Source organism: Serinus canaria, chromosome 26 (assembly GCF_022539315.1).
Source record: "Serinus canaria isolate serCan28SL12 chromosome 26, serCan2020, whole genome shotgun sequence".
Lineage (NCBI taxonomy): Eukaryota > Metazoa > Chordata > Aves > Passeriformes > Fringillidae > Serinus > Serinus canaria.
The window spans coordinates 4,501,462-4,719,637 of record NC_066339.1 but is presented as its reverse complement, the minus strand read 5'-3'; the positions used below and the strand labels follow the sequence as shown (position 1 = coordinate 4,719,637).

The window sequence follows — 218,176 nt, the reverse complement described above, 5'->3', positions numbered from 1 at the left end:
TTTAAATAATTAAGCAGAATAAATGGTGGATGAATATTTTTTGTTTGAGTTGTATTTATTGGTTCTCGCAGGACAGATGTGCAGGGAGGGAGCCAATCCCCCCCTGGTGTAAATCAGGGCAGGACCATTAACACAAGTGTCACTTGGAGCAGATTTACCCCAACCTCCTCATTTTGGGAGGAAAACATGGAGGGCTATGTAGATTTTAATAATTCTCTCCTCTGTCTCCTGTGCAATTAATTTATTTTCTAATTTAAAAGCACATCAGGTTTGGGTTTGGGCTATTTTTATTTTTTTTTCCCTGTAATTTAAATACATTTGTTGACAGTGCTGCTCACTCTGAAGGTCTTTTTGGGAGCCTGGGGCTGGGGAGGCTCTGAGTGCCTGAGGGTTTGTGCTCAGAGCATTGCCAGGCCCTGGCAGGGGAGGAGGTGCTGGAGCCCAGAGCTGGATCCTGGGATGTCAGAACCCAGCACATCCCTCTGGCTGCCCTGGAGGACTCCAGACCCTGCTCAGAGGGGGCTCAGAGTCCTTGGCACAGAGTCAAAACCACCTGAGCCTTTGAGTTTAGCCACGGAAACAATTCCCAACTCTGTGTGAGGAGTTACAGACCACAAGGGTGTGAGTACAATAATAGTTAATTTGTCACAGCGTGAAAAAGCGGAATTTTGGGGTTTTTAGAATGGGGGTTCAAGGAGGCAAGATGGAGAAATCTGTGTGTGTTATTTCCTCCTCCTTCTCCTTCTTCTCTTTTCTTCGACTTCTTCTTCTTCTTCCTCTTCTTCTTCCGCTTCTTCTTCTTCTTCCTCTTCTTCTTCCTCCTTCTTCTTCTTCTTCTCTCTTCTTCCTCTTCTTCCTCTTCTTCTTCTTCCTCTGCTTCTTCTTCTTCTTCTTCTTCTCTTCTTCTTCTTCTTCTTCTTCTTCTTCCTCTTCTTCTTCTTCTTCCTCTTCTTCTTCTTCTTCTTCTTTCCTCTTCTTCTTCTTCTTCTTCTTCCTCTTCTCTTTTTCTTCTTCTTCCTTCTTCTTCTTCTTCCTCCTTCTCCTTCGCTTCTCCTTCTCCTTCTCCTTCTCCTTCGTCTTCATCTTTCCTTCTCCTTCTCCTTCTCCTTCTCCTTCTCCTTCTCCTTCCCTTCTCCTTCTCCTCCATGTTCTGCTGTGATGGAGACACCTCTGGGTTGGTTCAGAGCACAGTCAGACTGTCTGACACAGGTGACAGGCATTGGTTAATCCCTGTAAATAAAGCCCAGGCAGTTCTTGGTGTAAAAAGCCACCAGCAGCCCCAGGGCAGGGCTGTGCCCCAGCCCGACCTGCTGGACAGAGCCCAGCAGGGCAGAGACAGAATGTGCTGGAAAAGGGAAAATAAACACCCTTGGGAAGCAGGGCTGAGGAATCTCGACTTCTTTGGTGGTGGGGCTGGGGAAAAAGACTTTTTAGTACCTTGGGGGCCATTTCAGCAACACAAAACCCAAGAGTGACGTGGTGGCATCTCCTGTGGCCAGGGGACACGTCCTGGCCTGGCCTGATCCCAGTGTCCCCTGTGCCACAGGGGGAATGTGCTCCAAGCTGCAGCCATAATCAGCAGGAACTCCTCACCAACCTGACCAAGGAGCTGGTCATTCCTCCCCCACTCTCTTTTATCTGCTTTTTAATTCCCTAAAATCCTTGTTCCTCGCTCAGGAGCTCCCCACACCTGCCGAGCCCAGCAGCAGGCAGGGGGTTGGATGGTCCCTGTTAAATCAAGGCCTGCCCAGCAGTTAAAAGGCATTTCTTGTGTTTGTGTTTGAATTTTTCATGGCTCTGCTTTGGGGATCTTTCAGAGCCAGGATTTTATTTTAGGCCTTACTTTGTCCCTGCTTGTTCAGGCTGCAATTTAGCAGCTCTGCATTAATAAGAGATCATTCCTCCTCCTTCCTCTCTCACTTGTCCTTCCTTGGGTGATAATCAAATAAATGGAGCGTGTCAGGAAGGGTCTGAGAGCTCCAGAGCGTGCCTGGGGCCGTGGGTCCTGCCCTGGCTGGGCCTTCCTTCCCTTCTCCTGGATCCTCACAATCCTTGGGTGGGTTTTCCCCTAAAAGAAAAGTCCCTGCAGCATCCCCACTGCTCCAGGACACAGATGGAGCACTTGGCTTCCTGATCTGCTCTGCTCCGTGTGGATTTGGGGATTTTCCCAGCAAATTCCAATCCCAGAGTGTGGGATGGGGATGATCTGGGGACTGCCCATCACCATCACCTTATTTTGGGGTTTTCCCAGCACATTCCAAGCCCTGGGTATGGGATAGGGCTGATCTGGGGGCTGCCCATCATTATCACCCTATTTTGGGTTTTTTTCCAGCACATTCCAAGCCTTGAGTGTGGGATGGGGCTGATTTGGGGGCTGCCCATCACCATCAGCCCATTTTGGGGTTTTCCCAGCACATTCCAAGCCCTGGGGGTGGGATGGGGATGATTTGGGCGCTGCCCATCACCCTGGCAGCACCAACCCTCCGTGCCAGGCTGTCCCCGGGCTGCTGCCACCATCCCGAGCTGGCAAACACGGGGATCACTTCCCTTGGGGAGCCAAACTCCGCAGAGCACCCCCGCATCTTTGGGGGTGCTGGGGGAGAGCAGAGCAGCGATTTACCCCGATTTTATTTGCATTTTAAATCACGCTCTCCGCTAAACGAGCGGACCCCCTATTTATAGCCGGCTCCAGCCTAAAGTGACTGCTAATTACTACAATTAATACAGCAACGAGCCTTCGCAGCCAGCTCCGCTGCCAGGCGAGTCGCCCACTCATTTTCAATTAGGGCGCATTGACAGGGAGAATACGCGCTCATTAACGGCGCGGGCCCGGGCTGTAATTACATTTTGCCAAGGTCATTAATCTCCTGCAGCCACCTGGGTGTGCCCCCAGGGCCGGGGTGGACAGGTGAGTAAAGGTGGGAGGTTTTTCTGCCGTTCTCTGGGTCTGGGGGTGCCTCCCGAGTGCCAACCCCGCTTTACCTGTCCCCAGCATCCCCCTCCTCACCTTCCCCAGGACATTCCCCAACTCTCCCAGCCCAGCTCATTTTTGGGGAGCTCCAGCTCAGATTTTATGGATTTTATGCAAGGTGTGTGTGAAAAACGCCAATCACTTGTTTTTTTAATTTTTAAAGTTTAACAGTAATAAAATGGTCATTAAAATAGTATTATAATTAGAGTAATAATGATTTGGACAATTTGGATAAGGACAATATGAGACAATAGGAACAAAGAATTATGGGTGTCCAGGTACTTTTCTGGGCAGCACAAGTCTGAAAAAGGCCCCACGTTAGGAGAGGATTAACCCTTAAAAACAACAGCCTGTTGTTCCTACACCTCATCCATGGTGCATCAATTCCATTCCAACACAGGATTCTGTCTGGGCAGTGCCAGCTCCTTCCTCTGGATCCTGACAGGGCTGAGCAAGGTGGGAAAAAGTTTGTTTCTTCTGATAATGGAGCAATGAATTCTCTTTCTCTGAAAGACTCAGGTGTCCTGTGGCTGCACTCTCACTGTGAGTCCTTTCTTTAAAAAAGTATCTTACATAGAATAGTTTCTACTTTAACATTTTGTTATAAACTCAAACTACATTTACCACACTCCTTCAGAGAATTAACCCAGCATCACTTTCCAACACAACACATGGAATATTCCTTGGAATTTTTGCCAAAAGCCAATCATGAAATACCCATTTTTCACAGTGTGGAAAGGAAGGAATAAGCAAAGCCAGTCCCTGGCCAGGAACCAGCAGATTTTTGGCTCTCTCGTGGTCCCCAAGGGCCCAGCACAGGGATCCCAGCAGCACACGGTGATGAACCAGGGATAATTCCAAACGGCAGCTGAAACCCAAATTCTGCCAGTAATAAACTCATCAAGCAGTTAGAAATCAATTGATTAGCTGAGGAGATCCTCGTAGCACTCTTTAAACTCTCACATCTGCTTGGAATAAATAATTCAGCCGTGGATATTAATGAGGGGAGGCTGGGCTGGGTGGGGAGGCTGCTCGGAGATCTGTGGGGACACCAGGTGTGTCCCTGTGCCACCCTGGGCACTCCAGGTGTGTCCCTGTGCCACCCTGGGCACTCCAGATGTGTCCCTGTGCTCCTCTGGGGACTCCAGGTGTGTCCCTGTGCGCTCCTGGGCACTCCAGGTGTGTTCCTGTGCTCCCCTGGGCACTCCAGGTGTGTCCCTGTCCTCCCTAGGCACTCCAGGTGTGTCCCTGTGCTCCCCTGGGCACTCCAGGTGTGTCCCTGTGCTCCCCTGGGGTCTCCAGGTGTGTCCCTGTCCTCCCTAGACACTCCAGGTGTGTCCCTGTGCTCCCCTGGGCACTCCAGGTGTGTCCCTGTCCTCCCCTGGGCACTCCAGGTGTGTCCCTGTGCCACCCTGTGGACTCCATGTGTGTCCCTGTCCTCCCCTGGGCACTCCAGGTGTGTCCCTGTGTGCTCCTGGGCACTCCAGGTGTGTCCCTGTGCTCCTGGGCACTCCAGGTGTGTCCCTGTGCGCTCCTGGGCACTCCAGGTGTGTCCCTGTGCTCCCCTGGGGTCTCCAGGTGTGTCCCTGTCCTTCCCTGGGCTCTGTTGGAAGTGACACACGTGTCCAGGTGTGTCCCAGCTGACACAGACACTGCTGCTCCTTGTGGCATCTCTGCCTCTGGGAAGGCAGATCCTCCCAGTGGCTGGCCCAGCTCCCAGTTTAACCAGTTCCACCGTGCTCCTGCAGGCAGGGAAGGGCCAGGGGCCAGGGCTGGCACTGCAGCCTGGGGAAGGAGCCCCCTGGAGCACCAGGCTCTGTGTTTGATGGGATAAGAGGGAGAGAAGAGGACAGGAGAAAAGATGGAAGGATTTTAATCCCACCCCTGAACCTCTGGGAGGAGCCAGACCCGGAGATGGTCACAGGGACACTGTGGGCAGGGGGACAGGGACTTTGGGAGTGGCTGTCACCTCCTGCCTGCTCTCAGTTCCCAGCCTGCCACCTCCACCCTCTGCCAAAACATCTCCCTGAGCTCCTGAGGCCGGGATGAGGTGCTGGGGTCATTAATCACCCCCTCCCACCCGTGTCTGCCCAGGAATTAAACTCATTTGTCACTGCTGCCCTGCTCCCAGCCCGCTCTCCCCGCAGGGCTCCTGGTGGCCCCAGGGCTGATGTGTCCCCACATTCTCAGGCACCACGGCCCTGCTCTGCCTCCTCCTGCTTGGAAACGCCCTGGGGGCTGCACAGAGCTGTTTTCTGTGCCCTCCCTGTGCCCCATCTCAGTTTGGGACCCCCGAGCTGGCCGTGCTCAGAGGCAGCCCTGGGTGCTGATGGAGGTGCCAAGCTCAGCCCTGTCCCCACCTCAGGAGCACCTGGGGCTGGGCTGTGCCCAGGTGGGAGGGGCAGGGGGTGCTCAGGGCTGGCTCACCCACCCAGGGAGGCCTCAGAGAGCTGCTGGGCTGCTCCTGAGCTGCAGGTGCCCTCCCTGCAGCTGCCAGGGCTGTGGCTACCCCTGCCTGAGGCTCAGAGGTGTCACTGTCCCCTCCCGGTGACTCCCGGGGGTGGACGAGGGGGAAAAGCTGCTGGTGGAAGGAGAGAGGCTGTGGAGCTGATGGGAGGAGGAGAGAGCCAGGCAGGGATTGTTCCTAAAGCACTGGGGGGGGTGAGGGTGTAGATCACCAGAATTGGCGGGGGACAGGCCGTAAAGCAAAAATAAAAAGGTATTATAATTTATGATGCACAGTAAAAATATCCTGGGAACTGGGTTATGAAGAAGAATTCATTCTCTCGCCGACTCTGCGCATCTTTAAAGATGACAAATGATGTTCTGCTTCTTGTATCCCAGAGCTGGGAAATTCTCTCCACCTTGGAGCTGTTGTCACAGCCCCTCTGTGCTGCTGCTGCCCCCCAGAACACGGGGGGTGAGCTCTGCCTGCTGCTGGGGGCACGGGGAGGGTCCTGGTGGGACCTGTCCCCTGTCCCTGCACAGAGCTGTGCGTGGGGCAGGGCTGCACCTCTGCAGCACTCTGGGGTGTTTGGTGTCCCCTCCTGCCCACTGTGAGTGTCCCCAGGTGTCACAGCACAGCTGGTGGAGGAGCCCCAGGGTCACATCTCATGCCCAGGGCGGCGTTTGGGGAGAGGGAGGGAAATTCCTCATCCTCGATTCCTCATTCCTTGATCGCTTGGGGCCGTGGGATCTCCGAGCTGGGAATGGAGGGGAGGGACAGGAGGGTCCAGCCCTGCCCAGCTGAGCCCTGCAGGGCTCTGGATGTGGATTCGCTGTTCACAGGGCGGGTTCAAAGAGCTGGGAGAGGAGGATGAAGCCCAAACTTTCTCGCAGGCAGCTTTGGCATCTGTCCCTCCCCTCTGCGCTGGGTTCCTGCTTTGATAAGAGCCCCCGATGCCTTCGCGCCTCCAGGCACGGAATAAAAGGTTTAATTACCCACTGCCAGCCCCGCAGCGCTGCTGACAGCCGGGAGGAGCCTCCTGCCCACACCTGGGGAGGAGAAACCTCCTCCAGCAAGAGCCCAAATTCCCAAATTCCCAGTCCAGTGGGGCAGGTGGGCAGAGCCCGGCTCATCCCTCTGCCCCTCCACGGGCCGGGAGCTGAGCTCAGATGGCTGAATTCACCTCCTGAGGGGTTCCTGTGTTGGGAAAATTAATCCACAAACACCTTTGGGGCGAGTTCAGCACCTCTGGGGTAAATTCAGCATCTTTGGGGTAAATTCAGCTCCTTTGGGGTGAGTTCAACATGTTTGGGGTGAGTTCAGCATTCCCAGAGTGAGTTCAGCCCCTTTGAGATGAGTTCAGCCCCTTTGGGATGAGTTCAGCATTCCCACAGTGAGTTCAGCATGTTTGGGGTGAGCTCAGCCCTTTCGGGGTAAATTCAGCCCCTTTGGGGTGAGCTCAGCCGCCCCGGGATGGGTTCATCCCCCCAGGAGGAGCAGCCCGGGCCATCTGCCAGCAGAATCGGTGTTTCCCAAGCTGGATGGGAGAATCTGCTCCTTTCCCGCAGTTCTCCTCTTTATAAAAAGTCTTTATTCCCCAGCCAGTGATGGATGTGACAGCCGGGATGGCCCCGCTGCCACCCCTGCCTCGAGCTTTCCCCGTGCCTTTGTCCCTCTGCCACAACGAGGGGGCTGCGGCCGCTTTTCTGCCGGGAAAAGCTGAAAATTGGGATAATTCTGGGCAGTTCTGAGCCTTTTGACCAAGCGGAATTGCGGCTGAAGGCGAGGGGGGAGGGAGGACAGGGCAGCGAGCTCACAGCCCCGTCCCACCTCCCAACAGCTCCTCAGGCACAGAGATTGCAGGATTTGAGTAAAACACACCAGGAGGGAGGGACGGAGGGGTTTGGGAGCTGAGGCTGAGGGTGGGGAACAGCCCAAACCGTGACTGAAGAGGGAGGGAGCAATAAACAGGGGTGGGGATGTTTGCCGAGATAAATGGCCCTCAGAAAATCTGCTCCTCGCAAACTTCGTGGGGATAAAAATGATTTAGGGAGACGCTGTCAAGATAAAAATCATATCTATTCAAGAACAACTCCTTACAAGTGTTATTAATAGCGCTGGGGATGGTTAAGCTGGGAAGGACTTGAAAATATTGTGTTTGCTTTGGGCTGCCTGGTGGAATTCCTGCAGGGTGTAAAATTCCTGCTGGGTGTAAAATTCCTGCTGGACAGGGATAATTTCTGCGGGAAGTGGGAATAACAGAGAGAGAGAGAGAGAGGGCTGGGATCCCCGAACCTGCCTCCTCAGCACCCTCGGGGATGGGCTTTGGGCTCAAGGGATTTCCCTGTCCTGGCTTCCATCCCAAACTGCCTTGATGGGGATGTTGGGGCTGGGCAGGAGCAGCGGGGACTTGGCTGTCGATGCTGCCAAATCCTCTCCTCGCTGCGCCCCAAATCCGCCCCAGGCTGGGCTGAGACACCTCCAAAGGCCCCGGGCTCTGGTGCCTTCCCGCAGCCCCCTGCTGTGGCAGAGGGATGAAAGGCATCAGAGCCCTGCTCCCGGGTGTTAATTAGTGCCGGGTGTTAATTACCGCCTGCCAGCCGCCCCTGTCCTGTCCTCAGCTGCCCCGCGCCGGAGCAGGGAACTGGGGGGGCAGAGAGGGGAACTGGGGAGTGGAAAACTGGGGAGCAGGGCAGGGAACTGGGGAGCAGGGCAGGGAATTGGGGAGTGGAGAGAGGAACTGGGGAGCGAAGAGGGGAATTGGGGAGAGGAGAGAGGAATTGGGGAGCAGGGCAGAAAATTGGGGAGCAGGGAGGGGAATTGGGGAGCAGAATGGGTAATTGGGGAGAGGAGAAGAGAATTGGGGTGCAGAGAGAGGAATTTGGGAGCAGGGAGGGGAACTGAGGAGTGGAGAGGGGAATTGAGGGAGGAGCTGCCCCAGCCCCACTTGGACAAGTTGTGCTCTGCCCCGGGGCCAGCTCAGGGCTGGACAGACAGACAGACAGACGGACACACCACCGGAGAGGAGGGAGCTCCCTGCTGCCCCTCTGAACGGGCAGATTTTTGTGGAAATTGGGGACCAGGGAAGCCCAAGCAGTGCCCAGCCCCTCCTGCTGGCCCGACCCAGGGCATGGATTGTTCCTCTCCTCCTCCCCCTCCAGTCTCCCCCCTTTGCAGCCTCCATCACTCCTGTTGCTCTCCCCGGGCTCATTCCCGGCACTTGGCACCTCTCAGCTGGATGAAGATTCATTTTCCCTGCTGGGATGCCTGGAAAAGGAGGGGGAGGTCACTGCTGTGCTTTGGTTTGGAAGCTCAGAGGATTTAATGGCACCTTAAATTCACGGCTGGTTGTTGGGTCCAATTCTGATTTGAAAGCAAACTCAGGCCTGGGAATTAAGGAGGGAGATGAGTTCCTCTAGAAGGTAAATAAAAATTAACTGGTGGTGATATAAACATACCTGGGTACAAATGCAAGCGTGTGGGCTCTGAAATAAACTCAATTAGAGAAACGAGAGTTTGGGGTTATTTTTAATAAAAGGTTCATGGCAAAACTTCAAGGACTTACAGACAATAAAACCACCCCCAGCTCCACCATCCAGCTCGGGATGTTTATGGCTGTTTAGTGCTCTGAGCATAAAATAAAAGCACCACCACAAATTAGCCAGTTGTTTGTGCCACCTCTTGTCCCTGATCTCTGCAGGTGGCTCCAGACCCCGACTGGCAGTGAGGAGGGGACCAGGGCACCCCGGGATCACCCTGAGATGGGTCAGGTTTGCTGCCCAGGCTGGGAAATGGGGGGGGTGGGGTAATTAGAGGAATTAATTGGGCAGGGGGCCCTTGGCTGGCATTGCTGGGGTATGGGAGCAATGAAGCATCTCTCTGCTGATGCTCTCACGGGGTCTGTTCATTCCCGAGGGTGCTGGGGCAGGGCTGGGTCACTGGAGCACAAATGTGGGAGGTGATAAATTGGGCTGGAGCAGCTTTTGAGCAGCTGAAGTTGCACTTTGTGTGGGCAGAGCCGCTGGCAACTGCTCTGCTTTGGGAACCCAGCTGGGGTTCGTGAATCCCAGGGGCCGGGGGGGCTCGTCCTGCAGCTCCCTTCAGCCAGAAAATCCCTGAAATGGGGCAGGAGGAGAGAGAAAAGAGAAAGCAGGGAAGGAAAAAGCTCCTGCAGGACGCCTGCGGTTGTTCCCAAACTTCTCCCAAACAGGGAACAACAAAGGAGCCAAACGCAGAGATAATTAAGGACATAATTGTACACACACAACTGCTTAATTAAGCTTTTCCTCTTTAAACCTGACAGAATCTGCTTACAAGGTGCGAGCACGAGGGGAGGCTGCCCATATGCTGGGCCATCTGCACCGCAGGCGGGAGGCAGCAGCCCCGGAGGGGGAGGAGGAACCAGGAAAAGGAGGAAAACCAGGGAAAAAAAAGGGAAAAGGAGGTGGTGGCTGCTGTCCTCAAAAGAAGAAAAAGGAAAGAGCATCACAGTCCTGCTCTGGCCATGTGGCCCTTGGTCCCTTGGTCCCTCCCTGTGCCCATGGCATGGATCTATCCAGCCCCCACTGCCCCTGCTCGGGACCTGCAGGATTCAGGAGCTCCAGGATGCCCCAGAGCTCAGGGCAGGGGCAGAATGAGACCCCTCCCTCACTTCTCTGCAGGTTCTTGGGGTGGGAATTAGGAAAAAAACCTCCTTTTTTTGTTCCTTTAAAGAAGCCAAGCTCAGTAAAGCTCAGGAGTTTTGTCCCAGCTCGGCCTCAGGGGTCTCTCTTTTCTCTGGCACTTGGGTATGGATTCTGCTAAACCCTGGGGAGTGCAACGGGCTCCAATCCAGCCCTAAATCCACCAGGCCCTCCCCAGCATAGCCCTCAGTGAGGAGGGGGCTCAATCCCTGGGCCTGGGGTCCCTCCTGCTGCAGTCCCAGCTCCTCTTCCTGTGTTTCAGGACAGGTTATTTGATCTTCCCTGCCTCCTTTTTGGGGCTGGACAGCCGGGATCCATCCCAGCTCCAGCTCCTGTTTCACCCCAGCCTCCATCACTGCGGGGTGTGGGGGACTGGGACAAGGAGTGGGGATGAACAAAGGAGAGAAAAAAGGATGGGGGCACCTGGCCTGAGCTCCTCCTTCCTGAGATCCCAGCTAAAGCCCCAGAGCTGTTGGGAATGGGATGTGGAGGTTACAAACATGGTTTTTATATTGATTTATCCCCACAGCCCTCCAGACTTCTTGGAATGATGAGGGGTGACATTGCCAGCGTTGGTGTCACCCCATGGAAATCCTGTGTCTGTGTCAGAGCAAATTCCAGTGTCTGGAGACTGTCCAGGATTGTGGCACCAGCAGGACACGTGGCCATGGCTTGGGACACCTGGGAACCTGACCTGTGGCCCTGCTGTCCCCAGCCCCACTGGGGAGGGGTGTCCCAGAGCCTGCAGGACCCATCCTGCCTCCAGCACTGGAGTTCCATCCCCCATTCCCGCTGGGATGTGCAGCTCGTTCCCCGTGCCTGACGCTGCCCCAGCAGCCTGGCTGTTCCTCTGCCCTGGAGCAGCTTTATTCCATTTATTCCTCCCACGGTTCCAGCAGCCAGGACCTGTCACATCCCGGCTGCCGCAAGGAGCAGGCTCTGCTGCCCTCTACCTCCGCCGGATCCGCGGGGCTGCGGGGCCGGGGGGGGCTCTGGGGAGCCCAAAACCTCCCGAGCCCAGGCTGGAAGGGGCTGGGGGCTCCCAGCAGGAGCACCTGAACTCTCCTCTCCAACCTCTGCCCCGTGGTCTCCCTCCAGCATCAGCCCGGGGATTCCTCGCTGGGAATGGCACACTGATCCCTGGGGAGGAGGAGGGAAGGAAAATCCCCTTGGCACCAGATTTCATCGAGGTTCTGCTGCCAAAACTTGGTGTCCCTGCAGCTTGGGACAGGGCAGCAGGCAGGGCTGGGGTGGGGCAGCACCAGCATCCTGTGAGAGCAGCCTGGGCTCGAAGGAAGGCACCTTCCTCCCTCCCCTCCCTGCTGCCGGGGTCATCCTCCCCTTTGGAGGGGCAGGCAGCCCTGCACATCTGTACAGAACAGCTGGCAGGGCACATCTGGATGGGATATTCCTCCAAAACCCCCTGGCTGTGCTGATCCCACTGCAGCAGGGCTGGCATGTCCTGGTCCTTCCCTCCTGGGATGAGCAGGTCCTTCCCTCCTGGGACATCCCTGTCCCTCCCTCCTGGGACATCCCTGTCCTTCCCTCCTGGGACATCCCTGTCCTTCCCTCCTGGGACATCCCTGTCCCTCCCTCCTGGGACATCCCTGTCCCTCCCTCCTGGAACATCCCTGTCCTTCCCTCCTGGGACATCCCTGTCCTTCCCTCCTGGGACATCTCTGTCCTTCCCTCCTGGGACATCCCTGTCCCTCCCTCCTGGGACATCCCTGTCCTTCCCTCCTGGGACATCCCTGTCCTTCCCTCCTGGGACATCCCTGTCCTTCCCTCCTGGGACATCCCTGTCCTTCCCTCCTGGGACATCCCTGTCCTTCCCTCCTGGGACATCCCTGTCCTTCCTTTGCCTGCTCCAGGCCACCCCCTCCCACTTTTTGGGCTCAATTTGGAGTTTTCTGTCCCTCCCCCTCCGAAATCCCCGCTCCCACCGATGTTCTCCAGCCCTTAAAGAATATTTAACCAGCTGGTGAATTATTCATCCCTCGCAGGTTCGGTGTGCTCGGGGCAGCTCGGGGCCCTCCTGGAGAATTAACGAGAGCCATAAATCAAAGAGACTTTGGAGGAATTTCCCATTCCCGGGCTGGGCCCCCAGTGCCCCTCGCAGGGAGGGAACGGGCGCTGCCACTTGCTGCTGCTCCTTGTTCAGGAGCTTGTTAAATGCAGGAGTTAAATAGACTCCGGGAAGGGGATGAGACACAGCAATCGCTGGCTGAGGGGGAAATTGGGTGGCTGCCACCTCCTAATGCTCCTTTTGAAGGTGTTTTTTTCCCCCGGCTTTGCAAACACCGCCATCAATCCGGCTCTGGGGGAAGGAGGAGCCGAGGCTGCGGCGCTGTGCCCCGGGGATGGGGACAGTGGCACTGCCCGCTTGGATCAGGCTGTGCTGGGGGTGGCAGAGGGGACAGTGGTGCTCCAGGGGCTGCTGGCAGCCGGTGCCTTTTGCCTGTTGTCCTTCAGAGGGTGTGGGCTGGGGATGGGGCGAGGTCTCTGCATCCCCCTGGGATGCTCGGGCTGGTCCTGCACTGCTCAGGAGTCTCCTGGCCAAGGGACAGTGACACATCCTGTCCTGGGTGTCCCGAGAGCCCCTGGCAAGGATTTGGATGAGGCCCAGAGAGGAGGAATCCAGGCCAGACCCCAGCTGTGACAGCTTTTCCTCCACCACCAAACCCTTCTGCTCCCCCTGCACCCTCTGGCTGAGATTTTAGCAGGCTTTGTCTTTATTCCCACCCTTCTGGAAACCCCATGCTCACCCCGAGGAGCACAGATGAGTCTGGGACAAGCCCTGGGAATGGTGGGACCCCTCCTTCCCCTGGGAGCAGGACAGGGAGTCCACAGAGGGACCAGACAAAGCCCAGCTCCCTTTTGGTAACACATGAATTAATTTATCTCCCCGAGGGATGATGTGAAGCTGCAGCCAGACCCCCGAGGTGGGAAGCTCACCCCTCCCATGCTGCTGCCAGCCTGCCTGAGCCCTGCTGCTGATTCCCCACAGAAATGTGAATTTTGGTTTATCACGTCTGCCTGGCAGGCAGCAGGAGCTGCACAGCGAGCCGGGGGAAAGCACAAGGTAATAGAGGTATTTATTAAAGCAGGGAGGAAATTTATATGCTATTCCTGCTTTTTCAGCTCTCAGTCATCGCCAAGGGGAGAGGAGGAGTGGGCAGCCTGTGCAGGAAATCACCAGGAGTCTGTTTTCTGCCCATTTGTCAGTCTGATGAACAAGAAAAATACGGGCAGGCTGGGTGAAGGAGAAATGGAGAGTGTGGAGCACAGTCCTGCACGGCCAGGAGCAGCCCCAGGAGCTGGGGGAGCCTCCCTGGATCCCTCTGGAGCTGGGGGATTTGTGCCACCAAGGGCTTGGGGTCCCTGAGGCTCCCTGGGTGGGGAGGGGGGGTGGGAGAGGGGGTGTGGGGAGGAGAAAAGGGCTCTGGAGGGGATGGGCTGGAGGGAAAAAGGGGGTTCAGGATGGGATGGGCTGGAGGAGAAAAGGGATTCTGGAGAGGATGGGATGGAGGGGAGAAAGGGGCTCTGGAGGGGTCAGGCTGGAGGAGCAAAGGGATTCTGGAGAGGATAGGATGGAGGAAAAAAGGGGTTCTGGAAAGGACAGGCTGGAAGAGAAAAAGGGCTTGGGGTGGGATGGGATGGAATAGGATGGGATGGGATGGGGTGAGATGGGATGGAGGAGAAAGGGGCTCTGGAAGGGAAAGTCTGAAGGATAAAAGGATTTCTGGAGAGGATGGATTGGAGGAGAAAAGGGCTGTGGAAGGGCCAGGCTGCAGGAGACCAGGGGTTCTAGTTGGGCTGGGCTGGAGCAGCGCCCTGGCAGTGGGGTGAGGTCAATCCCAGTGCCCAAAGCCATCACCCCAACCCCTGCAGCCCCCTTGGCAGGGCCCTCCCAGCTGCTGGAGCACTGGAGCATTTGGCATCTCCTGGAGAGGAGCACTGGGGAGTGCAAACCCAGCGAGTATTAAGTGTTAATAATTCCCTCCTTTCATTTGCAGTTATCCACCTACATGTGAGAGGCTGGGATTTTGCTGACACTTTCTGGCTGGGAATTGAATGCTGCCTGAATCATCCAGCCAGGGCCATTTGTTCATAAAAGTAAGGAATTGCTGTTTGAATCCTTTTATTGCTGCTAACGTGACACAGGCAGCAGTGATGGATTCGGGCTGGGGATGTGACACAAACGTGGCCCTGCTGGGAAGTGACACAAATGTGGGGACTCCTGAACCCTCCTGGGTGGGAGGTAAACACAGCCTGGGTCTCCCTGGGCTGCTGGGGCTGTGCAAGGTCCCCCTGGGCAATCCTGGCTTCTCCCAAGCTCTAATTCCAGCAGTTTTTCCCTTAAGGAGCAGCTTTCCCCCCTGGTAGCAGGGTCTGGGCACCCCAGAGAGGGATCTGCCTCCCCAGCCCTGTGTGTGGTGGCACAGAGGGAAGGGAGGAGTGTCTGAGGGTTTTAATCTTGTTCCCAGAGCTGCTGGAGTGGCTGGACAAGGAGATGTTTTTCCTTTGGCAGAGACAAATGAGCAGAGCCAGACCCTCTGGCACGGAGCTGCTCCTTCTGCACTGATGGGATAAAAATGTCCTGGGAGAAATCCAGGCAGTGCCATTCCAGCCTGGAGAGATCAGCCCTGGGCAGGATGGTTTGTCCCTTCTTTTGGGTTCTGTCTGTGCCCAGGGCTGTGGGGCAAAGACCAGGAACACCTCACTGAGAGATTTCCCCCTCATCCCTGTGGATGCTCCTAATCAGGATGTTATAAACTCCGAGCTGCTTTTCCCTGAGTGCTGCTTGCACAAATGAGAACTGATTTAAAATGAATTGAGCCAATTACTGCAGTTTTCCTAAACCAGCTGACAGCAGTGCTGGGATGAGGAGGAACAGTCCCAGCTGCAGAAGGATGGGAGTCAGACACTGAAATGCCCTTTGGGCCCGAGATTCCAGCTGTCTCTGTTCCCTGGATGAGCCTGGCTGCTTTCCTCACTTTGCATCTGAATTTAGGTGGCAGCAGTGCCAGGCCAGCAGCACTGGAGCAGCTGCTGGTGCCTGCTCTGAGTGGGTGATGCCAGGATGGTCCCTGCTGGATGCAAACGCAGTGCCTGGATAAATCCATGTGTTTATGGAAAAGTGGAAGGAAAGAACTCCTGGGTGATTGTTCAAGAGGAACCTTTGATTGAGATGTTTCCTGCCAGGGAAGGGCTGGGTCTGTTGGGCTGGGTGAGGGTTGGGGTTTTTGGTTGTCTGGTGGCTGCTCCTCCCCTGCCCCCAGGGTTTGAAGAAATCGGTTCTGAGCTTGGATATGGGCTCGGTTTGGGGCTTTGTAGGGAAGGAAAAAAGACTCCTGGGATGGGCAGAGTGGCCATGAATCATCCAGCACAGCAGGAGGGGTGTGGGAGCTGCTCCAGGGCAATCCTGGCCAGGAGCCCCGAATTTGGGTGGTTGCAGAGACAGGAGGGTGCCTGGAGAGCGGGGCTGGGGCTGCACCTTTCCCCTCCCAGCCTGGTGTTTTGGGGCAAAAATGCTTCCTACCCCTGCCTTCCCATGCCAGGGGTGAGCCTGGGACTTCCCACTGCTTTTGGTGGCCTTGGACCCAAAAAGGAGGAAAAACACCAGAGAGGGGAGGTGAGAGCTGAGCAGGGAGGGGAGGAGGGCGAGGTTCTGGCCCCAGGATCGCTCTCCAGCCGCTCCTGAATGAATTCACTGACACAGGGAACAATTTTTCCCTGATTCTGCCAATTCTGTCACAGCGCTGCCTGGAAGGGCCCCACAGGAAGGAGAACTTGAACTCTGCAAGAAGCTCTCAGCTGAAGCTTTATTTAAGGCTACATGGGGAAATCTTAAATATTAAAGTACAAAAACCCCTGGCTGGGCAGCGAGGGCTGCGCCCTGTGTGTCTCTTTTTGCCTCTCAACACCTTTGGTGCTCCAGCTAATGGGGCTGTCACCTTGTGGGGATGGTGTCACCCACAGATCCCCCTTCTCATGGCTTTTGGGACAGCTGCACGCTTGTGTCTCCAAGAGCAGCATCGTGTTCCCCCAGCTGGCCACCAGCATCTTGTCCCCACAGCCCAAGAGAAAGGACAAGGAGTGAGCATCTGTGTTTTTCTCTGTGCTGCTTCTGTTTATTTCTGATTTTTTTAAACCCCTACTCCTTGGTCCTTGTGCTGACATGAGATTATTTATTTATAAAATATGTACAGGAAAGCGCTCGGGTCCCGGCCCCACCCTCCAAAGTTGGCCGTGCCTGTCCAGCCAGAGCAGAGGTGGAAGGGGAATTTCTCTGCTTCAGAGTGGGGAAAGGAAAGGGCTGAGAGGGATAGAGATTTCAAAGGACATGAGCAAATATTTACAGGTTCCAAGACAAAAAAATGTATCTACAGTGTTGTCTTGGGGATAGAGGGAGCTGGGCTGGAGGCAGAGCCCGCTCGTAGCTGCGTTTGTTCTATTGATTTATAGAGGCTGCAGGAATCGATTCCTGGTGGGAATCCCAGCGGGAGCGTGGCTCCAGAGAGCCCTGGGCTCAGGCCCTGGTGAGGGGCAGGTGGGGCCACCCCAGCCACGGGGTCCTGCTCCTGGGGCTTTGCCAGGATATTTAGATTTTTGCAAATGAGGCCTGGGTGCTCCTGTGACGCTCCCTGGAGCCCAGGGAAGGGCGATGCTGGCGGGGAGTGGGATTCAGGCAGGAAAAGGTTTGGGGTCCCCATCATCTGCTGCTGTTTGAACTCGATGGGGACAGGTAGGGACAGTCCCCCAGAGGTGACGTGCTCCTGGGAGCTGGGCCACAGCCCTGGGCTCCCCGGGCTCGGAGTGGCAGAGCTCAGAGTGCCACGTGGATGTGTGGGGTGGGGTCTGCACGGCTACGGCAGGATGGGCACAGCTAAATTCCCCTGCAGGGGAGGGGGCCGGGGCACGAGGGAATGGCTGTGGGGCGTCTGTGTGGGTCCCTGAGCTCAGCAGGTCACCCCAGTTCACACTGTCCATGCTCTATGCAGGTGATACTTGGCTGGAGGAGACGGAGGAGACCTCGGTCTTGCTCTGGGATACGGTGGAGGAGGTTTCTTCATCCCCAAAGGGGTTCTTGCCGCAGCAGATTGTGGTGATCATGCAGTTACGGAACTGGGGAGGGGAGAGAAATGACAATGGTGGCACTGGGGGCCACTAGGGAAGTGCTACAGGACCAGGAGTCCCTGGATGGACCGAGATCCTTCTGGGAAGGAGCAAGGTGCCCGTGGAGCCCCCGGACGTGCTGCCCAGCCCCCGGGGCGTCTCACCTGTTTGTTCATGAGCACGTAGATGATGGGGTTGTAGAGGGAGGAGCTCTTGGAGAAGAAGGCAGGCACTGCCATCAGCGTGGCCGTGAAGTCGGCGCCCTTGTTGGTGAAGATCCAGAACGCCACCACGGCGTAGGGCGTCCAGGCCAGCATGAAGCCCAGCACCATGAGGATCACCATCCGCGTCACCTCCTTCTCCGCCTTCTGGGTCGTGGCCGATTCCTGCTGCTGGGCAGCTGCCTGTGCACACAGAGGGTGCTGAGGGGCAGCTCTGCACCCCCAACCCACGTCCCCCAGTCCCGCTCGAGCCACCCCCAATGGCCCTCAGCCCCCTCCGGCCGTTACCTCGCGGACTTTGCAGACGAGGCGCCCGTAGGAGAAGAAGATGATGACGACGGGGATGATGAAGTGGATGACGAACATGTAGAGCACGTAGGACTCGTTGTGGAAGTCGGGGTTGTGGGTGTAGTAGTCGGGCCCGCAGGAGCACTGCATCCCCTCCGGGATGTACCTGGCAGGGAGAAAGGTCGGAATCTGCTCCGGGACCCTCACTGGGGGCAACAGGGATGCAATTCCCTGAGGATGGGGGATGCTGGGAGGGTGGTACAGGTGGTTTGGGTGCATGCAGTGTCAGCTTGCTGTGACACTCCCTCCCATGGGAATGGGACAGTCATTTCCCTCCTCCAAGGCCAAGCACTTCCCTGCTGGGAGCCACCTGCTCTCCCTGCAGGGATGGAGGGATCCGGGAGCTGCTGGGGATCCTGGGGCTCACCTGGACCAGCCGAAGAGCGGCGGAGCGGCGCAGGAGATGGCCATGACCCAGGTGAAAGCGATGCCCATCATGGCGTGGCTGGCAGAGAAGCGGAAGTTGCCCATGGGCTTGCAGATGACAATGTAGCGCTCGATGGCCAGGACAACCAGGGACCACAGGGCAACCTGGCCTGAGGAGAGGGAGAGCCCACGGAGTGGTCAGAGCCCCTCTGGGCTCCACCTTCCCTTGGTGCTTCCAGAGGAGAGCAGGGGGAGCTGGGGATCAGCGTGGGATAAGCAGCATCCTGCTAGGAAACCGGGAATCCTCCACCCGCAACGTGCAGAAGCTCTGGGAGCTGAGGGGATGCTGGGGGCGGAGGGGTTTTAAGAAATTAAGACTCAAGGGAGTGAATCCCACCTGGGCGTGGGGAAGCACAATTCCTGGCAATGCTGCCAGATGCCTCCAAACCTGTTGATTCCTTTAAATTGTGCATTTCACGAGCCTTCTGCTGGCGCTGGATCAGGGGAGGTGCAGGGAGGGGGGGACTGTGTGGGTGGGAAACGTGCCCATGTATTTATGAGGGATAATTAAACTTCAGGGGATTTGGGAGCGTTTAGTCGGTGCTGTAAGCCTGCTAATGCCCCCAGCTGTGATAAGCTGCTGATAACGACACCCTGTGCTGGGATTCGCTGGGGACCTGCTGCTCACACAGCCCGCTGCTTCCCAGCCAACTTCCTTCCCTGGGAACAGGAGCCTCCTCCTCCTCCTCCTCCTCCTCTGAGAGGTACAAACATCGGAAAGACAAAATAACGCTGCCTAAGGCTCACAGAGCAGGGATGGAGCAGATTTGGGATCTTCAGATCCCCAAACCAAGCCCTTCCTTGCTCCTTGGCTTGGATAAGGATGTTCAGCTGAGCCTTTGGCAGAATATCCGTTTTTAAAATGTTTATTTCCAGAGCAGCATCATTGTGGGAGATGGCACCGTTTAGGGAAGGAAAGCAAAGTCCCTGTGGTGGCTCTGGGTCCCTCCAACAAGGACTGGTGGCTGTCAGATCCATCACGAGGTGTGGCGTGGGCAGGGCTGGCTGCGTGGGCTCTGGCTGCCGAGTGAATTCTCCCTGTTTTTCTGCAGGGCAAAGTGTTGGCAGCACTCGTGTGTGTCCCTGAGAAATGCCTCAAGGAAAATCCCAAGGGCACACAAATCTGGTGCAGCTAGGACAGAGCTGAGCCATCCTTGAGGGGTCTGGGAACCACCCTGGATCCTCCTCACCTTCCTTTTGCCCCTGGATAAGCTCTGAGCCCTCTCATCTCTCCACACCTCTAGCTCTTCTGTGGGGTTCCCTTCCTGAGGGATTTCTCTTCCCCTTCTGAACCCTCCATTTCCCCAAAAGGGAAGCCTTTGGGTAAATGAATAATCATGGAATAGTGCAGGTTGGGAAAAGACCTCTAAGGTGATCAAGTCCAAGCCTGTTCTTGGTCCAAGCTGCTTGGCATTGATTCGGGAACACGCTGTGGCCATCCCTGGCAGGTCTCTGGTAACCACCTTGGTGTGACACCCCCAGTGACCAGCAGGGCCAGGTGACCCCAAGCTGGATCCTGGATCCTGCAAACAAGGATCCCTTCCCAGGCTTCCTTTCCCTGCCAGCACGCCATGGAGGCTCCTTGCTATCAAGGTCAAACACACAAAAATCTCTTTTCCTCCCCCATTTTAAGCGCAGGGCGAGCCCCACACGAGGAGGAACGACGCTGCACATCCCAACAGTGCCATGAAGGGATGGAACCGGACTCCCAAAGCCCTGGAGAAGGAAGCCCCAAGCCCCCATTCCCATCCCTTACCTCCCAGCGTGGCAAAGAATCCCTCCACAGCACAGCCAATGGGGCCAAACACAAAGTAGCCGTTCCAGGCGGTGTAGAAGGTGACGGTGAAACCAAAGCAGGCCATGCACAGGTCAGCCACCGCCAGGTTGACCAGGATGTAGTTGAGAGGCTGCCGAAGCTTCTTGTGCTTGAAGGTGACCAGGAGGGTGAGGAAGTTGATGGGGAAGCCGGTGGAGATGAGGAAGAAGATGTAGCAGCACACGAGGCGGTATTTCCAGGGCTCGGCCAGGTAGTACTGCGGGTACTCGAAGGGGCTCCGCACCACCCCGGTCTTGTTGGACATAGGCACGTAAAAATTGATCCCCTCCGTCCCGTTCATGCTGCCCTGGCGACGGGAGCTGCTCTGCCGGAGGGGTTTTCTGCAATGAATTGTGTTCTGACCCTGATTAATAAAAAAAGGGGAGCCCCACCCCCTCCCAGCGCGGAAAGTGCGCAGTGAGAGGGTTCCCCTCCAACCCCAAAAAGGAAGGAATTACGAGGAGCAGCAGGAGTTGAGGGGATGGAGGTGGTGCCCTGCCCTGTGCCGCGCCGGGGGCTGGCGGTGCCGTGCCCGGGGTGGTTTTATACCCTCCGGCCTCCTCCAGGGAGGGGGGAGGCTGACGAGGGGCTCGGCTAACTTTGTATGACAAGGGCAACGGGATTGAGAGGGGTTGATGGTTTAAGCACCCTCTAAGCAGCCAGTTGGCCCCAAAACCTGCATTAAAGCGTATTAATTGCCATTAAGTGTTTAATGTTGTTTAAGGTGTTGGGGGCAGGAAGGGATGGGGTGGGGAGCGCTTGGGAAGAGGGGCAAAGGTGGGAGGAGCAGTGGGGAGTTTGGGAGTGACCGATGTGAAAATGGGCTGCTCTGGGGTTCACGGTGTGTCACAGGTTTGGGGTGTCCCTGGGCGGCTGAAGGACCCTGTGGGACCACCTAGGGACTGGGGAGTGGCCAGCTCTGCCCCACTGACCTTGGGGAGGTCACTGGGGGAAGACTGAACCGAGCTTTGTGGGTCTGAGCTGTTGGCTGGGCTCTGTTTCAGGTGCCTGGCTCAGTGTGGGTCTGCATCCCAAATCCAGGCTCTGCTGACACAGCCAAGGGCCTGGAGCTGGGCAAAGGTAGGAGGGGCAGCCACTTCCCACCCCAAAGGTAATGCAGTTGGTAGGTTTTTGGTAAATGTAGCATTTTGGGGCAGAGCTCTTGGCTGTGTGACCCTGATCACACCCCTGGTTGTGCCACAGGGCAAAGGAGAGCAAAGATGTCCTGAACTCCCTGCAGAGAGTGTGGAGAGACCAGCACAGCCTGGGAGAGCCAGAGGGATGGAAGGGAGCTTTTCCCAGGCTCCCAGCACGGAGTGTGGGATCCCCATCCCAGCACACTCGAGCCTGGGAAACCATTCCCAGCAGGGCCAGCTGGGAATGCTCCAGTGCTCCATCTCATCCAAGTTCTTCTTCCCCACTTCTTCCTTCTGGGTCATGGGGGTTCCTTCTCCAGGGGACCTGCCTAAGGCGCCTTAGGGAAGCTCTTCCATTAATCCTGGGGATGTGGGGCGTTAAGGGAGCTGATCGGATAAGGAGGTAAGCTGGGCCTCCTCCTCCTCAAGGCACAGCCCATGGAAAAAGTCACCATTGTCCCGTGGGATGAATGAGGTCTCCTGCACGCCCGGGGCGTCTCCGAGCTGGAGGCTGGAGCGGAAGGCTAAGGGGATGTTGGGATGGATGCTGCCCTAATTCCTGACCCAGGGGGTGCAGAAGTAGGACGTGGTGCAGGGAAGTGGGTCAGGCCAGCTTCAGGTGCCCCAGCATGAGGGGTCCCCAAGGGATAGATTCCTCTTGGAATTGTCACATCAAATTCCTGGTCCAGGTCTTCCTTGAGGGGATGAGGGGAAAGTGGAGGAGTCCCATGGCCCTGCTTCTCACAGGGCTTTTCTTGGAGGAATTTCCTGCCTCTCCTGGCCATAGTCAGGCTCCAGATGTACAAAAATTTGGCACATTGTTGCAGAATGAGTTGAACATCAAAGGAGATCCCAGAAATTCTAATCCACAAAACCAGCACCCATCTCAATTCCAGTATGGACCCATCTCAATTCCAGTATGCACCCATCTCAATTCCAGTATGCACCCATCTCAATTCCAGTATGCACATCCCAGCTCCCATGGGAGAAAGCAACTCCCTCCAGCTCCAAGGCCCACCTTCAAGAGAGAAAGCAAATCTTCAGCTCCAAGATTTCACTTCAAAAACACTTGGGCCTCACTGCCAGTGCCAGCAGCACCCCAGAGTTCTGGTGCTTCTCCAAGGTTTTGCATCTGGACACGGGGACCTCGTGGGAAAGTTAATTGTCACCTCCCATCCCTTCCTGGCCCCACTTTGGGGTGTCCTGCCCTCTTCTAAAGTCAAGAGTGGTGCAAAGGAAGCTGTGGGGGGAAGAGGGACACCGAGTCTGGGTGCTGGGGGAATACTCAGCTGCACTTTTTGGGAGAGGGCTCTTTCCTGGCTCAGCAGATCCTCTCCACTCACCCTGGCAGCTGAGTGTGGAGGAGATTTGGATTCATGGCACCTTTCAAAGGGACAACTGGGCTGACAGGGTTTCAACCAACCTGGCCCTTCCCCTTTTTTGGGAGCTGCCTGTGGAGCAGGTAAGCCTGATCCACCTGTGCTTTTCAGAAGGGCTGTCCCCTCCCAGCCATCCTCATGGATGTGTCCCCTGGGGTCACTGCCCCAAGGCTGGTGGATTTAGAGCTCTGGGCAGGTCAGCACAGCCGGAGCAATGGCCAAGGCCTCGAGTAAACTCAGAGCAGGGAAATGACACCGCTGAGAGTGCCTGGTCCCTCCAGGACGTGTCCTGAATGCAACCTCAGCTCCTGCTGCAGCCCTGTCACAGAGAAGGCTTTAATTTGCTGTCTCTTAGCAGGGAAAGTTTATGAGCTGCTCTCTCTCCAGGAGAGCTCCCGGTTGTTTTCTGTGCTGACCCTACAGCAGCAGCAAATTCCAGGCCCTGCCTAATGCGGGAGGAGAGCTTTGCTGCTCTGTGTTTGTCCTCAAGAAAAGGCTTTTCCTGCCCCTTGCAGGTTTTCCTGCTTTGAGCTGGGATTGTCTCTCGCTCATTGTTTGTTGGCGCGCGGCGTGACGGGGCCCTGAGCTGCTCTGGGCTTTCATGTGCTGTGTAAAGCAAGGGATGATAATTATGATCAAATAACCGGCTTGCACAGAGCCGACACGCCTGGTTCACAGGGATCAGCCCCAGGCAGAGCTCACACAGGGGAGGAGGGCTCCTGGAGCCCTTCGTGGTGCCCATCCCCAGCCCTGCCACAGGAGCCACTTGCCCAGGGCACCCAGAGAACACCTGGCAGAGCAAGGTGGAGGGAAATGCAAGAGCACAACAAATCAGTCATGAAGGGAACATCTGTGCTGAGCTCCTGGTGCTGAGCTGACGCACAGCCCCGTGAACCCCGGCTGTGAGCACAGCTCTGACTGCACGGCTGGGCTCACTCCTGTGCTTCTGGCTGGTTTTATAACCAGTGCTGCCCTGAATCTCCCTCCTATGGGGAATCATTCCTCCCCGGTGGGCAGGAAAAAAGGGAGGAATGTGCCTCTGGGTGCCCTGGGAAGACCCCATTTCCCGTATCACATAGCAGCCACCCAGGGCCACAGCGCTGAGCCGCTTAGGTTGGGCTTGTGAGCTCCCTCGCCAGGAAAGGGGTTAAGGCAAGATAAAGCCACAGCGTTATAGAGACCATATGGAGGGGAAGAAAACCCTTTATCCTGTAATTGGATTCGCTCTGCGCTCGAGGTGAGGCTGAGTGGAGCTGACAGGCCGTGATGGGCGAGGCGCTGCCAGCCGCCCGTCCAAAGCAGGATGTGTGTGCACAAACTTGTAGATCAATCCATTAGAGTGGATCAAATAGATTTAAACGTGTGGCAGGGAGAAGGAGGACACTGATGTATTTACAATTGGCTTCTCTGGGCCGGCCCTCCCCCAGCAGGGATTACCTGGCCATGGCTGGTGGCTCTGTGGCTCTGTGGCCATGCCCTGGGCACCCACCCCAGGCAGGGGCTGGGTGTGAACAGGGACGTGACCTTGCTTTTGTCCCAAAAAATAAGAGTGTACAGCAGGCTGTCTTTTGTCTTTCATGCACAAAATTTGAGCAGGATGGACCTCAGCTCCCGTTTCTCATGTAAGATCTCCATCTCCATCCTGCTCAGGCTCTCCCCCAAGCCATAAAGCAGCTGGGATGTGGGGAGAGCTCCCCCAGCCAGCCTCGTGTCCTGGTATTTGCACTGGCAGCTCCCAGCCTTTTCCTCCCGCTGCTGATCCAGGTAATGTCTCTCCAAGCACTGCAGGATTTCCTTGGAGAGACAGGCACTCCTTGGGCCCTGTCATTTCCCTGCCAAGGAGCTGAGCAATCCCGGCTCAGCTGCGAACCTGCTCTGCTCCTTGTGGTGCTGTCAACACTTCTCCCTCGGTGACAACCCGGGGCTGTGGCAGAGTGGGCAGGTGTGCAAGACATTCCCCCCGGCTCTGTAGCGAGGAGCAGCCGGCAGATCCCGGCAGATCCTGGTGGCTCCATCAGATCCCGGCAGATCCTGGCAGTTCTGACAGATCCCAGCAGATCCTGGCAGATCCTGGCAGCTCCAGCAGCTCCAGGAGCGCTCCTGAGGCTGCACCCGGAGCAAGTCTTGCTTTGCCAAGAGCAACGGCAAAAACGCTGCTCTGATCTCCCTGCCTGGCAAACTGGAACCAGTCAGGATTTTGGTCTGGTTTTTGGGCTCCCTGAGGAGTTGGACAGGAGTTACCAGTGGGAGTTACCAGGGATCAGTGTCCAGCTCTCCTCCTTTGCCTGACATGGGGCAGGTGCTTGACTGCAATGTCTGAGAGGCAAAGGAAAGGATTTTCCCAAATTCCCAAGGGATGCATGTTCATGGCACCCCCCCTGCCCTGCAGTGTCCACTTGAGGCTGGCTGAGCAGCCATGAAAGGGGGTTCAGGCACACAGAACTAATCCAGCTCTTTTATTTTTAATTTGTAAATCTCATTTGAAGTGGAATCCTGTTACTCCCGAGGGCCTTGTTGTGGCTGCTCATGGCTTTCCACAGCGATGCTGTGAACGTGCTGCTTCGTTCTGTCATAACTGGGTCAATTTATTTTTTTTTTCTTTCTAATACAAGCCCTTAGTTTTCTCAGTGGAAGTCTGGAGCCTGCTGTGACACGGGCAGCTGGGTTATAATCTTATGGGAATCAGCACGGAGGAAATTTGGGGGTTGCCTGCTTGTTTCCTCTTTCCAGCAGGGCTGTTCCCTGCTGCCTGGCTGGGCTGGCTCCTCGCTCCAGCACCCCCAGGAACAGCCAAACTGGTGTCCCAGCCCCCAGAAGAACCACATCCTGGCAGTGGTTGTCCATCAGCCAGGTGCAGAGCCCCGTTCCTGCCTCCTGCCCCATTCCAAGGCCCCAACTCCTCTCCATGGTGGCTGTGTGTCCTGCACCATGATTCATTCTTGCTGTCCCTGCTTTAAAGCCTTTTAGGGATTTGCTCCAGACCAAATGTGTCCATCCTCTCCCTGTGCCCTTCATCCTGTAATTGGATTCATTTCCTCCATCCAGCCCAGGCTGGGCTGCTCCCCATCCCTTTATGTAACAGCTCTGGCTCTGGCTGTGCCGCTCTGGGCTTGACCCACAGCCACTGAGAGCAGAGCAGGGTTTGCTGCACTTTGAATCCCATATTGGCCCTTTTTTGGGGGCAATCTGCTCCTTTTTCCCTCTCCAGGCTCTCTCCAGGCTCTGTGTGGCTCCATCCCAGCACGATCCCCCGAGCACGTGCAGCTCCTGCTCCAGAGCACAATAAACCCAACAGCCCCGTGCAGGGGAGCACAGGCAGGGATGTCTGGAGAAATGATGCATTTTCCCACCCCTTTCATTAATATTTATTCTCCTTAATTCCAAATCTTTACTGTTTAGCCCTCTAAAGCCTTTGTGGTTGAGAGGCTTTCGCTGAGGCTGCTATTCCACACCTAAGCAAAATATCCACGGATTAAACGGGCATTTTATCAAAAGTGAGCCCTGTGCTGGGATCAGGCCTGGCTGCACAGGCCCCGAGGCTCTGCAGATCTTTCTGCTGCTGTCACAATTTTCCATTCTGTTTTTCCCACATCCCAGCTGGGATGGATGTGCTGCTGTTCCTCTCCCAGCCTCTCCTGGGATTCCTCACCCGGGAGCTCACTGACCTGCCACATGAGTCTCTTTTTCACCCCAAGCCATCCAGCTCTGCCTCCTTGTTCCTCCCAGGATGAATTGGTGCCTTGAGAGCCAGAACCCTTCTCCTCTGTGGCAGATAAATGGCCACTGATTGCTGAGAGGTGTTGGGATGAACAGGGAGACTCCAGAGAGAGCACCAATAAATCCTGGGAATCTGGCATCATCCAGTCTTGGGAAATCTGCTGGCAGCTGGCACTGCTGAGCACAGTGATGCTGGACCCCTTCTGTCACCCCTCTTCTTTCTTTCCCTCCTTTTATTCTCCCCCCAACTGTTTTCCCTGCCCTTCTTTCTCTCTTTCCCCCCCTCTTTCTCCCCCTGCCAATTGTTTTTCCTGCCCTTCTTTCCCTCCTCTTCTTTCTCTCCCTCCTGTTCTCCCCCCCAGTTGTTTTCCCTGCCCTTTTTCCCTCAAAAGCCCCCACAAAAACCACCTGGGGTTTCTTCTGGTGCCTTGGTGGTGGTGCTTGCAGGGCTCAACCTGATCCACTGGTGTTGGACATGGGAACAGGGCAGGGGAAGGAGGGAATGAGGCAATGAAAGGTCAGAGGGTGTCTGGAGTGTGGAAAAGCTGAATTCCTCCTCACCAAAGTGAATAAATATCCCCTGTGAGCAGGGCAGGGATCTCTTTGGCTGAAATCTGAGTGATTTCCCTGCCTCTGAGCTCATCCCAGGGCTTGGCTGGGCTCTCCCATCACCTGCCTGGGGTCACAGCACCCCAAAAGGACAGTGGGGTGCCCAGGGACACCACCCAGCCCCACGGGACAAACCAGTCACATCCCCTCTCTGAGTGTGAGGCTGCATTTTGTACCATTCCTAAAAATATTCCTGAGCCCACAAGTGAAAACCTGGTGGCTCAGATTTGAAAACCAAAATGGGAACAGCTGAGCTGCATCCATGGTGTTTTCTCACCTCCTCTCCCTTCTCTCTTCACTCCTTTCACATCGGGGAGAGGGTGGCAAAGGAGTGACCAAAAATGTAGAGAAACCAGGCAATGAAACATTTCTCTCCTGTTTATTTCTTTCCTTATTTGAAAGTTTTTATAAGACCAGACATTTATTTTATTAGAGAAAGGGATTTTAAAAAACATTTTTTTTTTAAATCCCAGTGAAGGAGGATTGTAATGGGATAGGATGTTTTGGTCAGTGCCTGTCCCCTCCAGCCCTTGTAGAGAAGCCAAATCCACCCAGGCTCTGTCCAAAAAACCATTTTCCCTCTCTTTTATTCTTTCATGTAAAACTGAGGCAACAGGCAGAATCTCCCCAGTTTTGGGGTGCACAGATCACCTCAGAGCTGGTTTCCAGAGAGGCTTGGGTGTGCTGCTGGCACGGGCAGCTCATTCTGCCCCTGTTCCCTGGCACTGCCATTGCTGCCAGGCCCAATGGGCTGCACTCCACTGCCAGTTTCCTGGGAAAAAGACTCCCAGTTCTGCCAAACGTTTCACTTTCAGAACAAGCAGCACTGCACTCAAACCCATCCTGCACATCATGTTTCTGTTGAGCCTCTAACCTCTGCTGCCACTTGGCACCGCAGCCCAAAGGGGAGTTTCAGGGCCTGCAGGTTGCAAACTGTGCCAGGGATGCAGCAGGATGGAATTGTGGAATTACAGCACTGGCAGGGAGACCTCCAGCTGGGATTTTTTATTTTCATTTATCCTTGTTTTGCAGCCAGGATGTGCCAAAAGCTGCATTTATGGGCTGGGCCAAGCCAGAGCCAGGAGGTGCCTGTTGCTCCCACCTGCCCTGGCACTTCCAGACCTGGAGTCAGATCCTTTATTTTCAGCTCCACCATTCCTTCCTGTCGGAGCACTCTTGCATAATTAAGAGGTGAAGCTGGCAGGCTGCATGCAGCTAATACAGATATGATTAATTTTCATCCCTCTGTTTGATTTGGAAGGTTGTCCTTCCCCAGGCAGAAGGCTCCATCCCAGATGGATGGAAAGCTGCCAGCCAGACGCGTCTTGGAGGGACAGTGGGACAAGACACGGGGAAGTTCAGTGCTTTGGAAAAGTGACCTTTCTTGGTAACTCATTTGTCACTTCCCAGCACCATCTGCTGACTCGTCAACTGCATCCATCATAACCATGTGAAGAAAAGGACTGGAAAAGTCAATTAAAATGGGAATCAGATGGGGTTTGTGCAAATTGTTTAGGGAAGGGAGGGGTCACCCCACAATGGGTGGGTGACATCCTTTCCATCACCCCCAGCCACATTCCCAGGGAGGTTTCCAGGGAGCAAAGCTGTGCTGGAGTCTCTGGGAGCTCTCCACTGCCCAGAGGGGGTGATAAGCTGGGGAGGATGCCCAGGGATCCAGGAAGCACCTGAGTGCTGGACATGAGGTTTTTCAGGAGGGCTCTGTCCCAAATCGAGCGTTATTGACAGCTGTGACAGCAGCAGGTCCCTGGTGACACCTGGTGTGCCCGTGTCCTATTGACTGGCTGCAATGGGGCCAGGGGACAAATGGCATTCCCAGGTGACAAATGGCATTCCTGGGGCTGGGCAATGGCTGTTCCCAATATCCCTCCCCAGGCAGGCAGGAATGCTGCTGCTCCCTGCTCCCTGCTCTCCCAGCCCATGGAGCCCATGGATGCAGGAGGATTTCATGGCTTCCCAGCTCGTTTTTCCCTCCTGCTCCTCGCCTGGCTGCTCCCAGACTCCCTCAGGAGCAGCACCAGGATGTGCCTGGCCTGATCCCAAACCCTCTGGCATCAGCTCCTGGCTGATGGTCCTGGGAGAGCGTGGATGAGTTCTTGCCCAATTCCCTCCCTCTCTCAGCACCTCGTTTGTCTGGAGAGGGATGACAGTGCAGGATTTGTGTTCCCGAGGGGGATCAGTGTGCCAGGTTCGGTGAGGATGGGAGAAGGAGCCACTTGAAGACTCAAAGTGGTAATTTTGATATTATTGTGATTTGAAATTACAGTAGAAATATAATTGACACAGGTGTCATTGCAGTGCTGGGGCATTCACATCCTAAAAAGCTTCTCCTGCACTCTCAGTGTCTAGAAACACAAGCCAGGAGACAGAAATTAATCTCTAAATTAGAGATGGAGGAACTGAGGCACCAGGAACAGCTGAAGAACCTGGGCAGGGAGCAGAGGGGATCTGCCTGGAAACGAGAAACTCAGAAAACTCCAGTGCAGATAACATTCCCTGCCTGGGAAAGGCGTTTCCATGCAGGCCAGGCAGCTGGACAGGGTCACAGGCGAGTGCCTGCAGTGCCTGGATGGGTTTATAAAGGAAGGAGAACCAGCAGGAGCATCCAGGTGGGACAGGAGGGAGAAGAGCTCCAACTTCCAGTGCCCCGTGGCTGCACTCCCAGGTAGGACTTGGCTCCTCTTGGCCACAGCAGAGGTGGCTCAGAGGAGGGGGAGGAAGGAACAAAATTGATGCTGAAACAAGAGGGAAGGTGCTTTTCCTTCATCCCCATCTTGGGAGCACCAATTGCCAGCAGCTCCTGCCTCCTGTGGGCACTGGGCACTGCCACAGAGCTGTGGGGAGCCCCGGTGCCCTCTGAGCCTGGGGAGCTGCTCTGAGCAGGGAGAAAATGACCCTCAGACAGGTCCTAGAGCCAGGAAGGGCTGGATTTTTTAGGAGACAGCTCAGTAGTGAAGGTCCTGTCCTGTCACTGTGCCAGCTGCCCACCCCTCCTGCCCCCACGCTGGCACTTGACTGGGTTTGGGGGGTGAGCAGAGCTGTCCCAGCCCTGTGTGCTCACAGTGCTGATGCTGAACTCGGGATCCTCATGCTTTTTTCTTTTCCCTTTGGAGCTGGGAAGCAAATCCACCAAGTGCTCTCTGCCTGGAGAGGTGCTGAGCTGGAGATCTCGGGGCTGGAATACAGGTCCTGCTTGCCAAGCAAGGGAGGGCTCTCAGCAGGGCTGTTTCTGAGTGGAGAGGTCTGTGTGGGTGTTTTTCTGGGAGAAGAGGGAGAGAATCAATTCCCAAAGGGATTAGCCAAGAAGAGATGAAGGAAGTGACTGGGTGTATTTTCTTTGTATTCAGCAGTATTTTATTTATTTATATATTTACTGCAGTGATAGAACAAATGAAAAAGCACCAAAGATTGATGCTGCTGAGGTTGCATTGCAAGGGCAGAGCTGGAGAATTCCTGCCTGGATCCCTGCAGGAAACAGGGCTGGGACACCCTGGGATGTCCCAGGGCAGGAGGTGGCTCTGGTGGCCCAGTCTGGGTGGGCAGGGGGAGATGGCACTGGTGCAGTGCCCAGGGAAAGGAGAGGATGTGACTGACAGGTGCTATGGAAAGGGAAGATTTATTAACTTCCACTGGCCTTTGGTTCAATGCCAGCTGATATTTATGGGAAATCTAATTCAGGAGTCAAATCTAACTTAACAATGTCTTCTCAATAATGTCCAGACCAAGAGGTTGCTGAAACTAATTAAGGATCAGGCTCCAATCAGGTGGAGAAGTTAAGCTGTAGGACCAGACTTCATTAAATCTGTCCAGAGAGAATATTTTAATATTTAAAGAGAACATTCAATGTTTACATAAGTCCTTTCCTGACGTGAAGTCAGTTAGATCACTTCTGAGGTGGTTTTTAAAGCCCTTTATTCCAGGCTCAGACAGAGCTGGGCTGGAAAATGCCTTTCCCATTTCCCTTGGACTCAGAGAAATCCAGTCCACCCAGGAAGGTTTCCAGTGGTGAGGAAATCAAAATAAAAATTAATAAAACAGCTGTTTGAAGGATTTTTCTTTGCAGCATCTCTGTCTGCCATGCTGGTGCTGGGATTGATGGGTTTGCTCTGGATGTGTTCAGGTCTTAAAACAACACAGCTGCAGGGCTGAGGCTCCAGAACTCAGGGAGGCTGGAGCAGTCCTGAAGGGCTGGGCTTGAAATCCCTGGAGATGTTGCTCAAGAACAAACCTGTTTACACAAACAGCTTTGAGAAGAGAATTGTCAGTCAAGGCACTTCTATTCTCAGTCAAGGCACTTCTATTCTCAGCTCAGGAGCGACTGGGAGAGTAAACATCCCTCAGGTGGGCTCGGGCTGAGCTGGGCTGCTTCTGGTGCAGAGCCAAAGGTGTTTCTTGTCACACTTCCCTCTCCACTCCTGCCCTGGTGTCTCCTTTCCTGTGTTGTCCAGGCTCTCAGCATGGTTTCGAGGAAGGTGGTGGCCAGTTTGCTGCTGGTGTCCCTGCTGTCCGTGCTGGCTGAGCAGACCCAAGGCTTCATGCCCTTTTTCACCCAGAGTGACTTCCAGAAAATGCAGGTAACCCCTCTGGAATGAATAAACCAGGAGAGGTTTCTCCTGCCCTCATTCCCCAAACTGCAGCGCACGCCATCAACAGGAGACACTGTGATATCCTCCTCCCAAAATCCATGGCTTTGGGGGGAGGCAGGGGGATTTTTAAGTTGTGAGATAGAAAGGAAGAGCCTGGACCCCCTACCAAAGGTCAGCCACACCTGTGGGGGTGTCACCTGCAGACCCTGCGGGTCCTTTCCCTTCCCTCGGTGCTGGAATTCTTCCAGAGCAGCTGCAGCCTCCCATCAGCTCGGTGATGGCTCTTTTGTTGTAACAAATAATTAACCATCCCCCGGCTGGTTGTCACCTCTGGGACGTGCCGAGAGAACGTTTTTCCTTTTGAAGTGAAACAAATACCGTTGAAAGGTGTCAGGCAGGCTCGGAGACGGCAGCTTCTGAAACACAGCCCCAGCCAGCTTCCCCCGCACTGCCGAGCCCCTGGATACCGGCAGAAATCCCAATCCCAACACCTCCCCCTGGATAACAATTGATTTTTGTGGGGAGCACAGGCATTCTTCCAAGTCCTTGGGGAGGATGGGGACCCACATGGGCTGTGTTTGTGCCCCACAGCCCTTGTAGCTCCGTGTCTGCCAGGGACTGGGGGTTTCTGGATGAGCAAAGGGGAAATCTGTCCCCCAAAGGCTGTCCCTGTTCCTCACATGCTGGACACTGAGCCATGTTTGATGTGTCCTACTGTGTCTTGTCATATTCCAAAGCACCTCTGGCTTTTTCCAGAGGGTCCTGAAGGCAACTAAATAAATGGGGACGGGCTGACATTACAGACCTTCAGAAAGGCTGGAAAAAAGTGACCTCTGCACGTGCAGGGCACTGCACGTGTAGGGCTGGGCTCAATTTCCTTGCAGTGCTCCAAAACAGACCCAGGTCGGGTTCTGTGGGACAGCTGGGGAAGGTCTCAGTGCTGTCTGCTCCCATGGAAAGGTCCCAGTGCTGTCAGCTCCCATGTCCTGCTGACAGGGCTCCCCCACCACACGTGGCTCCTGTTTACTGCAGACCTTCACATCCTGCCCCGTAACCTGACCTCGCCCCCAGCACTGCTGGATTTCAGTCCCCAAAGGCCACTCAGGCCACAGCTGATGGGCCCTTCCACCATCCCACTGGTTCTGTGCCCGGCACTGTGGATTCCTGGCTCTTGGGACAGCACAGAGTGGGTTTGCTGCTGCTCCCAGCATCACCAATTGTCCCCTCTGCTCTCTGCCCCAAAACTGCAGGAAAAGGAGAGGAACAAGGCAGGGCAGAAGAAATCCCTGAGCTCGCTGCAGCAGCTGGAGGAGGAAGGTTTCTCTGAGCAATCTGCTGTGGATGTCAATGCAGCCAAGACCCTCCAGGTATGTGGAGCCATTTGACTTTGAGAAGCCCACGAGGACATGCAGGAGACAAGGAGTCCAAGAGATGTCCTCTGCCAGCCTGCCCGCTTACATCAGAGAGAAGTTTTAGCTCCACCCCAAATTATCTTGGTCCTTCAGCAGCCAGGTCACCCCTGGGACCCAACAGCTTCTCCCTGAGGAAGATGAGAACAGCTCGAGGTCTCTGCCAGGCAATGAAGCCCAGCCAGGTGCAAGGCAGGAGCTCCTGGTTCTGCTTCAGCTCCTGCTCAGAGTCACCTCTGACCCCACAGTTCTCTGCACTGGAGAGGCCTTATTTAAAAACTTGGGCTCCAAATCTGTACACAGAGCAGAAAATGGGCAATTTTAGGGATTGAAGTGCCAGGCTAAGCCCTCAAAGGCAAGTCTGAAAATTGTGCTTTGCCACTTGAGCACAGGGAACTTTTTCCTGTGTGGGCAGCCACTCCTGCAGGGAGCTCGGCCATTCTCTGCCAGCAGAAGGAGGGTGCAGCTCCCCCCAAACCGGGACAGACCCAGTGGGACAGACAGCAGGACCAGCCAGGCTGGAATTTGGCCAAGGCACAGCTTAATGTGCAACTCCTCCTGCACTCGTGATGTAGCAGCTCTTGGTAACAGGATTGAAACAGCAAAATGCCCAGTTCAAAGTGTGCAATCCCCAGCACATCCCCTCAGCTGGCCAGCACCAGAACAGAGCTCTTTGCTTCAGGCACAGCTGGCTCCCAGTCCAGCAGGCTGGAGCAGGACCACAGCTCGTCCTCAGCTGTTGCTAGGGCAGGAGCTCTGCAGGCTCAGGCTGCAAGGGTCGATGTGCCACACAGTGGAGGATTAGAAGGTTCAGAAATTATTTTCTTTGCATCCCTGCTGCCAGGAGGTGCCTTTATCTGGATTTATGAGCCAGCCCACGGGTTATGCAACAGCTCTCTGAACAACTCAAGAGTGTGTTGCCTTCAAAATGTTGATTTTCCCCATATGAGGCTCCTCTTCTTCCCTCCAAATCCTAAACCCTCCACTAACTCGATCCAAGTGGGGTCAAAGCACCCCAACCTCCCTCCCTCTGCTCCCCTCACCTTTTTGTTCTGACTTCTCTGGTTTCCTCCACAGCAGGCCCTTCCTGTCAGAGCTTGGCTCACCCTAAGGCAGCTGGAAAAATACCAAGATGTCCTGGAGAAACTGCTGGCAGAGCTGTTACAGGACACCCCAGATGGTACTGTCAGAGGGTTGATTTCTGCCTTGGGAATTCTGCCTTTCCTTCTTCTCACCAGCTCATCAGCACAGAGATATTTATATTCCCCAGAAGGGTTTTTGTGTCGTGTTTGCTCACTTTGTGGAGCCCTCAGATCCCAACCACTCCCGTGTGCACCCTTCTGGGAAGGTTATTCCCTCCAAAGGTGCTGCCCAGAGCTGATATTGACTGGAAGCAGCAGCACAACCCTTCCCAGCAGCTCTGTTTGCCACTTCCCTGCTCCTCCTCCCAAAAAGTCTCCAGGGAACAATTTCCAGCAGAGCTTATAACAGCAACTGTACCTGTGAGGCAGCTCAGCATGTGCAGCCAGCTTGGAACACCTCGCTGCCTGCACGGGGGCTTAACACTGACACTTAATTACACTGCAATTTGCTGCAAATCCTCCTTTCCTTTGGGAACTCGTGTGTGGGAATTGCAGCAGCAAATATCCAGGGGCAGGCTGTTGTGCAGCCCTTCCTGCCTGCAGGTTGAGGGATGGTGGGATGGGGCTGTCCCTGAGCCTTTGCCTTTTCTGGGATGTTTAAGCCCAGAAAAGGGGACCAGCTCTCCCTGTGGGATTGCTCTGCTCTGTCTGTGCTCATCCCAGTTTGCCTCTAAGCTTTCAGCTGGGGAGCTGAGGAGGAGGAAACAACACATAAATCTGGCATTCATTCAGTCTTTCCAGAGCTTTAAGGACACTTGTGCTTTTCTCTCTTTTCTATTTAGCTGACTGATATCTGCAGGATCAGAAGAGAAAGCGCTGGAGCTGCTCAAGCTGAAAGACTCCACTTATGTAAACGAATTTTGTGAGAGAGATTAACAAAATCTGAGGTGAGATAATAAATGTGCAGCATAATTAAAAGGAGGATTTGTGTCTTCTGTCCTGCAAGCCTCTCAAACAGATGGGGAGTGCCCAATGTGGGAAAGAAGAGAGAGAAAAGGCTCCGGGTTTTTGAGAACATCCCTGTTTTCCTGTGTTTTCCCACAGAGTCCTGTGAGGAGCTGAGGGAGCTGGGAAGGGGCTGAGCCTGGAGCAAAGGAGGCTGAGGGGGAATTTCTGGCTCTGCACAACTCCCTGCCAGGAGGGGACAGCCGGGGGGGATTTGGGATCTTATCCCAGGGAACGGGGACAGGAGGAGAGGGAACGGCCTCAGGCTGGGCTGGGGAGGCTCAGGTTGGACATCAGCAGGAATTTCCTCATGGAAAAGGCTGGAAGGGGCTGCCCAGGGGGGGCTTGGATTGCCCGTCCCTGGAGGTGTCACCTGGAGGTGGCACTGAGTACTCAGAGTGGGCACAGGTTGGACTCGATGATCCCAGAGGGATTTTATGACCTCAAGGATTCTTGGATTCTGTGAAAGTGTGGTCAGAGCCTGAGGAATCAATCTTTGAGGAATATTAAGTCTTATCCCTCCCTTTTAGCAATGAGGGGAAATCGAGGCAAACCTTTACCAGAGCTCCTGGCCAAACTGGTGACACAAGGGGGAGACCTGAGTGTCACTAGCTCAGTTCCCTGCTCCAGGAGAGTGGTCTGGAACATTCCCACACTGCTGGAGAATGCAGGAGCCCTGATGGGCAGCCCCTCCCTGTGCCCAAACCCCTCCTGCCAGCCTGGTGCTGTAAATCCACCAGCATAGAGAGGAGCAGCTGTGCCAGGCACAGTGTGAGGGAACTGCACTCTGCCCTTTCTCCTGCCTCTCAAACACACCCCAAGGTGAAATCCTAATTCCACTTGAACATCCTGCTCTCCATTTCCATACCTTTGGCTTGTCTGAGAGCTACTCCTCTCTGCTGGCAGCAGGAAATCCAACATATGTAAAGTACGGATGGATGAGATCAATGGTATGTACGTGAATATATCCAATTCCAATCCAATTTTATCCTCCCAACCTAACAGGAGTTCTGTTCTCACTGAGCTCATTCCAAGAGCTCTGTTTGTGCTGGAACAACACCCCTCGGAGCACTCTGCTGTAAGCAGCCCTGGGGAGAGGAGAAAGCTCCCAATGGGTAATGGAACAGGCAGCGTGCAGTGGATTACAGCTCTAATGTTTGATCCAAAGGCACGCTCCTTGTCCAGGGACTGATCAGCTCCAGGAAGCTCCCAGTAATGCTGAGGCAGTGTGAGCTGTGGAAGCTCTGTAATGACTCTGAGTGGGAGGGAGATGGGAAATAACACATTCCATTAGGCTGGGAGTGAGAGCAGTCTGGGCTGCAGGAGCTCCATCTGCAGAGGGGTGATATCCATGGAAGAGCTGGCACGGCAATCACAGGAGAAGCTGTGCCACAGTTACACCAGTGTGCAGCAAAGTCAGAGTCTTGTTCACTTCAGAGGGCACCTCTTGTCTTGTTACTTCGGAGACACCCAAACCTTTACTCCAGGTTTGATTTTGCCACATGAAAACAAAGGAGAATTCCCCCTTGAAGGGTGAACTGCCCCCAAACCCCCTCCATAAGCTCCACTGTGGGTCAGAGCTGTCCCCCAGTGTGCCCTTTTCCCAGCTCCTTCACTCCTGTCGTTTTCCAGGCTAGCACCTCCCCTGTGCCATGCAGGAAGGAAAGTTTTCCAGTGATGGAAAGAAAGAAAGTGAACATGAGCCTCTTGGATTTGCTTCCTGGACCATTTCCCACTGGGGTGATGGTGGGGCTGACGCTGTGGAAAATTCCAGAGGGAGATCCACCAGCAGGACTCCGCTCTTACCCTTGGACAAGCTGCATCAGCAAGGGCCAGCTTTGACCCTGGCCATGGATTCTGCCAGTGGCTCATCCTATTTGTCTCAGTTATAAATGAGCTCAGGATGTGATGGCTGGTTGTGACAGAGACCACAGGAACCCCTGTCCTGTCCTGCAGCACCAACTGTGGTGTCCAAACAGGCACCAAAGTACACCTTCAGCTTTTGGGAGTAAATTCCTTCCACCCTCAGGGGCCTGAGCAGGAGAAGCAGAAACATTTCCACTGGAAGGAGATGTAGGGACCCCAACCAGCCCCCTCCAGTAGGAAGGAAGTGTTCTGCAGGTTCCAAGTAGGAAGGAAGTGGCTCCAAGTAGGAAGGAAGTGTTCTGCAGGTTTCAGGACAGATCTCCATTTCCCCTGCCCTGGAAGGTGCTTTGGCAGCCAGCAGCACCCAGGTCACACCTGCAGACAGGCAGGAAGAATCTGCTGCTCCAGAAACCAAACAAGAATTTCATGGTAGGATGAGCAGCCCAATAGTTGGGGGAAAGAGGAGGGAAGGGAAAGGAGTCACCCCTGACTTCCTAAGGAACTGAGCAGGCCCAGGACAGACAGGCAGAGGGCTCTTGGGTCACACCTGTGCTGTGGCTGTGAGTGACAGGGTGACAAACGGGCACAGTCAGCTCCCAAGAAAGCCCTGACACTTCCCTGGGTGCCATGTGCAGGGCTGGCACCCAAAAGGCACGGATAAAGAGGTGTGTGGGGGCGCAGCAGCCCATCAGTCAGCGGTGAAAGGTTCAGCTGCGGGGTTTGGGGTGCAGCCATTCCCTGCTCCAGCACGGATCCATTCCCAGGGCTCTGCTCACACCAGCCCTGTCCCCGGGCTGCCAGAACCGGAGCAGTCGGCGCGGTGTGTCTGCTCCTCTGGCATGGGAGCCGCTGCCAGCAGCTCTGAGGCAGCTTCTGGGCTCGCAGGGAAGGTGGAGGCTGTCCCTCCGTGCTGTCCCAGCTTCCCACAGCCAGCTCCGTCTGTTTCCAGCCAAGAAACGCTTTTTGCCGAGCCCATCTGCAGCCTCGGCACCGTTTGGTGCTCCCAGAGCTATGAGGATGATGGAGGGGCTGCAAAAATAGAAAATCCACTGTCAAATTCAGCATTGGCACTGTGGGCAGGGGATGGGAACGAAGATGGCCCATGGGGATATAGGGTCTGACACGTCTGTTCCTGCTGCCTTCCCTGTGGGGGCCAAATGCCTTCCAGGGAAGGCAGGGATTCTACCATGGGGAGGAAGGGAAAGGGGTCCTGGATTTCTCTCCACAAGAATAGGCACCTGATCCTGCTGAGCTTTGGTGCTGCCAGCCTCCTTCTGAGGAGGAATCACAGCTTTTCCCCCATCCTCCAGCTGTCCAACAGCAATCCCGTGTCTTCCCCTCCAAAGATTGTGCAATGAGGCTGCTGGGCCTGGGGTAATTCCCATGATGGGCAGAATCACAAGTTGACAGGATGGGTTTGGGCTTTTGTTGCTGTTTTCTCCAGAAAAAGGTGAGTTATTTAATTCCCAGGTTTGCACCAGCTCAGCCAGCGCGCAGCTGCATGCCCAGGCAAAGTGAGAGCTGTGAGCTCACAGGATCTGTGTGATAGGAGCAAATTGGAATTTTTTATTTACATTAGACCCCTCTCCACATCATGAGCTGGCAGTGGAGCACTGAGGAAGCTCAGCTTAGCGCGTTCACACTTCCCAGCACAGCTGAGTTTGCTCTTTTAATGGGCTCCCTGGCCTCTGCTGAGGATGTATTTGCTGTTGCCAACCTGACAAACAAATCTCAGCATCTTGTTGCTGCTTTCTTGGATAAATTGGGAAGAGTGAGGTGAGCTTTGGGGACCTGCTAAGGAAGAGGGTTCCTGAAAGAAGGATTAGTGACAGGACAAGAAGATATATCCTCATACTGTGCCAGGGGAGGGTCAGGTTGGACATCAGGAGGAATTTCTCCATGGAAAGGGTCGTTAGCTTTGCAAGGGCCGCTCAGGGAGGTTTGGAGTCCCCAGCCTTGGGATGTCCGAGGAAATCTGGACATGGCACTCAGGTTAGGATTTCTCACAGCTTGGACTCGATGGTGTTGGAAGGATTTTCCAGCCTCACTGACTCTGGGATTCTGTGATTCATGTCAGGAAGGCACAGCTCAGCTCTTTCAGCTTCGTGCTCCTTCTCCCCACAGGTGCCATTCCTGAGGGACCACGGCGTGTCCCCCACCCCAGTGTCACACATCCATCACCTGCCGTGGCACGCAGCCAGCCCTCAGCACCTTCAGCACCGCTGCTCCATTACCTTTAATTAAATTCCGACATGACGCCACCGTATTTCAGCCGCTTTCATCGCTTTCTTTAGCGGCGGCAGCAGGAAAAAGCAATTACTGTTCATCACAGCTGTGCCAAAATAAATTTACAAGTCAACACTTGGATTTGCTGTTTTAGGTGTGGGGCGTGGAGGGACCCCCCCTTCCCAGGAAATATTTCATGGATTTGGATCCTGGTCCTGCCTGAGATTCTGGCAGAGCTCAGCAACTGGGCAGTGATGATGGAAACGCGTGTGGGGGTGGCAGGTGGCTGGGAAAGGGACATTTTTGGAAGAATGGCCCTAAAAATGTCAGAACATCAGGGTGAGTGGGGCGGGAGCTGCCCTGCACAGCGATGGGGGACAATTTATCATCGACACCGGCTCATCGCGCAGATGAGGCAGTTTCGCCTTTTGCTTTCCCCATTTCTCCGGCTTTTTCCCAATCCTGAGGGAGCAGCATCTCCCGCTCCATGCCGCTCCCTCAGGACACGGAGCCCGCACCTCCTTGACCTTCTCAACATGGCGCCCGCCCCCGCGCCCTTTCCCCACACGCCCCGTGCCCTTCCCAACATGGCGGCGCCAGGGGCGCGCGGAGCCCCTCCCAAGATGGCGGTGTCGCTTCCCGCCTGCGGGGCGCTTCCGGCGGGGCCTGGCGCGGCCATGGCGGAGCTGACGGACGCGGAGCTCCGCAAGGAGCTGCTGGCTCTCGGCTATCGCCCGGGGCCCATCACCGCCACCACCCGCAAGGTCTACATCAAGAAGCTGGGCTGCCTACGGGCCGAGGTGGCGGCCGCCCGGCGCAGCGGCCGCACCGCGCCGCCCAGCCCGGGCCGCTCCTCCGCAGGGCCGCCGCAGGCCTCGCCCTCGCGGCAGCGCTCCGGCTTCACTGGCGCGGCCGCCCGTGAGAGTGAGGAGGAGGACGAGGAGGAGGAAGAGGAGGAGGAAGTGGGACGGCCGCCCGCGTCCCGCTGGGGGACGTCGGGGGAGAGCGCCGGGCAGTCCTGGGGGGACCCCCGGGGGTCCCCGCCGGGCCGGGCTGGAGGCATCAGGGTTGAGGGCGGCCCCTCCCGGGACAGCCTCGGGAGGCTGAGCCCTTCGGAGCAGTGGGGGACGACAGTGGAGAGAGGTGGCGGTGGGCTGGGGGCATCCCTGTCCGGGCACGGGGGCTTCAGTTCCCCCTCGCAGTGGGACACGTCCATAGAGAGGAGCGGGGGACTCGGGGGCCTTGGGGCGGACAGGGCCGGGGCGCTGAGCTCTGCATCCCACTGGGAGACATCCAGAGATGTCACAGAGCACGGCCGGGGGCTCAGCCAGGGGCTGGGGGCCACCCTGGATGGGTTTCGGGGCTCCTCACTGCAGTGGGGCGCCTCAGAGAGGAGTGGGGGGCTCAGCAGTGGCCTGAGACCCACCCTGGACAGGTTCCGGGGCTCAAACTCCACATCCCAGTGGAGCCCCTCGGCAGAGAGGAGCGGGGGGCTCAGCAGCCGGACGGGCTCGGGGCTGGATGGGGTTGGAGGGCTGAGCTCCACACCCTACTGGGGCTCCTCGGCAGGCTCCAAACCCCTTCCCAGCGAGGAGAAATCCAGGAGCCATTGGGGGACATCGGGAGGGGACATTGGGGCGCAGAGCTCCCGGGCTGCCTGGGACACGGCGGGGGAGAGGAGGGGGCTCTCCTCCAACAGCTGGTGGAGACGGGAGAGCGAGGTGACCCCCAGCACCCAGTGGGGCTCCTCGGCAGCCCCCGGGAGGTTCAGCAGCCTGTTCAGGAGAGGGAAGGAGGACCTGGCTTCCAGCGTTGGGAAGGGGGCAGAGCGGGATGCGGGCAGCAGGGCTGGGGGGCTGATCCGGCGCTTCCCGTGGCGGGCAGCCAGCGATGGGGGGCACGGAGTGACCCCGCGCACCGCCCTGCTGCGCTCAGCGCCCAGGCAGCAGCCCGAGGGAAAGGGGAAAGGCCTGGAGTATTACCTGTCCCAGTTCCTCTGCCTCGCCAGCTTGGTGCTGCTGCTGATTTTTCTGGGCATCCTCGTGGTGAAGATGGCTGGGTCAGGCTGGCTGGACGGGAGAGAGGAGAGCTGTACGTGCACTGGTTTAATTCTCATTTAAACTTTATTCCTCACCTGTCTTCCTGCTTTCCCTTTATTGCTTCCATCTCCATCACATCATTCTCATTGCCATAACCTGACATCTCTGTTTCTGTCCCTTTTCCCATCTCCCCTTTCCTATGGGGAAACCTTGTTACTCATGGGAAACAGATCAAAAGTTTGCTTTTTCCAAATGAGTTTGGCCTTCAGTCCCTCAGAACCATGGGGTTTATGTGGAGTGCCATTCCTGGTGGGCCAAGGATGGATTTTATGGTGTGACACGAGGTCTGTGTAGTACCTGGGGTGTGTTTTTGATGTTCCTGCCAGCACAGCCCTTCCCATCCTTTATTCTGTCCGAGGGGGAAGTGCAGCAGATAAATTCAGCACTTCAGGTGTGGCAGAGTTTGTCTCTCTCTTCCATTTTTAAGGCAGAGTTCCCCAGCTGGAAGAGTTGGAAGTGGGGATACTTCAGGCTTTGAACTGAACAAAGAAGGGTCTGGGGGCTGTTTTGGGAAGGTGCTGATCCTCAGCCTGGGCACACTGTGCCCTTGGTGTGGGCTGGGAAGGCTGCTGCATTCCCAAAGCCAGGATAAAGCTGCCCATTGTCACTGGATTGTCCTGTTCCAGCTGTGACAGCAGGAATGGTGCCCAGGTTTGAGTTGTGCCACAGGTGCCAGGAGCTGTTCAAGCCCTGCAGAGCCCAGAGCTGCAGTCTGCCCTCCAGAGGGTTCATTTCCCTCCCTGGCTGTGCTGGGATGTTTCAGGTGACCCTGGTGGGCAGCGAGAGGCAGCACTGGAGTGTAAAGATCAGCATGAAGCTTCTCAAACAGGAGCTGTTAAAACATCCAGCCCCAGTTTTCACTCCCCAGCTGAGCACATGCCTCAGCTCCATCATTGTTGTGTTTTTCCTCAGGGCTGCTCCCAAAGCAGCTCCTGGAGGGGCTCTCCATCTCCAGGTGCTGCCAGGGGGAGATGAACAATAACAGAACCAGGATTTAAGTTGAGCCTGCTTTTAAAAAGATAATTATTTTCTTGATCAAAGCTCTTGTTTGCAGCCAGCTAACTCACCCTCTTCTCTCTCCTAGTTAATCTCTTGCCTGTGGATTGTGACAAAAGAACGGATGATGTAAGCATTTATTTATTTATTCTCAATCTTGTGAGCTCTCACAGAACAGTGATTATTCCAGGTAGTCTATTCCACCCATAACAGTATCACTGTAAAATGATTAGTTCTGTCGTTTTACAGAAAAATTGGGACTTGATGAGTTGAAATTAATGGGCCAGATGAAGTTAGGAGTGTGTATGAGACTCTGAAAGATAAAAATTTAAATTCCCAATTACGTGAATCAATTCCTTTTTTAACAGTTGTACCAGCAGTGGTATTGGTTTGCAATAAAGCTGTTTTCAGCTTTAACAGTGCAAGATTTAATCCAGCTAATTCCCTGAGCTCCACCGTGGAGTGCCTGCACAGCCCTGCTCCCTCTGTCAGGATGGATTTTTGGAAAAGCTGGGGCTGCCCCATCCCTGGAGGTGCCCAAGGCCAGGTTGGATAGTGGATAAAGTGGCAGCCTGGGATAGTGGCAGGTCCCTGCCCATGGGATTGGATGATCCTTTCCAACCCAAACCATTCCAGGATTCCATGTGCTGGTTTGGATGGGATGTTGGGAATAAATCCTTCCCTGGGAGGGTGGGAAGGGGCTGGGATGGAATTCCCAGAGCAGCTGTGGCTGTCTCATCCCTGGAGGTACCCAAGGCCAGGTTGGACAGGGCTTGGAGCAACCTGGGATAGGGGAAGGTGTCAGGGGTGGAACTGGGTGAACTTTAAAGGTCCCTTCCAACCCAAACATTCCATGGTTAGGAGGGAGAAGGTTTCATGTTGGATTCTGAGTTCTGTGTGCTGGGAAGTTCTGGAGCTGATGGATCCATCTGTGGTGGGTCTGAGGCTGGTGCTGCAGGCTGGGCTGTGGGTTGGTGGCACTTCACAGAACCCCAGAATCTCAGACTGGTTTGGGCTGGAAGGGACCTTAAAACTCACCCAGAAGATGCTCAGGGTCACTTGTGCCTGGAACATTCCCCTGCTCAGGAGATGTGCCTGGAGCTGGTGGTGCAGGACTGAGCCAGACTGCAGTGCTGTGGTTCTGCCTGGCGTTGGGAGCTGCACTCCCACTGTCCCCATGCCTCTGCTGATGTGTGTCCCTGTCCCTGTCTGTGCCCTGCAGTTCTGCCAGGCCAAGCACAAGGACGTGATCATGGCCGTGCTGCACGAGCTCTACAGTTACCTGTCCGTGCAGGCAGGTGAGTGCCAGCATATCCCACCCTGCTGAGCCTGCAGGAGCTGCCTCTCCCAGCTCCTGCTCCTCCTGTCCCACTCTGGAGGGGTTTATGGAACAGGCAGTTCCCTTTGAGGGCTCCTGAGGCAGGCAGGGAATAGGAAAACACGGGAAGGTGGGTTTATTTTTGTTCTGAGTGGTGCTTGGCTGATGCACTCCTGTCACCCTGCCTGGGTGAGTGGGCCTTGTTTGTGCTTGAAGTGTTGGGAGTTTCAGGTAGGATTGGTTGGGTTTGTTATTCTTTTTTACCAACAGCTTGAAATTGTCTTCAGGATAGAGGCAGGAGTGTAAACTGATGTGTTCTTACACGTGAAGTGTCCTAAGAAATTGTCATTTCTGCTGAAATGTGGTGGCAGACGTGTGAGTGCCTCTCCTTTTCCTCACCACAGAGTGGGACAGGCTCTCTGAGATGAGGAGCTGACCCAGCACAGTCCCTACTCCAGGAGTAAATCCAGCCCATCACTGGTATTTTGGGATGGAGTAGACTGCTAGAAATCCACTGTATGAGCAGGGACTTGTTCAGCAAGATTCACAGCAGTGGTAATCAGTGAAAGGGTTTCAGTTCCATTTTCTGCATTTCAGACCTCAAGGCTGAAACCTTTGGATACTGAAGCTGCACAGAATTCCTAAATCTCTTCAAATCTGACTTCGGATTTCCACCAGATTTGCTTAGCGCATTTGTTTAGTCAACTTGGTGAGGGAAGATTTAGAGGATTTAGTGCCTTGCCAGCATTTCTCTGCCTGGGTTGGAGGCAGAGCTGTGGTTTCAGCTCCTTGGAGGCATTTTGAACACCGATCATTAGCTCCACACCTGATACCTGGTGGCAGCTGTGGTTCTGTGCTCTGCAAGGGGCAGGAGCAATACTTTCCCCCTCATTGTGTGTTCAGCAGCTCTGAAGTGTCAGCTTTGATTGCCCTTATCCAGCAGCAGCTCCAAAGTGAGAGGTTTGATTGCCCTTATCCAACCTCTGTTCCGTGGCTGAGCATTTTATTAATAGTCATCTGATCTGCCTGCAGTATAAATCTCACCCTGGAATCGTTTTGCTCAGGGCTGGGGCTGATTGGAAAGGAGAGCATTTCTTGGTGTGCATTCAGAGCCTGGTTCTGAGCTGTTCAAAGTTTTTTTTTTACAAGCAGGATTTTTTTATTTGACTTTTCTTCCCAGGTAATTTTGAATGTGGAAACCCTGAGAACCTAAAAAGCAAATGCATTTGGGTTAGTGAGGTGAAGGATCACGTGCTGGTGAGTAGGCTCTGAGCAGCATTGTTACCACCCAGTGCTTAGTCTCTTATAAAGCAATAAATAATAGACACTAAAACAATTCACCATCCATTTTGCTTCCTCATCCTGCTTTGATTCTCTCCCATATCTCTCACTTCCCCTTTGGCCAGTCCTGTTCTCAGCAGTTCTTTTGAAAATCATTTTCTCCTCCATCTCTGATTTCACCCCCTGTAAATCTTAATGGTTTGTTGTTTCACTGGAGCCATCAGTCTTGTGGAACCAGAAATTTCCCTGGACTGAGGGCTGGGCAGAAGAAGGATTTTTCTCTACTGCAGAGTGTCAGGAGACAGACTGCTCTGATCCAGCATTCCATTTCTTTCCTGGTAACCTGTCAGTAAGATTATGTTGTATTTAGTGGTTAGCCCTAACAGTCTGGGATGGTGTTATTTCACTGAGTGCTTCATGCATCATCTCACCAGTCAGAAGACTTCAGGCCAGGCAGATCTTCAGGCTTAGTTCTCCTCCCTCCAGTTTGCAGAATCCTGATAAGAATTAACCTGGGTTCAGCCCCTATGGAATGAATTCTCCCACTGCTGTAATGAAATCGTGTTGGTCAGTATTTTAAATGAATGGAGGGCTAATCTTCTTATGGCTTCCTTTGCACAGAATGTAACTGGCACTTCCTCACAGAAGTTTGAAGCTGCCCTGCACTGGATCCTGAACAGCAACAAGGATTTGGGAATTTGGTGAGCAGAAACCCACTGTGTCAAAGTTGGGCATCTGTTGATACCCAGCAGCCCTAAGGATTTGGGAATTGGGTGGGCAGGAGCCCACTGTGTTAAAGTTGGGCATCTGGGTGTTGGCTGGGGTGGAATTTGACAGGGTCAGTGGTGCCCTTCAGCTCCCAGAGCTCGCTGGGCTGCAGCAGCTGGGCTGGGACTGGCTGTGGCTGAGCTTGCTGGGCAAACTTCCAAAGGAAAAGTACAGCCCTGCAGCAGGGTGGGAGCTGGGCTCCCTCCAGGAGTCTGTGGGACGCTGTGTCCAGGGAGGTGTTGCAGGTGAGATGGAGGTGGGAGGTCAGGGCTGCTTGTGGCCATCAGTGGTTGTCTTGTGCCTCCTGTGGAGTGGTCCTGGTGTCCTGCCCATGGTCCTGTGCCTCCAGCTCTTCCTTAACTTGTCCATGAGGTCACTTTTCCCAGAGTCAGCAGCCATCATCACCTTCCTCTGGGAAGCGTGGGCTGCCTCCAGTCTGCTCTAACTCTAAAGCCTTAACAGTTGTTTGCATTTGCACATTGCTAAATGTGTCTCTGATTAAGGGAATTGCAGCAGTTGTGGTGTTGGGGTTGGTGGGCAAGCTTGTTGGAATTCCCACTGCTCCATTTGCTCTTAAATATTCCTGCAGCTGCTGCTGTGATCCACGGATCAGACAGCATCTGCTGCTTTGATTCCTGGGCTGTGCAGATTCCCAGGACAGGGCTTGGCTTCCTTAGGGGCAGGGCTGGATTTGTAGGTGGGCTGGGATGCAGAGTTTTCGAATTTTATATTTTTAAACTCCAGCACATTTCCAGTCAGAAGCTGTGGGATACAATATCCTCCCACTTTTTGTTTTGTTAATTAGCAGCTCTGCTGGCTGGTCCCCAAACAGCTCTGCTTCCCCAGAGCTGGCGTGGCAGCATCCCCAAAACCCTGTCCCTGGCATTTTTAGCTACCTGAGATTATTTTTCAGTTGCTAGTCTGAGAGGTAGGACTGAAAATGAGCTTTGCACGGGGTGATTCTGCTGCATGTTTTAAATATTTCCGTGGAATTTGGATTGTAAATAAGACAGGGGGTGGGGAAGAACCGTGTGTGTGCAGCTCCTGCAGAACCCAGAACCAGCCAAGCTCTCTGCACTTCATGAGCTGAGCACCTGTAAATTAGCAAACCTCTTTGTCTAATGGGCTGTTCATAATTAGGAGCTTAAAAAATACAGTTGCAGTTCCCTTTGTTGCAGTTCCCCTGGATCTGCTGGCTGTCCCTTGGACCCCTCGGTGCCTTTGTGCTCTGGGAATGGCTCAGTGTGGAGTGAGCCTGGGCTTGGGAGCAGCAGGGCTGCAGGGAGGGGAGCTGAGGGCTCTGCAGGGCTCTGTGCTGGTTCTCTGCCACTCTTTGAGCTGCTCCTGCTCTCAGCCTGGGTCCCCCTGCTCCCACTGCTGGGGCTGAACAGTGACTCTGACTCAGGGAATGTTTCCATCTCTGTGCTGGGAGGTGGGAATCCAATTCCGAGTTCAATCTTCTGCACGCTGAGAGGGGCTGTCAGAGAGGCAGTGCAGGGATACTCAGTGTGCCAGTGGGAGCTGCAGCCCTGCTGCCTTCCTGGAGCCACATCCATCCCTGGCTAAGCAGCCAGTCCCCAAATGTTCTGGCAGGAGGCTCTGCCTGGGTGTGGGGGCATTTCCTGCGAGCAGCTGCACCCACAGTCTGGTTGTTCTCCCAGCCTTGATTAAAGACTGCAGTTGCAGCTTGCTCTCTTCAATGAGATTTTCTTCCTCTTCCCATCAGGTTGAAAGGCAGGGACCTGTCAGAGCCTGTTTCCAGCGTGGAGGAAGTGTTCTGCCTGGAATCTGCCCATCCTCAGATGGGGCTGGGCTGCCGCTTCCGCCGGGCCGTGGTCACGGCCATCATGAACCTGTTCCTGTTCTTCTGGAGTAAGTGGCTCTTGGGGCTCAGATGCAGGGATGAAGCTCTGTGATCACACATTGCTCAGCCATAGGAAACACCTAACAGAGGTGAAATAAATCTGCTGATGAGTTAATGTCTAATTAACCTTTGTTCTGGCAGCGCAGGAGACCCACAGCCCTCCTCTTGTGCTGTGAGTGCTTAAAAGTTGCTTTAAATCAGGCAGCTGATGAGCTCTCTGGGTATTCCTCAAGTGCCCATTATTATGGGCTGCAGAATAAGTGTGTTAACTTACCTTAAGGAGTCGGTTTTTCTTTTTTTTTTTTTCTTGCTCTAAGCTCCCAAGTCCTCCAGCCTCTTTAATAATGACTTGTAGCATTTCAGGGTTGGAGGTTTTATTGGAATAGTCTGTCACGCCTCAGCTGAGACAGGGGTTTTACCCAGCGAGGTGATAACGAGAGCTGTGTGACTGCAGGAGTTTCTAATCCAACCTGACAGGGAGGGGATGACAAGGGACAGTTCTGTTTATTGCAGACACTGAAGTCCTACTGGGGGCACTGTAAGTGCTAAACCTTCCATACACATCTCCTGCATTTTGGGCTGCCACTGGAGCCCCAGGCTTTTATTTCCCTATCCAGCAGCTCTCCATGGAGCAGTGAAACCTGACAGTCTTCCAGAGTGATCCTTGTAGGGGAGGCCTCTGGCAAAGCCTCCTCTGGGATTTGCAAACTGGGGCCCTGTGGTTGTGCTGAGGTTTCTTTCCTGAGGGCAGCTCCATGCTGAGGCTTTGCCACCGCCTCATCCCACATCCACAGGTGCTCCTGTGCTGCAGGGAGGGCAGCACCAAGTGGCTTTTGGGGTGCAGCTGCTCTGGGGAACAAAAGGAATCACTGGCATTCAGTTTCAAGCAGGCCTGGGTCACAGTGTGAGAATTAAAACTGCATCCAGCAGGCACACAGCTGCCAGTTCCTGAATCCCCTTTGGTTTTATTCTCCTAGGTCTGATAACCCTTTGGGGCATCCTGCTCTACCTCCGCTATCGCTGGCGCAAGATGGAGGAGGAGGAACAGGCCATGTACGAGATGGTGAAGAAGATCATAGGTAGGAGCTGTGGGAGCACAGGGAGCCCTGCTCTGCTCCTGCAGGGTTGAGCCCTCACTGCTGTGTCCTCCTGTCCTGCAGCTGTTGTCCAGGACCACTACAAGGAATGGGAGCGGAATTTGGAGCGTTACCCCTACGTCGGCATCTTCCACGTGCGGGACAGCCTGATCCCTCCTCAGAGCAGGTGAGCTGCTCTGGGCACTCAGGAGGGCTGGAAGCAGCAGGATGGCATTCAGCACAGCTCCAGAATCAATCCCTGCAGCTGCTCTGCAGGACAAGGCTGGAGCCTTTGGGTTGGGAAAGGCTTGGGCAGAGCTCAGGCCGTGCCTGTCCCTGGTGCAGATCAGTGTGCCAGCCCCAGGGCTGGTACTTGGTGCAGTGCCACAGGTGTCTTGTCACTTGTGCAGTGCCACAGGTGTATTGTCCTTGTTCTGTCCAGCAGTACCTGGGTTTGGTTTGCTTGGACCTGGAGCTTCAGGTGTCCTCTGCTTCATCTGCTGGGTGTTTGGTGCTGTCCCCTTTCCCAGCCATCCTACCTGGCTCTCCAGAGCAATTCCCATGAGCTGAACAGGGTATTGGGGCTCCTCTGCAGTGATTGTGTGCCTGGAAGGGGGCCAGTTTTGCATCTGGAGTGAGATGATTGGGTTTGGGGTTTTCTCAGACAGGAATTGTGGTTGAGGTTATGGCTTTGTGGGTGGTGGGGCTGCAGAGCTGAATCCTCGTGCTTTGCTCCATTTCTGCAGTTATTATTCTTGTTTTGGTTAAGTGGAGCTGCTTTGTCCTCTGGTGAAGTGTTAAACATCCTCCCTCTGTAGCAGAAATTGTTCCTTTTCCTGCAAAGGATGCCTGCAGCTGTTTGAGCATCCCTGGGTGTGAGATGCTCAGGACAGCTGGGTCCAAAGCTGGGGTGAACATCAGGGTGTGCCCTGGCTGAGATCTCTGTGTGCAGGACAGGGGAGGGTGATTTGCTCATCAAGTCCCTTTGCAGCACAAATTGAGGCAGAAATTCAGGGCACTGACAGAGCCTCTCATCTTCCCCCCAGGCAGGATTTGTGTGGCCATGCCCTGGTCTGAAATCTCTAAACCAGGCTTTGTTTGATGCCCTTTTCTGCCTGCACAGGGAGCAGCAGGCAGCCAAATCCACAGGCCCAGTTGCTGCAGGCATGGAAGCACAACCAGCTCTGGATTCTCATTTATTTTCTTGCTGTTCCTTGCAGAAAAAAGATGAAGCGGGTGTGGGAGAGAGCCGTGGATTTCCTGGCCTCCAACGAGTCCCGGATCCAGACAGAGTCACACAGGGTGGCAGGGGAGGACATGCTGGTGTGGAGATGGACTCAGCCCTCGTACCTGTCGGACTCGGAGCACTGAGGGCAGCAGGAGGAGCAGCAGGGTGGGACATGGACCCTGTGCAGGCCTCAGGGCCCTCGCTGGTGGTGGGAGGAGCAGGGCCTGGCCCGGGCTTGGGGGTTGCACGGCTCTGTTTGCTCTCACTGCTGAAACTCTCCAAACACACACGTTCAGGGCAATACTGGCTTGGAAAGAAGATGGGCTTGAGCTGGTGGGAAGCTGGGATTGCACCAAAGTGAGCCTTCCACAGAGACCTGGCTCCCAGGCAAGCAAACAACAACCTACAAAGAATAACTGCACACCCCCTTCGAGGGCTGGGGGGCTCTGCCAGAGCCTGGGGGTGCAAAATTTGACCTCAATTCTGCAAAGGCCAACTGGTGGCAGAGTCCATCAGGGAATGTGCTGAAAGAGAACATTTCCCATGGAAACATTAGGGTGGCAGTTGCAGGCGTCTCTTTGTTTGCGTTTGTTTTTATCAGTGCAAAGACAGTGAGGAAGCACTCGCTGCTTCCCAGCAAGGAAAATGTTTTGTGTTGGCTTCATCCATCCAAAATGGGGAGAGGGGGAATTGGGTGAAGGTGGGCCTAGAGAGAGGGGGGAGCCTGACGTGCCTTGGTGGTTTGGGCTGGGCTGGGGGTGGTGGAGGAGAGTTTGTGACCCTGCTACACTTTTAAGTCTGCAGTCTGTGTGCTTTTTTATTTTTTGGGGTGGGGGTGGGGTGGGAATTTGGGTGGAAAATAAAGGATATAGAAAGCTTCTAAAGGCGTTTTCCTGTGGCTGCAGCCCAGGACTGCTCCGTGGCTGTTCCAGAGCAGCTTTGGGAGCGCTCTGAGGGCTCAGTGCTCATGTTTGAGCTGGGCAGCTGCAGTGTCTGTGTTTGTGTCAGAGCAGGGAGGTGCCAGCTCTGGCACTGTGGCTGTTCCTGCAGCCCCCTGTGGGTCCCAGGAGCAGCCTGGCTCTGTCCCAGCCCTGCTGCATCGTATCTCGTGTCTGTAATCACTTGGTTACTTCAGCTTCTCTTTCTGTCCAGTGAAGGAATGTTTGTTTCCCAGGAAATGGCACCAGTGTGTGGCAGTTCAGGCTCAGCAGAGGAGCTGCTGCTCTGCTCTTCCCAGGGCTCTGCAGCAGCTCCTGAGGCTGCAGGACCCAAATCCTTTGCTGGCCTCGGGCAGGAGGAGTTGCAGAGTGAAGCCAGCAGTGATTTGAGCCCTGCAGCCCCTGGATGTTGCTCTCCTCGAGGACATCCCGGGGCTGGATGCTCAGATTGCTCCTGTCCCGGGCTCTGGGCTGGCTGAGGGCACAGCCCTGGGCAGGTGATGCCACTCCAGGTGTGTTCCTTGTGCCTGCTCACCTGGCAGAGTCTGCACCTCTCCCCACGTGGGTGGAGCAGAGCTCTCCAGGAGCAAAACCAGGAGATCTTTCCCATTAAATGGGGAATGTCCTGCATGGAGGTGGCTCTTACCCCAAATTTTTGGGTGTGGGTGTTTGGGCAGGAGGCTCCACAGCTCTTCTAGGCAAGGAGCAGCCCCTTACACTGCAATAAATTGGGAATAAAGGCAACCTTGATTCTTCCCATATGTATCAAGATCATCATTGCTGCCAGAGAAATTCTCTCAAACACCGGTGCCTCGGTTCTTAAACCTTTTTAAACTCTTGGTGGGGTTTGGGTGAGCTTTTTTAACCGTCCAGAAGTGCAGAGTCAGGCATTGCTGTCATCCTTTTGTATTAAACCTGGTTTTGTAGAACAAACTTCAATGGCTTGGTGCTGTTTCTATGTTCCATTTAGCTCTGTAAAAAATCAATATCAAAAATAAATTTATTACCAATAATTTACTACTTTTATTTGTGCTGAGACATCACAAACTGTCCCAAGTGCTTTTGCTTGGATCAGGTCGAGTTGCAGCTTCTCCCAAGCTCTGGGGTGTGGCAGGAGTGGTTCTGCTCTGTGTCACTTCTGTGGACAGGGGTGACTCACGTTTGGTGGCTCTGGGTGACAAAGGGGATTTCCAGTGGCACAGGAAGGGGGTGGCTCCTCTCTGCATGCAGTTGTTGCTCAGTTTTGGGAACAAAAGGGAGGGAATCAGTGCAAGGCTGGTTCTCCTCAGACCCCACATTCCTGGTGGGATGCTTTCACCCAGGTGAGGTTGCTAAGTTAGAGCTGGAATCTGTTCCAGGTTGGGAAATGCTGTTTGGAGCCATTCCATGTGCCAGGGGCTGTTGCTGTCTGATGGTGGCTGTCACTGTCACCCCCACAGTGTCCCCTGTTCCATCTCTTCCCTCCAGGCTGGAGCAGCCCCATTCCATGCCAGACTGGACTGGGAATTCTGGCAGTTTTCCTGGGAAAAGCAGGTTCTTCTCCCCTGCCCTGCTCCCCTCCCAGCCCCTACTGCCAAGCAGAGCTGCTGAGGGCCCTTCCCCACTTTGTTGCAAAGTAAATTTCTATAATGAAGCACATTTCTATAAATAACTCACCCACTGGAGCTGCTGCATCCCCTCCCTGTCAGGGAGGCAAACCTGGCCCAAGGAGGGCTCTGAAATGAGCCCAGCTCTTCATCTTTTCCTTTCCTGCTTCCATTTAAAGCCCTTCCCACGGGATGTTTTTCCTGCTGCTGACACGACAGCTGATGCTGCACCTTATTGATGGGCACGGAGTCAGGGCACTGGGCCAGTCCTCCTGGAAAGATCAGGGGAGCTGGGAAACCAGGCCTTGGGAAACTGGGTCTTTCTTTCATCCTTGTCTTTCATCTCAGCCTCTGCCCTCACCATCAGTTCATCCCTCTGCTCGTCCTGAGCTGGGTTCTCCCCTCCACTTAGTGAGAATTTCCACTCCCACCAATCCTGATCTGTGAGGTTTTCCTTCCCAGCATTTCCCCCATGGCATCCCTGGGGGCCCCAGGCCTGGACATGGCTGTGCTGAAGTCCCCAAGTTCCTGCTGGGGTCTGGGGGTGAGAGCGGGCACTGTCCCCTCCTGGTCCTGGGTGCTGCCCAGGCTGGGTGTTCCTTGTGATTCCCTAAAAAACACCTGGATCCCGTTTCTTTGGGGTGCAGGGGCTGGCAGGAGCCCCTGGCACTCTCTGTACAGGACAGTAAGGCCTGGGGGGACAGGCTGTCCTTGAGGATGGCTGCAGGGGACAGTGTGGCCCTGGCAGGAAGCTCCCTGGGACTTTTCCATTCCCATCCCTGCTCCCAGCTCTGACGTGTCTCTTTTCCTTTTGGCAGGGCTGGAGCTCTGGATCCACTCACCTCCTGCCCAGCTTTGGGCAAGCCCCAGCCTTCCCCCCCTTTTGCCCAAACCCTTCCTTTGCCACAGAAGGGATTTGGTGTCCCCCAGCCCTGTCACCCCGTGTCCCTCTCCTCCCGCATCTCCCTGGGCTGTTCTTCCTGGTGGTTTGGGAGCTCTGGGAAGCTCCATCCCTCTCCCAGTGTCAGCCCACTCTGCAGGGAGGTGACAAACCCGAGCTGAGGGGGGGGGAGTTCCGTGGAAAACAGATGGACAAAAACAACTCCCAGTTGTTTTCCTGGAGAGCCGATTTCCCAAGGCAGCAGAGCGCACGGCCGGCTCCTCTCGTTCTGTTCCGAGCCCTCGCACGCGGCTGTTCCCCTGTCCCAGCCAGGCTGTCCCTCCCTAGCACAGCCCCCTGGAATGTCAGCTGGACATTCCGGGCTCCTGCCAGCGCCGACGCAGTCGGGCCATGCCCAAACGTTCCCTCATTCCTCCCTCTGGAGCTGCAGCGAGAAGCAGCGAGAAGCCCGGCCCAGGCAGCCCCCAGCGGACACCTGCAGCCCCAGGTGAGCTCCGGGCTGGATCCCCGGGCAGGAGGGATGGGGCAGGATGGGCACGGCTTGGGAGGTGCCTGGGATGTTGGCAGGAAGGCTCTGGCTGGTGGGAAGGGATGGGAGCAGCAGGGACAGGCGGCACTTGGGGCTGGTGGGAATCTCTGCAGTGACTGTGGAGCTGGTGGCTCTCGGTTCTCCATGGTCCTCGTGGAATGGCTGGAAAGTGTTGGGCTGGAGGAGGGGAGGGAGGTGCTGTGGAAGGCAGAGAGTGGGCAGGGAGGTGAGGGAACCTGTGCCCTTTTCTGCAGAGCGTGGTGGCACTGGATCCTGTGGTGGCATTGGATCTTGTGGTGGCACTGGATCCTGTGGTGGCATTGGATCTTGTGGTGGCATCGTGTCTTTGGTGGCATTGTGTCTTTGGTGGCACTGGGTCCTGTGGTGGCACCGGGTCCCAGCTCTGGGGCTCTGCAGGGCTGGTTGGGGCTCCAGGTGAGCTCCAGCACTGGGAGTTGTGCACACACAGATCTCAGTCTGCTTTTCTTGCCTTTAAATGAAGCAAAGAATCTGCAGTGCAGGGCTTGGAAGCCGACTCTGGAGCTCTGGGATGCTCCAGGAGCAGGGAGGTGGCCATGAGAGGTGACACTGAGAGCACAGGCCTGTGCACAGAGCTCTTGTTTTTAGAGGGATTTTGCATTTTACTATTCCTGGCTGTTTCTGCCACAAGGACCCAGCTCGGCCTGGCTGTGAATTCCCCTGGGGCCACACAAGTCCTGCTTGGGACGGGACGGGACGGGACGGGACGGGACGGGATGGGATGGGATGGGGTAGGTGCCACTCAATGATTAGAGAATTGAACCTGCCCAGTTCCTTTTGGCTCGGTTTGGAGTTGGGATAAGCAACCTGTTTCACTGAGACTCCTTTGACATTTGGCCCTGCCTGGGAGCAGGGTGGGAGGTGACAGTGCCAGGGGAGCAGCGCTGTCCCCAGCACTGGAGCAGAGCTCATCCAGTTCCAGCCCTGCCAGGAGCAGGGACACCTTCCATGGTTTCTCCAAAGCCCCATCCCTTTCCTGGAGAATGGAATATTTCTCTTCTATGCAGAGCAATGTTCTCCATATCCTCCTTCCCTGATATTTCCTGGCTCACCTCCACCTGCAGCACCTGAGCTGCTTTTCCTTCAGCTGAGGGAAAATCACTGATGGATTCTGGTTTTTCTTGGAGGGTCTGGATTTATCTGCAATTCTGTGTATTTTTAGTGACGTAAATATCTCCTGGCATTTGTGATACCTTGAGCCAGTGGAAGTGATTTATTTCCAGTGTCTTGTTTCAGGGGAGCTCAGTGTTCACAGGAACATTTATCTGCTCCGAATGGATGAGCAGCTTCCCAGCAGAAACTCCCAGAAAAGAACATCCTTCTCCTACTGCAAATCCTGCTCCGAGTTTTGCTTGGGAGAAAACATTTGGGAGCTTTATCAAATTGTGGATGTTTTTTCCCCAACTCCCTTCCCAATGCTGAGGTTGCCAGAGCTGTCAGGGGGTTGTGGCAGCTGAGTCTGAGCCTTGGACTGTCTCAGAAGCAAGAAAGGATTTAAGTCATGTTGTTTCCTGCTCCAAAGAGGTGTTATGACAAATCCGCTTGCTTTTGGCTTTTCTCCTTTTTAAGGATGGGAGGAAGGGAGGGGGCAAAGCCACACAAAACAAACCACAACAAACCTGCGGCTCCCGAGGCAGAAAATCCTCTTTAAAAATTGCTACAACTTAACAAAATGTTTTTATTAACGGCCAGGAAAGCTCTGAGGAGCCGATTTCTTCCCGGCTGGAAAGCGCTCGGCTCGGGGGGGCTGGTTTTGTTCCTCCGGGAAAGGTAATTGTAGAGCAGGAATTGCTCTCCAAGGAGGGATAATGGGAGGGATAATGGGAGGGGAAAAACCCCACCCAGGGGGAGATAAAGGAGCGTTCGGAGGTGGGAGTAGCTCTTCCCTGCCTTCAGCTCTCTCCATCCCACTGCTCCAGGTGCTTCTCCCTTGGGGGTTAATCCCAGGAGAGACTTGAACATCACAGAATGCTCCAGAGGGATCCAACTGCTGAGCTCTGGATCCTTCCTGCAGGGTGGGGAATGATCCAGCTCTGGGTCAGTGCTGGCTGCAGGGAAAGCCCTTCCCGCAGAGCTCTGCCCACCAGGGGAAGCTCCAGGAGGTGCCACCAGCCCTCTGCTGCTCCCTGGCTGCTGCACAGTGAGGGGTGACAGCGCTGCCCGGGTCACATCTGTCCCGTGGGGCTGGCAGGGGTGGAGCTGCTCACCTGGCAGCACATCCTGGAGGCTTTCCTGGCAGAGCTGGATCTTGCAAAGGCATCCTTGTCCCCTGCACTGGGGTTCTGTTGGCAAAAATGGGGTGCAAAGCTCCCCAGGTTGTGCTGAAGCTGGAGCAATCAGGAGAAAGGGCCTGTGCTGCCATGGACCCATCCTCAAATGATTTTAATAATTTTTTCCCATCCCTGTGAGTCTGGAATGTGGAGTGTCCATCTCTGGTGTGAAGCCAGCACCAATATCATCTCTTTTTTGTCATCCTTGGTGCCTGTGGGATTCAATTCCTGATGTCCAAGAGCTGTTCATGTGAGGAATGGAGAAGGAGCAGGGGTTGGTGGCTGCTGCTGCTGGGGATGCACCATGGATGTGCTCCGTGGCTTTCCTACACTGCTGCTTTAGAGCTGAGACTTGTTGCTGTCAGAATCAAGGAGGAATTTCTGGAATCAGGCAGGGATCCATTGCTGGGGGCAGGGTGGAAAGCTGGGTGTGAGCCCTGTGGGTGCTGCTGTGACACATCCACATCCCCCTGGGTGTGTGCCAGCCTGGGAAGGAAACGCTGCTGCTGCTCAGGTGTTCCATGACAGGGAATGTCCCAAACTCAGGTTTCTTTGGAAGCTGCAGAAATTGTTCCTCATCCCTCGTGCAGTGTTGGAGAGCAAGGGAGTGCCTGGGGACTTGACTTCCTGCAGGGAATGTCCAAGGGAAGGCCTGGCACCACCCTAGCATGGCCTGTGGGACAAACTGGGGGTGTTCCACAGCATCAATGCAGTGTTAATCCCTGATCCTCCTGCCTTGATGAGGTCACTGCTTTAATTTACAGCTCTTCTGATCACCATCTCCTGTCTCCAGCAGATCAAAACTGGAGCTTCTCTGGTCTCTCTGTGTCAGGCTGGGGCTCCCTGCCAGCCCCTGGCCACTGACAAATCTCATCCCACCCAGCTGCTGGGTGACCCTCTCCTCTAATTCCTTCATCCCCTCTGTTTTGCAGATTCCATTAGTGAAAGGCCAGCGTGGAGGAAAACCCAGCGTGGGGGAAACACCAGAGTGGGTGAAAAGTGGCCCAGCCCTGCCCGTGCCAGCCTGTGTTTCCCAGCTCCGTCTGCTGCTGCTGCTGAGGGGTCTGCAGCCCCCTGGGCTGTGCCTGGCACCATGGTGGGTCAGAGCCCGCTGGGCCCTGCTGAACCCAGAGCTGCTGTGCTTCTGCAGCCCTTTGTGCACCAGGTGGGAGGCCACACCAGCATGCTGACCTACGACGAGCACACCATCTGCAAGCCCTTGGTGTCGCAGGAGCTGAGCTTCTACGAGTCCCTGCCCCTGGCCATGAGGCAGTTCACACCTCAGTACAAAGGTAAGGGGAGTACAGAGCTCTCACCTGCCTAAAAAGCACCCCCAGCTGCTGCAGGTGAAGCCTTTCCAGGCACAGAGGATTGTCCTGCCTGTCCCTCTGCTTGCTGCCCCATCCCTGACCCCTTTCCCAGCTGAATCTCTCAGCCCCTGGAAAGCAGCACTGGGAGAGCAGCACCAGCATTTTTTAAGACATCCTCCCTCCCTTCTCTTTCTTATTCCTTCAGTATTTTCTGCTTTTACTGCCAGACTTGTGCTGCTCATAAAGCTCCTGACCCTGGCTTTTGGGGGAGGCGAGAAGCTCGGTTGTCACGTAAAAACTTAAAATATCTCTTGGTCCTTCGGCGTTACAGCAAAGAGCTCAGTCAGCCACGGCTCCAGTGTGCTTCCAGCCCTATCTCTCCCTTTCCCAGAAAGTCAGGGGCCTCTGCAGATTTATGGGACAATATTAAAAAGATGCTTAAGGGAGAAAAGTTTCCCCTGAGCGGTTTCCTCTGGCAGGAGCTGGGGTTTGGTGCTGCAGCACTGGGCCCTCACAGATGAAGCTGTTTAACAGTCCCAGTTTAACCAGTCCAGGGGTGCCCTGGTTATTCAAACCTTTTTGTCTTCTCCTATTTCAAATCCCAGGGAATTTTATGATGAGGAGTAATTAAAAAGCAATTCTCCAATCTGGCATTGGGCTCAGAGGTTTATTCCTCTCCTGGCTGTCCCAGCCCTGCTGCCAGGCAATTAAAGAGGTGGAACGCTTTCCTGTGAGGATGATGAGGAGGATGATCCTGGTGGCTCCATCCCCCATCCACACATATCCATGTACCTCATCTCTATTTCTGGGCTGTGGGAACGGCCCTGGGACCATTATGTAATGGTCACATTCTATGCAATGGTGACATTCTGTGTAATGATGACATTCTCCACAATGGGGATCAAATATCATTCAAGCTTCACCCCGAGCCCATGGCTTTTCCTGCTCATCTTACCCACATCAGGCACTTTGGTGAACTTGGAATGGACTTTTACCCCCTTTGAAGGCTCTGCCTTGTCCCAGTTGAGCTCACAGGGGGATGCTGGGCTTGTTTTCCAGCCCTGTTCTGCTCAGGTTCCCAGCGCCCTCGGTCGTAGATGAATGCGCTTGTAAACACAAAAATAAACCCACGAGGGCAGAGTTACAGAGTGAAACCTCCTGAGAGCCTCTGAATGCCACCAGCATGGTGACAGCACCCAGAAATACCCTCTGGCTCCTGGTTGGTGCCAACAGGAGGGGCACTGGGTGTCAGTGACACCAAAGGCCAGCACACACAGGCACCCAAAGGCTTTGCAGAGATGTTTGCCCGCTGCAGCAAAGTAGGAGCTCTGGGGGTTGTCTGCCACGCTCAGGTGATGGCAGGACACCTGCAAACCCCCGTGGAATCCCCCCAGCAGACAAAAAGAACTTTCCAGCCTGAGCTGTAGGTTTTTTGAGGACTGAATTTCCAGATGGGAGGAGGGAGAGGATCACATTCCCTTCCAATTTAACGCTCGGTTCTCGCCTTTGAAAATCTCCCCATTAATTTTCATATTAATGGCTGATACTTAACAACTCTTACTTTCACGCTATATATAAGTTTTTTGGGGCCAGCCCGTCAGCACTATGCAAATGAGCACAGCCCTGCTGACTGCAGGCAGGAACTGGGACAGTTTTTAAGGTTATGGTGTTTGCAATCGAGGGCTCTGGTTGCCTCCCCGTGACTTTTTAAAATGAAAAAGGCTTTGATTTAGGGAAAGACACGCTGGCTTTTTTTTTTTTTTTTCCATGCCTACATCCCCTGAAAATGTGAGGCAGTCATCCAGGCTGAGAGGAGATTTGTTTGCTCTCAGAAATATGGATTTTTTTAAGAATAGGGCTCAGGGAAAAGGTAATGTTGGAGCCTGAGCAAGATGGAACTCCCTGAGCTCACCACAGAGGGCTGGGAGGGCTAAAAATATTCCTTTTTCACCTAATGAAGGTTTGCAGCCCCTCAGCTCCCTTGGCAGAGCAGTCTGGGTAGATTTCCCCCCCATTTCTGTGTAAAGTCAGCCCAGTTAACCCAGCCTGTTCACAACAGTGCTGATTGCACAGCAGAAGGGACCAGGAATGGCAGTGGGGAGGGAAAAGCATCCAAACCCGAGGTTTTGGGGTGCAGGGCCCAGGGAGGGAAGGGCACCCCAGTCCAGTGGGGGTGGCTGCAGGGACAGTTGAGGTGGGGAAACCCCTGAGGCAGCAGAGCCCGGCAGGCACAGGAGGCAAAGCCTCTGCTCAGTGTTTGTTCACTGGAATCACTTGGAATGGAGAGAAGGGGCTTTGCACCTTTATTTGATTTGGCACCCTTGCTTGGGAGAGCAGAACTGTTTGTTAAGCTGCTGAGATCATCTCCCCACATGCCCAGCAGACCTGGTGAGGATGCCCTGGGCACAGCTGGATCCAGCCCAGCTCCCCTGACCCCAGCTGGGCTCTTTCCAGTGCTGCTTTTGCTGGTCCCACTGCCCTGTCCCTGGTCCTTGTCTTCTCTGGGAGCTGGCAGCTCCCTGAGCCCCAAATCACAGAATGAACCAGGCTTTGAGATCACCAATGACCTAACTTAACCACAGCATTGAGTGCCACATCCAGGCACGGTGACTCCACCACCCCCCTGGGCAGACGACTGCAGTGCCCAATCACTCTTTCAGTGAAGAATTATTACTTTTTAAAAATATTTAACCTAAACTTCCCACGGTGCAGCTTAAGGCTGTGCTCTAAGGACGCCCCCGGAGCGTGGGGAGGCTCAGGGAGCCGTGGCAGAGCTGCAGGAGCGGGCTGGCCTTATCAGCCTTTCCCAGAAAGGTCAGAGCCGGCGGCGGCGCGATCCGTGGCCATTCCTGCGCTGTCACTTGAGACGCGCAGACAGCCGGCCCCGTGCCAGGGATGGGCTCGTGTTGGACTAAATCCGTGCTGGACTGGCTGGCATTTGAGCCCTGTGATTCCTGTCAGAGTCAGGGAAAATTGCAATGTTCAAATGCAGAATGGTGTTTTAAGCACTCAGGGTGGAAAAAAATAACCCTCGGTCACAGTCCTGGTCCATGTAGGGCACGAACACAGGACGTGTGACACTCGAGCTCCCCGTGGGATGTCTGGGTGTTGGTCCTTGGTGCTGGGGGAAGGACACGACCATGGCAATGTGTGGGCAGCACTGCCAGCCCATGGCCTTGCCCTGCTCCTGGGGCTCTCCAATGAAAAGAAGCAGTTGGCATGCTGGGTGTCCTTGGAAAAGGCCTTGTCCCCAACCCTCCCTTTGCTTCCTGCCAAGGAAAAGTGTTTCCAGCCTTGTGCTGTCTTTAAAAAGCACTTAAATCCCTTGTGATAAATAAGCTGGGAGCTCCTGATCTGGACTGGGGGGCTTTTCTGAGTCACCTGGGGCACAGCAGAGCTTGGAGGGGTGGGGACAAAGGAATGTGGGGTTCAGAGGAGGCAGATTTCAAACTGAGCCTTGAGAGGGGGAACACTTGAAAATCCTGAGCGTATTATCCAGGGTCTCAGCCTAATGATGCTTTATTGGGCTTGAAATCAGAGTGGGATCAGTGAAAGGCCACCAAAACACGAGGTGCTGGCCAGGCCTCTGTGATACCCCATGGGCTCATCTCTGTCTCGTTTGTTTTCCCCTCTGTCCAGGCATTGTGTCTGTGCACCTCAAGAAGGACAGCCTGGGCAACCTGACTCTGATTGCGAGCCCTGGCCTGGGCCAGCCGGAGACCTGCGGCCGCCTGGACAGTGCCGGAGGTGACCCCGCTGTCACCTTGTGGCACAAGTGCAAGTGGAGCCACACCCAGGTCACCAAGACCTTCAAAGACAGGTGAGGGTCTGTCACTCCCTGCAGGCCTCCTGGCTGGCATCTGCCACTATGGGGGGGTTGGGATGGTTTGGGATGGGTTTGGTGGTCCAGCTGTGGGTTTAGGGCAATAGGAGCCAGCCAAGGTGAAGAACAGCAGAGCCAAGCCCTGTGTGTGTGGTTCTGCTCTTCCCTGGTGTGGGGAGAGAGTGAGGTGGATCTGGGTTGTTGATGCTCAAATATCTGCCTCAAATTCTGCTCTAAACGCCATTCCTTGGAGCACAGCAGGCTCCAGGAGAGGAGAGGCCATGGGAGAACAGTCACTCAGCATGGAAGGTCCCTTTGCTGGTAAAAGAGAGGCTTCAGTCCATCCCATCCCATCCCAGGGCAGAGCTCTCCCAGGAAGGCACCCAGTGCTCCCAGCACCTCTGCCTCACAGAGGTTTTCTGTGGGACATCCTTCATCCCAAACTGGTTCAGAGCAGCCCTGGGCCACCTGGGACTGGAGGTGGAATATCCCTGCTGCCCTTGGATGGGAGTGCAAGACCAAGGAGTTACCCCCCAAGGAGAACAGATCTTCTCATCCCTCTTTCCCTCCCTCCCCTCCTTGGAGCCAGCCCTTCCAAATTGGGAATCATTCCCACTGTTGGACCATTTGCCTGTGCTGTGCCCATTAGGTGGATAAATAGAGATCCCTGGCAGCTGGGGCTGTGAATGGCTTTTCAAGGGAGCCAGCACACTTTAAATTATAATGAAAAAAAGTATTGGCAGGCAGCAATAGCTGGCTTTCTGAAAATTACTGTTATGGAGTAACAAAGGATCTCTGCAGGTTGGATATGATCAATACGGTTCCTTTGAGAGTCCCTGAAAATCCACCTTATCAAGTTTGAGGCTCTACAGGAAAAAAAAATAGGGAAGAGAATATTTTCTTCTGGAGCTTATAAACCTGATGTGTCCCTTTGTGTGCTTTGTCTAGCTGCCCTGGGAAGATGCTTTTGAGGACAGACCTTCAGTACCACACAGATTTCTTTTTGGAGGATGCAAATGGGAAGCAGGCAGAAAGGAAGAGCTACAACCCCTGGGGACTGCACTGTCACCGGCAGCACCTGAACCGCATGTCCTCCAAGCACAACGAGAACAAACTTCATCGTATCCTTTCTCCTCTGTCCCCTCCAGCACAGTCCTGGCTACAGATAACAGCTGGGAATCAGTGTAGGGCTTATTGCAGGGGAATGCATCCCCTCCTCTGCACAAACTCTGGGAAAATAAGGAATATTCTCTGTTATCTTTAAAAAAAAAAGAAAGAAAAAGAAAAAAAAAACCCATTTCCCATAAAGAGTTTTCAGCAGAAGTCAAAGATCCCCTTGGCATACATTTAAAAACACAACTATACAGAAATTAGCAGCTGTCTCGCCTTTTATTTTCCTATTACACTTCATTACCCACCAGTCATGTGAGTAATAGAGTTTAACAACTTCCCCCACCCACCTGAGCGAGCTCAGCACCTAGGGAAGGTGTCAGAGTGACAGCCCAGGGCTACGGTGTCACTGGAGAATGGAGCTGTTGGGGCTTTAATTGGTAGGGCTGTAGTACAGTAAATTAACTGGAATTGGCAGCGAGAGGCCCATAGCAATGACACGTCAGAGAAATTGGCTGAGAAAGTCTCATTACAGTTGTGAGCTGTTCTGGAGAGTGTCAGCAGTTGCTTTGATTTAAGGCCTCTTTCAATTAGAATTTAAAAGTGTTGGGTTTCCCTTAAGTCACACTCAGAGTTTCTCCTGCTGGAAAACGTGGTGTCCAAGTACAGCTACCCCTGCATCCTGGACCTGAAGATGGGCACTCGGCAGCACGGGGATGACGCCTCGGAGGAGAAGAAAGCCCGGCACATCAAGAAGTGTGAGCAGAGCACCTCGGCCTCGCTGGGCGTGCGCATCTGTGGGATGCAGGTAAACCTCCATCCCCTCAGAGTGCTGGTTCCCCCCTTGGTTCCTCACTTGGAACCAAGCTGGAATCTCCAGGGGTTCTTGGTTGGTGTTAATTGAAGGAGTTTTTTTCTCTTTTCCCCCTCAAGAAGGGGCCACTTGTGGGAATCCTTAAAACCAGAGGGTTTTGGGAAAGCTGCAAAAGGCAGGCCTCAGAAACAGCAGAACTGCTCTTAGAGCTAAGCAATAGCCTTAAGATTTGTCAGCAGAAAAGTTATATAAGAAGGAGAAAGTAAGGACAAATAGAACAATGGTCTGTGTATTAACACTTGGATAGAACTCCCTAAGCTACAGAAAAGTGTATCTAGCAAGATATTAGGAAGAAACTCTGATTTTAAGGATTCCCACAGCCACTCAGCTCTGTGTCCTCTCAGAGAGGGTGTCAAATATGGCACATTTAGAGTGACCCTTTCTCTGTGCCACTGCCACCAATGTGAGCAGCTGGAACCCTTCACCCCATCTAAGAAGCTGCTTTACACACAAATTCCTGCACAGCTCCTGGCTGCTACACAAAAAAAACTCCAAAAGCACCACACTGCCCCACCTGTGCTTTCACTGAGCTGTGAGAGCCAGGGGTTCATTTTGAACTAAATCTCTCCTGCTGGAAATCCTCATCCTTCCTCCTGGAAACCCAAACCACACGTTGCCCTCACTCACTATTCTCAAGCAGGTTTCAAAACCCTGCCTGAAGGATAATGAGAGGAGAATATACAGCAAATATATAAAGTCAAAACCCATGTCCTTTTCTGATCTCTGGCATCTTCATATGGGCAGAGTTGAATTTCAGTGGTCATATTGATCCTTGGAGTGGCTACCTAGAACAGAGGCTAGACAGAGTTAAGAGAATACAGCAGGTATTTATTAAAATTAATAGATACACCTTGGACAGTCAAAAGCCTCCCAGAGGCTACACCCAAGATGGAAGATGGTCACGAATTTTTCAGACAGATATAAGTTTGGTTTATTTGCATATCAGGGGTTAATTCTCCAATTACAGCTTCGGGTAATGAAGTCAGATACCCCCAGTTTGCTCCTCCCCAATTTACTTTTGTTTATACTTTTCAGGGCCTGAGGCTGTAGGGTGTCCTTGGGTTCCAGGCCCAGAGGAATTGTTTTGTTTGACCAAAGTGTGTCAGTGTCAAGTGTTAACTACCAAAGCAGTTATATGAAGTTTAGAGTTAGGCACTAATGCAGCACAGGATTTGAAAAATATAAAGGCTAAAATCTTTATCTCTAAAGCATCATTTGTGAATCCCTCACAACTCAGGATGATTTTATGGATTATTCCTCTGTTCCCCTCCAGGTTTACCAGGCAGACACTGGCCATTTCCTGTGCAAAGATAAATACTACGGGAGGAAGCTCTCTCCGGAGGGATTCCAGCAGACCCTGCGGCAGTTCCTGTGCAACGGGAACCAGCTGAGGACCGACCTGCTGGAGCCCATCATCCTGCGGCTCAAGGCCCTGCTGGCAGTGATCAGGAAGCAAAGCTCCTACAGGTTCTACTCCAGCTCCCTCCTCATCATTTATGACGGGCAGGAGCACAAGGAGAGTGTGGATCAGCACCTCCCCTTCCCAAAAACTCACGGCACGAACCCCTCCAGGGTGGATGTGAGGATGATAGACTTTGCCCACACCACCTTCAAAGGCTCCAAGAGCAACCCCAACCCCACCCCGTACGATGGGCCGGACCACGGCTACATTTTTGGCTTGGAGAACCTCATCAAAATCCTTCAGAGCCTGTTGGAAGGGAAGTGAGAATTTCTGTGAAACGGCCTGGATTTCCTAATGACTGATAGCCCTGAAAACCCCTCCTGGGGTCGGCTGTGTGGGACCCTGCGGCCGCTGGATGTGGCACGGAACGAGCACGGCTCAGTCGGGAAGTGCTGAAAATTTTCCGTGTGCCGTCACTGAACTGAAGCGTGGAAAGCAGAGAGCTGGAAGAATCTGCTCTCTCTGCCATCCATCAGAAGATTTATTTTCCTTTCTGGTTTTACTGCTGTCCTTGATTTATTTGTGAGCCAAAGCAAGCATTACTTGGGAAGAGTCTTAATGATAAAGCAGGAGATGCTCACCCCACAGCCGAGCGGGAGGAGGGGGTTTGAGGCAGGAATGAACAGATGGAGCTTCCATTTGGAGCTTCCCTTCCTGCTCCTGCTCAGGTCAGGGGAAAAACACCCTCCAACATTCCCAGTGCCCCTGGTTGGGATTCTCTGTGCACGTGTTCAGACCAAGAGCTGCACCTCACCAAGCTTTGACATCCCTGCGGGGTTACAACAGGGAATTTCCCACAGATTTTATAGGAAAGAGGCTCCACTGGGGCTGGAAGTGTGGGAATGCAATGACTCTGTCACGTATCAGCCACAAAAAACTTTTACATCAAGGGATTTTTGCTTAAAAAAAAGCAAGAAAAAAAGAAAAAAAACTGTGAGATTGAGTCAGGGACTGGATGTCAAAGGTCACCCAGAAATTCTTTGATACAAATTCTGTGTGTGTGTGTGTGTGTGTATGTGTGTGTGTGTGAGTTTGAAGGAGACAGTAACAAAAGACTCTAAAAATAATGTTTACAGCTTTTGTGGACAGATTTTATTATCATGATGGAACAAACACAATTCCTTCCTGCATGGTGTGGGAAATCTGAAGGAGAAGTCCTTGCACAAGGAATAGAGCTACAGAACTCCACTACTGGGGAGAGGGGATATAAATAAAATTGTGGAAGTAGCTCCCACCGTTGTCCATCTCTTTTTTCCCTCCTGCAGCATCCTTGAGGTACATTTATCCTTTGTTTAAGCCCGTCATTTTTTAAGAGAGCTGTTATTGCCATGGGTTTAAACACCAGATCCCAAGGGAGACGCTTCACTAGGATTTACAGCAGAAAGCTGGGGAGCTGCTGCAATTTATAGTTGGAAAATTTAGGACATCTGGCCCAGCTGTGTGTTTTGCTTGGCCCAGAGTCCACCTGGGAAGACTCTTGCTCACAGTGTTGGGTTATTGCTTGACCACAAACTGTAAAAAAAAAGCCACAAACACTCAGTTTCAATAGGGGTTGAACCACAGATTGTCCTGGCTCACAGCAGAAGTCTGTGATAAGACTTTGTGGCTTTGGGGATGAGTTTGTACAGAGCCACCTGAGCATTCTCAGGGTGCACAGCAGGACAGGGGATGGATGAGAAGAGTCTGGCTGTGACACCACGGCCAGAGCGCCTCGCTGGGCAGCCCCTCACTCTTCATTGCTGCACAGAAAACAACTTGTTGGCTGAATAATTAGAAAAATCTTCCTTTTCACCCCTCATCCACCTGCACAGCGTGGCTGCCCCATCTCTGGCAGTGTCCAAGGCCAGGCTGGATGGGGCTTGGAGCAACCTGGGGTTGTGGAAGGTGTCCCTGCCATGGCAGGGGGTGGGATGAGATGGAATTTAAGGTTCCTTCAACTAAAACCATCGTAAATCCTGTGAGGAGAGGCTGAGGGAGCTGGGAAGGGTCTGGAGCCCCAGGAGGGGCTGAGGGAGCCGGGAAAGGGGCTCAGCCTGGAGAAAAGGGGGATCAAGGGGGACCTGCTGGCTCTGCACAACTCCCTGACAGGAGGGGACAACCAGAGGGGATCGTCCCCTGCTCCCTAGGGACATGACAAGAGAAAACGCCCTCAAGCTGAGCCAGGGGACGTTCAGGTTGGAATTTCCTCACGGAAAGGGCGGTCAGGCTTTGGAAGAGGCAGCGCGGGGCGGTGTTGGAGCCCCCACGGCTGGAAGTGCGGTTCTCAGCGCTCTGGGCTGCCGACAAGGCGGGCACCGAGCTCCCTTCGGGACCCGACCGCCGCCGTCAGGATCTTCCCCTCAGGCATTCCCGCCCTGCCGCGCCCGCACGTGACCAGGCGGCGGCGCCACGTGACCCGGCGCACGTGACCCGGCGCCATGGCCGCCAGCCGGTACCGGCGCTTCCTGCGGCTCTGCGAGGAATGGCCGGTGGAGGAGACCAAGCAGCAGCGGGATCTGGGCTCCTTCCTGCGGCAGAAGGTGGCACAGGCCTTCCGCGAGGGCGAGAACACGCCGGTGAGGGGCGGGAGGGCGGCACCCCCGCGGTGCCGGCCTGGGAGGGCGCGGGGAGCGGCCCGGCGGGGGCTCTGAGGGGGCTCTGAGGGGCCGGGGCGGAGCGCGGGGTTCGGGGCTCCCACGCGGCTCTGCCCCGGGGCTCGCTGGGCTGTAGGAGGCTGTGCTCGGGGCTTCATGGAATATTAGGACATCTTGAGCTGAGAGGGAGCGGGAACTCCAGGGGTGATGGAGTCCTGCTGCTCCCGGGCCGGGCTCGGCAGCCTTTGGAACACACATCCCGGGAAGGCTTTGGAATACCGGCCACGGGTTTGTGCCTCCACGGGGCAAACTGTGCCCGGGACACCTGGGCTGTACCTGGGACAAATGACTGGTAGCCAGGACACCGGGTTTGTACCCGGGACCACATGGTTTGTACCCAGGATAAGTGGGTTATGCCCAGGACAGTTTGTACCCAGGACGCCTGGTTGGTGCTCTGGACAAATGGTTTATACTCAGCACTCCTGGTTTGTACCCAGGACAGCTGTTTCATCCTCAGGATAACTGGTTTGTACCCAGTTCTTGCACCCTTTACACCATGTTCTTTGGAGAACCCCGTTCCTGTGGGTATGGCAGTGGAATCCAGTTAATTCCTGTGATGTCCTTACCTCGAGGGTGGGATGATGGGATGCTGCAGCACTGCCTGACACTGATGGAATGCAGCGGTTGTACAATTGAATTCCACCTCCAGCTGTAATTCTGTTGGAGTTTGGGCTTTGCTGCTGAAATAAATTAGGGAATCTGCTGCCTGACTTGGCTGCAGACCTTCCCAGGCACGGAGGTGTTGCTGCAGAATGCAAATGTGCCCTTTCTTAGCATAAAAACATTGTTCCAGAGATGCACTTCAGACCTCAAGGGGCCATTAGAGGCTCCTAATCCTGTACTGGTGACCAGAATAGTCTGCAGCAGGCATTTTGGGAAGGGTTTTATTGCTTTTCCATATGCTCAGGACAGCTTAATGTGTTGCACCAGTTGGCTCCAAGATCCCAAAGCTGCCACTGATCCTGGAAATCTGAATTGATGCCTGCAGCAGTGGTGGCAATTTGTGTGTGGAGAGGCTGAATGCAGCAGGCAGAAGGAGCTTCTAAGAGGGGAGCTAGAGGCACAGGACTTCTTTAGCCATCTAATGGAATGAGCTTTGCTGGATTTCCAGGGGAGGGATGCTGTTTGTGCCACCCTTTTAATGGCTGGATCTGCTGGAGCCTTGGGGATCACCTGCAGGGGGATGTGGCTGTCCCTGTATCCTCTCTCCTGCAGAGACCTTTTCCTTACTCTTCCTACTTCTTCCTGACACCTTTCTCTTGGTGTTATTTTTACTCTTGACCTGTTTTAACCATTCATGGACCAACACTGAGTTCTGGGGTGAGCTGGGCTCATTGTACCACAATAAAAAACCAACAGGGAAAACATTGTAGGCTGGGAAAGCAGCTGAGCAGGGGCTGTGCCAGGCAGAGACACCCGGGTGAGATGGATCCTCCAGCTGAAATAGAAATCCAGTTACCCTTCAAGCTGTTCCTTGTCATTTGTGCTGATTTCCCTAATCAATTACAGGCCCCCTAATCAATTTTTAGCCCCCTACAGGGAGTCCTGGCACCTTGTCCTGGGTGATTCCTTACAATGAGGCAGGTGACAGAAGTGGCCTCATTTCACATCACCAGCCAGCAACGTTCTCTGGGGCCGTGCATTCACTGTCAGATCCTGTTGGTGCAGGGTTTCAGATCCATTCTGGAAATCCCAGGTGTTGTTATTCCTGCAGGCCAAGCTGGTGGGAGATGGAGGGGAAAAACCTGGAGCAGGACAGCAGATGGTCAGTATCCAGCAGTGCACTGGGAATTCTGAGCTGCTCCTTCATGGCCATTGTCCCTTGGAACAAGGAGGGTTTTTGCTGAGGAGGTGTAAAACCAGACCTGTGTGACACTTGTGTCCCCTGCAGATCCCTGACCCCGAGGCCTGTGACCAAATGTACGAGAGCTTGGTCAGGATCCACACCAACTTCTACAAAAACAAGGTGAGAGCTGAGGCACTGGCCTCTGCCCCTCTCTTTGGGGGGAGGCACCACCTGCTGCAGGATTCCTGGGAATGCTGAGGGGGGGATGCAGCCGTGGTCACCCAGGGCAGCTGCTGGGTGAACAGGGCAGGCCTGGTTCTTGGTATGGATGAACAGAATCCCAGCTGAAAACACTCTCAGACTGTGCCAGCTGGTGACATTTGCACCTTTTTCATGCACCACAAGTGAATTCTTTGTCTCTCTCCCTCCTTTTGCTGCTCTCCTGGGAAGTACCCACGCCTGAAAGAGACCACCTTCACCGGGGTGACAGTGGAGGATTGCAGGACGATCCTGGCCACAGGTACTGCTGCTGGGCTTGGTCTGAGAGGGCAGGGGAAAGGGACATTCTGGTTTTTGGAGTGCTCCCCAGCATCCCTCCTCAGCCCCTGGAACTGGAGGGTACCAAGGGGCTGCCTGCAACTCTGTAGATGTTCGATGAGGAGTAAGTTCAGGAATAATTCAGTATTTTGGGGTGAAGAATCAGTTGGGTTTTGCAGTATCAGGAACCACAGAGGGTTTGCAAAGGCTCTGTGGGGTCAGACAGCAGGATCTGTGTGGAAGGAACACATTTGGTATGTGAGCCCAGCACTGAGCTCAGCTTCTCTTTCACCATCTCCCAGTTCCCTTCATTTTCCTTCTGTGTCAGACCCTGGGAAGGAGCAGGTGCCCCACGCAGAAATGCTCTCACCACATCCCTTCAGAAGGGCAGAGCTGGGAGCCAGAGCAGCTTTGTTCTGCTCCAGTTCCTAACTTTGATTGCAGTGTGTGGAAACTGAGTATCAGTTGTTGGTGATAAGAGACTCCCTGCATTGATTGGAAGGGAAACCAACCTCGCCTCAGGCCTGGAATGAAAATTCATTAAAAGAAGTCAGGAAAGGAAATTAGATGGAAGGCAGAGCTGTTTTAAGATGGTTTCATTTCTCTGCTTGCCTGCTTATCTTCTTCTGGCCCCATCTCTGTCTCCCTTCTCCTTTTGCAGACATTCTGAAACAGATGGAAGACAGGAAAAAAGGGACGTGGAAAAGACTGCGGGAAAAGTTCTCTGCCAAGAAACCTGAGGAGGACTTGAAGTGAGGGTTCAGCTCTCAGCTTCTCCACTGTACATATCCCTGAAGCTCTGTGTGTTGCCATGATGAATAAAACCACTTATTCCTCTTAGCAACAGCATTTTTGTTCAGCCCTACCCTTTACATTCTTCATATTTAGTGCCTCCTTTTTTTCTGCTGAGAATCTGGGGCAGAGCTTAACACATCCATGCTGGAGCAATGTAGGGAAGGGAACTTTGTGGTGTCAAACCTGGCCCTTTGTATCTCAAAAAATGGAACAAGCAGGAGCTGCCCAGAGGGAGGAGGTGCAGCTTTAAATGTTCTTGTGAAGAGAACAGAGGATGTGAAAAACCTCTCTGTGCTTGTGTTTGTGTGTTAGCCCAGGGACCAGGGCAGTGCAGGGAGGGAGAACTTTAATCACCACATTTATTTTCCTTCCGAGAAGACAGAGAGGACGGAGGCTGACTTTGCCATGGTGACAGTGGAGCACTGCACGAGTTTAATTGAGATTTTAATCAGCTGCTGCAGAGCTGCTGCTGCTGGAGGAGCCAGCTCTGTGCAGATTCCCCCCAGCCTGAGGAGAGGAATGGGTGGGTTAGTGCAGAGCTGAGGGTGAAGGCAGGATTAAATGACATGCTGCTAGATGGAGCCATAAACACATTTCAAGTGTTCTGCAACTTCACCATTATGGGCTTTTTTTATTCCTTTTTAGAGCTTTACTGCTTTCATCAGTGTCTGTTCTTGGGCTTGGAGCTGGGGCTGGCTTGGGAAGGATGAGTGTCTGGAGCAGAGCTGTGCCAGGGCTCCACAGCACCAACAGCTGCTCCTTTTTATGGGTTTCAGCAGTGATTTCCTGGCAGGCACTGAAAGAATTTGAAAGTGCAGCAGGCTCTGGTCCAGAGCTCCAGGAACCAAGGCTGGTGCTGCTGGTGGCTCTTCATGGCAGCGTTTGGCAGGGGATGTGCAACACCTGGAGCTGGGAGCAGCAGGCTGGGGAGCACCTTGGGTGCCAGCCCTGCTTTGGGCTCTGCTTGACAGCCCCATCACACAGAGGGCACAGGGAGGGGACTTTCTTTACCACATTGAAGTTTTTATTATAACATGATTCTGTATTTAATTTAGTTAAGGCAATTTACACTTCAGTTCTTAAGTAACAATGATAACAACTAAAAAAAAAAAACAACAAAACAACAACAGCAACAACAAAAAAAAAAAGGTAAAACATGACACCAGAGATGAAACTAAAACACAGGACACCCCTTCACAGTGAACTCCTGTAAACCTGCAGGCTCCCACTACTGCTGCCCAAAGATCCTTGGTCCACAGAAGGCAAAAGACTTTTAGTTCCCACTAGGACAAGTTCAGCTCCTCATCTGGCAAGTTAATTAAATTAAATCCACCTCCTTGAGTTCAGCTGCTCTTTACTGCGCCACAGGATGGAGAGAATTCTGCAAATGGAGAGGGGTCAGCGTGGAGCAGGCACAGCAGATAACGAGGGCTGCTTGGCAAATATCCACAGGGACAAGTGGCACTCGGAATAAGTTAAATAGTGCGGCCCTAGAGCTACTTACCCCACAGCTGAGGGGCTGGAGCACATGGAGATAAAGATACAACCCTCCACAGTTGCAAAATAAAAGAGTTATTGCAATGAGGAATGAAAGTCCTGTATGGTTTATCTTCCTACGAGGGTGTTAGAAAAACACCTGGGCCCAGGTGTGGGGTGGACTCCGGCCAGTCCCTGCTCCGGGGATTGCTTACAAGCTCTAAGGGAGATGCTGCCTGGGAAGCCCTTTCCATGTGGTCCATTGTCCCCAGGCAGTGACAATCCATGCCTGGAGCCCAGGGAGGAGCAGCCTCCTCAGCTGGCACGGGTGCAGTCCCTGGAGTGTGTCTCAGTGGTTCATGGTGTTCTGGACATCCACAAACCCCATCCTCTGCCTGCGCTTCCGCTGCTCCGTCATCTGCAATTCCAACAAGGACACGCTGAGGCAATTCCAGGCCCTCCTGCTCTTGGATGTGCTTCCCAAGTGTCTGACTGTGCTGCTTTGAGCCTCTGCCAGCAAACTCTGAGCTGGTGAGGCACTTCCCAAACCCACGTGTCCCAAGTGTCCCCAATTCCCCCAAAAAAGAGCTGCAGGAGCCCTGTGCTTGTCTTTGTGCTGCCTTGGGCAGGTCCTTTCTCCCATCCCCTGCCCTCAGTGGCTATTTTGGGAAGGACAGAGGGTTCCTACAGGGGATTTCCCTTTTCCCATACCTGTTCCTTCAGCTCATTCAGCTGGGAGGTGAGGTGGGACACGAGCTTCATGGTGGTGTTGAGTTTGTCCTGCAGATTGCGGATCTCGTTCTGCTCCCCTTCCCCTTCATTGCTGACCAGAGACATGGCTCGCATCCGGGGGAACCAGTCCAGGTTCTTGTTCTGGGAACGTGACCATGGACAAGGGGAGTTGGGGTGAGGGGTCAGAGAGGAGAAGGGAAGACAAGGTTTAACAGGCAGCCTCCCTGTGCTTAGGGATTAAAGAAACTCGCTTTGCAAAAATCTGCCATTTTTCCATGCATGGTCCATTTCTAGGTTGGTTCATGAGCTCACGTGCAGAAGTTTTTCTTTCCTTGCTTTCCTTTCCACCCTTTGCCTTGAAACCCCATTGAAACCCCACTCCCTGCTTGGTTCAACCCTTCAACTCACAGGACAAACCCTCAAACAGACCACGTGGAAAAAACCAGCAAAGAACACACTCAGGCACTGCACCGTTAGCCAATATTTTCCAGAAGGACTTCCCAGAGCTGTTTTTCCTTGGCCAGCCCCTTGTTCCCAGGGCAGGCAGGTTGGGATGGCCAAGGAGCTGCCCTGAGGGCACCTGTACCTTGATCATCTGTGCCACGTAGCTCTCGGGGCCGGTGTAGTCAGTCTTGTTCTTCACCCGCACCAGCACGATGAAGTACAGGTAGTTCCACATGTTGTGCTCGTATTTGATGTGCTCCTCAAAGGACACGGTCTTGTTGTCAAACTTGTCCCTTTCAAGCCCTGGGAAAGGCAGAGAAGGGTGGAGAAGGACAGGGAGGAGATGGGGAGAGGAGGAGGTGAGTGAGCAGCAAACACGTGGAAGGAAATTCAGCCCAGTGTCTCCCCTCCCAAAGGTGACATTTAAGTGCTTTTAACAATTGGCATTTAGCACATAAACATCCAAACCAGGGGGCAGCAACCCAGCTGGGGGTTCAGGAGGCTTCTGTTTAAAATCACAGAATCAGAGAATCATGGAATGGTTTGGGTTGGAAGGGATCTTCCACCCTCTTCCACTATCCCAGGCTGCTCCAAGACCTGTCCGACCTGGCCTTGGACACTTCCAGAGATGAGGCAGCCACAGCTTCTCTGGGCACCCTGTGCCAGGGCCTGCCCACCCTCACAGGGAACAATTTCTTCCCATGTCCTGCTGGTTCTGCCTCTGCTCATTAAAATAAACCCAGAGGATCTTTAGAGGAAAAAGCAGAGAATTTTACAGGGGTTTTCTTTGGGTTTTTTTTATGCCTACTTCTGCCTGCAAGGATTCCAGAGCTCTTTCTCTATTATATTTCCCCAGTGATATGCTGCTGTTTTCCCCCACTGGCCAAGGGAAGGTCTCAGCAGTGAGATGCACAGCAACAAGAATCCCACAATGTGGTTTTAGTTTAACACCTCATTAGCAGGGTGAGGAACAACTCGAGAATTTCCCTCCAGCTGTGCTCTTGTCCAAACCCCTCCCAGTGCAGTGACCCCTCAATGAACAGATTCAAGTTTTGCAATGATAAAAAAAAAAACCAGAATCCAGCTGAAATTCTTTTCCTTCCCCCAAGCTGGGAGGGGAGGAAGAGCTTTGGGGCAATTCCTGTATTCCCAGTGCTCACCACAAATAAAACAAGTGGTCTTCAGGATCTCTTCCTTCTTCTGTTTCTCACTCCTCAGATCAGCGAAGGTGTCAATAATGACCCCAAAGATGAGGTTGAGGACAATGATAATGACAATGAAGAAGAAGAGGAGGTCGTAGACAACTCGAGCAGGGAACAGGGACTCCTGTAAGGGATGAGAGGGAGCATTGGGTGCCTTGCACAGCTCTGCTCCAGCCAGCCCTGTGACACAGCTGTGGCTGAGGCACCAGGGGAGGAGGAGAACGTGAGAGATGGAGCTGGATGTGCTGCAGCTCCCAGGGAGAGGGGCCAGCAGCGATTGCAGCAGGGTTTGGCAGAAGAAGGAAGTCCCAGGTGCTGTCCCCACTCACATCCTTGGAGGGTTTCCTCAGGATGTCCCCCACGCCGCCGCCGTTGCGCAGGCCGTGGTTGAGGACGGTGACGATGCACATGAGCAGCGTGTCACAGGCACGTTCCCACTGCTCTGGGTCAGCTTCTGGGGAGGAGAGCAGGGCAAGGACTCAAAACACAGGCAGAGCACCAGACCCTGGCTGTGGCATGGTTCCAGCTGCAGTGGCAGTGACACAGGAGCAGCTGCTGCTGCTGTGATGTCCCAGCCAGGAGCTCCTCCAGCAGCCAAACGCTCCTGCAGCTCCCACCTCCTTTCTGATTAAATCAATCCACCCCAACATTTTTTATGCCAGGGTCAGTGCAAAATTCACAGGCCTCTTGCCCAATACGTCCCAGGAAGCAGATTGAGTTTCTGCCTTGGAAAAGCTGGGATTTTCCTCAGCTGGCTGGCAAATCCACGCTGCCACACAGAGCTGGCATTTCCACAGAGCTCTCTTACCTTCCAAGGCAGTGGGTGCAGCAGAGCAGCTGATTTTGTCACTGCTGCACGACTCCATGAAGGTCTCCACGTTCTTTTGCATCCCCAAGGGATCATCTGCAAGGAAGAGACCCCAGCTCTGTGAGAGCAGCACCTCTCCCCAGCAAACCCCTGCCATGGGCTCCCAGGAAGATGCCAACCTTCCTGGGAAAAGCTTGCCTCATATTCTCCTACTTTTTCTAGGCCCTGAAGCTTTTTCTCAGAGTTGAGACCACTCAGAGCTGACCCTCTGTGCCCCCTCCTCTGCCACCAACCCCAAACCTGCTCTGTGCAGCACAAGCACAAAGCTGTCCCTCTCTGTGACCCCCAAACCAGTGCTCCCCAGTGTAAAACCCCACCCAGCACACCCTGAGATGTGTGTGGAGGGTCCCACAGTGTCCCACGACCCCCAGCACCGCCCGACCTTTGGCTTTGCTGTCCGGCAGCCGGTCCACCTCGAGGATGAAGTCATCCTTCAGGAAGAGGAAGCCCACGATGGAGAAGAGGTAGACGAGGATGAGGGCCAGCAGGGCTGTCAGCAGGATGGAGCGCCCGTTCCGTGTCACGCTTTTGATGACATTAAACAAGGTCTCCTCACGGTAGATCAAGTCAAACAGCTGAAAGGACCCAGGAGCAAAGAAATGCTGCAGGGTGCTTCTCTTGATAATGCCTGGCCTATCTATATCCCCTTTTATCCTGAGATCTTGGATCGCTCAGCAGACCTTGACTAACTTTTCTCACAAAGCCTTTAAGTTTCCCAGCTTACTGAAGGGAAGCAGAGAAGAATGGAGTGACTTATTCACAGCAGGAGAGCCAAGAATAGGCCACATGTACCCTGGCTCTGCCCTCACCAGCTCACGTTGCCTCCCAGCTGACCCAGATAAAGCACACAGCAGATTAGAAGGAGAGATACAGCCCAGGACCAGGAGAGAGACAGCAATAGATTCTGTCAGGAGGCAGAAAGCTCAGCCCATGCAAAGATTAGAGCACAGGGAATTGTTCTCTCTGCTATCAATCAGCCCCTGGGAGGTGTCACAGGAACCTTCCAGCTCCTCAAGCAGCAGCCAGGCTGCCTGTGCCCCCAGGCACGTGAATTTATCATACCAGGATGCTGTAGAAGAGCTCGTGCACGAAGAGCCCCAGGACGCTGGTCACGATGTAGCCGACGTGGTAGAGGAATTCCACATCCATGATCATGGCCTTGTAGCCACGGATGAAGGTGCCTCGGTTGCCCACGAAGCTCACCACGAACACGATCTTGTTGGTCAGCTGGGGACAGCCAGAAACGGGAGGGAGTGGGGTTTGCTGTGCTCTGGGAAGGCGGGACAGCTTCCTGATCCCCCAGCAGGTGGAGAACTCACATTGAGAGCGCCCAGGATGTTGAGGGTGAGCCCGATGCCCAGGTAGTAGATGGAGCGCAGGATCAGGGCCACCAGCAGCGGCCTCACCCCGTAGCGCTTGGTGAACAGGGCCATGATGGAGAAGCAGATCAGGATCCAGAAGAGCAGGGAGATCAGTGGGGAATCCAGCACTCCTGGCAAGAGGAACACAGGGATGCTAAAGCAGGGATGCTGCTGCTGCCAGGCTGTCCAGCCACACTAATGAGCTCTTTATCAGAAATGATGATGCTGCACTGCAGGGTTTGTGTTGGTTCAGATGGTTTTTGCTGATACATTTTCTAACGTCTCTTATCCAAGAGCTCAGAACCACTGTAGGTGATGGAGGCTTTGCCTGACCCCAGGAATGTATCCCATCACTGCTCCCCACATTGTACAAACAGGGGAAGGCAGCCCAGGAGAAGAGAGGTTTCCCTGAGAAGGAAGGGGTAGGAGGGCTGGAAACTGAAATCCTGATGAATCCTTTATCCAGCAGAAAGGAGCTGGGGTTGTAGGAGCCCAAGGATCTGCCTTTATCCAGCCCAAGGACCTGCTCCTTCCTCCCTTGGAGCAGCAGGTGCTGGGCACTTACCCATGGAAGTGGCTTCCACATAGGGGTAGAAGAAAGCAATGATGATGTTGATGAAGACGGCCAGGTTGAAGGAAATGCTTCCCCAGAGCGTCATTCTGCGGGAGAACCAGTACATCAGCGGCATGCCTGGGGGGAGAGGAGGCAACACACAAACCTCAGCCAGCCTCGTGCCAACCGGGTCCTCCTGGAGCCCCTGTGCCCTCCTGGAGCCCCTGTGCCATCCCAGACCCTCTGTGACCTCCTGGAGCCCCTGTGGGCTCTGCAGCTGCTGCCCCCCAGACCAACCCAGCCTTCCACCTTCTTCAGACCATTCAAAGAAGAGTGCACCTTCCAAGTGGCTCTGCTCACATTCCTTGGTCTCCCAGCCCTCTGGAAATCTGCTCTGACACTCTGGAATCAGGTTGGCTTTGTCCTCCCTCACAGCTCCTACACTACTCCTCAGCTGCATCCCAGTATCTGTAGTGTGACCCTCTACTCGGTTCCTGGGATTTACAGCCAGGATTTCCACCCTGGAAGCCCCTGAGCAGGTCTGCAGAGGGCAGAGAAACAGGTTTTATTTCCCATGTGCAGCTACAAGACTCTGGCTTAGGAGAAGGCAACTGAAAGGGCTTTCCAGGGAAAACACCTCAGCTGGAATCCCAGGGAATGTGAGCAAGGTGCCCCTCAGGCTGTGGAGAAACTGCCCTGGGAGCACAGAGGAGCCCATGGCTGGGATTTTAACCTTCCCTCCCTGCACTGTGCCAGGTGTGAGGTGCCCTGCAGAGCTCGAGCAGCCCAGCCCTGCCATTCCCAGGTGTGCAGCCCTTTCCCTGCAGGAATGTCCCCAGATTCCCAGCGGGGCAGCCCAGGGGAGGGAGGCTCTGCCTTGCTCTTACTGCGCAGCTTCTTCTGCCACTCCATCTCGTTGTGCAGGAAGGAGGACTGGTCGAAGAAGTCGCTGACTTTGCTGCCCTGCTCGTCCTGCTCCGTGGTGGTGAAGAGCCTGTACTTGGTCTCCTTGGTGAGGAACTCACAGATCCCAGGCACAGGGAAGATGATCTGCTCCATGCTCCGATCCAGCCGCACGATCTGCAGGATGCAGAGCCCTCAGATCCTGCCCTGCTGTGGTTTTTTCCTCCTTCCCACATCCAGCTGTGCCTTCCCCCACATCCCTCCCACTCCACAGGGCCCAAATATTGTCAGCCCCTCATTTAAAAGCTTCCAAAGTTCCTCTAGCAGAGGCAGCCCTGGCTGGGGTAAGTGGGAGTGTGGGAATGGGGGATCCATGCCAAGGATGAGGCTCTGGATCAGCTACATCCCACTGCTGCTGGGAGAGAAGGGCAGGGTCCAGGGGGCTGCTCATCCCTCAGTTCCTGGAGCTAATACTCCTGCCAGCATGGCCGTGGGAAGAGGGGGCAGCTCCTGCTGCAAAATAATCAGACAGGAGGCATCTGGAGCCAGGTGGGATTCATGGGCCAGGGGCAGGCTGGAAAGCCAACAGCCAGGAGGTCTTGCCTCAATCTGGGACGTGTGCTTCTCGTAATAAGCCAGCGGATCCTCCTCCTCCTCCTGCACCGGGGCCGTGGACTTCAGCATCTGCGACAGCTGCTTGTTGTTAAGGCTGAGCTGGATGGGGAGAGGGAAAGGGAGAGGATGAGGATCCAGCCAGAAGCTGGATCTGACTGTTCCCACAACCATGCCTCAACATCTCTCACAGCTGATGAGGTTTTCAGGGAAAGGCAAATGAATTAAAGCTTCCGTGAGGGGTGCGAGTGCTCCCCGCGGTGACAGACAATCGATTCCCTGCAATAATTACATCCAAGTGCTGCTAATCCACAAATTACAAACCAGTGCTCACAAAACCCCCGGGGAAATCACATTCCTGCTGAATCTTGTCGGGATCTGAGGTACCTGGGCAAGGAATGGTAGCAAAGGACTCAGCCCCTCCTTTCTGAAGGGAAGGGGGGAGTGGGTAAGGGCAGGATCCCCCACCCAGGGCCACCAGCCTGTGTCACCCTGTCACCCCACAGCAGGGCACACGCACCTTTGGGCTTCTACCTCTGGCTAAAAGGGCATTTAGGTGTCTCTCCCTCTTTAATCCCCTGGGGAACACCAAAATCCAACAAATCCTGAACAAAGCCCAGGTGGGCTCTGCAAGGGCTTTTTACAGCCTGGGATCAGGGTGGATTGTGGGGGCTGTGCCTCTCCATACCATGGATGAGATTCCCTCCTCCTCCTCCTCCTGGATTCGCTTCACTGGCTTCAGGAGCTGCTGCAGAGACTTGTTGTGTCGGGAGAGCTGGGAGGGGGACAGGGGTGGTGACAGTGAGCACAGGATGGCAGGCAGCCACCAGCACACACGGGAGGGGGACACGGGGCACAGGATGGCCAGCAAGCCATGGCTGCTCCCCACAGCCAAAGGCACATTTGGCTCCCCAGGGAGGCCAATCTGCCTGGAGGAAATGTGCAAAAATTATGGAGGGAAATGTGCATAATTAGAGAGGGAAAAGTGCAACCTGTGAGCACAGCCTGGCAGGATGCTTTTACAGCTCCCTACCTGCAGAGCCAGGATATAAATGTTGTGTCCAACTTCCCGGGGGGAAACCTCGGCGTTCTCACACTCCTCCTCCTGCAGGTAGGCCTTCTTGATCACATCCACCTGCAAGGCAGCACGGGGGCACTGAGCTCCTCCCCACTCCCTGCTGCCTCCTCCAGCCAGGATTTGGGCAGGAGAACAGCAGTGGGGCAGGGGAGGCAGGAACTGCAGCAGGACCCAGGGTAGAGGATGGGCAGCTGGGGGCTGGGGGCTCAGTGGGACATTCCCAGTGCCCTCACCAGTTCCTGGGGACGGAGGCTGATGAGGATCCTCTCGGCATTTTCGCTGTCATGCCTGCTCTCCATGAGGGCCAGGAGGAGCTTGGAGGCATTGTCCTGGTCAGGAGAAGCCCTTGGTGAGGGGAGCTGTGCCCTGCCACTGCCCAGGGCTTTGGGGTGGGCAGAATTATCCTGTGCCCCCGCCAACTCTCTTGTTCCAGGGGCATCTGATGGTGGTGGAGATGCCCCAACCCTGCCCAAGGGTCTGACACAGGCAGGGTCCCCTCTACAGTGACAACCTCACCCCACAGTACACCCTGTGACCCTGCCAGTGAGTCCTTGCAGTGACACACGCAGTGACACACGCAGTGACACATGCAGTGACACACGCAGTGACACATGCAGTGACACACAAACACGTCCCCAGCACCCCAGCCCAGGCCTCTGTGCACCTTCAGCTGCAGGACCAGGTCCATCCGGTACTTGCAGAGGGGGCTGATGTCATTCAGGATCAGGGCTGTGATGATGTCGATCCCATTGGACTCGTGGGTCACGATGCAGCTCTGGGGGAGTTGGGGAGTGTGTTATCCCACAGATCCTGCCAGTCCTCCCAGCTCCACCCTCCAGCACAGCCCTGGTCTGAAGCACTGCTCTGCCTGCAGCCCTGGGCCCCCAAACCTCCCCTCTCCCTGCAAAGGACCCGTTCACACACTGAATTTTTCCCCCCATCTGCATCACCCCATCTGGGGGCCAAGCAGCAGCTGGTGAGCTGTGCAGGAGCCCTGTGACCTCTGCTGCCCACGTTCTGCTCCTGCTCACACTCTGAACCCAGAACCTGTCCCTGCTCTCCCTCATTGCCCCCTGGTCTGTGGTGAGGTTTGGGGAAGGAGCCCAGACCTGGTTCTCGTGGCAGGGCCCCTGGCAGTACTCGGTCAGGGTCTCCAGGGTCTGGGTGATGAGAGCCACGTTGTACTCGTTGATGTAGAGGCCGAGCAGCCCCAGCCCGCCCGTGGTGCTGCCACACATGATGTCCAGGAACTGCAGTGTCTCACACACCAGGTTGTAGTTGGTTTTGTTGTTCTGGCACCGCAGGAAGTTCTGTGGAGCAGAGCCCAGCAATGGGGTCCCAATCCCTCTCTCCTCACACCCCTCCAGCTGCACTTTGAGGGACATTTGGGCTGGGACTGCCCCTGTAACCTACAGACCTCAGTCCCACAGCCACTCCTGCCATGAACTCCTCCCACAACCCCAAGCTGGATGGAGCACTGCACATGGGGAAATTGAGGCACAGAGCTGCTGGGTGCCAAAGAATTTTGAGGCCAAAATGGGACAGATCCCAACTGTCACCCTGTTTTTTTGAGATTCTTTAAGCCTTCTGATGTTTACATCCTTGTAACAAACTTTCTCACCCACTTTCTGTAAATAACTTATTGTTTTGCATCTTTTATAGAGGAGGAAAAATTTGATGGACTGTTGGTTTGTCCAATGTCAAACTGGACAAATTGGAGAGGTGGCACTGTCACCCTCCAACCCAGGGTCACTTTTGGGAATCTATAAATGCCAGAATCAGAAAATAAACTGCCCCTTTTCCCTTGAGAACAGCAGCGTGTCCACGTGGTGTTGTTTCCAACCTTCCCCCAGCCCAAGCCCAGAGCTGACCCCCAGGACCCCAGGACCCCAGCACCGACCTGCAGGTCCCGGTTGTGGTTCTCACAGAGCAGCTGCAGGAAGCGCAGGATGGGCTCCATGATCAGCACTGTCACCCCCATCTCGTTGTTCTGGCCCTGCTCCCCGGGCTCGTGGCCCTTGCGGAACCCCACGGCCATCGGGTACCGCGTGGGGGTGCCGGGCAGCAGGAAAGTGTCTCCTCGTCCTGGGGGGAATGTGTCACAGACATGTTTGATGAAAAATCCTTTCCTTAGGATTTTTTTTCTCCTGAGAAGCCTCAGGAACAAAATGTAAACAATGATTATCTGCTGCTGTGGAATGCAGCAGGTGGATCTGTGACTGGTCTCATCTGGTTGTTTCTAATTAATGGCCAATCACAGTCCAGCTGTCTCAGACTGTCTTGGTCAGTCACAAGATTTTATCATTCTTTTTCTATTCTTAGCCAGCCTTCTGATGAAATCCTTTCTTCTATTCTTTTAGTGTAGTTTTAATATAATACATATCACAAAATAATAAATCAAACCTTCTAAAACTTAGAGCCAACATTCTCATCTCTTCCCTCATCCCGAGACCCCTGTGAACACCACCATAGGAATTGTCCCCTCCTCAGCTCAGGCTGTCACCAAGCCAGTGCTGGCCTTCCTGAGGGGACAAGGGGACACAGCCCCATACCTTTGGTGCCAGGGTCTGGCTCGTCCTTGTCCTCGCGGGGTTTGTTCCCGATGTCACTCATGTTCACCGACACTGTGGACTTGGTCTCCTGCTGCGCCTTCTTCATCCGGTCGTGCAGGACCTTGAAGAACTTCTCGGACTTCTTGTCACTCGTCATGAGGTTGTAGAAGGATTTCTGGTGAAAGGACACTCGTTCAGGTCCCCACCACGGGGTCCAAAGTGTCCCTGCCCGTCCCTCTGGGCAGCAGCCTCAGCACTGCAGGCATTGCCCAGGATAACCCGATTTTTGCTGGAGCCCCACTGGGTTTTGCACACACCATTTTTCAGCTTCCCTGTGACAGAGGGTTTGGGATAAGCCTGGAGGTCCCCCACAAGCACTGCAGCCCTGAGCCATTTTAGGAATTCCCGGCAGAGGGCATCAGCAGAACTCCAGAAACAACTTGGAACCACCTGCCCCTCCCACAGCCTCCAGCCTTTCATCCAGCCATGGAGCTGGGAAACCCAAATCATCAGATTTCAGCACAAATAAGAGGTGTTTAGGCCAAACCCAGTGCCCGGGGCTGAACACTGGACCCTCCCCCTGCCCACATCAACCCCTGGCTGCCTGATCCCCCTCAGCACCTGGATCTCGGTGTTGCCTCCATCCAGCAGGCGGATGGCCAGCAGGATGCTCTCCTGGAAGATCTTCTCGTTCTTGGTGTTCATGATGAGGTCAGCCACCAGCTTGGTGGCCCCCTCACGGTCCAGCCGGCACTGGACAGCAGCGATGGCTGACCAGTCCTGGTCCTGGCCTGTGTCAGAGGACAGGAGGGATGTGATGCTGTGGCAGCACAGCCAGCACGGCTCCACCACTCTCAGTGCCATCCCTTCACCTCCCCAAATCCTCTGCTCCCATGGAGCTGGGACATGGCAACCAGCCACAGACCTGGTCCCATCTCTGTTTGGGAGCTGGGAGCTTGAGGGGAAGGGGAAGGAGAGGGGCACTCACCTCCCCCAGCAGCATCCCCCATCTCCCCCTTGGAGCTGGACCTCTTGTTCTGAAGGTAATTGTTCATGAGCATTTTCCGCAGCAGGTTGCCCTGCCAAGGCAAACAAATGTCACCAGTGTCCCTATGCCAAGGCTGGGGCCAGGGCAGAACAGGCTGAGCACCCCTGGTGTCCAGGGTGGGCTCTGCCAGCTTGGGAGTGGGGCTGGATGGACACAGATCATGCTGCTCACCCTCTCTCCATACTTGTTCCTCTTCACCAGCATCTGCTGCAGCGTCCTCAGCACCTTGATGCAGAGCTTCTCCTCTGTCTCCATGAGGTCCTTGGTGTGCTGCACCAGCCTGGCACAGCAAAGCCATTGTCACACAGCTGGGAGCGACCCGGGCATCCCAGGGGGAACCAACCCATCACCCCTCCAGCTGCAGGCACACAGGGATGCACAGCCCACCCATGGTGAGGGTCCCAAACCCTTCCCAGCACCCCCAGCTCGCCCAGGGCAGACCCAACCCAGCCTCACTTGGACAGGAACCCCCCGCTCTCGCAGCGCTGGAACGCCTCCGTCCCCTCCATGAAGAGCAGCTCTGGCCGGTGCAGGACATCCACCAGCACCGACAGCTCCGCCTCCACCAGCGGCTTCAGGCGATCCTCCAGGGCGTTGATGATGTCCTGCAAGCCACAGCATCCCCTTCAGAGCCAGGGGACACAAGGGACAGGGACCCTGCCATGCCAGCACCCTCCTGCCACCTGAGCCCAGCCACGCCCTGCCCCGTACCTGCAGCTTCTCGATGATGTTCTTGTAGTCCCACTGGTTGGGGGTGGTGGAGACGCGGGGGAAGGTGCGTGTGGCTGCCTTGTAGCTCGAGGTGTTCCTCTGCACCGTGCTGGTGGAGCTGCTGTTGAGCAGGGAGCTCACATGGGCGTCCAGGTCCATGGGCAGAGCGATGGAGCGGCTCTTGGCTGCAGGACACAGGGATGGGTTGGCACAGCCACCACCCAGCTGGGTCCCACCACCCCGTCTGGGCATCCTTTCACCAGTGTTCAACTCATTTGCAGCAGAGATTTGGGGTAAATACACCAGTGAACTCCTCCAGGGCAGTAAGGGCTGGAGTGTTCCCACACATCCCAACACCCACAGCCCCACACAGGGTGGAAACTGGCCCCAGCCCCAGTTTTTGGTTGGGAAAGCCCAGCGTGGGGAGGCTGCAAGCACCCTGCCTGGAATTCCAAAGGGAAATCCCCACCCAGAGCTCAGCCACCAGCAATCCTTTCCACGGTGACTCAGTGCTAACAGCCCTCAGCCTGAGTCAGGCAGCTGCACACCGAGGGCAAAGTCCTGGCCAGGGAAAACCACTGTCAGTGTTGGCTTTGTGTCCAGGCAGGGACACACCAGGGAGCTCCCAGCCAAGCCCAGGCTCTGGTTATCCTCACATTAACCTGGGAATGCTGAGATGAAGCCCTAAAAAAGCCCATCCTGGAGCTGAATGCCCCAGCTGGCAGCCCCTCACCGTGGTGTCCTGCCACCCCCACAGGAGGGACAGGTGTCCTGCTTGCTGCTGGGCAGAGACAGCCCAGGGTGTCCCTGTCCCCTGGGCACAGCAGTGGCTCCTTACCAACCATGGCCAACGTGCGGATGCAGGACTCCACCGAGCTCTTGTGCTGCTGCTGCAGCCACGGACACTCCAGCAGCCTCATGGTGGACTGGAGGAGCTGCACCACGATGGTCTGGTGGGTCTGGAGGAGAAAGGAGTGTCAGCACACGCATCCAAACCGTGTTTTGGGGGTCTGGCTGAGCCTCCCCCTGCCACCCTGCCCACCCTTGTCACCTGCAGTGAGGTGCTGTTCTCTGAGAAGGGCGAGCTGAAGAAGGCGTTGATGGTGTCCAGCACCACTGTCAGCACGTACTTCTCCAGGGTGGCATCTGGCAGGCGCTTCTCCCTCTTCTTGCACATCTGTCAGGACAGGAAGGGCACTGATGGCACCAGGGCCAGCTCATGTCTGCCCAGAGGCTGCTGGGACCACACTGAGCTGAGGGACGTGGCCGGTGACACAGCTCCTGTGGTCAGAGCAGACAGCCCTGACCACTCCCCAAGTGTGGCAGCTGTATGAGGTCCCACACGTGGATCCATGCCCTGCAGGAGGCTTCAAGGGAGCCTTGGTGACACCAACCTGTCCTCATCCAAGCCAGCACTGCTGTGTCCTTCCCACCCAACCCTCCCCACACACCTGGGCCATGTCCAGGGTGAAGTTCTCAAAGAGGGTCCAGATGTGGTTGCTGGTGTAGATCTCCTTCATCTCCACCTCCGTGTCCACATAGCAGTGGTTGACAAAATTCACATAGGCCATCTTCACCTGTCAGGGAGGGGGAAAGGGGCAGGGACACCATCAGGGGACAATCAGTGCAGAGCCCCAGTGTCCTCCTGGCTGCCACCCCGTACCTCTGTGATGCAGTCCTCGTGTGTCACCACCCGCACCACGTCCTCCAGGGGCAGCAGGGACGTGCACTTGATCTCGGTGTAGACGTTCTTGCCCTCGGCACAGGCAGCCAGCAGGTCCACCAGGGAGATGTGGTACATCAGGGGGCTGTTCTCCTCCACCCCATCCCTGGCTGCTGTCATCATCTCCAGCAGGGTGGCCAGCGAAGCCTTGTCGTTGTAGAAAACCACCACGTCGTCCCCGGCGTTGGTGAGCTGCAGGGAAGGGTCAGTGCTCAGTGCTCACCACTCTGAAATAGGAAGGTCAGAAGCCTCCAAGGCCAATGGTGTCCCCTCTGCAGTGGGGGATGAGCAGGAGTGGCCAGGAAGGGGGACAGGGATTTGTGTTTACAGGGAAAACCAGGCATTTGCAGTGCACTCAAAAATTGTGGGACTCCCAAAATGACTCTTGGACCTCGCATTGAGCCCCTGGAGATGGTTGATGGCCACTCAAGCTGTCCACCAGCACTGGGGCTGGCTGGTTCCAGGGAAGATCCAGCATGGCTGGAAGGCTCTTCTGAAGGAAGAAGCCAACCGTGCAGGTTCCAAGAGCTTTGTCCTGCTTCCCCCCAACTCCTGCCCCGCAGGAGAGGTCCTCACCTCAGTCATGATCATGTCCTGGCACTTCTTGACGTACTTGCCCTCGGCCTTGATGATGGTGTGCAGGAAGTCGAGGTACTGGACGTGGCGGCCGTGGGTGGCCACGCAGTGGATGAAGTGCTGCGGCACCGTCTCGTTGATCTCCGAGCACAGCTGGTAGTTGTTGAGGAAGATGTGCTGCATCGTCTCTGCCTCCAGCAGCTGGGGACGAGGGGCAGAGTGAGGTCAGGGGGCTGCAGGAACTGTCCCCAACTCCTGCCCTGCCTGCTGTCTCCTCCTGGTTTTTCCATCCCGTGCTCTCAGCCCCAGGAGTGGTGCAGAATTCCCTCCTCCCTGTGCTGCTGCCCTTCCATGTCTTCTCCTTACCCCTGGGGTCAGGAACAGGTTGAGGTGTTTGTGCAGCAGGGCCTGGTTCTCCTGGTTGCCAGCACAAAACTTCTGCAGGAACTGGTGGGTGAACTTGAGGATCTCCATCATCTTGGCATCCCCCTGCGGATGGGACAGAGGAGAAACACGTGGAGCTGAGAGGGATGGGAGTGGCAGGAGGCCACTCAGGGGTGTCCCCGTGTGCCCCTTTTGCCCTGGGCACTTAGGACCAGTTGGTTTCTGTCCACCCACCTTCTCATAGGGGATCTGCAGCAGGTCCAGCATCACCTTGTGGGCATCCATGTTCTTCAGCAGGCGCTGCTGCTTCTTGCGCACCTGCTCCCCCACCCCACACATCTTGTTGAGCCTCTCCAGGATCTGGGGACAGAGGGACCATGGTGGGCAGGGGCTGAGCCTGGAGCCACTCAGGATGGCCACCAGCACTGGGGCTGGTTTGCATTCCACGTGTTCCCTCCATAATCCTGGGTGTTCCCTGCTTTGCTCACAAATTTCAGCCCCCCCTCAGCACCACGCAGAGCCCTCACAGCTGTCACCCACCCAGTCCCCTCCAGTCCCCCCAGTGCAAGGATGTGACAGCTTTTCCCCGTGCTGAGCTGGCAGGAGCAAGCCAGGCTTGGACTTGTTTCTACTGAAGCACAGCAGAACTTGGAAATCCCCCCCAGCATTTTGCCCCTTTCCTTCCTGCTGGTGCACAAGGGTTTGGTCTCACTCACCCCCTTCACTATCTGGTAGTTCTCACTGCTCTTCTCTCCTGGAGCAATGACCTCCTCGTCGGCACCGTGCTGCAGGGGGCACAACAGCACTGGGGTCACACTGTGCCCCTCCAGCCACACTCCACAGGACCCTCTGGAGCCTCCCCATCAAGCCCATCCAGAGGCATCAGGTGTTGGATTAAGGTGAGCTGCCCCCTTGCCTCCCACTCCTTCCCCACCCTGGATCCCAGGGTCTTGCTCAGGGCTCTCACCTCCTTCTTCTCCTTCTTGTTCCCGTCCCCTGTGCTGTCCCCTTTGGTGCTGCCCTTCTTGTCCACCCAGAGCTCTGATTTCTCCACCATCGTGCGGAGTTTGTCCAGCTCTGACTTGATCACCTTGTAGTTCTCCACATCCTGGGCTGAGATCAGGAGCTGAACCTGCAGCGACATTCCCAGGGGTTTCCAGTTTGGAGCCCAAATCCCACTCCCAGATCTCCTTCCCAAGGAAATGGCCAAGATCCACGCCACGTCCCCCACCCACAGCCAGGCGTGGGATCTCCAGGTCCCCTCAGGTCACCTGTTTGAAGGTGTGCAGGACCTCCTGCCTCTGGCTGAAGTGCTTGAAGAGGAGCTGCAGGGAGCCGGAGATGAGTGGGGGGTAGTCGTGCATGGTCAGGTGGATCAGCACCCTCAGGAACATCCTCCCTCCCTCATCATCCACCTCCAACATGCTGCTCGATTTCCTGGGGCGGGATGGAAAAGCTGGGCATGAACACAGAGCTCAGGGGCTGATGGGGACAGCTTTAGAGCCCTTAGAGCCTCATCCTGCTCATCACCTGCAGCTCCCAGCCTGGCTGGGATGGACAGAAGGGGAAGGGCCCTGTGGCCAGGGGAGCTCTGGGGGGCAGGGACTCACCCCACACCAAACATGGCCTCGGCGTGCTCCCCGATCCGGTCCAGGTTCATGGCTGCAGCTGCAGGGAGAGGAAGGGAGTGACAAGGGTGGACAATGCCAGCCCTGTGTCTTGGCAGGAACCCACAGAAACCAACCCAGCTCCCTATCACCCTGTTCCCAACAAAACACAGACTCCATCCCTCCCTGCCCCCTGCCAGAAGCAGCTGCTGGAGATGTCACCCCTGCTGGAGATGTCACCTCTGCCACCTGCGTCCTCCCAGCCCCTGGGGTCTGCTGAGCTGGGGGTGTACCAGGAGCAAAGTGGGAGAGTTACTTGTGGAGTCAAAGGCTGGAGCTGTCCCATCAGCTGCGCTGTCCTGCATGGGGTAAACCTCCACAAACTCCTTCTTGAAGACAGAGAGCAGGTAGGAGATCCTGTAGTCCAGCCGCACGTTCAGGATGAACTGGAAGCAGCAGGGAAGGAGAAACCAGAAGTGACTGAGTGCCCTCTTCATACCAACTGTGCCCCTCCTTGAGAAAATCACATTACACACCCCCACCCCACAGGTCCCACCACTCCTTTGCCTCCAACCTGCAAGATCTCCAGGATCTTCAGCTTGGTCTCCATCACCACAATGTTCTCGTTCTCAATGCTCCTCCCTCTGTCCACTTGCTCCGGGGCAGAGCCAGTGCTGAGGCTGGGGGGGCTGAAGATGGACTGTTTCCTGCTCAGCACCATGGTGGACATCATCTGCCCCACGCCCTGGATCGACCTCCGCACGTTCTTCCCTGCAGAGGCAGCCACAGTTAGCGTGGGTGGAGAGGGAGATGGCAGAGGACCATGGAAAATGCTCTAGACTTAATCAGAGAATGAGCAGAAGGCACCAAATATTTCTTTTGGCATAGCCAAGGGCTCACCACCCCATGTCCTGCTGCACACCCAGCCACATCAGCAAGTCAGTGTCCGGTTTTCTGGCCACCAAAACTGGAAAGCACTGGGCAAACCATGGAAAACACTGGGCAGACCATGGAAAACACCTCCCTGGCCATGGACAGAGACTCACCTGTCACCTCATCATTGTAGACGGCCTGCATCATCAGCTGAGGGTTCTGGACGCAGTCAATGATGCCCAGCAGGGTCCGTGTCAGGCGCAGCAGCTCGCTGAAGCTGTAGAAGCCGAAGTAGATGAGGTTGTGGGCAAGGCTGACGACCTGGGGAAGGACAAGGCAGCTCCAGACCTCGCCCTGCTCGGGTCTGAGCAGGAGAATCCATGGTGGGGACAGGGACAGCCAGACCATGTCACACCCTGCAAGGTGCCGCACCTCGAAGGTGAGCTTGTTCTTCTCCTCGTTGGCGAAGGGCACAGCCTCGCTCACCACGTTGTTGAGATAGTCCTCCACAAACTCCATGGTGCTGGCAAACTTGTTCTTCTTGTCATCACGTGAGGTGTTGAGGTTGGAGTCGTAGCTGCAAGGGGACAAATCAGGGTGAGCTGGGGACAGCGGGTGTCCTCGCACCCAGCTGGCAGCAGCACTGTCCAGGGGCTCCTGAGCCACCATGACCAGCAGTGATGCTGTGACAGATGGAACCCACTTTCTTCTGAGGGCTCAAACCCATCCAGGTCACTCCCCAAACACTCCCCTGCTATGGCATCTGCCACCCCCTGCCCTGCCCTGTCCCTCAGAGCCATCCCGAGCCCTGGTGTGTCTCACTCTTTGATGGTGATGGCTGTGGGGATCTCTGTCCAGAGCCGTGCGAACTTCACGGGCATCACCAGCTCCTGGGGGTCCCTGTCCACGTGCACGTGCAGCATGAGGTGGCAGAAGGAGGCGCGCAGGTCGAAGGGCAGCATCTCATCTGCCATGCACAGGAAGATCAGGTCCACCCCCAGCTGCTGGGAGATCTCCTTGATGGCCAGGTACTGGCGGTCCAGGCACATGCGAGCAAAGAGCTTCAGCTGGTACCTGCCCAGGGGTGAGGGGGAGAGGGAGTGAGGCCGTGCAACCCTCACAGCCCCAGCTGGAGAGGAGATGCCACAGGAGCATCACCTGTAGTAGCTGAGGACGTTCTCATCATGGGCATTGCCAGCCCGGGCCTCCTGTGCCAGCTGCCGGATGCTTTTCTCGTGGTGGTCGTTGTTCTTGTCCGTCCAGGTGAGCCAGACCTCCTCCTCTGAGTACTCAATGCTCAGGTACTCGTGGGTCTGGGACATCTCCTTCACTGGCCTCAGCCTGGGACAGGAAAGGGAAAATCTGGAGATGCTCCCATGGATGGAGAGGCTGCACCTCAAGAGGTGATGGAGCTTCAGTGGGACCAGGCCCATCCTGCGGTGGGTTTCTTGTAGGGTGGGGAGGAGGTGTAAGGGTTCTATTTACCTTCTCATTATCCTGCTCTGATTTAGTTAAGAATAAACTTAATTCATATCCCTGACTAGAGCCTGTTTTGCCCGTGATTGTATTTGATGAGTGATTTCTCCTGGTCCTTATCCCAACCAATGAACCCTTCGATACATTTTCTCTCCTCTCTCCAGCTGAGAGTGAGAGAGTGAGAGGCCTTGGTGTGTGCCTGACAACCACCCCACAACACACCCCTGATGTGGAAAACCTCTCCCTCAGCCACTCACTCGGTTTTGATGAGGATGTCGCTGTTCTTCGAGTCCAGCACGCACTTGCAGATCAGCTCCTGCGTGACGGGGATGGCGATGTGGTTGGACACGCAGAGATCCGAGAGATAATCCAAAAACCTGCCGGGAGAGGCAGCTCTGCCATGAGAGGGGGGCTCCCCACGGCTCCCCTTCCCCTCTCGCCCCGCAGAGCCCCCCACGCACCGTGGCTCGCGGTTCTTGCGCACCAGGCTGACGAAGGTCTCCACCTCGGTCTTGGTGATGTGCTTCTCCAGCAGCTTGCGGTTGTTGTGCAGCAGGGCCGTGATGGTGTCCTCGGCCAGGATGTCGTAGCCGATCTGGGACTGCATCATCCCGAACTGCTTGGCAATGTGCTCCTGCAGCGGGCACAGAGGGGCTGTGAGTGATGTCCCCCTGTCCCCCCTGAGGATCCACAGGGATGGGGAGTCCCCTCCTGGCACCTGGTTCTTGCGGTAATCCTCCTGGGAGTGCCGGAGCACGCGGTAGCACAGGCGGAACATGTATTGGTAGGGAGCGTTCTTCTGGTCCGACAGCTCTTCCAGCCTCACCAGGGGCCCTTCCCCGCCCTTGTCCTTGAAAGGGGCCTTCAGGATCCCAAAGATCTGCCCAAAAGCAGAGATCAGGGCTGTGTCCTGCTCCACACCAGCCCCCCGTGCGTGGCTGGACACCATTGGCATGAGCTGAAGGCCAGACCCTTCCCTGTGGTGTTTTCCATCCCTCTGGCCCCCAGAGTGGCCCTGAGCAGGACAGGACATGTCCACAGGACATGTCCCAGCCTTGCTGGGATGCAGGGCCCCAGGGCCACCCACCTGCTTCAGGATGTTCTGCTCCCGCATCAGCTTCTGCCGCTCCCTGTTGGGCTTGGTCACCACGATGTCCAGCACGTTCTGGCCATTGTTGGGGACATCACTGACAAAAAACACCAAGTCCTCCAGCAGCTGGATCACAAACCTGTGAAGGGACACGGGGTGAGTGGGCTGGGGGCTGCTCACCTGCCCAGACTCAGGTCCCTGCAGTGATGCTGGTGGGTTATGGGAACCGAAGAGCCTCAGAAACTGCCAGGGGAGCTGCTGGCTGATCCTGCACTCCCTGATGGAAGTCAATGGCTGGATCTGCAGCCCCTATGGTTCCTATACATGCCAGGGTGAATGTCAGGGGGGCTTTGCTTGTGGCTTACACCAGGGATTCTGCATTTAACGCCTCTGCCCCTGTGGTCACCCCCGTGGGCCAGGCTGGCAGGGCGGAAGCCGCTCGCTCTGTCCCACAGGGATCTGTGTTTGCTCAGGAAGCACCAAGAACCCACCCACCTAAAAATAATACAGTGACTAAGGCAGCTGCCCCTATCATGGGGCCATCTCCCAGCCCCTCAGATATTTTTCTAGGATATTTTTCTAGGATATTTTTCTAGGAGGGGCCAGAGCGGGGCTGTGCCGTTATCTGGTTTCCTCGCCAGGCTTCTGGGAGAGGCAGGCGTGGATTTGGGTTGTGGGCATGGAAGCAAGGGCAGCACTGGCACCAGCACCAGGCAGGGGGCCTGTCCTGCTGGGGAGCCCTTGGAGGAGCCCAGCACTGCCCCATCTCCCAGGGGCCTTTTACCTCCGGTCGTTCTGGCTGAGGAAACCCTCGTTCATCTTCTCCACCACGTTGGCCAGCATGGAGCTGGCGTCATTGGCAAAGTCCAGGTCCCGGATCTCAGACACGGGCACGGAGACAATGGCAAAAGCTTCTTTGTCCTCTTTGGTGGGGCACGTGCCCAGCTGGGAAGCAACAGAGAAGGAGCATCACACAGACAGGGCCATGCCAGGCATGTCCCCACCATCTGCCACCACCCATGTTGACATCAATGATCCAGTTTGTCCCCATCAGAGGGGCTGGGGTGGGCTCCAGGCTGGTGTCCACCCACCCCTTTGGATCATCCAGGGTGTTTGAGTCCCTGGGTTATGTGAGGAAAGGAGCACCCTAAGAGCTCTCGGGGAGCAGGGATTAAGCCCAGGGAGGGAGGAGGGAGCAGGGCCGTACCATGAGGCGGATGGGCCTCTCCTCATCGATGTCGATGGGCACGTTGGTGCTCTGGATCCAGGTGTTGGTGCAGAGGTGGCGCAGCCTCACGTAGGAGTTCCTGCCAACAGCACAAAGTCCTGCTGAGTGACCTCCACAGAGTGTCCTGCCACGGGGACACGCCAGCACTGCCTTTCCCCAGCACTCAGCCTCCCCCCTGACCCCCACCCCGCTGCCCTACCGTGGGACGAAGGAATCCGTCTTCTGCAGCGTGGTGGGGTCCAGCTCGAAGAGGGAGGCGATGTCGTTGCCGTGGGGCACGGCCACCAGCCTGTACTTGATCTTCTCCCCGGTGTTCCTGCGGCTGGCACGGCTGCTGCCCCCCTGCATGGTGGGGAGGGGGTCTCTGAGCCCGGCTCGGGGGTCCCCTGTGCCCAGGGCATCGGGGGGATGCAGCAGAAGCTTTGCTGGGGCTGAGCCTCACATGAGTGGAGCACAAGCAGCATGGATGCACCTGAGCTATGAGGCCACCCAGATCCAAACCTCACCAACAGCACAGAAAACCCCCTGAACATCCAGCTCTCTCATCCACCAAGCATTTCCCTGTGGCCCGGGGAGCCGACATGCACTGGGACCCCTCTGAGAGGTTTTGGCAGGGCCCTCTCACAGCGGGGACACTGCTCTAAGTGAAGGGCAGGGGATGCTGGGCTGGCACCGTGGGACAAACTCGGCCATAGTCCCCTCAGAGGGCTCTGTTTTGGGGCATTTCCCTGTTTTCAGGCCCTGGCTGAGAGCTGGCGTGGTTGGGGCAGCGGCAGCAGCGGTTCTGCTCACCGTGGGCGCTGCTTTGGGCTCAGCCACGTCTCCTTTATAACTTGGGTTTTCCTGAAAAGTTAAAGAGGGAGATGAAAAGCAGCTGTCAGTCCTCCTGCTCGGTCCCTCCAAACCCCTGGGGATGGTGTGGGATCCCTGCTCCTGCCTTCCCTGAACACAGCAGAGAGGGAAACCTGCCCGAGTGGGGCTGGAGGATATGACCTGTGCCCAGTGCACGATGTCCCAGCCCCGGGAGGAGGATGGGGGAGCCCAGGGGAGCCAACCTGGGCTCTGTGTGGCAGCAAGAACTCCCTGGAGGCTCCAGGCTGAGCTCTCAGTGAGCAGCACCAGCCCAGGATGGGCTCAGTCTGAGATCTTCTTTTGTCTTCAAGTGTTAAGAGAGTGTCTTTGGGTTTAAAGCACCCATTTCAGAGCCCCAGTGTTTGCTGGTTTCCATCCAGCAGTGATGGAAGGATCCTGGGAGCTGGGGAGCATCCCCAGTATGTCCCTGCTGCCCTGGCAGCAGAGCACAGCCCCTCAGTGCTGGCAGTGCCAGACACACCCCAGTATCCAAGTGCAACAATTCCTTCGTGCCTCAATCAGGAGGCCTTGAGCTGGCCTTAAAGGGAGCAGAAAAACCTGGCAGATGGTGCTTCCAGACCCAGATTTTGCCCCCACCCTCTGCCAGGTGAGGACAGCAGGATGAGTCACGTCCCGCTTCTGATGCACTGGGCTGTGCCAGTCAGTCCCTTGGCATGGGGTGAGCACAGAAACGCCCCAGCCACCCCCTCCTGTCCCCCTGGGCCAGAAAAGGAGCCAAACCCAGCCATCTGAGCAAGTGAACCCCTTCAGTGGGGGATTTCAGGGGGGGAACTTTGGTCCTAAACCAGGTAAATGATGATGGTGGTCAGGTGTCAACATCTCCTGCCAGCAAGGAGGAGTCACAGGGGCTCCCAGAGCAAACTGGAGAGGACCAGAGGAAATGCTGGGCATCACTCCCTGCCTGAGGTGGGCACTGCCCTTGCAAGGGGTGCCACAGCCCCAGGGCACCTTCCTGCACCCCTCTGCCCCCCCTTACCTCTGCTGCCAGGTAGTTGCCCGTGGCCAGGTGCTTGAAGCGGTACAAGCCATTCCAGTGCCCGGCTCCCCCTCGGCACGGGTCGTGGTGAACCACCTGGGAGAGGCAGGGGAGAGCTCAGCCACAGCACAGAAGGGGCTGGAACAGCTCCAAACACCCCCTCCATACCCTCCCTGCTCACCTCCACCTCCCACAGGGCGTTGGAGCTGGTGGCTGAGGTGGCAGACTGGCGCAGGGTGGTGCGCAGGAAGACGTGCAGCTTGCCCTTGTACTCGTCACAGGTGAGGAACTTCTCCTGCTCAGCGTGGAACAGCCTCACCACGTCCCCCTGCACCAGGACACAGGGGTCAGGGTCAGGGTCAAAGAATCCTGCAGTAGTTCAGGTTGGAAAAGACCTCCAAGATGATTAAATCCAATCTTTCTCCACCATGCCCACCAAACCGTATCCTGAAGTGATTGCTCATTTTGGAACACTCCCAGGGATGTGACTGTCCTGGGGAGCCTGTTCCCATGTTTAACCACTCAGTCAGTGGAGAAATTTCTCCATGACTCTCCTGCAATGCCATCTCCTCTTGTGACCCCTCATGCTGCAAAGAGGACAGGATTCCTCCTGGACACAGCTCCCAGCTGCATAGCAGGACTGTGGAACCCTGGGGACCAGGGGGACTGTCCTGTCACCTCTTCCCACCCAACCTCCTGGAGCTCTGCTAAAACCTGCCCCAGGCAGCTCAAATGCTCCTTTGAGCCCAGGGGACAGGGCACAGGCACCCTGCATTGCCATCACTCCCCTTATCCATGCAGTGACCCTCTGCTCCCACCCCCAGGGGATAAATGGATGTGAATCCATCACTTTCCAGCCCTGGAGCAGGCAGAGGCTCTGCTCATGGATCTGTTTAAGGCATTAACACCCCGGGAAGGAGGATGTGGGAAGCTGGGATAAGCACAGTGCCTGGGGATGAAGGGCTGCAAGATCCCAACAATCCACATCCATCCAGCTGCTTCCTGGAGGACCTCAGCCCCTGAACAATAGCTCAGCAGGGAAAGTTCCTTTCCCAGGCAACAACTACCCTGCTGCACGGCTGAGCAGTTGGAATTGTCCCTGCACAAGAGGCCACTGCTGGCACTGCGTGGGGTTGTCCCCAAAAGTCAATTCAACACTCTGAGGTCGGTAATTTGTGCCCTCAGCTCCCTGCTGCCAGCAGATCCTAAAATATCCCGCTCCACCTCACTGTGCTGTTCTCCAGGTGATGAATTCAAGCAGGAATTACAGCCCTGAAGGCAGCAGCTCTTTTGTGCCCTTGTCACAGCGCCAGGTGGCTGCTCACACGTCCTGTCCCCCAGAGCCTGTCGGGTCCACGCAGCCAAACTCCTTCCTTACCCCCTTCAGCACTTCCTCCATGTGGTCACAGAACTGCATGAACAGGTTGATTTTCCAGCTGGTGTTACAATTGACCGAGTTCACCTACAGAGCAAGAGAGCGCGGTCACGACCCCAGGCCAAAGGAAAAAAAAGGAAAAAGAAGGAAAAAACCAGCCCCTCCTGTACCTCCTTGCAGCCAGCATTGTCAGCCAGCTCGTAGTTGCTGGCGTGCAGCGGCTGCCCGGCGTTCACGGGGTTCAGGATGACTTTGTCTCCCACGACTACCTGGGGAGCAAAATGGGAAAAGGGCAGCGAGGATGAGACCTGGGTGTGGGCATGGAGCTCTCTGCACACTCCTTCAGGGACTGCTGGGCTCCATGCTCACGTTATCCCCGTTGCTCCTGAGCTTCCAGAAGGGCTGGATGAAGAGCCAGGAGCCCTCGTTGCCGGTGGCATCCAGGGTCACCCGCATGGCGTTTTTCTCCAGCAGCGCCGGCAGCCGCTTGTTCACCGTCAGGTACTTGTTGCTCTTCATGTGCAGCAGCTGGAGAAGCCAAGGGTGAGGGAGATGAGAAGTGCAGCCCCCAGGAACCACCAGGCCCTTCCCAGATGTGCTGGGTCTGTGCTGGATCCATGATGGATCTGTGATGGATCCGTGATGGACCTGAGCTGGATCCATGTTTGATCCGTGCTGGATCCACGTTTGATCCCAGCTGGATCCACGTTTGATCCCAGCTGGATCCACGTTTGATCCCAGCTGGATCCGTGCTGGATCCACGTTTGATCCCTGCTGGATCCGTGCTGGATCCACGTTTGATCCCTGCTGGATCCACGTTTGATCCCTGCTGGATCCCTGTTGCCCCCATACCTGGATGACGCTCCCGTACTTCACCACGTCCCCGTGCACCTTCTTGTTCTCCGTCTCGTTCTGCTTCTGCTCCATCTGGGCCGCGTGCTGCTCCAAAAGGAGAAGAGCTCAGGGTGGAGCAGCACCCTCCTCCCTCCCCAGGAGCAAATCCCAGCAGGGTCACTCCCAGCCTTGGCTTTGGGATGGGCTGGGATCAGGGTGGTCCCCAGGGCCACAGCAGGGATCAATTCAACCAGGAATTACAGCCCAGGCCCATCCAAGAGCTCAGCCCAGGGCCGAGGTGTGGCCTTGACCAGCCCTGGGAAGGCCATGAGGGCTTTCCATGGAGGACTTTAAAAACTAGGACAGGGATGAAAATGGCACCAAAATTCCCCCAGGACAGCAGGTTTTGGGGTAATACCGAGCAAGAGTGCTGGGCTCAGGCTGGGCTTGGGGGTCAAACACCCAGAACAGGGGATGTGGGCACTGGGGGCTCTTGGCAGCACCCAGAACAGGGGATGTGGGCACTGGGGGCTCTTGGCAGCACCCAGAACAGGGGATGTGGGCACTGGGGGCTTTTGGCAGCACCAAATCCAAGCAGCCAAGGGCAGAGTGCCAGCGGTGCCGTGCCCAGAGATGGAGCAGGCCTGGACCTGCTGCTGCAGGAGGTGTCCCCAGGAGTGAAGAAGGCTCAGCAGCCCCTCTCCAAAACCACAGAGATTTTCCACTCTGGCTCTGGCACTCAGAGCAGTGACGGGATGTTGACACGTGAGGAGAGAGGCAGGAATTTGCCCCCACAGCAAATCTGGGAATGGCGAGGGAGCGCCGACAGCCCCGGCGCCAGGCTGGGCACAGCCCGGGCAGCTCCAGCCCAGGGATCCCCAAACTGAGATGGGAAGATGGGAAACAGCCAGGAATGGAGCTGGGAGAGCCTCTGCCCTTTGCCATCCTTCTCTCACCCCTTTCACCTGAGGGCAGAGGAGTTGGGAAACATCTGGAATCATGGCTTGGTACTGGGAGGGAGGATGGGGCTGCAGGTCCTGACTGCTCAAGGACCTGAATGTGCCTGGTACCTGTCCCCACAGAGCTCTGGGTGCCACTTGGGGTCACCCTCCATGCCCACAGAGCTCTGGGTGCCACCTGGGGTCACCCTCACTGCCCTGCAATGGTGGCTGCTGCCATCAGAACAAACCCACCCCAAGAAATCCCACACCAATGCTGCTCTGGGAGTTTATCAACAACCCCAGGGAGCAGCACAGCTCTGATGGGAGATCCAGCACCTCAGATATCCTAAATCTCCCTCCAGATCTGAGCCAGCAGCCGGGGGGGCTGGCAGTGGCAGCTGGCTGCCCCAGGCACTCGAGTTCCCAGGGCTGATGTTCCCATACTGTCCCTTGGATGGGGAGGGTCTGTCCCCAAGCCCAGTCAGGGATGCCCACAGGGGACTGGGGAGGACTGGAGAACATCAGCAGAGGGGCTGGAAAGCCCCCCCAGCCTGTCTGAGCTGTTTTGGGTGAAGAAAACAGAGTTTAAATCCACTGAAACACAGCAGAGAGGGGCACGAGCTCAGAAAGGCAACCACGGGCATGGCAGGCAGGGCTCCTCCACTCCAGACCTGGCTGCTCCTGCCTCAAGAAATCATCTCCATGGGCTGGGGGATGTTCTCAGCCTGTTCCTCACCTCCCTGACGAGGGCCAGGCTGCAGCCCAGGGCCTGCAGAGCTCGGCAGGGCTGGGCTGAGCTCCGGCCACGAAGGGAAACACCAGGAGCAGCAGAAAGGAGCCAGGAAATGGCAGAACCTCTTTAGGACAAGCCCTAACCAAGGTGCAATCAATCAGGCTCAGAAATGAGCCTCTGGGACCACTCGTGGCCAGGACATCTGTGACGTTACAAGCCTGGCTAAAGGGAGCAGGAAAATGGGAATTCTGTGTGCCAGTGACCACGCAGGGCTGGGCACGGAGCAGGCACTGACCCTGCCCTGGCACCTCCAGGCAGAACACCCTGTCCTGGCACTGCTCAGCCCCCCCTGGCCGAGGCAGAGCCGGGGATGGCGGGGCTGGGGCTGGGCTGGAGGCCCGATGAGATGATTTAGTGAAATCTCTCTCCAGCCTCGGTTTTATGAATCATCGGCGGGGCCTCGCCAGCTGCCTGAGGCCGTTGTGCAATGTTTGATGTGGGCCCTGGCCAAAGCTGGGGGAAGCCAACGGGAGCCTTTCCCTTCCCCAGCCCTTTGGAGCATGTCCTGGAAGCAGGGCTCCCTCCTGCATGGGTGTCCCAAGGGGTTGAGGGGTGTCCCAGGGTGCTGAAAGGTGCTCTGGGGTGCCCTGAAATGCTGAAGTGTGCTCTGGGGTGTTGAGGATTGTCCTGGGGTGCTGAAGGGTGCTCTGGGGTGTTGAGGATTGTCCTGGGGTGCTGAAGGGTGCTCTGGGGTGTTGAGGATTGTCCTGGGGTGCTGAAGGGTGCCCTGAGGTGCCCCAGGGGGGCAGGGCTGTGCTCACAGAGCTCCTCTGCCACAGGAAGAAGCATCAGGAGGGTGACACAGCCATGGCTGGGCAGGGGACAAGGGGAAAAACACAGCTGGAAATCCCTTCTCGTCCCAAACCAGCATCACCAGAGGTCTGGATGCCATCAGCCAGCCAGCTGGTGGGCAGTGCCAGCTCTGGGCTCCTCGCTCCTGCTCACCTGGAGCTTCTGCAGCAGCACCACGTCGGCGATCTTGTCCTTGTCCTGCTTGGTTTGCTTGGCCTTCCAGTACTGCTTCTGGGCAGAGTAGCGGTTCATGGGACACACTTTGAAGAGGCAATCTGGGAACAGAGCAGAGCCTGATGAGGCTGCAGCAGCCACCAGGGTGTCCCCAGCAGGGCCAATGTCACTGAGGGGCAGGGACACTCCTGGGATGGACGATGGTCCCCCCATCAGTGAGGGAGGACTGGTGGAGGTCATGGCACCGTGTGCTGGCTGCTGGGTTGGCTTTAAATCAGGATAAATAATGAGTCCAGGAATTACTGCACTGCTTGGACTCGTGATTAGAAGTGTTCCCATCGGAAATGGCTGTGCTGGTCGGGAAGGAAAACTTCAGGGGGGAGAAGGAGCTCTGATGGAGCCCAGCTGCACCAAAGGAGGAGAGGATCCCGGTGCAAGGGATCTGGGAGGGAGGCTGGGACTCCACCAGCCACCTCCACGTTCCTTGTCACCCACGGGACACCCTGAGCCTGCAGAAGCTGTGGAAGGAGCCTGTGGTGGCCGTGCCATGGGGACACACACACCCATCCCTCCGTGACCTGGATCACCAGCACTGGATGCTGCGAGTGCCCGCTCCCGAAACCTCGCTGTCAGCAGCTCTATTTCAAGCTCCTGAAGGATGCACAAGATGCATCCCAGCTCCTCCAAACCCTCCCTGCACTGCAGATTGCCCTGATTCGCCTGTTTTCCCCCAGGATGGTGGGTGGGAAGTGCAGACACCCAGGGCCAGGCTTTGGGAACTGAAGCAGGAGAGCAGATGTCTGGAGACAAGGCAGCCCTCACATCTCCCAACCCCCTTCCCGAGCTGGAAGGGCAGGAAGGGCTCTGCAGCCTGAATCGCCCTAATTATGCCTGAAATAGCAGCCCAGAAAGTTCAGACACAAAAAAGAAAATTCAAAAAACAACAAAAACAAAGTCCCTTCCCTGGCTGGCGGCGGGCCCGAGCCCGTGTTTATTTACCTGGGAGTGCCGCTGGGGCAGCGCCGAGCGCGGCTCTCACCGGCTGGGGCAGGGCCAGGTTTCACTTCTCCTTTGCCAGCCCCGTGCCAAGCAGCCAGAGCAGCCCCCAGGGCCGGGGCAGCGGCCGTGAGCCCCCCCTGAGCACCTGCACGGGGCTCGTTAATGGGTAATTAATGGGTAATTAATGGGAGCTGCTGTGAAAGGTGCTGGTGGGAAGGAGAAGCCAAGGGGAGGTAAAAAACCCCAGCCCAGTGACTCTGAAATGGCTGTGAATCCAAGGCCTGGCTCTGAGCATGGCTCAGCTCTGAGCTTGGCTTTGCAAGGAGAGAAACTGAGGCACGGTGGGGGTTGTGTGTGTGGAAAATCTCCAGCACAGCTTGTGCTGGGAGCAGGAGGTTTGGGTACCTGGGCTAAAGCATGGCCAGATTTCTGAAAATGGGCTGGGGGGGGAAAAGAGGGGAGGAGAAGGAAGCTCCTGCACCAGCTGAGAGTGGGCAGCTCAGAGAGGGATGTGGGGCTGACCTGCCAGGAGCCAGAGTGGCTTTGGGGGCAAAATTCCATCCAGAGAGGCCTGGGGGGCAAAACCTCCTACCTAGAGTGGCTTTGGGGGCAAAACTTCCATCCAGAGAGAACTGGGGGCAAAACCTCCCATCCAGAGTGGCTTTGAGGGCAAAACTTCCATCCAGAGAGGCTCTGGGGGCAAAATTTCAACCCAGAGTGGCTTTGGGGACACAACTTCAGCCCAGAGAGGGCTGGGGGCAAAACTTTCCACCCAGAGAGGCTTTGGAGGGCAAAATCTGCAGGTGAATCCCTTGGGGAGCCAGGGACAGCAGTGGCACAGCTGAGGGTCCTGCTGTCCCCTTGCCTGGGAGGGTGGGAGCTTTTCCTGCCGTGCCTGAGCTGGGCTGGGAAGAGCCTCGGCAGGGGGAGAAACCCACAAGGAATGAAAAGCAAGGAATGAAAAGCAAATAACTGCGAGGTGTGGAGCGTCCCTCGGAGGCAGCGCCGGGCAGGAGCAGCTCCCAGGTGGGTTCTGGCATTTCCAAAGGACCTTTTGGAGCTGAGCTCGGCGGGAGGCTCCTGTTTTCCCAGCGGGAAGCCCCGGCACGACCCGTGTGAGCTTCAGGATAGGGCAGGGTCCGGCCACAGGATGTGGGGACGGCGACAGAGCTCGAAAATGCCCTGCAGCAGCCTCGGGGCCAGGGAGCAGCCCCAGGCCGTTGTTTCCACCTCGCTGCAGGCGATGGCTATCGAGCAGGGAGAGCTCTACCTTTCCGGCCATTAAAACAAACAGCTGGATATCCTGATAGGGAGCGCAGAGAGCAGGGCTGAGCCCAAAAACCTGCGCCTGGAAAAGAGATTGGAGCCACGTGCACGGCCAGGCAGGGGGGACGGGGCGGCTGCTGAGCATCCAGCCCGGGGGGGAATCTGGGGATGGAGGTGCTGGGTGGGTTGTTAATTAGGTAAATGAATAAATTAATGGTAGTGAAGCCCGTGGAGAGGCAGATCGCTGCTTGGTGGGCTCCTGAGAGAGTGGAAGAATTGATGTCTTGAGATGTTTTGGGGTGTTGGGGGGAAAGGATTGTGGTCAAGGGATGGGTGCTGTTAAAGCCACTCTGAGAAAGAGGTGGAGGCACAAGGCAGAGTGGGGAATCAATATTTTAAAAATCTTACTTAAAAGAAGACATAAAATGACAACAAGGGGGACGAAAGGAGCAGCTGCCCTAAACCAACCCAAATCCAACACCCCAGTCACAGGTTTGGGGAGATTTCCCAGCTCTCTGCTCCCTGGCTGTGTGATCCAGGCACTCAAATCCTGCTGGGATAGGGCTCTTCCCTGAGTGTGGAGCACCCTGAGCACTTGGGGCAGTCAGCAGCACACCTGCACCTCCCAGGTGGGTGGTACACAGGGCAGAGCTGTGCCCCCACCCCATGGATCCCATCCCATCCCAGGTGGATGCTCAGGCCCAGGACTGGCCCTAGTGCTGCTCCCAGAGCTGGAGCTGCCCCAGCCTCACCTCGGAACTTCTTGGGGGGGTTGTCCAGGTCTCCAGCTGCCGGCTCCACCACGCAGCGATCGTCCACCAGCCTGAGGGGACAAAAAGCAGGAGCAGGGTCAGGAACAGCAGGGCTGAGGGTGCAGAGTGGTTGTTGTGGCCCAGAGTGACAAATCCACAGCTGCACCTCCTGTTTCCCACCCATAAATATTCCTCAGGAGGCAAACCTCCCTTGCCTGGGTTCCCTCTGCTTCCCTGGGTGTTTTCCATGCCCTGCCTCGGGCACACGGGGCTGGGACAGCAGTGAGGGACCAGGGAGGGCTCATGGCAGTCACTGCAGGCCCTTTGCAGGGTGACCTGTGCCAGAGGGGACCCTGCCCTGCCCAGCTCTCCCCCCTGCACACAGAGCTCTGTTATTGCACCCTTCATCCTGCAAAAACAGGAGGAGTTCAGCTCCATCCACCAGCTCTCCCTGTCTGGCTGGGAACTCTTCCCACGGGGACACAGAGGGTGCAGAGCTGTGCACAGAGGTGGCAGGGCCCCCCAAACCCAGTTATTAATTATTATCTGATCAGAGCTGCAGGCTCTGCCCATCAGATCAAGGCTCTGTGTCTCCTCCCTGCCCACCTCTGTTTTCCCAGTGTTGAGCAAAATCCCTCAGGCTTGGCCTTGGGTGCTGGGGGCTGATTTTGGGGTGGGTGGGACAGGCTTGGCCTTGGGTACTGGGGGCTGATTTTGGGGTGGGTGGCACGTTGCTTTTTAGAGTTAGGGAGAAGAGCAGAGCAGAGCCCGGCAGGCAGGGGGATCAGAGGGGGGAGCATGGCCCGAGGGGCTCCCTGAGCTGGGAGGGAACTGGGAGCTCCAGCAGGACAGGCTGTACCTGCTCGCCCGCTTTCCCCAGCCACGGGAAGCTGCAGCAGCAGGAGAAACTCTGCTCCTGCCCGGGAGAGGGAGAGGGAAGCCTGTCCCCATCCACGGGAGGATGAGAATGGCCAGCAGTGCTCCCCTGGAGGGACAATCCACAGCTCTGTCCCTGGGACAGGCGGGCAGGGACAGCCTGGAGCGGCGAGGCAAAGGCAAAGCAGAGCCTGTGCTGTCCCCACCGCTCCCAAGGGACTCTCGGTGTGCCCCAAAGAACCCGAAAATGGCTGGAGATGGCTCTGCAAAGGGCTAAAAACCCGAGCAGATCCATCCCACCCGCAGCTCCAGCCTCTTTCCCTCAGCCCAGCCGCTCTCTGGAGGAGGGGAGAATTCCTCTGGCTCGGCAGAGAGGAATTTGGCCTCGGTGCTGATGGATGGGGACCCCGGGGACCCCGAGCTGCCGTGTCCTTGTGAGGAGGCGTGGGCTGGCACCAGGCTCTGACACCCCTGTGCTGCTTTCTGTGCCTCACATCTCACAGAAAGAGAGAAAAGCAATTTGTCTGGTGGCAGCAGAAGCTTCAAAACCGTCAGCAAAGACCTGGAAGGTTGGAAAAACCCCAAACCCAGGAGCTGTGGGCAGTCAGGGCTGCCTGGGCTTTGCAAACCAGGGGGTTTGAGGCTGTCCAAACACCTTTTCCTTGGGTTGGGACAGCAGGGAAGTAGCCAGGGACATTCCCAGATTCTTGCAGAGCCTTGGGAAGGCAGGGAAAGAGGAAAAACCAGAGCAGCTGCAGCACCACAGGGGACATGCAAAGCCTCAGCCCAGCCCTGGTGTCACTCGGGGGCACTTTTGGTTTCTGTTCTGTTCTTTTGAGGGGGGCCAGGGCAGAACAAACCCTTGGGATGTGCCTGGGAGCAAAAAGCACGGAGGGCTGAGGACACCAACCCACGGGAGGGGCTCAGGGAGTGAAGCCCTGACCCTCAGCACATCCCCAGCTCCCATGGAAGCAGAAAGGCTCGATTCACCTGGGCACTTTAAACCCCCAAATCCTCCACTCTTATTGCTGGGGGTCCCTGAGGAAGTGTCTGACCTGCCAGGTTTATTTTCAGCACTGAAGAAAAGAGCAGGGGAGGCTCTCCCTCCACTGGTCCTGCTCCCCCTGCTCCACCGGGCAGGATTAGAGACAGAGACCTGCCAGCCTGGAAGTCTTAATTAGTTAACGATCTCAAGGCACTTCCAGCATCTTTAATCCCAGGATTACACGCTCGGCAGGAACGTGAAGTGTTCTTTTATTAAACTGATACTCTGGCTGAACATTCCTCAGCTAAAAATTTGCTGTAAAATAAAAAAAAAAAAAAAAAAAAGATTCTGACAGAGTGGACATGAGTCACCTGGGAGGCTGCTGGGGCCGGGACACGCTCCCGCTAAGAACCGGCATTCCCGCCGTGGGATGGGCCAGGGAAGCTCCCCAAAGAGCAGCGGGGATGTGCCAGGGCACCTTTCAATGGGGAAACGGTGTCCAAGCACCGGGAGGAGGATCCTGAGCGAGGCAGGAGGCGGGATGCGCCCATGCAAGGTCATTTTGCCATTCCAAATTCCACCCCTCCAGGAGCAGGAGGGGAGGGATCCAGGGCTGATGAGCCCCTCAAGGCGCGGGGCGAGCATCTGGCCGGCTCTTACTTAGCCCCGGGCTTCCAGCGGGGCTTCCTGGTGCTTCCAAACCCCGAGCACAAAGCGATTCCCTGGCCCGGGGCCAGCGCGTTTGGCCTCGTGCGAGGCAGAGCCTTCCCCGAGGTCAGGGGAGAAGGAGTTCGTCCAAAATCCGGGGCAGTCGGACCCTCCCGAGCCCTCCTCGGGGTCGGCCCCCAGCTGGAACCCGCTGGGCTGGGCAGAAACCTTCCCCAGATGTGGCACAGATGATGCCAAGGAGGGTTTGGGCACGCCAGGGAGCTCTGTGAGAAGGGAAACCCCAAGAGAGCCAGGAGAACCCCAATAGAAAGCCCAGCAAACCCTGAGGTGAGGAAGAGGAGGGTGATGAGAGCTCGTTGTTGGCCGTGGAGCCGGGTCAGCCACTCTGGCACCCGCAGGGTGGGCACTGCCCCAGGGAGAAGAGAGTAAAGTGAGAGGGACAGCCACAAAAATGCAGCTTTTTGGTGCTGTCCCGGTGCCAGGAGGGCTCGGGTTCCTTCTCGTCCTCCTCCCCCCCGGCAGGGACGGGATCATCCTGACCCGGCGGAGCTGGAGTTACCCTTTAACCAACTGCATCTCCCCGAGCTGCTCCACCCCGAAATCCACCTGCAACCACAGGCACAGGTGTGATTTCACCTGAAACAGCCTCCCAACCCCCAGCTGGGTTTGTCACCGAGCCTTCCCCTCTGCCAGCACCTGTTCTGAGCCCCTGAAGGGTTCTAGGAGCCTGGCAGGGATGGGGCAGCACAAAACAACATCCCCAAAACCTCTTCTGGCCACTCCAATCTGCCCATCCCATGCCTCAGCCCCACCAGGGTCACTGTGAGCAGCCCTGAGCCCTGTTCTGCCTTCCCAGGGCTCTGCTTTGGGCTGACCCCAACATTTGGGTGGGTTTGGGTACCTTGGCAGCCCCCCCGAGCCCAGCCTGAGCTCCACGCCCAGCCCGGGATGTTTTTCCTGCTCATAAGCAAAGAGGGGGTGAAAGGGAGGGTTCGTGCCCGACTGAGAGATTTGAGGAGCAGAGGAGCCTCAGGTGGGGGATGCAGGGCTCCCCCCACACCCCGGAGACCCCCGGAGGCTCCACAGGGATGTCACAGCAACCACCCTTAATGTGACACTGGTGATCAACACTTGGGGACACTCCGTGTCACCCCCTGAAGAGAGGATCCCGCTGCAGACCCCAGGCGATCCCACAGCCCAGAGCCAGCCCCTCCACAAGGAAGGATGTCAGGAAAGCTTCCGCAGGGCGGCCGCGTGGGCTGGCAGAGCTGTTTGCCTTGCAAATGAGCTAAGGAAGGTCCCTGTGGCAGGAGGAGACGCTCTGTGAGTCACCTGGTCCCTTATCGCAGGAGTGATTTAAGGTGCGGTTGGGTCTCCCATGTCGCAGGACACCAAGGAAAACGATTTGAGGAGAGAGGGGGGAAAGAACCTGCAGGAAGGAGAAGCCTGGGGAAGTGGGGCTGCCCAAGAGGATGTGCTGGGCCAGGGAGAAGAGGCTCCCCAGGCAAGCCCTGCTCTGCAGCTGCTTCTGAGGAAGTCTGGGGAAACACCTGGCAAAAAGAGGAATATGAGGGCCAGAGCTGCAAAGGGATCAGAGCTCTGAAAAACGCACACATATCTAATTGAGCCACTCGGACGTGTTTGGGGACAACAACCAGCGCTGGTCCCTGCAGAGCCTCCTGCAGACCCCATTTCCAAGGGGCTGGAGGAGTGCTCAGCATCCCCTGCCTGGAGAGCTCTCCAAAAGCCCCCGTGGGGATGCAGGAAGGGCTGGCACAGACAGGCTGCACCTGCAGGACCTGCTGCCCAGCACTGTGGCTGCACACACGGGGAGTCTGGGCACTTCTGCACCTCATTTCTGGGCAGCCAGGTGGAGGGAGCCTCGGTGGGCAGCAGCCCAGTGCCACACGTGCCCAGTGGTGGCTGAGGGAACGCGTGTGGGCGCAGGTATGTGCAGCTCAGGCATGTGGGAGCAAGTGCATTCAGTGCAGATTATAGAGCCGGGCAGCTCCTGCCCCAGGAATCCCATCCAAGTCAGCATTCCTGCCTGAGCTCAGCCTCTCCTACATGCAGCAGCGTGGGGCAGGAGCTGGCACGGCCCCACATGCCCCCTGCCCGGGGCTGCGGGCAGGCTTTGGGCTCCTGAGTCAGGGCAAGGAAAAACCCAGCCGTGCCCCGGGGCGGCCCTGTCGGAGCCCTCCCTGTCACCCACCCTGTCCCGGTGCCGCCGGGCAAACATTCCCGCTGGGAGCGGAGGGGCATCGCCGGCCTGGCTGTGCCAAGGGGGGCTCCAGCCGCCCGCAGGATTGACACGGGACAGGTTCCCAAGTTGGGCAGAGATCCCCCGGCCCGTCCTGCCACGTCCAGCGAGCTGCCTCAGCCCGGAGCTGGCACTGCCCTGTCCCCCACCCCACGGGCAGCCCGGCTTGGTGCCCCGACAGCGATTCCCGCTGGCCACCGGCTGTGTGCGACACTGAGGGGGACAGCGGGAGCCGCCACTGCCTGTCCAGAGCCGGCAGCCTCCGGCCACACTGGGCAGGGCTGGGAGCACACAATGACCCCGTGCCCAGGAGGGGCCCCTGCTGGCCCAGCTGTCACCCCCACATGTCCCCGTCCTCACCCCACCGACCCCGCGCTGCTCAAACCCATCTCAGCCCCGCAGCCCTTGAACGGGGGGAAGCCGTTTCTGGCCAGGGGAAGGGGGGGCTGAGGGTCCCTCCAGGGTCACATCCTGCCCCTGCCAGCAGCCGGAGCCGGGGGCAAGCCCGGGGACAGCCTGTCCCCCTGACCGGCTCCTGTCCCCGTCCTTGCTGAGCGCCCGGAGCTTCCCGGCTCCTTTTCCCACCGCGCTCCACCGGCTTTGCTCGCCCGTCCCGTCCCGTCCAGCCCGGAATCACCGCGGGGCGGCCCCGGGAGCCCCTCGCTCACCCCAAGGTGCTGATGAAGCCATTGACGGAGCCCTCGGCGTACAGGGAGACGATGTCCCCGATGTGCAGGAAACTCGACATCTCATTCATGGTTACCCTGACCCGGCGCGGCGCCGCTTCCTCCTGCAGTCACCTTCCCGGGCCGAAATCCAGCATGGGCCAGCGGAGCCGGGGGGGGTCCCCGCTCCGGGGGTGCGGAGGGGTCTCTGCTCCGCCGGGGGACGATCCCAGCCCGGCTCCTGCCGCCAGCAGCACCGGGAGCGGGACGGGAGCGGAGCCCCACGCACAAGTTTTACATGTGCCGGGCAGGAAGGGAGCCGGGCAGGGAGGGAGGAGGAAGACGAGGAGGAGGAGGAGGGGGGCGGGGGATGAAGCTCAGCCAAGGGTCCGCATGGGCTCTGTCCGTCTGTCCGTGCCCCGTCCCGCACAGCTGCGCTACCTGCGGCCAATGCGGCGGGATCAGGAAGTCCCGCCGGCAGCAGCGTGCGGGGAGGGGACCCGGGGCCGTCCGGGACGGGGAGGGGGGGCACCGGAGGCCCCACCCCCGCACCCGCCTCCCGTCGGGGGGGGGGCGGTGGCTGCGCGCCCCGGTGCCCGCGGGCAGCCCCGGTTCGGCCCCGCGACCCCCGAGCCCCGGCACGAACCCACCTCGGGCCGCTCAGAGCCAGCACGGAGTCCCCAGCCCGGGGGTCTCTGTCCCGCTTGGAACGGCCCCGGGCGCTCGGGGGTCGCGGGGAGCCCCCGGGCACCGTCCGCAGCCAGCGGCGACAGCGAGCGGGCCCTGCCCCCGCTCCTTCCCCGGCCCCGGCCCCTCCCGTGCAGCCCCCTGGGTGCAGCCCCTCCTCAGGTGGCACCGCGGGAGCCGCAGGTCCCTGTCCCCGTCCCTGTCTCTGTCCCTGCCCCGGTCCCTGTCCCGGTCCCCGTCCCGGTCCCGCAGCAGGGACAGCCCCAGGTGAGGCCGAGGCGGCTCTCTGTGGATTTTTCTGCCACTTGCGGCTTCCTGAAGCCCAGGTGGCTCCTGGCGCTCCCCGCAGGGCCAGCTCGCACCTGCTTTGCCTCTCACCAGCGCTGCCAGACCCTGCCCGCCCCCTGCGTCCCCCGCCGCGGTGACATCCCGGCCCTGAGAGTGGCTCCCCCAGCACCCAAAAGGCCACATCCAACCTCTCCATCACCGCCAGGAGATGTGGGCAGGAAGGAGAGACCCCCACGCCCTCCTCCAGAGCCCACCCTGTCCCTGAAGTCCTTTAAGGAGCCTTCCCAACACCTCCAGGCTGGGCCAGCTGCTCTGGGCTCCCAAATTCACACTGGTGGGGAAGGACCACGTCCTCAGAGCATCTTCTGGACAGCACAAGCGACCCAGTTCTTCCCTTTAATTAAAACTTGCCTGCTGTAAAAGCAATATCGGGAGAGGGTAAAAAAAAAAAAAAAGCAGCATGATGCTTTTCTCATTTATTTCCCTCCTGTCCTCCTTTCTTGCAAACAAACACAGGTTTCGGGAATATAAACCTTGCCCTAAATAGTGATTTTTTTTTTTCTTCTTCTTTCCACTAGGAAACGGACAGGTCCCCTGGCAGAACAAAGGGAAAAAAATTAGTGCAATTCCTCGGGGGGGAGATGCGAATTCAGGTCCATCAGGATTAGCTGCGTTTTCAGCACAGGACAAATTTAGAATCCTTTATCTCAGGGCAACAGAGGGGGAAAAGAGAAGATCATGAGAGAAAAAAAACCCAACAAAAACTCTCTGCTTTTAGAAGCAAATGAAGGTTTCACAACAGGAGCTCAAGGAAAGCCCTGAGGAACCAAAGTCCCAAACTTCACACCTGGATCAGCTGCTCTGAGCACAGACACGAGTGGTGCCTCAGCTGAGGGGCACTGTGGCTGTGCCACACCAGTGCCACCGGTCTCACCTGGCATGGCTGGGCAAGGAAAACCCTCTGGAAGTGCAAAAACCCCCGTGGCACTACACAAACAGACACCTGGCCTGGTTTCTGCCACCCAGGACAGCTGGGAACCGTGGGACAGAGCCTCCATCCCAGCCATGGCACCATTGGGGAGGTGACAGTGCCCAGCCAGGCACTGAATGTCCCAGCTCAGCTGAGGAACCCAAAATATTCCAGGGGTGTCACCCTGCCCACTCTGAAACCCTGGGAATGGTGACACAAATCCCCAAATCCTCCCTGGATAGAGCTGGGATGGATGAAACCCTCCTCACCCTTCAGCTCTGGGACACAGTGGGGGGCACAAAGAGGGACCCCCAGCACCCCGGGGTTGGTGACAGCTCTGTCCTTGTGGGGGGCACAAAGAGGGACCCCCAGGAGGTCATCAAGGTTTGTCCCCACATGAGCAGCAGCACAAGCAGGTGGCTTCAAGGAAGGAGAAGTGAATTTTCCCTGGGGCTCATTGGATCTCAGCTGCCCTCAGCGTGGCTGTGCCCACACTGAGCCATCCCCCTGCCCACCCTGAGTGTCCCCACCCTTCACAGGGTCCCTCGATGGTCCCAGCCTGCAGGGACACTCCGTGCAGGCTCAGAGCCCGTGGGGAGCTGCCAAGAGCCTGCAGTGCTCAGGTGAGGGGGAGCCCTGGCCACAGGGATGCTCCTGGTGGCCACCTCGCCATGCCAGCACTGGCCCAGGCCCCGGGGAGACAGAGGAGTTAAAAATAAGAACATTTCCTTCCTTCACCCCTACTTTAAGCCGTGTGATAAATAAAAACTGGGAGTTTCTGCCTCCCGGAGAGGAAGCGGCTGCAAAGAGGCTGCCAGTGAGTCAGGCCAGCAGAAATCATCCCTATTCCTGAGCACAGCCTCCATCCCATCCCATCCCTGGCAGGGCTGGGAGCCACATTCCTTTCTCATGCTGAAATTGCTCCTCTGAAGGAGCTGCAGGGTCCCCTCCCTGCCCCAGGCCCCCGCCCTGCCCGCGGGGTGCTCCCTTGGCAGAGCTCCCCTTACCTGCCCACCCTTCCCACGCTGGCAGGGAGCGTTCCCTGCACTGGGATGGGGATGGATTCCCAGAACAGATCTCCCAGGGTTGGATCCTCACCCCCAAAGCTCCACAGGATCCCTCTTGGAGCTCAGCTTTGTCCAGATGCCCTGGGAGGGGATGGAGCAGCCAGGGGGGGCAGATGGGTGCTGGTGCCCAGCCAGCTTGCCAGCACCCTGCCAGGGCCCCCTCTGGCTTCTGGTCCCCTCAGGAACCCCAAATCAAGGCCGGCAACTCAAGGGTGAAACCACTTGGAAGAAGAAGAAGGAGAAAAATAACTGTGGCTGCCTTTGTTTGAGGAGGAGGGAGGGAGACACTCGGTCCCTTGTGCCGAGCAGAGCAGGCAGTGAGAGGGCTCTGCTGAGGGTCAGGCAGAGGAGGGGGGTTCTCGGGCCAGGAGGGGAATTTGTCCCCTCGTCTGGTGACTCTGGGGGCAGCAGCGGGGTCAGGAGCACCCAGAGGCAGCACAAAGCCTGTGTGGAGCCTTTCAGCTGCTGCCCCGTCCTCCCACCCCAGAGAAGCAGCATCGGGACTGGCATGGATGAAACCAGGACTGACCGCAGGCCAGAAAAAAGGGTTGTTTCAATCCCATTTCTCCTTCTGAGTGAGGATTTCAGAGTGCAGAGCACTGAACAAAATCCCTCCTTTGGCACAGAACATCCACAGGGATGAGAGCGAGACCCCAAATCTGCTCTGAGCCGCAAAACCAAACCCTGCAGCAGCCGCTTGAAAGGCGCCCCAAGGTCTGCGGGGGAAGGGCTGAGCCCCCTCGGGTGATTTCATGCAGGGAGGAGGCGGGAGCAGCTCCCTCCTGCCCGTCCCACCTGTGCCCGGCCGGCTCCGGCGGCGGCTGTGCCGGGGCTCCCGGGGGAGCAGCCGCGCTCCCCTGAAATAGCTCTCAGAATGGATGACTTTGGCCCACATCCTCAATGGTGGAGAGGCTCCGGGTTACCTCGGAGCACCCCAGCCCCCCCACACACCCACAGCGGGGGCAGGGAAGGAGGAGATGCTCGGGGCCACCTCATGGGTCTGGGAGAGGGAAAAGCAGAGGAATTGCCAGAGGAATATGGGGTAAATTCCTCAAACTCCACTCTTCTCCTTGCCCACCTTGCTGTCCAAGCATCCAAACCCATCCTGCTCCAAGCAGGAGCTGAGAAAAAGGGAAGAACACCCCCCACAAACTCCTTTCCTCCCACTCTCCCTCCTGGGAAGGGTTAAACGGTGCTGGTGTGGAAGACACTTTGTACTTGGATTTAAAAATACAGCCAAATTCCTCAGTGCCAGGAATATGGGGTAAATTCCTCAAACCCCACTCCTCTCCTTGCCCACCTTGCTGTCCACACAACCCATCCTGCTCCAAGCAGGAGCTGAGAAAAAGGGAAGAATCCCCCCACAAACACTCCTTTCTTCCCACTCTCCCTCCTGGGAAGGGTTAAACGGTTCTGGTGTGGAAGACACTTTGTACTTGGATTTAAAAATACAGCCAAAGCCCCGGTGGCCCAGCGCCATGCAAGGCACAGGTATATTTCCACACTCGAGCCAATAACCTTCCCCGAGGGAAATTTAGGCTTTTTATGATTAAAAGGGGAAAAAATAATAGTGGGGAATTAAATATAGTACAGAGAACAATTAGCAGTTGCTGTTGGCGACACCGGGCCAAGTTTGGGACAAACGCCGCGGCTGTGGGGGAGCAGCGGGGTTGGGGACAGCCAGCGGGTGACACCTCGGCAGGGAAGGATGCTCGGCCTTGGCAGGTGGCCCCGGGGAGCCGCAGACCCCTGGGAGGAGCCTGCGGGGTCCGGCCACACCTCACGGGCAGGGTTTTCTCCTCCCTCGGCTTTATCGAAAGCAAATGGAAGTGTTTGCACAGGCTTGTAACTCCCCTAATGAGGAAACACGGGTTAATTGGGGGGTGGAGCAGGGGCTGGGGCTGCCAGCTGTACCCTCAGCCCGGGTCAGGCTGGCAGAGGGAAGAGCCCTCTTCATCATTTCCCATCCCTTCCATCAGCTGCCCAAGAGGTTTTGCATTGCCCTGCCCTCCTGGCTCACCAGCCACCCCTGCCCTGCATCTCAGGTGTCACCTGTGTGCAGCCACCTTCAAAATCCTCCTCAGCTGTGCCCCAAATCCGCTGCGTTTGTGCCCATTACAGCTGTGCCCATGTGGGAGCAGCACTGCCAGCCTCACTGGCTCAACCCTACACAATTTATATTCCAGGAAAAGCCTCCTTTATTCACCCAAGGCCTTCTCCTGCACATCAGACCAGACTGGTCCCATCAGGGCTTGGAGCAGCCTGGAAGAGTGGAAGGTGTCAGTGGCAGGAGGTGGAATGGGGTGAGCTTGGAGGTCCTTCCCACCCCAAACCAGTCTGGGATTGTGTGACAAATGGGCAGATTTCCCAAGCAGCTCCAGCAGACCCCACAGCGTGCCCAGCCCCTGCAGAACCCCAAAGGGCTCCACCACAGCCAGGCACAGCCTCTCCTCCCAGCAGCTCCTCAAAGAGGGGTTGCCAGGCCACGCTGTGCTTCCTCTGCTCCCAAGTGGGCCACGCTGAGCCTCTCATGTGGCCTGTGGTCAGCACACAGCCGTGAATGAAGGCACTTCTTATCAGAGCCTGGCAGGAAATGTGCTCTGGGCACGCAGCCCACGGTGCCCTGCCAGCCCCGGGGCACGCTCAGCTCCATCCCAGCCCGGGCTGGGCTTTGGGGATGCCGTGCCAGGCAGGTTGGAGGCAGGGGGTACAACAGTGAAGCTCATCTTGGGGGTGGGTCTGCTCTGAAAGGGCTCACGAGAATGTCACAGAGAGAGGGGACAGAGCCAGCCCTGTGCTGGCTCCATTGCTCCCAGTAAAATCCCACATAAAATGGCTGAGCTGTGGTTTCTCCCCTCCTCCCGGGAGTTTTGAGGCAAGTTAGTGCCAATCAGCCTAATTACAGCCCTTGCTGAGCAAACCACAGCCTTGCCTTCCTTCCTGCTGAGTGACGGGCTGGGAAGCCAGTGGCCCATGGCCTGTGCCTCCCTGTTAGCCAGGCCACCACGCCTGTCACACTGGGCATGTCCCCAAAGGGTGGGGGGACAGGCAGAGGCTGCTCCCCTGGCTGCACACAGCCTGCAGGGTTGTCACCTCCAGGTGACAGTGCCAGGAAATGGGTGCCAGCTTGGAACATGGCTGTTCCTGCTTGGATGGCACTGAGATACCCAGGGCAAAGCTGGAAGGGACCCTGTGCCCATCCCAGCATGGCAGGAGTGCCCTGGGCACCCTGCACACCCTGCTGGGATAGAATCATGGATGGGTTGGGAGGATCTTAGATCCCATCCCACCCCACCCCTGCCATGGCAAGGACACCTTCCACCGTCCCAGGCTGCTCCAAGCCCCATCCAGCCTGGCCTTGGGCACTGCCAGGGATCCAGGGGCAGCCACAGCTGCTCTGGGCACCCTGTGCCAGGGCCTGCCCACCCTCAGAGGTGGGAATTCCTTCCATATTATTCCTTCTGCGCACATATTCCATCACCTCAAACTGGGGACTGGGTGTGGGGTAACAAAGGCTCATCAGACAGGTATCCACCCTCAGGGGAGGGGGTGGCTGTCCCTCCCAGGTGAGGGAAATCCTCACTCCCAAACCCGGGAATCCTGACTCCCAAACTCAAGTGAGGGAAATCTTCACTCCCAAACCCAGGAGAGAGAAATCTTCACTCCCAAACTCACGTGAGAAAAATCCTCACTCCCATAGCCAGGGAATCCTGACTTCCAAACTGACATGAGGGAAATCCTCACCCCCAAACCCAGGTGAGGGAAATCCTGACTCCCAAGCACACCCCATCATGCTGGAGGGTGAGGACAGGCTGGGTGCAAACCCCAGCAAGGTGGATAAACCCTCCCAGCGTATCCAAACCCCGCTGGGGAGGAAGCAGCCCGGGAGGATGGGCAATATCCAGCCTGGCATCTGATTTTAAGGCACCGGCGCCACCCCGTTCCCACGCCGGGGATGCGGGGTGCGATGGGGGGAGCGCAGGAGGGGCTGCCCCGCTCCAGCCCCGCTCCAGCCGCGCTCCAGCCCCGCTCCAAGGGAAGCAGCGCTGGAGCAGCCGGACATCACCTCCATCACCTCCTGGGGATGAGTCAGGCTGTGCCAGGGCGGTTCTCCGGCAGCTCCCAGAGCGCGGAGCAGGGCGCTGAACAAAGGCGCGATCCCAGTTCGGCGGAGAGGGAAGAGTTAGTCACGTTGGGCTGAGTCACCGCAGCCGGGACAAGGGACCGAGGGACAGCGCGGGGCGGGAGCCACTCTTCAGGGAGTCCGCATGTAAATCAATCCTGTGGCGGTGCCATAAACCAGGACAGGCACGGGTGGAGGGGGAAGAGCCAGAGCTGGGCAGAATTTACAGCTGGGGAAGAAAAAAGGGAACACAAGTGCTTTGTTTTGGGAGGCTTTAAGAATTATAGGAGACATCACGGCGTATTTCACATCCCACCAGCAGACCCCAAAGCTGTTTGCTGTGCTGAGCAGGGCTGGCTGTGTGGATGAAGCAGCTGGGGATGGCCCATCCCTGGAAATATTCCAGGACAGGTTGGACAGACCTTAAAGATCCCCCATTTCCATCCTCTGCCATGGGCCAGGACACTTTGCACCAGTCCAGCTTGCTCCAAGCCCTGTCCAACCTCCCCTGGAACACTTCCAGGGATGAAATAGGTGCATCTGGAGTCTGCAGAGGGGTTCAAGTCATTCCCAAATGTAAAGCAGGAACGATATCTGCCTGGAAAACCAGCCCCAGCTCTCACTGCAGCCACGGCAGAGCCCATGACAGGAGAATTTCCTACCCACGGCTGCCTGCGCCAGAGCTTGAATCATTTCTGTCTTCGAGGCAGAAAGTCAGAGGATTTCCTTGAAAATAGAGCCTTTGTTTGGCAAATATTTCTCCCATCTGCTCCGGGGCTGTGAGTGCCCTTTGTTGGTTTGATGCTGGTCCCTTCCTCAGCCAGGGCAGTGCCAGTGCCACAGAGGGGACCCTGTGTCCCCAGGGCAGTGCCAGTGGCACAGAGGGGACCCTGTGAGCCCAGGGCAGTGCCAGTGGCACAGAGGGGACCCTGTGGGCTCAGGGCAGTGCCAGTGGCACAGAGGGGACCCTGTGGCCTATCTGAGCTGCCAGGGCAGGGAGGAACTGCTGCCTGTGTCAGAGCCCAGGTTTGGTGTGTCAGAAATACCAGGCTACATCCTTAGCGGTTTGGAATTTGGGGCACAGATCGTGGAGCTGTTCTGTGCTTTTAGAGCACCTGAAAAAAAATCAAAATTGGGATCTGAAGCTGGAGGCGGCCGCCTGGAGCCTCCCGGCCCCATCATCCTACAAATGGGTCACAATAAAAAATAAATTAGTGTGAGTCCACAGAAGGCTGCAGAGCTCTATCACTTTTGAAGGCTGAGGATCCCCATGAATATTTCATTTAAAATATTCTCCTCTGCTGGCTCGGATCACTGGAATATCCGAGTGGCTCACATTTGTAATGCAACTTTACAGCAGCTTCATGAGCCCCGTGAATCTCAGCCTGGACATTATTCCAGGCCTTCCTTTCCCTCCGTGTTGCTGCAGAACCCTGCATGGAGGAGGCCTTTGTGGAGGTGCAGCAGGACGAGCCTGAATGGCTCAGGGCAAGGCTGCGGCGAGGAGCAGGGCGATGGAAAGGGGATGGAGCCATCCCACCAGCTGGGAGAGCTCTCCAGAGCTGGATCCTGGTTCTCCATCAGCACTGGAGGCTGGCAGAGGCTCCCCCTGCCCTCGCAGCATGGCGCTGTTTGTAAACAACCGCCTTAAAATACTGCCAGCAGGATGTGGCAGCGTCACTGCAGCTGCGCCAGGGTGACAAGTGACCTCAGACAGCCAACATATATATGGCCATCAGAGAGCCCCTCAGAGGGCCAAATATATTCTTTCATAATATCTTCACAGAATCACAGAATGATGAGGTTGGAGGAGACCTCTAAGATCATCGAGTCCAACCTGTGCCCTCACACCTCCACCAGACCATAGCACCCAGTGTCATGGCCAGTCTTGTTTTAAACCCATCCAGGGATGGTGATTCTACCACCTCCCTGGGAAGAGCATTCCAGTAATTTATATTTTTTTTCTATTATCCAGCCTGTACCTTCCCTGACGTAGCTGGAGCCTGTGTCCTCTGGTTCTGTCAGTGCTCGGAAGAGACCGACCCCACCTGTGTACAACCTCCCTTCAGGAAGGTGTAGAGAGCAATAAGGTCCCCTCTGAGCCTCCTCTTCTCCAGGCTAAACACCCCCAGCTCCTTCAAACATTCCTCATAGGGCTTGTAATTCATATATTCAAGTAATTTTTTTCTATAAATTATTTTATAATATCAAATAATATCTGATTTATAATATCTGAGCTCCCCAGCACAGCCCAGCCGAGGCATCTCTGCTTCCCATGGGGACAAAGAGCATGGTGACACTGAGGAAAGGCCTGGCTGTCCCTGCCAGGCTCCTGTCAGCAGATGACACCAGCTGCTTCCCTCAGAGGTGCCCAGAACCCCGCCAGGAGCTGCCCTGCAGTGACTCAGCCAGGTCAAACCCTTCCTCCCGACACCTCCGTGGTGTTTGACACTTGCCCTGGCAGAGGCTGAGCTCTAATAATAACCCCCACATTTTCTACAGCCTCGGGAAATCTCGGGCGGTTTTGCACAGCCTGGAGTCTATTTGGAGCTCAAGGCTCCTCAGGATGTGTCAAGGACGGAAAGTTTTGGTACCTGGGAAGGCATCACGGGAAGGGGCTGCTGCCAGGACAGCTCTGCTAAACCCCACCAGCAGAAAAACAACGATGGCTGCTTGGATTTGCCACTGTCAGGGTCCAGACTGAACACCCTGGGGGTGACCAGGGCAGGTGTGTCTCTCACAGCCCCAATTTCAGCCTGGCTAGGGTGGGCATCTCTCTCACAGCTGGGTTTCAGGCTGTCCAGGGTGAGCATTTCTCTCACAGCCCTGATTTTGGGGTGTGCATCTCTCTCTCAGCCCCAATTTCAGGCTGACCAGGATGTGCATCTCTCTCACAGCCCCAGTTTCAGGACATCCATCTCACAGCCCCGATTTCAGGATGTCCATCTCTCTCACAGCCCCAGTTTCAGGGTGTCCATCTGTCTCACAGCCCCAATTTCAGGATGACCAGGATGTGCATTTCTCTCACAGCCCCGATTTCAGGGTGGGCATCTTTCTCCTAGCCCCGATTTCAGGATGTCCATCTCTCTCCCAGCCCCAGTTTCAGGATGTCCATCTCTCTCACAGCCCAGTTCCAGGCTGGCCAGGGCAGTTTGGGCACTACATCCCCATTCTGTGACGTTCCCCAGGCATGGGCAGGAACACATGGGAGGTGTCTGGGAAAGCATCCAGCAGCTCACGGCGTCACCAAACTCTGTCCCCACACCTGGAGCAGGTGCCCAACCCCCGGGCAGGTGCGGGGAGGGAGCAGGCGAGGCCGGGCCGGCTCCAAAGCCGAGCAGCCCCGGGGCGCTCGGGGGGAAGCCCGGGAGCGCTGGAGCGAGGAGCGCGGCCTTTGTCCCGGCTGGGTGTGCCCTTCCTGGCATACAATTCCCAGATTAGCCCGAGCCGTGCTGCCAGCAGCTCCTGCGGCCCGTGACCGAGCTGGGAATGTCTGAGGGCTGGGAATGTTCTCAGGGCTGGGAATGCTCTGGGATCTGGGAATGTTCTGGGGTCTGGGAATGTCTGAGGGGCTGGGAGTGCTCTGAGGGCCGGGAGTGCTCTGAGGCCTGGGAATGTCTGAGGCCTGGGAATGTTCTCAGGGCTGGGAATATCTGAGGGTTGGGAATGTCTGAGGGCTGGGATTGTTCTCAGGGCTGGGAATATCTGAGGGTTGGGAATGTCTGAGGGCTGGGAATGCTCTGGGGTCTGGGAATTCTCTGGGATCTGGGAATGCTCTGGGATCTGGGAATGTCTGAGGGCTGGGAATGTTCTGGGGTCTGAGAATGCCTGAGGGTTGGGAATGTCTGAGGGCCAGGAATGCTCTGAGGGCTGGAAGTGCTCTGAGGGCTGGGAATGTTCTGGGATCTGGGAATGTTCTGAGGGCTGGGAAGGTCTGAGGGCTGGGATTGCTCTGAGGGCTGGGAATGCTCTGAGGGCTGGGAATGCTCTGGGATCTGGGAATGTTCTGCGAGGGGTTGCACAGCAGATCCTCTCCTCCAAAGCACCTCACGGGTCACTGCCGGACTTGAGAATGCCTCTAAATTTCAGCCTGAGGGGGGCTTTGGGCAGGATTAGCGGCTGGCCTTGGAAAATCTCCATTTCCGTGGGGAATTCCCGAGCCTGGCTGCCCTCAGCCAGCAGCACGCTCCTCCTGCAGGCAGGGACAGCCCGGGAGGGCGGAAAAAGCGATTTCCTTCGTTCCTGCAGAGCCCAGAGCCAGCACAGGGTGACAACCAGGCGTGGGGACACAGGTGTCACCACGGGAAAGGTGTCCTGTCTCCTGACCAACAACAGGGGTTTGCCGGGTGGGGTTTTTGCCGTTCTGGGATTTGCTGAGGGTGCAGGAGGTGAATCCACCCACCCAAAAAATCTCTGCAAAACTCCTTTGACCCGGGCAGAGCCAGTCCCTCTCTGTCCCATCCTGCTGTCCCTGCTGTCCCCTGGTCCGGAGCCGGAGCCAGCGGTGTCTGCGTCTCCCAGCCGGGTTAGCCCGGCTCAGCTCGGCTCGCTGGGAAGTCGGAGAGTGCCACCTGGTGCTCCGAGCAGATTCAGAACCACACAATGCTCGATGGGTTGGAATGGACCTGAAAGCCCATCCAGTGCCATGGCAGGGACACCTTCCACTGTCCCAGGCTGCTCCAACCTGGCCTTGGGCACTCCCAGGGGCAGCCACAGCTTCTCTGGGCACCCTGTGCCAGGGCCTGCCCACCCTCACAGGGAGGAATTCTGCTAAAATCCTGTCTAGCCCTGCCCCTGGCAGTTAATTTCTCTCCTGGCTCGCCTCCCGAGCAGCAGCACATCCCAGGGGTGTGCAGGGCTCTCTGCAGCCCCACTCAGGAGCGGCTCCTCCTCCCTTCCCATCCCACAGAAGCCTGCAGTGCAAACAGAACCGGGCAGAGCTGATGTCAGTGCTGACAGTGCCTGTGTCCAGCAGCTCCCTTCTGATGGAACTGACACCAGCAGCTGAGCTGGGAAAGAACCTTTCCCTCTGCTCCCACCCTTCCCCGTCCCTGGGCCATTCCATCACCCAGAGCTCCTGGAATGCTCCGTGGCACGGGGCAGATGTGCCCTGGCACCACTGGGCCAAGCAGTCCCAAAAGCCAAGGGTTGCCCACTGCTGACCAGCAGCTCCCAAGGTTATTCCCTCCTCAGCTGGGAAGGGCCATGGAGGGATGGAAGAACCTCCAGGACACCCCTGGGGGGCCACAGCCTCTGACAGGGCAGAGCTGGGATCAGTTTTGCTCGTGGTTCTCCATCCTTACCTTTTCCAAGGCCTGGGACCCTCCTGAGAGCATCCCCCACTCTCCCCATCCTCTCACCCACCTCATCTGAAGCCCTTCGCTGTCTGCTCGTGTTCCAGAGCCTCTTCCCTGAGGACACCTCTGCTTTTGGGGGCTTTGCACCTTCACCTGACCAAAACAAGCCCCCAGAAAAAGGACAGTGACTCCCCCTGTCCCCTCCCCTCCCTCGTGTGGGAATGAACTTCTCTCAGGAGCGGCTGAGAGAGGATCCTCATATTAAGATATTCCAGATATTCCAAAGCCGAGGGACCCATTCCAGGCAAGAATTCCAAAATCCCTGGGCAGAGCAGATCCCGCGGGGCCCTCGGAGCGCTCCTGCCCGCCGGGCGATGCGATAATCGGCACTCAGGCTCTGCCCAGCCCCAAAGCTCCGCTGCTTATCTGGCATTTACCAGTCCCAGCAGCGGCCCTGGCAGCGGCCCAAGGAGCGAGGAGAGGAAAAGCAGCTGGGGCAGATTGCTGAACCCTCCAGGGCTGAATCTCTCTCGAGCTGCTGGGATTTCCCCAAAATCTCCGCGGATTTCGAATTCCCTGAGGCGCTTGGCGGGAGCCACCTCTGCCACCGGGGACTTTGTGTATTTCTGCTGGATCGATACAAGTTCCCTCCCAGGAAAAACAAACTCTCAAATCGTTACTTTAACCGGCATCTCAGCCGGGGAACCTGGCCGAGGGCGAATTTAAGGTGCAGCCGTAAGGAAAAGCTCCTGGAGAAGCCAGGGAGGAGCCGAGGATGTCCGGGAGAGCCCGGCAAGGCGGGTGCGGGGGTGGCAGGGGCTGTGCGGTACCAACCCCACACCCCGCACCCCCCGAGCCGCGCAGAGACCGCCAGATGCTTCAGCTTCCCCCGAGCCCCCCGAGGAGCCCCCAAAACCCCCCAAAAAAGCCGCCGGCGCTCGGCGCTGCCCCGCGCCGGGGTTGGTGCCTCTAGAGGGAGCTGAATAAATCTGAATAAAGCGCGGCTCCGTGCCCGCCTCTATCTATGGTCAGTGGGGCTGGGTTTCTACTTGATTTTTTTTTTTTTTTCCTCTTCTTCTTTTCCCTCCTCCTCCTCCTCGGTCCCGCGCGCTTCCTTTGCCGCGCCGCGCTCCGGGCAGGAGGCAGGAAGGGAGCGGCCGGAGGGATGGAGCGGATCCCGGCAGGGATGCCGTAGCTCCCGGGATATCCCGACCCGCTGCCCCCCGCCGGGACGCGGTGAGTGGCGTTTCTCCCCCGTTTCCCCCTCCCCAGAGTCCCCTGGGATGGGTTATCCCCGTTCTCCGGGCCCGGCCGGGATGGGCACGGATGGACCGGCAGTGCGGGGTGCGGGGTGCGGGAGGGGTGACAGCGACAAAGTTTGCAGTGGGTGTGATAAACCCCCGGGCCGGGGCTGGAGGTCCCGCTCCGGGCGGGTCGCTGCCCCAAAGAGGGAATTTAGCTGCCTCAAAAAGGGAATTTTCCCTCGTTTAATTGAATTTTCTCCAGCCGGGTGGTGACAGTGCCCGCGGCGTCCGTCGCGCAGGGCCCGAGGGGCTCAGGGCGGGGGACATCGGTGGGCAGAGCTGTCCCCGCTGGGGAACGGGTGACACCCGAGCCGCCACGCCCGGGCCGTGACCGTGGCTGTGCTGGCCCCGCCGGGGACCCCCGGGCACGGCTTGGGGGCGACCTTGGCTGGGTGGACGCTGGGGGTCGTGTGCCCACCCTGGGGTCGTGCTGGGTGGGCAGCCCCCGAACTGGGCAACCCCCAAACTGTGCAACCACCGAACTGGGCAACCACCGAACTGGGCAACCCGCAAACTGGGCAAATGGCCCCAAACTGGGCAAATGTTGCTGCCCTGGGGCAGGGGCAGGGGCAGGAATGGGGTCAAGAATCCTGCGGGATCTCTGGCCTGGAGGGATCAGGGCCAAAGACTCGTGCCGGGGGATGCTCCATGAATTTCCTGGCATTCATAACACCTGAGGGGGTGATTCCAGAGCCCCGTGGCTGGGGTCGGGTATGGGGATTGCGGTTCTTTTAACCCACTGCAGCCTCCTGCAGGACCCTCGTAGTGTGGATGAGACCCTGCAGCTCCCCTGACACCCTCCCTTGAGCCCTGACTCAGATCTTGGAGGGATTTTATTTCCTGCAGCCCCAGGCTGTCCCTGGGTGTTTGGGTGTCATCTCCTCGTTCACACCCTTGTTCCTGTAACAAAGGGGGAACAGGGAAGCAGGAGGAGCACGGGCAGCAGCTCTGGAATCTGGAGAGGGTTGTCTGGGGCACTCTGAGTCCAGCAGAGACGGGCAGTGCACTCTTTTGGGAGTCCACATGGGCATTTGGGGCTGGCAGAGGGTGGGTACAGCAGTGACAGGGCTGCAGTGTCCTGTGTGACAGAGGAAACAGCGCTGCCAGGCCCCAGAAAAGAAACTGAAAACAAAAGTTCCTGCAGGGCTTCAAAAATGAAATTCAAGTTGAACATCATGAGCCGCCTGCCTCTGTGCTGCACAGGCAGCCCGTGCTCCAGGAAGTCCTCGCTCCTCACTCACTCATTCCAGGCAGGAAAAGTCCCTGTCACCCCTGGGCACAGCTCCCTGTCCCACAGGCCGAGCTGGAAAAGCTCCAGAGGCTCCTGAGCTCTCTGCTGGGTGCACCCACACCCTGCCCAGCATCCTGTGCCTCCTGAGCAGCAGCACTGTGGGGTACAGGGGAGATTCCCACTGTTCCCACAGCTCCAAGGAGCTGCTCCCAGCTTGGGAACAGCTCTGAGTCCTCCCAGTGCAGGTGGGCTGGGCCATGGCCTGGCACGGCAGAGGGTGAAGCACAGGAGGCTCCTCAGTGGAGGAGGAGATGGACACCATCCCAGGGGATCTGCACCATCCCAGGGGATCTGCACCATCCCAGGGGATCTGCACCATCCCAAAGCATGGACACCATCCCAGGAGATGGACACCATCCAAGGGATTTGCACATCCCAGGGGATCTGCACGTCCCAGGACAAGGAATTTTGTGATTCTGAGAGCCAGGAGAGGCAGCTCTGCAGCTGGCCAGCAGCTGTCCCCAGGGATTTACCCCTGGTCCCAGCTGATGATCCTCACTGCCTTCTCAGCTCTTCCCTGGATGGGGATGTTTGAGTTTGGGGAGGAAGGGGGAAATCCTGTCCTCCCATCCTCAGAGTGTAGGAAAAACCAGCATTTCCATCCTGGTCACCAGGCTCAGGGCCTTATGCAGCTGTGCAGGACCTCGTGGATTTCCAAGCTTTGCACTTCCAGGCCCCATCCCACAGAAAATGGGCTGTACTTCCTGTCTCCCATTTCTTTTTCCTTCTGAACAATCTCCAGTGTGCTCATGAGCTTGAACCACGTTGTGCACTTCTCCCATACCCATGGGTGGTTATTTATCCCTACCCAGCACTTCTTCATTTTTGTCCAGGATGCAATTTAAATTTCAGGGTGTCAGGAATTGTGTTTCACCCCTGAGTTCAGGCTTGGTGCAGATCAGGCAAGTCCCCAGCTCAGCCCTGTGGAAGTGTGGGCTGGGAATATGCTCTGGAATGTCAGACAGCAGCAAGGAGCTGCCCTGATCCCATTAATCCTGACAGGAACTTTGTGGTCTCAAGGAGCTCTGATGAGCCCTGAACTGCAGGTTTACTTCAGGGCTTTGTGTTTAGTCCTCATTTAATTTTCTTATTTTCTGAGAGGGAAAATGTAAAGAACAAGGAGAGTTAGAGGAAATTGGAGTCCTGGAGGAAATCAGGGCCCATCTCATGAAGATGTCATGGCAGCTCAGTGTGGTCACAGCCAGGGAGCCTCAGAGGTGCTAGAATTTTTGTTCCAGCCTTTTATGAAGCTCTGTGGTCTGGGCTGAGGAGGAGCTGGTGCAGCCCACAGCTCTCCTGGAAGCAGGAAGGAAGTCCATCAGCACGTGTGGAAGGAAGTCCAATAGCATGTGTGGAAGGAAGTCCAATTAGCATGTATCTCTTTTTGTGACAAAAGTGACATCAGCAATGAGATCCTCGTGGAAGGGGAGCCCAGCACTGAGGTGGCAGTGGAGCCAGGGCACTCAGACCTCTGCTGTGGGTACAGAATGAGTGTGCTGCAGGGGAGGAGCCAGCCCTGGCAGAGATAAAAGCTGAAGGCTCTGATCCTCGGGCTGTGAGGGACCACAGGGCTCCTCCAGCCACTCACCATCTCCATCTCCCCTCCAGGTGAAGCTGCCATTCCCAAAGCTCTCTGCAATGGCCTCAGGGAATGAGGGGGACCCTCCACAGGCGCAGGGACGCCGGGGGAGCCACGGACGCAGGGTCAGCTCAGGTAAAGGGTTCTGGGGTGCTCAGGGGAGCACCCAGAGCTCCCCTCCTTTTCAACCCTTTGTTTTTTAATTCATTCCCCTGCTGTGCTCCTTTGGCAAGGTGGGATTTCCTGTCTCCAGGGCTTTTTGCAAGGCTGGGGTAACAGATCTGCTCTGTAAGGAGCTGGATTGAACTGGGAGGTGCTCAGTGCTTTTGGGACATGCTGGGGGCTCGGAGCATCCTGGGCTAGAGGGAGGTGTCCCTGGGTGGAACAGGGTGAGGTTTGAAGCTCTTTTCCATCCAAAATAACCAAGGATTGTGCTTGGCATTGGATGGTCAGGGTGGGCAACAAAGTGGGATTGGAGGCATGGAAAGAACAAAGTGCTGGGAGCTACCTGGTGTTGTGTATTTCCTTCCCTGAGCATGAGAGAGTGGGAGGTGTTTGGGGTTTGAATCACAGAGGAAAACACAGATCTCAGCCAGCCTGGGTGGCCTTGGGGTGACATCAGGTCCCGTGTGCCCTGGCAGGGCAGTGGTGACAAGCTGGGAGCAGGGCCACTGTCCCCATGTGAGCCCAGCCCAGCCCTGGTTAATGGGTGAAACTGGGAATGGGGCTGGCAGGAAAAACCCTCAGCTCCTCCCAGCAGGTGAAAGGTGGGACATGGTGACTCTGGTGCTGCTGGGCAGGAGAGGAGGGGAAATCACCTGGGCAGACACGGAGCAGTTCTTCCCTTCCAGAGATCCCTGAGCAGCTCCAAACCTCCCCTTGGCACCGCTGGCACTGGGAACCCACCTGGCAATCCCTGATCCAGATCCCTTGGGTGGGAGACATCCCAAGACAATCCCAGTGGGGGTAGCACCTGTGGGAAGGGGGCATGTGTCCTCCTGTCCTGGTGTTACTAAAAATAGCTCCAGGGATTTTTTTATTTAGTGCAGAGATTTCCTCCTGTGTGGTGTCTGGGTGAGTGTTTGCCCTCCTCTCCCTGAAACTCTGACTCAGTTGGTTTCATTTTCTGGCTCTCCCTGGAACGTCACCGACTCCAATTCCCAGAAAGTGAAGGAGAGGGGAAATCCGGAGATTTGTTTGCCACCAAACAAACCCCTGTCAGAAAACTGCCCCTGGAAAGTGACAGGAGCCGTCCTTTCCCTTCAGCTCTGCAGGTGTGGCCTGAGCACGGCAGGTCCAGCCAGGACAGGGAGGTGGGACCAGCTGGAAGAGCCTGTGAGGAGCATTTGGGTTGATTTGGGCTTGGGGATGGGGTGTGTGGGACAGCACTGCCAGCACAGCTGTGCCCTCACTTCCCAGCCCTGGGCAGGAAGATCTCAGGGTGGAATTACAGATTCTGGAGAGGGGCGTGGCCAGTCTGGATTTCTGGGATGGTGGGACAGGGTTTGGTGTTCCTGGTCCCTGTGGGGCCACTCACTGGGGCTGTGGGAGCCACTGTCCCTCTCCAGGTGCTTCTGGAGCAGCTGAAACCGAGCTCTGCTCCAGGACATCCCGTGGGGACTTTCCCTGGAGCCACGGAATGTGTGTGATGAGGGATCTGTCACCGTGGGGCTGAAATGCTCCCTGCTGCAGGGAGGCTGGTCCTGGCTGTGTCCCTGAGCAGTGTGGGGACAGGGACATGTGTGGGTCTGGAGATGGTTCTGTGGGTGCAGGGACACCTGTGTGGGTCTGGATAGGGTTGTGTGGGGACAGGGACATATGTGTGGGTCTGGAGAAGGTTGTATGGAGACAAGAACAAATGTGTGGGTCTGGAGAGGATTCTGTGGTGGCATGTGTGGGTCTGGAGAAGGTTCTGTGGGTTTAGGGACACCTATGTGGGTCTGGAGATGGTTCTGTGGGCCTGGAGATGTTTATGTGGGGACAGGGACATGTATGGGTCTGGAGATGGTTCTGTGGTGACACGTGTGACTCTGGAGAAGGTTGTATGGAGCCAAGGACAAATGTGTGGGTCTGGGGATGGTTCTGTGGTGACATGTGTGGGTCTGGAGAAGGTTCTGAGGGTTTGGAGATGTTTATGTGGGCACAGGGACAAATGTGTGGGTCTGGGGATGGTTCTGTGGTGACATGCGTGGGTCTGGAGGAGGTTCAGTGGGAATGGCCTCTTCCAAACCTGAGAGTGGAGGGGATGAGGGCGTGGGCTGAGCGCTGTCCCTGCTGGCCCTGCAGAAGGCCGCGTGGCAGAGGAGGCTGAGGAGGTGTTCCGCAGCTACGCCTTCTACCGCTACCAGCAGGAGCGCCAGGAGCGCGGCGCGGAGCTGCCGCCCGACCCCGAGATCGAGCAAATCCAGCAGGACCTGGAGAGGTAAATCCCTGCTCCTCCCCCGGAGCCAGACGTGCTCCAAAGCCTGGCCTGATTCCCCTCTCCCCCCAGCACCAGGAGCCAGGTGGGGCAGCGCCTGGCCATCATCGGGGATGACATCTACAGGCGCTACGACGCCGAGTTCCGCACCATGCTGGAGAGCCTGCAGCCCACCCGCGAGAACGCCTACATGCACTTCACCAAAATTGCCTCCAGGTAAAGCCTCAGGGCTCCTGGTGTGGGCTGGGGGCTCTCCCTGGAGGAGAAGGGAAGGGGAGGTCAGGTGTGGTCAGTGCTGTTGGTTAAACCCACACTCTGTTGGTCTGAGCTTCACCCTCCAGCCTGGCTGAGCTCCCAGCGAGCTTCCCAGGGTGATCCCTCTGTCTTCTGCCTGTCTGCTCCTCCTCCTGTGCACTGCTCCTGTCATTGTCCCCTCCCAGGCCTCCCAGTCCTTGCCTGGGGTCCCTCAGGGGATGTCCCTGGGACACCCAGCCCATGCCTGTCCCAGCTTCTGCTGTCCCCTGCTCCAGGCTGGGACATCCCAGGGAACAACCCCACCCACAGGCTTTGGAGGTGGGATGGTCACAGAAATCAGGGAATCAAGGAATGGTTGGGTTGGAGGGACCTTGAAGACCATCTCAGTCCAACCCCTGCCATGGGCAGGATGCCACACACGAGATGAGGTGGCTCAGAGTTCCCACCCCACCTGGTCCTCATGGACACCTCGGTATGGGGGCTGCTCCACGGGCTGGCAGAACCTGCAGGTGACACCCAGAGTCTGCAGGTGACACCCAGAGCCTCCTGCAGGTGACATCCAGAGCCTCCTGCAGGTGACAGCCACCCAAAGCACAGTAACAGGTGAGAAGTGAGGGCACAGACCTGGAAAACTTCCTGCCAGACTTCCCAGGGAAGCTTGGATTGAGGAGGCACCAAGAGGTTCTGTCTGCAGAGAAATGTCCACCCGGTCTCTGGGCTCCTGTCACTCCTCCAAACACCTCTGGCTGTGACAGCCCTGTCCCTGTGCCCTCTGCTCAGTGTTTGTCTCTAATTCCTTCTTTTCTCCAGTGTTTAACTCCTTCCTTTCTGTCCTTTTCCTGCTCCCCTGTCCGGGCAGCCGCGCTGGCTGAGGCGGCAACGCACGCAGGTAAATTAACCCTGTCCCTGTCCTTGTCACACTCAGGTAAATTAACCCTGTCCCTGTCCTTGTCACACGCAGGTAAATTAAATTAACCCTGTCCCTGTCCTTGTCACACTCAGGTAAATTAACCCTTGTCACACTCAGGTAAATTTGCAAATTGCTGCAGAGCCGCATTTTTCCCAGGAATGTTTGGATTCCCACGGAAAATTCTGAGCGTGGCCTCGTTTCTGAGTCACTTCTCTCAACTCCCCTGAAAAGATTTTCTATAATGTCCAACCTCAGCTTTTCCTGGTACAATGTGGGGCTGTTTCCTCAGTCTTGAGGAAACACTGCTCAAGATCCCCTGGTGTAGGCAGCTGTTCCAAGGCTGGCCAACCCTTCCAGTAAAAAGATTTTCCCAAATATACAAGCTAAATGTTTCCTGGTACTACTTGGGGCTATTTCCTCAATCCTGATCATTTTGGTCAAGATCTCCAGCTTGGCCAACCCTTCCAGAGGAAAAAATTCCAATAATATCCAACCTCAGCTTTTCCTGGTACAATCTGGGGCTGTTTCCTCAGTCTTGAGGAAACACTGCTCAAGATCCCCTGGTGTAGGCAGCTGTTCCAAGGCTGGCCAACCCTTCCAGAGGAAAAAATTCCAATAATATCCAACCTCAGTTTTTCCTGCTACAATTTTGGGGCCATTTCCTCAATGCTGACCCCGCTGCTCACGCCAGCTCCGAGCTGGGAGCTCAGGGCAGGGATTTAAGGATCACCTGGGCTTTTTTTGGCAGCCTGTTTGAGAGTGGCACCAACTGGGGCCGGGTGATCGCCCTGCTGGCCTTCGGGTACCGCCTGGCCATGCACGTGTGGCAGCGCGGCGTCAGCGGCTTCCTGCGCCGCATCGCGCGCTACGTGGCGGACTTCATGCTGCAGCACCACATCGCCCGCTGGATCGCCCAGCAGGGAGGATGGGTGAGCACCTCGGGGCACCTCGGGGCAGGTTTGGGGCAGGTTTGGGGGCAGGGAGCTTGTTTGGGGGCAGGCAGCGAGGTTTGGGGGCAGGGGGCGGGTTTGGGGGGAAGCAGCAAGGTTTGAGGGAAGGCAGCAGGGTTTGGGGGCAGTTCTGGGGGCAGGTTTGGCAGCTCTGGCGCAGTTCTGGGGCAGGGGGCAGTTCTGGGGTCAGGCAGCAGGGTTTGGGGGCAGTTCTGGGGGCAGGTTTGGCACCTCTGGGGCAGTTCTGGGGCAGGGGCTGTTTGGGGTCAGGCAGCAGGGTTTGGGGGCAGTTCTGGGGAGGCTGGGCAGGGCGTTTGGGCAGCCAGGTTGGGGGCAGTCGGGGCAGGTTGCATGGGCAGTTTGTGGCAGGCAGTTTGGCAGTAGGCAGCAAGGTTTGGGGGCACGGGGCAGCTTTGGGGGCAAGCAGCAGGGTTTGGGGTCAGCTTTGGGGGCAGTCTTGGGGCAGCTTTGGGGGCAGGGGGTGTGTTTGGGGGCAGACAGCAGGGTTTGGGGGCAGGGGCCAGCTTTGGGGAGAGGGTTTGGGGTTAGGGGGGCCAGGGCAGTGGGGGAATCAGGGACTGGGGGTCAGAGGGTCAGGGTTTGGGGCAGGGGGGTTATAGTTTGGGGGTCAGGAGGGCAGGTTTGGGGACAGGGTAGCTGGGGGAGTCAGGGTTTGGGGGACAGGGGCTCAGATTTGGGGGTCAAGGACACTGCCAGAACTGACCCCACCGTGTCCCCTCCCTGGCAGGAGGCCGTGCAGAACCTGGACAATGTTTACGTGACCTACGTGCTGGTGGCAGCCGCGGTGGTGGTGCTGGGGCACCTGGTGCTGCGGCGCTTCTTCAGCCCCTGAGGGGAGCACCGACACCCCTGGCACAGGGGGGACCCCAGGAACCTCCAGGAGAGAGCGTGGCTTGGGGCTGGGACCCTCCTGCTGCAGGGGCTGGGGGCTCTGCACCCCCAGGAGAGGACTGGGGTGGGGTGGGGGGGGTTTGCTTTGTTGTGTTTGATGCCTCAAAATGGTGCTGAGGAGGGGACATCCCTGGGAGGGGACATCTCTGGGATGGGGCACTTCTGGGAGGGGACATCCCTGGTCCTACTGGCTGCTCTGGAGGAGCAGAGGGGTGTGACAATGCCCTGTTGGGTCCTGTGCCCCTGGGGCAGGAGCAGAGCCCCCTCCCCATCACTGACAGCTCCACCCTGGTGCCTGAGGGTGATCCCAGCCCTGGCTGCTCCACCTCCTGCTGCTCCTGAGCCCAGCACTTGAGCCTTTCCCAGCACTTGAGCCTTTCCCAGCACCTGAGCCTTTCCCAGCCTTTCCATGGACAATCCCAGCCCTTTTCCATGAGAACCCCCCTGGCTGGAGCTCTGCAGCTCCTGGGGCACAGCTGGGGAGCACCAGCAGCTCCCCCAGCACTAAAACCTGAGGGTGCCAGGACTGACAGTGGCCCTGTCCTCCTCCCGCCCCAGTTGGGCTCCCTGGCTCTTACTGGGAGCCACTGGAGCTCAGCCCATCCCTGGAGCAGGGACCAGGCTCCTCTGGGCAGGGATTTGTCCTGGTTCTGTTCCTGACCATGCCTGAGGGATTTTGGGGTGAGGAGGGGAGCCAGCTCCTCTCTCCCATCCCAAACCCTCCTGATTTCTGCAGAGCAGGGAATTCAAGCTGGGTGTTCCCTGTCCTGCCCGAGCTGCAGATGAAGGATCCCTCCCTGTCCTCCCCTTGCAGCTGCCCAGGCTGAGCAGGACCAGCCTGGATTTTTTAACTCTCCCATTTCTCCTCTCCCTGCCTCTTTTTTAACAGAATAACCAACTTTTTTTCAGCCTGCATTCATACCTGAGCTTGGCATTTTTCTCCTGGCTGTTCCTGCAGGATCCCTTTTCCCTGATGGGAATGCTCTGGGCTGTGCTCAAGTGAAAAGCATTAAAATATTCCCTGTATTATTCCCACTCCTGCTCGGTTGTGCAGGGCTGCACAGCTTGGCCATGCTCAGGTTTTGTGGCCCCAACTCAGATTTTTGTGGCCCCCCCTGGCTGCTTTGTCCCTTGCAGGTCCATTTCTCCACACGAAATTCCCATTCCCATCGTGCCACCTCTTCTCCCAGCTTGGGAGAAGTTTAATCTCGAGTTTTACCTCGAGTTTAAAGCCATTTCTCTGCTGTGAACCAGTTTAACCAGTACAATCGGTGCTTCCCCTCCTGCCCAGCTCCTTTTTGGGTGCAAACACCACCAGATGGAGCCTTTTGGCCACCATGGGGACGAGCCACCAGCCGTTATTTCCCTTTTTTCTCCTAATCAGCCCCTTCATTGACAAATCATTGTCGGTTCTCTGCTTGGGTTTTGTCCAGCAGCACTTGGAAAAAATAAAAATCAGCTTTAATTTGGTACTTGAGGCACACTCCTGGAAGTCCAGCGGATCAGGGAGAGCTTCTGCTGCTCATTTCATTCCCATTTCCCAGCTAAAGGCTCCCCTTGCAGCTGTGAGGCCATAAAGGATATTTTTGATGGGAAAGGGCTGAGCCTTGGTGAAGGCCAGGACAGAGGGGAGAACTTTTCCATGGGTGCTGTACAAAGGAAAAATTCCATTTTCTCCGTTTTTCTCAGGGGATTTGCAGAGGGAGGAGCCTCTCTTTGCACTGTGTGGGACACACTGGGGTGGCTTGGACCTGCAAAAAAAAAAAAAAAAAACAAACGAAAAAACCAAACCAAAAACATCTTTTTACAAAGAACCTGTTTTTAAATGACGTAATATATAAAAAAATATCTATCTATGTCAAAATAAAAATGGTACACTGAGTGCAAACTCACCTGGCTGTGTGCAGGGTTTGCTTCCAGAAGCTTCCAGGAGTTTTGCTCCTCACTCCACGAGCTCTCCAACCTCAGCTGCCTCCTGAATTTTGGGATCCCTTGGGATTTTGGGTCTCCTTTGGCTTTTTTTTTCAGAGAAATCTGCTGCTGCTGCAGCTTCTTGTGCCATCCCTGAGCTGCAGAGTCTCCCTGGAGAGGGAGAGGGGGAACTGTGGGGATGGAAAAGGGGAAATTGGGGTGGAAGAGGGGAGAATTTGGGGATGAAGAAGGGAGAATGTGAGGATGGAAGAGGGAAGGATGTGAGGATGGAGAGGGAGATATTTTTGTGATGGAGAGGGGAAGTTTTGGGGATGGAAGATGGGAGATTTTGGGGATGACCCAGCAGCTGCTCCACCTGCCCAGGTGTCCCTGGGCTGGGGTTTTGGGATGCCAGGAGGGTGGAAGAGAATTCCTGCCAGGATTAATCCCTGGGAATGTGCTGGGAGCGGAGCAGAGAGGGAAGTTTGGGATCAAAACTGCTGCAGGAGGAGCAGGGGGTTCAGGATTTCCACAGCACCCTCCAGGAGCAGATTAAAGATTGGAATCCAAAGGAAGATTTCCCCCCTCCCCAGCCCCTGGGGGTTATAAATAACCAATAACTGCCCCAGCTCTGCCTCTCTGGGGTCTCCAGAGGATTCCCAGAGCCTGGAGCTGCCTCTGGGAGAGCACAGGGTGAACCCCAAGGGAGGAGAAATGACCCCAATTAAAGAGGCAGCTGCTCCCCTAATCCACTTTGTGCCCTGCCCCAAACCCAGATCCTGCTCCTAATTAAATCACCATAAAAATAATTAAGGGCACCCTGTCACTGCAGGGTTTGCCTTTGGCCATTCAGAGTTGGGACTGACCCCAAAGAGAGGCCAGGATCTGGTGCCAAGGTAGGTCTGGAGCTGGGATTTGGGTCAAGAGTCTCCAAAACTGGGTCACACCCCAAAAACTCCGAGTTTTGTGGGAATAAAAGTTTTTAAAACCCCCAAAAAACTGATTTTTGTGACAATAAAGGTTTTTCAAACCCCAACCCCCCCCCAGTTTTGTGGTAATAAAACTCTTTCAAACCCTGAAATCCCCCAGGTTTTGTGGGAATAAAGATTTCCCTACTCCAAACCCCCAAGCTTTGTGGGAATAAAAGTTTTCCTGGGTAATCCCCAGGGCACAAAGTGAAAAAGTGAAAGGGAGTGGGCAGGAGCTGGGAGAACACTCCTGTGTTTCATCATTTCCCTTTTCTGTGCATTTTGTGTATTTTTAAAATAAGCTATGCTGACTGAAGAAGGCCATGGAATAGAGATGACATTGTCGAGGAGGAGATTGAACTAAAAATAAGTTTTAATAAGTTTTAAAAGCCCCTTCCCATCCTGGGAACGTGTCAGAAATGGATTTGTAAAGAATTCTTAAAATCTGACAGAAAGCTTACACAGTCTTGAATATCTTCATACAAGATATTTTTGTGCATTTGGTATATTTTTGTGTATTTGGTATATTTTTGTGTATTTGGTATATTTTTCAGCATTTGGTATGTTTTTGAAATAAGGTGTGCTGGCTGAAGAAGGCCGTGGAACAGAGATGACATTGCTGACAGACTGATTGAACTATAAATAAGTTTTTAATCAGCTTTAAAAGATACCTTTGCAAAAAGACGGGATATTTTAGAGAATGAGAACTGTGAAAGATGCGCTGCAGCAGGACCAGGTGGGGTGGAAATGCCGGCGGTTGCAGTTGGAATTAAAGCGCTGTGCAGTGAAATTACAGCCGGGAGCCGGGGCTGGAATTCGCTCCTGCGGCCGCAGAGCGGCTCCTGCGGGCAGATAAGGGCGAGCTCCAGCCCAGCCTTATCTCGGGAGGCGGCTCCTGCCAGCCCCTTGCAGCTCCTGCCAGCCCCTTTCTGTCCCCTCCAGTCCCTTTCTGTCCCCTCTGTCCTCTCCAGTCCTTTCCAGCCCCATTCTGCCCCTGAAGCCCCTTCCAGCCTCTCCCAGCCAGCTCCAAACCCTTTCCATCCTCCTTTTCCATCCTCCTTTTCCATCCTCCTTTTCCATCCTCCTTTTCCATCTCCCCCTTTCCATCTGCCCTCTCCCTCCCTTTATTGCTGCTGTCAGGAAAATTAACCCACAAACACCAGAGGTCTATATCCAAAAAGGAGACAGAGGAGTCCTTTTATTCATTCCAATCAAGGGAGAGGCCATGGGGCATTTCCTGGGATCTCTTGGATTTTTGGAGGACTCAGCCTCCTTTTTATCCCAATTTCCCACATTTCCCTTCTCTCTCTCCCCATTTCTGAGGTACCTGAGAGGTTCAGACTCCCCAGAACACCTGATCCCAAAGATCCCCCTCTAATGTACAACCCTCCCTTTTCATTTTTAATTCTTATGGAATTTAGGGGTTCCCCCTCCATTGTTTCTTCCATCTCTCAATGTCCAGTTTCATTTCTCAGCAAACCCAAAGTTTATTTGTAAAATCAAACATCTTTTCCCATTCATCACTCAGTGGAATCCTCCCCATTGTTTCTTTATCTCCCAGTGCTGGTTTTATCTCCCAGCAGCCCCACAGCTCCTTTGGAAAGACAAATCCCCCATTCCTCTCCCCGCTGTAAATCAGGGAAGCTCCACCAACTTCCAGGAGCTCTGCAGATTTATGCCAGGAGCTGACCTGGCATCTTTATTTCCAAATCTAGGGCGGATTGAAATATGCTGCTTTTCAATAATATATTCAGGTTAACGGGGCCTTTCTATTGGAGCAATTAATCGTGCACGGAGCGAGCCCCGCGGGCAGGGCAGGACGTGCGGGGGTTGCTAAGGAGAGGAAAACAAACAGCGTTGTGTAACCCTGCCCTGCCTGTCCCGAGGGCTGCGGGGATGCTGCACAGCCAGGCTCCCAAATCCCCGCGGCCCCAGCCCTGCGGTGGACGCGGTGCCACTGCAGAGCAGCCTCAGCTCGGCCTGGGTCACTGACAAATCAACCAAAGCTGGAATATTGAGGTGTAAATCCATGGGAAGAGGAGAAAAGCAGGGCTGTGCTGGAGGAAACCATCCCCACATCCCCAAACTCCTCATCTCCAGCCCCAAAATCTCCCATCTCCAACCCCAAAATCTCCCATCTTCCATCCCCAAAATCTCCCATCTCCATCCCACAAATTCCCCATCTCCAACCCCAAAATCTCCCATCCCCATCCCACAAATTCCCCATCTCCATCCCCACAAATCTCTCCCTCTCCATCCCCACAAATCCCCCTTTTCCTGGGCATTCCCAGGGCTGTTCCCTGCTCCAGCACATGCCCTGGGCAGGAGGGGGATTGAGAGCACAAAACACATCCCTTGGGGTGGCTGGGCATGGATTTGTGTCACTCTGGCTCCAGCACTGATGGTGCCACCAAAGGCTCTTCCCAAACCTGATCCTGCTCTTTCCTAGCCCTGGGGTGGACACAGTTCCACTGCAGAGCAGCCTCAGCTCAGCCTGGGTCACTGACAAATCACCCAAAGCTGGAATATCGAGGAGAAAATCCATGGGGAGAGGGGAAAGGCAGGAAAAAACCTTCCCAGGGCATTCCCAGGGCAGGAAAAAAACTGTCCAGGGCATTCTCGAGGTGTAAATCCGTGGGAAGAGGGGAAAGGCAGGGCTGTGCTGGAGGAAACCTTTCCAGGGCATTCCCAGGGCTGCTCCATCCTCCAGAACGTGCCCAGGGCAGGAGGAACTTTTAGGCCTGGAACTGCCCCTGTTACTTTTTCCCTCCTCCCATTTTCTGTTCCCCCACCACCAGCAGCATTCCCAGCTGGGAATGCTGGGAATTCACATTCACAGATCCTTGGGATTTGACCCTCAGCTCCTCCATCTTCCAGCACATTCAATTCCAAACCAGCCTGGGCACACTCCTGCCAAACCTGTGGGATTGGGCTCGTGCCCAGGGGGACAAAAATCTCTGGCTGAAAATTGTCAAATTTTGTGCTTTTTGCCAGAGCTGGTGGAGGCAGCAGGGGCTGACTGGGATGGAAACCATTCAGGATCTTTTGGGAGCTGCATGGTTCCATGACACAAATTTCCAGTCACAAATAGCAACAGGCTCTGGGAGGAGATGCAGGAGGCTGGGGTGTGATTAACGAGCTCTGCATCTGTCACTGGAACTGGGAATTCCACTGGGCCAACCCATGGCAGGGCAGCACTCAGGCTGGCTGAAAATCTGGCTTTTTACAGCAGTTTTTTCCTCCCCTTTCTTTCTTTTCCCATGAAAAAAAATAATTTCCTTGGGAGCTGAGTGAAAGAGGAGATTTTCCTGATTTCTGTTGCAGCAGCAAAATCCCAGCGTGAGAGGAGCCAGCCCTGCTCCTGCCTCCATGAAATCCAGGTAATGACCCAGAACTGCTGGGAATTAGTGTTTCATTTTGCCAGCCCTGCCAGACAGCTCCCTAATGGAAATTGATTTCTGGCTTCTCCCTCTGCCATTTTACACACCCCTGGAACAGCTTCGTTTTACCTGCCAGATTCCAGCACCCCAAATTCCCAGTGATTGTCCTCAGATTCCACCATCCCAAACTCCCAGAGATTGTCCCCAAACTCCACCACCCAAAATTCCCAGTGACTGTCCCCAGGCTCCACCATCCCAAACTCCCAGAGATTGTCCTGGGGCTTCACCATCCCCAATTCCCAGCAATTGTCCCCAAACTCCACCACCCCAAATTCCCAGTGACTGTCTCCACTTTCCCAAATTCCTGGCACTTGTCCCCAAGTTCCATCCCACCCCGAATTCCCAGTGATAGTTCCTGGGTTCCACCATCCCAAACTCCTGGAGATTGTCCTGGGACTCCACCATCCCAAATTCCTGGCAATTGTCCCCAAGCTCCATGACCCCAAACTCCCAGTGCTTGTCCCCAGGTTCCACCATTCCAAACTCCAGGCAATTGTCCTGGGGCTCCAGCACCCCAAATTCTGGGCTCCACAATCCCAAATTCCCAGAGACTGTCCCTGGGCTCCACCATCCTAAATTCCCAGCAATTGTCCCCAAGCTCCAGCACCCCAAACTCCCAGTGCCTGTCCCTGGGTTCCAGCACCCCGAACTCCCAGTGCCTGTCCCAGCAGGAGCTCCCAGTTTAATCAGCCCCAGCCCCAGCTCTCCGCCCAGTTTGGGGCCGTTTGGGTAAAACCCGGCTGCAGCTGCGGCACTCGGGGATCACCGGTGGGGACAGCCCGTCCTGGATGTCCCAGCCCTTCCCTCGGCCAGGCACAGCGAGGCACTGACCCAGGTAAGGCTCAGGCAGCTGAGAAAAAACAGAAGAAGGTTTTCCAACCCTCCTTCCCCCTCTGCAGCCCCAAAGGAATTGGGGGAAATTCAGTGTTTCCCCACATTCCGTTCCTGCGGGGTGTGTGGGGAGCAGAAGGTGGCAGGGCTGGGTGACATCTAAAGCAGAGCTGGATTTGGGTCAGTTTCCAGCTGTTTGCTGCTTCTCTGGGTACTTTGAGAGTGCCATAAATTGTCAGGTGAAGGAATTGTTGGTTGAGGTGTTTGTCCCTTGGTGAGGTGGGAATTCGGCATTCCCAAGCGCGGGGTGGTGACAACAATCACAATTAGCTAATTAGCTGAGCGTGCAGCAGAGTGTTAATTGTGAGCTGCAATCCAAGCAGAGCCTGTGGAGGTCAGTCCCATCCCCTATTCCCCATTTCCCTGGCTCAGGGACTGCTCCTCCTGCATTCCTAAACCCCAAACCTTCCCAGGTGCATTTTGTGCCCGTGCTGACAGCTCAGAACTGCTCTGCTGGCAGCTCCTGCTGCCATTCCTGACGAATCTTAATGGGGGTTTCATTCCTGCCTGGATCCTGAGGGAAGGGGAATTTGGGGAGGAAGGAAGAGTGGCAGGTTTGGAGCTCTGCAGGGGAAGATGCATGCCAGACACTGAATTCTGGATGTGTCCTGGTCTTACCCTGCACTGTGTGGGAACTTTTTTATTATAAAAGAAAATTTCTCTTGGTTTTGTACAAAAGGAAGTTGGTGAACAAATCCAGAACCTCCCCCTGTGCAAAGGTGAGAGTTCTCTCTGCTGTGTGTTCCTGGAAGGATTTTTCTGTCACAGACTTCTTTTAAAATAGAAATTAAAATAGAAATTCATATTGAAAAATCATGGGGAAGTCTGGATGGAGTCTGGGTTTCCATCCTGAGGGCAGCAGAGAAGGGGGAGCAGCTCCAGGAGGCACCTGCCAGCCCCAGGAGCAGGGATGGGGACAGCCCTCACACCAGAATATGGCAGGGAGCTGTGAAAGAGTGGGAAAATCATGGGGGAAAACATCCCAGACAGGAATAATCCCCACTTCTGAGAGGGCTGAACACATTCAATCCTTTCCATCTGCCTTAGGGGCTGAAGTGGGACATGGAATTAAAGGATGGAAGTAGGGAAAAAGTCCTTTAAAAGTGGTGCTGTGATTTTGCTTTTAACTTAGAGCAGGAAAAGAGCAATCTCAAGCCCCTGAGGGAGGATGTGGGCTTACACCGTGGGCTTCACCGTCCTGCCCCACGTTGGAGGATTCCTTGGCTGGTTCCTGAACAGGAAGGAGATCCCAGAGTGGTACGAGAAGCTGAAAAAACCTTCCTGGTGCCCGTCCCGCAGAGTGTTCCCTGTGGCCTGGACCATGCTGTACACGGGCATGGGGTGAGTGTCCTGCTGTCCTGCTGGCCCTGGCACAGCCCTCAGCCCTGCCAGGCTCTGCCCCGTCCCTGCCAGGTGTGACCCAGCCAGGTGTGAGCCCATCCCAGCCAGGTGTGACCCAGCCAGGTGTGAGCCCATCCCAGCCAGGTGTGACCCCGTCCCAGCCAGGTGCGACCCAGCCACGCTGCTGACAGGGACACAGCCTGGGGGGATGCCACCACCAGCACTGGGCAGGGGTCAGGAGCCACTTTGGTGGGACAGGGGAGGTTTGGGAGGAGGGAGGGACAGGGAATTGTGGAATGGAATCATGGAATGCTCCCAGCTGCAAGGGGATCATCCAGTGCAGCTCCTGGCCCTGCACAGATACCCCAAAATCCCACCCTGGGCATCCCTGGAGCAGTGTCCAAACTCTCCTGGAGCAGCCTCGGGGCTGTGCCATTCCCTGGGGAGCCTGGGCAGTGCCAGCACCCTCTGAGGGAAGAACTTCTCCTGATCTCAGCCTGGCCCTGCCCAGAGCTGTTCCCTGTCCCTGCTCCCAGTGCCCGACCTGGACCCCGCTGTGCTGCCAGTCTCTGCTGGGGCAAACACAGCTGCAGGAGGGACTCTGTGCCCACCCAGGGTGGCACTAACGGGTGTCCCTCCTCACAGCTACGCCTCCTACCTGGTGTGGAACGACCTGGGGGGCTGCAGCAGCAAGGCCATCCTCCCTCTGGGGCTCTACGGGGCTCAGCTGGTGCTCAACTGGGCATGGCCACCCTTGTTCTTCGGTGCCCACAACCTGAACATGGTAAGGGGGCTTTGGGGTGCTTTGGGGTGCTTTGGGGCCGTGCTGAGGGGAGTGATGTGGGAATTTGGGGCTGCAGCCACTCCTGCCCACACACAAGGGTAAGAGGCTGGCCAGCCCCGCTGCGATAGCCGGGGTGGGGAGCGGGGCTGGGCACTGCCAGGGCTGCACCCCCCAGTTAAGGGTCGGGGCTGGGAGATAAAGCCCCTTGTGGGGTCACACCCTGAGTGACAACAGCACTGTCACATCCCTGCTGGGAGCAGCTCCCGGGGGTTTATCGGGCACAGCCAGGGCGGGGCTGGGCAGTGCCACACCCGGGCTGGGCCACCAGGCTCTGCTCAGGTGCCAAAGCCCGAGGGGGCACAGGCACAGCTGGGGATTGGTGTTTCTACCTGGATTTTGTCACTCTGGGGGTGAAAGGTGCAGCTGGAGGCTTTGTTCAGTAGCCACTGTCAGGAGCAGGTTGTGTCAGCAAAGGGGACACTGGCCACGAGCAGGGTGGGATTTCATAATGAGCAGAGATGAGCACATTAATTAATTACTTGTGGTGTCACACAAGTGTCACTGATGGGAGCCCAGAGACAATATTGGGGGTCAGGGTCTCTCCAGTGCCAGCTCCCACCCCTGTCCCACTTCCCCAGGTATTTTGGAGAGTTTGTTCAGTGGCCACAGCCATGAGCAGGTTGTGCCAGCAAAAGGGGCACTGGCCATGAGCAGGGTGCTCATCTGCGGGATGTGATAATGAGAAAAGCACGTTAATTAGTGTGGGCTCGTGGTGTGACACACTCAGGTGTGAGCAGAGCCCATCCTGGGGGTTGGGATCTCTCCAGTGCCAGCCCCCATCCTTGTCCCTCTTCCCCACCTGTACCTGGGTACTTTGGAGAGCTTGTTCAGTGGCCACCAGCACCAGCAGGTTGTGCCAGCAAAGGGGACACTGGCCACGAGCAGGGTGTTCATCTGTGGGATTCCATAATGAGCAGAGATGAGCACATTAATTACTCTTGGTGTCACACAGGTGTCACAGATCAGAGCCCAGGGACAATATTGGGGGTCGGGGTCTCTCCAGTGCCAGCCCCCACCCTGCCCCAGCTCCCCCCGGCTCCGTGCCATCCTGGCAGCCCAGGGCGGGGCCGTGCCGCCTTGCCCAGCCCGGGCTGAGCCCTCTCCCCCTGCCGCAGGCTGTGATCGATGTGCTGTGCCTGGACGGGCTGGCGCTGGGCACGCTGTGCTCCTGGTACCGCATCAACCGGCTGGCAGCGCTGCTGCTGCTGCCCTACCTGGGCTGGCTGGCCATGGCCACCTGCCTCACCATCCGCATCTGGAAGGACAACCCCCAGCAGAAGTCGGGCAAGAGCGACTAAAATCCCTTTTTGTGTTGTTAACTGGCCTGAGGTGAAGCGAATTTTCAGGGGAAAAAAAGTGTGTTCACTTCGTTCCCTGCTGAAGGGAGAGAGAAACGATGCATGTGACTTTATCTTGTTAGATGGCTAATTAATGACTTCATTTGGTATTATTGTTATTCTATATTACATTACATTCAAATTGAATCTGCTAAGCACTCAATTCTGGATACAAAACACCATCACTGTGGGGAAACAAACACCATCACTGGGTGAACGATCCCCATCCTGCATTCTACTTTTGCACAAAGTACAGCAAATGATGAGAATTGTTTTTCCTTTCTCTGAGGTTCAGAGGATGTGAAACCCCCCCAGAAATATTCTTGGGGAGAATTGTGCCTTGCTTTTCTCTGGGAAGAGAGGTGTTGCTGCAGAGGTGAACTGAGCTGTAACAATTTCAGGGTTCGTTTTGGGATTTGCCTCCTCCTCCTCCTCCTCCCAGCTCCACGGGGAAAGGTTTGCACTATTCCTTCCATTAATGGGGTTTTCTCCAGCTGATTTTTTAATGTGCATTTCTATTTTAATTTCTAAACCCACAGCAGAGAGAACTCTCACCTTTGCACAGGGGGAGGTTCTGGAGTTGTTCACAGACTTCCTTTTGTACAAAACCAAGGGAAATTTTCTTTTATATGAAAAATGATCCCACACAATGCAGGGTAAGACCAGGACACATCCAGAATTCAGGGTCTGTCCTGCACCTTCCCCTGCAGAGCTCCAAACCTGCCCCTCTTCCCTCCTCCCCAAATGGCACCAGGTCAAATTCCAGCAGTTATTACCTGGAATAATTCAGGCTGGGAACCCCTCCCCACCATCCCCCAGAGCAGAGCTTGGGCACACACCTGGCAAATCCCATCTCCTCTGCTGGGACCAAACCAAAATGGCCTTCACCTCTGCACACCCATTTTTTAAAGAACTTACTTGATTTGGTTTTAATTTTTTTAAATAAATGGATCTTTTTTTAAGAAATTACTTGATTTTTTTAAAGAAATTACTTGATTAAAAAATATAGATTACTTGGTTTTAAGAAGAACTTACTTTTTTAAAGAAATTACTTGATTTTTAAAAAGAAATTACTTGATTTTAAAAAAATTTATATTACTTGTTTTCTTAAAAGAAATTACTTGATTTTTTAAAGAAATGACTTGATTTTAAAATATATATTACTTGATTTTTAAGAAGAAATTACTCGATTTTTAGAGAAATTACTTGGGTTTTTTTTAAGAACTTGATTTTTTATTACTAGATTTTAAAGAAAATACTTGATTTTTTTTTATGACTTGATATTTTAAGAAAATACTTAATTTTTTTTATTACTTGATTTTTTAAAGAAAATATTCGATTATTAAAAAGAAATTTCTCCTTTTTTCTTTTTGCTCTTTCTGCTGTTGCTTCGTGTTCCTGTGTGCCCCAGTTTGTGCTTCAGCTCTTTATCTGCCAGCAGGGCTGGGTCTTGCTCTGCTGCTGGCTGGAGATTGGGCTCTGCCTCCTGTTTGGGAGCATCCCACCCCTTCCCCTGCCTGCAGTGAGCAGCCCCAGGAGGAAATTCCTCTCTCCCACCTCCACGTGCCATTCCTCAGCAGGACTGAAAAGCTCACAGCAGTGCCTTTGAAGAAAACTTCATTTTGTTCTTTTTCTTTTCAGTCAGATTGGTGAGCCTGCTCCCACTGCCTGTAATTAATTATATAATTAGCAAAAAGCAGAATCTCTCAGGTGCCTCATCCTGGAGCATTTCCTTGCCATTATTAATCAGGGAAGGTTAAAATCACAGGAATTCCAAAGGAATGGGATGGAACCAGGCACAAGGGGCTCATCCTTGTCTCCCCCTTTCCCTGGACAAGCTCTGCTGTCTCCAGACAGAATTCACATTTTTAAAAGCACTAAATGTAAAGAGAAGGGACACGTGGATCTTCTTCCTGGCACTGGCTGTAATCAGGGCTGTAATTAATTAATTGGGGCTGTAATGAATTAATTGGGGCTGTAATGGGGGGTGGGAGGGCTCAGCTGGGGCTGTAACATAAATTGGATTTGCTTTGAATAAAACAAGCTGTTGGTTCTTTGGAGAATAAAGAAATAAATAAATAAGTCTGAGTTCTTCTGGCCGGACTGGTTCGGGGTGAGGCTCCCAAAAGCTCCAGGGAAGGGATTTGGGAGGTGGATTCATTCCTGGGTGGGTTTGGAAGCCAAAAGGTGCCCAAGGTCCCTCCCTTGGGGACACCCAGCCTTGGGGCCATCCCTGTGATGGGCTCCTCTGTGCCACCAGCCCAGCTGTGAGGTGAGCAGGACAATTCCTGCCCCTGGGACCCCCCTGAGCCCCATCCAGCTGGGCTTTGGGAGATGCTGAACATTCCTGGATCCAGCCTGGGCTCAGAACCACTGAGACACAAAGCCCAGGAGCTGGCAGCAGCTGGAATCTGTAACATTCCTTATAAAATTTGCTGATTCTGTCACTTTGATCCATTGTTTTCCCTCCCTGGCTCGGGATTTCTCTCCCCAGGGCTGTGTGTCCCAGGGAAAAGCTGCAGGAAAAGGTTGGGAGCAGGAGCAGCCCCACAAAGCAGCACTGGTGACATCCAAAACTGCTGGAAAAATAAAAAGAAATAAAAAAAGAAATCCTCTAACACTTCAGGGCTTTCTTTCCTGTGATACCACTGCTCTTCTTTACAGCTTCTGTGTCTCCCAGGAAGTCCCTCCTGCCAAAGGACAAATGTAAATTATTTCTCCCTCAGATGAAGGTGGGCTCTGGCTGCTCGTTGGATTTGGGCGAGTTCAGGGTGATTTTGGCTCTGCCCACCCTGTCCTCAGGGAACAGGGGTGAGCAGAGCCATCCAGGGAAGGCAGGAGGGATTAAAGGAGCCTTTATCTCCTTTTGGAAAGGGGAGAGAATTATTTAAATCTCATTTGAATTGATGGCTCTAGATCTGGCTCATACCTGCGACTCTTTAATAACATTTCCAATTAAATAGATGAATGCATATTTGATCAGCTTTCATAAATTGGGTCGATTTCCTCTTCCCACTTCTTTCTGCAGGCAAAGGAAAATCTGAAATTAAGATTAATAGATTTTTTTTCTGTGTGTGCCCTCCCCACTTTCCCAGCTGCTGGGACTGGCTGCATTGTTCTTGTTTTCCTTCCAGTTTCTCCTCCTCCCACCTGTAAGTGCTGAAGGAGCTTTTCTTTGCCTTCTGCCTCTTCTCACAGGCAGCAAAAATAGCAAATATTCCTCCCTGTGCTATCCAGAGCAACTTGAAATCAACTGGGAAAATTAAATGCAGTGAGACACCCTCCTGTATTAATATTTAAAGCATCATTTGGTGCATTTGCTGTTTAAACAGATACACTGAACCCCCTTGCATAAAAATAACTTTAATGACATTTCAAAGTCATCTGGAGGGTTTCTTGCCCAGACTGTGCAGCACAGCCCCAAAGCAGCCTTGGTTTCACAGAATCCTGGAATTCTGGAATGGTTTGGGATGGAAAGGAACTAAAGGAACACCTCCCACTGTCCCAGGTGGGGTCAAACCCTGTCCAAGCTCATGTTTGTACAGCCCCAACCCCAGATTTGCTTTTGGAATGGGCAAATCCTCTCCTTTATTTTTACCTTTCCTTTCCTTTTCCTTTCCCCTTTTCCCCCTTTTCCCTTTCCTTCCCCCTTTTCCCTTCCCTTTCCTCTTTTCCATTTCCTTCCCCCCTTTTTCCTTCCCCTCTTTTTCCCTTTCCCCCTTTTTCCTTCCCCCCTTTTTCCTCTCCCTCCTCTCACCCTGCAGCTCTCCCTGATTTCCCTCCCTGGAGCTGTCCAAGCCCCACCCAGGGTTTGTCACCTCCTGCAGGTGACACAGCTCTGCTGCTGCTGCAGGACACGAATTCCTGTGCTCGGAGCTCTCCTTCCAGCAGAGCAGGAGCTGCAGCCCTGCTGGGAGCTGTCAGTAATTCCCACTTGGGCTGGGAATTAATTGGGGAGGCAGCAGCACCTGCCAAGGCTCCTCCCGTGCCAGGCTGGGCACGGAGAGCCAGGAGGGTGTGGATGGAAGGTGAGGCAGGTGAGAGCATCCCTCAGCTGGGGCTCAGCACAGCTGGAGCAGCTTTCAGCAGGATTTGGGCACTGCCCAGGTCGATCCCATGGGACAGGAGCATTTCCAGCCCTCCCTGAAACCCTTTTGGTGCCGAGGCAGTCTGGGAATCCGAGGTGTGTTAGGAAGTCTCTTTTCCCAGCCTGGCAGTCCAAGGAGGAGTCAGAACTCTTCAGTTCTCATTCTCAAGGTTGTTTATTGTTTTTTATCTACAAAATTCTTTTTCCAACCCTCTGTCTGGCAGTTGGGCTGAGGCACACTGGTGTTGTCTTTTACACTAAAAACTGGGTGTACAGTATTTACCATAACTGCCCAATACCCATCACCTGTGTTAGACAGGTGCTGCTGCTACTCTAAACCAATCCAAAAGTGCCACCATCACCCAGAAGATGGAGGCCAAGAAGAAGAAGGAAAAAGGACAAGGCACACCCAAATTCCTCCAAATTGGGACCCCGAGCCCCATTCTATAAACCCCCAAAATCGATTTTTCACCCTGTGATAAATTCACTATCGTTCTACTTAAACTCTTTTGACTTGTAAATCTTCCTATAAAGGTTGGTAATTATTTTTCCAAGGGCTAAATCTAAGGCACAGGGAGGTCTTGGGCTCTGTGCCAAGGTCTCTGACCCCCTGGGCAGCCAGAGGAGTTTCCTGGGTTCCACCAAGGCAGGAGGAGAGGGCCAGGTGAGAGCCCCAAAGGAAGAGAAGCTGTCGGTGTTTATTTTTTTTGTCCCGTAGTTACAGCTGGAAAAAGCAGGAGGGGGCTGGCAGGCATACAGTGTCTCTAGGGAGACATTTGTTAGTGCCACCAGCTGTCCCCTCGGCATGGAGAGCAGGGCTGAGCCATGACTCACCCAGCCAGGCTCCTGTTTCACTCTCCCATCTCTCCCAAAATGTTCCCCGGGCCCCACAAAGCCATAAAAGCTCCCTGTTCCTGGCAGGGCCTGTGGCAGGCAGGTGTGGGTGATGGGAACAGCCAGGTTAACTCCAGGAATGGCTGCTGCAGGGACAGGGACAGGGACAGCTGTCACTACGGGACACAAACTAACACCACACAGACATGCAGCTCTCTGATGCTAAAAAGAGAATATTTAATTTCTGACTGCAACATTTCTAGATTTCCAACATTTATAGATTTAGATTTAATTTCTGACTGCGACATTTCTAGATTTCCAAAAGTGACAGTGGGTTGGAGGGTGACAGTGTCACCTCTGCAATGACACTGAGCAAACCATCAAATTTTTCCTCCTCCATAAAAGAATGCAAACCAAGAAGCTATTTACATAAAGTGTGTGAGAAAGTTCCTTACAAGAATGTAAACATCAGAAAGTTTAGAAAAACTTAAAAAATCAGGGTGACAGCCACGGCCTGCAGGGGACACAGGGCTGCAGAGATCCCTGCTGGGGGACAAAAGCCATCAGAGGGCTCCGAGGTGCCTCTGAAGCCACTGAAGGAGCTGCTCTGGACTTGGATGGATGCAGATCCTCAAAATCCAAAACTCCAGCAGAGCCTGGAAGCTTCTCCCAGCACAGGCTGTGCCTTAGGCCTGTCCTGGTGTCCCTGTCACTGAGCTGTGATCCCCTGGCAGGGCTGAGGGAGCTGGGGAGGGTTTGGAGAATCCTGAGGGAGCTGGGAAGGGTTTGGAGAATCCTGAGGGAGCTGGGAAGGGTTTGGAGAGTGCTGAGGGAGCTGGGAAGGGTTTGGAGAGTCCTGAGGGAGCTGGGAAGGGCCTGGAGAATCCTGAGGGAGCTGGGAAGGGGCTGAGCCTGGAGCAAAGGAGGCTGAGGGGGAATTTCTGGCTCTGCACAACTCCCTGCCAGGAGGGGACAGCCGGGGGGGATTTGGGATCTTCTCCCAGGGAACGGGGACAGGAGGAGAGGGAACGGCCTCAGGCTGGGCTGGGGAGGCTCAGGTTGGACATCAGCAGGAATTTCCACATGGAAAGGGCTGGAAGGGGCTGCCCAGGGGGGTTTGGAGTGCCTGTCCCTGGAGGTGGCACCTGGAGGTGGCACCGAGTGCTCAGCTTGGACTCGATGATCCCAGAGGGATTTTATGAACAAATTCAGAGCCAAGTGGGTAAAATATGAAATCAGTGGGGACAGAGACGGGTGGAGTAAAAACTCTGCAGTTTGGGGTCCCCTGAGTGCTGCTGGGAGGCCCCTGGGGACACATCTGGGGTCACAAGCAGCCAGCAGAGCCCTCACCCACGCCCAGCTCCGACACAGCAGCTCCGTGGTGCCCTTTTATATTTTTGGCTGCAGTGGGGGTTGGATCCTGGCTGCTCCAAGCACTGCCCTAGAAGGAGCTGGGGAAGCAGCTGGGAAAGGCTGGAGAGAGGGGGAGCCTCGGTGCCACATTCCCCAGATTAGATTAGAGCTCAGCCCTCGCAGGGGCCAGGCTAAAGCTGCAGCAAAATTGGGACCCCAGCCACGAAGAGCTTCCAAAAATAAAGCAGAGTGGGTCAGAGGGACTGGAGAGGGGCTGAGATGCTGCTTGAAAATACCAGGATTAGGAGGAAATGAGCTGTCAGTCATTGGGAGAGGATTCCCACCCTAAAAGCAGCCCCTGAAATGTCAGAGGTGACAGCAATTGGACAGGGGAGGTGGAATCTGAGCGTTGTCACCACACAGGAGGCAAAACACCACCCCTGCCCTGCAGGAAAGTATTCCAGGCTTAAAAAGAAATAAAATCCTGCACCGTGGAAGATATATGTTCCATGGATAGGATGTCTTGAAATTTGTCAAATCCTTGGTTGGGCTGTCACCACGGCCAGCTCTGTCACCTGAACAACACCACCTAAACAACAACTCTTCAAAGGGGGGCTCTGTCCCCAAAAACTGCACCCACGGTGGCACTGGGGAAAAGCTACAAAGGAAATCCAGCCCAGCAAAGGCAGGGGGCTGGGAAGAGCAGCCAGAATTAATTATCTGTGCTAATTTGTTATTAATTTTCTCTGGTAATAAATGACCTGCCTGATGGTGTGGATTTATTTCACGTTGTGATGGTGCAGCCTCCTGCCAAGGCTCTAAAGAGCTGAATTTGACAGGATCACAAAGGCTGACTTGGCTCCAAAGCAGACATTCCCAGTGATTTGATTTTTATGGAATACCTCTTCTCCTCCTCAAGCTAAGAGCAGGTTTTTTCACTAATACTGGCTGAATACTCCATCAAATACAGCTGAATATTCCACATTTACTCAGAGTTTGCTGGTGGTGGGTCCTGAGCAGAGCCCACAGGTTTGATTTCCAGTGTGCTTTGATTCCAAAATCCTGCACAGCCACACTCTTCCCCCCTCCTTTGCCCCATGGCGTGGCCAGGATTGGTCCCTGGGAAAACCTCACTCAGGTTTTTAATTAAACTTGGCTCAGGCAGGAGTGATACAAACTGTGAATGATTGAAATTGAGAGTGAGATGCTGGGATAGTTTCATATAATCCTGAAGGGAACAAAAAAGAGAGGGAAAAACCCCTCCAAGCCAGACACACCCAGTGCACTGGGAACTTCTGGAACACTCGGGAGGAAAATGCAGAACAATGGGAGAAGCAGCACTGCTGCCCTCTGGGAATTCCAGCAGGACTTCCAAATATTTGGGAGAAGGTTCTGGCTTGGATTTACAGCTCCAACCAGGAGATTTCCCCCTCAGAGTCCTGCATGAGCAGGTGGGAGGAACCACAGGATGCTCGAGGTGATCCAGGAAGCCAAACCTACCAAAACCAGAGAATTTCCAGCAAAATGACCACGACTTTTTCCCCTCTTGTCTGAGCCAGGCCAGGCTGAGCTGGTCCTTCAAGGTCAGCCGTGGAATCCACTGGCAGAGGAGGGAGAGGGCTGTGAGAGCAGGGAGTGCCCCGTGCCAGCCATCCGTCACCCCTCGGGATAAATACACCCCAGAGCTTCCAGGATTTTCCATCAGGGGGAATGATGGGCTCCTCCCGCCCCCTGAGAAGTTGTCACTTGGTTTGAAATTAAAAGGGGAGCAAAAGGGGCTGCTGAAAGGAGCTGGAGGGAGCAGGGGAAGGAGGTGACACCTGAGAGCCCTGGGTCACCCAACCCTGTCCAGCCCCTGCCGCCGCCGCTTTGTTCCATATTTAGTTCCTGACAACTGTGCCTGGGGCAGGAACTCCCAGCTCTGTTCTCCCTCCTCCCAGAGCTCTCAGAAATTGCTCTTTCTCTCTCCCAGTGGCCACAGCTCGGTGCCAGTGTCCTGGGGAAGATGGCAGAGAAGCAGGAGGAGCCCAGCAATGCCCAGAACGGGGAACCCGACAACGCCGAGGAGGGCGAGGGGAAGAAGAAGAAGGTGAAGAGGGAGGACCTGCCACCCTTTGAGATTGTTACAGGGTAAGGGATTGGCATTTAAATATGGAATTGGGGGAGTTCAGTGGCCTCTGCCTCAGCTTTTAGGTCGGGCAACACAAGCAGCATCTTCTGCAGTGCGTTTCTGAAGAGTTTGGAATGGTTTGGATTTATTGTGGGATTTTGTTCTAAGTTTTGCTGACTTTTAGAGGATGGACTCCCACCAGGCAGGCACAGAAGTGCACTTGTTTTGTAGGAACAGCTCTGTTTCTGCAGTGCACTTGTTTTATAGGAACAGCTCTGTTCCTGCAGCTGTTCCCTCCCAGCCCCGCTGACGGGATGGGGATGGAGGTGTTGGCTTTGATGAGAGCTCAGTATTGATTTCTTGCTGTGATCAATGGCTCTTGTCTGAGAGTTTCTCCACCTGTGGATCAGGAAAAACACCCCTGCCATGGCTGATTGGCTTGATGGGCCTGAGGGATGGATTTTTCAAGAGACCTAAAGGTTCACATTTTCAAGAGCTGCACAGCCACAGCTGGAACCTGACTTTCATAAAGAAACCAAAAAGCCCAACTTGCAGAAAAGCTCCAAAACAAGAGGCAGTTTTGAAGGCAGCAGGGCAGCAGGGAGCCTGGCCTTTGGAAAAGCAGCATATCCCAGGGCTCTGGTGGAAGCTGAACTCAGCCATAATTGACAGCTTCAAGTAGGAAAAGCCCTGGGTGTCTGTCCCTGGAGGAGCAGCAGGATGAGTCCTTCTCCCCTCAGATTTCGTTTATCAGTCACCAAAGGAGTGTCCCAGCAAATAAACCAAACCCAGGATTTCTTCCAGCTCCTTAAAACTACAACTTAAACATAAAACTTAAAACTCAGGCCTCCAAAATAACCCCTGGAGTCCTTCTGCCTGTGCCATGGGCCCTGCAGGTGAAATTTGGCTGCCTGTTCTGACCAAGATGAGTGAGGCAGGACAGCACCCCTGCCACAAAATTGGGTTCCATTCCTGCTCAGGGAGAAAAAAAAAAATCTCCATTCTCTTCTCAAAATGTGAAGAAAATCCCTTCTTTGAGCAGTCTCTGTCACATATAGTCATAGAAATAAATGATTAGCAGTGGATTTTAAGGAAAGAACATCCCTCTGCTAGGAATGGAGCTAAATTGTGGATATAAACCACTGGGCCAAACCCTGAACACTTAAAACATCTCCTAAAATGAAATTTAATGAGGAAATGAGGTTTTCTAGCCTAGAAGCACTCAGCCTGCAGTTAGAAGTGCTGAGGGACTGGGCAGGATGTCCAAACTTCCCTGCTAAGCCAAAGACTGGGCTAATCATGGCTGGAAAACTCCCTTAGCACCTTCCTGCAGTGAAATCCTCTCTGGGAATGCCATGGTGTTCCAGGATTTTTGACATGATTTTCCACCCTGCAAGGGGGAGAGGGAGGAAATGTAACAAAAATCCTAAAGGAGCCCCAAAGAGGCAGAAAAACCCCGGGGATTTTTTTAGTTTCGTTTTAAGGACAGCAGGAGATCAGGCCAGGCCTTGAGCTGGGATCACCAGCAGGGTTTTTCCAGAGATTTACAAATTCCCAGCCAGTCAAGGCAGTTATGGGAGCGATGGGGAAACACAAGTGCAGCCAGGAAAGAAGCACTTAAACCCAATTATGTTGCATTTCAGCTTTAGCCCTTGGATTAGGGGCATCTCAGGACTCCCAGCCAAGTTCTCTCTCTGCTGCTCACAGCTCCAGGAGGAGTCTGGCTTCCAGGAATCCCTGGGAAGCCAATTACTCTCTTTAAGAATTTTATCCCATTTTTTTTTGGCTGAACACAGCCTGTAATCCCAATCTGGGAGCATTTCCTGCCACATTTATTTCCACTTTTCCCCAGGTGTAAATGAGGGTCCTTGTAGGAATAATTCCTTGTTACTCTTTTAGATAATCCACATTTTTATTTCCTCATTAGATGTTTTCCTTCTCTCCTGTGTGACAGTGCCAGGGTCACACTGGGTAGCTGCTCTTTCCTCCAGCCCACCTGATTTCAGCAACTTCAGTCCCAGATTGAAGATTCTGCCTCAAAATTCAACCTTTTTTTGGTCTCAATATGATTTATCACTTTGCTATGCAAGGAAAACTGATAAATTATGTTGGAGGATAGAGAAATCCCTAAAAAATGTCATTTAATGATGCTTTTCAGGGGAAGTTTCAATTTTGACCTTCCCTATCCTCAGGTGAGCTGTGCCACCCCAGCCTGGTGTCAGAGCAGGGGTTTATATTGAGAATATTGGGGAATTCAGTGTCTGTGAACAGTTTTTAAATTATTTCCATAAACATTTTCACTCTCCAGGAGGCTGGAGCCAGGTGGGGATCAGCCTCTTCTCCAAGACAACAGGATGAGGGGAAATGGCCTCAGATTGTGCCAGGGGAGGACATCAGGGGGGATTTCATCACACCAGGGGTTGCCAGGCGTTGAATGGACTCTGAGTGTTGCTTCTGTTCCTTCTTGGAACGTTATTAATTGAACTAATTCAGATTCCAAAGTGCTGGGAGCAGCATCGAGGTGAACATCCCAGCTAAGCCCAGGCACACGCCGAGATAAGCAAGAAAATCCATCAGGAAGGGCTGGCTAAATGCAGCTCCCATCAATCCAGCCTGAGTCAATCCATCCTGGAGCAGGTTGCTGCTGCTTCAGCTGTTCCATGAAAAGCCAGAGCCAACCTCGTCACTGCTGTGACCCCTTTGCTGTCAGAGTTAAACCAGGGATGAAATTCCCTGTGCCTCTGATGTATTTAAAAACCTGATGTTATTGTGAAACCACTCATTGCAGACATCGCTCTGGAACGGGTGTCTCGTGTCTGCCCTTCAAAAATCACCAGTTAAAGAATCCTTAGCCAGAGAAGCACTCATTATCCAGGATGCCAAGCAGGAAATGTGCTATTCTTTGAAGCACGTGCATTTTTGCCCACTCTTTCCCATCTCTTTCCCTTCCCATCTCCAGAGCCATCCCATGAGATGTTCCACCACAAGGTGATCCTGGAGTCACAGAAGGGAAGATGTGGACAATAAATTTAAAGAGTAGGTGAAGTTTATCAGCAGGGACTCCAACAGGAAATCCACATTTTCACCTGGATATTTTATAACCTAAACCTTGGAACACACAGAAATCAGGGGTGATACAGTGATTTGCTCATGGGTAGAGGTGACCCAAAAGTGTGACCCTCACCTGAATCTGCCTCTGAGCCTCCTCTCTGCTCTTTCCCCTCTCCCAGGGAACGCCTCCCAGCCATCTTCTTCAAATTCCAGTTCAGGAACGTGGAGTACAGCTCGGGCAGGAACAAAACCTTCCTGTGCTACGTGGTGGAGACACAGGGCAAGGAGCCGGTGACCAGCCGGGGCTACCTGGAGGACGAGCACGCGGCTGCCCATGCCGAGATGGCTTTCTTCAACACCATCCTGCCCACGTGCCAGGCCGGTGCCCGCCACGATGTCACCTGGTACGTGTCCTCCAGCCCCTGTGTCACCTGCGCCCAGAGGATCTGCGAGGCCCTGCGCAAGAACAAGGGGCTGCGCCTCACCATCATGGTGGGCAGGCTCTTCATGTGGGAGGAGCCCGAGATGCAGGCGGCCCTCAGGAGCATGAAGGAGGCCGGCTGCAAGCTGAGGATTATGAAGCCTCAAGACTTTGAGTATGTCTGGAAGAACTTTGTGGAGCAGGAGGAAGGGGAGGAGGCCAAGTCCTTTGTGCCCTGGGAGGATATTCAGGAGAATTTTCAGTACTATGAGGAGAAGCTGGCGGAGATCTTGCACTGAGGTTCAGGTGAGTGAGGGGGTCACTCATTAACTCTCTTCTCTTTAATTTGGGTTCCAATTTCTTTTATTGTCAGCTGAATATTGGTAACAATCCCAGGCAGTGGCTTTCCCCTTCCAGAGGCTCCCCCACAGCACATTCCCAAGGGATTTTGTGCTTTTCTGTCTTCTCCACCAAAAAGGTTCCAGGGCCACCAGAACACCCCCCTGTTCCCCACAGGGATGTTCAGCACAACAGGGAGAGGAATGGAGATTGAAGGGGATTTTACTCACACCTCAAAGTCTAAAAAGCACCAATAAAGGAAATCCCAGTGGTTGCAGAGTCACCTCTGAGTCTCTAGGACATCTCTTTTTCCCTCCCCAGGATCAGAAAGGATCCATGAAGAGCTGTGACAGACCTGGACACCTGGGACAGTCCTGCTTCCCAAAGCTTTGATTCCAGCAGGATGGAGAACCAGCCTCTGGGAGACAAGGCCCTGTGGGACTCCAAACACACACACACACAACACAGACCTCTGGTGTTTGGGATTTTTTGGGTGTTTTTTGTTCCTCCCCCTCCCTGCCCCAACCAAACCCATTGCTGTGGTGAAAGGGATGGCAGCGATCCACAGGCAGGCTGTGGGATCACACTCTGGGAATATTTCATGGGAAGAGACCTTAGAACAAAGCTGCTGGTTAGATAAATGCATTAGAAAGGGGAAAAGAAATGGATTTAAAGGTGAAAAAGAAGTTTTCTCCCTCTGTTCTCCTCAATAGTCAGAGCTGTGATTTAATTCAGGGCCGACAGCTCTCCTCCAAATCATGATGGAGCCAAGAACTGGACATCAAACAATGTTTGGGAAATAAACCTGGGAAAAGCAGAGTGAAATAAAATGGGAAGCCACTGCAAAAGCCAAAACACTGTTTATTCCTTCTTCTCTACTTGCAAGAAGTCCTAAATTGAACCTGACAAGTCTGAGTTCAAGGACATCCTGGGACAGCCACACAGGGAATATTTTGTAGCTGGGAAGAGAGAACTAAATGCCAAAAAAATTTCCAGAGTACACACAAGTGTTGGAGAGCAGGATCATGTTCCATGTAAAACAAAGCTCACGGGGATGCCATGAGTAAGGAACCAGAACAAAAACCCAGATACAAATAAGGGGAAAGACTGAATCCATGAGCAGCCTCAATGCCTGTTCTGGATCAGCTCATTGCTCCAACTTCCATGCTACAAAATTCCCAACTCTTATGTCCCTTTTTTATATTTCTTCAACACACCTGGCATTTTTCTGGGCATGCAGAATAACAGAAGATTTGTTATTGTGGGAGGGTTTAAAAACCAAACACGAAGGGAAGGTCTGTGGCAGTTCCTCAGTTCTGGAACAAACTCTGCCAAATCAGGAGCTTTCCATGGATCTCAGAAGCAGAGGTGGTCCTGATTTGCTTTAGTTTTGGGTGACAAACATCAACCTTTGTGTAACACCTGGACTACAAATGCAACAAACAAAGAAATGTGAAAATCCCACCTTAAACCCCATCCTGTGAGTTTTTAGAGCACACCAGCCTGTTTGGATCCTCACCAAAGAGAGCTCTGCAGACTGTAAATTACAGAGCTGCTGAATAAAACACACCCACCAGGTGTATTTACCCTCCTCCAGCATTCCCTGCAATCCCAGCCTGTCCCCAGAAGAGCCACAGGTAGCAATCCAACAGCAGGGCAGTGTTTATTTCACATCACAGCATGATCCCGAGTGAGCACGACCTCAGCAAACCCAATTTGGGGTGGAAGGGAGAAATGAAACCGTTCCACGTGTGAGAACAGGTGAGTGAGCCCAGTGCCAGGCAGGGCACGGCAAACAGAACAAAGCAGAGGTGCCAGCGCTGTGGGGCAGCACCAGCCCGAAGAAAAACCCCGAGTCCCCCGAGGCAGCGGCTCCGTTTCACTGCGTGGAGCCCCAGTGACACCTGGTGGCTGCAGGGACACCCTGGGAGCTCCCCGAGGGTTTGCACAGCGCCGCTGCCTCCTGCTAGTTCACAGCCCAGATGAACTCCTCTGGAGCTTGTTGCTGCTGGAAGCCCCTGTCACTGTCACAGCAGTGAGTGACAGCCGAATGCAGCACGTGCTCCACACACAGGTTCCCCCTTGTCAGTTCAGAGGTTCTGCTCCCAAAACTGGGGGAAATGGGGATCTTGGATGTTCTGCTCACAGGCTGTACACTGTGATCTTGATGTCAGTGTTCTCAAACACCTCCTCAAGGATGGCTGACACCTTTTCCCACTGCAGGCCGTCGAGTCCACATCCAATCCTGGAAGATAAAGCACCAAAAGAGCCTCGATGGGACTTGTGCTGTGCCCAACCAGCCCTGGAGCAGCTGCAGTTTGAGGTGGCCCTGCCACAGCTCCCCATGAACCCACAGAACGAGGGCAGAACAAGGAAACAAACACACAGGGAAATGCAAATTACATTTGCCCAACTGAACAGAGGAGTTGGATAGAGGTGGATGCTTCAATTCCTATTTCACAGCAGGGGATCATCCCTCAGACACCCTTCTAGAAAATAAACTCCCAAGCTTTGGCATCCAGCTGCTGAGCCCCTCACCTGGGCATGGAGATGTCAGTGACTCCGTTGTTCAGGCAGTGAGCTTTCATGGCTTCCAAACTCTTCTGCATGCTCTCGTAGGTGGGCTTGTGAGAAACCTTCTGCTTTGTAATCTACAGAAGAATAGAAAAGCTCAGCTGTGCCTTGGCCATGACCCCTACAAACTTCTGTCTGTTATAAATACTGATACAACACACACATTCCCTGACATCCCAAAACTCCACACCCAGACTTGTCATGGTGGAAAGTCCTGAGCAAAGAACATTTCACAGCTTAAAACACTAATTTAGCAGCCAGTTCTGTCCATGTAAAGGTGAAATGCAGATGCACACAACAGCTTGGCTGCTCCTCATAGGCACTGTTTGAGGACACATCTCTTATTGAGAGGAACATTCCAGAAACTCCCTTCCAGTGCCGAAAGGGAGCCAACAAGACAGATTATTTATTTACGAGAGCCTGGAGTGACAGGACAACAGGAATGGTTTCACATTGCCAGAGGGCTGGGATGGGATAATGGGAAGGAATGGTTCCCTGTGAGGGTGGTGAAGCCCTATTCTGCTGCCTAGAGCAGCTGTGGCTGTCTCATCCCTGGAGGTGTCCAAGGCCAGGCTGGACAGGGATTGGAGCACCCTGAGACAGTGGAAGGTGTCTCTGCTCAGGATAAGCTTTAAGGTCCCTTCCCACCCCAACCATTCTGTGATTCCATGAACACAACCAGGGAGGTGTCCCAGTGTCACCCCAGCCCTTACCAGGTAGTAAATGTAACGCTCGTCCCTCTGCAGAACGGCCACCTCCCCCGTCTTCTTCTCTAAAGCACAAAACCAAGGTGTTTTTACAACAGCCACGCCCCATAACCCCAAGAAGCTCCAACAGCCTCCCTGCTGGAAATCAGGAGCTCCTTCAGGCACCACTCACTTTGATCCAGGAGCTCCTGGACGCCTCCAAACTTCTTCTTGAAGAGCACGGCGATGCCGGCGCCCATGCGGCAATCCTCGCTGATGCAGTGAGCCAGGGCGTCCGTGCTCGGGCACGAGAACAGGTCTCCCTTGACACACCTGATCTGCAGGGCAGGGCAACAACAACTCCTCAGAGAGCACACCTGGGCACACAGTGGACCAGGCACTGGGCAGCAAGAGGGGCACGGTTTGAGATTGCTGGGCAGGGGGTAAATGTTTGAGCTGGCACGGGCTACAAATCCAGGGGAGGGAATTACAAACCCCACGTGTGGAATTACAAACTCCATAGACAGAACTACAAACCAAATTCACATCATTACAAGCCCAACTCAGAGAATAACAAACCCACTACAGAGATTTACAAACCCACTACAGAGAATTACAAACCCACTACAGAGAATTGCACACCCCGTACACAGAATTACAAACCCACTACACCTCCTCGACAAGATCATTTATGAGCATCATGTGCCAGCTCAGCAGGTAATCTTACAAAATCAAAGCTTAAAAGGATAATTATGTGACAGAGAGCACAGCTGGATTAGTGAAACCCCTCCAGCAGCACCAGGCTCGAGGTGCTCAGGCAGGCAGGTGAGCTCTGTGCTGCTGCACAGCATCGGCCCCACTGACATTACACACAAAAAGCAGGCGGATTTCAGCACTGGCAGCTCTCAGAAGCTGCAGGATGCAGCCAGTGCCGTGCTGTCAGAGCTGTAATGAGAGGAAAGCCTCTTTGCACAGACAATAATATCCCATGTAACCCATTTCCTACGCACTCTCTCCTGATCCTTGGAGAAGTGGGTGGCCATGGTAACGTGGGGTATGGAGAAGGCTCCTGCGGCTGGAAAGATGAGAGAAAAACAATTATTAGGAACCCCAAGCTAGGCAGTAAGAGTGTATTAGAGGGGGCGAGGCTGAGCAAAACTGTATCTGTAACAGCGGGACATCCATGACAGCCTGAAGATGCTGGTGCCCCTGACGCGGTCCCGCTGCGCCTACAGCTCCGGCCCGGGAGGAGGCCCCAGCCCTGGGTCACCGCACAATGAGCACCCCCAGGGTGCCGCCCTCCTCTTCATCACCATCATCACCCTCCTCCTCCTCCTTCCCCTCCCACCCCTCAGCGCCATTCGGCCACCGCACCCGCGGGGCGCACAGCGATCAACCGGGCCGGGCCCACGGCCTGCGCCACGCCGAGCCTGCCCAGCACCGCCCACATCGCTCCGGCCGAGCCGCAAGGGCAGCCCCGCCTCACGGCCACAGCGCACCGCCTCCGCCGGCACGGCGGCTCCGCCTCAGGGGGACATTGGCGATACCGCCTCAGCCTCAGCGGCTCCGCCTCGCGGCAAAATGGCGGATACGCCTCTCAGGGGAGTTGGAGGATCGTCCTCAGCCCACATGGCGGTATCGCCGCGCACAACACGCCCTCAGCACCTCACACAACACGGCGGTACGGCCGCACACAACATGGCGGCCCCGCCCCACACGACATGGCGGCGGCGCGCGCGGGCGGACCCCTCCATGCTCCCGGCCCAGAACATTCCGGGCAGGGGGCGTAGCCTAGAGCTGGGCGGGGCTCGCCCCACGCGTGCGCGCCACGGCCCCCGCGCAGGCGCAGCGGCGGCGGGCAGGGCGCGGAGCGCGGTTGGGCGGCCGCGGCCGGGTGGAGGCCCCGCCCCTCGCCCCCTTTGTCCGCGGTTGGGCGCCATTTTGCGCGGCGGGCGAGTGCGGGCGCTGATTGGGCTTCGGGGCCCCGCGGCGGAGCCAATCAGCGCGGGGCGCGGACCGGGCAGCGCGGCACGGTGAGCGCGAGCGGCCAATATGGAGCCCCCGCGCGCCGGGATTGGCGGGGCCGCGGCCACTCAGGGGCTGAGGGGGGAACCGGGGCCGGGCCGGGCCGCGCTCGGGTTCGGCCGCGCCGGGGCCGCGGGGCGAGCGGGGCCGCGAGCAGCGGGGTCGGGTACTCCGCGGCCGGGCGGGGGGCGCGGGGTCGAGCGCCGCAGAGGGGCCCGGCTGTTCCCCCGGCGCGGCCCGGACCCGCAGCGCCCCGCCCTCCCCGGGAGCCTCCCCGCTGGCGGAGGGGCCCGGGCTGCCCCGTCCGCTCCCGGTGCGCGCGGTGCAGCTGCCCGGATTTGGGGCAGCCAGGGGCTCGAGCGCACCGGGAGACCCCCGGGCCAGGGCTTCCCGCGGTGACACCGCAGCCCCGGCTCATGCCTGGCTTGTGCCGGGAGTCAGAGCTAAGTCAGAGCTAAGCCCGAGCTCCGCATGTCGCGCTCAGATCGCCCCCGTGTTAAATCCCGCTCCGGGTGTGGGCGTGCGGTGTCCCGGGAGCTCGGGGACACGGTTCGAGCGATGCTCGGGAGCTCTCGGGCAGTTCGTGCCACTGCTTTGCTCTTGGTGTGGGTTGGCTGTTGAGGAAACTGCTCCTGGTGGAGCTATATTTGTATAAATATAAATTATGTGTATTATATATGTGTATATATATGTATAAATATTTGTATGTATTTTTGGAGCTGTCCTGTGCAGGGCCAGGAGTTTAATGATCCTAATGAGTCCCATACAACTCAGTACATATATACTTATATATATATATTTGTGTATATATATATATATATATATATATGTGTATATATATGTGTGTGGTGTCTATGTAAATATCTGCTGCTGGGACTGGAACACTCCCTGGTTCCCAGAGCATTCCCGGTGAGGAGGAGCTGCCCATGAGCTCTTTGGGGGAGGAGCTGCTATGCTCTGCCATAGATTGATCCCTGATCATTAATATTTAACTTGGCTACTCTGTGTTTAACGAAGGGGATGAGATAATCCCTTGGATGGTGAGGATCCAGAACCTTGTCCAGAACTTCAGTGTTGGGATCACAGAGCTGTTAATGTTTTAATTAAAATTTTTAATTTAAGGCAGAAATGAAGTATCCAGTGTGAAATTGAAGTGAGAACCTGACAGCAGCATTTTCAGAAAGAATATTTATCTTCTTTTATTCTGGCTGTGAAAAAGTCTCAGGAAGTGGGCAAAGGATGGGACTCAAACAGCAGCAGTAACCACAGCAACGGGTACAGAGAGTCTGTGACTTAATCCTGTCAGCATTCCTTGAAAAATGGAGGGAGCCAGAGGTTTTGTTGCTTTAGCCTTGGAAAATTAAAGTTCCAGGCTGTGGTTTTGTTCAGCAGGAACTTGTTCAGTCGTGGCATAAATCAAACACCTCACTAAAGCAGGAATTCTGCTGTTGTTGGGCTGGCCAGGAGAGAAGCAGTGGCAGGGAAAAGATGTTTTTATTTCAGCACAGTGGTGGTGATGTGTGCAGGGAAAGGGCCAAGGAATGAGGGGCAGCAAGAGGATGGAGGTGCTGGGAAATCTGCTTCCCAAAATCCATGAAGGCTGTATTTGAGTGTAGAAATACTTCTTTAGAGAAGAAATTCCTCCCTGTGAGGGTGAGGAGGCCCTGGGTTAGGAGCTGTGGCTGCCCCTGGATCCCTGGAAGTGCCCAAGGCCAGGTTGGGATGGTGGAAGGTGTCCCTGCCCACAGCAGGGGGTGGCACTGGGTGATCCTTAATGTCCCTTCCCACCCAATCCATTCCATGAGAGTAGAAAGAAAAATGAGGAGAAAATCCTTCAGAACTCTGCTGAATTCTTGAAGTGCAGTTCAATTTCCCATTTTGCGTTTCCTGAGCTTTCCCAGCAGTGTCACTCCCCTGTGGGGGCACCTGGCTGGAGCCCAGCCTCACAGAACTGGTGGAGTCCATGAAATCTGGGCCAGAATTGAGCTGGTTTTGCTGCTCACTGGGGTTGGATGTGCCTGAAGTGCCTCCTCTGATCATTGCTGAGATGGAGCAGCCCTGCCCTGGGGCAGCTCCTGCTTTGCTTGGCTTGGCAGCTGCTGGGGACAGTGGGGACTGCCAGGCCTGGGGACAGTGGGGGTTGCCAGGCCTGGGGACACAGCAGATCACCTGATTTTTGTTTTTCTTGCAGGGCTGAGGCACCATGGAGCAGTACACAGCCAACAGCAGCAGCTCCACGGAGCAGATCGTGGTGCAGGCAGGGCAGATCCAGCAGCAGGTATGGGATGGGGAATGGGGGAGCCCTTTGCACCCCTCAGAGGGGCACAGTGTGAGGAGGGAACTGTTGGGATAAAGCCCAAAGATTCCCTGTAGTTCCAAGGAAATGAGGGTTCTGAGCTCTTCCTTGAGGAGAGGTGCCAGAGCCTGAGCTTGGACAGTGGAACCTTCTCAGCTGTGACTGAAAGGGCACCTGGGGACAACATTGTCCTCTGTGGCTCTGAGAGTTCCAATTTCTTATTTACCTGTGAATAACACAGGAGCCACGTGGATCCAAAGAGCAAATACATCCCAGTTTGGAAAGAACTTGGTTTCAGCAGCACAATCCTGAATCCTCCTGGGTACCTGTTCACCTGACTTCTGTCACCTGGGCTCTGATGGCACCTGCCTGGAAGTCAGAGTAAATGTGGTTTTAAGAATACACTTAATATATTTTTTAAATAAAATTAAATTAAGATTTTTATATAAATATAACAAATTATTTAAAATTAAAGTTAAATTGTGGGTGTACATGTTACCAAATTTTAGTGTAGCAGGAAGTTTGCAAAATGGTAGTGACATATATAAAAATATATAAAAAATATATTAACACATCTCTGAAAAGGGAGGAAACAGAATAATAACAGAAACAAAGAAAAATTCCCCCAGAGTTGAAACAGATTTTGTTCAAGCCCACAGAGGTTTCCTCCAGCTTTACCAAATGAACGTTTATAGAGATTCTTTGTTTCAGAACAACAGGTGGAGCAAAAAAACCATACAGACCAGGAATTCAACCAGCCAAGGAGCTTTGGATGAACTCATCCATCCCACAAAGAAATTCATGTTGCAGAGTGCAAAACACCAGGGCTGAGTTTAGAGGGCTTGCTGATTTTGGCTGCTCAGCTTTCCCTATCCAGATTTGGGGATGTGTTTTCAGCTGCTGCTGAATTTTTCTTGCATCTTCTGCTCTAGTTTGAGGGGGTTTGGTGGTTGGCCATGCAAAGGGCTGAGCCACTGGGTGATGTTTTCAGGGAGATTTGCTTTGCTTTGGCCTCAGGAAGGACCAGATCCTTCCACTGGGTTTAGCTGGAGTTGACTTTTCCAGCCAGAACAAGATTGCACTTGAGATTAAAACATTTTATATTGAGGATTATCTGAAATACCTGTTTGCAGCAGATAACCAAAGATGTTATTGGTTTATTGACATTTTCTAGGTGAAAAGGAGATAAAACCAACTTTTTGCTTTCATTTTCAGTCCAACTTCTTAAAGGCTGTGTCTGATGTGAAACATTTGCTAAAATGAGTTGTTTTACCAGCCTTGCAGCACTTGGGGGGGAGCTGTCCTTCATCTCCCCATGCTCACACAGTCACTGGGAATATTTTGGGACTCTTAGCAAAGAGGCTAAAGATAGAAAAGGTTTTTAGCTCTCTCTGCAGCCTCTCCAGACTGTCCCTCAGGGTCCCTGGTGGGCAGCCACCAACACAGGGGTGGCACAGATGAGCTCAGACTTGGCTGCAGGAAGGGCTTTGTTGGGACAAACCAGTGTGCCCAAAATCTGGGACCCTTCACAGTGCCAGAACTGGGCAGTGAGCAGCCTAAAACCCTGAGAATGAACTTGAAATCCTGCAAAATCACCTGCCCTGTTCCCTGTGAGCTGGAATATTGAAACCTGAAACTTCAAAACTGAACCCCTGAAACTGAGCTTGAAATCCTGCAAAATGCCCTGCCCTGTTCCCTGTGAGCTGGAATATTGAAGCCTGAAATTTCACAATTAAACCCCTGAAACTGAGCTTGAAATCCTGCAAAATGCCCTGCCCTGTTCCCTGTGAGCTGAAATATTGAAGCCTGGCAGTGCCACATTCAGTTCCAGGGAACTCCATCCTTAGGTTTGCTAAAACTGCCGTTCCCCCTGTTCCTGGAGCAGTGTGTATGATCCCCACCCCCTGTCCCAGCAGTGTGTTGTGCATTTCCATGTTTCAAGCTCTCCCTGTTCCTGTTCCCAGCAGCAGGGAGGTGTCACAGCTGTCCAGCTGCAGACTGAGGCACAGGTGGCATCGGCCTCAGGCCAGCAAGTCCAGACCCTCCAGGTAGTGGTGACCTCTCTGATTGTGTTTCTGAGCACTGCATGACCCTCCCCAGCAGCACATATCTAATGCTGTGTTTTCCCAGGCTTTCCAGGGGGATGTGGAGCAGGAATCTCTACTGGGTGCTGCCCCTGGGGTTTGCTGTGGCATTGGAGCTGTTCCCGTTAGTGCATGGCAGGAATTCTGGGAGGGAGTAAAGTTCAGGGAGACTTTAAAGTTATAAACAGCAAAATGAGGAAGGAGCAGTTGGGATAAACCCCAAAGATTTCCTTAATTCCAAGGAAATGAGGGTTCTGAGCTCTTCCCTGAGGAGGGCTCTGCCTTCACTGCATGAGACACACAGAGGTGGTGCCAGAGCCTGAGCTTGGACAGTGGAACTGAAAGGGCACCTGGGGACAACGCTGGCCTCTGTGGCACTGAGAGATCCAATTTCTTATTTACCTGTGAACAACACAGGAGCCACGTGGATCCAAACAGCAAATACATCCCAGTTTGGAAAGAACTTGGTTCCAGTGTGAAGTGTTTCCTGTCTTGCAGCCTCCACTTCCTCAACTCACCCAGGCTTTCCAGGAGCCCTTTGTAGAGCAGTTGACAGACCCTGTGGCAGTTTTGCACTCAGGATTCTGGTTTTGTTTGGTTTGTAGTTCTTCAGAGCAAGCTGGTTCCAAGAGGCTGGGATGGCCCTGCCAGCTGCAGAATTAACACAGCATTTTTTATGTTCAGAGTTCAACTCAGATGCTGCCTCACTTGGATTGCTGGGCTCACTGGGGCCTCTGTTGGCTGTCATGTTCTCACCTTTTCTTTTCTAGTTTGCCTTGCTGTGATTCATTAACAACAATCCTGGAATGTCTTGTTTTCCTTTCTGCTTCTTGGATATTGTGCTGCTGCCTGTGCTTCTCTGTGCTGACCTGAGCATGCTCCTCCCTGTGTGACCCAGCCCAGGGGCTGAGGGCTTTGGATGGGACAGGGACAGGCTGAGGGACAGAGTGGGCACCTGGAAACTCCAATTCCCAGGGCAGGATTTGGCTCCTCACCCCCTGGGGTGTGAAACCCAGGAACTCGGTGGCTTTACCCCATTGTGATGTTCCTGTTCCCAAACAAATCAGATTTTGGGATCCCTGAGTTCATGAGACTGATTTTGCATTTGGGCTGTGGAGATGAGTATTTTCCAAGATGTGCTTGGGGAAATTGGGGACTTGGCAGGTGAGGGGGTTCAAACAGAGAGGTTTTCCCCTTGTTTTTGTTTCCATGGGCCTTTTTCCCAGTGACCAGAGAGATACCAGGTCCAAGAGCCCAGAGATTCTCAGGCCAGAGTTACCAGAGAATCCCAGACTGGTTTGGGTGGGAAGGGACCTTAAAGCTCAACCAGTTCCCACCCCAACACCTTCCCCTATCCCAGTGTGCTCCCAGCCCTGTCCAGCCTGTCCTTGGACACTTCAGGGATCCAGGGGCAGCCACAGCTTCTCTGAGCAGCCTGTGCTAGGGCCTCCCCACCCTCACACTTTATATTTATTTATATTTATAGATCCAGTCTAAGCCTTTTTGGGCCCAGAAGTAGCTGCTGCTCATCCCCTTTGAGTTTTCCTCCCTGAACTCCATTTTGTGTTGCTCCAGTTACAGTGGAGTTTCTCTCAGCACATCCCATGCTCCATGTCAGTTTGGAAATGGGAATGTTGTAGGCATGAAATTGGAGAGAGCTGAAGCCACCTCAGAACCTCCCTGTCAGAGTTCTCTTAATGGGAACCTCAACTAAAAAAATCTCAATAGGAACCTCAGCTAAAAAATCAGTAATTGTGAGCTGAACAATGAAGTTTTTTATCCCACTTTGCTCTTGGGCTGTGCATGAAGGTAGTCCTTGTGGCTGAAAAATGTGATTTTTGTGCTTTATAACCACAAGAGTGCAAGAGAAGCAGATAACTCAGGAAATCCATAGCACTGGAAGGCAGAGCTGCTTTGAAGCAGCTCAGTGCCCGTTCCCAGTTCCTCTGCCCCACGAATAGGGTGGGCTCTGGGGCTGCTCTGGTGGGGTTTTCATTGTGTTTTGTTGTTGCAGGTGCAGGGGCAGCCTCTGATGGTGCAGGTGAGCGGGGGGCAGCTCATCACCTCCACGGGCCAGCCCATCATGGTGCAGGCCGTGCCCGGGGGCCAGGGCCAGACCATCATGCAGGTGCCCGTGTCTGGCACGCAGGGGCTGCAGCAGGTGAGACACCCCGGGGGCACTGCACTGCTCTGGGATGCTGCCATGCCACACAGGGCTCTGCTCAGCACCACAGCACCGGGCTGAGCTGGGTCTGGGTGGCTCTGGCACGGTGGGGATGAGTGGAAGTGCTTTCTGAACTGAGTTTTGGTGGTTTGTGGCCTGGTGCAAAGCTTTTAGTGCTAAAACACTGCTGGGTTGGTTTGGGGTTTTTCATGGAATGGTTTAGGTTGGATGAGATCTTAAAGCTCATCTAGTTGCACCCCCCCTTGCCAGAGGTTTCTATGGGGTTTTTCATCATGGAATGATTTGGGTTGGATGAGACCTTAAAGCTCATCCAGGTGCACCCTCCTGCCATAGGCAGGGATTCCTGTCATGTGGGATACCTTCCCACAGAGCAGGATTTTTGTCTCTTGGGATATTTTATCTGGCCCTTGCAATGTATTTGGGGATCTGGTGCCTGTTCCATTTATGGCTCAGAAAGAGGATTAAAATAAAAAAAAATATAAGAAAGCTTCTTGCAAGTAATTTGTGCTTGAGCCCCTCTAATGTGTGATGGGGGATTTAAACATCCCTGTTGCACAGAAGGCAGTAGTGAAGGAGGTTCAGGAAATGGATTTTTTGGAAATAATTACCTGTTTAAAAGACAGTTGGTAAATTTAAGGATGTGGTTGAAGTGTTCCTGAATAGCAAAGGGAAGAACTGGAACCATGGCATAATGAAAGTGTCCTGATGATTTAGGATGGGATTTAGGAACCCAGCACAGTCCAGGAAGGCAAATGATGTCACAGTGTTTGGAGAGGTTTGTTTCATATTTCCTTTGCTGCAAACCACTGTAATTTGTATGAGGTTCTTCTCAGTCTGGTTGGTGGAGGAAAATCCATAAACACAAACTCCAAACCATATTCCAGCTCTTCTTTTTCAATCTCAGAACGTTCCACAGTGGTGGAAAGACTCTGCAAAGCTGAGGACAACTTTATAAATCCCAGAAGTACTTCTGAGTGCTGGATAATTAACACCCCCCAGATGTCTTAAATCTTAGTCCTCCTCTTCCACCTGCCTGTTTGTTCCCAGTGGATGTGAATAATTGATTTCTCCTGAGTGATTTATTGTGTGAGCAGTGCAGAACTGCTGGAGCACAGTGACACAGCACTCTGCTCCCTCTGCCCTGTGTGGCTGTGGCACAGGGAGCAATCCATTAAAACTCCTCATTCTCAGCTGGAAAAAGAGAAGACTCCCTGCTTCCTTTTTCTGTGCAACAGTAAATCACCCTCAGAGATGACTTGGTCATGCTGAGGAGGGAGAAATCAGAGGCATAGTTAATGTTCCTTTCTGACTCTTTCTTCCACAGATTCAGTTGGTCCAGCCAGGTCAGATTCAGATTCAAGGTGGGCAGGCTGTGCAGGTACAGGGGCAGCAGGGCCAGACCCAGCAGATCATTATACAGCAGCCCCAGACTGCAGTTACTGCTGGCCAGACACAGGTAACTGCACCAGCATGAAAGGCTTTTCTGCAGAGGAACAGGAAGAGAAACTTGACAAATGACTTAAGATGTGGTTAAGTAAAAAAAAAAAAAAAATATTAATATTGAGGAGAACTTGAGAATGTGTCATGTTTTTGTAGTGTTTCATACATGACTCTGGGGCAGAAAAAGCAGATTGCATGTTTTTCTCCATCGTGTTTCTGTATTTTATTGGTTCGTGGTTGTTTTTGTCTCTTTGTTGAAGTTTGAAAACATGAAGCATTGCTAATTCCATACTTGGGCCATTATGTGCAGTAGTCCAGTCACACCTGGGGTTTCTGCTGATGCTTTTGGTTAGGGCCAAAATTAAATTTTGGAGCAGAACAGTCTTCCTTTCACATCTTCATAGTGAGACAGGAAACTTAGAATTTGGGGTTTTTTTCATTATTGAACTGTTGGAAAATGCATCTTACATGTGCTTCAGGTGTTTGATCTCCAGGTATTTGCTCTGTGCTCCAGCCTGTTTCTCACTGCTGCTGCTGAGGCAGCAGAAACAGACACCTGGAACACCTCAAGCACCATGTATTCGTTCAGGAACTGTAAACCCTGGAAAAAAGAGGCACTTTGTAAGGTTGTTGTGCTCTTTGTTTTGTTCAGACCCAGCAGCAGATTGCAGTGCAAGGCCAGCAGGTTGCCCAGGCTGCTGAGGGCCAGACCATCGTGTACCAGCCCGTGAATGCTGATGGCACCATCCTGCAGCAAGGTAGGAGGGCTGGGAGGAGCCAGGGCACCTCTTGGAGAGGCTTTGTAGTTATTGAGGTGTTTGTGTGCTCTGCAGGAATTCACTCCAGGGTTCCTTCCCCAGAAACAGAAAACCTCCTTGTCTCTGGCAAGGCTTGGTAGAATAAAACCCCTGAATTTTGCTTTCCCACCTCAGGAGTACATGGTTACTCACAGTGAGGTTACAAATGCAAAAACCAGGAATTCTAATGGAATTTAATCCCTTACTTCAGCACTTTCCTGACTCTCTGCATGTTTTGGAAGGATGAATGAGTAAAACACAGAAGTGGGACTAATGCTGTTCCCTTCTTTTTGTGTGCATGTTTTTGTTTCTTTTTTCTTTCTCTCTCTCTCTTTTCTTTTTTCTTTTTTTTTTTTTTTTCTTCCCTTTCCTTTTGTGTTCTACTTCCTTAAAGTTACAGTCCCTGTTACAGGCATGATCACCATCCCTGCAGCCAGCCTGGCTGGAGCCCAGATTGTGCAAACAGGAGCCAACACCAACACCACCAGCAGTGGCCAAGGGACGGTCACAGTGACACTGCCAGTGGCTGGGAACGTGGTCAATTCAGGGGGAATGGTCATGGTAGGTGTGAAATCCCCACTGCTGCCTCTGGAGGCTGAGCTTTGAGGTGTTTGCACTCAAATCTAGCAGGATTTTCACCAGGGTAGGGATGGGGTAGTGGGAATGGCTGTAAGTCGAAGGAGGGCAGGGTTGGGTGGGATATTGGGAAGGAATTGCTCCCTGGAGGGTGGGGAGGCACAGGGACCCCAGAGCAGCTGTGGCTTCTCCATCCCAGGCTGGAGCACCTGGGATAGTGGAAGGTGTCCCTGAAGGTTGGAATTGGGGGATCCCTGAGATCCCTTCCACCCCAAACCATCCTGTGATTCCCTGATAAACTCTTGTCTGAGATTGAGGTACCATGATCAGTCCCCTCTGTGAGTTCCATTAGTTTATAGTTTAAACAATACAGATTTCCAGCTCCAAAGGCCTGGATCCTGCTGGGATCTTTGCTCTGGACTTTCTCCCACAGCAGCTCAGAAATCTAGAAACTGAAATCCAAACTGAGCTGATGAGCAAAGGTTTAAATAGATCAAGTCAATTCTTATTTTCTTGAGGATCCCTTAGGATTTGTTTCCCTCATTTGCAGAGGTTTTTCCTGCCAGTTCCTTTTTCTTTGTAGTGTGAACCTCTTGCACATTGCTGGTCCCCACTAGATGTCAGCAGCTCTGCAGTGTTGGCTTAGAGGTGCTCTGGAATGAAATAATTGAAATAAGAGATAACCCAAAAGAAAGGGAAGCACCAGCCATGTCCTGCTTGTTTAACTGTCCAAAAAGCAGCAGCACAGTCATGGAATTGTGTTGAAATTGTCAAGGACATATTTTATGAAAAATCCCTTTTGCTAGGATGTTTTTCTCCTGAGAAGCTGAGAGGCCTCAGAAACAAAATGTAAACAATGATTCTCTGCTGCTGTGGAGTGTAACAGGTGGATCTGGGATTAATCTCATCTGGTTGTTTTTAATTAATGGCCAATCCCAGCCCAGCTGGCTCAGACTCTCTGGTCAGCCACAAGATTTTATAATCATCCATTCCTTTCCTTTCAAGCCTTCTGATGGAATCCTTTCTTGTATTCTTTTAGTATAGTTTTAATATAATATATATATCATAAAATAATCAATCAGCCTTCTGAACCATGGAGTCAGACCCTCATCTCTTCCCTTGCCCTGAGACCCCTGTGAACACCACCACACTTTATCAGGAAAGCCCAGCAGGACTGATAAGGAATTCATTTGTTTTTATTGGTTTTGCAGTTTGAGAACAGCTGCATTGCTCCTTTTCACTTAAACACCTGCATTACCTGAGCAAACCTCACTTCCTATTTCAATCCTGGGCTTTTTGATGCCATTTTTGTGTTCAGTTTGTGCTGAGCTGCAAGCACTGACTCCCCCTGTGTGTGCAGATGGTGCCTGGAGCTGGCTCAGTCCCAGCCATCCAGAGGATCCCTCTGCCTGGAGCAGAGATGCTGGAAGAGGAGCCCCTCTACGTCAATGCCAAGCAGTACCACCGCATCCTGAAGAGGAGGCAGGCCCGGGCCAAGCTGGAAGCAGAGGGGAAAATCCCCAAAGAGAGAAGGGTGAGAATAAAACTCAGATTTAACCCAGGGTGGCTCTGTGACAAAGGCACAGAATCCCACCTGGGCTGGAAAATGAGGGTTAGAACCTTGGTGCTCCTCAGTCTTACGGTGGTTTTGATGTTGTTGATGAGCTGCATCAGAGTAAATTGTTTAAATCCCTTGAGGATAATTCTGCTTATTTGGGGTGGGTTTTGGGAGTGTCTGGAGCTGTGTGTGAGCGTGTACTGACTGTCAGCACAGTGTCTGTGGGAGGGGATGGATGGGGATTGGGAATGTCCTCTGGGAAAGCAGTGACTGGGAATTTCCTCTGGGGAAAGCAGTAACTGGAAATCTGTGGAGCAGAGGAGGGATGGGGACTGGGAATTTCCTCTGGGAAAGCAGTGACTGGGAATTTCCCCTGGAGAGGCAGTGACTGGGAATTTCTTCTGGGGAAAGCAGTAACTGGGAATCTGTGGGGCAGGGGATGGATGGAGACTGGGAATTTCCCCTGGGGAGGCAATGGCTGGGAATCTGTGGGACAGAGGATGGATGGGGATTGGGAATTTCCCTTGGAGAGGCAGTGACTGGGAATCTGTGAGGCAGGAGGATGGATGGGGACTGGGAATGTCCTGTGGGAAGGCAGTGGCTGGAGGAGTGGCTGCTCCCTCACCTGCCCTTCCCTCCCTGCAGAAATACCTGCACGAGTCCCGGCACCGGCACGCCATGGCCCGGAAACGGGGAGAGGGGGGTCGCTTCTTCTCCCCCAAGGAAAAGGACAGCCCTCACATGCAGGTGAGTGGGGCTGGGGCAAAACCCCTCCCAACCCTCCAGGACACACATCAGAGCTGTCTGTGCTGCTTTGGTTGGGTTTTTGGGCTTGGCTGCTGCCCCTTGTCCCACCCTGCCTCTGAATTTTTCATCTGTTGCCCCTTGGCCCTCCCTGCCTTTAGATTTATTCCAAGCATTGGGAATAAAACCTCCTGTCACTGCTTGTGGAGAGCCAGGGATGTTTGCCCTGAGGAATGAAATGACAATGATGTGGGTAGAAGTGTGTTCACTTTGTAGTTCTCGGGATAAATGCACACAAACATTCTGTTGGTAAAACAGCCTTTCTGGTTGGGGACTGGGGTGTTCTTTCAGGACATCAGTTAAAGGAGGAGACTCCTTATCTTTACATCTGATGAGAAATTTAAAAAATGGGGATATCTGATTCTTAGCTGCATCTTGATTTGCATAAAAGGTGCAAGGCAATTTTCAAAGGGACATGATGGAGTAGAGTGAAGAGGTTCTGTGGTTGCTCAGTGCTTTAGAACAGTCCTGTGCCTTTAGGGAGTGTTCCTTATTTTGAACTAAAATCATTCCTAAATGCTGGTCCTAAATACCAGAAACAATAAATTCCTGGGAGGCATTAGGATTTTTGTGGCCTGTAAAACCCAGGAAAAGCAGGAGAGTTTTGGGGATCAAGGGAAGTGCAGGAGTGTCTCCTCCTGATGGCTGTGTGTGGTTCTCTCTGCTCCATGGAAAAACGTGGAATTTCCACCCTTTTGTGTCTGCAGGATCCAACTCAGAGCAACGAAGAAGCAATGACACAGATGATCAGGGTCTCCTAACCCCTGCTTCCAGGGAAAAACACCTGAAGGGAATTCCCATCCCTCCTGCCAGCCTGTCCTGCCTGCCCAGAGTGTCCAGTGAACCCTGGAGTGGGACAATCTCCATGTCACAGCCTGTCCTTTTCCAGAGAGCAAGCACCACGTGTTGAGGACGTGCTTGAGGTTTCAACTCTTCCAACAGAACCTTTCAGACTTCTTGGTGCCCTCTCCTGATCCAGCACAGGGAATTCGGAGTCCAAGTGCTCATCTCTGGTTTTCCTTCATTTCCCCACCTCAGTCCCTGTGCCTGGTGCAGCTCAGCCCTGCCCAGGGACAGATTCCAGCTCCTCCAGCCAGCCCTGAGGGGCTGCACCACAGGGCTGGCTCTGAGATTTGTTACTCCATCCACTCCTCACCCCTTTGGGCTTGGTTTTCCCTGAGCTGGGTCCTGCACTTCTGACCCTGGCAGAAACTGAAGGGGATTCTTTTCAATTCCACCTTGTAAATGTGTAAAGAAGCTCTGGGAAAGGTTCAGCCATCCAATCAATGCTAGAAATAGTCCAGATTGCTGCAGGGCTTGATGTGTTGTGTGTCTGTTGCAAGTGGGGTGGGAGAGGGAGATGTGGGGGGGATTGGGGCAGTAAATCAGTCTCTGGCTGGGTCTGGATGTTCATTGCCAGTACTTGTTGCTTTGGAAGAAAACTGGATGTGGGTATAGAAAGGATTGAAACTTCTCAGTGACTCTCTTCCAAAGGATTTTTTTTTTTTTTTGTCATTTTTTTTCTCACCTGTCTGTGTTGTCCATGGTTCCTCCCCCAGTGTCACAGTGGTGGCACTTGGCCATGGCTGGGATGGAGTTTCTGGTGCCTCAATCATTTCTGCAGTTCCAGAGTGAGGGATGATTCAGGACAGCAGCAGCTGGGGCAGCTCAGCCTGAGGAACCTGAAGGACTCAGCAGATACTGATGAACCTTTCATGCTTTTTATAAATTAAGCTCTTAAAAACAAAACAGAAGTGGCACTTAGCAAAGGAGCAATACTTACATTATTGAAAAATAGGATTTTCCCATGACCTACAGCTGGTTTTGGGCTGAGCATCTCCACAGAACAGAGTTTTAATTTAGATTCTAAGCCTGCTCTGTTATAATTTGAATTTTGGTGGTGGGAGCAGTAATTAAAAGCATTTAACAGGTGATTTCTTCTCACCTTGATGAGTTACACAGCTGCTCTGGGGATCAGCTGCCTGCTGGAGCCCCAGAATTTGCAGGTTTTGTGTCCTGCAGTTCAAACTGGATGACAGCAGTGAAGTTTGGGGTTGGGAATGTGCTGGGTGAGTGAACCTGGCCAGGTGAGGAGTGAGCAGTTAGTGAGGAAATGCTGCCAGGGCTGGGTGAGACTGGGTTCAAGTGACAAGGAAATGCAGCTTGGAAATGACATTTCCTCCCTCCCATCTTCTCCCATTCACTGGAAGCTCATGGCTGAAGACAAAGTGGAGGACAAATCAAGAGGATACGAAAGGACAGAGCCTGGAAAATGCTGTTTGCTTTGGATGAAATAAAAATACTAAACCTGAGAGGGAGGAGGAGGAGTGTTGGATCCTTGTGAGCAGGCAATCCTGGAGGAAGAGGAGCCTGTTCAGGAGGAGCTGCAGAGGGTTTGGAATTGGCAGCTGGATCTCCAGATCCAGCTGAGCTCCTTGGTGAATCCTGGTTCCTGTCCCTCCCCACAGCTGGGAAGGACACTCAGGGACACCTGCAGCTGCAGGAGGAGCTGGCCTGGCTCCTGGCAGGCAAATAAATCTTCTTTCTTTCAGTTTTTGTCCCAGGTTAGATGACTGATCTGACACTCTGCTCCCAACTCTTACTGAGGATTTATTTCTGATCATCTCAAGGGCATTTCTAACGTGGATGGCATCCTCAGGGCCTCTGCTTGCCTCTGCCTTAAATCCTGGTCCAGTTCCAGCACTGCTTTTCCTCAGCTGGAAACTCACACAGCATTTCCTGGCTCTCCCCATTTCAGGAATGTGCAGCTCCTGAAGGGATTTTGGTTGAATTTGCAGCATTACTGTAAATATTTTTTTGTTGGAATATTTGCGTGCTGGAGTGAGATCCTCTCTCTGATGTTTTTTGCTCTTCAGTTGATGCTAAATCTGTCCTGGAACTCCTTTTTGAGAGCTGGAAATTCGGGAAGCAAGATTATTGCTCTGACATAGATTTTGTTTCATTTTTTAAATAAGTAATTTACTTTTCTTTAAAAACTTGTAAACTTTTTCCCCAATATCCCTTCATATCTAGGTTCTCTGATCTGTTGTAGGTTATGTGTGAAGAAACATGGATTTGTGTTCTAGGAAGTCTTATTGTTAATATTTTAAATAGTGATGTGGAAGGCCAAGTGCTCCTATCATATTTTTTTTTAATTTGTTTTGTGTTCTGTGTATCACTGCTGAAAGTTGTGTTTATTTGGTGAGCTTGGAGCCAGCAGTCAACACCAAAAATACCTGCTTTCTTTTCCAGGCAAATCTGTGAAAATTGGAGACATGTCCACTTCAAACCTCCCTAAGAAATTAAATTAAAATTCTTTGTAGGTTGGCTGCACTTGAGCAAAACCTTCACTTTAGGAGTGAGGATGAAAGAAGAGGTTTGGGGAGAAAAGTGTTTGATTGACCCAGAGCAGCAAAGCATCAAACCCATCCAAACCCAGATTTATAGAGTGTAAAGATCAGGATTTGGAAGATAAATGGTCCTCAAGTGATGCTAAATGGCTTTAAGGCCCTGCATGTTCAAAAGAAGGGAAAAATAATAAAACTTTTCTTTGTGAAGGGGCGTGGGAGGGTCCTGAGCTAAACGGAATGTCAGGCAAAGTTTGTACATAGTTCAAAGTTTTTAATTTTTTTTATATGATGCATTTTTTCAAGTGTATTTTGGTCTTTAATAGATGCAATTGTAAGTACTGTGTACACTCTCCAGCTAATAAAATTTATAAACTGAGAAGGTTTTGGGAGTTTTGTGATGGGCAGGGGGAGCTTTGGGGTGGCTGGACAGCACCAACTCCACACCAACATTTCACCATCCCAAAAGCCCCCGAGCACAAAGCTGGCAGCCTGAATTCTTTCCAGAATTGGTCAACACAGCGATGATCACACACACAAAAAACCACAATACAAACAAATAATAAAGAAGGAAATGACAGGATGTAAGACCAGAGAGGGGGAGGTTGGGACAGGAAATGAGAACAATCACACGAGCCTGTTCAGGAAGTCAGAAATCAGTTTCTTTAGCTGTTATGATGTAATTTTCAAGCCTTTTTGGTTTTTTTTTGCAGTAGAATCATAAAATCATCTCAGCTCTAATGGGAAAACCCTTGGTACTGTGGAGCCACATCAAAGCAGTCACAAGAGTTTCCTTTTCTCTCTCACCCTCCCCTTCAGAACTGCAGGAGCTCTCAGAGTTTATCCAGCCCAGGATCCATTCCCGGCCTTCCCACCTTCCCTAATGGATCCAGGATCCATTCCCTGCCTTCCCACCTTCCCTAATGGATCCAGGATCCATTCCCTGCCTTCCCACCTTCCCTAATGGATCCAGGATCCATTCCCAGCCTTCCCACCTTCCCTAATGGATCCAGGATCCATTCCCTACCTTCCCTAATGGATCCAGGATCCATTCCCTGCCTTCCCACCTTCCCTAATGGATCCAGGATCCATTCCCTGCCTTCCCACCTTCCCTAATGGATCCAGGATCCATTCCCTGCCTTCCCACCTTCCCTAATGGATCCAGGATCCATTCCCTACCTTCCCTAATGGATCCAGGATCCATTCCCTGCCTTCCCACCTTCCCTCCCTCCCCTCCCACCCAGCTTCCAGCCTGGAGTCTTCCTGCAATCTTGATACCCAACAAACTGAACCCATTTCTGTGCCCTGTTCAGCAGCCTCGCTCTCAGCTCAGGGAATGAAGGGGAAAATCTCAGCAGCTGAATTTGGGGATTGATCCCTGATCCCTGAGGATGTTTGCTGCTATCACCACACCACCAGGGCTCTGCACCAACAGGGGTGTAATTTGTAATAAAGCCCAGCCAGGTTTATCCTGGAGGGCAGGTGTGTGTTAATAAACAACAAACAGGGAAATGCAGTTATTTCTTTGTGAAACAAATCACTACTTTGGAGTGCAAATTCCACCCCAGGAGCTCAAGCTGATGACAATTGATACTATAAAGTGGACAAATATTTTCCAAGAAGCCCCTTGTTTATTAGAATATGTCAAATGCATTACTTGTCTCTCTGAAGCACAGGAAAAATCTCAAAGGTTTAAATTAAAGCAGATTTTTTACCACTTTGCTGAATCTCATCAGAATGGACAGCAATTCATATTTTTTTGGTGAATGTTTAGGTCCAGAGGAAGGAGCTCACTTGGCTGTGGTGCTGTATCAGCAGTTGCCAGACATGAGCAGTTTCCTCTATTTGGGTTTTTAGCTCCCTGCTCTTTCAAAAAAACAGAGTAATTTGGGAATCAAATGCACCACAGCTTTGCTCTGGGTTTGCCCACCAAGGTGCTGTGCTGTTAGAAAAGTGCAGATATTTTCCAGGGCAATTCTGCATCCAGGTCTTTCTTTTCCCTCGCCCCATCACCATCCTCAGCAGCTGGGTACAAACTGAGCTGGGTGGTTTTAGCTGAAGTGGTTTTGGCTTCTGGGTTTCAGCCTCAGTTCATCTCCAGCTGCAAAAGTTTCCTCCTTGCCTCATGAAACTGGGGAGGAGCAGAGGGGATGTGTGGTGAAAGGGAATGTGAGATTTAATGGGGCTTGGGGCAGAGTTCCCCTGAATTTGGGACAGCGTTTTGCACCAAATCCAAGTTTGGGGTTTCCTGTTGGCTCTCACAGGACAGGAGCACTGAGGGACAGGGAGTTCCTTTTTTTGATTTTTTGCAAACAGCCCCAAAAGTTCTGATGAACCTCGAGTTGTGATTCATTGAGGGGGAAGGCAGGAAAAAACAACCCCCACGGAGTGTCCAGGTCACCCAGCCCAGGAACAGAGCCAACATCAGCACAGAGGGAACAGGGGAAGGGAAGGACAGAACCAGCCCCAGAAATGTTCCTGCCCCAAACCCCTTTGGGTTTTGATTAATGCAAAAAAAATCCTACCAAATTATATTCATTGTTTTGGATGGTAATCAGTAAGTTATTGATTAATTTCTTTTTATTTCCTTGGAGATGTTTTTATTTCAGATGGCAAATTCCTCTCTGTGGATGCAGTCGTACAGCAAGTCCCTGCCTAGACCAGGAGAGAGAAACAAACACATTTTCTTCCCCAAGAGTTGCTGATTTAAGACTGAGAACCTCACAAGGGTTGGAAGGACAAAGGCTGCCAGATGTCCCACCATGAATTTCAATTTCTGAGAACCCAAAAGTGTAATTAAAATGAGCAAATTTCAGCCATTGCTTCTGTGGGCTCTGAGCTGCTGCTCCTGCCCAGAGCTGGCTCTGGATGTTCCAGCCTGTCCTGCTGGCTCTGGGTGTTCCTGGGTGTTCTAAACACTCCAGGGTGTCCCAAGCATCACCTCTGGGACACAGCTGTCACCTGCTGTCCTGCAGGAATCCACACCAAGCCAGAGAATCAGCTGGAGTTTATTCAGTTTTGCAGGGAAAAAGAAACTTGAGTGCCCATGGGTTTGGAGCCTGGGAGAGCTGAGAGCAGCTCAGTGGGGAGGGATGGACAAACTCCACAAGGGAGAGGAAACACAGGGAGAACAGAGAGACAGCTCTGTGTTCACAAAGCCCTTCCGAGAGGAGAAGCTGGCTCAGAGATGCAAGGAGACCACATCCCTTTCCTGCAGTTCCTCACAATTTTCCACAGGGATTTACTCCAAGCATCCCCACTGTCCAAAGCAGCTTTTGGGAGCTTCTCTTCCTCACCTTGGAAAGACAGAATCTGTCACCTGAGGGGACAGGAAGTTGATGGGTGTCAGTTCAGACCGTGAGGGAATGGTGCTGGGAATGATGTCTGGAATAACTGCCTGGGGATGAGACACCAAGGGGAAGAGGTGATGAAGAAGATGGGAACCTCTCCAGAGGGACAGGTTCTTCCAGACCTGTGCTTAGTAGTGATTTCCTTTTCTTATGGCAAACCCCTGATTTTCTTTTCCATGGATTCCCTTTGGCTTGGCTCACGCAGAGCTCTCCCAGGAAAGCCCAATCCCATCGTGTCCAAGGTCAGCAGGGAGTGGGAGCCCCTGCTGCTCACCCAGGCCTGGCTTCTGCCCTCTCTCCCTGCTCTTCCTGCTGTGGGCAACAGCGCCGACCAGCACAGCCACCATGAACTTGGCCACCAGGAATCCAGCCAGGATGTAGAACACAGTGAAATCCACATCAGGAGGGGACCTGTGGGGAACCAGAAACACAGCCATGAAGAGGATGGGCCAGCCTTGAAAAAATCACTCGTAGGGCTGCCTTAGTCCTAGGAAGATCAGAGATCCCAGCATGAGGAGTTTTGGGCTCACCTGGAGATGCTCTGCACAGCTCTGGGCTCCTCTGGCACGTGGGTCCCCAGGTCAGCTGCTGATGGAAACACAACAGTTTAGTCTGCAGATGTTTCTGGGTGATGTTCAGCTGGGCAGGTAACCCAGGTGAGACGGGGCCCTGGGAGCGATAAGGAGGTGACGTGACAGATCCCTCTAACAGTGAGGTCACGCTGCTCTAAATCAGGAATGAAAAGAGGCAGTGAAACACAGAACCTCCCTAGAGCGAGACAAAAGCAGATGTTGGCTCAAGTGGGCCCTTGACAGCTGCAGACTCCTATGGAATTCCAGTAGGAACATGTGAAATTCCAATAGGAACCTCTGAAATTCCAGTAGGGACACATGAAATTCCAATAGGAACATGTGAAATTCCAATAGGAACCTGTGAAATTCCAGTAGAGACAGGTGAAATTCCAACAGGAACCCGTGAAATTCCAGTAAGGACATGTGAAATTCCAGTAGGGACACGTGAAATTTCAACAGGAACCCATGAAAATCCAAGAGGAACCTGTGAAATTCCAAAAGGAACTCATGAAATCCCAACAGGAACCTGTGAAATCCCAATAGGAACCCATGAGATTCCAGTAGGAACCTGTGAAATTCCAACAGGAACTCATGAAATTCCAGTAGGGACACATGAAATCCCAATAGGAACCCATGAAATCCCAACAGGAACCCATGAAATCCCAACAGGAACACCTGAAACTCCATGAGGAACCCTCCGCACTCGGAGCCCCAGGACGTACCTTCCAGCACCTCCACCTGCACCTTCCTCAGGCTCCGTGTCCGGCCCAGGAAATCGGTCTGGCAGCGGTAGAGCCCCGCGTCCTCCTTGCGCAGGTGCCGGATGGTGACGGTCAGGAGCCCGGCGCGGGCGTCGTCGCGGATGGAGGTGCTGCCCCTGCTGGCCCCGGGCCAGGGCAGCCAGGCGGGCGGCGCGCTCGCCACGGGCCGGCAGCGGCCCTGCCCAGCTGCCTGCACCAGCTCTTCTCCCGCCACCAGTGCCGCGGGTCGTAGGAGCAGTTGACAGAAATGGTGTCGCCCTCCATGGCGGCCACCACGGTGACGTTCTCGGCAGCACAGGGCGCTGCGGGGGACAGAGGGACAGAGGGACAGAGGGACAGAGGGACAGAGGGAGGGGTGAGCCAGGGCTCTTCCAGGTCAATCCCTCATTGCGGGGATGCTGAACGTCATTTTTATCCTCTAGTGATGTCACCCGTAGGGCTGTCACCTCTAGAGATGTCACTGTAGGGTTGTCACCCATAGAGATGTCACCTGTTGAACTGTAACTTGTGAACTGTCACCCATAGGGCTGTCACCTGTAGAGCTGTCACCCATAGGGATGTCACCCGTAGAGATGTCATCCATAGGGATGTCACCCGTAGGGATGTCACCTGTGGAGTTAGCACCTGTAGGAGTGTCACCTGTAGGGCTGTCACCTGTAGCTGTGTCTCCACAGGGCTGTCACCTGAAGGACTGTCTGTCACCCACAGGGCTGTCACCTGTAGAGGGCTGTCACCTGTAGGATGTCACCTGTCCACTTTCCCCATGACCAACCCACTGCACTCAGATCTTGGCTCAGGTATTCTGGAATTTGTCCCAGTGACATCTCCAAACCAGTGCCCTGCTCCCTGGTTCCTTCTGAACCCCAGTTATCAAACCCAGCTTAACTTTTTTTTTCCACCCTATTTTTTAATATCTTACTAATTTTAACCATGTTGACAACTGGTCTTTGTCTGAGTTTTTTTTTTTTTTTTATTGCCTTGGTTCCTCATTTGTAATTTCCATTCCCCTTTGTGACAGGCAGAGGGGACAGCCTGAGCTATGAATACTGCCAGAGAGAAGTGCAGTGTGGTATTTGTGGAAATCTCTATTTCTAGAGAAAAAAAGTCACAGGCAAATGTTTCTGTGAGTTCATAAGTAACGATAAAACAGAAGTAAATTTAAAACTAAGTTCTTGTGAGGAATTTGTGCTGGCTGAGCCTTTTAATAACACTTCTTGCAATAATTCAACAATTGTAAGTGAATTGTAAACTAAAAACTATGAAGCTCTTTCAGCTTGATTAGAAGACCTAAAATGGATCTCTGCTCTGCAATCCAACACCTGCAGGGCTTCATCCTGACGTGTTGCTCCACTTGGTTGTTCCAGTCAGAGTTTCCCCCATGGAATATCCAGTCCAGTCCTGTTCAATCCCTCCAAAACTCTTTAACTTCTTCTCCTGTTTCCCCTTCCCTCCTGCAGCTCTGCCCCTTCAGCCCCAGAATTCTCACAGCGCTGCAAAACCTCTCTCAAACAGAATCACTGAAAGATTCCCTGATGTCCCTCTTTTCAAAAGTTGGGTCTTTCTCTTTTCTTTTCTGCTGACAGACCATAAACTGCTGATGCTCCTCCTCTCTTCTTGGCTGCCACTGGGCACAGCACAGCGAGCATTTCCCAAACTCATCCCAGTTTTTGGGACAGGTTCCTGTGCTCCCACAGCCTGAGTCTGTTGCCTTTCCCTGCACTGCTGTGAGGATCTGGGATCCCCAGCTGGGCCTTCTGCCTCATTCCTTTCCAAGCTGGAAAACCCAGGGGTCTGGGATTTCAGAGCCGTGCCCTTCACTGGGTTTCATTTCCCTCCCCCTGAGCCCCACCTGGGATCATTTGCATTTATGTAAATCCCATTTGCTAATGCAAACAAGCCAGGATTTTGCAATTTCACATCACACCCAGGACTTCTCCCACCGGTGGTTCCTGTTCTGACTCAAAAGGATCCCTGAGAGGAAACCTGGGAGCACTGGGATCACCCTTGGATGGGCCCTTTGCTAAATCAAGGGAAAACTCCGAGGTTGGAGCCTCCAGACAGAGCCAAAGCTTTGCCCCAATCCTCCCCCCTTCACCTGACCCCAAAGCCACCAGCTGTGGTTCTTACCTGACAGGAAGAGCAAGGTGAGGTGCAGGAGCTTCTCCATGGGGCTGAGAGGAGGAGGAAGAGGAGAGGAGCTGGAGAGGAGCGAGCTGGCTCAGCCCATGGGCAGCTCCTCTCCCCCTCCTGGCTGGCCCGGAAGGAAGGAGCACAGGAACTTGGCATCTTTTTCATCCTGCACATTGAGCAATCCTGCAGGGACAGGCATTGCTCTGGTGGGCTGGAAATTCAGGCATCAGCACTGTGGCCAGTGCCAGCCACAGCTCGGGCAGCCTGGGAGGGAGCAGCACGTGGTGGCCTGAAGCCACAGGCTGGGTGGCAGCTCCCACTGGAGCAGGATTTCATGGAATCACGGAATGGTTTGGGTTAGAGGGACCTTAAAGCTCATCCAGCTCCAGCCCTGCCATGGCAGGGACACCTTCCACCATCCCAGGCTGCTCCAATTCCAACCTGGCCTTGGGCACTGCCAGGGATCCAGGGCCTGGCCACCCTCACAGGGAAAAATTCCTCCCCAAAATCCCTGTGGTGGTGGGGAGCCATCCCCTTGTGCTGGCACTCCAAGCACGATGGTGACAAATCCTGATAAAATATTGACAGGAGCTGTGCACGGGGGGAATTTCTGGAAAGCTGGAAGGGAGCTCTGCTGTAGCTCTGGCAGCACCCTGAGGGTGAAGGAGGACAAGGACATCATCCCCTGGGGTTTCAGGAGAAAGAAGAGCCTGTGCATGGAGCAGCCCTGTCTGAAATCCAGCCACACACAGAGCAGGGCAGGGACACTGCTCTGGGAGAAGCTTTAAACAAGCCCAGCACCCACCTTGTTCTGTCCCTGGCACAAAGGGCGCAGAATCCCTGCTGGGGATTGCTGGAGGGGCTCAGGAATGCAGCACAGACCCCCCAGAATACCAGCACACTGATGGGGGTGGCCTGCTGGGGTTTCATTTTTATTTATTTGCTTGGAGATCTTCCATGAAAGAACAAACAGAGCCTGGCTGTGAAACTGGTGTGGTGCTAAACCTGCAGGCCTGGCCATTCCTAAATGAGCCTTTCCTCGAGCTGGTGGTTGAGAAAATGGTCCCTCACAGTGACCAGAAATTCTCTGTCGGGTGACTGATTGCAGCTTTTGCTCCTTCTCATTCCAGGGAGAACAAATCTGGATTTTCTTCAAGAATCTTCCCAAAAATGCCTCTCTTCCACTCCACTGTTTTTTGCTATTACTCTTCCACAGCTTGACCCAGTGCAACTGCACGAAGAGCAAATTGCTGGGGGAATGTTGGGCTGAATGAACCATTTCCAGAACCATTTTCTTTTTCTTTCTGTCAGGTCAGCTCTGAAAATCTCAAAACGTTTCCATCAGCCTCCCTGCTGCAGCCCTGGCAGGAGGAGCCTGTGGGATGTGACTGGCCTGGGAATGAGGGCTGGTTCAGGCCCCTTTGGTCCCTCACCTCCAGCAGGGCTTGGGACAGGGAAATCAGGAGCCAGAGCTCCTGGAGAAATGGAACTGAGCCCCACAAACTCATTTCACGTTGCTCCCCACATGACTGTTAAATCAAATGTGTCATTTGGAGCATTTCCAGCAGAGACAGGGAAGTGCAGGAGCTGCTTCTGCTTATTCTTGGAATCCAGCACTCATCCCCAGCCCATTCCATGGAAATGAACCCAGCCACAGCAAGGCCTGAGCTCCATCCCTGCAGCACTGGCATGAGTTTGCTTGGCCACAGGTGAATTCTTGGGATTGGGGCAGGGTTTGTGCCAGGATATCCCACCCAGGTGTGTCCTTCTCACAAGGCCAGGCCTCCACACCTGCCTCTCACCATTCTGCACTTTAATGGGATTGGAAAAGATGTACAAGAGATCTGGGAGTGCCCCCACAGCTCTGCCTGACCCGAGCCAATCTGCCACAAAGCTGGCAAAACCTCTGCTTCCCAAAACAGGAGGGAGGGCTGAAAATGCTCAGGCAGCACCACACACACCTCCTACTCCTCATCCCCACCGTGTATTCCCGTTCCTTCCTCCCATTTCTGGCTTGTTTGGGATCCTGTGCTCATTCCCTGCTGGCCCTTGGGGGTGGGTTGAAGGCAATGATGGCATATTCCACGTGCTGGGGGTTCCTGGGAGCCTGGCTCAGCTCCACGTTGCAGTAAAGAGGATCCTCAGGGCTGGGGGAGGATTGCACATCCAGGTTGATGTATGCTGGCCCTTTGCTGTCATCCTGGGAACTTTCCCTCCTCCCAGTGCTGCCAGGCTGGGAAAAAAAAAAGGGAAAACACTTGTTAGCATGAGTCAGTGCCAGGCCACAGCTGCTGCCAGGAGAAGGAGATTTTCCCACAAGGAAAGGAGGAGCTGTGACAAATTTTACCTCTGATTTTCCTTCCCAAGGAAAGGAGGAGCTGTGACAAATTTTACCTCTGATTTTCCTTCCCAAGGAAAGGAGAAGCTGTGACAAATTTTACGTCTGGTCGTGACAGAGGTGAAGGAACAGAGAATTGTTTTCTTCCCTCTCCTGGATACAGGTGGAGCCTCATGCTCTGACCCTTGCTGCTCCTTGAGTCTCTTCTCAAGGGTTACTAGAATTTGCTCCACTGGGTTTGTTCCTACTCAAGGAGTTTCCTTGAATTACCCCCCTTTCTCTCCAGCTATGGATATTCCTCTCTCTGCTGCCATTAAATACCATTTCCCTCCTGTTTACACCCAAACTGAGCTCCAAGCTCCTCACCAGGTGGGTCTGGCAGCTCCTCCCAGGTCAGGGGTTTGGCACTGTGTGGGAAATGTTTCATTCTCCTTACCTGTGCTGTGCCTTCTGCTCTGTCACTGGTGTCCTCTGCTTCTCTGATACCTTTGGAATGAGGCAAAATCAGAGGGTTCAGATGTGGAGAAATCCAGGAAAAGCTCAGCCTGAGGAGGTTTTGAGACTGCCCATGATGGGCCTGAGGAACACTCTGCTCTCTCCCCTCCTCCTCTGAGCTGTCTGCACCCCTGAGCAGGCTCTGGGGGTTTGGTTTTTTCTGAGGGGAGGCAGGAGGAGCCTGCCTTGCCAGCCTGACCTTCCCAGGGCCCTGAGCTCACCTGGGGGGCCTGGGGCCAGCCCAGCTCCACGTACCTGTTCTCAGGAGCAGCCTGTAGTACCTGACACCCAGGGCTATGCAGGTGAGGAGGGCCAGGAGCAGCAGGAGGAGCAGCACCACGGACAGGATGAGGAAGGTGTTCCCACTGCAGCTGGAGGAGATTGAGGCAGTTACCAGTGTGGGATGGTTTAAGGGTCTGTCACCAAACAGGGACCACAAGGACAGGGACAGGTTTTATGTGCTCAGTTCAAGGAGGGAGGGTCTGGTTCTGCAGATCCTGCAGGGTCCTCCCTCCATGAGCCTGGGCAAGTCCCTGCTGATTCAGAAGGGGAAAAGAGGCACTGGGGACCTGCCCTGGTTCCTGATTCTTGATTTTTTTACTTGGCTTTATCTTCTGAGCTTTTCCTAAACCATTCTCCAGGCGTTAGAAACAAGGCACTGCTCAGAGCTCCAAGCACAATTCCAGGCTCTCTGGAGCAGGGGGGATTCTGCTCTCAGGTGCTGCTGTAGCATTGATGACAGCAGATGTACAAAGGGAGAAAAATCCTTTCCATTTAACTGGTAAATGCAATAACAGCAGCCAAGGACTGTCCCACTGATAAACACTCAGACAGGAGGGAGCAAAGCTGAGGCTGAGGGGGGAATCTGGGGGCTCTGCTCGTGTGAAGTGCAGGAGAGAGAAGGATAAAGAAGCAGAAAGGCACCTGCAGAAGGCTCTGAGGTGATTTTACCAATCTGCCCCTTCCTTTGGAGTTAGGGTTAGGGCAGGAGCTGGAGGAGGAGAGGCCACCTTGGTGAGGATCCAAAAGTCACATCCAGTTCCTCCAGAGGCAGGAGGCAGAGTGCCCAGGGCCTGCCTGCCCCAGGTGTACACCACGAGTAACCTGAGTGTGCTCAGGCTCAGAGATCCACCTTAGGCCTTACCTGTCACCCAGAAGAACATCTTGACTTTGGCTTCCAGAGTCTGGAAAAGCTCCTGGAGGCAATGCTGCAATCACAGACATGAGGAGAGGAGTGGTCTCAGTGGGGCTGCTCTGCATCCAGCAGTGAAACCTCTGCCCCTGAGTTTGTCCAGAGCACCCCAATGTCCCCTCTCATCACCTGCACTGCTCGTTCTCAGTGCTGCAAGAGCCAGGCTGCAGCCTGGAGCTGCTCTGCCATGACCAGGGCCCTCAGTGCTTCCCTTACCACTAAAACATGCTCTGAAAGAGAACCCACAGTCACAGAGCTGTAAAACCCCAGGCTAAAGCTGCTCCCTATCAACCCAAGGGAAAGTCTTTGAAAGGCAAAGGATGAATCACTCTAAAGGGGCTCTGAGGTCACTCTAAAGAGCTGATATCAAACACTGAGTGACAGAAACCTCTCCCAGGACAGCTGAGGCTGCTCCCGGGTTAAGGAGGAGCAGCACAGCACTGAAGTGGATCTGCTCCCACCCCTGCTGCTGTCCCACAGGGTGGTGGCCACGAGGAGATCCAAAGCTGTAGGGAAACAGAGGCAAGGTGGGGATGGGGTAAGCTGGGCAGCACAGGAGAGAGCAGGGCAGGGAGTGTGGAATCTACAAAGGTGTCCTGACAGATCCATACCCACCTGTTGAGTTGTGATTTCAGGGTTCACCTCAGAACCTCGGGTCCCTCCCCTGATAATTCCCTCCCAGGTGTGTCAGTCACCTCTCCTTTCCCCTCACTGATCCCTCCCAGCACTGTCTGTCAGTCCTGGCATTCCAGAAGAGCAGCAAGTGATTGGCAGATTCAAAGGATGCCCTCTACCCCCGGGGGGCATTGGGCCATCCAGGTGTCCTTTGTCCCTTGAGACCTCCCCTCCTGTCCCTGGCTGGTGGCTCCCTGCCCCTTCCCTGCCCCTCTCCCCGGGGTTAAAAGGAGCAGCACCCACGGGGTCAGGAGTTCTGCTGGAGCTGGGGCTGTGTTCAGAGAACAAAGCTCTGAATCCAAACCCTCCATCAGAACCGACTCCTTCCCTTCCCCATCACCCTAAAGCTTCTCCACAGAGGGAAACCTGAGGAGCAGCCCCTGTGATGGGGGGAAGCTCCATCCTGCAGCCACCAGAGCTCCTGCAGGCCTGGACTTGTCCCCACGTGCCCAACTGCAGCCCCAGCCATGGCCAAAAGTGTCCTGGGGTGAAACACCACCCAGCCATGGCCAAAAGTGTCTGTGGGGTAAAACACCACCCAGCCATGGCCAAAAGTGTCTGTGGGGTGAAACACCACCCAGCCATGGCCAAAAGTGTCTGTGGGGTGAAACACCACACACCCATGGCCAAAAGTGTCTGTGGGGTGAAACACCACCCAGCCATGGCCAAAAGTGTCTGTGGGGTGAAACACCACCCAGCCATGGCCAAAAGTGTCTGTGGGGTGAAACACCACACACCCATGGCCAAAAGTGTCTGTGGGGTGAAACACCTCACACCCACCCAGCCAAAAGTATCTCTGGGGTGAAAACACCACAGTGCTGCTGTGTGGTTCAGCACCAAGTGCCAAACAAGCTCAGGCACGTCCTGTCCAGCCCCACTGGTGAAAACACCAACACCCACCCTTGGAGATGCTGAGCGTGACCTCCTCCATGCGCAGCAGCCCGGAGCCGTCCTGCAGCGCGCACCAGTACACGCCCGAGTCCTGCACCTGCAGCTGCTCCATGGTGACGGTGACAATGCCCTGCTGGGTGTCATCCTGGATCCTGACACCCTCCTGAGCCGTGCTGTTTGCTGCTGGGGACTCTGACCTGGTGGTGGCCAGCACGCTGCACGTTTTCCCCTCTCCCTGTTTGCACCAGGCTTTGCTGGCAGTGCTGTGCTCGGCGATCTTGTAGTGACACTGGACAGAGACCTTGCCTGACTCCTTGGCTGTGAGCTGCTGGGTCCCTGCAAAACACCCAGGAGGAGTGCTGACACCCCAAAGTGGGATCCCACAGCAGCACCCCCCTCCCCAGCACTGCAGCACCCACCTCCACCTGCACATCCACCTCCCCTAAGCAGAAGGGGACTGCACTTAGATTCCCAGGCAGAGGTGTCATAAATTTGGGGCTCCTGTCCCCCTCCTCTGGTTCCCTCAGAGTGGGATGCTCAGCCCATAGGCTCTGGGAAGGCTGTGGACTATGGGGTCAGAGCAAGAGCAGTGCCTGGCATGGGGGAGGGTCCCAGCAGCACCCAGTGGGAACCAGTGCTGGAGCCACCGGTCTGGCCCTGTGGGAAGCCCTTGGGATGAGCATCCCCATCTGTGGGACCCACAGGAACCTCCCCTGAGCCTCTGCTGGGAGCAGACAGAGCATGAAGGGCCAGGCCTGAGCTTTGGCTCGAAGGTGGCAGGGACCAGCTGGCACTGAGTGTGTGACAGGGACAGTGCAGGGTGTCACCTGGGCTGAGACCTGCCCATATCCACACCTGGCTGCCAGGAGGGGCTCACTCCTGGGCAGTTAGAGTGCAGTGGGAACTCACTGTTGGACACTGAGTGAAGGAAGAACCCACAGAGAACACGGCAGGTACTCACTCTTGAACACAGAGAGCACGACCTCCATTTTCCGGGTGTGCCTGGAGTCCCCCGGTGCACACCAGTACACACCAGAGTCCTGGATCTGCAGGTTCTTCATGGTGACAAAAGCCCCTTGAGTATGATACTGCATTGTCACTCTGTCTTGCAGGGATTTCATTTCACTCTGTTTGGAAGATCTTTGTCTGCTCATCACTGTGCATTCAGCCTGCCCTCGGCACCAGGCACCACTCCCCTCTGGGCACAGCACTGTCAGGGTGTCCAGCTCCCACTGCAGCAGCTCTGTGAAACACCAAAGTGGCACTGCCCACTCAGTGCTGGCCACAGGGGCACCAGGGACACACCATGCCCTGGGCCAGCTCCCTCAGGAGATGGGGCAGGAGCTGGGAGCCAGCAGGACCAGGCAGCTCTGTGGGGCTCCTTCTCTCCCTGTGTGGGAGGCAAAGCAGGGAGCGAGGCTGGGGAGGGGGCTGGGGGGACCAGGGGAAGCTGCTCAGCTGTGGGGGAGAGGGGGGCAGAGCAGGGGAAGGAATGATGCTTCCTGACAAGGCTTGGCTTTGGGTGGGGTACAGGTACTCACCCCTGAAAACAATCAGTGAGATCGTCCTCAGCCGTGGATAGTCATAGTAAGATTTGTAAATAGCACAGAAATATGTGCCTGAGTCCTCTGCCTTGAGGGCAACCATGGTGACAGAAACAGTCTCAGTAGTGCTGTCATCATTTATTATAATTCTCCTGTCCCGGGATTGTTTGCTGTAGGTGTTCACTAATTCTTGACATCTTCCATCTTTCAGGAGGCACCAGCATTTTGTCTGAGAGTCAGTAGTCCATGGTGCATAAGGACACTGGACGTACAGAGTGTCCCCTTCCCGTCGTCTCAGGGCTCCTGGGGCTTGGCCTTGGAGACCTGGAAGGATCAGATGTGGTGAGGGAGAGGGGAGCTGATCACAGAACCACTGAATCACTGAATCAACAGGGTTGGAAAAGACCTGTGAGATCACCAAGCCCCTCCCATGTCCCAACACCACCGGTGTCACCCAGACCGTGGCACTCAGTGCCACATCCAGCCTGTTCCTGAACACCTCCAGGGATGGTGACCCCAGCAGCTCCCTGGGCAGCCCTTTCCAATGCCCCATCACCCTTCCTGGGAAGGTGCAGAGCTGCCCACAGCCCCTCGGGGCACACAGGGAAACTCTGCCTCCAGCCCTCCCTCGTGGACCCTGGTGGCTGGAAGGACTCCAAAGGCAGCACTGAGATTTGAGCTGGGGACTAAAGCCCACAGGGTGCTCGAGGTGCTGGCCACGTGTGGCACGGTGGCTGCAGCTGTCCCCTTGTCCCTGCAGGCAAATGGGGACCGTGCCCTGCCCACAGCAGCCCAGGGCCAGGGGCTCTGTGTGGGGAGCTGGGGAGGAGCAGAGGGAAGCTGGCAGGGCAGGGAAGGAGCTCTCCCCTGCCATGTGCCCAGCCTGGCCAGGGCTGCTGGCTGTGAGGCTGTGCTGGCTCTGGGTGCTCTGTGCTCTCTGCCCAGGGACTGGCACTGCCCTGGACACTGCCCTGACCCAGGACTGCCCTCAGAGGAGCTGAGCAGGGACAGAGGGATGGGAGAGGCTCTGTGCTCCCAGCACGGATCATCCTGGAGGAGCCACAGAACTGGGGCTGCCCTTCCCTGCCAGCCCTGCAGCAGTGCCCAGCTCAGAGCCCAGCTGGTGTTCAGGAGCTCCCAGGGCAGCAGGAAGTGGGGAAGGCTCTCCCTGTCCCCAGGGACACCCCGAGCCCTTCTCCTACCTGGGAAGCAGAGTGGCAGCAGGAATAGGGCTCTCAGCTCCATGGCCATCCTCAGGCCCAGGGAAGGGGCATCACTGGGGGCTGCCCAGCGTGTCCTGGTGCCCTCAGCCTCTCCTGCCTGGCGGTGACACAGCTGGGGGGGGAAGTGCTGAGTTCTTGAGTTCTTGCCTCAAGCGGAAACACCTCCCCATGTTTTGTTACAAAATTAATATGACAGCAATCTCGGGGCACTTTTGGGGAAGTGGCACAGCCTCTCCTGGTGCCAAAGGCTGCTGCTGCTCTCCCCTGGCTGCTGGCATTTGTTTTGTCACCCTCCTGTCCCCCCAGCCTGTGGTGAGGTCGACCCACCTGGCTCCTCTTCCTCCCTGGCTGGTGGGAGAGAAGTGTTCCAGGGTTGGGTGTCACATGAATTTCCTGTGATGGTGCAGCTGGTTCTGCACCCAGGTGCTTTGCAGGCCTGGGCACAGCCAGGGCTAACAGAGGGAATGGCTTCTTTCCCTGCTTTCCCCCAGCCTCTCTGAGGAGCTCTGCAAACCCACACACAGCCAGTGCTCCTGTGTGATCCCCCAGGTGAGCCCTGGAGCTGCTGGGTGTGCATCCCACAACCACAGTCCCCTCTGGGGGCAGCTGGCCCCGCTCTGGGGGGCTCCCGCATGATCTTGCACAGCTGGTTCTGTCCCAAACAGCTGCTGGGGGAAGCAGGAGCAGTGTCAGGTCTTATCTGCCTCGAGGCCACGCTTCCCTGGCTGTAGGAGCTTCAGGGGGCAGGATGGTGGGGACAGATGGGGATGAGAGATCTCGAAGCCAGGGCTTGGAACTTGGGGTTTATTGCAAAGGGCCAAGTGCAGGGACCTGCTGGGAGCTGCCAGCCACGGCTCAGAGCAGGCTGAGAGGAAAGAGTGGTAAAGAGGATGAGAGGGTGAGTAAGAGAGCGAGGTTCCTGTTACAATACCATAAATCTTCTGTGCTGAATGTTCTAATTTTCACTAACCAATCTAGCCCAAGATACAAATCCTACAACATTTACACACAGCCTGTAAGAATCACTACATCACCACACTGTGTTACATTTTAAACCCTAAAAACTCCTCTTTGGGCCCCTCTGCCAGGCCAGCAGGGTCTGCTCTGCCCCTTGGAGCTGTCTGCAGGCAGAAGGTGTAGTTCCATCCAGAGGGGATTACCTTCAGCTGGCCATGCCATTGTTTTCCAGGTGTTCAGTAACTGAGGGATCTCAAAGCTGCTTTCATTTCAATCTTGCTTAGAGTTCCCATATTCTCAAAATCTTTTGCCAGACAATCATATTTATAAGGCTTTCCTGTTTCACCTTCCCCAACACCCAGCCTTTCTCTCTCTGGGTGCTGTAAGGATGCTGGAGAAGGCCTGTGCTTTACCCTGCTCCCAGACTCCCACACTGGGAATCGTGTCCCTCATCAGCAGGGCTTGGCTGAGCCTTTCTGCCTCTTCCTCACCTCCCTGTGTCCTTCCCTGCCCTTGAAGGAAGAGCAGAGCAGGGAGCAGAGCAGGAGCTGCTGTGCCAGCACAGCGTCCCCAGGGCCGGTACCTGCCCCGCTCCAGCAGAGCAGCACACTCAGACTCCACTGACACCCCAGCTGCAAAGAATTTCCAATTATGTGAATAAGCAGCTTATTAACAATACATTCTGGCTAATCATTTTGTGCTAGATATCTCTGCATTGTCTTGTCCCCAAATCCCTCTCTCATCAGGCACTCGATGCTCGGTAACAAGAAGGGGGAACACGCTCGGGCTCTGGTGAACAAATCCCAGGAGTCTGCAATTAGTTCACTTGCTGCAACTGGTTGCCTCCAAACTGAGCCAAGAGCTGCTCCTCAGCCCTTCCCACAGCATTTGCTGCATCCATGGAAGTCCTGCCCCAGGGGAGAGGCTCTGTGGGGCAGGACAGGTCGTGAGGAGATGCCCATCCAGGGCCTGGCATCTTGGAGCAGCAGGAATGGAATGAACTTGGGCCTTTTGCTGCATCTCTGGCAGAGGATCAATGTGATTTTAATTCTAGAATCCCAGGGAAGAAGATGAATGTTGTCTCAGGAGGTCGTTTCATCCAGCCCAGTGACACAGCAGGATCTGGCCTGTCCGTGGCATTTCTAAAGATCTCTTTAAGCAGTTGAGGTTGCAGCATTTTCCTGTTCCAGTGCTGCACCAGCCCCACCTGGACACTCCTCCCAGCTCTGCCTCCCCCTGCTCTTTGATGCCTTGCTCCACTTTAGTGCCTTTGCACCCACTGTGACCTCGGAGATCAGATCGTTCCCATTCTCCATTCCTCCCCTCAGTCCTTCCCCTCCAGACTGACTCCAGACAGCTGCATCCCAAATATTTTGATTTTTCCCTCCTCAGCTGTGTTCCTGACAACTCGGATCACTTTCTCCCCCTTGCTCTGAACTCTGTTATCAATCCACCTCTTCCCTGTCTTCTTGGATTCCCCAAAGTTCCTTTGGAGCTTAAGGATGGAGCCATCCCCTTTCTGCTGCCTCCCAGGAAACCCTGGAACTGCAGCTGATTGACTCTGGCTGCTGTCACACCCACAGAAGCTTCTCTGGGTTAGATTTGTCTGAAAATATCGGGGATTTGGGGTTGCTTTTTGGGGTTTTTTTTGTGGTTTTCGGAGCAGAGGGGGCTGCAATGGCGGAGCGGGGCCGCCAGGGGGCGGGGGAGGCTCAGGAATCAGCCCCGGTGACACCGGCGAGTCCCCCTGGCCGGGGACGGCACCGAGACCCCGGTGCCACCCCCGGTGCCACCACCAGTGCCACCCTGGGACCCCTCCCACAGCCCCCAGTGCCACCCTGGGACCCCTCCCACAGCCCCCAGTGCCACCCTGGGACACCTGACACAGCCCCCAGTGCCACCCTGGGACCCCTGCACAGCCCCCAGTGCCACCCTGGGACCCCTGACACAGGTCCCAATGCCACCTGGGACTGCACTGAGCCCCCAGTGCCACCCCTAGTGCCACCACCAGTGCCACCCTGCAAACCCTGACACAGCCCCCAGTGCCACCCTGGGTCCTCTGCCACAGCCCCCAGTGCCACCCTGCCATGGCAGGGACCCCTCCCACAGCCCAGGTGGCTCCAAGCCCTGTCCTGCGTGGCCTGGGACACCCCCAGGGATCCCTGTCCCTGTCTGTGGCACTGGGTGATCTTTCACATCCACTGCACAATTCCAAGATATTCTTGCCTCACCTGCAGTGGGCTTTAAAAAACGCTTCTCCCCAAAACTCTGAGCCAGCTGCAGACTCAGCACCTGAGTGCTCAGCTGGTGGAGCCCAGCAGGCCCTGCCTGGGACACAACCACGAGCTGCATCAACACAGAGCAGCCTCTCACCCTCAGCCAGCTCTGCAGGGGCTGCAGGGAATCCATCCCAAACCACCCTGGGAAAGGGGGATGATGGCAGGAGGGAGACTCAGAATAAAAGTGCTAAAAGATGGCTCAGGAAGGAGCAGAGGCAGTGAGAGGGGGCAGCTGGGACCCCCAGGCTGGGTGTGGAGGGGCTGCTGGACACACTGGACCCTGCTCAGGAGCTGGACACGGGCTCAGGGCTCCCGAGGAGGAGGAGGAGGAGGAGGAGAGGCCCCACAGCAGCAGCTTAGTGAGGGGCCTGGTGTTTGGTCTGTTCCACATCAATGGGGCGTCCAGCTGTGGCTGAGGATGAAAGAGAGAGAGAGAGAGAGAGGATTAAAGGCTCCCAGGGTCTCCTCTAACCCGCCTCAGACTCGCCAAGAGGGCAGTGTGAGGCTTCAGGAAGGCTTCTTCATATGGAAAATATTATGGGAGGGAGGGAAAGAGGAGGGGGAAGGGAGCAGGGAGAGAGGGAGGCTCTGTCCAGAGAGGGCTGGGGGAGGAATGACCACTGAAAGGCTTCTGGAGGCTCGGCCTGAGCCACAGGAGAAAGAGCTGAGCTCTGCTGAGGGGGCACAGGTGAGATGAGTTTGGGAGGCCTGGAGGCAGGAGAGGCACGGCAAGAGGAAAAGAAAGGGATGAAAGGAAAGTGGAGAATGGGAGCAAAAGGGAGGAGAGAGGGGAGAGGTGGTGAAAGACGGGCTGGGGGCTGGCAGGGGATGACAGGCAGCTCTCTGCTCCCTGCTGGGGTGGCCAGGTGGGAGCCCCCCTCTACTGCTCCCAGGAATGTTCCAGGGCTGGGGAATGAATTTCTAGCAGCAGTGAGACATTCTGCAGCGAGCACCAGCGAGGTTCCAGCGGGGATTCCTGTCAGAGGCCAGGAGCCCTCCTGCCTCTGGGGCAGGATAATCCCAGGAGTTAACACCAGCCCTGCTTATGGCCAGGATGAGGGACCTTTCCTGCCTCCTGTTCTGGCTGCCACCGTTTCCCTGCTTCCATTCCTGGGATTTTCTGCTCCCCCACGTGTGGCATTCCCGTTCTCATCAGCCATTCCTCCGCCACCACCTCCCACTGCTGAGAGCTCCCTGGCATCCCCAGGCTCCCACTCCACTTCCCTCCCTGATTTATCCTGAATGACCTTCCTCACCCTCATCTCCAGCACGCAGGGCACTGGGGGAGGGCAGGCTGTCCTTCCCTCGCTGTCCTGCTGGTGCTCACACCAGGGTGGGTGTCCAGCACCCAAATCTGCAGCACCAGGGGCAGGGATATTGGAAGATTTGGGCTGAAAAACACAGCATCTCCACTTCCACCCCATGCCATGGGCAGGGACACCTCCCACCATCCCAGACTGCTCCAGTGTCCTGTCCCTGGACACTTCCAGGGATGGGGCAGCCACAGCTTCTCTGGGCATCCTGTTCCAGGGCCTCACCAGGAGAAATGTCCAACCTGGCCTGGGTTGCCATGTTCTTGGCCATCCCTGCAGCAGCTGAAGGCATTCCAGATCGTTCAGAAATCCAAAATGCAGAGCTGGGAGATGTGCCCTGACCCCCCAGTACGGGCACACCTGCCAGGGGAGGGGATTTCTGTGACCACGAATGTCCTGGTGCCTCGTGACTCCTCACAGAATGAGTGGATTTTAACAGCAGGGAGATCACTTCTCCCTCCTCCCTAGAAAACACTTCTCAGTCTCTGCTCCAGGGTCTGAGGAATTCCAGATGAAAGTCTCAAGGTCTGAAGTGTCAGAGGAGCAGCCACCCCAAAGGTGCTGCTGGGTTTGGGGACAGCAGCTCAGCTCTGATCCCTTTGGGCACTTGGCTGGACCCCACCGCCCTCCCCTGACATCCCAAAGCTGAGTCTCTTCCACACTTCTCCTAAAGAGCTGGCAAAGCTTTTTGCCCCCTTCCCTCCCCCAGCAGGGCACAAATCCCTTTGCCCCCAGTGTGGAAATGTGCCTTCCTGTCCCTCCCTTCCCTGCCTTCCTGGGCAGCCAGCGTGGATGCCGTGCTGCCTGTCTGAGCTGCTCAGTTAAGAATAATAAACAAATTCCTAAATGGAAGGATATTCTTTAAACCTGCCTTGTGCTGCCTGCCAGGGAATGCAGAGCCCACCTCCTGTCCCCCTGCAGCCCCGGCTCCAGGCTCTCCTGAAACCTGAGCTGCTTCGCCGTGGAGCTGCACCGTGGCCTCTGCGTGCACCTTCCCCCCTGACCCCGTCTGGATTCTCCTGTCCTTTTCCTGACACGCTCCTGGTGAGCTCCTGGCTCACACTCACCCCAGCCAGGGGCTGGCAGTGCTGGTGGCAGTGCCACAGCAGGGCTCAGAGCTGTGGCACATCGTGGGTTTACACAGGGAGTCTGTCATGAAATGGTTTGGGTTGGGGGGGACCTTAAAGATCACCCAGTGCCACCTCCTGCCATGGCAGAGACACTTCCACCACCCCAGGGTGCTCCAAACCCCATCCAGCCTGGCCTTGGACCCTTCCAGGGATGGGGCAGCCACAGTTTCCCTGGGAATTCTGTGCCAGGGCCTGCCCACCCTCACAGGGAGCAATCCCTTCCCAATACCCCACGTCCCTCTGTCCCTCTGTCCCATTGTCCCATTGTCCTTTCCCTTCCCTCTGCAGCACAGCCCTGATCTCACCTTTTCTCCTTCCCCACTCCTCCCTCTGCAGCTCCTCTGACACAGGGATGTCTTTCCCTTCCTTTTCCCTTCCTCCCCACGTTGCTCCTGCACGTTTTACTGAGATCTTTTCCCACCTTGCCCTGCTGGTTCCCCCTCCCAGCTTCCCCTCTTTCCTTCTCGGTGGCCCATTTCCCTCCTCCAGCACTCCCAGCCCTCAGGAAGCCGATGTCAGTTGGAGGCTGAGCAGTCCCTGGGACCCTCTGGCCCTGCCACACTTTTCAACCCACTTCTCATTTTTCTTCTTCTCCTCCTGTAATTTATTGTTTTCGGCTCTCCTCCTCCTCAGCTCCTGCTGAAGGGAACTCATCCCCTGCCTCTTCCCTGTGTTTTCATCTGGAGAAACAGGGAAAAAACCCATTTTGCTCTTTCCCCAGCTCCAATTCCCCTTCCACCCCCACACCCTCCCACCTCCCCTCCCAGCCCTGGAACCTTTCCCTGGTAGTGTTGCTGTAACTGTTCAATTAAAGGAGCAATTACAAAATCAATCAAACCAAACCAGAGCTGAGCACTGAGGGGGGCCCAGCTGGGGACAGGGATGGTGCCAGAGCCCTGCCCAGCCTGGGGCTGCTCCACTCCAGTGTTGGGGACACCCAGGACAGGGTGGCACTGGCACCACCAGCCTCACACCCCCTGCAGAATCCCCCTCCTGAGAAAACCCTGGAAAAGCTGCTGGTGCTCCCCATGGCTTGGATCAGCCATTCTGGGATTTTACCAGGATAAATCCACACGTGGATGGGTTTATCTGTGATTTCTTGGGGGTTCCTCCTGCTGATTCCCTTTCCCCTTTGGATGGGTGTTCCTGGAATCACCGTGTCCCCTTTGTCACCTGCTGTCCTCTCACCAGGTGACACTCTCAGTGTCTCACTCCCCACTGTCCCTGTCTCCTTGGAGCTACATCCATGATTTTCACTGCTGGAATTCCCTCCCAACACCTGCAGCCCTCATGGTGGTCACAGCCAGCCTGTCCCTGGCAGAGAGGGACAAATCCTTCCAAACTCATCCCAAACAAGGCAAGATGAGCTGGAAAATGGGTTGGATCAAGAGGAAGTTGTACAAAGCAGATGAGTTTGGGTTCATCTGTGGGCAGAATCCTGGCAGCTTTCCACAAGGAATTCAGCTTTGGCACAAGGATTTTTCCAAGGAGATCCAGATCCTGCTCCTGGTTGCACCAGGGGAAGCCCCATCACCACCTCATTCCTTGAAAGGCTGAGGCAAAGCGAGGAGAATTTGGGATGGAAAGGATGGGAAAGGCTTTGTTGTCTCCTTGGGAAGACATCCATGAGAGGAAGAGCTCCTGGAGCCTTGGGATAACCCATCAGGAGCACACCTTGGTGTCACTGCTGGGTCCTGGGCCAGCTCCTCAGGGAAAACCCCTCTGATGGAAGGGAAGCAGGACCGGAGCCATTTAAAGAGGAGCTCTGATCCCAGCCTCACCCCTGCTTGTGCACAGCCAGAGAAGCAGCATCCCAGAGGTTTATCATTCCTTTCAGAGCAGGAATCTGGCAGCATTCCTGGGGCAGGAGTCCAGTTTGGCTTCTATTCTCAGTGAGAATCCCCAAAGCCCTGTCACCCTGCAGGTCCCAGGGCTGTGACACTTCCCAGTGTGGCACCAGGGACAAATCCATTTGCCAAGATGCTTTAAGGAGGTTCCCATCCCTATTTTTTTTTTTTTAATTTTTCTTTCAGTTTGGTCACCCCCAGCCCAGCAGAGGTTGGTATCTATTAAATATTGAAGATAAGCACACAATTTCCCCTGTTCCCAAGTTCCATATCTGACATTTTTGCTGCTGCAAAACTCCTCGATTTCCCCACCCACCTGGAAACTCAGGATGAGGAGGGCTGGAAAGGCAGGAATTTGGCACAGGGGTGGGTTGATTTTCCTGCCCCTTATCAGGCTGGTGCCAGGTTATCTTGGATTGTGCTGATACCATTCAGGGTGGATTTACTGGGTGTGCCCATGGTGTTTGTATGAATCCAAGGAAATCAGGGGCTGTTTCCAAGCTCTTTAAAGCCTGGAACATCAGCCCAGCTGTGCAGGTGATACAAGTCTGCAGGTGCTGCTGGATTGGGACTATTTGATCATCAATAATTTGGGAAAATCCCCGATTTGCTCTCAGTCCTAAACAGATTTTAGTTTGTGACTTTCACACAGCCTTTGGTTGGAAGGATCAGCTGAGAGCCTGGATGAGATTCCCATTTTTTCCTGGTGGTTTTGGGAGCCTGGGAGAGGAACCCTTATGGGAATGACCTCCAATGCCAGCTGGGACAGGGAGAGATGTTATTTCACGAGCCTTTTGTCCCTAAGCCACCAATCTGTCACCCATCCATCAAGGCATGGCTGGCAAGGAGCAGATCCCAGTTTAGGAGGGAGGAAAACCCACCTGGCTCCTTGGACAAGGAGCAGATAAAGACTCCAAAACCTCTGCAGGGCTGAGAGATCCCAGCTCCAGTTCCAGTTTGCTGAGGTGGGTCATGGACCTGGACGTGCTCCCACTTGGTTTCTGTCAGGTGGGAAATCACAGTCCCTTGGGAATCCACTCCTGATCTGGGGGGGACTTGCAGCAGGATGAATAATGGGAATTGTTTTCCAGTGAGGCCCTGGCACAGGCTGTCCATGGAAGCTGGGGCTGCCCCTGGATCCCTGGAAGTGCCCAAGGCCAGGCTGGACAGGGCTTGGAGCAGCCTGGCATGGTGGAAGTGTCCCTGCCATGGCAGGGGGTGGGACAAAATGATTTTTAAGGTCTCCCCAACCCATCCTGTGATTCCACAAACACCCAAATCCTGTGCTCCCAGATGCCAGCCTGGCATTCCTGCAGCTCCCAGGCTCTGCTCCCAGCCCCTGTGTCCCTGAGGAGTGACAGGGGGTGTGTGGGGACACGGCCACGTGCCCGGGTGGTGGCACCACGGACGAGCCTCAGGCCATGTCCAGCTGCTCTTTGCCATCTATATTTGGTCAAAAAATGACTGGGAATTGTTTGTTTGTGGCTCCTTGGAAACCCCCCCCCCCCCGTGGAAATGGCTCCTTTTGTTTGGTTACTTGGGGAAAATATTTTCCTCTCCTTCTTTCCCTCTTTTGAAACACGAAAAAAGCCAAGCTTTAAAAAGCCCAGGAATATCCTGGAGTGTCACCAGGCTCCAGCTCTGCCCGTGGCTCCATCTCTGCCTGACACTCTGCTCCACCTTCCTGCACATCCTGACAATGGGAACACCATTTTAATGTCCTCCAAGTTTCTCTTCCCATTGAAAGAGGGGATTTATTCTCTTTTTTTTCCTTTTTTTTTATTTAAATCAGAATTAATGTGATTCTAATGTGTTCCTTTTGATCTTCAGGGGATTTTTTACACTGATGATCCCTAATTTCGAAATTTTTTTTCTCCCTCTCCTTTTTTTTTTTTTTTTTTGGTTTTAATTGTTTTAAAAAGCTTCAGTGAAAAGGGGGAGAAGAGAAAAAAAAAAAATCCATCCTCCTTCTTTGGCACATCTTTAACCTTTAAGTACCTCTGGAAAAAAATGTTTAAAATATATTATACATTTTTAAAGAGGGTGCGTTTGACAGGTCAGTCTCAAACCTCTCTCTCTTTCCTTGTGCTGTGTTGGAATAAGACAATTTTGCAGCTTGGATTTTTTTGACAGTTAAATTGCAATGTAGGCAGAGGGTGGAATAGGGATCCTGTCTCTTTAACTCTCGAACTAGACAAAGACTTTTCCCCTCTGAGAGCTGAGCCCGGGATCAGAACTGTCAGATGATCTCGTAGCACTTGGGAGAGTTTGCAAAGTCATAATTATATCTTTTAACCTGTCTTGCTCTTTGCAAAAGAAAGGTCCTATTATATTGAAATGAGATTATTAGCCATCAAATACTTTCTTTCTTGGGATTCTTCTTTCCTTAAAAAAAAAAAAATATATATATATATAAAATATATATAAAAAATTCAAATACCTTAACTACTTTGCAATTGAATTTTTATAAGATTTATTTTTTGCTAAATAAATGTTCGGGAGCAGCTGGGGTTTTTTGTGAAAGTGTTTTTAAAAGGGTGTTTTCAATATGCAGATGCAAAACAACAAAAAAAATCAGACTAAATGTCTGAAATGTCACCTGGATAATTAAAGGCAGGTAAAGTTTCAGAGCTCAGTTCAATTTTTTTCCCTAACCCTGGTGCTTTTCTTCATTTCAATGCCAAAAATAAATTTCCCCCCGAAACCCAATCATTTTCAACCTTCCATTTTCTCTTTATTATTTTTTTTCTGTGTCTTTTCTTCCTGAGAAAATGAAACCCCAAATAACTGGAAAGGGTTTTTTTTTTTTTAACCCCCACAATTAAAATCCCCACACTGCAGTGTCAGTGTGGGCTGGAACAAAAGGGGATGAGTGCTTCAAAGGAATCAAAGTGTCACCAAAATCACAGGAAAATCCCATCCCAAATTCAAGGAAAAACCTCTTCAAGGAACTCATCCAGTACCCAGTTGGCACAACAGTTACACCCAGGCAAAATCTGGAATTTGGGATTAGGAAATGGCAGATATTTAGCATATTTTAAAATATCTGGCTGAGTAAGGATTGAAAGGATATAAAATAATTGAAATCCATAGAAAATCTGGGCCTGATCCCAAGATCCCTGAAGCCAGTGAGGATCCTTCCACCTGCCCAGTGGCTCCAGCAGCCTTTGCTGGGAGGGACTGGTGGCTTTAAAGAGGTGATTTAGGTGCTGCCATTCATGGCCTTATAATTCAGATTGTCCTTTATAAACTCCCTTTTCAGGGCTGGCCATGAAATCCCATCCTGAGATTAAATTCAGATCTAACAAAGGGTGCAAACCCCTGTCCCAGGGTGACAGGAGCTCATTGCTGGTTTGTGGGGCTTTTAAAGACAGTAAAAAAAATAAAATTTTAAAAATAATTTTTGAATGCTCTGTAGGGTCCTGCAGGAGTCTCCATCACTTCACCAGTGTGAAGTTTAAGACAAGGAGAACTGTTACCATGAGTAAAGTTACTCCCAGGTTAGGTCTGGTGTGTGTTTGGTGCACACCTCAGCTTGTATTTTCTTTTTCTGTTGACCAAAATCTGGGTTTTTTAAATTCCAAAATCCATTTTTTTAACCCCTGATTAACCAGAGAGATGTCTCCTCACACACAACCCAGGTGAGTGACACCCACCCCGTGTCACACCAGCCCCTGATTCGGAACCAAACCACCCCAGGAAAGGTTTTTTGGATGGAAAGAACATTTTTTCAGGACAGGAAAGTCTGGGATTCACCGAGCTGCACATCAGCACCTGCTGAATGTTCCAGAAACCCAGGCACCTGCTCAGGGGTTCTGTGTCTCCAGAGCTCCCTCGTGCTCCTTTGCTACTGAAACCTCTCCCTGCTTTTAATACCCACAAACTAAACCTATTTCAAACTAAAACCACATATTTCCCCCTGATTTATAAAACAAAACATTCAAGGAAATTACTGGGCACTCTCAGCAGGTGTTCTGTGTCCCCTCCAGCTTTTGCTTTTCCTGCTGAAGCTCCGAGTTCAAGGCAGGAGCAAATGTCTGCTTTCACTCCTGCGTTTTTGCCCTTCTCCTTCTTTTCCAAGGGGATGGCTTCGGAGCAGAGAGTGGCAGAGATTCATGGAGTGCCTGCCTGAGCTGCCTTTAATTGTCCCTGCAGATAAGAGCAGAGAGCCACTTCAACCTGTGTGAATTGGCAGAGTCCCCTGACTCGCTGGAGCAGCCTCAGTTTACACCACCGAGGATCTGACTTGGAATTTCAAGGCTTTCCAGTTGCTATCATAAATATCTCTTCTTTTTCTTGGCAATGAAGTAATCTAGAGAGTGGTTCCAAAAAATTAAAAGAAGCTGTTGGCAGATGTGTCTATTACTTTGAGCTGGAGGGGTTTGGCTTTTTTGGAGGCTTGAGCTCAGACGTGGTGTAGCCTGGAGGCTTCTGGACATCCACAGTAGCTTTACCTTTGGCTGGGCTGTTGTTCCTGGAGGAATGTGCTTTGTTGAGGGATAGGAGAGGTTTAAAGAGAGATCAGGGAAATGGGGAAGGGGAAGAATTGCAAAGCTGCCCCTTGTCTCACCGACCCCAGTGAATCCCCGAGTCCCAGGGACGAACGTGTGCTAGGCCATGGGAGGTGAAATCCAACTTTGCACGTTTAAAACACAAACCCAGCGCCTTTCCCAAGGGCAGACTGCTTTGACTGGGTTTTTTTTCCCCTGTAGAAAGCTCTCCCAGCCTCCTGGGAGCAGAATTCCTCAGCAGGGCTGTGCTGGGGAAGCCCGGCCCAGCCAGGCCTGCCATGGCCGGGGCGCGGGGCTGGCGCCGCTCTGGGTGTGGGTGTAAACACGAGCCAGGAATGCCAAAACCAGCCAGGTGTGCCAAGCCCAGCGTGCCCCAGGTGTGCCAAGCCCGGTGTGCCCTGGGTGTGCCAAGCCCAGCGTGCCCTGGCTGTGCTGGGCTGGGTTCTCTGCAGTCTCTCCGGAGCCATCCATGCCCCGCTCCAGGGGATGTGGAAGTTGCTGTGTTTGCTCTCCTCTGGCAGCCCCTGGAGGCCCTGAGGGCTTCCTTGGAGTTGAGGGTGGCTTTGCAGAGTAGGGCTGGGATAAAAAACGAAGCAGTGTTTTGGAGAAATGAGGTTTTGGTTGGTGGAGCTCACCCCAGAGGGACCCACAGGTGTCCTGCTGGCCCTGTCTGCAGCCTGTGCTCACATCACCTACACAAACCAAGGTGGAACTCTCTACAAACTCCCAGATGGAGCTGAAATTGCCTGGATTTTATCATTTGGCCTTGGGACTCACTGAGAAAAAGCATCAAAGCCTTCTGCTCCACCAGTGAGTTAAACTGGTTTTGGGGGCTCAGCTGCCCACAGTGCCTGGAGAGCAGAGCAGTGCACGAATGCCCACCTGCTGCTCTCCTGGAACCACAGCCACCAGGAGCTGAAATCCCATTGCTCCACGTGGTGTCCCCCTTCCTGATGGGAATCACTCGCCAGGAAGGGTGATCATCAGCAGCAGTTCCAGGAGGGGAGGAAGGATTTGCTCTGGGCATCATTCACCTTGGCAGCTCTCTGTGGCGGCCTGGGGGAGTTTGGTGTGAGCCCAAAGAGCAGCAGGGGCAGGATTTGTGTTGGTGCAGCCTTTTTGGGCAATACCAGCTCCCCAAACTTTGCTAAGTGGAGCATTTTTCCTAAAGCAGCTCCGCTTCTTGCTGCCAAGACAGTCCTATCACCTCCAGATACTCAGCACTTTCCAGGCTGGATCAATGGGCAATTGTTCCAGAAACACATGGAACTCCCCAGCCTGCCTCTCTCCTTCTGTTGTCTTGTGTTTTCATTGGGTTTTTTTATTTTTTCTATTTTTTTTTTTTTTTTTTGAAAATTTTATTTCAACCTTTAACAAAACCCCCAGAGATCCGAGCAAAAATAGCACGAATAAGAAAACAAATTCTATCATAATTTTTCTCCAGGCCAGGGAAATAATTGCCCGGCGTGCTCTGCTCCTCCTTCCCAGCCCCAGGAAGGTTTTACGAGCTGGAGCAGCCGCTCTCTCCGGAGGTGCTAGAGAGGAAAAGGAGCCCACAAAGCCAGGGCCGTGTTTTCCATCTGCTGTTTCCCCATGGAAGCCAGGCCCAGCGGTGACAAACCCCTCAGATCCTTGTCAGGGAGCTGAGCTGACACCTGGCCCCGGAGCAGTGACCATTCCAGGGCACTGGCCTCAGCTCAATGGCACATTTTGGGTTTTCAGGCCCCTCACAATAATCACCTCTTAACTCCCCCTCCCTCCTCGGCTCTGGGCGCTGAGCAACAGCAGACGGGAGATTTCATGTGCCATAAATATTTAGATTGTGCCTGTGTGTTTATAACACTTGCTCGGGGTGGGACTGGAGCTGCTCACACTCACACCTGATGCTGGGGAAAGTTTTCCATCACCTCACGGGGAGCACGGAGAGGTTTTGAGCCAGGGGATCGGGGCCTGCCTTGTCCTTCCCCGTCCTCCTGCTGGAAAACAGCCCCAGGAACAATGGGAGGGGGATTTCATGGAGCTGCTGCTCCTGAGGATCCAGGGGGATAAAAAAAAGTTGTGGTTGGGATAGAATGGGAAATTTTTTGCAGTGTTACCAGAGGAAAAAGGTCCCCTGTGTGCCACAGAGGTTGCAGGCCCCTCCAACACAAAATCCCAGTTTGGTTTGGGTTGGAAGGGGCCTTAAATCCCTTAAATCTCATTCCACACCCTGCCATGGACAGGGACACCTTCCATATCCCGGCCTACCAGGGGAAAAAGGTCCCCTGAGTGCCACAGAAGTGCCAGGCCCTTCCAACATGAAATCCCAGTTTGGTTTAGGTTGGAAGGGGCCTTAAATCCTTAAATCTCATTCCACACCTTGCCATGGGCAGGGACACCTTCCATATCCCAGCCTGCTCCAGGCCCTGTCCCACGGCACGGCTCTCCTGGAAAAGCTGGAATAACCAAAGCAGAGGATTTAAGAGCGGGTTAGACCAGAGGAAGGGCATGAAAGGGGATTTTTGGAGTTCAGGAAGAGCCCAGCTGAGGCTCTCGGCCCTTTTCCACAAGGATCAGGCCAAGCTGGGCTGTGCTGGTGGCCCTGGCTGGGCTGGACTGGGCAGACTGGGAGGCCCTGCAGGGCAGGGCAGGCCCGTGCTCAGCCCAGCACTCTCCAGAGCACCGGGGCTCTGAAGTGTTAGAGAATTTTTGGGGCTTTAATAAATGTGTTTTTTACCAATGTTTCTTTAGGGGAAAATATTTTTCTTTTGTTTCTCTGTGTAGCCTCTTTAGGACTTGCTGTGGAAGTGCAGCCAATACTTTGAGCTCTGGCTCCTTTTTTCCCTGTCCTGTGCTTTTTTTTCCCCCTCTCCTTTTGGTGTTTTTTTTTTTTTTTTTTTTTTGTTTTTTTTTTTTTTTGGAGAAGGGATAAATCTCAGGTTTTAGTCCCTTCCCTTGCTCCTATTCCACCTACCTGCTGGGTTCTGTTCTGTGGATTTAGAAACAGGAAAGATGACTCCATGGCAAACTTGGGAAGGGTTTTCCTCCCTGGACAGGAGGTTTGATATTTGTCTCTGCTCCAACCTTTTTTCTGGAGCCTTTAATGCTTATCATGGTGAGAGATAAGGCATCACCAAAGATGGATAAAAGCAGATGCCCAGTTTGGAGATTGCTGGTTCCTCTTTAAATTTTGAGTTTGATGCAGTGAGGATTGGAGTGAAGAAGGAAAAAAAAAAAACAGAGAAAAAGAGTGAGAAAACCCTTCCTCATCTTGTTTTAGAATCAGCAGATGGAAAGGAAACATAAACTCAATTTTATGTGGATTATAAGGCACCTATAAAGAGTCATATGAACTGAGACACTTGGCTCTGGTACCCTAATGATACCTATGGAACAATATGTGAAACCTATTACACTCTCCTGGCTGGATGTGTGTGTATATATTTATATATATGGACAGAGAATGAGCGAGGGGGACGAAATATGGGGCCTTTATTTTTATTGGCTTCTGCGAAGAATAAATTACACAGCAAGGGCAAGGTTAAATTATTGTAAATGTCTGTATGAAAGGCATCACTTAATTATTAACAGTCTGCTACAAATAAAAGGTACAGATGCTAAAATGGCCTGACCTGCTGGATTGGGGGGGTTGTTTAAAGCTGGGGCTGAGGCCCACAGCTGACTTGTTCTGTCAGACAGGCTGGAAAAAGAGGCAGGGTAAGGTTTCATGGCAGGGTGGCTTCGAGCCCTCTTTCCCAGATGGCAAGGGAAGGCTTGGAAAATGGGGCAGGGGAAGGTGGGAGCATTCTGAAATCAAGGGGATTTGATTTCCACTGCCAGGAGAGACGATGCTTAGAACCACCTGGATGGGGAAGAGATGGAAACTCCAAGAGTTTAACTCCCTGTAAATTCTGTCTCGAAGTCTCTCTCCCTCATGCCTTGCCCACAAAGGGCAAATCCACAGTGGATGTTTCTTAAAGTGGGATTAGGAAACTCATCCCTGTCCCAGGCAGGAAAAGGTCAGAACCCCTTTGAGGAGGGGGCTGCACCTGGGCAGTCTGCACAAGGTAACCCCCAGACAAAACCATCCCAGCATGGAATTTTCACAGGGAAACTTGGAGGCTGCACCAAGTTGGGAGAAAAAAAAAAAAAATCTGAAACTCCACCAGTCTATAGGAATGAAAGAACTCTGTGGAAAGCTCTCCTTTGTACTCACTCACCAAATTAAAGCTGCTTTTGGCAGGAAGGGGCCGTGTCTGTGATTCCAAGTTCAGCCTCAGGGCCAGACGGAATCCCCTGGAGCAGCTGGGCTCACCCCCTGCCCACTGCCACCCTCTCCTGCACACTCCAGGCACTCCCTGGTGGAGCCACAGCATCATCTCCGGGGGAGAGACATCCAGCCTTGATTTAAGATCCCAAAATCCCTGAGAATTTGCTGCCTCCCCCCTCCCTAAGCCCTTCCAGAGGCTCCATGTGCCAACACCACCGTTCGCTCACGTGGAAAAACAGGCTGGCAAAAGGAAACTCTTGGTGTGAGCTTGGTCCTGGTGGATTTTAAAGCAGCTAGACACCTGAGGGGATGGGACAAAGAGGAGGAACCCAGATAATCACCCTCCAGTGCTCCCCACACCCATGTTTAGGTGCAGAGCATCCCCAGCCCTGTCTTTGACACAGAGCTGTGTAAAGCCTCATCAACTTATTGCCCTGAGCTTTCACCTCCTGATTTCCATAGCACAAACACAAACATGCCAATTTCATCTCCCATGTTACTGAAATTCCCATCAGGGGTTGTGGCTCTGCTTCCTCTTCATCCCCTTGGCTCTGGCTGTGCTCCCTGCAGGAGCAGGGGGCTCCTCAGTGGGAGCAGGATGCCCTTGTTCCAAGGCTCAGGTTTGTGGAGAAGGTGTTGAAGAAATTACCCCAAAAAAAAGAAGGAATTTTGGTGTGGTTTCCCACCCCCTCAGACGTCTGCATGAAGGTTTGGAAATATGAGCCTTGAGCTGGGGAAATTTGAAGTCCAGGTGGAGGCTGGCTGGATGGAATTAGTGACAGGTAAATTCTCTGCTCCACAGGATTCCTCCCATCTCTGTGTTTTACCTTTCTGGGAGTCTGATGTTTTCCCACAAAGCCCTCGATGACAGCAGAGCAGGAAAACACTTAACCCACCGCTTCTTTGAGTTCTGGTGCTGCAGGAAGGAGGAGCAGAGGCTTTTCCCTGCTCCTGGCAGGCAGGGATGGAATCCCTGCCGGGGAAAAGCTGCCTCCACAGGAGGTACATCTCGGAACAAGGGGGAACGTGTCGTGACCAGGCTCCAACAGTAGCACAGCCTGCTCCAGACCCCATGGGCTGCTGAGAATCCTGATCCCTCACATCTCATGGACTGCCTTGGCCCCTCTCCAAAGGCCCTTGGCAGCCGTTCAAGGCCTCGCAAGGTGCTGAACACGCCGACGTTCCTTTTGTCTCCGGCGTGTGTGTGTGTGGGGATGGATTACCCCAGCTCCCCTCTGGAATGGGGCTGGGATTTGGCTGGAATAGTCAGGCAGAGCTGCAGGTGAAGGGTTTGTAAGGTGGCTTCACCTTGTGTGAGAGCTCCAGCTGGTTCTCCAGAGGTTTCTGATGGGGGAATCTGGGTTCCACTCAGGGAGGGCTGTGGGTAAAGCTTTGGCAAAGCATCAGGAGTGTTGATGAGATCAACCCAGAGCAGGGCAGGGATGGATTACCCCAGCTTCCCTCTGGAATGGGGCTGGGATTTGGCTGGAATAGTCAGGCAGAGCTGCAGGTGAAAGTGGCTTCACCTCGCATGGAAGCTCCAGTTGGTTCTCCAGAGGTTTCTGATGGGGGATCTTGGTTCCAAAACCCTCGGAGGGCTGTGGGTAAAGCCCTGGCGAAGCATCAGGAATGCTGATGAGATCAACCCAGAGCAGGACAGGGATGGAGATGTTGCTGGAAGCCCCTTTTGAGCAGCTGTTCAGTGGGAAGTGCTGGTGGTCCCTGCTTGGGGCTGGAGCTGCCAAGGGCTCCGTGGTGGTTGGTTGAATGGGGTGGGGGAATTTTTGTTGTTGGGATTCAGTGGGAAGGGTGGGGAAGAGCAGAACTGCCACCAGGAGCTGGGGCTGGGATGGGAAGGAGATTCAGAGCTTTCTGAAGGGTGTAGGAGCAGGGCAGGGCCAGGTGTGTGGGAAGGGGCTGCTCCACCAATGCCCCATTCCCACACCCCCTTCTCCCACCCAGCCCTGAGGGGAGCTGTGGCTGGGGGTGAAACTCCAGAGCCTGTAAAACCCGGGATCTCCACCAAAGGGAAAAAGTGACGGGGGGAAAAGCCAGGGCAGCCCCACCTCGCAGGGTCCGGCTGGAATGTGTTTGCTCTGGGGGGGAGCGGTGCCGGTGTTGGGTTTGTAACGTGAACCCTCTGCAAATACCTCCAGGGCAGACAGGTCCCTTTCGGGCTGTGTTTATTTAATAAAGAGCCAGTGAAGTAACTGCAATTTCATTGTCAATTTACTAATGCGTTACAGTTATGTTTCTGAACCTCATTGTTTGGGCTCAGGAGCTCGCAGTGCCTGGCCAAAACTTTCCTTTTTTCTCCCCCTTATTCCTCCCCTCAAGTGTAAAACACGTTTTATTATGACTAGAATGTCTTCTATTTATCAAAAACTGGGATTAAAACCCTTGACTCCCCCCTTCCATGCACATATCCAACTTGGCAGCAGGTCAGTGATTAACCTCCTGAAAGCCTCAGTTGCTCACTCTTTTTTTTTCCCTTTAAAAAAGTCTTTTTTTATTATTTTTAACAGAGGTAAAACCACGCACGTTTGCACACACACTGACACATAACACATACACATTTTAAAAGTTCATCTGGGAAGAATACAATGGAAACTCTGGCTGGAAAAGCCACAGAGCCGTGCGTCTTTGTGGTCTGGGAAGTCTGACTACAGCCTCCTACTCTTCTGGATGGAAATCTGGGCTTTGAAACACGATTGCACGTTAATAATAATAATAACAATCATAACCTCAAGAACCACCCAGCCCTCCCCAAGAGAGAGTGAAAAAGAGAAATGAGGTTTTTGGATGAAGAAGGGGAGAAGGTGGCAGAGCAGCTGCTGAGATGTTTTGGGTTGGAGCCTCAGCAGGTCCTTCCTGCTGTGCAGAGGGGTGGAGAGCGGTGCTTTGGTAGATGCCCTGTCCCAAACTGGTTTATTTTCACCAAGGATCCCTGGAGGAGAGGAGTTTCCTCCCCTCAAAGCTGTGGAAGAGCCTTGGCTTCAGCAAGTTTGGTTTCAGGGCTGCTGTGGGGGGAGCAGGGTGGGACATTTGGCTCCAGACAGGACACAGGGACCTTTTAGGGTTCCACCCAGGTGATGTTTTTGTTCTGGAACACCACAAACTTCCCCATCCCACATTCCCAGGCACCGGGGGACTTTGGGAACAGCTCTGCCTGTGGGTCCCTCTGTGTGCCCACACTCCCATCAGTAACAGGGCACATCCACAGGCAAAGCTTCAGCCTGTTTGATTTTCTCTCAAGGGATTTGGGGTTTCTTTCTGCCCAGGACATTCCAGGGGTTGCTCCCTGGGACAGAGCTGTGCCACTCAGGGATGGAGCTGCCCGTGGATGTCTCAGGGTTGTTTGATCCGGGTTTGTCTGTCCCTTTTGGGGCTGTTTGAAACTGGGTTTGTTTCTCCCTTTTGAAGCTGTTTGAGCAGGTTTTGTCCCTCCCTTTTGGGGCTGTTTGAGCCAGATCTGTCTCTGCCTTTTGGGGCTGTTTTAGCAGGTTTTGTGTCTCCCTTTTGAGGCAGGTTCCTCTCTCCCTCTGGGGCTGTCTGAGTACAGTTTCCCTCTCCTTTTTGGGGCTTTTTTAGCAGGTTCCCCTCTCCCTTTTGGGGGCTGTTTTAGCAGGTCCCTCTCTCCCTTTTGGGGGCTTTTTTAGCAGGTCCCTCTCTCCTTTTTGGGGCTTTTTTAGCAGGTCCCTCTCTCCCTTTTGGGGGCTGTTTTAGCAGGTTCCCCTCTCCCTTTTGGGGGCTGTTTTAGCAGGTTCCCCTCTCCCTTTTGGGGGCTATTTTAGCAGGTCCCTCTCTCCCTTTTGGGGGCTTTTTTAGCAGGTTCCCCTCTCCCTTTTTGGGGCTTTTTTAGCAGGTTCCCCTCTCCCTTTTGGGGGCTGTTTTAGCAGGTTCCCCTCTCCCTTTTGGGGGCTGCTTTAGCAGGTCCCTCTCTCCCTTTTGGGTCTATCTGAGCCCAGTTTCCCTCTCCCCACGGGATCCCGGCTGTTTCCCCGCATCCCCTCCCAGCGTGCCCGGCTCCGGCAGCCGCAGCCCAGCCCTGCCCGGGGCCGTGACCCCGGAGCGGCTCCCGGCCCTGCCCTCCGAGGCTCCTGTCAGCTCTCGGTGCCCTCCACAGCACAGTCGTGACAAATTACATGGGGTGCCTTCAGCGGGGACCCCTCGGGCTGCCCCGGCCTTTGAAGCCCAGCCCGGGAGGGGCTCCGGGAGCGGCTCGGAGCGCGGCTCGCTCCGTAATGAGAGGGAAGATTTCTGCTAATCTCCTCCTAAATGAGGGGCTAATTCCTCCAGCAGAAACTTGTCAGCTGCTTGTTAACAGCCTCTCGGACCCGCGCTCACGTGGCCTTCATTATTTTTAGGAGCTTTTTTTTTTTTTTCTTTTTTTTTTTTCCTTCCCCCCCCTCCCCCTTTTTTTTTTTCCTCTTTTTTTTGGTTTGGACCAGAAGTGTAAACTTTGCTAAAACCGACCTCATTTAACAACCCCCGGCTTAAATCCGAGAGAAATCCAGCAGCACTTGTACTGGGGGACGTTTTGTATTGAATTTTCCTTTTTTATCTTTTTTTTTTTTTTTAATCTTTTTTTTTCCTTTTTTTTTTTTGGTTTGGACCAGAAGCGTAAACTTTGCTTAAACCGACCTCATTTAACAACCCCCGGCTTAAATCCGAGAGAAATCCGGCAAGGAATCCAGCAGCACTTGTACTGGGGGACGTTTTGTATTGAATTTTCCCCTCTTTTTTTAATATTTCTTTCTTTCTTTTATTTTTTTTTCTCATTTTTAAATGTGGAAACTTTTAGGCACAATCCCGGCCCTGTGTTTAAGTCATTAAAACATCTTTAAGCATTTTCTGGTTTGAGTTTTCTTAGCAGCAGTCCTTTTCCTGGAATGTATTTTATTTTTCTTTTAAGTTGATGAAAAAAAGAAAAAATAATAATAAAAAAAAATTAAAAAAAAAAACCCGCCCCTTGTATTTCCAGGATTTTTTTTTTTTTTTAAGGGGAATGAGGAGGGGGTTGGAGGAGGTTGTGGGATGAGGAAAGTGAGAGAACAGGGCCCTTTCTGTGCTTTATTTCTAATCCGCAGGAATCCATTTTAGCCTTTTACGGCTGTTGCACTTGCTGACAGGATTTACATTCTCCGTATGTTATCTGAAACATCACAATCTGCGGCTCTGGGATTGTTTCATGCCTGGGTTAAAAACACCACCGGTGCTTCTGGGAGGCTGCGGGGAGGGAGAGCTTTTAAAAAGGGGGAAAAAAGGGGAAAAGTGAGAGCAGAGCACTTCACTGGAGCTGCTGTCGGCAGAGTTCACGGCCCAGACAAACTGATGTTCAAGGCGAGCAGGGAGGGTTTTAGATCCCTTTGATTCCAGCCTTGTTGGAGCACAGATCTGGGAAAGCAGCGATGGAAAAATCCTGGAAAAATCCACCCCGTGCTGGCTCTGTCTGAAGCCCCTCGGTGTTGAGCTGGGATGGAATCACAGAAGGGTTTGGGTTTGAAGAGGCCTGAATGTTCTTCCAGTCCCATTCCTTGAAATATTCCACTGTCCCAGGGTGCTCCACGGCCCTTCCAGCCTGGCCTTGGACACTTCCAGGGATGGGGCAGCCACAGGACAGCCCGTGCCAGGGCCTCCCCACCCTCCCAGGGACATCCATGCATTGACATTTTCCCTCTTTCAGTTTTTGAGTCATTCCCCTTGTCCTGGATGGATGGATGGATGGATGGATGGATGGATGGATGGATGGATGGATGGATGGATGGATGGACGGACAACAGCATCCAGAAACTTTTATCTGCCCAGCGTATCAAGAGCTCCTGGGAATAAAACTTGATTTTGGTAGAAACCAAACCAAATGCCACTAAAATCCAACTTTGCCAAGCGTTTGTTGAGAAAGCAGCAAACACCGAGGACGTGCTGACAATTTTCCAACAGCCTCAAACATTGCTGTGCCCATCAGTGATCCCAAACTCTCATCCCTCCCTCTGCCTCAGCCTGGACACCCCAAAAACCCCCAAACCCCCCAGGCTGGGCTGTTCTCTGCAGCCCCAGCTCTTCCCCACGGAGGCTGGGCCGTGTCTCTGAATGCACAAGGAGGTGCCACCCCACCTTGTTGGCTTTCTGCTCATGACCAAGCTCTAAGCTCTGAAGGTGGGGACTTCAGCTTTTTAATAACTCACAGGAGAACCCAGGGAAAATGTAAGTTTTATGGAGTCTAGAGAATATTTTTAAAGGATTTAGATGTCTGGAAAAAGTGTCTTAGGAGGTTTAACTGCTTTGCAGTGGAAAAAGAAAAAATTAACAAATATTCTTATTTCTTTGTTAGTCCCTTTTGGGGCAGAGCAGCCGCCACATGTTCCGGGCAGGGCAGTGATCCCAAGGCTCCAGGCCAAATCCCAAATCCGTGCAAGGCAGCACAGTCCAGGTAGGGTGGGCTGGAGCTCGGTGCTGTGTGTGTTTACAGGGTGAAAGCTCAGTAATCACTGGGGATCTGAGGGATGATTGTTTTGGGGGTGGTGTAAAACTCTCTGGGCTGTGAAAAGCTCCGTGTTGGAGAATCAGCAACGTGATCCGGGATCCTAATCCAAACAAAAGGGGATTTGGGCTCTTCTTGTACCCCCTTGTCTGTGCTCCATGCTGGTTTATCCTCTTAGTGAGCATGGAGCCACCTCTGCAGGAGCTGGGTCATGGCTGGGCACCAGCTGGGGCTTTGTGCCAAAGCAAGAGGAGGTTTCAGGTTGGTCTGTGGCACCTGAGCTCAGGAAAAGCTCAGAAAGATGAAAACAGAATTTCCCAGCGTGGCACTGGCACAGCTCACTCCACACATCCCTGATCTCAGCTGGGCCGGGCTCCACCTGGGACAAATTCACAATTTCCTCATGGAAAGGGTGGTCAGATAATGGAAGGGAGGTTTGGAGTCCCCAACCCTGGAGGTGTCCAAGGAAGGACTGAATGTCACACTCAGTGCTCTGGGCTGGTGACAAAGTAGGGATTGGGCACAGCTTGGCCTTGAGGAGCTTTTCCAGCCTCAGAGGTTCTGGGATTCAGTGGGGCACATCCTGAGGCTCATCCCACGTGTGTCCCTGCCTGGCTGTGTTGCCAATGTCCCACACAGGTCCCTTCCTGATCCCAAGCTTGACCTGGAACTTGGCTCCTCCCTTCCAGATAAGAAGGAGAGCAGGTTTGGATCAGATATAGGGAAGGAATTCCTCCCTGTGAGGGGGGTGAGGCCCTGGGATTACCCAGGGAAGCTGTGGCTGTCCCTGGATCCCTGGCAGTGTCCAAGGCCAGGCTGGGCTGGGCTTGGAGCACCCTGGGACAGTGGAAGGTGGCAGGGATGGAATGGGATGATCCAGCTCCCTCCCAACCAACCCATCCCACGATTCTGTGAGCACCCAGCGCCCTGCCCGGCCATTCCTGTCCCCCCAACAGCCACAGGGAGGTTCTGGGGTCACTCCCACTCCCCTTGGCTCACCCCTCTGGCAGTGCCCAGCCCAGGGCAGAGCTGTGCCACTCCACCCATCCCTGCCAGTGAAAGAACCCACCTGTGTCTGTGGGGCCTGGTTGGGATTCCTGGGAAACTTTACCCTCTATTAATACCTCTGAATTATTCCTTCATATGGCAAAGCACTTATGTAAACCGATCTCCTCCCTCCTTGGAGGAGGCAGGCGCTGCTCAGATGGATCTACCTGCTCTCAGGGGGCTCCCAAACCCTCCACATTCCTCCTTTTTTCCCCTTTTTCCCCCCCTTGCAGGACCGTGCCTGTGCTGGGAGCGGGCACGTGATGGGAAAAGGGGGAGAGAGGAGAAGGAAGGGAGGAGTGAGATCACTGGGATAATTGGCTCTGAGGCCTCTGCAGCAGCAGCAGCAGGTTGGGGAGTACATTTGTCTGTCTCTCCGTCAAGTTTTGCCGAGCTGTGTCTGAGTCAGACCTCCCCAGAGCTGCAGGAAATTAGGAGGAGCTGGCTGGGGTCAAGTGAGCTTAGCTGTCATTTACACCAACACCTTTTTATGTCCTGGCGTGGCCAGAGCAGGGAGCCCAAGGGAATGAGAACCAGCCCCAGGAGGTTCCTTTCAGCACTGGCAGCACCAGGGAGTCCCAGCCACTGACACCCAGAAGCTGTGGAATCACGGGGCTGTCCTGAAATTCCTCAGTTTTATTGTTTTGCTTAATTCCTTGGGGTTTATGGCTTCTGCCCTTGGCTGCAAAGGCTCAGAGGGGGCTTTGGAAATAAGAACAAATGAGGGAAAGATCAAATGTGTCATGAAATCGTGGGACTCCAGCAGATGGGGCTCAAAGGAAAGAATGCCAGAATAGCTCTGGCCTGGCAGTGCTGCTGGGGCAGGATCAGACCTGGCCTGGGGGGCAGGAGCTTCAGGGGAAAGGTTTCTGCCTTCCTGCTGGATGGCACTCAGAGAATCACAGAAAGCTTTGGCTTGGAAGAGACCTTAAAGTTCATCTCATTCCATGCCCCTGCCATGGGGACACCTTCCACCATCCCAGGTTTTTCCAGACCTCATCCAACCCGGCCTTGGGCACTCCAGGGATCCAGGGGCACTCTGGGCACCCTGTGCCAGGGCCTCTGCACTTTCCCATGGAAGGATTTCTTCCCAAATCCCATCTGTCCCTGCCCTCTGACAGTCTGAAGCCATGTGTGTCCTGTCCCTCCAGGCCCATGTAAATGTTCCCTCTCCATCTTTCCTCTTGGCTCCCTCAGGCCACAGTCACCATCAGGTCACTCTGAAGCTTCTTTACTCCACATTGAACAATCCCACTTGTCAAACTCCATTTGGGCATTCCTAAAGCAAGGATTGCTGGATCCCAGCTCCAGCTGCCAGGATCCAGAGTTGGATTTTAGCCTGGTGTGAAGCCCAAGGTCAGAAATGATCCCAAGCCCTTGGAGAGACTTTGGCTTTTCCAACCCAAGAGCAGAACAAGTTGGAAAAAAGGAGTGGGAAGCTCTGCAGTGTTTCACCCCCTCTGCTCCCCAGCAGATGTTTTGTTTGGGATTTTATTTTTTATCTTTTTTTCAAGCAGAGATGAGGTTTGAAATTCCACCCACGTTGGGAAATTCAAAATCCATTTTCCATCTCTCCAGTCACCCTTTCTGCATGGCTGAGGAAAAAGGATTTTGGAATCCCTTTTTGCTTTGTTAGGACCAGGTTAGAATGCAGCCTTTGGTCAGTTCTGAGAAGAGAGAAATGTCTGCAGCCCCAAAATTCAGCTGTGTAGGACCTCCTGTCCTCACTTGGATTGAATTAACCTCAGGTGAGGCAACAAGCCCAGCAGGGCTAAAGAAATGCTGGAAATGGAGGCTTCTCTTGGCCTGCACAATTGGCTTTGTCCCCTTGTGCTGGTGACAGTCCTGGCTGGCTCTGTCCTCTCTCTCCAGCCCCCAGCACAGCAGGGACCTGATTTCATCTGAAGCTCTGAGATGCCACCATCAAACCAGGCTGTCCCTGCTGTCCCTGCAGCCCAGGAGTGTCCAGATGTCCCCCTGGACTGCTCCAGGTGATGCTGCACTGGAAGATGTGCCCCAGGACCTGGAGGTTCCCGTGATTCCATGGCTCCAGCCTTTCTGGAAGGGGTGTTCTGGTCACTGCAGGGGATTGGGTTAAGTCTGGACAAACGGGAGACAAAGGAATTACTGAGCAAAATGTCCTGGCCTGTCTTCTGCAGGAGGTCACCGGGATGATCTGTTTGTCCCTTCTGGCCTTTAAATCCACTAATCTATTTTCCCTTCCAGGAACTGGGGCTGTATTCTGAGAACAGCCCCTTAGGAAAAGAGAAAAAAGCAGGCAAAGGAGCCCTTTGAAAAACAACAGCAAAGCAAAACCCCCTTCAAGTACAAAATAAACTGAGGTACAAGGTGCAATTAACAATGCACCAACAGCAGAGCCTGGAATGTAAATTGTATTTAAATAGGGCTGTGAAGAATGTTTCAGTCCCCTAAATGGCTTCTCTCTCCTGCTGCCTTGAACCTCCAATCAAGCCCTGCCTGGGAGTAATTTGGGGCTGGAAATTGTTGCCACACGAACAGCTGAAGGCTGGCAGGGTCACCGGCCCCCCGTGTCACACCCTGTCATTTTAGATTAAGATATGCAAAGGCGACACGGCTGCGAACTTTCCCTGGGCCGTGTCCATCCCCTGGCTGCGAGGAGAGGAAGGCGTAATTGGAGTCAACTGCTTGATTATGATAATTGCTACTGTCTGGGGGAAGGAACAGCCCAGGCCTGGAGCCTGAGCCGGGCTGCACCTTTGGGGTGCTGCCTGGCTGCTTGCCACCAGATGGGCCTGGCAGAAAATGCCCTTTTTGGCCCCATTTGGGCCCCTTGACCTCTGCTTGACCACTTGTTGACTCTGGGCAGGGTCACGGGGTTTGCTGCTCCTTCTCTGCTTCCCACCAGAGGATTGGGGCTGAAGGATTTATCCCCTAGGAGGGAAAAGGGCTTTTTGAAATGTATCACAAGCAGGAGATGAGGTGCTGTGCATTCCCTGCTGGGGTTTTTATGGGTTTCCATTGTAGGGCCAGGCAGCAATTTCTGTGGGAAATCCATCCAGGAAGCTCTGCTGGTCAATCTGTCACAGCCTGCCCACTTCCATTTGCTGAGAGAGCAGGGATGCTCCTGGAGGTCACTGGGATGGGAATGAGGGGCAGGGATGATCCTGGAGTCACTGGGGTGGGAATGAGGGGCAGGGATGATCCTGGAGGTCACTGGGATGGGAATGAGGGGCAGGGATGATCCTGGAGTCACTGGGATGGGAATGAGGGGCAGGGATGATCCTGGAGGTCACTGGGATGGGAATGAGGGGCAGGGATGATCCTGGAGGTCACTGGGATGGGATGAGGGGCAGGGATGCTCCTGGACATCACTGGGATGGGAATGAGGGGCAGGGATGCTCCTGGAGGTCACTGGGATGGGAATGAGGGGCAGGGATGCTCCTGGAGGTCACTGGGATGGGAATGAGGGGCAGGGATGCTCCTGGAGGTCACTGGGGTGGGAATGAGGGGCAGGGATGCTCCTGGAGTCACTGGGATGGAATGAGGGGCAGGGATGCTCCTGGAGTCACTGGGATGGAATGAGGGGCAGGGATGATCCTGGAGTCACTGGGGTGGGAATGAGGGGCAGGGATGCTCCTGGAGTCACTGGGATGGGAATGAGGGGCAGGGATGCTCCTGGAGGTCACTGGGATGGGAATGAGGGGCAGGGATGCTCCTGGAGGTCACTGGGATGGGAATGAGGGGCAGGGATGATCCTGGAGTCACTGGGGTGGGAATGAGGGGCAGGGATGCTCCTGGAGGTCACTGGGATGGGAATGAGGGGCAGGGATGCTCCTGGAGTCACTGGGGTGGGAATGAGGGGCAGGGATGCTCCTGGAGTCACTGGGGTGGGAATGAGGGGCAGGGATGCTCCTGGAGTCACTGGGGTGGGAATGAGGGGCAGGGATGATCCTGGAGTCACTGGGATGGAATGAGGGGCAAGCACTGGGATTTCAGCTCTTCCAGCAAAATTTAATGGGACTTTGTGGAGTTCCCTCATGTCCCTTTGCCTTGGAGCCCCTTTGAGAGGCAACATTTTATTTTCCAGGCTTTTAAATGGTTTTGAGGTGCTGGGATAGAGGAGGAAGGATCTCACGGTGAAATCCTGAGGAAATGCTGTTGAATTCCCAAATCCACCGAGGCTGAAGCCTTGGAGCCATTGGCATTCCCAAGGGGAGCCAAGCACTTCCATTCCCCTGGGAAGCTTGGCTGCAATTCCCTTCTCAGCCCAGGAGTGATATAAGGCAGGGAAAGGCCCAGAATGGAAATCCCATCCATAATTAAGGAATTATTGTTAATTCCTGGCTGTTATTTATTGATATCAACCCTCACTGCAAACAGAACAATAAGCACAGCCACAGCTCCAATAATAAACAACAACAAATCCATTGGATCGTTGTTTCCTTGGTGTTGACTAAAAAGGTGGGGTTTAATATTAAAAAAGCAGAGATCTCTGAGGAAGGAGTGCCTGTCAGGATACCTGCCAGGACCAGAACAAAGGATACCAGGATCCATCTGTGCCTGTGCAATCTCCAGGAGTGCCCAGCCCCAGCTGCTCCAGGACAGGGTGCTCATGCCCTGGCAGCACTTAAGGCAATGACTCAGGGCCCTGTGCCTGGGGGCTGTGACACCAGTGATTCCATTAATTTATGGGATAACCATTCTTTGGGGAGAGGTTCTTCCTAATCTTCATTAGTTCAAAATGGCTTTATCCCTTTGCAGCGAGGAATTTTGCATCCCTTTCCTCTGTGAGCTTTCTTAAAACTCCATCCCCCTGATTCTGGGGATCATTTATTTCAATTTCCGTGGTTTTGTTTTCTTTGTTTTTTCTCCAACTCCCCGGGAATCGCTCGGGGAATGAGCAGAGTGAGGCCTGCAGGTGAACTCTGCTTCTCCATAGAAGTTCAGATCTTTCTGACAGCTTTGTTTTACTTCACCAAAAAATTGCCAAAATACACTCAGGGCCTGTTCTCTCACTCCATTTTCATTTTCAATAGGAAACTCCAAGAGCAGCTGACAAAACCCCTTTCACACTCTCCTGATTTTCTCTAACCAGATCCTGAGTCCAGCAATTCCTCCTCTTCCATCCATCCATCCAGGAGCTGCAGGTGTGGGGTCAGGAGCAGGATGGGGCAGTGAGGGCTCTGTCCAGGTGTCCAGCCCAGCTTGGGGCTGCCAAACCCCGGCTGAGTTCCCAGAGGAGCTGCTGGAAGTGGCTCTCTGGAAGCTGATTTGTGCCAGGGAGAGCACAACAGCCCCTGGCTGAGCTGCTGTGGAGGGGACAGTGAGAGCCCAGAGCCCCCTGAGCTGGGTCTGACCCCCCCATGGCTTAAATCCAGCCAGGACCTCAGGGAGAGGCAGATCCACCTGGGAATGTGGTGGGATGAGGGATGCAGGGATCACTGGGGTGGATGCAGGAATCTCTCATTTCTCATGGCCATCACCAGCAACCAGAGTCTGGAAATGTTAACCAGGAGGTGATAAAACCTGGCTGGCTTCTCTGGAACTTTCCTCACAAGTGTGAAAGCAAACCCCGAGCCCGGGAATGCGGCTGTTCTTCCTTCTTTGATCCCAAGTCAAACGTGAAGGAGAAGTTTCACAACCCTTCAGCACTCAGATGTTGCCTGGTGTCTGTGGTGCTGGAAGCAGAGAAACAAACCTGCCCTCCCCAGGCCAGCCCCGGGGCCTGGCAGCAGGAGGGAAGGAGCAGCACAGAATCCTGGAATGCTCTGGCTTGGGATGGGACCTCCGAGCTCCCCTTGCTGCTGGGGATGGTTGGGAAACAGAGCTCAGCCCTCACCTGCAGG

At 54.4% G+C, this 218,176-nt stretch overlaps 13 protein-coding genes and 1 long non-coding RNA gene across 34 annotated transcripts; 8 read left to right on the top strand and 6 right to left on the bottom strand.

Annotated features, from left to right (window-relative positions):
* Positions 1–17,095: 17,095 nt before the first annotated feature.
* On the bottom strand, positions 17,096–20,495 carry LOC103823301 (green-sensitive opsin). Its single transcript, XM_009098361.4, has 5 exons — positions 19,970–20,495; positions 18,155–18,323; positions 17,728–17,893; positions 17,383–17,622; positions 17,096–17,227 (listed from the first exon to the last, which is right to left on the bottom strand). The coding sequence occupies exons 1-5, from the start codon at positions 20,328–20,330 to the stop codon at positions 17,096–17,098; spliced, it is 1,068 nt and encodes a 355-aa protein (XP_009096609.1). The 5' UTR covers positions 20,331–20,495.
* An 8,512-nt stretch (positions 20,496–29,007) lies between these two features.
* MLN (motilin) lies at positions 29,008–34,946 on the top strand. 3 transcript variants are annotated; one of them, XM_018923347.3, is made up of 5 exons: positions 29,008–29,120; positions 31,337–31,462; positions 32,725–32,841; positions 33,961–34,063; positions 34,808–34,946. In XM_018923347.3, exons 2-5 carry the CDS (start codon positions 31,346–31,348, stop codon positions 34,813–34,815), a joined length of 345 nt encoding a protein of 114 aa, XP_018778892.2. In that variant the 5' UTR covers positions 29,008–29,120; positions 31,337–31,345; the 3' UTR covers positions 34,816–34,946. The 3 variants fall into 3 exon arrangements, with proteins under 3 accessions (XP_018778892.2, XP_018778891.2, XP_030088963.1); XM_018923346.3 differs by lacking the exon at positions 29,008–29,120 and adding an exon at positions 29,473–29,553; XM_030233103.2 differs by lacking the exon at positions 29,008–29,120 and adding an exon at positions 31,145–31,229.
* A 4,759-nt stretch (positions 34,947–39,705) lies between these two features.
* Positions 39,706–51,643, top strand: LEMD2 (LEM domain nuclear envelope protein 2). The gene is made up of 9 exons (XM_050985250.1): positions 39,706–41,153; positions 42,246–42,286; positions 43,380–43,455; positions 44,656–44,732; positions 45,378–45,457; positions 47,251–47,396; positions 48,366–48,467; positions 48,549–48,651; positions 49,685–51,643. The coding sequence occupies exons 1-9, from the start codon at positions 39,740–39,742 to the stop codon at positions 49,833–49,835; spliced, it is 2,190 nt and encodes a 729-aa protein (XP_050841207.1). The 5' UTR covers positions 39,706–39,739; the 3' UTR covers positions 49,836–51,643.
* A 1,850-nt stretch (positions 51,644–53,493) lies between these two features.
* Positions 53,494–65,742, top strand: IP6K3 (inositol hexakisphosphate kinase 3). Its single transcript, XM_009098363.4, has 6 exons — positions 53,494–53,604; positions 56,888–57,247; positions 60,905–61,085; positions 62,037–62,209; positions 62,831–63,006; positions 64,346–65,742. The coding sequence occupies exons 1-6, from the start codon at positions 53,508–53,510 to the stop codon at positions 64,796–64,798; spliced, it is 1,440 nt and encodes a 479-aa protein (XP_009096611.3). The 5' UTR covers positions 53,494–53,507; the 3' UTR covers positions 64,799–65,742.
* Positions 65,743–66,915: 1,173 nt separating this feature from the next.
* LOC103823304 (ubiquinol-cytochrome-c reductase complex assembly factor 2) lies at positions 66,916–70,330 on the top strand. Of its 2 annotated transcripts, none has more exons than XM_018923428.3 (4): positions 66,916–67,053; positions 69,059–69,133; positions 69,404–69,473; positions 70,152–70,330. In XM_018923428.3, exons 1-4 carry the CDS (start codon positions 66,952–66,954, stop codon positions 70,244–70,246), a joined length of 342 nt encoding a protein of 113 aa, XP_018778973.1. In that variant the 5' UTR covers positions 66,916–66,951; the 3' UTR covers positions 70,247–70,330. The 2 variants fall into 2 exon arrangements, with proteins under 2 accessions (XP_018778973.1, XP_009096612.1); XM_009098364.4 differs by having other exon boundaries at positions 66,916–67,089.
* Positions 70,331–71,287: 957 nt separating this feature from the next.
* ITPR3 (inositol 1,4,5-trisphosphate receptor type 3) lies at positions 71,288–108,514 on the bottom strand. Of its 2 annotated transcripts, XM_030231379.2 has the most exons (58): positions 108,016–108,511; positions 102,558–102,628; positions 99,520–99,641; positions 96,859–96,945; positions 96,376–96,534; positions 96,177–96,275; positions 96,010–96,093; positions 94,813–94,959; positions 94,632–94,727; positions 93,575–93,625; positions 92,982–93,124; positions 92,762–92,861; positions 92,339–92,499; positions 91,552–91,693; positions 91,183–91,344; positions 90,926–91,098; positions 90,722–90,841; positions 90,147–90,329; positions 89,811–90,062; positions 89,421–89,565; positions 89,162–89,309; positions 88,690–88,886; positions 88,432–88,561; positions 88,119–88,176; positions 87,780–87,945; positions 87,476–87,640; positions 87,225–87,293; positions 86,743–86,868; positions 86,491–86,613; positions 86,125–86,325; positions 85,489–85,740; positions 85,277–85,402; positions 84,877–85,002; positions 84,664–84,784; positions 83,826–84,010; positions 83,571–83,719; positions 83,286–83,394; positions 83,055–83,145; positions 82,688–82,857; positions 82,067–82,241; positions 81,415–81,599; positions 80,624–80,824; positions 80,179–80,289; positions 79,748–79,843; positions 79,470–79,571; positions 79,125–79,211; positions 78,428–78,538; positions 77,809–78,001; positions 76,934–77,059; positions 76,327–76,499; positions 76,070–76,234; positions 75,390–75,582; positions 74,948–75,043; positions 74,469–74,593; positions 74,098–74,263; positions 73,080–73,240; positions 72,473–72,634; positions 71,288–72,179 (listed from the first exon to the last, which is right to left on the bottom strand). In XM_030231379.2, exons 1-58 carry the CDS (start codon positions 108,102–108,104, stop codon positions 72,111–72,113), a joined length of 7,995 nt encoding a protein of 2,664 aa, XP_030087239.1. In that variant the 5' UTR covers positions 108,105–108,511; the 3' UTR covers positions 71,288–72,110. The 2 variants fall into 2 exon arrangements, 1 of the variants encoding a protein (XP_030087239.1); XR_007780099.1 differs by lacking the exons at positions 71,288–72,179; positions 72,473–72,634; positions 73,080–73,240; ... (3 more) ...; positions 75,390–75,582; positions 76,070–76,234 and having other exon boundaries at positions 76,418–76,499; positions 76,934–77,028; positions 108,016–108,514.
* Positions 108,515–121,515: 13,001 nt separating this feature from the next.
* On the top strand, positions 121,516–131,956 carry BAK1 (BCL2 antagonist/killer 1). The gene is made up of 6 exons (XM_050985242.1): positions 121,516–121,680; positions 124,648–124,753; positions 126,905–127,040; positions 127,110–127,253; positions 128,951–129,131; positions 129,901–131,956. The coding sequence occupies exons 2-6, from the start codon at positions 124,678–124,680 to the stop codon at positions 130,003–130,005; spliced, it is 642 nt and encodes a 213-aa protein (XP_050841199.1). The 5' UTR covers positions 121,516–121,680; positions 124,648–124,677; the 3' UTR covers positions 130,006–131,956.
* LOC127060807 (uncharacterized) lies at positions 131,667–136,943 on the bottom strand. The gene is made up of 3 exons (XR_007780137.1): positions 133,615–136,943; positions 131,958–132,166; positions 131,667–131,815 (listed from the first exon to the last, which is right to left on the bottom strand). It is a non-coding gene; the product is annotated as an uncharacterized LOC127060807 (long non-coding RNA).
* A 118-nt stretch (positions 136,944–137,061) lies between these two features.
* TSPO2 (translocator protein 2) lies at positions 137,062–142,884 on the top strand. 3 transcript variants are annotated; one of them, XM_050985238.1, is made up of 4 exons: positions 137,062–137,218; positions 138,407–138,615; positions 139,261–139,399; positions 142,208–142,884. In XM_050985238.1, exons 2-4 carry the CDS (start codon positions 138,443–138,445, stop codon positions 142,403–142,405), a joined length of 510 nt encoding a protein of 169 aa, XP_050841195.1. In that variant the 5' UTR covers positions 137,062–137,218; positions 138,407–138,442; the 3' UTR covers positions 142,406–142,884. The 3 variants fall into 3 exon arrangements, with proteins under 3 accessions (XP_050841195.1, XP_050841198.1, XP_050841197.1); XM_050985241.1 differs by lacking the exon at positions 142,208–142,884 and adding an exon at positions 140,575–141,607 and having other exon boundaries at positions 137,065–137,218; XM_050985240.1 differs by having other exon boundaries at positions 137,093–137,218; positions 138,412–138,615.
* Positions 142,885–148,861: 5,977 nt separating this feature from the next.
* Positions 148,862–153,846, top strand: APOBEC2 (apolipoprotein B mRNA editing enzyme catalytic subunit 2). The gene is made up of 3 exons (XM_050985193.1): positions 148,862–149,200; positions 152,411–152,958; positions 153,313–153,846. Exons 1-2 carry the CDS (start codon positions 149,076–149,078, stop codon positions 152,949–152,951), a joined length of 666 nt encoding a protein of 221 aa, XP_050841150.1. The 5' UTR covers positions 148,862–149,075; the 3' UTR covers positions 152,952–152,958; positions 153,313–153,846.
* A 789-nt stretch (positions 153,847–154,635) lies between these two features.
* OARD1 (O-acyl-ADP-ribose deacylase 1) lies at positions 154,636–158,031 on the bottom strand. Of its 3 annotated transcripts, none has more exons than XM_018923431.3 (6): positions 157,917–158,031; positions 157,262–157,326; positions 156,445–156,589; positions 156,279–156,337; positions 155,530–155,642; positions 154,636–155,236 (listed from the first exon to the last, which is right to left on the bottom strand). In XM_018923431.3, exons 2-6 carry the CDS (start codon positions 157,292–157,294, stop codon positions 155,134–155,136), a joined length of 453 nt encoding a protein of 150 aa, XP_018778976.1. In that variant the 5' UTR covers positions 157,295–157,326; positions 157,917–158,031; the 3' UTR covers positions 154,636–155,133. The 3 variants fall into 3 exon arrangements, with proteins under 3 accessions (XP_018778976.1, XP_009096614.1, XP_018778975.1); XM_009098366.4 differs by lacking the exon at positions 157,917–158,031 and adding an exon at positions 157,626–157,910; XM_018923430.3 differs by lacking the exon at positions 157,917–158,031 and adding an exon at positions 157,751–157,910.
* A 92-nt stretch (positions 158,032–158,123) lies between these two features.
* Positions 158,124–173,745, top strand: NFYA (nuclear transcription factor Y subunit alpha). 13 transcript variants are annotated; one of them, XM_030231998.2, is made up of 10 exons: positions 158,124–158,284; positions 160,468–160,554; positions 162,537–162,623; positions 164,671–164,817; positions 166,166–166,297; positions 166,934–167,039; positions 167,491–167,639; positions 169,015–169,188; positions 169,858–169,959; positions 170,724–173,745. In XM_030231998.2, exons 2-10 carry the CDS (start codon positions 160,480–160,482, stop codon positions 170,775–170,777), a joined length of 1,026 nt encoding a protein of 341 aa, XP_030087858.1. In that variant the 5' UTR covers positions 158,124–158,284; positions 160,468–160,479; the 3' UTR covers positions 170,778–173,745. The 13 variants fall into 13 exon arrangements, with proteins under 13 accessions (XP_030087858.1, XP_050841147.1, XP_030087856.1 ...); XM_050985190.1 differs by having other exon boundaries at positions 158,125–158,284; positions 162,540–162,620; positions 167,473–167,639; XM_030231996.2 differs by having other exon boundaries at positions 158,125–158,284; positions 162,540–162,623; positions 167,473–167,639.
* Positions 173,746–176,355: 2,610 nt separating this feature from the next.
* Positions 176,356–181,828, bottom strand: LOC103823311 (triggering receptor expressed on myeloid cells 2-like). Its single transcript, XM_018923439.3, is given in 5 exon segments — positions 176,356–177,124; positions 177,244–177,301; positions 178,008–178,229; positions 178,232–178,348; positions 180,174–181,828. Coding segments are annotated over 5 exon segments (651 nt in total). The 5' UTR covers positions 180,214–181,828; the 3' UTR covers positions 176,356–176,910.
* Positions 181,829–181,974: 146 nt separating this feature from the next.
* On the bottom strand, positions 181,975–188,675 carry LOC103823355 (uncharacterized). Its single transcript, XM_009098417.4, has 8 exons — positions 188,514–188,675; positions 187,309–187,635; positions 186,729–187,010; positions 185,777–186,103; positions 184,154–184,217; positions 183,265–183,380; positions 182,951–183,000; positions 181,975–182,409 (listed from the first exon to the last, which is right to left on the bottom strand). Exons 1-8 carry the CDS (start codon positions 188,560–188,562, stop codon positions 182,209–182,211), a joined length of 1,416 nt encoding a protein of 471 aa, XP_009096665.1. The 5' UTR covers positions 188,563–188,675; the 3' UTR covers positions 181,975–182,208.
* Positions 188,676–218,176: the final 29,501 nt, after the last annotated feature.

Excerpts from the sequence above, each read along its gene's own strand:
- BAK1 (XM_050985242.1), top strand. The coding sequence starts at position 124,678 with ATGGCCTCAGGGAATGAGGGGGACCCTCCACAGGCGCAGGGACGCCGG. Across the intron at positions 124,754-126,904 it reads CGGACGCAGGGTCAGCTCAG|AAGGCCGCGTGGCAGAGGAG; the intron begins GTAAAGGGTTCT and ends CTGGCCCTGCAG. Across the intron at positions 127,041-127,109 it reads ATCCAGCAGGACCTGGAGAG|CACCAGGAGCCAGGTGGGGC; the intron begins GTAAATCCCTGC and ends CTCTCCCCCCAG.
- LOC103823355 (XM_009098417.4), bottom strand. The coding sequence starts at position 188,562 with ATGGCCATGGAGCTGAGAGCCCTATTCCTGCTGCCACTCTGCTTCCCA. Across the intron at positions 187,636-188,513 it reads GCTGCCACTCTGCTTCCCAG|GTCTCCAAGGCCAAGCCCCA; the intron begins GTAGGAGAAGGG and ends TGATCCTTCCAG. Across the intron at positions 183,001-183,264 it reads CAGGCTGCTCCTGAGAACAG|GTATCAGAGAAGCAGAGGAC; the intron begins GTACGTGGAGCT and ends CTCATTCCAAAG.
- OARD1 (XM_009098366.4), bottom strand. The coding sequence starts at position 157,701 with ATGTGGGCGGTGCTGGGCAGGCTCGGCGTGGCGCAGGCCGTGGGCCCG. Across the intron at positions 156,338-156,444 it reads CCAGGAGCTCCTGGATCAAA|AGAAGAAGACGGGGGAGGTG; the intron begins GTGAGTGGTGCC and ends TTTGTGCTTTAG. Across the intron at positions 155,237-155,529 it reads ACTGACATCTCCATGCCCAG|GATTGGATGTGGACTCGACG; the intron begins GTGAGGGGCTCA and ends TTTATCTTCCAG.
- LOC103823304 (XM_009098364.4), top strand. The coding sequence starts at position 66,952 with ATGGCCGCCAGCCGGTACCGGCGCTTCCTGCGGCTCTGCGAGGAATGG. Across the intron at positions 67,090-69,058 it reads GCGAGGGCGAGAACACGCCG|ATCCCTGACCCCGAGGCCTG; the intron begins GTGAGGGGCGGG and ends TGTCCCCTGCAG. Across the intron at positions 69,134-69,403 it reads CCAACTTCTACAAAAACAAG|TACCCACGCCTGAAAGAGAC; the intron begins GTGAGAGCTGAG and ends TCTCCTGGGAAG.
- NFYA (XM_030231995.2), top strand. The coding sequence starts at position 160,480 with ATGGAGCAGTACACAGCCAACAGCAGCAGCTCCACGGAGCAGATCGTG. Across the intron at positions 164,818-166,165 it reads GCACGCAGGGGCTGCAGCAG|ATTCAGTTGGTCCAGCCAGG; the intron begins GTGAGACACCCC and ends TTTCTTCCACAG. Across the intron at positions 167,040-167,472 it reads TGGCACCATCCTGCAGCAAG|TTACAGTCCCTGTTACAGGC; the intron begins GTAGGAGGGCTG and ends ACTTCCTTAAAG.
- MLN (XM_018923347.3), top strand. The coding sequence starts at position 31,346 with ATGGTTTCGAGGAAGGTGGTGGCCAGTTTGCTGCTGGTGTCCCTGCTG. Across the intron at positions 31,463-32,724 it reads GTGACTTCCAGAAAATGCAG|GAAAAGGAGAGGAACAAGGC; the intron begins GTAACCCCTCTG and ends CCAAAACTGCAG. Across the intron at positions 32,842-33,960 it reads ATGCAGCCAAGACCCTCCAG|CAGGCCCTTCCTGTCAGAGC; the intron begins GTATGTGGAGCC and ends TTTCCTCCACAG.
- TSPO2 (XM_050985238.1), top strand. The coding sequence starts at position 138,443 with ATGTGGGCTTACACCGTGGGCTTCACCGTCCTGCCCCACGTTGGAGGA. Across the intron at positions 138,616-139,260 it reads ATGCTGTACACGGGCATGGG|CTACGCCTCCTACCTGGTGT; the intron begins GTGAGTGTCCTG and ends CCCTCCTCACAG. Across the intron at positions 139,400-142,207 it reads GTGCCCACAACCTGAACATG|TTTGTGCTTCAGCTCTTTAT; the intron begins GTAAGGGGGCTT and ends TGTGTGCCCCAG.
- LEMD2 (XM_050985250.1), top strand. The coding sequence starts at position 39,740 with ATGGCGGAGCTGACGGACGCGGAGCTCCGCAAGGAGCTGCTGGCTCTC. Across the intron at positions 45,458-47,250 it reads AACAAGGATTTGGGAATTTG|GTTGAAAGGCAGGGACCTGT; the intron begins GTGAGCAGAAAC and ends TCTTCCCATCAG. Across the intron at positions 48,652-49,684 it reads CTGATCCCTCCTCAGAGCAG|AAAAAAGATGAAGCGGGTGT; the intron begins GTGAGCTGCTCT and ends TGTTCCTTGCAG.
- APOBEC2 (XM_050985193.1), top strand. The coding sequence starts at position 149,076 with ATGGCAGAGAAGCAGGAGGAGCCCAGCAATGCCCAGAACGGGGAACCC. Across the intron at positions 149,201-152,410 it reads CCCTTTGAGATTGTTACAGG|GGAACGCCTCCCAGCCATCT; the intron begins GTAAGGGATTGG and ends CCCCTCTCCCAG.
- LOC103823301 (XM_009098361.4), bottom strand. The coding sequence starts at position 20,330 with ATGAACGGGACGGAGGGGATCAATTTTTACGTGCCTATGTCCAACAAG. Across the intron at positions 17,623-17,727 it reads TCGTCTGCAAAGTCCGCGAG|GCAGCTGCCCAGCAGCAGGA; the intron begins GTAACGGCCGGA and ends CTGTGTGCACAG. Across the intron at positions 17,228-17,382 it reads ACGTGCTCATGAACAAACAG|TTCCGTAACTGCATGATCAC; the intron begins GTGAGACGCCCC and ends TCCCCTCCCCAG.
- IP6K3 (XM_009098363.4), top strand. The coding sequence starts at position 53,508 with ATGCCCAAACGTTCCCTCATTCCTCCCTCTGGAGCTGCAGCGAGAAGC. Across the intron at positions 62,210-62,830 it reads CAACGAGAACAAACTTCATC|AGTTTCTCCTGCTGGAAAAC; the intron begins GTATCCTTTCTC and ends AGTCACACTCAG. Across the intron at positions 63,007-64,345 it reads TGCGCATCTGTGGGATGCAG|GTTTACCAGGCAGACACTGG; the intron begins GTAAACCTCCAT and ends GTTCCCCTCCAG.
- ITPR3 (XM_030231379.2), bottom strand. The coding sequence starts at position 108,104 with ATGAATGAGATGTCGAGTTTCCTGCACATCGGGGACATCGTCTCCCTG. Across the intron at positions 94,728-94,812 it reads ACGCCCTGTGGGAGGTGGAG|GTGGTTCACCACGACCCGTG; the intron begins GTGAGCAGGGAG and ends TGCCTCTCCCAG. Across the intron at positions 75,583-76,069 it reads AGCTCTTCTACAGCATCCTG|CTGTTTGACTTGATCTACCG; the intron begins GTATGATAAATT and ends GGGTCCTTTCAG.